Source organism: Homo sapiens, chromosome 2 (assembly GCF_000001405.40).
Source record: "Homo sapiens chromosome 2, GRCh38.p14 Primary Assembly".
In the NCBI taxonomy this organism is placed as follows: Eukaryota; Metazoa; Chordata; class Mammalia; order Primates; family Hominidae; genus Homo; species Homo sapiens.
This window is the reverse complement of record NC_000002.12, coordinates 165214379-165448766: the sequence shown is the minus strand read 5'-3', so window position 1 is coordinate 165448766 and position 234388 is coordinate 165214379. Positions and strand designations below refer to the sequence as shown.

Here is a 234388-nt window from a genome sequence, read left to right as displayed (position 1 = left end):
GCACTTTGTCCATACAGATGCATATTCACAGTAAATTATTAAGTGAAATAAGAACAAGATCCATATGGGAAACCTGATTAGAGTAATAAATACACATGCATGTGCATGACGAGACTAGGAAGTAAAGGGAGGGAGGGAATACAGATTTATTAATATCTTGAGGACCTCTGTGTTCCAAGGTCTTTACATAATTCATCTCTTTTAATCTCTGAGCAACTTTGTGAGACAGATTTTATTTATCCTGTTTCTACTCAAGAAATCAAGTGGTTTGACTATGGTCATGCAGCTGGGAAAGTGATGGAGTTGGAATGAGAACTGTGTCTGGGATTCAGAAGTTCGTGGCTTCCCAGTTCGTTATGTTGAACACATTTTCTGAAGTTCTTTTTAAAAAACACTAGTCTCATCTCATGATCATTCAAAATGGATTGATTGGTTGAATACATTTGAAAAGTGTGTTAAAATATATCCTCCTAATGTTAATTAGCACAAACTTTTGCAATCTTAGAGTAAATAAGCCAGTTTACATTTGTTTAAGACAGCATTTCCCACACCAGTAAATCCTGTGTGCATGTGTGTGTTAACTGTTTGTTATGTGTGTGTGGCATACTGTTTGTTCCCAGTTCTGCAGAACAGTTTGGGAAACACTGATTTAAAGTGTTGTCCTCATTAGATGTATTCTTTTAAGTTTAAATATTAAAGCATCTACATTTATAAAAGTTAATTATCCCTACTGTGTATGTAAACCTCTATCTGAAGGTGCTCAGGGGATTAAATGCAAATTATGGAATTGCTCAGAACTCAAATGTAAATAAATCTATGTATCCATATTTTCTCTTAACTTTAGAGTGATAAGTGGCAACTCTAAATATTAAGACAGAAAATTACCATGGAATCCCTGGAGTTAGTCTCCCTTGGAGGAGCAAGTACATGGCAAGTTGTCCTGTAGATAAGGATAATAAAAATTTTGATGCTTTCAGGGTCAAAAAATTAGCTATCAAAGTAGACAATGAGGAAAAAGTAGAGGATGAGGATTCTGAGTCCATGAGGTGGCACTTTCTGAAAACAATACTAACCCAACACCTTGAGGGGTGATTGTGTTGGTAAACATAAAGAAATAAACTCTAAGAACTATAACCCTCTGGTTAGACGACTGCTGTTTATCCCAAAAGCATCACTTCAAGGCTTGTGGCAGTGACCATACTAGAGGATCCATCCTTTCCCTCTGTTGCTGACCTTTGGGTTCAAGCATTGCATTTACAGAAAGCCAATTCTGAAGCCATCACAAGGCATCACAAATAGAGGGCTCAGATGTGTGGTTTACCCCATAATCTGTATCAGCCTCTCATGCCTCCATAATTTCTTGTATTGCAAAAAAAGCTTTGTCTAGGGAGTGTTTTTTGCTATGCAATTATAACATTAAGACAGTTTTTGAAGGACTATTCCCATTCCCACCATGTACAAATTCTGGTGTTGTCTCTGGAATGATCTTATACTAGGCTCTACTCTGACCATCTTTTTCAGCATGTCCAGCAAGTGGTTCCTGGTTCCATCAATGCTCCTATCTCCTCTACTTCTTACATCTGAGCTTTGAGAAAATTGAAGAATCTTTAGTTTTAGAGACCCAGGCCACTTTACCTAGCAGCCCTGCCACAGAACAAGGAAAATTGACACCTGGATGGTGGTTATGAACTAAACCATCTTTGGCACTTAGAATGCAATTAGCTAAGGCTTTATAGATTCTCTCTTCAGTTGTCAGCATGGCAATATGGGACTGAGATGGATTGGTTGTTCTTCATGAGATCTTGATTCTGGATATCCTGGAATGCATTACAGGGCCTGGTGTGGGGATTTAGAGGAGGACTTAGTCCACTTCTGGACCTATTACTATTTCCACCATATTTTCATCATGTGTTATTACCACTATGTGGAGATAAACTGGCTAAGATGTCTGTGTGCCCACCTCCCAGAGTAATTCAGTAGAAATCTCTGGCCGTTGATTGAGCACTGGTATTTGTTTCAGTTTCCTAGATGATCTGGGCTAAGAATCACCTATGTAGAGAGTCATCTTAATTACACCCTTGAAGTGCACCTTGTGATATATTGTATGGTTTAGGTCCTCTCTAATCTTACCAGCCATACTTCCCTCTGCAGATTTTAGTCATCTTTTGCCTGGTTGATTCTGTTTCCAATTTTGTGTAGTTTCTGAAACAAGGAGCGATGCCTGCTGGATCATCGGAATATAAAATCTCATCAGTGGCCAAAACATTAACTGAGGAAATACAGACACTTCAGAGATACTGTGTGTTCTGTTCCAGACTGCTGCTATAAAGCAAATATCACAATAAGGCAAGTCACATGAATTTGTTTCTCAATGCATATAAAAGCTACATCTATACCTCACTATAGTCTATTAAATATGCAATAGCATTATGTCTACAAAATCAATGTACATATCTTAATTGAAAATACTTTCTTGCTAAAAAAAATGCTTATGATTATCTAAGCCTTCAGCAAGTCTTAAACTTTTTGCTGGTAGAAGGTCTTGCTTCAATGTTGGTGACTGCTGACTGATGAGGGTGGTGGTGGGGTAAGGTTTTGGTGGCTGTGGCAATTTCTTATGACAAGAAAACATTGAAGTTTGCCACCTTGATAAGCTATTCTCTTCTCTGCAGTGCTATCAAATGTGATGCTATTTTATAGCATTGCCCACAGTGGAACTTCTCTCAAATTTGGAGTCAATCATCTCAAATTTGCCACCGCTTTACAAACTAAGTTTCTGTAATATTTCAAGTCATTTGTTGTCATTTCAACAGTATTCACAGCATCTGCATCAGGAGTAGTCTCCATCTCAGAAAACCACTTTCTTTGCTCATCCATAAGAAGCAGCTCCTCATCCGTTCAAGTTATATCATGAGATTGCAACAATATAGTCACACTTTAGGCTCTGCCTCTAAATCTAGTTCTTTTCCTATCTCCAGTACATCTGCAGTTACTTCCTCCACTGAAGTCTTGAACCCCTTAAAGTCATCTATTGATCTAAAGTTGCCTCTCAAAGTTTGGAATCTCCTTGTTCCAGACTCCCATTAATGTTGATATTTTGACCTCCTCCCACGAATCACAAATGTTCTTAATGGTCTGTAGAATGGTGAAATTTTTTCCTGAAGACTTTCAATTTGTTTACCCCAGTTCCATTAGAGGAATCACTATTTATGGCAGCTGTAGCCTTACAAACTGTGTTTCCTTAAGAGTAACACTTGAATGTCAAAATTACTTCTTGAGTCATGAGCTGCAGAATGTATGTTGTGTTAGCAGGCATGAAACAACATTAATCTTGTTCATCTCCATCAGAGCTCTTGAGTGACTATGTGCATTGATAATAAGCAGTAATATTTGAAAGAGATCTTTTTTTTCTGAGCAGTAGGTCTCAATATGAGCCTAAAATATTCAGTAAAACATGTGTAAACAGATGTGTTGTCATTCAGGCTTTGTTGTCCCAATTATAGAGTCTGGGTAGAGTAAATTTAGTATAATTATTAAGGGCCCTAGGTTTGGGGAATGACAAATGAGTACTAATTTCATCTTAAAGTCACCAGCTATACTAACTCCTAGTAAGAGAGTCAACCTGTCCTTTGAAGATTTGAAGCCAGGCATTGACTTCTCTCTGGCTGTGAAAGTCCTAGATGGCATCTTCTTCCAACAGAAGGCTGTTTCATCTACATTGAAAATCTGTTGTTTAGTGTAGCCACCTTCATCAATGGTCTTAGCTAGATCTTCTGGATAACTTGCTGAAGCTCCTCCATCAACACTTGCTGCTTCCCCTTGCATTTCTATGGTATAGAGACAGCTTCTTTCCTTAAACCTCATGAACCCACTTCTGCTAGCTTCCAACTTTTCTTCTGCAGCTTCCTCGCCTCTCTCAGCCTTCACAGAATTGAAGAGACTTAGGGCCTTGTTCCAGTTTAGGCTTTGGCTTAAGGGAATGTTGTGGCTGTTTTATCTTCTATCTAGACAACTACAACTTCCTCCGTATCAGCAATAAAGCTGTTTCGCTTTGTATTTATTTATTCGCTTCGTTATTATTCATGTGCTCGCTGGAGTAGTACTTTTAATTACCTTCAGGAACTTTTCCTTTGCATTCACAACTTGGCTAACTGCTTGGCACAACAGGCCTAGCTTTTGGCCTATCTTGGCTTTCCACACTGCCATCTTCACTAAGCTTCATCTTTTCTAGCTTTTGATTTAGAGTAAGAGACATGCAACTCTTCCTTTCACTTGAACACTTATAAGCCACTGTGGCCTCATTTCAACATTATTGTGTCTCAGAGAACAGGGAGGCTGAAGAGAGGAAGAGAGATGGGAGAAGGGCCAGTCAGTGGGGCAGTAAAAACACACACCTTTCTGGATTCACTTTGCTGTCTTCCATGGGCATGGTTTGTGGTGTCCAAAACAATTACAATAGTAACTTCATAGATCAACGGCCACAGATCACCATAACCGATATAGTAATAATGAAAGAGCCTAAATATTGCCAGAAACACCAAAATGTGACACAGAGACCCAAAGTGAGCATATGCTATTTGTTACCACAAACCTTCAATTTGTTAAAAAATGCAATAGAAATGAAGCACAATAAAATGAAGTATGCCTATAGGAAGTTTACTTCTCATAAGAATGATCTGGTTTATACTAACAAAGGTCTATTAAAAGTTTCTTGAGTCTTTAGAAAAAGGGTGCTTTAAATGCAGAAAGCAAAATGCAATGTAATAATATAAGCACAAGGAAAGAGATTATTCTTGCAATTTGCTTATGTAATTTTCTCTCTCTCTCTGAATTACGGGTAGTCTCTAAGGCATTCATCAGATAATAATCTGGTAGAAGAAATACAGAATATACCGATTCTCTTCCATTAGCAAAACCCTACCTGAAAGCTGAATATTGTATTGCAATTAGATATTATTACACTGCCTGCCTCTCAGGTGTCAGACCTTACCACCTACTCAAACAAAACCTTCTTGTCACTTCCTGACCCATAAACACAAATGCTTTCATTACATGATCAAAGCTGTGAAACAACTCCCAGACACTTCATCCTCACACAGGATGTGCTTTCAAACTTCCCTCCTGACTTGTTAAGGAAATAGCTACATCAAATCACAAACATCTAAGATTGAAGAGCACTGAAATGTTTGTTTGATATCCAGGATGATTTTAGGCAAGCTTTTATGTCAGTTTGAACTTTAGTTCCTTCATCTGTGAAATAAGAGTTTGGTCTAACCATTCTTGGGAAACTGTTATCTCATTGGCTAATTTTGTCCTGCAGATATGTTTTATTTGACCGGCAGTGCTTTTTTGTATGCATCTGTGGCCAACATTTAAAAATTAGAATGTTTATATAAAAGCCCATTTCTGGATTCTCTTTTAAACATTGGTAGATCTGGCCTACATTCTCCCTTGGCAACAATTAGCTGGAGCTGAGTCTTTACTGCTCATCCTCTTTAGACAGGGATTGTGCTCTCTAAGACATCAGAAGCCACAGCAAGTCCATGAATTGTAGTGTTGCGTGGCCCCAGGAGCACTAGAAATTGTGCTAGAAATCTATAATCTAATAACTTCTTCTATCTCTTCCAATTCTGAAATCCTATGGTTCTCTTTTTCCTAAAAGCCTAACACGTACTGCTGAGATAAGCGGAGGAGGATGTAAAGGGATAGAACAGAATAAAGAAAGAGGGGAATTCTAGACTTCCTCTCTGACTCTCTGACAGGGTATGGATGTAAAATCTCTCTTGAATAAGCAGATTTAATCCTTTCAAAATTTGATCCATAATTTCAGAGGGGGTGGAGGGTGAGAAAACATACAAACACTACCATCATATTTACCAGATGATGTGGAATTGAAAATAACACCAAAGCAGAAAAATAGCTACTAAATTTTATTTTTGTTATTTTTTAAATTTATTTACTTATTTTTTAAGAGAGATGTGGTCTCACTATGTTGCCCAGGCTGGTCTCAAACTCCTGAGCTCAAGTGATCTTCCCACCTCAGCCTCCCAAAGTGCTGGGGTTACAGGCATGAGCCACCACGCCCAGTTATTTTTAAAATTTAGATTTGTTCTCTTTCAAATTATAAAAACTCATCCATATTAATTTTAGAATATTTGAAAATTCAAAAATGTATAAAATAGTACCAGGTTAGCATCCATTCAATTCAAATCCTAAGGATAATATATATGTATATCATATTTATGTGTGTGTATATATATAATATGTATTGCTTAAACCTGCAAGCTATGGTTTAAGCATTAGGCTTACAAATTGTGGTACTATAGTTTGAATTTACAGGGGATAAAGTGGTTTTATTCAATTGATTATAACAAGCATTAATACACACTTACAAGGTACTAGAAGGGATACAAAGACAAACCAAGAAAATAATATTGGGCTTCTGGAGGCACAAAATCTATGATGGGAGAATAATACAAGTACACATACCACTAATGCAAAGCAAAAGGAGGCAAAAAGAAAATTATCAAATACAATAATTATTTGGTCTGTAATTCAGAGAAGCTTGCCAATGAAATAATGGAAAAAAAATTATTTTCCAAACAGTTTTAAAGAAATTCAAAATTTCACCATTATGCCAAATAGCACAATTCAAAAAATAAAAATATTGACTAAAATGAAAAAAAAAGCCTGTTATTGAAATGCATGTATATGATTATAATTAATCAAAATTATTCTAAGATAAAAAATTAAGTATTGTGAAGATAAGTAGAAAATAGAGCCCCTGCCTACTCACTGTTTGTGTAAAAGAAATGAAACGAGGTTTCATAGCTTACTGGATGAACATTGTGCTTTCTCCCAGGCTTCATGGGGCCTAGCACTGAAAGTAGTTACCATAATTTAAAATACCTCTGTTTGAAAGATGTTTATTCTCCCATAGATCATAAACCAACCAGAATATGATTTCAGTGTGTTATGAATAATACTTGAAAGAATTTTTTTGTTTTTGTTTTTGATCCATAATTTGTTTTGATCCATAATTTCAGAGGGGTGGAAGGTGAGAAAACATACAAACACCACCACAGTATTTACCAGACGATGTGGAATCGAAAATAATACCAAAGCAGAAAGAGTTACCAAATTTTATATTTTTTTATTTTTAAAATTTACTTTTTAAATAGAGATGTGGTCTCATTATGTTGCCCAAGCTGGTCTCGAACTCCTGGCCTCAGGTGATCTTCCCACCTTTTTTAGAGACAGGGTCTTGCTCTGTCATCCAAGCTGGAGTACAGTGGTGGGATCATAGTTCACTGTAGCCTCAAACTCCTGAGCTCAAGCAATCCTCCTGCCTAAGCCTTCCAAGTAGCTAGGACAACAGGTGCGTGCCACCATACCCCATTCTTTTTTTTTTAAACTTTTGGTAAAGGTGGGGTCTCACATGTTTCCCAGACTGGTCTCAAACTTCTGGGCTCAAACAATCCTCCCGCCTTGTACTCTCAAAGTGCTGGGATTACAGGCGTGAGCCTCCACACCTCACCTGACAGAAAAATTATCATGTCTAAATACACACTTGCAAGGGAAAAAAAATTCTCCTGGTTTAATTTAAAAATGATAATTGGTTTATTTTTCAAAGGACCTTAATTCTGAAAATGTTTTGCTATAGTATATTTGTATATGTAAAACCTAATGATAGCCTCAATAACTTCCCAAATGAAATTACAATTAGATGCCATGTATTCTGTTTGCAAGTCTACAATGTTATTAAATTATTATTGCCTTGCAAATTAATACTTGCTTTCATTTGTAAGTGACCAAGAGGAAAACAGGCTCAAAATGAATGTCAAACAGTAAATACAAATCACTAAAATTTATGGCTATTTTTCCCTAGAATCTTTTTCTCGTACTTGAAAAATACAACTTATACTAATAATAAAACATTTTTCCTAGCTTTTTATAGTTTTAAAGACTGATATGCTTGCCACAGGATTTTTATTTGTCCAGAAAACTAAGTGGAAATAAGACACTGTCCACCAGATAAAACATGGATAATAAATGTAATCCTTCACATTTACTGCTGATCTATCAAATGTACAGTTGTCAACCTAATCAATTCCTTTGATGGATCAACATTTCCATTACTAAGAGAAAACGTATACCTCTGAGCTGTGTATTATTCTCTGCAGACACAAAAAAATGAGGTTGTCATGGCAACTGCAAACTGTGGAGATTCTGTCATGACCCAGTAGCAGTATAATGGAAAACATCTGCCTGGAAATCACAAGCTGGCACAAGGTCTTTGGAAGGAAGTATTTGAGAGAATTTAACCTTAAAAGATTTCCTCAGTTTTGATCTCAGACTCTCTTACTGCAAACATGTAAAATGTTGCTATTCTTGCCAACATCTGCAGCACACAACATAAAGGAAAACACACAGAGAAAAGGTGACTTTTTTCATTGCCAGTATTGCATCTATTGAGGAATTTAGTTCTTAAACATGAAATTATTTATTATAAACTCTCTCTTGGTACCCCCCTCTCCAAAGCAGAGCAATTATTTTCACTATTTGACCCAAACCAATTGTCTCAAACTGAAGCTTATGCCAGGGTTTGTTAAAACACAGATTCCTGGGCCCTACCTCCAAAGTAGGTTGGAGTGGGGTCTGAGAATCAGTATTTCTAAAGTTCTCAGATTGCTGCCAGCCCATTAACCACATTTTGAGAGCCACAGATTTACACCAAGAACCTCAAAGAATTCTAAAAGCTTGCTAGCAATAAAATCTTGAAAGGAGTAAGAAAAATGTCAGGTCTTATTACAAAGCTCATTTCAAAGATAGAGACTACAATGGTTTCTATACCTGGCCCCGCCTGAGAAAGCACTTCTAAAATACAAAATTCCAGGTTTCATCTCTAGAGATTTGGTTTTAGCTGGTCTTGGATGGAACTCAGTGCCTGGATATTTTTAACCAGCATCCCAAGTTGATTCAGATGCAAGCATGTTCCTCTACTTTGTTTGAGAACCACTAATTTGAAGCATATTATGACTTTGTGGTGTAAAATAATCACCTGTGAAGTTTGTTTGACAATTCTTATCATTGCCCCAGCTACTCAGAATCAGTAGGTCTGGATGACCCAGTAGTTTGAAAGTTTATAAAATATCACCAGGTGAACATGATCACAAACAGTCATCAAAGTGAGATGTTCAAGACATCTACTGAAGTTGGAGGAAGAAATTTCTAGAAATCTTTTTAAAGTTTTTTTTAATCTGAAAACTAAGAAAGGCATTAAGATTTACTCATACACTGGCTCTCACATTGAGTCCACATGGAAGGGAAGGATGGGCCTTCAACTTGGAGAAAGGGTTGTCAGTAAAGCTTTCATTTCAGTATTATTAGAACACACAGGAGTTCATTGGACTCATTTAGGTGGGCTTATGGATTTTTTTTTCCGAGATTCCACTTACCTAAGCCTTCAGAAATGAACTAGTGGCTTAAAAAGAACGTCGATTGAATAAAAATATTACAAATAATGCAACCGCAAGTGAGCTACCTGAAAACGAAGAGCTGACAAATTGTTTTACTCTCAGTACAAACTCTTTATCAACCTTATTAAGAGAAATAATCTACTAAGATCTTACAAGAAGTTGATCAATAAAAAGAAAATAATTATTTCCTGAAAGAAACACAGGCTGTGGAAAGAGCATTTTGAAAATGGATGTTTTCATTATTATATAATTTTGTTGCTGAAAGTCTACAAACTTAAAAACATGGAAACCAAATTTTCTGACTTGATAAAAAGTCTTCAAAAGGCTTTCCTTAGGTTCTGAAGCATTGTTTAAAGCTAATTAACACCTGATTAGTTTACAAGAAAAACTGATGAACACTGGGGAAGATTAAGATTTGCTTGAATTTTAACAAAAACTAGACACTGGATCTGCATGTGCCTTTTTTTTTCTTTTTTCTTTCTTTCTTTTTTTTTTTTTTTTTTTTTGAGAGAGAAAGAGAGTCTTGCTGTGTTGCCCAGGATGAAGTATAGTGGTGCAATCTTGGCTCACTGCAACCTCTGCCTCCCAGGTTCAAGCAATTCTTATGCCTCAGCCTCTTGAGTGGCTGGGGCTACAGGTGTGTGCCACCACACCCAGCTAATTTTTGTATTTTTGGTAGAGATGGGGTTTTTGCATGATGGCCAGGTGGGTCTTGAACTCCTGGCCTCAAGTGATCCTCCACCTCAGTCTCCCAAAGTGGTGGGCTTAACAGGCGTGAACCACCATGCCCAGCCTGCCTGTGCCTTTGATGTTGGACTTCACAGTCTCTGTAACTAATTTCTGTTGTTGAAGCCACCCAGTCTACGGTATTCTGTTACAGCAGCTTGAACTGAGTAGAAGAGTGTTTATCATACCAGTAAGTATTTAATATGGTTTTACAGATTATACAAAGTGATTTCATCTCACATTTGCTAAAATTTTATTGAGTAAATAAGTATATAATGGTTAAATCATGCTAATTCTTGTCTGGTATGTCTGGAATGGTACTTTATGAGGAATAAAATGGCTTTACGTTTATATAACACACCTTGTCTTTGTTTAGATTCAAGTTCTATGCCTCTGAGTTATACATTTTCTACCTTGTTTCACCTAAGAGCATGTCTTTGGAGATGCAAATTGAGTTGCCTTGCTAACAATTGTTTGGGGCATGGAACAGATAACCAGGAGATTAATATTCTAAAGTTAGAGAAATGATTTAAAAACTGGCAAATGAAAAATATTATGAATCTATAATATCTGCCTCTGCCTGTGTGTCTGTATGTCTGTGTGTTTATATGTGTCATGTATATGCGATATTTTACTACCAAATTACATGAAAAAAACTCTAATCAATTGGCTTAAAGAAAAGTAAGTGCTTAAACCAAATATTTTATGTAATAGAATCTAGCTCAAATGCTTTTTAGTTCATGTGACTTTAATAATCTTTGGTAAATACAATGGTTTCTAAATTCGCTCTAGTAATTTAAAATTTTAAAGTTGGCCAGGTGCGGTGGCTCACGCCTGTAATTCCAGCACTTTGGGAGGCCGAGGCGGGCAGATCATGAGGTCAGGAGATTGAGACCATCCTGGCTAACACGCTGAAACCCCGTCTCTACTAAAAATACAAAAAATTAGCCGGGCATGGTGGCAGGTGCCTGTAGTCCCAGCTACTCGGGAGGCTGAGGCAGGAGAATGGCATGAACCCTGGAGGCAGAGTTTTCAATGAGCCTAGATCGCGCCACTGCACTCCAGCCTCTGGGTGACAGAGGGAGACTCCGTCTCAAAAAAAACAAAAAAAAACAAAACAAAAACTTGAAGTTATTTTATGTTTAATTAAGAAATCCTTGTTTTTTCATGGGAAATAAAAGTTACTAAGAGCTACTAATAATTACTATATGTAATTAAAGCTACCAAATATAAGAAACTGTTCTACATACACAGTGTCTAAAGAAAGTAAGATGTGTTTTTGGTGAAATTTAATTTTAAAAAAACATGAGGATGTGGTTTTTGCTGAAGGAAAAGTAATTTTGTCTAGTTGAGAAGCTATTTAAAGGTTGCCTCAAAATAAAGGGGAAAATAATATAAATAAAACTAAATGGCTAGAAAGAGAAAAGATAAAAGTGTGGGGAATTAGGAACCTTTGATTCCTGGGTGGCCAGGTGGTCACCCATGGTATGGAGCTGCAGCTGGGCTGCATTCAGTTACGAAAGATAAAGGGCACCAGAAAAATTTAGAGATGGGTCCAACTCCTGGGGAGTTGGTTCACTGGATGCATAAGGAAATGTGGACTAATAAGGAAACAGCAAAATATTTAATCCCTCGGTTATTGTTATCTATAATAGCTAAAATGAAAGTAAAAAAGTTTTGGATTGGGCCTTGAGAATGGACCAAGCTCAGATGTGAATCTGCCTGAGCTCAGGTCACTAGCCTCAAAGCTACCCACAAAGGGGAAAATTATGCCAGGGCAACAGAAAGTACCTCTGAGACCTGTGGTTACCAAGAATGTAGTCAGTGTGGGGAAAGGGCAAAACAGTATTGAAACCAAAGGGTGTAATATTAACGAATTGTCCCATTTTATGTTACAGATCACCAGTTTATCACCGGCTTCCTAAGGAACCTTTACTAAAATGGACTGTGAGTGTAGCTAACTTAGGGGCAATATCTTTGATTTTAAATGCTGCAGAGTGGAAAAACATGTTTGAGTTGATGCAGAACCCACAGCTCACTATTGAACAATCGTGGACCGGTATGTGTAATTGAGACACACAGGAGGTTAATCCTGAGGGGGCAGCCAGCTGGGTGAACTGGATAAAAGCCACTGTAATATCTATTTATCCCGAGAAGGGGGACTACCAACTCCCTTATAAATGCCAAGTGGAGCACCCCAGATGAGGCAGCTGATACGTTTCATATACAAACCATGGGGGACTGGCTGTATAATGACTGGGATATTAGCCCATTAAATATGCCTCTTACCCAGGTGATAAATGCTGTGGTTGAGGGGGCCCCTTCTCCATGGCACAACAGTTTGGGAAGCCTTATCAAATTTGCTGTCTCAGCTTCCCCTCATAGGTCTTACAGATGCTAATAAAACATTAGGGTAATTAACGCAAAAAATGGAAAAGAAGGAGGAGAGTCATGGGACTTGTCCCAGGGCAGGGAAAATCTTTAGAGGGATATTAAGAAATGATATAAATAAAATGGAAATTTATGAGGTTAAAACAAAGCTTTTAGTATAACACCACTGAAGGTTGGGTGGACCAAAGGGAGCTCCTGCTGGTCTCCCAACATTAAAGGGCTCCAAACCAGTTTTCTGTCTTTACCCCAGAGAGATGTTATTTTTTAAGAAATCCAAAGGCAAAGATTGCAATGAGAAAGCTGACCAAAAATTGCCTGAGGCAATATTGAGGCAGGTTAATCCAGATAAAGATTGACAAAAGGGCCAAAGTCTCAGCTCAACCCCCTGCTGGGAACCCAAATCCTTTTTCACCAGAGAGGATAAAATGGTCTGGGGGTGAAAAGAAAAAGTTTCTTGGGACCAGAACATAAAAATGTAAGGGCTGATAGGATTATCGAAGTTGGAATGTTTAAACAAGCTTAACATGAAGTAGTCTTGACTCCTTTACCTAAAGGCTTTAGGAAAATAGATATTGTATTTGACTGGAGGATGTTTCACTTACCTGATACTATAAAACAGAAGATATATAAATCTGCCCTTCAAGCAATATTAATTAGACATGCTAAATGAGAACCAGTAAAATTTTCCAAGCTCACAGGGTGTAGAGTAGAAGCTGAAGTGCTGGTAGGGACAAATTCTCCACTTAATAGCCCTTTGAGGAATGTTTACTGGGGCTTATGGCAAAACCCTGTGAGTGCTTCCCAAAGACAACTAATGGGACTTTGAACTAGAGAATTTCCACTTGAGAAGAATTTACTGCCTTGCTATGGGACATTAACTGAAACCATCCCTGTCACTGGAGGACATAAAATGATCTGACATCTGAAATACCCATGCTGTCTGGGATGATGTCAGAGAAACACTGTAAGAGGGATAGCAGTGTCCAGAGGGTTCCATCATAAAATGGGAATAGTTTATATAGGATCATCCTGCCTGGGGAATTCAAAAGGAGATACTCATGAGCAGGGAGCCTCTTTTTCTCTAGGACTGACTCTGGAACCTGGGGAGGAGCTGCTGGCTCCTACCGTGCCTGATAAACAGCTCTCACCTGACTGACAAAGGGTTGCTTGGTTTGTGGATGGCAGTTCCAAGGTGAATGGACAACATCCTGTTCAGAAGGCTGCTACTCTGATTGTAAAGTGTACTTTTGTGAACAGAATTTACCTTTCTCTCTAATTGAGTTCTCCAAAATGTGGAAATTACTTGTGAGTATTCTTATTTTATGGCAATATAGTTATTTGCATAAATTCAGTAAGAATGTGTTTTCTTTTGAAACAGGTCACAATTGGAGATGCTGGTTATTTTACCAAGGCTTTGACCAGAACAACATATTTTCAGGCAAATTTCCAGCAAAACTAACTTTAAAAAGAGCCTACATGGCCAATGACTATTCGTGTGGCACATTATGCAAATAATGAGGCCTAATATAATAAGCCTAAAACTTATTTTGTATATAAATTGGTCTTATTATTATTTCTCCTTGGTTGAGAAAGATTATAGGAAGAGAGAATAGTGTTTCAAAGGAAAACTGTAACACACCTGATGCTAGATTCCAGCCGAACCTTTGTTTTTGGGTTCTTACTATTTGCTACAATAAGTCTTCAAAGCTGAAACAGGTTAAGATTTTCATGACTTAGCTACCTAATAAAATAGGTTCCATTTTCTATTCTGGCACACACATTCTCTTCTAGTGTTCAAATTATTAATGTTACTTAATCTCTTGTTTTACTTCTTCCAGATAAACTGGAATCATGATATCCTGAAGACTAAAGATGATTCACCTAAGGCCTGTATAGCTCCCTAATTTGAAATCCCACTGGACCCTATCTGCTTTTCATTGCCAATGCTGTGCTGCTAAAACTATCCAAGCATGCTCCCAGAGACTATCACCAAAGGGGTGGGCTTGGGATTGTAAGGGCCAGTTTCTGGCTTCTGACCAGAGGCTGCACTTCCCAGCCTGTCAGAGTGACCACCCTGCAGGCTGCAACGTGCATGAGAAATAGAGCTCTCTTTTCCAAATTTATGACCCCTGTCGTTCTTCAGCTGACACTACAAATATATGCAAACAACAACAACAACAACAACAACCCTGCTTCAATTGTGAAAAAGTAACATATGAGGCATCTTAGGTCGTCTGTACTTAACTTTTCTTGAAGTTCATGTTGCTTGCTAAGCATAGTGTATTAACCCATTCTTCTGTTGCTATGAAGGACTACCTGAGACTGGGTAATTTATAAAGAAAAGAGGTTTAATTGGCTCATGGTTCCACAAGCTGTACAGGAAGCATGGCTGGTGAGGCCTCAGGAAACTTACAATCATGGAAAAAGGGTAAGAGAAAGGAGGTATGTCTTACATGGCTTCAGAATGAGGAAGGGAGTGAAGGGGGAGGTTCCACCCACTTTTAAACAACCAGATCTCGTGAGAAGTCACTCGGTATCATGAGAACAGCAAGGGAGAAATCTGCCCCCATGATCCATTCACCTCCCACCAGGCCGTTCCTCCAACATCTAGACCATTTCACATAGTGAGTTAGAGCCACAAAGAACAGTTTAATAAATTTAGAGAAAAACACCTTTTTTAAGACCCCTCTGAGTTGCTAGATCACATCATATACAGGCAAGGTGAAATAAAACAACTATAATAAATATATAGTGCATTAATATAGTCTTTAAAGATCAGAGACCTTAAAGTGTTTTTTCTAATATGTGATCTTATTTTTACCAACAGCAATAGCAATTTTAATTAATATTATTTCCAAAAACTTGAATATGTGTAATTTCAATTCTAACAAATTAAGTAGTTTTCTTCAAGAGTGTTCAAGAGTGTACAGTTAAAGAAAATAAGCTTTGTGCTCTTTTTTCACTGGCCATACAAATCATAGACATTCCAGACTCCTACCTTCTACAAGCGTCTTCCCTCTGCTGCTTTTATTCTTCCTTATCCTCCTCAGGACCCTTTTGTTCTCATCTTCACTGTCCTTTCTTCCCTTTTAGGAGAATAGGGGTAGTTGAGGATTTGTTTTCTTTTTCAGAAATTTATCTGTTACTCATTGACAGAAATTCAGAATCACAAAGCACTAAGAGATCAGTAATATGATAGCTGCTATTAAGTTGCCTTTAAAATGAGAGATATGAATGAAGGAGACTTTTAAGATGTTAGACTGGTGCTTTTTGATCATTAATGAACATACAAATCTCCTGGAGATTTTGTTAAAATGCAGAGTTTGGAAGTGGAATCTGGTATTTTGCATTTCTACCAAGCTGCCAGTGATAGGGACCACACTTTGAGTAGCAGAGTAGGGCTGAGGGCTGTTTCTTTAGGAATGCACTCCTTCCTTGAAGAAAGTTGGCCTTCCTTTCTGTTCTTCCTTTTCTCTTTAGGAATGCACCCTTTCCTTGAAGTTTCTGAAAAACACTGAAGATTTTAATTGATTTTCATTATTTTTTCTTGCTGCTTTATTTCTCTGCATTTACTCCAGGCAAGATTTATACAGCATTTGTGAAATCTACAGTTTCTCTTAGGCATGAATGTTGTACTAGGGCATGTGTCATGGTATATTAGTGATAATGAGAAGATAAAACAACATTACTGCAATTCTCTCAACAAGATAATTATGTTTCCTTTTTTAAAACCAATAACCCCAAAAGCTATTTTCTAAACAGCTACTCTGTTCCAGGTACCATATATGGTCCTGGGGATCCAAAGCTGAAAATTACAGAATTCCTGCTAATAAATTAAGATCTAAAATCTGTTGTGATAAGTGTTGTAAGATACTGTAGTAGGGTATGTATAAATCACAGGGGAGAACAGAGGCATAATTTAATTTGCATATGGGGAAGAGTGAAAGGCCATAGACAGGAGGTAAATTTTTAGCTGGAGCTTAAATGGAATGGTAAGGTTTTGCCTATCAGAAAAAGGAGAGAGAATATTCTTTGCAGAGAAAACTGCATGTTCAAAGGTGTGGAGGCATTTGCTCTTGGGTAGCAGTTTTTGAGGTAGGTGTTATGCTTACCATTGACAAGTTCTTTACAGGAGAAATAAATAGAGTTACTGTGAGAAATACTATTATGTTATTCACAGTGACTAATACTTGAAATAAGAAGCAGGTAATTTTGAAAAAAGATAAACAGTACTCGAAAGCGTAAGTGGACATTAAATGTTTTATAATTACTCTCCACACTACCTTTTTAAAGAAAGCTTTTGTGAAAGAAAGAAAAAGGGAAAGAATATGTTTTCATCACTTGTTAAAGAGGTTTCCATGGAAAAGCTGAATCTCAGTTTAGGGCTTACTGATGGTGAAATTACTAGAGTGTGCTTCAGAAACATATCCTAATTTCTGAAGATTAGTGTCCCTGTGGAATTAGAGCCAATTTCTTATGACTACGTATTTTTTTAGGATATCTCCACATGCAGAGGGAAGCCTTCTAAGAGGCATACTTTATATAGTCTGGGTTTTTTTCAGTTGTTTTTTGCTTTTTTTATCAGCCACTTTGGCTAATAGACACTTACTAGGGGAAGACTAAAAGCAAAACAGTACAGAATAAGCTTCAAATATAGTGAGCATTAAATTGATGTGTTCATTACATATTTATATTGCACTTTTTGAACTGAACGCCTTTCTAGGCTTTTTAAATAAAATGATGAAAAGATAAAATCCCTGACCCCAAAAAGCTCTATTCTAGTGTAAGCACAACTAAGCAATAGGGGTTTCTATTTGATCAGTGGTTCTCAAAGTGAGTCCACAGAGCCTTGGGGGTCCCTGAAACCCTTTCAGAGGCACCATGAGGTCAAAATACTGTTCATAATTACACTGAGATGTTATCTGCTTCTTTTCACTATGTTGACATTTGCATAGATGATTCAGAAGCCATGGTGTGTGAAACTGCTGGTGCTTTAGCAGGAATATCATCTGTGACACCAAATTGTTCTGTACCTTTGATTATTGTATTCTTACTGCCACACACTTGGAGGAGAAAGGAGAGAGAGAGAGAGAGAGATACAGAGAGAGAGAGAGAGAAAGAAAGAGAGAGAAAGAAAGAGAGAGAAAGAGAGAGAAATTTCTCTTAAGAATGTCCTGGATACCTATGTAATAAACCTGCACATCCTGCACACATACCCCAGAACTTAAAATAAAATAAAATGTAAAAATAACTAGTTTTATTAAATCCTGACCTGTAATCCCAGTGCTTTGGGAGGCTAAGACAAGAGGATTGTTTAATGCCAGTAGTTTAAGTCTAGCCTGGGCAATATAGTGAGATCCTGTCTCTACAAAAATTTTAAAAATTAGCCAGCCATAGTGGCCCGCACCACACCTATACTCTCAGCTACTCAGGAGGCTAAGGTGGGAGTTTTGTTTGAGCCCAGGAGTTCTAAGTTACAGTGAACTATGATTGTGCTACTGCATTCCAGCCTGGGCAATAAAGTGAGATCCTGCTTCTTTTTTTTTTTTTTAATTTATTTATTTATTATTATTATACTTTAAGTTTTAGGGTACATGTGCACAATGTGCAAGTTAGTTACATATGTATACATGTGCCATGCTGGTGCACTGCACCCACTAACTCGTCATCTAGCATTAGGTATATCTCCCAATGCTATCCCTCCCCCCTCCCCCCACCCCACAGCAGTCCCCAGAGTGTGATGTTCCCCTTCCTGTGTCCATGTGTTCTCATTGTTCAATTCCCACCTATGAGTAAGAATATGCAGTGTTTGGTTTTTTGTTCTTGCAATAGTTTACTGAGAATGATGATTTCTAATTTCATCCATGTCCCTACAAAGGACATGAACTCATCATTTTTTATGGCTGCATAGTATTCCATGGTGTATATGTGCCACATTTTCTTAATCCAGTCTATCATTGTTGGACATTTGGGTGGGTTCCAAGTCTTTGCTATTGTGAATAATGCCGCAATAAACATACGTGTGCATGTGTCTTTATAGCAGCATGATTTATAGTCCTTTGGGTATATACCCAGTAATGGGATGGCTGGGTCAAATGGTATTTCTAGTTCTAGATCCCTGAGGAATCGCCACACTGACTTCCACAATGGTTGAACTAGTTTAGAGTCCCACCAACAGTGTAAAAGTGTTCCTATTTCTCCACATCCTCTTAAAAACAAGCAATGGGGAAAGGATTCCCTATTTAATAAATGGTGCTGGGAAAACTGGCTAGCCATATGTAGAAAGCTGAAACTGGATCCCTTCCTTACACCTTATACAAAAATCAATTCAAGATGGATTAAAGACTTAAATGTTAGACCTAAAAGCATAAAAACCCTAGAAGAAAACCTAGGCATTACCATTCAGGACATAGGCATGGGCAAGGACTTCATGTCTAAAACACCAAAAGCAATGGCAACAAAAGCCAAAATTGACAAATGGGATCTAATTAAACTAAAGAGCTTCTGCACAGCAAAAGAAACTACCATCAGAGTGAACAGGCAACCTACAAAACGGGAGAAAATTTTCGCAACCTACTTATCTGAAAAAGGGCTAATATCCAGAATCCACAATGAACTCAAACAAATTTACAAGAAAAAAACAAACAACCCCATCAAAAAGTGGGCGAAGGACATGAACAGACACTTCCCAAAAGAAGACATTTATGCAGCCAAAAAACACATGAAAAAATGCTCATCATCAGTGGCCATCAGAGAAATGCAAATCAAAACCACAATGAGATACCATCTCACACCAGTTAGAATGGCAATCATTAAGAAGTCAGGAGACCCTGCTTCTAAAAAAAATCTTAACCCTTGAGTACATATTTTTTAAATGTTCTCTGTGATTAAATGGAAAGTATGAATAAACCACTTCTGCTTCATACCAAAGTATGATAGTTGTCTCAAGGAAAAGCACATGTGTGATTGAGTCAGGAGCTAAACAAGCTGTCTTTTTTTTTTTCCCATGAAAAGCCATTTTTACTTGAAAGAATGACTGGCAGACTGGTGTTTTAGATTTGGGTATTTGGCAGGCAGTTTCTTGGATATGAAGGAAGTGAGTCTGTCATTTCAAAGAAAACTCAGGGTTTGTTGCCAAAGATAAAATCTGAGCTTTCAAGCAAAAAATTAGAATTTTGGAAATTTGTTTCTGCCACCGTTTACTTGAGGGCTTCCCAACACTTAAAGTTTTTTCTGAGAACAATGGTAACATTAACAACTGTGATTTTGATATTGTCTAATAAAATGTGTCAACATCAAGGACATTCATTTAACTCAATGAATGAATATTTTCTAAATGACGAAGCATGATGTTACAAAACAATGCATTGTAAAATATGTGTTCAAAGTGCAAGAGAGACGAAAAGATTTTAATGTAGCAGAGTGCAAAGATTTCATTGATATAATTTCAAATTTCACATTGCAGCTAACCTTTAAAAAAAACTACCCTTGTCAATTTTTGTAATAGTAATAAAATAATATTCACAATAATCTACAAAGGTTATTAACATATTTCTCACTTTTTCAACTACATATCAATGTGAGATAATTTTTATTAATATAATTCAACTAGAACAACATATTTCAACACTTTAAATCCAGAAACTGGTATGAGAATCCAACTGTCTTCTATTAAGGCTGACATTAAAGAGATTTGCAAAAATAAAAACCAATGCCATTTTTCTCACTTGTTTTGAAAAACAGCGACTTTTTTTTTTTTACACACAGAAAATTATTTATACCAACACATATTCAGTTCATTGTTGTTATTTTAAATAGATTTTAAAATAAATATTTTACAATTATCTCAGTTTTAATTTCTGATACAGTAAATATAGTCCATGTAAACAAAGGCTCTTTGGGATTTTCCAGAAGTTTAAGATTGTCTTGGAAACAAAATTTGGGAACTGCTGTATTAGAATACATCTATTAGATCAGGGAGCTCATGCGGGGATGCCAGGTTTGTAAGTCTGGGAAGTTTTCATTGCAGGAAGGGAAATGTGATTGTCATGGAAGTGTCATGGGATCCTTGGGGTGTCATTTTTCCAGCTAGAAACCTCTGTGGCTGGTGGCATCTTTGCCCAAGTTTTGCTCAGGCCTGCTGGGCTCTTTCAGCCCACTTGGCCTGACAGGCTATGCTCAGCTCATGCTACCGGCCTGGATCCCACACCTGCCAAGGGTGAGACAGGCACAGAGAGCAGCGAGGGGTGTGTGGGCATGTGTGGGGTCCAGCCACTGTACACGAGCAGGCATTTGCTGGCTGCAGTGTGGTAGGCAGCTCCAGGTGCTGCCACAGGTGCCAGCACCATGCGAGGCTGTGGATGGACCAGGTGTACCACAAACAGCTTCCACTGTGGGTACTGGGGAACATGGTGGCTCCCAGAAGCTTGCAGACACCAGGAATCACAGAGCCCCAAAGACAGTATCACAGCCCTGGCTCAGGGAGCTCCTAGGTCTGGGCTCGTTTAAGGGCTGCAGCTCTTTTCTCCTCATCATCAGCAATGTGGTGAGTGGGGGGCATGTTTCAGCTGTTTGCATTACAGGTCTTTCAGTCCCACCATCTGGCAGATCCTGGGTTGTCGTCCCACATCCAGGAAGAATGAGGTACATGGACAACTAGAGGGTAAGCAAGGTGGAGAGGGGTGTCACTGAGCAACGGAACAGCTCTCAGGAGACCTGAAATGGGTAGCTTCTTCCTGCAGCTGGTAGTCCTGATGTCTGTCTGAGTTTGGTTGAGTCTGGGTTTTTATGGGGTCAGAGGGAGTAAATGTGTGCTTACTGGTCCATGGGCAGCTATGGACAGGCCCAGAAAGAGCACTATAAGTTCTCACCCTAGGCCAAGGACTTAATCTGGAAATGGCAGCCCAGGCCCCAGGCTTCAAGCTGTTTCTGGCTTAAAGGTGGGGTTTCACCAGGGACCCACCCCTTTCTGCCCAGGAGCCCATCTGCCTTTTGCCATCAACATGCCATCTATGGCACTAGGCTGTTCATGCTGAGGGGTACCTGCAGGCATGCACTGAGCTGCCCTCACCATCCCCCACCTCCTTCCCAGGATCAGTGGCACCCAAAGTCCAGAGGGGGACAAGGCAGCAGGGGGCTGGCATGTCTGTGCTGCCCCAAGCATGTACACACCCAGCCAGGTCATGACAGTGCCCAGGTTCGACCACAACTTTGCTCTGCACTGAACCATGTGCCAGGAGATGGGTGAGGCCAGAGAGCAGAAGCAAGCACTTCTGAGCCTGCAGGAGTGGGGGTGGGGGTTTTCAGGCCCCCCGAAGGCACAGGGATGCCCGGGTCCAAAGCCACAGCTGGGTGGCTGCAGCTGCACCCAGTTCCTAGCCCCCAACAGCTCTGCGGAACATGCAGCCTTAGCCACGCCTCCCCTGCTGCAGCCAGCATCTTGGTAGTGGCCACTCCAGGCGGGCCTCAACTCCCATCAGAAGGTTGAGTAAAGTTTCTTTATTTCAATGGTTCTTAAATACAATATTTATCAGAATCACTTAGAGTGCTTAATAAAACAGATTTCCTGTCCCACCTCTGGAGTTTCTGATTTAGTAGGTCTGAGGTGGAACCAGATAAGTTTTACTTCTAACAGGTTTCTAGGAAATACTGATGCTATTGGTCCAGGGACCACACTTTGAGAACCACTGCTTTGTGTAAATAAGTGAAGGAAGGGCCATTTGAAAACAGAGACTTCAGTGACTGCTGGTGCCAATTAACCATAGTAGCCAAATTTCATAGATTGAGGGCACAAGATTGCCCTTACCTTATATAATAGCTGTAAATTCAGAGGTCCCCAGGACACTCGTACTCTGACCAGCTGGCTACAATTACTGGATTCCCCCGAACCCCTCAGGCTTAATTATTTACTAGAACAGCTCACACAACTCAGGAAAGTGCTATACTTATGATTATAGCTTTATTATAGTAAAAGGATACAAAAATATAATTAGCCAAAGGGAATGAGGCATAGAATGAGGTTTCGAAGGGTCTGAAAAGCAAAGCTTCCATTTTGTTCCCCATGGAGTCAGGATACCCTTCCAGCATATTGATGTATGACAGTGCATAGAGACTTGCTAACCAGGGGACTCACCTGAGGTTTGTCCAGAGTTTTTGTTGGAGTATCATCACATAGGCAAGATTGATTGAATCACTGTCCATGTGATTAAACCAAATCTCTGACCCCTTTATGCTCCCCAGATATTGAGCTAATATCAAAGTCCCAATCCTCTCATCACATGGTTGGTCTTTCTGGTGTTGCCAGTACCTGTCCCGAGTCATCTCATTAGTATAAAACATGTAGAGTCCACCATGAGTTACCTCACTAGTATAAACAAGGTCTACCATGAATACCATAAACACTCCTGTCACTCAGGAAATTCCAAGGATTTTGAGGCTACTTCTCATAAACTGGGGATGGAGACCAGCCAAATTCTTTATTATACTACAGAGATCAAACGCATAGGCACTGAAATATAGACACCTGAATATGCATGTTTTGCATGAATAAATACTTCTAGTCAGGAGTGGCTTGACTCCAAAGTATTTTGAAACATAAAATAAATAATAAGTCCAGAAAAGCAGTTTGGGAACATTTTATCGGAGATCTTTGAAAATAGCCTAAATATTTTATTCTTTTAATAACAGCAAATCTTTACCTATAACTGTATATATTTGTTACCATACTGCTTTAACCTGAATTCTATTTTAGTAAGATTATGGCAATTCAAAAGATGTCAGGAAGAAGAATGTGGTTTAACCATGTTTCTTAAAAATCTAACTTATATATTATTTGCAACTGGGCCAGTGAAAATTCTCTGAGACTAACAGCTTAACCAAAATAACAAGAGCTGCCCTCATGCTTCCATACAAGTCAGTATCTGACTTCTTAGTTCTGATTACCTATTTAGCTCCAACCCTGGATTCTACATCTGCTTTTGTCTCTGCTAGTCAGTTATCCATTTTGTTTTCTGACTCAATTTTTCTTTAGGATTTCAGCTTTACGGATCCTCCCTAAAATAGTTTTTTGCACCTCAACTATCAATGTTCATTCTGACCCTTCAGCTTGCGTATAGGTGACCTCTCACAATTCCATCATAACCAGCTGCCTAATTATATCCTCCTATTATCAAGTTGGCCATGAAGGACAAGAAATAACTAGTTCCATAATAATGCATTAATTTCTGCATTCTTGCATTTTTCTTATATGCCTGCTCTTTCACTCCCTTACAGCTCTCAGCTCTCAGTCACATAGTGTTATTTCTGCCCTGGCACACTGCTTGGCCATGGCATGATGCATTGTATACAATGAGCACACTAATTCTATCACAATATCTGCATACTAACTACTTCGGCTGAATTGACTATTATACTAATCTACTCTATTCCAAAAAACAGGGGTCTTTAGAATTGTGGTATACAATAAAGAAAACAGCATCTGGCCTGGCTTTGAGAGATTCTGTACATGACTTAATTGCTAGGTACTAAGTGATAAATATGAACAAACAAGCTCATAAAACTTATAGACTAATGGCTTAGAAGTTGCTTCATTATAAACAATATCAGTTAACTACTAAACACATTCATATTACACACATCTACTTAATTATAGTCTACTAATATACTACTATATTGTGTATATTATAAAGCATATATAAACTGGAAAATAAAAAGGATAAATTAAATAATACTTGTATATTCTTCAAAATTTCTACTGTTTTTGGCTAACTTCTTATTAGATTTATAATATGGTTTGGATCTGTGTCCCCACCAAATCTCATGTTGAATTGTAATCCCCTGTGTTGGATGTGAGGCCTGGTGGGAGGTGATTGGATCACAGAGATGGAGTTCTCACGAACGGGTTAGCACCATGCCCTTACTGCTGTTCTTGTGATAGTGAATGAGGGAGTTCTTGTGAGATCTGGTTGCTTTAAAGTGTGTAGTGCCTACCCCTGCAACCCCCATGCTCTCTTTCCTGCTCCAGCCACGTAAGACATTCCTGCTTCTCCCTTCACCTTCCACTATGATTATAGGTCTCCTGAGGCCTCCTCAGAAACCAAGTAGAGGCTATCATATTTCCTGTACAGCCTGTATAATCATACGCCAACTAAACCTCTTTTCTTTAAAAATTACTCAGCTTCTGTTATTTCTTTATAGCAATACAAGGATGGAGTAATACAGAAAATTGGTACCAAGAAGTGGGACATTGCTTCAAAGATACTTGAAAAGGTGGAAGTAGTTTTGGACCTGTGTAACAGGCAGAGGTTGGAACAGTGTGGAGGGCTCAGAAGATAGGAAGATGAGGTAAAATTTGGAACTTCCTAGAGGCTTGTTAAATTATTGTGACCAAAATGCTTATAGTGGTATATACAATGAAGTCCAGGCTGAGGAGGTCTCAGATGGAAATGAGAAACTTATTGGGAATTGGAGCAAAGGTCACTTTTGTTATGCATTAGCAAAGAGGTTGGGTGCATGGTGTCCCTGTTCTAGGGATCTGTGGAACTTTAAACTTGAGAGTGGTGATTTAGGGTATGTGGTGGAAGAAATATGAAAGCAGTGAAGTGTTCGAGATGTAGCCTGCCTGCTTCTAACAGCCTTATCTCATATGTGTGAGCAAAGAAATGTCTTGAAACTGGCAACTTATATTTAAAAAAGAAGCAGAGAATAAAAGTTTGGAAAATTTGCAGCCCGGCCATGTGGTAGAAAAGAAAAGCCGATTTTCTGTGGAGAAATTCAAGCAGGCTGCAGAAATTTGCATAACTAAAAGGAAGCCAAGTACTGATAGCTAAGACAACAGAAAGGAAATGGCCTCCAAGGCATTTCAGAGGCCTTCCTGGCAGCCCCTCCCATCATCAGCCCGGAGGTCTAGAAGAGAAGAATGGTTTTGTGGGACAGGCCCAGGGTCCTGATGCCCTGCACAGTCTGAGGACAATGCTCACTGCATCCCAGCTGCTACAGCTCCAATTCCAGCTGTGGCTCACAAGGGCCCAGATATAGCTTGGGCCACTGCTCCACAAGGTGCAAACCATAAGCTTGGTGGCTTCCATGCAGCGTTAAGCCTGCAGTTGTACAGAGTGCAGGAGTTGAGGCTTCAGAGCCTCTGCCTAGATTTCAGAAGATGTATGAAAACACCTGGATGTCCAGGCAGAAGGCTGCTACAAGGGGAGAGCCCTCAGGAAGAACTTCTACTAGGGCAATGTGGAGGGAAAATGTGGGGTTGGAGTGCACACACAGAGTCCTCACTGGAGCATTGCCTAATGTAGCTGTGAGAAGAGGGCCACTGTCCTCCAGGTCCCAGAATGACACAGCCACCAACAACTTGCACTACACTCCTGAAAAAGCCACAGACACTCAATGCCAGCCAATGAGAGCAGCTGTGGCAGCTAAACCCTGTAAAGCCACAGGGGCAGGGCTTCCCAAGGCCTTGGGAACCCACCCCTTGCATCAGTGTGGCCTGGATGTGAGACATGGACTCAAAGGAGATTATTTTGGAGCTTTTAGATTTAATGACTGCTCTGCTGGGTTTCAGACTTGCATGGGGCCTGGATCCCCTTTGTTTTGGTTGATTTCTCCTTTTTGGAGCAGAAGTACTTACCCAATGCTAATACGCTTATTGTATCTTGTAGGTAACTAACTTCTTTTTTATTTTACAGGCTCATAGGTAGAAGGGATTAGCCTTGTCTCAGATGAGACTTTGAACTTTGGACTTTTGAGTTAATGCTGGAATTAGTTAAGATTTGGGGGGACTGCTGGGAAGGCATGATTGTATTTTGCAATATGAGAAGAGCAAGAGATTTGGAGGGGCCATCAGCAAAATGACATGGTTTGCATCTGTGTCCCTACCATATCTCATGTCAAATTGTAATCCCCAGTGTTGGAGGTGGGGCCTGGTGGGAGGGGCCTGGTGGGAATCATAATGGTGGAGTTCCCATGAATGAATTAGTACCATGCCCTTGGGGCTGTTCTTGTGATAGTGAGTGAGTGAGTTTTTGTGAGATCTGGTTGTTTAAAAGTGTGTAGCACCTCCCGCTCTTTCTCTTTTTCTCCTGCTGTGGCCGTGGGAGATGTGCCTACTTCTCCCTTTGCCTTTCACAATGATTTTAAGTTTCCTGAGGCCTCACCAGAAGCCAAATAGATACTGCCATACTTGCTGTATAGTCTGCAGAATCATGAGCCAATTAAACCTCTTTTCTTTATAAATTACTCTGTCTCAGGTATTTCTTATAGCAGTGTGCGAACAGACTAATATAATATGATTAGATTTTCATTGCTTTTACCTGATTATCTGGGTGAAAAAGAGGTCTAACCAGTAAGTGAAAGTGTGATTTTTTTTTCTCATTGTTATGTAAATTTCATAGTCCCTTGCAGGGATCTTTTTAAGCCACTTAGATAAAGAATCCAGACTATCTCTCTCATTTTAACGTAAAATGTCTTTAAGACATTGGTTCCAAACCAGGGTAAGTAAGTTCTCTATTTCCTGATCCCTTAGGCATGGAAGATGGATACCTATCTCAAGGGCAACCACCCAAAGTGGCCTGACAGGAAGTGCTCTAAACACAAGTAAGTAGCTATGTCAGCCAGATTCCTTCTCTAGAATTTAAACCGGGAAACAGAATTTGCAAGAGCAGGGCGTGTGGTAGCAGAAGCTGAGAGGAACTCCAGGAGGCATGTGGTGGCGAGACCTGTGGAAGCCATGAGGGAGGTAAAGATATGAAGAAGCTGAAGCTGCAAGGGAGAAGAATGAGCTGATTGGGGGAAGGCAAGATCAAAAGATGAGTTCCATAATTGCCCAGGAATGATGCACTCAGTCAAGAAGACAACCAAATCAATGGAACCCCAATACTGTGTGGACAATTCCACTACTTATGTTCCATTTCCACGAGCATCAAACATTTGTTCATCAGTTCCTGGGTTCCTATGGGGTCTTGCCTCCCTTGTTTGCCACATATATCTTTTTAATAAACTCAAACAATTTAAAGTAGCATAAGTGAGTTTCTGTTACTGAGCAATAAACAATACAACCCACCTATCTGGGGTCACTTTTTAAATATTTGATTATTAAATAATAAAAAGCCAAAAAAAAAAAAAGATACAGATGTAGGGGTAGAAGGGGTCTTTTTTGTTTGCTATGAGTTTAAGAGCTTTTTTCCAGTATATCCAGGTTAGGAGATATATTCAGTGCCTTTTTATTTGCACCAGTTTGGAAAGAATTAATAGGAGCGGGGCAAACAGAGCAAACATCACCCCTGCCAAGAGGCTGATGTTCTTCCTCCTCTTTCTGAAGTTCAACTCAATCAAACTGAATGAAGCCATTCAAGAAATACCCATGGTTGTTGGGAATATCTTGAAAATAGCAAACAAGTAGAACAGTTAGGTACACCTTTTTACAGAACCTATGAATAATATTGTTTTAAAATCCATTTTGTTGTGGCAAGAACAAAATCGTACAGAAGAGTATTAAATAAAAAGTCAAAGTCTTCAGCCCCAACGTCTAGTCTCCATTTCTGCTTACCAGAGGTAATGATTCTTAACAGTTTCAGGCATAGCCTTCCAGAGTATTTATTTTTAAATACACATCTTTTTATATAAATGAACTTGTACTAAACATACTCTTTCTTTTCTTGCTTGCAGCAGCTATCTATTTCTATTAATACAAATCTTCCTCATTCTATTAACAGCTGCAGTGCATTGTATTTGGTAGTTGTCACATCATTTATTTAACCAGAACTCTACTGATGGGCAAGTAGGTTATTTCCAGTTCTCTGTTCTTATAAATAATGCAGCAGTGAACATTCTTCTACATGTATCTTTGTGTATTTGCATGAATATATTTATTGGATAAACTCCTAGAAATGGATTTGCTGAGTAAAGGGGATATGTTGATTTAAAATGTCATAAATATTGTGAAATTGCCATCCCAATTTGTTGTTTCAATTTACAGGAACCATGTTTAAAAAAAAAGTGATTTTCCCACACTGATACTAGACTAGATACTATAAAATCTTTTTATTTTTGCCAATATTATGGGTTTAAAAACTACTGTATTCATGGCTGGGCACAGTGGCTCACACCTGCAATCCCAGCACTTTAAGAGGCTAGGTGAGTGGATCACTTGAGGCCAGGAGTTTGAGAACCAGCGTGGTGATCATGGTGAAATGGCATCTCTACTAAAAATATAAAAATTAGCCGGTCATGGTTGTGGGCGCCTATAGTCCCAGCTACTTGGGAGGCTGAGGTGGGAGAATTTCTTGAACTCAGGAAGCAGAGGCTGCAGTGAGCCAAGATCACGCCACTGCACTCCAGCCTGGGCAACAGAGCGAGACTCTATCTCAAAAAATGTTTTCTTTTGTCACTTTTTTATGTTTGGGATTAACTTACAGTATATTTTCCTGCATATACATATATTTCAAAAAATATTTATATATATTCAACAGTACTAGTCATTTGCCTTTGACTTTGGGGATTTTTGTTAGAAAGTCATTTCCCACTAAAAAATAACACCAAAAAATATAGCTTGTGCATTCTTCTTTAATGATTTTATCTTTAATATTTAAATTTTGGGATGTCTGGAATTTATTCTAAGGACAGATATTGGGATCCATTTCTTTTCCAGAAAAACCATACAGCCTCCCAACAATATGCATTACAAAACTATCTTTTCTAATCAGTATGAAATATCATATCTTTCATGTCCTATATCCCTATATATATTTGGATCTATTTCTGATCTGAGTGAATATGATTGTGCTGATATACCTACTCCTGTGCCAGTACAAGCTATTTAAATTCCTATAGCTTTGAAAATGCCTTAATATCTGGTGGGAGTTATATCTGTTTCCTAGGGCAATTTGAAAGTAAGTGTAAAAAAAATCATAAAATTAAGTGTAATCTTTGACCCAGCAATTCCATTTCTGAAATTTTTAACTAAGAAAATTTTAAAAGTATGTATAATTGAACGATATATAATTCAAATTTCCCCAGGACCAATCAGGACATAGCACAAATTGGATCACAGTTAGAGTTATAACTAGAGTAACGAGTCATTTGCTTGAGAATGGGAGAGTTTCCCTGGGTCTTTCAGTGCTAAAACCCAGGAAATCCTCAAGTTAAACTGAATGCTTGGTGACCCCAGCTACCCAAATATTTTTGGTTCTCGTTCCTTCTGTTCCTACATGTTCTCTAGCTTCAGAAACATTCCTCTCTATAAATATTTCTGGGAGATTCCTAAGTTTCATCTGTGCTCACACGTGTGTGTTTCACATGAGCACACATATATATTCATCTCTATTCCTGCTGACACTGCTATTGTTCCACCTGCATAGGAGTTTCCAATAGATGCTACTCTCTATTGTGTGCTACTTTGTTGTCAGACTTTCCTACTTTTTTGGGTAGAGTGCACATCACTGCCTCTCTGCTTGGTATAGTATTACCTATCTGGTGTTAAGAAATCTCTAAAGCTGTGTGACTCCAGTTAGTCTGACTTTACTGCTGTTGCACATGTCTGCCACTCTATAACCAAGCACTGAGCCTCCAAGAGATAAACTGCCAGACTTCCAATCCTGAGAATAGTCTATGCCTTCTTTGCATGAAAGATACAGAGACCACGTTGATAGGGAGCTGCTAGAATGGTTCTCTGATCCTCCCAAATCTCAATTCATCATTTGCTTGTGCTTGTCTGTGTAACTGAGTCCTCGAGCCTTCCCTCCTAAAAGGAGTTTTCAAGGGTCTGCCTGGTCACCACATGGTTGACATTACATTCATGTTATATTGCCTTCTCTGCTTATATCAGTGAATTCCCAAATGCTTATCTTGAGGTTGCTACCCCTCATCTTTCTATATATTCAATATTAGGAGAAAGCTAGATGTTCTTGGGGCAGAGACAAAACAGCAGAGGGGAGGTTAACCTTCATGTAGCTACTTGGGGGAGCTGGTAATCAAGTCATATCTAATATTTACCTACTGAAATCCATAAATAACAGAATGATGCTTTTTATCCTACTTTTATCTACCATTTGTGATTGGTAGGTTGGGTATTGGCCAAAATTATGTTGGAGGATTTACATAGTTTAAGTTAACTGGCGTAAATCTTTTTGTGTGTGGAGCGAGGTGAAAAGAAGAAATATTAGAAATTCATAAGTGAAAAAAAAAAATGGTGGCTAGGAGACAGGACTAACATCCACCTCCCGCTGGATGGACAGTCCCGCTGGGACTCACATTGTGAAGTTTTGCTACAAGAACCACCAAAGAAGCATACCAGGAAAACCAAAAGAATTCACAGACCCTTTGAAAGAAGTGGCTTGCCACTGCAAACGCCATGAGACAGCCAAAAAACTGTGAGTTCCCGAAGTGTGAGAGGGAAAAAAGTTGGCCTCCAAGTACACATTCCTACTGGGGAACCTGAAAATCCAGATCACAGGAGAAGCATTTAACCTTATCTAGAGCTGAAATGGATTTAGAGAACTGAGTAAACTATAAAAGTAGAAGCAGCAGGAAGAACTCTGTAGGCACTCCTGGTCCTCAGCTTGAGCCCCAGGGACCATTCATGGCTTTATCTCACACAGGTGTACAGGGAAGGGAAGGCAGCCAGTAGAAATGGGGAGGGTCCACAGGGTGAAGGAAATTCCTGCTGAACTTTGTAATAATTTTGACCGAGCATGAACTCTCCTGAGTAGACTCCAGGGCAGGGGGTTGGGAGGTTGGGTGGTGAAAGAGAAGTGCAGATATGAGTGCAGAAGCTGCAACCTAAGGTTCAGGCAGGCAGAGGTGAGGCCTGAGACACCTGCTTGCTTTCTCAGCAGGGAAGCTTTTAGCCTGGGACAAGATTTCAGCCTGGCTCACCACTCTATGGCCCTGCCCATCACCTGAGAGGCCCCAGTACTCATCCTGGCCAACACAAGGCAAGATTATACCCCACTTCTACTACTGTAGCTGGAGCTCTCTTGAAAGCGCCACCTCCTGGCTGGAGGTCAACCAACTCAAGCCATTACAGAAACTCAGAACAGAACAATCCTGCTTCAAAGAAGGAGAAAATAAGAGCTAATTCCACCACCTGAAGTACCCTGCCTCACCAGAGGACCTGTGTCTGTCCACATGACTTTACTGCTATCATAACCACCATTTGAGAAAACCAGTGCACTAAACAAAACTACAACCAAAGACCATCACAGAGTCCAATTAGTTCCCCTGCCACTTTTAATGGTACAGATGCTGGTATCCATGGCTGCGAGACCTGAAGACAGATTACATCACAGGACTCTTTGCAGACATTCTCCAGCACCAGCCTGGAACCCAGCCACCCCACTGGGTGGCTAGGCCCAGAATAGAAATAAAAATCACTTCATTCTGGCTCTCAGGAAGCCCTATCCCTAGAGGAAGGGGAAGAGCACAGCATCAAGGCATCACCCCATGGTACAAAAGAACTTGAACAGCAGCCCTTGAGTTCCAGATCTTTCCACTGAAACAGTATACCCAAATGAGAAGGAACCAGAAAAGTAATTTTGGTCACATAGCAAAGTAAGATTCTGTAAGATACCCAAGGTTCTTCAAGACTCACTCTAGCTCTCCAGCAATGGATCCAAACCAAGAAGAAATCTCTGAATTGCCAGAAAAAGAATTCAGAAAGTTGATTATTAAGCTACTTAAGGAGACACCAGAAAAAGATGAAAATTGTCTTAAAGAAATTTTTAAAAATACAGCATATGGATGAAGAAGTCTCCAGAGAAATAGATATCATAAAGAAAAGACGATTACAACTTCTGGAAATGAAAGACACACTTAGAGAAAAGCAAAATACACTAGATAGTTTTAACAATAGAAGTTTGAACAAGTAGAAGAAAGGACTTCAGAATTCAAAGACAAGGCTTTTGGATTAACCCATTCAGACAAATACAAAGAAAAAAGAATTAAAAAAATGAACTAAGCCTCTAAATAATTTGGGATTATGTTAAGTGACCAAACATAAGAATAATTAGTACTCCTGAGGAAGAAGAAAACTCAGACAAGAGAAAGAAATAAAGAGCATCCAAATCAGTAAAGAGGAAGTCAAATGGTTGCTGTTCACTGATGATATGATTGTATACCTAGAAAACCCTAAAGACTCACCCAAAAAGCTCCTAGATCTGATAAATGAATTCAGTAAAGTTTTAGGATACAAAATCAATGCACACAAATCAGTAGCACTGCTACACATCAACAGCGACCAAGCTGAGAATCAAATCAAGAACCCAACCCCTTTTACAATAGCTGCAAAAAAAGAAATAAAGTACTTAGGAATATACCTAAACAAGGAGGTGAAAGACCTCTACAAGGAAAACTACAAAACACTAGTGAAAGAAATCACAGATGACACAAACAAATGGAAATGCATCTCATGCTCATAGACGGGTAGAATCAATATTGTAAAAATGACCATATCTCCAAAAGCAATCTACAAATTCAATGCAATTCCCATCAAAATACCACCATCATTCTTCACAGAACTAGAAAAAACAATCCTAAAATTTATATGGGAGCAAAAAAGAGCCCACATAGGCAAAGCAAGATTAACCAAAAAGAACAAATCTGGAGGCATCACATTGCCTGACTTAAAACTATACTATAAGGATATAGTCATCAAACAGCATAGTACTGGTAAAAAAAAAAAAAAAAAAAAAAAAAAGCACATAGACTGATGGAACAGAATAGAGAACCTAGAAATAAAGCCAAATACTTACAGCCAACTGATCTTCAACAAAGCAAACAAAAACATAAAATGGGGAAAGGACATCCTATTCAACAAATTGTGCTGAGATAATTGGCAAGCCACCTGTAGAATTATAAAACTGGACCTTCATCTCTCACGTTATACAAAAATCAACTCAAGATGGATCAAAGACTTAAATCTGAGACCTGAGACCATATAAATCCTAGAAGATAACATCAGAAGAAAACCTTCTATACATTGGCTTAGGCAAAGACTTTATGACCAAGAACCAAAAAGCAAATGCAATGAAAACAAATATGAATAGATGGGACTTAATTAAATGAAAAAGCTTCTGTGCAGCAAAAGAAATAATCAGCAGAGTAAATAGACAACCCACAGAGTGGGAGAAAATCTTCTCAAACTATGCATCCAACAGAGTACTAATATCCAGAATTTACAAGGAACTCAAATCAGCAAGAAAGAAACAAAACAATCCCATCAAAAGGTGGACTAAGGACATGGATAGACAGTTCTCGAAAGAAGATATAAAAATGGCTAACAAACATAAGGAAAAATGCTCAGTGTCACTAATGATCAGGGAAATGCAATTCAAAGCCACAGTGAGGTACCACCTTATTCCTGCAAGAATGGCTATAATTTAAAAAAAATAGAAAAAATAATAAGTGTTCGTGTGAATGTGGTGAAAAGGGAACAGTTTTACACTGCTGGTAGGAATGTAAACTAGTACAGCCACTATGGAAAACAGTGTGGAGATTCCTTAAAGAACTAAAAGTAAAACTACCATTTGATCTAGTAATCCCACTGCTAGGAATCTACCCAGAGGAAAAGAAGTCATATGAAAAAGACACTTGTCTACACCTGTTTATAGCAGCAAAATTCACAATTTCAAAAATATGGAACCAGCTTAAAATGCCCACCAACCAATGAGTGGATAAAGAAAATGTGAGATGTATATATATATATATACACACACACACTTAGCATATGGTTGTACAAAATTTTAGACTCTCAGAGGGAAACCACAGTGTAAACACATTATTTGTACAAACATTTTAGGCACAATGAGTCATTGTGATCATTTTGGGAAAGTGACATATAGTTGTAACTACCTTTCTATGGCTTACTTACCTTTCTATGGCTGAGTATATGGGTGTGTGTGTATGTGTTTGTGTGTATGCATATATATGTGTGTATACACACACACACATACACACACACCATGGAATACACTCAGACATAGAAAGGAAGGAAATAATGGCATTCGCAGCAACTGGATAGAGTTGGAGACCACTATTCTAAGTGAAGTAACTCAGGAATGGAAAACTTAACATCATATGTTCTCACTTATTAGTGGAGCTAAGTTACAAAGATGCAAAGATGTAAGTATGTCATAATGGACTCTGGGGACTTGAGGGGAAGGGTGGGAGGCAGGTGAGAGATAAAAGGTTATATATTGGGTGCAGGGTACACTTCTTGGGTGATGAGTGCATCAAAATCTCAGAAATCACCCTAAAGAACTTATCTATGTAATCAAATACCACCTGTTCCCCCAAAACTATTGAAATAATAATAATTTAAAAAGAAATTCAGCTTTATTTTTATTTATTTATTTATTTTATTTTTATTTCAGCTACTTTTAATAAACTTAAAATTACCTTTATTATTTTAGTATCCCAATGATTTTAAGGCTGTCTTAGAATTACAAATGGAATAAGTTATTCCATTTATTTGTAATTCCAACAACAATAATGATGCTGATTTACATGTCAATTCATTGACAGATACATAGATAGATAGATAGATAGATAGATAGATAGATAGATGATAGATAGAAACTCATTTAGTCATTATTTGCCACTAAGAATCTCTCCCGACTAACCTCTCTCTATTTCTCTTTTTTTAAAAAAAATTATTATTGGTTTTGACAATAAATGTAGGTTTCAAGCTATACAGAAAGCAATTCTCACAGTAGACCTGTGACTGCTCTCCTTAGAAGGATCTGCATGCTAGGTTGGCCCCTGGCTGACACAGGAGAACTTGGCTGGAAAACAATTCCCTACAACTATACGTAACTTTTCCCAAAAGGTCACAGTGACTTATTGTGCCTAAAGTGTTTGTACAAATAATGTTGTTTACATTGTGGTTTCCCTTTGAGAGTCTAAAATTTTGTGCAACCATATGCTGAGTCCTGTGAATCTTTTCATCTATAGTCCTGTGAAACCTGGGGGTTGTCGGGATCCTTGACGCACATGATCATGGTGCATTTGTTGTGACCTGAGATTTGGTGCCACCCATCCTCTCAAGGTTCCGTCGTGTGATTTAGTGAAAATAGTACAAATGGCAACATTCTGAGTTAAGAGGGTTCCTGTAGATATAATTGGGGCGCAGGTGACACCAGCAACTAACTCCCATTGCCATAGTGACTGAATGCTCCTTAGAACGACCCACTTATACTAATACTTTCCATTTATTGGCATAAAATCCTATTCCAATATAAGAACTTGTTAATGTGTGCATTTGTGTGGGTTCCTTGCCACCAAATTTGATATTATATGCTATTCACTCTTGTACCAAACCATCTCCTCAAGTTACCCTACTGAACAAAGCTTTAGGTATTATTGATGTTTACCATGAAAGAATGTTTACAATGTGCTAGTTATTTCATTTTAGGCCATGAGAGACTAATATGATTCACTTACAAAACACAGAAGTAGGGTGTCCATGGAAGCAGTGTGGTATTTGTGCTTTTCTTCTTTCCTCCTTGTTCCTTCTTGATTTTGTTCCATCTTTATTGGATATGGTCTGGAATCAACTCCATGTTTATTGGTTAGGATGATGTTTCCTGACCAGCATCATCAGAATAATACGTTCTGTGTGTCTAAAGAAAGATATTTCAACTTCTCTCCAAGGGATGGCAATTTTAGGACTCAAGGTCTTAACTAAAGTCACTAATATTTGAACCTATGTACATATTATTCCAATGGAGTCAGTGGAATTTTTGCCATTGTGTTTTTTTGTTGTCTGTGTTTTTTTACACTGAAAAAGTTACACTCCTGATAATTTCCTTTCTTGATTAAAAAAATAAAAACTAAAACTATAATAAGTGCTATTTTCCATTTTCCCTGTTCAAAGACTCTTCTCTTTTGTCTTCTAAGGCAGCTATATGTGCCAATATCAGGATATTTCAGGTGGCATCTTTTGACTCTATCCCTAGCCTGAGATAATATACCCATGTATGTAAGAAATAGATTAATCACCTGCTGGAGCAAGAAAGCACAGAGACTGTTTTTCAGAAGCACCGGATGCAGAAGTATAAATCGCACAAAAAGCAACAGTGGCAAAAAATAGGCAAAGCAGTCCCTGGCCTTGCTGTTTGCTTTCGGAGATAATTAAGCAGTTTGAACTAAACCAGTGACAAAGAAATCTAGGAGATTGAAGAATTTTTGGCAAACCTTTAACTCAACATGAATTATTTAGAGGTCTAAGAGAGTATACCTGAAAAACAAACTAATAGCCATTTGAGACATGTATATGACATTATAATATAACAGTAGTAGAGTGTTCATGGGTCCTTTTATAGGGTTGATAAAACTCAAATTGCAAAGGACAAAAACACAGGTGGGTTGCAGTACATTTTTATTATAATTTTGCAAATATGTTTATTATTACAAGTACATTTTTGTTTTTATGTCAGAGTATTTCATGTAACATTGAGCACAATGGTACCAGGAAGTGATTAGTGCAGATAAACACAGGAGTTTCAATATGCCATGCAGCTTCCTCCGATTTTGTACTTTGAAGTAATGAATTACTCTATAGAGATGAGCTATTCAAATGTTATTATTGTATTATCAAATATTGAAGTTCAGATCTTCAAAAAATATTATTATAATTATTACAAAAATAATAATACAACAACACAAACTATAGTCACATTTTTATAAGATCAATTAGGGTAATCAGGTAAAAAACAACCCCTGAAATAAGAAGTGAAAATATTCTAGTTCTATTATACTATCCATTTTTCTACCTTTTACTTTCAGCTTAAAAAAATAACTTTCCAACTTGGCTGTTCAGAACTTTCACTAAAAGCTGGGTCTGGAGCTTTTTTTTTTTTTTTTTTTTTTTTTTTTTTGAGACGGAGTCTCGCTCTGTCGCCCAGGCTGGAGTGCAGTGGCGGGATCTCGGCTCACTGCAAGCTCCGCCTCCCGGGTTCACGCCATTCTCCTGCCTCAGCCTCCCAAGTAGCTGGGACTACAGGCGCCCGCCACTACGCCCGGCTAATTTTTTGTATTTTTAGTAGAGACGGGGTTTCACCGTTTTAGCCGGGATGGTCTCGATCTCCTGACCTCGTGATCCGCCCGCCTCGGCCTCCCAAAGTGCTGGGATTACAGGCGTGAGCCACCGCGCCCGGCCCGGGTCTGGAGCTTTTAAGCCCCTTGAAGGGGTAGTAGCCTCAGGACAATATTCTAAAAGCTATAAAGAACTTTCACCTAATACTAATGGTTAAAACATTTCCACATAAATACCTTTGCCTACTTATTTCTGTTTTGTCTCTAGTGCAGTAGAGTCAATAAAGCCAATCTTAAACAATCTTCCTTCTCCAAAGAAGGGATGTATACTGGGAAAAAAAATTAATTCCCTCTGAAACAGGAAAAGTTATATGTAGAAATCTAATAAGAGAGGGAAAGACAGAGAGACAGAGAGAGAGAGAGAGAGAGAGAGAGAGAGCGCGAGAGAAGGAGCATTTCAGCTAATAGAGAATAACTGTGGCTGAAATAGGAAACTTAATTCATTATTATTTATAAGTTAATTGATTTTAACACTTTGGTTTAGATAAACATAGTTCAAGCAAATGTTATCCCAAAGGACTCATTAATGTGAGCATTCTGCTGGAGTCTGCAAATTTTCATTGGTGAATTTATAGCTGCAGCCTGCTAACAGAGATCATATTGCCTGACTAGACATATGCATGTAATATTCACAAACACTGATATTTAAAAGTCATAAAAGGAGAGGATCTTTTGCAATTACAATGATGCAGCTTTCTGTTTCCACTTAAGTAGTTTTAACAATTACCTAAGTAGATAACTTTCCAAAGAGAACACCATTTTTTAAACTCCAAAATTTCTTGAATATTGAATTTTAATCCCTTCATCTTTCAATACTTTTGTACAAAATCAGAACCTCAATGTAGAGAGTTGTTGTCTGTTTGTTCATCTGTATTCTTTTGTTTTCACTTACAAGAAAAAAATGTAAAGTTAATATCTAAACAGAATTGCTTATTATTAAAATTTTAAACGCAACAAGTAAAGACATCCAGTTTTCACAACTCTAAATCCTGTATCCATCCATAGTCTTTCCTTTAGCTAATCTTTTGAAGAAGTTTAGTGTACCCATTTCCATGTCCATTCCTTTCTCTCTTCCTCCTCCATCATTTTTTTTTCTTTTTTTTTTTTTTTCTTTTTGAAACAGAGTCTTGCTCTGTCACCCAGGTTGGAATGCAGTGGCACGATCTCAGCTAACTGCGACCTCTGCCTCCTGGGATCAAGCAATTCTCATGCCTCAGCGTCCCAAGTAGCTGGAATTACAGATGCCTGCCACCACATCTGGCTAATTTTCTTGTATTTTTAGTAGAGATGTGGCTTCACCATTGCATTAGTCCATTTTCATGCTGCTGATAGAGACATATCCGAGACTGGTCAATTTACAAAAGAAAGAGGTTTAATTGTACTTACAGATCCACATGGCTGGTGAAGCCTCACAATCATGGTGGAAGGCAAGGAGGAGGAAGTCACATCTTCCATGGATGGCAACAGGCAAAGAGAGAGCTTGTGTGGGGCATTTCCCATTTTAAAAATCATCACATCTCATGACACCCAATCACTATCACAAGGACAGCATGGGAAAGAACAGAAAGACCTCACTATCATGAGAACAGCATGGGAAAGACCCGCTCCCATAATTCAATCATCTCCCAGTGGGTACCTCCAACAACACGTGGGAATTATGAGAGCTACAAGGTGAGATTTGGGTGGGGACACAGAGCCAAGCCATGCCGATGCAAGAAGTGGATTCCCATGGTCTTGGGCAGCTCCACCCCTGTGGCCTTGCAGGGTACAGCTTTCCTCCCGGCTACTTTCATGGGCTGGCATTGAGAGTCTGCAGCATTTCCAGGCACACAGTGCAGGCTGTCAGTGGATCTGCCATTCTGGAGTCTGGAGGACAGCAGCCCTCTTCTCATAGCCCCACTAGGCAGTGCCCCAATGGGGAATCTGTGTGGGGGCTCCAACCCAACATTTCCCTTCCACACTGCCCTAACAGAAGTTCTCCATAATCCTTTACTCTTACTTTTTTTCTCTTAATTTCCAATGGCTAGCAACAGTTATTTTCCTTCCCTTTGAGGCAGGAATTTTCTTTAAATAATATACTATTCTTTGTATTCTGTCCAAGGACGCTCCCTTTCCTGTCTTCCCTTCCTTTACTCCCCCACTCCCCTTGGAGAAGTATTAATAGTAGCCTCAGGAAAACATTCTGAAAGCTATAAAAAACCTTTCACTTAATACTAATGGCTGAAATATTTCCATATAAATATCTTTGCCTGCTTATTTCTGCTTGGTCTGCAGTGCAGTAGAGTCAATAAAGCCAATCTAAGACAACCTTCATTCTTGAGATGTATGCTGGAAAAAAATTGTTTAGACCCTATTTCTGGGGGTCTACACATACTCACTCTATTCGTATGTCACAGGGTCCAAATTGATGAAAGCTGGCCGATGCTACTTTGAATTCTAAAACCCCAGTTCATAACACTGTGTAAAATATGCTCATCAGCCTCACCCACAGGGCCCATACTTTTGGATAAGAAATATCCAGGTTGGATCAATTAAAGGTCATTATAAAATGTGGATTTTACTACCTTCTCTTACATACAACCTCCAGATGGTTGTTACAACGTCGTATTCCCCTTCCTGTTTGTCTATGCTTTTTATGAGCAGGACAGGAAAAGGACAGGAAGGCAGCTGGGGATTTGGCAGTCAAGTGAGCATACTTGATGCTCACACCCTCTCTTTTCATGCTCCCAGTACTGTTTGTTGAGTCCACATTGCTCTGGCAGGGTCCCCAGTCTCTGAAGCTACTCCTGTCCACAGGCATGTTCCACCATGTGGCTCCAGAGATGCCTTCCCGAAACCAAAGTCAGGCAACAGTGAAGTGATGAAGTGGCTGGAAGGGAAAGTGGAGATATAATATGTTAGAGGAATCCTAAAGCACTATTTATTATATCCAGTGGTTCACGGAATTGGGATACATGGATGTTTTAGGGGTTTTTGTTTGTTTGTTTTTGTGGCCTAGGCTGGAGTGCAGTGGCACGATCTCTTCTTACTGCAACCTCCACTTCCCAGGCTTAGTCGATTCTCCCACTTCAGCCACCTGAGTAGATGAGACTATAGGTGCGCACAACCCCTCGACCCCTGGCTAATTTTTTGTATTTTGTGTAGAGATAGGGGTTCTGCCATGTTGTCCAGGCTGGTCTTGAACTACTAAGCTCAAGCAATCATCCCTCCTTGGCCTCCCAAAGTGTTGGGATTATGGGTGTGAGCCACCATAGGCAGCCAGATATTTTAGTTTTTATTTACAATTTGCTTTTACAGACTTGCCTCAAAAATTATTTTTAATAGACAGCCTCCAGGAAACAGTCTGGATTTGGGAGCAGACAAGCCCAAATGAAGGAACAACTTGTTCATGGGTAATCCTCAGTCTCTAGGATACAAAACAAGTGCTTATCCAAATACTTGCTGAACTAATCATTGAATAAATCCAGAAACAAGCCTCTATTGTTACATTCATTCAGCCCATCTTATTTCTTGTTCCCAAATCCTCAAAAAAGTTCAAACAGTTGTAAAGACACTTGGCAAAAATGACAATTTTTTTTTCCCTAGGATAGTTTAACCTGAGTGGAAATGTTGGCTGTTCACATTTTTGGAGAGGGAAAAAGCTTCAGGAGTACTTTGACCTGCTGCTTTGTCAAAACCATTGAGTGAGTTAAGAAATTGCTAGAATAAAAAGGAGTTGAGTCAGACTCACATGTGCGGCACATTTCAGTGGGCACACGCTTGAGTCACAGTGCATAGGTTCAAATCCTGGCTCTGCCACTCAATTCTGTGCAGTTAAGCAAGTTACCCAATCTGATGTGCCTCAGTTTCTCCAATTGAAATGTAGAAATTATTATACTTATTTTTTTATGGGAGTGGTAAATGAGGCAAATTACTTGGAAGAGTGTCTGACAGTGAAATTCAAGTTTGCAATAATAATAATAAATATAACAAAAGTATTGTTATATATTGGAATATAATTTAATATGTAATAATAATACTATTATTTCTAGGTGAGGAGTAGAGATAATTGTGAAAGAAGAATCTCAAAGAATATAGTGGAGAGAGAACTCATAGGGGACTTATTCTATGAAAGCTTACAGTGGTAACCAGTGATTCTCCTCAGAAAGATAAAAGATTATAGACTGATATTCAAGCTTTTTTTCCTTTGGTGGTAAAAGTCACTCTGTGTTTCCTCCTCTTCTCAAAACTTTTTTCTTCTCACCAGCTTAAGCTTTCCCCGTCAAAGGCCTCTCTCTTTCTCCTTTTTCCATCCACCATCCACAATGTTTTTCCTGCACATCTCAAGTAAAATGCATACAGCAAGAGGACCATGTGGGCTAAACATTCTGGCCAAAGGGCAGCATCAGGAATGCAAGAAATGGATATCATTAGCTGAGGTTTTGGGAAACGAGACACCAGGAAGGCTACCCAGAGGACGTAATGTCAGACCTAGATTGTTTAAGGAACAGTGTTTTCCTACCATGTTTCACATTATCTAATTGACAGAGCTCCCCTTACCTATTCATAGCCGGAAGTCAAGCTTCACCACAGGACTCTGCCTCCTCAGCCTTAAGCTGCAGTGATCACCATCTGCATACCCAGATGATGACCTAAGAGTGACAAGATCTCAGACTCTGAAGTTTGGGCTCATTGCCAGTTTAAGTATATGCTGCCACCTTTCGCTACTGAATTTGGCATAAGAGATGAGTGACAAGCGGAGATTTTAATCACTCCTCTGTGTTGAGCTACAAGCAGTCAGAAAAAGACTTGTAGGGTCAGGCTGAGCCCTAACCACAGGGAGTGCTGTTAACACTGAGAGCAAAGCAATAACAGAGACAGACCCCTGTGACCCACAGCAACACAGTGGGCTGGATGTGCTTCTGTTATATTGTTAATTGTTATCCCAATGGCTAAATACCAAATATGGTAATAACTCAAAACACCAAAACAAACAGTTAGTTTTAAATTATCCTCTCTAGCCTGCTGCAAGTTACGTTTTTTTTTTCAGCAAGGAAGAGCAAAAATTAGCCATATATAATCAATTCAATTATATACTCTCTAAAGCAGGTGAATTTTATCATAGGTTATACTTTAAATATACGTCTTCTATAGTTTAAAATATGTCTTTTATATTTTAAGTATGTTTAAAAGTAAAATGAAAAATATCTAAGAAAACAAAAGTAAAAAGTAGTCTCAGATATCATTTTTAAAAAGTGTTATAGAAATTTACAAATAATGTGGTTCAATAAAAAGTTTAAAAAATGATATTTTGCAACCCTTTCTTCTTTGTGGTCCTCAGGGTTTAAGTATTGTGAAAAATCAAAAAATGGTACAATTAACATATTTTTTAAAATCTATGTATATGTTCATTTAATGTTATGTATCTTTGTTGTATCTTTGAACAAACTAGAATGAGTTTATAAACTATGACTTATACATAGAAAACATATTGAATGCTCAACAAAATGATCAGTGCTACTAAATCTCTTCATGAGCCTTACAATACGCTCATCACTTTCTTTTACCTTAACCTATTTTTATGGAAAATTTTATGTTGTGGTCTTTTCATTTTCAGGTGGGGCACTGTTGTAAGTGGTTGAATGAATTTATACAAAACCAGTTCTCAGAAAATAAAATTGTCTGAGTTTAAAATTGCTTCCTCCTGGGGAGACTGCAATGTCTTAAAAGCTTAAAGTTTGAGAGATTTTTATGCTTGAAGTGAGAAAAGTACAGAAACAAGCTGATTCATGCACAGATGTCTCACATTTCTTTCTTCAGTCTCCAGCACTTTCCAAAAGCATGTCAGAGGTCTTATTTGAGGCATCTTTGGTGAAAATTAATAAAATTTTCAAAGAAACCCAAGCAAACAAAAAAAAAAAGAATGAAAAAAAGGATTTGTAGAAGAGATACTTCACAGAATCCAAAGAAACGTTGAAGAACCAGGTCTCAGGAAAAACAGAGGCTTTTTCAACTCTGCTATTACATAGTTAAACTTGCAATTCCCAGTCTCTGTGTCTTTAGTTCAAACAGTTAGTTAAGGAAGAGAATCTGATTGACCAGCTTGGGTCCAGTCTTCATCCCTGCTGCAATCAACTGTGAGCAGTAAGGTGCAGTCACACAGTGGAAGGATGTCTGCTGACTGTCCCTGCTATGGGATTTGGGGCAGAGAAAAGTTCTAATGGGAAAGGCATGAGGGCTGCACAAACTGCTACAAAGTCCAAGTTGTCCCAAACACTTCAGAAAGCTCATAAACAGATTTTCACTCCCTCAACTTTGCAGCAATATTTAATGAATACATGCTATATGTTTGGTACTATTCTATGCATGGGCATGGTGGAACAATACATTGGTACCCTCCCTATTTTGACACAAATGGCTGATTATTCATGAGTAACTGGCATTGAAGTCTTCCAAAGGAGCCAAGAAGCAATGAGTCTCTCTGGTTAGTGACCATCCCAAAGGTGACCACTTTAGATTCCCAGATGCTCTCTCACTTGTATAAAGACAAAAACTCAAGTTTTAATATACAACAAAGCGTTTGTGACAAGTCATTGTGCCATGGGACACTTAAATGTTCATTGGTTTGTGTTTGATGATAAGACTTCTTCAATATTCTGACACCTTCATTACTAGTTCATACCAAATTCTGGTCTCTGGCAGAAAGTCTAGCATTCAATATTGAGAAAGGACCCCTTTCTCCATATTTTGCAGTCTAGCATTACACCGGACATGTAACTGGGCTTAAGCAAACACTGATTGATTGACTTGGTCACTTTATCATTTCTGGTAACACATTAAATCATTATTACAAATGATCCTCAAGTAAGAGTTAAATTTCATTTCAAATGGTTATTCCAAATGTTGTGCATCCCTCCCAGGACTAACAAATTATGCAAGACCATGCAGGCAGGATTTAAAACCAACCTCCAGCAATGTTACTTTTGCAAGCTCTCTCCAATGTCTATATCTGCAATATCTTTACTGCCTCACATAAGGCTCTTTAAGCTTAACGTTGTTTTTAAGAATGTTCTTTTACTTGTTACTTTTCCTTATTGCTTTGTGGCTTAAATTTAATTCAGTTTTATGTTTTGCTTTTTTGATTTTTTTTCTTCAAAGTTCTGACTTTTCATGCTTGGGATTGTATGGAGTAGCCACTGTTCTTCACTAACGCAGTAACTAATATATGGTTGCCAGCTCACTTCAGTGCCTTCTTGAGAAAACAGTTATGTGCAAAGTTAAGTGGTGTAGGAATTAACTTACTGTGCTCTGTGTGTGTGTGTGTGTGTGTGTGTGTGTGTGTGTGTGTGTTTAATAGGATAAACTGCAAAAAAGAAAAAAGCTCCAGCAATTCCTCATATCCTGAATAAAAGAGACATGCCAAAACTATGACTAGATAACTTCGACTTGATTTTCCTACTAAGGTACTGGTAGAAATTTAATTTCAATTTTTAAAATCAGGCTGCTTGCTTCTAACCCAAACGTTCCCTGTAGTGGCACAAATAATGAATACATAAATGGATAAAAACCATTTTAACTTTCAATGCTTAGGGCATTGTCTGATGGGGAAACATAAGTTTATTTGTAGTACACATGAATGAGTATGCTAGTGTGAAGGCATAAAGTATGATGACTGGTAATACTCGCTTGGGTGATATTTGTAGCCACTGGACAGAAAGAAGCCTTGTTGCTCTATAATGAAGGGAGGGTTGCAGAAGATGCTTTCTTCCTGGCCTGTCCTGTGTAGCCATTACAATTTTGATTAGGATAGTCAGGTTTCGTCTAATCCAGCTATCTTTACATGTGGCCGACTCACCTTAGACCACTACCCTCTTATACTCCCCTCCACTTGAATGTGGGCAGAATGTGTGACTTGCTTCCAGCTGATAGAATACGACAAAAGTGAAGGGATTTTGCAAATGTAATTAAGGTGCTGAAACAGTTTGATTTTGAGTCAGTCTAAAGGAGATTATACTGGATAGCCTGACCAAATCAAATAAGCCTTTTAAAAGAGGGTTTAGGTCTTCCCTGAGCTCAAAGACTTGATGCAGTGAAACTCTCCTGGGTCTTGAAGAAACTAACTGCCATGGGTTCTAAAGCTGATGGAAACGAATTTTACCATCAGCTGCTTAAACTTGGAAGAGAACTCCAAGGTTCAGATGAGCTTCCAGTCCTGGCTGACATTGTGATTGCAGCCTTGTGAGACTGAGAAGAGGGCCCGGGTAAGCTGTACCCAGACTCCTGACCCAAAGAAACTGTAGGATAATAAATACTGGATGTGTTGTCTGGGCCTCTGCATGTGTGGTTATTTAACAATTGAAAACCAGTATGCTATAATAAATAACAATATCTGAAGATTATGTCATAAAGATGACAAAAGGATATCCATTTGTTTGTTTTTAAAATGAATAAACTGAGACACCTTAGAAAATATATACAGTATATGATTTCTTATATTGACTACAAAGTAGGTTCTGGTATACATCCAAACCTTTCTAAAGAAAAGCCTAGGATTAAGCTTATGTTTCTGGATTTTTGGACTCTCTTCCCAAGCCACGTATTGATTCTTGCCCCAAACTACCTGCACTAAAACGCCTGCTTCTTATTTTATGGAGGACTTAGTAGTGACATCATTCTGGTTTTGCTCCGAGGATAAGCTTTATAGTCTTTATCAGCTGGCTCCTGAGCAAGGATTTGCTTCCTATTAGTATGCCTTGGGAAATGCTGACTGCTGACTTTATAAATAACCCAAGAATGACTTTACAATGCTATAATTCTATGGATTTAATCAGATTGTTTTGGATCAGATTTACTTTAGGGACTATGTTTTCCTTGGCTAATTTTTCTGTTACATTTGCAATTTTGTTGTGAACAGTGGCAGAAACACATTCCCTTTGTAGGGAGAATAACTTATTGTGTGAATTTGGAGCTGAAAATAAGTGTTCCACACATGAGCATGCACGACACTTCCTGTGTTACTCTCTTAAAACCCTTGGCCACAGGATCTCTGGTATATGATGAGTTAATTATTTTATTCCTGATGCACCTTCAAGAAATGTAGCTTTACTAAGTGATGAATTATTTCTGAATTAGAGACAGAATTTAAGACACGTGCTGAGTTAGACAACCAAATTTTGCCGTGCTCATGAAAATGTGGATAAACACTTTCAAGACTCTCAAGTACTTATAGTGATAAAGTTACTTGAAACTCTCTATTGATATGAATACTTCAACACTTTGCTCATTCAGTTTTATGTTAGTCGCTGAGATCCTTTCCATTAACCATGTCTTTAGGTTCATAATTTGCTCATGTTTGTTTAATTTTTGCACTATGAGATCTATGCCCAAGGAAAGAAATCTTTTCTCAGTACAAATGCTTCACAAACTGTTTTTTCTTGAAGAGACACATTCAAATGTAAACATTATTTTTCCAGCAATGTTTCCAAAGTGGATATTTACTTTAATTGTTTTACACCTAAAATAGTTGCAAAATAAGCAGAAAATGTATTTGCAAGGCTAACTGCCCTTCTTCCACCAGCCGAATTTACGAGTCATGTTTCTTAATGGAAGCATCGCCCTCTAGTGGATAGGGTTGCAATAATAACTTACTTTTCCCACATAACTACCTTTGTGTGAAATTCAAATAACATAACCATTTTAAAGTGTACAATTCATTAGTATTTATTGTAGCCACATGTGCAAGTACAAGCTTTCTGTAGTTTCACGTTTTTATTACTCCAGAAAAAATCCCATAACCATTAAGTAAGCACTTCCTATTCGGCTGTCCTCCCACCCCCAGTAACCTTTAATCTATTTTTATTTTATTTATTTATTTTTTGAGACAGGGTCTTGGTCTGTTGCCCAGGCTGGAGTGTAGTGGCAGGAACAAGGCTCATTGAAGTCTCAACCTCCTGGGCTCAAGGAATCCTCCCGCCACAGCCTCCCAAGTAGCTGGAACCACAGGCCCCCACCACTATAACTGGCTAATTTTTGTAGAGATGGAGTTTTGCCATATTGCCCAGACTTGTCTGGAACTCTTGAGCTCAGGCAACCCTCCCCACCTGGCCTTCCAAAAGTGCTAGGATTACAGGTGTGAGCCACTACGCCCAGCCTAACCTACTTTCTATCTCTATTGATTTGCCCATTCTGGGTATATAAGAGTAATCACATAATATGTGATTTCTTGTGTGTGGCTTTTTACACCTCTCATAATGTCTTTGAGATTCATCCAAATTGTAGCATGTATCAATACTTCATTTCTTTTATGATTGAATAAGTCATATGAATATACCACAATTGTTTATTCATCCATTGCTGGGCACTTGGTTATTTCCATCTTTTTTTCTATTATGAGTAATGTTGTTATAAATATTTGTGTACAGGATTATATTAGACATATGTTTCCATTTTTCTTGGGTGTATACCTAGGAGTAGAATTCCTGGGTCATAGGATAATTCTGTGTTAAACTTTTTGAGGAACTGTCAAAAAAGGGCAATCAGGTACATCAAAATATGGTTTTCTAAAATATTGGCAGGTTTGTCAAAAGGTGCTGGTTAGTATTGAAAAAAATGACAATAGTTATTAAACACAACTGTGGTTCTTTCTATGCCAATTCTTTATATAAAGCCTTTCTAGAAATGGGAATGAGGTGATAATCCCTCTTAACATCCTGAAGACTGGCTCCAATAGTATGCTATAAGATTTATCAAATTAAAAATATAGGTGCATGTATTTGTTTATATTAAGGTAGTGTTTGAGTTGTCTGCTATTGCATTTTACTTTTCTGGTAAATTTCTCTCCTTTTCTTGAATCCTGTGCATCATGAAGACCATGAAGCCTTTTCTTTCAAAGAATAGGAATTCAGATAAAAATTATATCAACAATAGAAAAACATCACTCACCTTCTAATTTGATATTTATAAATCCATAGTAATGTCAGATTTTTGCATATTAAGACCCAGAGTTCAAAGAATTGAACAAAGTATGGATCCCAGAATACAAAGAATAGTATATTATGTAAAGAAAATTCCTGCCTCAAAGGGAAGGAAAATAACTGTTGCTAGATGCTGGAAAGTAAGAGAAAAAAATTAAGAGTAAAGGATTATATATGAGTGATCTGATTTTCCTCCCTCATGATTAAAACTAGAACTGGGGGTGGTGCTGGTGGTAGACGTTCAAAGATAGAAACATTTAAGGGACTCACAAGCAGAGGGCACGTTCTTCCCTTTACAGAACATAGACCATGAAAATTGCAAGATGCTGAGGAATGACCCACATTTAGCATAGCCCTGGAGAGCCTTGGTGCCATCGTGCAGGTACAGGAGGAGGCTAAGAGCATGGCTACAATGCCACATGGTCTGCACCTAGCACAAAAGAGGATTCAGAATTTCTTTGGAGTTTTGGCATGGGGAGGGGTAGAAAGCAGGGTATGAAACTGCCCAAAAGACCAATAGATCAGAGACATCTGGAAGCAACATTTAGAGAAGGAATTTCCATCAAGAGACCACAGAGCCTCTGTTTCTGATAATTTTACCTGTAGCCAGGAAATGATTCCTGTTCATGACAAAGCAAATAAAAGTTGTCAAGCAGAGTTCATGGATCTCTATAAGTCAAATCCTCCTTTAATCCTGTTGTTTAGTTCTTATGGATTTTCTCATTAATTAATGAGTTAAATGAAATCTTTGACATGTGGTCATGTGTTCATTTTCATGAAAATTATGGTTTTGGGGGTTTCTTGAAATTCTTTTTACAGAAGACAATGACTGTCACCTCAAAATGCTAAAATAGAAAAAGTATCTTGGTACTCATGTCTGGTAAAAATATCTTTCAAAAGTGAAAATTAAAAAATTAGGGGACAAATTCAACTTGAGAGAGTCAGTAAGAGCAGACCCATAGTAAAGGAAATATTAAAAAGAATCTTTTTTTCAGGCAGAAGGGAAATAATCCATAGATTAGTAGAAAATACAGAAAAGAATAAAAAACTAAATATTTTGGGAAAACTAAGTGATATGGTTTGGCTCTGTATCCCAGCCCAAATTTCATCTTGAATTGTAAACCCCATGTTCAAGGGAGGGACCTGGTGGGAGGTGACTGGATCATGGGGGTGGTTCCCCCATGCTGTTCCAGTGATAGTGAGTGAGTTCTCACGAGAGCTGATGGTTTTGAAGTGTGGCACTTCCTCACACTCTCTCCCTCTCCTGCTGCCATATAAGGTGTGCCTTGCTTCCCTTTCACCTTCTACCATGATTGTAAGTTTCCTGAGCCCTCTCTACCCACTGGGAACTGTGAGTCAATTAAACCTCTTTCTGGCTGGGCATGGTGACTCACACCTGTAATCCCAGCACTTTGGGAGGCTGAGGTGGGCGGATCACTTGAGATCAGGAGTTCGAGGCCAGCCTGGGCAGCATGGTGAAATCCCATCTTTACTAAAAATACAAAAATTAGCCTGGTGTGGTGGTAGGAGTCTGTAGTCCCAGCTGCTTGGGAGGCTGAAGCAGTAGAAACACTTGAGCCTGGGAGGTGGAAGTTGCAGTGAGCCGAGAGTGGACCACTGCACTCCAGCCTGGGCAAAGGGCAAGACTCTGTCTGTAAAAACAAACAAACAACAAAAACTTCTTTCCTTTATAATTACCCAGTCTCAGGTAGTATCTTTATAGCAGTGTGAAAACATACTAATACACTAAGTAAGTGTTGACTTCATAAAAGTAATAATAATGTCTTCCAGAGTTAGACTACATGTAAAATGAAAATATATAATAATAGTACAAAAGATGAAATGGGGGAAATAGAATAAAAGTGTTCTCATGTCCTAGCAATGTCCAGAAAGTAGCGAAATACTAACTCATTTTGGAGTTTAAAAAGTTAATGTGGCAATTGCTTGGGTAACTATAAACAATATAGTAACAAAATGTATAAAACTGAATTATACAAATAATCCAAAAGAAGTCATAAAATTTAAATCCAAATGTGAGATGTGTGTGTGTGTGTGTGTGTGTGTGTGTGTGTGAGAGAGAGAGAGAGAAATATTGTTAGACTGGATATAAAATATAATTCATGAATATTCAATATTGAATAGGAGGTTACAGAAACATTTAAGGTAAAACAATGAAAGAGTATGTACCATGCAATCACCAACCCAGCCAAAGCCACTGTAGGCATAATAATAATCAGACAAAATGAACTTAGGGCAATCTTACTAGAAATTAACAGGACTGGTCCATAATGACAGTAGGGTCAATCTACTGGGAAAAAAATGTAGCAATTTAAATTTTAGGCACCTAATAAATATCAAATAACTACATAAAAATTAAAATATATAGCAAAAGTTAACAGAACTAAAATAAATAAATTTATAATCATATTGGAAAATTTTTGCACACCCCTTCTGGTAAAGGATAGTAAAAACAGCCAAAAGAAATGAAGATTTCTTTCAAATTCATGAATAAAATATATAGAATTTTGTACTTAACAACTGAAATGTACTTTATTTTCAACTACATATGAAATACATGACACATTTGATAGATGCTGAGCTACAAAGCATTTTCCCCCAAAAGTTAAATAATTAAGATTATACAAAGTATATTATCGATATTATCTGAATGTAGGAAATTAAATTAGAAATCTAAATAAATATATCTAGAAACTTTTTCAAGTATTTGGAAATTAAGCAGTTCTCTTCTAAGTTTCTAGTAAGATTTTTAAAAATCAAAATAGAGGTGAGAAAATATTTTAAACTGAATGTTAACAAAATGAAATATACTAAGATTTGTGGGATGCTAGTATAGCCATGCTTAGAGGGAAATTTATAGTCTTAAGTGCATTTACTAAAAAAAGAACAAAGGTTGAAATCAATGAATGAAATAGAGATTTTCAGAATTTAGAAAACAATAGTAAATTAAAACTAAAGAAATAAAAGAAAGAAAATTATAAATATAAAAGCAAATAAAAATAGGAAAGAACATACAGTACAGAATATTTTAAAAGGCAAAAGTTGGTTCCTTAAAAGACTAAATAAGTAAAGAAGAGAAATCACAAAATACCAATAACAGGAATCAAGATGGGTCACCACTAAAGATCCTATAGAGTTTTAAAAAACAATATCATCATAAACAATTTTACGTAAATAAACTTGAAATTTTATCAAATTACAGAGAGTGAAACAAGAAGAAACAGCAAATATGAATGGTCCTCTATCAGAGAAAATAAATACATAATTAAAAACCTGTACATAAAAACAATTCATGCTCAGATTTTACTAATTAATTATCCAAAGAATTAAGAAAAATATTAACACCAGTCTTAGTTATTCTCTACCAGAGAACAAGAACAAGAAAAGTCCTTTGCCTACTTGTTTTAAGAGGTTAGCATAATCTTGATTTCAAAACCTAACAAGCACATTAAAGTAAACAGATTACAAGCCAAACTCTTTCAGAAATATAGATGCAGGAATATAAAACAAAACATTAGAAAATCGAAGCAATATATGAAATTGATAATTCAAATGACCAAATTTGATTAAGTTCTAGGAGCATAGTTAGGATTAATATCCTAAAATCAATCACTGTGTACCACAATATCAAAATACAAAAGAAAAATAATATATGATTTTCTAAATAAGATGCAGAAAAACTTAATAAAATTTTGCATTTATTAATGACATCTAGAAACTTTTAGAAAATTAAGAACTGAAAGAGTCTCTTTAAGATGATACTGGATATCTATTTTTAAAAAATCTATACCAACTGGCATTTTTAATAGTTAGTTATTAAAACCTCCCTTACTCATATTAGAAACAAAACAAAGCTTACCACTATCACCTCACCTCCTCAATGTTACAACTAATGTTCAGCCAGTGCAGGGAGGAAAAGCAAATGAAAATTATAGTAGCAGGGATGGAAAGAGCAGAAATAATTAAAATAGAAAGCAGAAGAACTATAGAGAAAATCAACAAACCAAAAGTTGAATTTTAAAAATATATTCATAAAATTGAAGGACTCCTATATGGGCTAATCAAGGAAAAGAGATAATTAACAAATTGTCAGAATCAGAAATTAAAGGAAAAATGATTAGAGATGTCACAGATATTAAAAGCACAATAAGGGAATAATATGAACAATTTATACAGTAAATTCAAATAACAATAACTTAGACAAATGAATTCTCAGAAAAATGCAATTTGTCAAATCTAAAAAAAAATCGTAGTCATCCTACATACCTGTTTAAGAAATTGATATTTTTAATTAAAAACTTTCCCACAGAGAAGACTCAGGTTTCCGATGGCTTTGCTGGTGAATTCTATCAATATTTAAGGGAGAAATAATCTCTCTTACTCTCTTTCAAGAATAAATGCCTCCCAACTTGTTTTATGAAGCCAGTATTATTTTTATACCAAAACCTGACAAATTATCCAGAGAGACCACTAAAAAATAAAAAAGAAATGTTAAGGGATGTGGAGAAATGATTTAGACATTTAACATATATTCTTAAGGAGTTCCAGACAGAGAGAATAAAAAAATATGGAATGATAACCTATTTGCAGTGTTAAAAGCTGATAATTTCCTTGGAATTCTCTGAATTAAAGATATTAATATGTGAATCCTCAACTTATATTAGCATAAATTCTGAGCCAGATTAATAAAAATAATTTCATAGGCTCATAGAAATAAAAAACAAATTATAAATATTTATATACATATTTTAATATAAATATTATAATTTTACATAAATATTTATATATAATTTTACTTATATTATTTTTATATAAATATATATTATATAAGTATATAATATATATTTATTTAATATAAATATATTATTTATATATAAATATTTATATTATATATAATTATATATATTATATTAATATAAGTAGATATATACAAAAAATAATTCTAATTAAAAATGTGGCCAAAATTAAACCATTTTCAGAAAAAGAAAAACGGGGTCATTTTGCTGCTAGCAGATCTGACAGAATTCCTGAAGGATACATTTCAAGAAAGAAATAGAACACAAAATGAAAAAGTTGGCTGAAGAAACAAATTTGAGGGAAAAAATTACCAATAATTAGTATGTAAGTCTAAATAAGTACTGCCTACAAATTCATGTAATAATACTGTTTAATTTGTTTTATCTCAAATTAAGGTAGAGTTAAGATACTACACAAAAATAACATATTAGAGGAGAGCAATGATATGTCATCAGTCTAGGAAAATTCATTTTTCCAGATCAGGACACAAATATTGATTACAGTTCACCTTAATTAAGTATGCATGTTAAAATTTAAGAGTAATCACTTATAAAAGAGAAAGAAAAAAGAAGAAAGGAAGGAAAGGAGGGAGGGAGGGATGAATGGAGGGAGATGATGTGTAACTTTCCATCAGAGATGGGGGAAAGAGAAACAGAAAACACAAAGCAAAAGAGGACAAGAAGGAAGAGGAGAATAAAAGGAAAAACCTCAAAAAGTGGAAAGTGTGAAGTAAAGTGATAGGAATAAAATTAGATGTATCTGTAAATATAAAAAATGTAACTTGATTAAAATAGGCTATTAGCAGGAAGTGTCACATTGGATGACTTAAAAATCTAGTTATATTCTTTTACTTAATAAATCTATATACTATACCAAGAGATAAGAACCCATTTAAATAATTGGGAAAATGAGATTGCTGTAAAATACTAGAAAAAATGGGCAGCATAGCCTTATTACTACCAGATTCAGCAGCTACAGATGTGTCATATTTCACTGTTCCTTCTACTTCTCAGGAGTAATCACTCCTTTTTGCCACAGAATCAATTCCAAACTCTAGCATGGCTTTCCAGGTTCTTCACCTCTGGTTATAGCCTTTCTTTGGATAGTTATATTCCTCTTTGATCTCTTAGCTGCTATTGCAAAGTTGATATATAGTAGACACTCAAATATGTATTTAGTTCAGGTAAAAGAAAAAAAAATATTCCTGAATCCATGGAATCATTGTAACATTTTCTTGTATAATGTCCTCTTCACTTTTTTCACAGGTATCTTTTCTTTAAAAAAATGAGAGGGGCAGGTGCAATGGCTCATGCCTGTAATTCTAGCACTTTGGAAAGCTGAGGCAGGATGATTGCTTCAGTCCAGAAATCTGAGACCAACCCAGGCAACATGGGGAGACCCTGTCTCTACAAAAAATACAAAAAAAAAAAAAAAAATGAGCTGGGTGTGGGAGCACATGCCTGTAGTCCCAGATACTCGGGAGGCTGAGGTGGGAAGATCACTTGAGTCCAGAAGGTTAAGGCTGCAGTGAGCCATGATCACACCACTGCTCTTCAGCCTGGGTGACAGAGCAAGACCTTATCTCAAAAATAAATAAATAAATAAATACAAATAAAAATAAATAAGAGAAGAAACATGTTTATATTTTAGATCTAACATATTGACAACTAAGCAACATTTCTTCCTCCTTCCCTCACCATTGCTGGAGGTATCCACACCAGACATTTTTTCAGAATTATAATTCATGAAACATCCCATTTCTTACACTCCCCTCCTTTCTCCTACTTTCCCCTATCGTTCCCTCTCCTCCTTTCTCCTCTTTCTTTACTTCCCCTTACCTCTCTTGTCTCCTCCCTTCTGTTTGTAAATAGGTCTGTATGTTACAGAGCTCAGAAAAACAAGGGATTGTGTGAGATGCGCCAAGAATGGAGAAGATGAGAATGAGAATCTTTCCTGTCTAGATTTGTGAGTTGGTAATGACAAATTGAATGGCTTTCTGACTGGCCACCATGAACTGCCTTCTATTGGTCCAGATTAAAGGTTCTCATGCAACAGGGCATGTAGCATTCACTGGAGGGAACTATTTTATAAATTTATACTGTTTCCTAGACCATCCCACATTCATTCCACCCAGTATACACTAGGGATAGTTAAGGTGCCATATGGGGTGTGTGTGTGTGCATGTGTTACCTGAACACAGTCTCCCTAAACTTTTCTAATAGAATTCCCTTTATACCAACTACAGCCCTAAAGAAGAACCTCTATTATAATTAGATCAATGTCAATCCCTCAATCTGCAATATAAATACTCCGAAAGCCATCCTCTTAGGAACTTTATTCTGTACATGATAAGTTATGTAATGAAGGACAGTTTGGACTTTCCGGAGAATATGTTTTCCTATTGGGCAAAGGAGACCCAAATTTGCTAGTTCTCAGTCCTTGGTATGAATCAGTATCAATGACGAGCCTTCAAAAAATTAAATGCTTAAGTCTCACCCAGAGATATGAGTTCAATTGGTCTGGTCCTGGTCTTGGCCCATGCACTGGCTTTTTTTTTTTTTTTTTTTTTGCTTCTCAGGTAGTTCTAATATGCATTCAGAATTGAGAAACATTTCCCAAACTGTTCATAATTAAATGAGAAAGTCAAATCTGTGCTATTTTGGAATTTTGTTTATATATTATGAAAAGTTGCAGTCTAAGCTTTCTTAGAATTTTTGTAAAGAAAATTGTAAAAATAAATACGCAGATACTATGTGCACTTTACAGAGTGACAGCAAATTTTAGGGATCTAAATCTAAGTGATCTATAGGCTGTAATAAACAAGACATTTGGTGAACAGAAAAGAAACAAGGAGAATATCCTAAATGAAAAATACTGAGAGCGCAAGGAAAGGATAGAAGGATATAAAGAAAAGTAGATCAAGAATACATAAGGAAGAAATTGAAATGGAAAAGTGAAAAAAAGAACAATAGGTGGACAGGAAGGAGAAAAGATGCACAACTTAAAATGTTAGTCAATTTTTTATTAATTTTTGTAACTTTCCACTAGTCTACCTGATGCCATATCTAGCTTTTTGGCCAATATTAAAGTAGTTATCCAATACACTCTTCTTAATTAACTTCCATTCCATGAAAAAATTGAAAGATGAATTATAGTAATTAATGTGTGTTCTTTACATTTGTTTTTCAGATAGATTATTTTTACATGATAGAAATCTACCTTTAAATGGCATTTCAAAGATAGAAACAAAGACAACAATTAAATACAAAAACAAAAGCGAAACCTTTATTCTTTTGGCTTGATTGTAATGTGGTTTACCGTTCTTTATGGTAACAGCATTTTCCTGCATGCATTTCACCAACACACTACAAGTCAATAGCTTCAGTATAAAGAATCTACATTTATTGTTGCTTGTGAAACACAAAGTATTTTGCTGTAACTGGTAATATAACTTCACTACCTGGTTTTGTGGGAGAGGAAAAAAAGCTGGGATCCCATATTATATCTGATACAGTTCTAGTGCCATATGGGTCAATAAGATCTATCTGTGTAAACAAACATTGGAAAAGACTGATGATTACTGAATAAAAAGACTAGGTGGAAACATTGGATTCAAGCAATGCCAAGAGTATCAGCTGATTTTTTTTTTCTTTAAGCCTCTTTCAATGATAAGGCATTACTATTGAAAGCAAATAAACATTGAACTCAGTTTGAGATTTGTTTCACATTGAAATGTGTGCAAGTTTACAGTACTAATAAAAAAGCAGAAACCTACACTGCATCCTAGTCCTTGCTTCTTATTTTGTGAAGTGCTTCAATTTAAAAGTGCTAGGAACAGAAACTAACAATAGTGACTGTGACATCCACCTGAAGATACTTTTAATTTCTCATTTTACGTACAAAAGGCTGAAAAATAAAATAAAATGAACTTTTTACAGTATTTATATTTTCTTAGAAAACTCTAACCATATATTTTAAACAGATTTAAGCAGCTTGCAACATGTTTGTACAGTCGGGCTTTTCATCATTGAGTGTTCAATTAAGGTTGGAAGAATAAAAAGCAAGAAGCTCTTCCTTGTTTGCTGCAACCTATTGCTTAATGACATGAAGAATGAGGTCTTGGTAGAACAATTTGCTTCACTTTACCACTGATATATGGCTTCCCATATTAGACTTCTGAACAGTGGAAGGAATAAGATACAGCAGCATAGGCAAGATAAACATGCAGCAGTGACAGCTTCAAACTATAATGGAACCAATTACATCATATTACCTGTTGAAAGCTTGCAAACTATACTTACTGTGGTACATATTTGATGCAATAAGTAGTGTGCTTAAATCATCATTTTTGTTTGCTCAAACATGCACCACTGGGTAAAATTACTATTTACAAAGCAGACTTTTATTTTTTAAATTGACATATACTATGTCAACCTTACCAAGAGCAGAAGATGGCTAAACAATACTGCAGGATAAAGCAGAATCAACTTTATAAAGTGGTGGTGGGGATGTTTTTTGGTCAATTCAGGCTTCTTAGAAAGGACTGATAGGATATTTTTATTTTATGCCAAAGGACACTTATCAAAAATGTGATAGTCATGCTGCTGGGACTGTGAATGACAATGTAATGGTATGTGTATATCTCTGTGTGTGCATGTGTGTATACATATATATGTATATACACGCACATATACATATATACATATATACATGTACATTTAATGGGTTATGTAAAAATAAAACAACTCTTTAATGCTTGTGATTCTATGGAACATTTACAGGCACATTAAATTTTTTCTGGATGAGACACCTTAAAAATACGAATAGCTATTTAAGCACCTCAAAAATCTAAAAACATCCTGAAACAAGAAGTAAACTCTTCCCTTTTGTGATGTGATTTTTTTATGTGTGAATGAGAATTGCAGCATGCCTCCATTTAAAATATATCCAGTTATACAATACAATAGAGAAATGTAGAATTCCCTCCCTTTAATCCCTCTCCCCAAACACAAACCCATTTACAAAAATAGTCACATATAATAGTAAACAACCTGTGAATTAAAAAGAAAAGTGATAAATTCACAGCACACGTTTTGTAAAAATATGGCAGGTGTGGCAGTTAAAACATAAACACTGGTGACAATTACTATTATCAAGTGTCACATGTTGAATTTACATAAAAATTTAACTTCCCTCCCCCCTTTAAATTGGTTCCTATCGTCTGAGTAGCCATTACGCCTCTGCTCTTCAGCAGTGTCAGCTGGTTGTGAAAATAGAAACCTCCCATCGATACTATTTCTCCAGTTTACTGAGTTCCAGTTTGCTGACCAGAGGTCTCTGTCTTGTTATAGGCACTGACCTTAAGTATACATTTGTAAAAACAGTCAGTTTGGCATAGACCTCCTGTGGGAGTCCTGTTGACACAAACACATCACCATCACGGGCTGTAAACAATTGATCACAAAATGGAAAATTCTTGGTTTCTTTTTACTTTTTACTTTCCCTGATATCTTTCCCTTTGTCTTCCTTTTCTGATTTGTCTTTTTCAAATTTTTCTTTTTCTGGTTTGGTCACACTATCATACGAGGGTGGAGACGTGGTGGAAGGCGTCATATCGGTTTTCTCTGGAGTTGAATTCTCATTCAGTTTATCAATGAGAGTATCTTCTTTGATGGGTGTTCCATCACATTCTTTGCCTTTGTCTTTCTTGTATATACTTGATACCTTTTTAACTTTTTGCTTCAAGAGGTAGCGTCTGTAAGCCCTCTGGATAATAATAGCAGACACCTCCTCTTGTTTGCGTTTCAACGTGGTCGTAATGGGCTCATAAGAGACTTTGGAGGGGTTTGATGCCATGAATCGCTCTTCCATCTGTATTCGAAGGGCATCCATCTCTCCACTCTCACCCAAAACACGCTTTGTAAAAGCAAATAAGATGTCAAGACAGTGGATCCGGTCACCACTCACCATGGGCAGATCCATGGCAATGAGCTGGACTTTGTTGGGTTTTGCTATGAGAAGAGGAGGATCCAGGGCATCTGCAAAATCAGAAAGTTTGGCAAACTCTATAAACTGGGTCGCATCGGGATCAAACTTCTCCCAAACCTCATAGAACATCTCAAAGTCATCCTCACTCAGAGGCTCTGCACTTTCTTCAGTAGCAACACTGAAGTTCTCCAGGATGACCGCGATGTACATGTTCACCACAACCAGGAAGGATATGATGATGTAACTGACAAAAAAGAAAATCCCAACAGATGGGTTCCCACAGTCTCCTTTAACTGAGCTTCCAGGGTGATCTTTGTCAGGGTCACAGTCTGGAGGTCCACTATTAAGAATAGGTGCTAGCAATCCATCCCAGCCAGCAGAGGTTGTAATTTGGAACAGGCAGATCATGCTGTTGCCAAAGGTCTCAAAGTTGAACATGTCATCGATCCCAACTTCCCTCTTAACATAGGCAAAATTGGACATCCCAAAGATGGCGTAGATGAACATGACCAGGAAAAGAAGGAGGCCGATGTTAAACAACGCAGGAAGGGACATCATCAAAGCAAAGAGCAGCGTGCGGATCCCCTTTGCTCCTTTGATCAGACGTAGGATTCGGCCAATCCTGGCAAGACGGATCACTCGGAACAGGGTAGGGGACACAAAATACTTTTCTATCAGTTCAGCCAGAAACATTCCTGTAGAAAATCAACAAATAACAAAAATATTGTTATACTTAATAGTAGCAAATGAAAGTTTACATAAGTACATTAGTTTTACAAAATGTGAACAGGACAGTTAGGTACATGTATATATGCAAATAATCTGCAATGTTTGTTGAGCAAAATGAAACTGGTATGTTTGGTGTTATAACATTTACATCTTTATATTAAATGAAGATAATAAGGGCCATTTTTCCTAGTTCAAGGAAAGCATCTATCAAAAAAATGACTCAACCCTGGAAGGTCCAAAGACATCATGAAGCATACAGTGGCCAAGTACAGAAATTAATTTATATGTCCAAAATACTAGTTCTAGTATTTGCATAAGAACTAAAGGTGTATGATTTTGGGTCAGGAATATGAGAGTTCTTTACTTTCTGAGATTCTATGTTATTTGGGAGTAGGCAGCGTGATGTACAGAAGAAAACATAGGCTTTGGAGACAGATGTACTTGGGACTGAATCCTGGCACTTGCTTTTATGCATGAGTAAATGGTGATAATATCAACTTTTTCTTGTGGTCAAACTGAACATTTACTAAGTCTTTTCTTCATGCTAGGCACAGTGCTAAGTGCATATATATACATAATCTGATTTAATCCTCACAATAACATTTTACAGAAAAATTCCTTGCAAAACCAGAGATTGGAGAGCTGAGGTAACTTCTCTTAGGTCACTGAGAAGGTAAGTAGTGTAAATAGGGAAGCTCCAGGTCAGATCTCAAATCTTACCTCTTAATGCTACCTCATAGCACTTATGTGAGAATCAAATGCAGTGGAACATTGTTACAATGTTCTATTCGACTAAAGAAAGTAGTTTAAAGAGTGCTATATAATTTTCCCCTCCATGTGAATGTTCTGTTTCCCCAAATAGGTAGAACCTTCTCTTAAATCTTCTTATATTTACTTCCAGTACCTCATTTAATATCTTATACATAAACACTGTATATATATATTTTTTCCAATAAATCTTTTGCATTCCTAGGACTTAATGTATGTATGTATCCTAACATTAATGTATCATTGATGATAACAAATCTGTTTTGGATTTTCAAACAAACTATCTGCTTCCAAAAAGAGATATTGCAAACCACAGAAAACTGTCTGCACCCAAAGATAACATGAAACTTATATATGTGTTATTATATATATAACTGCACATATACACTATTCCAATTATTTAAGAGGTCATATTTATGAATTATGTGACTACTTCAAATGATTTATGTATATATGTGTGTGGATTGATTGTTTATTCAAAGCAGTAACTGTCAATACCACAGGAGTATGACCAGGTACAAGACTATTCTACCAAAGTTGCAGTTATTGTCTTCTGAGATGAGAACAGATGAAAATATTAAATGAGAATAAATGAAAGCTGAAAATATAAATTCCTTGTATTCCACTCATCATTTCAAGCACAGCATGCAATTAGAGAAATGGCAAACTAAAACTAAAACAATGGACTATTAGATTTTTATTTGGGAGTTTGGGATGAATGAGAAAGATTAGTGAAAAACACCTCTAAAGTTTTAAAACACATATTTTTACCACTATATTCCTTAACTGAATAAAAGCACCTCTTCTTACCTACAATGGAGAGAATGACCACCACAAAATCAAAAATATTCCATCCAATAGTGAAATAGTAGTAACGAAGAGAGATCAGTTTCAGCACACATTCTCCAGTGAACAGAACAATAAACACCAGATTAATCCAGTACAGAATGTTTGTCATTTCTTGACTCTGGTCATCGGTTTCCACCATCATGGTGACCATGTTAAGGCAGATGAGGATCATGATGCTGATATCAAAGACTTGTTTGGTTACAAAATCAAAGACCATTCCTTGGAATTTGTTCTGGAACAAATAATATGTAAAAGTTCCATTAGAAACCTTAAAAAAAATCGAATTCAATTCTTCTGATTTTAAGAAAGCAACAAAAAATGTAGCTTTTATAAAAACACATCTTTAATCCTCACAACATTTTACAAAAAAAAAAATTCCTTGCAAAACCAGTGATTGGAGAGCTGAGGTAACTTGCCTTAGGTCACAAAGCAGGTAAGTAGTGTAAATAGGGAAGCTCCATGTCAGATCTCAAATCTTATCTCTCTCTCTTTTTTTTAATTTTTTTTATTTTTTGAGATGGAGTCTCGCTCTGTTGCACAGGTTGGAGTGCAGTGGCACGATCTTGGCTCACTGCAACCTCTGCCTCCCGGGTTCAAGCGATACTCCTGCCTCAGCCTCCTGAGTAGCTGGGATTACAGGTACATGCCACCATGCCCGACTACTTTTTGTAATTTTAGTAGAGACGGGATTTCACCGTATTGGTCAGGCTGGTCTCAAACTCCTGACCTAATGATCTGCCCACCTCGACCTCCCAAAGTGCTGGAATTACAGGCATGAGCCACCATGCCCAGCCTCAAATCTTATCTCTTAATGCTACCTCATAGCATTTATGTGAGGGTCAAATGCAATGGAACATTATTACAATGTTCTATTCTATTAAAGAAAGTAGTGTATTTTATTTTCGTTTTATACTTGGAAGAAAATTTTGTATATTGTATATTCAACTGTATTCAAATGTATTTGTTTTATTTATACTCACATTGATACCAGGTTTTATAAACTCACGTATTATGTTCTCAGTGCACAGAACACCATCATGTTATGACGGACAGTTAGTAAATATTTGTCATGTAATAAAATTTTTTATCCCATGTGTTGGGAGGGTATTAATTTTACTTTAAGCAACTAATAAATAAATACTTCTCCAAGTTTTCCTCTCTCTTTTTAAATTTTTCGTCTGATTTCTGACTTTATATTCTCTCACTAAAGCTACAGCATCTTAAATTTCATTTTAAAGTTCAGCTAAGATGTTTTAAAAATCATCATTCTAGAGAAAAGGCTTCAGTGGAAAAACTGGTGAAATCTGACTCAGTTCTGTATTTTATTTAATGGTATTATATCAAGATTAATTTCTTAGTTGTGAGAACTGATCTATGGTTGCATAAGATGTTAAAACAAGAGGACACTGTGTATAGATTCATTAGAGTATTCATTATGAGTAACTCTTCTGTAAGAATAAAATTATCTTTTAAAAAGTCACAATGGAAATATTCAATCTTTGCCCTAGTCTATTTGGACCTTATTTCCAAGTACTAATTGCCTTATGTCTTGCTTATGAAATGAAGTCCCCAACTTGTAAACCAGTTCTGATCATTGGTTTCTGTATTGTTCCATTTTGCACGTATCTGCTTTGTTTCTCAGGTAATCTAGGGATCTGGTCTTGACTTAACCTCTGTTGGGCTGCCTTTCTCTACCTTCTCAACTAGAATGACTAATACTCTGCTACATATACACCTAATGGCTTGCTTTCCCAGATCCTGACACTTTTAGTGGCCTGGATTCTACATCTTAGTGTTCTGCCCTCTTTCTATTGGGAGGCTTCTATTACTTCCAATGGTGATTTTTGGACATCAAACACTACTTGTTCTATTTTGTTTTGCTCTTTTCTCTGAATGCGTATTTGGCCTGCTGAACTAGATTTCTATTACTCCAGCTGGATCTGTCTTCTCAGGGCCTTTTTCAACCCAATAAATGTGTCTACTTTTAGTTCAAACCCTTCCTTATTAATTATTAATTTACTGTAGTTTAACTTTCCAAGTCTGGCATCTTCCCCTTACTTCCACCCTCTGATATTTCCTGCCTACCACTCTTAGAAGCTTAGGCAGGTTCTACTGTATCATTTTACATAGTTTATCTGTCTACTATTCTGTCTAAAACACATGTCCCCCACTCCTTCTCTGTCTCATGAATTCTAACTCAGTTTTGAGTTTAAAGCACTTAGTGCTCTCAGAAAACTGAGTGCTTTCATTGATCATAAAATGTATGGCATTGTATTGCAAATGGTTTGCTCTTATTCAATTTTAGTTTTCTTTCCCTTCCACTTGTTTTGAGGCCCCTCAAAAGCAGGAGCAGTATCATTTTTCTCTCAGATATGGCTCCTAGAGTATAGTAAGTTCAAAATATCTTAAAAGCAGAAATTTGGTCTTAATTTTAATATCACCATGACTAATAAAAAACTGTTTAGATTCCCTGTTCATAGAGTTGTCCAATGAGACAGACATCTCAATGTACAACTCCAGTCTCGAGTCTCTGTGTTCTGTTCTCCCATTTAAATCCTAGGGTGTCAAATATGCTGGAACAAGATGTATAATTCTGAAGATCTTATTCACCAAAAATTTATGTTCTCTAACTTCATCTTGGCCCTTCAGATTTAACAATTAGCAATCCTTTGTCCTTCATTTGCTCCAAAGATAATTCCAAACTTCTCATAAATTTCCATTCTCTTGCCCTCTATTTTTACTTTTTTTAGAACATTAAATTTAAACAGTTTAAATAAACTCCTCTGTTTCCTTTTGCATTTCATATTATTTTAATTTCCATGTTCTTTTCATATATTACTCCAAATTCATTAGAGGACTCAGCCCCTTTTTCTTTCTAAAGCTACCCTAGACCACTATGTCCTTGTCCCACATCTTGTGCATTTTTATGCCGTAATTATTCCCTCTGTCTTCGATCTTTTCCTCTCTAAAATTCCTTTTGCTTTCCTTTAAACCTAATCTCTGAATCTTAAGAAACCTTTATTTTGCTACTTCTAAATATTCATCATTTCTCTCCCTTCCTCCTTCCTCTCACTCTCTCACTCTGACTCGTTTGCCAAATTCTGCAAACTAGCATCTCCAATTTTCTCACCACTTTCTGTCCCTTCTTCATTTCCTGCATGACATCAGTATTTATCCAGTTGTGCAAAGCAGAAAGACACCAGTCATTCTTGTTGGTTCCTTCTTTAGTTCCCATATTCAATTAATAGACAAACTTTTAAATTTCACTCTGGTGATAGCTCACAAATCCATCCACTTTTATTAATCTGCACATTGCTATGGTTCAGGCTACCTACCATCTCTGAAATAGCTCCAAAACAAGTCTACAATGTATTCACACGGCCTCTGTGAAACTGATTGAGTGATCACCACAAAGCCCAGACTGACTGGGTCCACGTTAACGGTTTCTTACTGCTCTTAGGATGAAAACTACTCCTTAACACGGCCTCCAAGGCCCAGAAAAGTTTGGGCTTATCCTAACCTCTTTATTCTCAGTGTGTCCCAAATGAACCTTGACTTTCTGCACTCCAGTCTCACCAGCCCTCCTACATAAGGACCTTCACAAATTCATTCCCCTTCTACAGGGCTCTTCTCATCCCACTCTGGCTATTGATGCTTTCTATTCTTTTTCCATCCTCAGCTAGTATATTTTTTTAATAAAGCCTTCCCTAACTTCCCTGATTAATCAGCCCCTTCCCCCTAATCAGCTCTCACAGCTGAAAGTATCCCTTTTTTTCTGGGATACTTCCATTTTTTGGCAGGACTATTTGATTACTATCCGTTGCATTAACTAGACTCCATACTGTTCGATATTTAAGTTCAAATGCTTAGCATACTACATAGTACATATTGTCAATGCAGGAATAAATGGATTTTACTAGTTACTTGCTAAATTGCCAAATTGACACTGATAATATTCTAGCTGAATGTGTTGAACTTTTTCCACACACCCCTACCACTACAGGTAAATCCATGTCATTTGATGGAAACAAACTCAAGCTCATTTCTTCATTGATTTATTTCTTCCTATATCTTGATGAAGTATGCAAGGCCTCATTCTGAGAATTTTGTTTTTTTCTCTATTCTAATTATTTTTCAAAAATGAATCTGTGTTTCAGAGCTCAATTGAATTTTGTTCTGACAATGCTAAAATCCTTATTTCAGTCTGGACATTTCATAGGCTCTAACACTATTTTTCCCAGTGCCTTCATATGACTTCAGTATATGATAGTGGAACCAACAGTTTCACAAAATATCAACTAGCTTATATTTTAGATTCTCTGTTATTTACATATCCTCCCTCTTTTCCTGTGTTTCATAACAGGCAATGAAAATATGCTATTCTTACAGCAGGTCGAGGTATGGGTTATTGTGGTTTCTTTGAACCCAGTTTTTTCATTGCATCCTCCCTCTTTTCCTGTGTTTCATCCCAATTGAGTCTTCTTATTGGCTAACTTCACTCCTGGAGTAGTTCCAGTCCTGCTGGTTGGACACAGATTATGGACTATCTTCTTGTATGTAAGGGTTTATCTTCTTGTCTATGGCCGAGGGTTATTTTGCCTCTAATATTGTTCCACACCAGTCTCTAGGTTAAACTCTCTAAAATCTTTCTTTTCACATTACTAGGCTGTTCTGTTAACTATATTGCATTTGTATTGCTTAATTAGAACAAATTTCTTCAGACTCGTATGGTAACCTTGTCTCATGTAACTCGGAAAACCAGTGTCTACTACTCACTAATTCAAATGCATCACTATTCTGCACTGATATATTTGTCTATATGGCTATGAAGTATACATTTTCTCATACAGTAAATGTTCTCTGCTTCTCTCTCTATTCATTCAAATTGTATTATTTCCTAAAGACTAGGCTCAAGTTGTACACCCTTTGTGTTTGACCCAATATAGCTATCCATTTTCTTTGAGTTATTGGCCGGCTTACCAACTGAACACTTAATTACGGTCTGTTTTATATTGTCACCAATAGATTTATAGAGTCAAGATTTCTGAGAAACACTGAAGTGTTTTATACCACGTATACGTTGGGGAAGATTTTCTGAGACTTAATATATGAGCTAGTCCTTCAGGAGTGATAGAAAAACTTAGCGATTCTCCTGGCAGCAACTCCCTGCAGCAGCCAAACTGAACGAACAGTATCACTGGCAAATGTACACCTGGAAGAGCCAATAAAAAGCCCTACAAAGAATGATATCATCTCATTTAAGGGTGGGATAGTAGGGGAAAATATGAGGTTTGTCTTTTTTTTGTTTAACCAGAAAAAAGCAAAACCTGTGGCCTGTTTCATTAATGATTCCATTCAATCTGCAGAGTTGGACAAAAACTGAGGCCAATCTGTGACGTACCAATTATTCCGATCTGTCTCCTCTGTACTCTGAGAACATTTAATATTTTCACATTATGTATGTATGTATTTTATTTTTGATGTTATTAGAAGTGTCTTAATGACATCAGCTTGTATGATACCACTGGCACTTAAGTATAGCAAATTTTATTTCTATGTATTTTATATGTTTACATATAAAATATGTTATGCATTATATAATTTATACATATTATATATGTAAAGTACATTTTTCAAGCTATTTAGGCTAGCTAGTCCCATTGTTAAGGTAAAAAACTTTGTGTTACAAATCCACAAAAATAACTAGTTTCTAGAAATTCGGGCTGTGAAACGGTTAGGTAATATAGTTTTAACAGGCAATGAAAATATGTTATTCTTACAGCAGGTCGAGGTATGGGTTTTTGTGGTTTCTTTGAACCCAGTTTTTTCATTGCATTGTAGTATTTCTTCTGTTCTTCTGTCATAAAAATGTCTTGACCTCCAAAGTAAAGAAATGAAAGCAACACTTGTTAAAATTGTGTTCTTTGCTGGCTATAAAATCCACCTTAGTAATCATGTGAAAATTGGCTCCCACATTTCATTCTATTGTTACTAATATCTGTATTTATAGAGATGCCTTTATTCAATATATAAATTATGCCATATTAGTCATATTTCTAGACTAAAAATATCAAAAACATGCTATCTGAATTATTAATTGCTTAAAAGCTTATCGATTATCAAATGTCTCAAAATAATTTCTGAATTTTATATTCTTTTTTTGGTGATTGCATTTTGGAGGCTAAAGGAAAGAGTATGAAATATTTAGTTCATATTTCAGAGCAAGGATGAAGTTTTAATATACTTATCTTCTTTTTCTGTTGGTTGAAGTTATCTATGATGACACCAATGAAAAGATTCAAGGTAAAGAATGAACCAAAAATAATAAAGATGACAAAATAAAGATACATGTACAGGTTGTCTTCATACTTGGGTTGTAATTCTACCTAAAGAATATGAAGAATTGTAACCATTATATCTAGTACTTGTTTCACAAAAAGTACATCAGTGAGTTTTTAATTATCTAAGCATGTTTTAATCTCTGGAATGAAAATAAACCAAACACTAAACAGATTTTATGAACCTTCAAATCTCACATGCTTATTGAAGAGTTCTGCAAGACTATTCATTACCTGGGAAAATGAAATAACCATATAGAAGTCTGAATGATTATAGACAATTTCACCCAACAAATGCCCAGATTATGAATGCACTTTCCTTTCTAAGCAAAGTTCCCAACACAGCATGCAAATTAAAGATTTCCTCTTCTTACAAAAGAGATGTCAGCGTCACATTATTCTATGTCAAAACTTTTAAGATTTACTTTCTCTGACTCAGTTTTCTCATCTGTGAGATGAAAATAATCAAACTTAAACCTCATAGTGTGGTTGTGAAGATTAACTATATTAACATATAAATATGCTTAGAACAGTGGCGGCCAGTAGTAATTGCTAAGTGTAAGGGTTTGGTATAATACATTTCTTTAGATAGGCAAGAATCATTGTAGTAGGTCTGCATGTAGGTATATAGGTTGATCTTTCCTTTCTGAAAATGAATCTATTGCTTTATCCTATTCAGTAGGGACTGTTTCTGTAACAATGATACTATCTCTTGTCTAATCCACTTTTGTTTAGAAAACTGTGTGATAGTAGGTTTGCGCCTTAGCTGTAAGCTTTCACAGGTCTAATAGGACATTGTTCTAACCAACTCAGTTAACCAATCCCTGATGATGATAATAGATGCAAGTTATAACCCACTGTGTTATGAAATCAATTTAGAGGATTATGACCAGCATAATTTTGTTTCTAAGGAAATACAGCAAAATGGAAAATATCAGGAATATTGTAAAACTGCTATTCTTCGATGAGATTTTATTTGTGTATGTGAGTTTAGTTAACAGTGATGTAAAATTATATTTTTAAAATTTTTAAAAGACAATATACATACAGGAAAGTGCATAATACATAAATGCAAAATATAATATGTTTTATAAGTGAAATCCATAACCCAGGACATTGCTACAACTTCAGAAACCCTTGGTGTACCCTTCTCAAACATAAACTCCATCATCCCTGCTGGAGGTAATCATTATCCTGACTTTTATGGTAATGATGTCCCTGCTTTTTCTTTCAAGTTAACACCTCAGTATGCAGTTTTGAACAATAAGCTTAGTTTTGTCAATTTCGAACTTTATATAAGTAGAATTATAGTATGTGTCTAGTTTCTTTAACTCAATGTTGTATTTTTAAGGCTCATCCATGTGGTTGTATATGGCGGTATTCATTCATTTTCATCACTATATAGTATTCAATTATTTGCCTATTTCTACTGTTTTTGAGTTGCTCCCAGTTTTTTGCAAGTGCAAAAAAAAGTTATATTCATTTTTGTACATAGATTATCCTAAACATGTGCATAAGTTTCTTTAGGATACGTTGTTCAAAGTAGAATTGCAGTATTAAAAAATATCTTTAACTTTCTCAAATAATGTGATCATACCCAACTGTTTTTAAAGGATTATTTAACTATTTTTTTTCCTATCAGCATTGTACGAGTGTTCTTATTGCTGTTTATCCTTGGTAAAACTTGGTATTGTCAGACTTTTTGGTATTGCCAATCTGGTAGGTGTGTAGATAATGTTTTATTTTGGTTTAAATTTGCATTTATCTGATGCAATTTACTAATTAAAGTTCAAGATCCAGCAACTTTTCATAAATGTAGTGCTCAATTGGCTTTCATCTTTTGTAATGTGCTGGAAATTCCAGGAGTTTTGCAGCGGAAAAGGTCTGCTAAGTTATTAAAGAAGAAACTGAAAATGTTTCATGGCATATAAGCTATTGATAAGGAAGGTGGAGAGAGCATTGAATTAATTAATCAAAAAGGTAAGAACCACTGTGGAAAGTGGGTATGAGCCATTATTTGTGGTCAGGGTTCAAAAACTTGTTTTCCCATTTAACGCATTAAGCCTCTTTGCTTCAGTAGTAAAATAGAGCTAGTATCACCTATACAATAAGGTTGTCATTTAGGATTAAATGGGATAATGTGAGAAAGTCCTTGGCACAGTGAATAGTGATAATCAATAAATTATTATTACTATTCAGAAAAATCTCATAACTGGAATTCCTGATAGCACTTATAGAGATACAATGCAGGGCTTTTCATGCTTTCTTGCTCCCTCTCTGTTTTTATGAAGTGGAAAAAAGAAAAAAAAAAACCTCAGGAATTCTTCACTCAGAAAGCTAGCTGCTGGTGCTAGGGAAAGAGCATTTTGAGCTTTATTATCATGCTCTGGCATACCAGAAATCAATCTCTTTTTTTTTTTTTTTCAAAATGTGACTTCATTCCTCATTAAATAGTGAGAAATTAATGAAAATTATAGAAAAGAATTCAAAGTACTGGTATGTATAAAGTAGATTAGGGAAGTCCCTCCCTTCTACCACTTAATCTCACTTTCCCAAGAGAAACACTAAATTGTTTATTTTTGTCCCCGTTTTTAGTCATATCCTTCCTATTATAAGGAAGATCAAAAGCTGGAGGAAATATATTACAGATAAAAAATATTGCCTGTGAGAACTTCTAATGCACAAATGACCAGGACTATCAGAGCCAAAAATAAAATGTCTCATTTTGAAAATACATACAATAAAGTTTTGTGTCAGGTGCCTTGCTAAATACTAGAAAAGATATGTTAAAAGATACAGAGTGATTAGAGAAAATCATCCTATGATAATTTTGAAAGAAATAGTATGATTAAATATTTTATCCTTATAATATAGATGGGTTTTATAAATTAAGCACATAATTTTATTTTATTGACAATATCACTAAATTACAATATTGTAGAAATATACATTTAATCAAACTAAACAATTTCCCTCTAACTAGACTTACATTTCGTGAATCAACAGCTGCATACATAATATCCATCCATCCCTTAAACGTGGCCTGTAAGAAAAGTCATATCATTTTCTTTTTTCCCAAAATTATAATTTTAGAAAATAAATTGAATAATTGATCAAAATTCTATTTGACATGTATTCAATACAGGCATATAAATAAGCTTGAAATTTGTATTCACTTTTGGGGCAATGTTTTGCGATATGCATTGAAAATACTTCAAATTTATATTCCTCTATAACATCTTATGTGGATATTTAGCATATATAATTAAATAATGATCTACTGTAACAATATGCTATCATAAAAACAATATGAACAATCTTTGACTCTGATGTGTTTATATAAAAATATATCATGAACTTTGATGAAAAAATTTCATGTGTATAGTAGCAGCATGAGACAAGCTCAAAAGTATGCTGCATTATTTATCTTAATGCTTCCTTTCTACTTATTCTTTTCTAAATGATTATTACACCAATCACCAATCATGACAGCTTATTCTTGAAAATCTTCTTAATATTGTTGATCATACTATTTTGAGGTGATTACTCTATAAGAGGAAGCAGTTTCCTAATCTGAAAACAATATATTCTACTGCATTTCCTTTTTTAAATATTTGTTTTCTGCTCCGTTGACATAATGATCTTGAAAATAAAACTCTTGTACATTTTTTCAGTTCCTTAGTGCCACAGGCTCTTCCCCTTTCCTGACTATTTTAATAGTCTTGAGGATCGTGTAAGTGGATTGTGTCCAGGAGCTAGTGGAGATTTAATACTGCAGTCAGTTGAATAGCTGAATGAATTATTATGAGTGCATAGCAGACACAATAGTCTTAATTGGAAAGTTTTCATTTGCAAGAGAGCAATTTTCCTATTTGAAAGTCTCTCTCTCTTTCTCTATCTACACACACGCGTGTGGACACATACACACACACACACACACCCCTTTTCAACCCCCCTTGGGGCCAGCACTTCTTTCCTCAGAGTAGGAAGGGAGGAAAACAATGAGTGCCTAGATTAAACTCCCAGTAACAAAGGACTTGGCTATGCTACCAAATGCATAGTCAGGGAGACAATAAAGTTTTTAGAACCATCATGTTTCCAGCGTGGGGCAGAAAAGATAGTTCAATCATGGTAAGAGGAATCTAGGCAGATGGGCCTAAGGAAGTATTTGTAAACACAGAGGAAGAAAAATTTTATTTTATTGTTGTATAGTATTATATCATTTTTATATAGTTTTAGTGCATCTATATAGAGTTCCTAAAATGTATATGCATTTTTATTTTAATTGCTTTTCAAAAATATATTCATTTTTTAATTGACAAATAAAAATGAATATATTTATGTTGTACAAAATGATGTTTTCAAATATATATATATTGTGAAATGGCTAACTCAAGCTAAGTAATATATAATTATCGCTTCTTATACTTATTTTTTTCTGATGAGAAAACATATCTACTCACTTAGCTATTTTCAAGTATATAATATATTATTATTAACTATAGTCACCATGCTGTACAATAGCTCTACAGAATGTATTCTTCCTGTCGAATTGAATTTTGTATCCTTTGACCAACATCTCCCATCATCCCCCAGCCCCTGGTGATTGTCATTCTGCTTTCTGTTTCTGTGAGTTTGTGTTTTTTAGATTCCATATATAAGTGACATCATGTGTCATTTGTCTTTCTGTGCCTGGCTTATTTCACTTAATTTCCTCCAGGTGAATCAATGTTGTATAAAAGGACAGGATTTCCTTCTTCTTTAAAGGCTGAATACTATTTCATTGTGTATGTCTATAGGGGTGTGTGTGTGTGTGTGTGCGTGTATACACACACATATATATACATCCAATAAGTTTTTAAATGATTATTACCAATCATCAATCACGAGGGCTTATTTTTGAAAATCTTTTTAATATTGTTGAACATACTATTTTAAGGCACTCTACAAAAAGAAGCAGTTTCCTAAACTGAAAACAAATACATTCAAGCGCATTTACTTTTTGAAATACTTTTTCTGTTGTGCGGACATAGTAATTCTGAAAACAAAAGTCTTGTACATTTTCTCAGTTTCTTAGTGCCACAGGCTCTGCCCCTTCCCTGACTACTTCTATATACACGCACACATACACAAACACTGTTTCTGTGTATGTCTATATATGTGTATAGATATATACATATACAGTGTATATCTATACGTGTGTATATAGAAATACGTGTGTGTATATATATACATATACATATATGTACACACACACACACACACACACACTTTTCTTTATCCACATATCTGTTGATGGACAATTAGGTTGTTTCCATATTTTGGCTATTGTGAATAGTGCTGCAGTGAGTGTGAGAGTGCAGACATCTCTTTGACATGTTGATTTAATTTCCTTTGTATATATACCCAGTAATGGAATTGTTGGATCACATAGTGGTTCTATTTTTAGTTTTTTGAGAAACCTCCATACTGTTTTCCATAAAAGCTATACTAATTTACATCCCTGCCAACAATGTACAAGGGTTCCCTTTTCTTCACATTCTTGCCAGCATTTATTGTCATTTATCTGTTTGATAATAGCCATTCTAACAGGTGGATATCTCATTATGAGGAAGAAAAACTTTAGACTCATTTTAATTACACATCATGGAAAATAATAAAGTGATTACTTACTACTTGAAGTAGAGACAGATATCCAAGTCCTACGTTATCAAAGTTTACTTTCACATTTTTCCACCTGGCAGTTTGATTGCTCTCAATGAGAGCTTTGCACTCACTGTAGTTGTTGACCACGCTTACATCAAACATCTCTCCAGTGGTGTAATTAATACAATGGTAAAACTTGCCAGCAAAGAGATTCACTCCCATGATACTGAATATTAGCCAAAAGATCAGACAAACCAGAAGTACATTCATGATAGATGGAATGGCTCCTAAAAGAGCATTTACAACAACCTGGCACAGGATGAGAAGGAAAAATAAGTGAAAAGCCAACAACAAATATTTACTTATTTTTAAACATTATTAAAAGAACAGTCAAATGATTAAAAAAATCTGTTTCAAAGTTGAATATTGGGTAGAAACTAGACTCTGGTAGCTCCAACTAAGAATTTTAAAATTATAAATCAGAAGAGTATACAACGAATTTTATATTGGAGAATGTTTTCTCAAGAGGTAATAACACACATGTAGCAAATTTACCTCAAAGGATGGAACTAACAGCAAATGCCAAAAATAATTAAGAGTATAAACAGTGGCATGAATATAGAAGTGAACATCACTTTCAAAAAATCATACAAACCATACAATTTGCTGTCCAAAATTTGAGAGTAAAAGAGACCACTTGGGGATCAAATTCCACACAGAAAATATAAACAGTATTCTGGTACTGAAAGATTGATACCTTTTGTTTATTAAGCCTTCTACTGCAAAAACTGTTCTTTCTAATTGGTAAAGTAAAAAGAATTTTACCGCTAATAACACTTTTCTATGTAACCATGCATATACAGACACACATCTACACACACCATTCATCTCTAGTTGTGATTGTAACACTAGATAAAGTCTAAGTAACTATTTTCTTAGTTAGAAAATATGAGCTAGTATCACTATAACATGCAGATAAAGTCTAAGCAACTTATTTTCAAATATCACAAAAAGTATCATTTTTTTAAAATCCTCTTTGAACCAGCTAAAACAACTGAGACAAGGCATCATCATTTTCTAGGTGGTGAGGGTATGTGGTCTCAGGTTTTGTGCCTCAGGGGACGACAAATGTCAGCACAAACTCCTCTGTTCTTTTGTACCACCCTTCTAAATGAGCGTTAGATTTCCAGTTGACCTACTTTTTAGCCATTTCAGCCTGTGTTTAAGAACTAAAAGGCCTGATTCAAACATCAAAAGGCTCAAAGTGTATCACAGCGGAGTAGTGAAGAAATGATGAGCAATGATTTGGTAGGCTTAAACTACAGCGAGTAGGATTTCCTGCACATTTATAAATGAAGTGAACATAAATAATCTTGATTCAAATCAGCAGCATAACTATAGAGATTTTCCAAGAAGTGAAAATCTAGCTAATCAGAAACAATCCCTCTGGCAATATACTACTCTGTGAGTGACTCCAGCAGTGCCAAGTATTATGGGCATCTGGTAAATATTATTTTTGATTGATTAGCTATGTCAGTATGAATGTGTAAGACACAAATTCTCCATAAATTTGACATTTCCATGGTACAAAGTGTCAGTCTGCTCTCAATAATAATTCTGACAAACTCTAAGGCATTCAGTCTTACCCTCATTCCTTCAAACCGGGACAAAGCTCTCAGTGGCCTCAGAGCTCTTAGTGTTCTGAGGGATTTGATGGCACCAAGTTCTGAGTAACCCAAGGCATTTGCAGTTAAGCTAACCAGTGAGACCTATACAGAAAAAGCAACACAATTTTCTTATTTACATATAAAAATGTCTACACAGTTCAGCCTTGCTCTATGCAATGAATCAGTAATTCTCGAACTTTCATGAGTTTCAAAATCACCCAGGGGTCTTGTTAAAAACACCAATAGCAGAGTCTGACTTAGTAAGTTTGGGGAAAGGCCTAAGAATTTGCATTTCTACAGGTTCCCAGGGTGAAGTTAATGATACTAGTCTGCGAACACTTATAAAAAAGAAGCCCATATATGTGCTCTTTTTCAAGATTCTTGGTAGGAAATGTTTTTAAAAAATTAAAAGTAAAGAAAAAAAAGAGAGAGAAATGTGATCTTCCTCTACAGATCTGTAAAACTTATTTCTGTATCATTTCTAATAATATTGAGCAGATCTGAAATGGAAAGTAACATTTGATACACAAGTAAACTATACAAACCACTGGTGAATATGAGCATGAACACATTTAAAAAGGAATAGGCCTCTAAAAAGCAGCTTTGACTTTTGTAAATTTCAGTTTGAAGGGCATAATATCATTAATTAGGTCAGACAAAATTAGTGAATAAAAAAAGTTGAGATTTTATGATAAATTAGAAATTGCAAGAACAATGTTGTCTTTAGTTATTCATACAGTTGACTAATGTAGTTGAGAAAAATTATAAAGTCTTAGCTAAAAAGAAAAAGAAAAACGGTCGGGGGACATACACATGTCCAATTTCCTTGAAAACATATAGAAAAATTATTAAAATTATATAAGCTATTTTGTTCTAAAGTACACCTGAATTTCAAAAGCAGATAAATAAAAATAAATATGCAATACAGCTTTTAAGAGTATGGTGTTAATATATTTGAAAAATATATTTTTTAAGGAAAATAAGTGAAGCACATTGAAAGTTGTTACAAAAAACAACTTATTCAAAATAATTTTGCACATGCAATTTGAAAGTGAAGCCTCTTGAATACAGAAAACAATGAGTTGTAAAATTATGTCTTACATAGTTCATATAGTTCCCTTAAAATCCAAACTCTTAGGCTTTGTAAGTCCCTTTTTAACAGATAATTGAAAAATAGTTACTGAATTATCATGAGTTGTGAAGCTTTTCTGTATTTAAGATATAAGGACCTGTAGTACTTTACCTTCTCTGAAGACAGAACCAAAAAGAGATAAGCATAAGTTAAAGGATGAAAGATAAAAGTTAGACAGAGGAAAATATTTTGAATGGGGTAGTATTTACTGGCTGAAAAGAAGTTGTAAAATATTCAGTTTTATGTGACTTGTGTAGCTAAATGTGGAAAAGAAGATACATATAGGCCTTCTCTTTCTGGGACATTGCAGCAATCTCCTAATTGGTGTTTTGATCTCTAAATAAATCTCCTTTCTATTCCGTCATTCTCACCTCCACCTAACTTCCCTCACTAAAAGAACAAGCAGGTCTTGTCACTTCCCTATATGTAATTCTTCAATAGCTTCCTCTGTATTAAATAATAAGTCCAAATTTCCTTGGATGGCATCTCAGGTTCTTCAGATCTTTTCTAACTTATCTTTCTTACCTTATCATCCCATTACAAAGGCTTACCTCACCCTATCTACTTGTTTCTGGAACCCGCCCTGCATGTCATGCACCAACGTTTTAACGAATCCGTGTTCCTCCCTCAGCTGTGCCTGCTAGCATTCACATCTCTCAAGCTCCAGCTCACACTCCACTTCCCTATTGAAGCCTTTCCTCCTTCCTCAAGTAAAGAGGTGGCACTTGTAATACAGGTGTCGACTTACTGTGTACGCAGCTGTCCTCACTTTTCAACTGTAAGCTACTGCAGGACTAGAAAAATGACTTATTTATATTTGTATCTTTCATAATGAAATAGATGAGCAATAAGCATATTTGATTTAAGGCAAAGTGTTGATCAGTTTCATATACTATCATAATAGTTTTCTTAAATCTAAAAAGGTAAATATCAGAGTACTTTGGGTAATATGATCATTAGCTGCAGGACAACTAGATTTCTCTGAAGAGTTTCCTTATATTCAAGCAGTGCTGACTTGATACTTTTATCCTAACATAGATATATCAAGTATCAGATATTTTTATTATGGATTTACCAACCTATGATAAGTACATACAGAAAATAGAGAAAAGAAATAGTATCATGCATAATCCCATTATACAAATAAAAGAATGGTTATAGTTTTGGTGCATTTTCTATTGTTTGTAATGTCCACACTTATGTAGTTCTAAATATTATTTATTGTCTTCCTTTATTGCCAGAGACTGTTAATGTAATTCTGCATGTAACCTTTATACATTTAATAGTAGTAGTACATTTAATGGTAGATTTGCCTCATATTCAATTATATAAAAACCCTCATATTTTAGTACTCTATCTTATTTTATTTCAACACCAATGTGGTTTAATAAAATCTTTGGCTACTTGGTCAATAGCCAATTTGCTTCTATATCATACAAATCAAGTGGTGTCTCTTGCTTTTTGGACTTTCAAATTTCTTTGTAATTAATGATTCATCTGTGTGACCTAAACTCAACAGGCTTTAGTGATGACAAACATACTAATGTCAAAGATGCCTGTGAAAAATTTAAATACAAGTTATTTTGCGAAATGTGAGTGTGCAAAAAGCAAAATTTCTAAATTCATATTTTATTTTGCATAACTTGAGATTTTAAATATTAATTTGAAATTAAGTGAATAAGTATAGTATGATGGCATTTGATTTTTATCTATGAATGTATATGTATTTAAATTGGTAAAAAATGTTTTGAGGCATCCTCTCACTGTGAAATGAGAAACATAATTTATATTTGGGCTGATACAGTGTTACTGAGTGCCTACACTGTGTCAGGCACCATTGCTAGAACTATTACATATATGCCAATGAATAAAGCAGCAAAGTGCAGCATACTCACATCAACAATCAGGAAGTCTAGCCAGCACCAGGCATTGGTAAAATACACTTGAAAACCATATGCAACCCACTTTAGCAGCATTTCCAGAATGAATATGTAAGTGAAAACCTTGTCAGCATATTCTAACATGGTCTTAATGGTTTTTCGCTGCTCAATGTATATATCTTCAAAGGCCTGTAAGTCAAAAAATTCTATTAAATTTTATGATCAGAAACAGTCTCTAATTGATGATTTCTTAAAAAAGGAAACGATGCAAGCTCTTATCAGGTGCCTAAGGCTGGAAGGTTTAATGTTTCCCATGGCTGAATTTTACTTTATCATTATCTGATCATAAATGACTGCTGACTGGGCATTTCAGTCAACCAAGGGTTTCAGTAATTTTTAAATTTTGGTCTCAGTGTACCCCCAAAGAGCTTAAAATTTTTGAGAGACTGCCAGCTGCTTCTCTCTACATCAGGAGGCAGTGGAACGCCTGGGAGTAGATTGGTCTCATTCAGTGCAGACTCAATGGAATGCATCCTCTAGTAATGCAGATATAAAGCAGGGAGGTCCCTCAGCCTACAGAAAAAGGAAAGGATTGTCATTGCTCACTTTCTTGTCTCTCTCCCTCTCTCTGTGTGTCTGTGTGTGTGTGGAGGCGGGTGGGTGTACGTTTGGAAATTCCCTTTGACAGAATTTTCCAGAGCCCTTGGGAAAGAGTGGGTAACTCATTTGCAGGAACTCCTGAGGCTTCCAGAATGAAAAGACTATTTATCTAACTTGATCTTCTTATCGGAAAAATTATCAGGAAAACCTGGCAGCCTGGATTAAAGACAAAGGAACATTTTCTTTTTTAGATAACAAGAATCAGGGCTTGTAACCAGAGCTCCATACAAGGACCTAAAGGTTTCTGGGCTTTGCTTATAGCTGAAGCTGTAAACCCCTGAGGAGCCAGCCACTGTGCCAGCACGTTGTGCAATTTGGTGAGCACTGACTGGGTGTAACTGAGAACAAAGAGCTCCTACAGCAAAGGTACTAGTCACTAATGAGACTTCATAGTTCTCTCTCTACTTGGCTTTAGAAAGCATGTCTGGCAAGGTGCGGTGGTTCACGCCCGTCGTTCCAGCACTTTAAGAGGCCAAGACGGGCAGATCTCTTGAGGCCAGGAGTTCGAGACCAGCCTGGCCAAGATGGCAAAACCCAGTCTCTATTACTAAAAGTACAAAAATTAGCCAGGTGTGGTAGCTCACACCTGTAATCCCAGCTACTTGCGAGGTTAAGGCACAAGAATGGCATGAACCCAAGAGATGGAGGCTGCAGTGAGTCGAGATCACACCACTGCACTCCAGCCTGGGCAACAGCAAGACTGTCTAAAAAATAATAATAATAATAATAAAGGTAAAGAAAATAAAGCATGGCTGATCCTCTTTAAACTGAGTATATGGCAGGACACAGGATTCTTAGTCAAATCAGAATTCGCCTTAGAGGCCTCCAGATCCAATGCAGTAATTCTCCTAATGAAATCAACTCACCAAACACTCTAGTTATTAATTAAATTGAAACAGTAAAAGGAATGCAACCACATTTGTATCACCAATTAAGAAAATAGGTCATATCATTTTCATTATATTAATATTTTGATCCAGTTGATCATTTCATTGAATGAAATCAGACATAAGTTTGTAATGCCATCATTTTTTTGCTAGTCAGTAATTAAGTGAGTCTACTTCTTATCATTCACTGTGGTTGGCAATAGCGAATCAGTGTGAAGAAGACAGAGGAGTCCCCTGCAGCATGGAGTTTATGTTAAGCAATTTTGACAGGAACAAGAGGCAGAGAAATTCTGGGCAGAAGAGGACGGGTACCTGGCGAGGGCTCCACCCTCAAGCCTGGAACCGTGGCCCAAAGTGAGAATATACATCCCTGTTTTCTCACTTAAATGTTGCCTTTTCCAAAACCACCCATGGTGCACCCTGCCCCCATCCTGTGCCTATATAAAGCCCAGAACTCAGCAGGCAGACAGGAGGAACAGCTGGACATCAGAGACTACAGTTGGACATTAGAGAGAAGTAGCTTGACATCAGAGGGACAGCTTGACAGCATAGCTTCGGAGAGGAGTCTGGCTGGGGATGGCCAGACTCCAGGGGAAGATTACCTTCCTGCTCCATCTCCTTTCAGCTCCTCTTCCCTCTGAGAGCCACTTTCGCTGGCAATAAAATCCCCTGTATTTACCATCTTCAAGTCATTTGTACAAACTCATTCCTCCTGGACGCCGGACATGAACTTGGGTACCACAAGTGTGGGTGCAAAAGGCTGTCACTCTGACCCTCCACTGAACTGTTAACATTTAAGCCATCCATGGATGGCAAAGCTAAAAGGGCACTGTAACACTTCCTCTAGGGCTTCAAGGATCGCAGGCACCCTCCCCTAGACGCTCCTGTGGGGCCGGTATGGAGTTCACTCTTGCAGTGCCCAAATGCATTTGCCTTGGCTCCTGCACCCAGTCACCTGCGCTCCCCCTCCTGTGAGGGGTGGAGCAGTGAGTGAGTGGAGTTCGCTCCTACCGGCACCCATGCACTCTAGTTCTCACCTGCAAAGGGGTCAGGGAAATATCGTGCTTCAGTCTGATATTTAGCTGATAATCCTACATCATGTCTACATAACCAGTCTTAATAAGAACTGCCTCTGATGACTGAAAGTCAGAAAGATCCTTCTTTAAACATTATAAGAAACCATAATGATCTGAGTTTGGTTCCACCCGAGGGCTACTCCAGACAGAGTGACAAAAATTGCTATTTACTAAGCCTCTCATATGTGCTAAACACGTCACACATATTTCTTCTCATTCTTACAAACACCTTAATTTAAAAGTGGGTAATATGAGTTGATTGAAGGGAAAGGGAAAAGATTTCAGATGAAAGGTGAAGGAGTGGATCATGCATCACCTACCAGAGCCCCACTGCTCAGCAGAATCATGAAGACAATGAAGGTTTCGAACCAATTGTGCTCCACTATCTTATAGCATGTTTTCCTCAAATTCCACCAGAGTTTCCCTTTGCCTTCTTCTATGCTTATCTGACAACACTTGAACTTCCGTACACAGTCTAAAATATGTGGGAAAAAAATGAAGACAAAAAATTACTCTTTGATTAGGTATATTTGTGTTGGTGGGAGATTCATTTACATTATTACCTGATAATACATTGTAAATAACATTAATTTTTAAGATAGCTTCCGCTTACAAAAGCTATCTTAAAATCATCTATATGGCTTTTTAATCATTTGTTTAATAAATATTTATTTTTATGTTTATAGCACTACTATAATGGATTACATTACAAAAACACAATATATAAAAAATAGAAGAACCAAAAAGAAAATAAACTTACCAAAAGTTGGTATTTCCATCCTGTCCTTATCCTATGAGTGTAATTCCACTCTATATGGACACTTTACATATTTGAATTCTGATTAGTTCACTTAATGGTATAACTATTTCCCATCTTTATTATAAGTAAATAAATTTGTGAAAGATTTCATAATATTTCTCTAAATATGATTACTATAATTAATATAACTATTCCACCTTTTTTTTTTTTTTTTGAGAGGGAGTCTCACTCTATTGTCCGGGCTGGAGTGCAGTGGCCTGACCTCGGCTCATGCACTGCAGCCTCTGTCTCCCAGGTTCAAGCGATTCTCCTGCCTCAGCCTCCCAAGTAGCTGGTATTACAGGCACATACCACTACGCCCGGTAGAGATGGGGTCTTACCATGTTTGCCTGGCTGGTCTTGAACTCCTGACCTCAAGTGATCCGCCTGCCTCGGCCTCCCAAAGTGCTGGGATTACAGGTGTGAGCCACTGTGCCCAGCCCAATTCCACCATTATTGAATACTTCGTTTGCTTTAAATCTGGCCATTATCAATAACAATCCAATAAACACCTTTGTATAATTTCTGGATTGCTAGATCAAAGGCTCTTCAACAAATACTTATTGAGTATCTACTATTGTCAAAAAATTGCATAGAACAAATTGTAATACTATAACATGTAAAACATAGCCTTGTCCTCAAAGAATGTACATTTTAAGTTGGGGCAATTTGTCTACAATTCTATAGTTATGGAAAGCAACAATTATCACAAAACAAAGTATTATGAGAGTTTTCTGGTAAACTTTAATTTCTGAGCTTTATGGAGGAAATGGATTTGAGACTAGATCTTGAAGGATATATAAGAGACATATGTAGAAAATGAAGCTGTAAGAATAGAGAAACAATGATACAAGTAAAACTTAGTGACAAGAAAGTCTGTGAGTTACACAGAAGGAAATAGGAGTCAAAACTAGAAAAGCAGCTTAGAGCCCAGGGTTTTTGGTGGTTTGATACACAGCATTGCTATTACAATATATAACTGATCCATACCTCAAATTACATAATTTTAGCTTTCTTCAGAAAATCCTTTTGCGATTACTCCAGTGACATATTGCCCCATATCATATGACTCATAGTATATTTTGGCATTTTTATGATCTATCTTTTTTCAGAAATAATAAAAAATATTTGACCTTGACTGAAATAGGAGCTGTTTCAGTCAAGGACAAATTTAAATGTACACTTATCAATTATTACCCATTATAATATCACAAAATAGTACATAATAAATTACTTCTCTCACTTTCTTATTTATTGAATTTTTAAACTAAAGAGAGATGTGTGTGATTTGGCTTTCTCTCCTGTAAGATATTTTAGAAGGCCACAGAAAAGCCAGTTAATAATTTCTTAGAGTTAAAAATGATTCATAAAAATGAAAATATCTAATTACATAAATTAAACTTTGCCTTTTAAAAAGTTGCATTTTTTTTCAAACAGCAAATGCAAAAAAAAACAAATAAATGTACAGTTGTTGGATAGGTATAGATGATTACTAGATAGATAGATAGATAGATAGATACAGATAGATAGATAATAGATGGTAGACAAATAAACAGACATTTAAATAAATAGGAAAAAATGGGTAGAAAAGAGGATACTCAAGACCACATATGTTATTGTTTTGCTTACCTTCTGTAAAACAGGCTTCAGGTTCAAGGGATTCCTCAGGTTCAACCTCAGGCTGTTCTCCCTCGGCGGGAGCTCCAATATCAACCGTGCTGCCTTCAGATGAACTAGTTGCATTTAGCTTCTGAAAATCAATCCCACAAAAAAACACATTTAATTATTTTCTTTAATCTAAATATAAAAATTAATTAGGTGTGCCCCCCCCCCATCTTCTGTATGCATTTTCTTGATCTGTAATTTAAGAACTTAAACATAATGCCAATCCGCTTTGGTAAAGGTCAGGGGTCACAAGATTAGATACAACACCATAGTATTTTTTTTCTTTAAAATATGGTGCTAACAACGGAAATAACTTCTGTTTGAGCCTATGTATAGAGATTCTGAAAGAAAATCCTGCAGAAAGCTTATGTAAGCTGCCAGAGTCATATAATCATCTGCGATCTTGCTTTTGTACATTAGTTTGCAAATGGTTTTCAAATAGTTTGTTTTATTCTAAAATTGTGACCCAACCAATGAAAGCTGCACAAGTGTATTTTCATGTCAAATTCAGAAAAGATTTGATCAAATGCACATAAACAGCAACCATCTAAATTTATCCACTTTTCATTGACATGAAAACATATACCAGATTGTTATTAAATATATTCTATAATTTTCTAATTCCAAAAAGAGCAGCACATTGTTAGCTATATAGCAAGAGCTGATATTTTGCATTCTCTTTGGCCAATGCACTCCTGTGTTTCATTGTGCATTTGGAAACTACTTGTTACTCTGGCACTCTTACCTGCCCTGTTAGTACAGGCAGAAATGAATATTTAGTTGTTCTTTTGTTTTCCTTTAGGTTAAATCAAATATCACCAAAAGAAAAATATAATAGAAGTTGTTTTATATCTTGAAATGCAATAAACTTTAGCCAGGTCGGTCCATTCTTGGGATCAGCATACATGAAGGGATCCCAGTCTTTAACCTGGTCTTAAAATGCTCTAGAAATGATGCAGGGCCAGGTGTGAGTGCCACACAGGAATCAGAGTAGTTTGGGCCACAGCATTCTCGGACCTGTTACAATGTTATTACCATTAGTGCATAACATTAGGAAATGGTTGAGCTGATAAGAGATACTTTATAAAAAGGATGAGGTAAGCACATGATAAAATGCACACTGAAGTATGTTAAACTAGAATAAGATGGATGCTGTAGTCAGTACTGTAAATGTTATATTTATATTTGGGCATAGGATTATGTGGATTTTCTCTAGAAAGATGGTTTCTTTATTTTATGAAAATAATTTTCTTTATATAAAATATTTCCTTAGCATAGTGATGCTGATGACTTAAAAAATATTGATGTATGATATACATGAGATTAAAAATGCTTTTGTCTCTTGTACTTTAAAAATACTAATGATGGAAGCATAAATATTAGATACTTCTGCCTGCTTTGAGTTAGAGAATTATTTTTTAATTTGTCCAAAAAAGTTAAATCAAAGATTATATATTATAAGGTGCTTGAAGGTTGATGATTTCTTATTTTAATTTATCAGGTATATCAAATTACTAGAAAAATAATCCTAATATCTTTGTCATTAAAATTTGAATATATTTGTTCTCAGAAGAAACATTACATGTTTTTCTAATTTCCTATCCTTTGAATTGGAATCTTTCTGAGATAAGTATAACTATGTTTCTATACACGTAATTGACTAAAAAATGACTTAAAAATCTTCTCATTTTAATATATCTAATTCACACGAACCTGTTATGCTATTAGGGACCTGATAATACTGATCTTATCACTTGCAACATGTTGGAAAATAACACAGGTAATCAGAAAAACTGAAGCTGAGTCACATCTGATGGAAGTACAGACAATCCACAATAAGAAACAAAAAATATTCCTTATAAGAATAAGGTTCACACTGTAAACACAGAACGGGGTAAGACTTCGGGTGACCCCAAGGGAAAAATGAGGATCCATATTCAGGGTTCTGCAAATGCTCAGGCTGACATTACTGAATGACTGTATCAGAGCTTACATCAGTGCTAAGTATGTTACAGGTCTTAATAAATTTTGCTTAAAAAAAAGAATGAGTGAGTGAATAAATGAATGAAAGACATCTTAAAATAATGAAGTCTAGCCCTTGACAGTGATTGGGAGAAGTCACCAGACAGCATATTATAGAAAATCTTCATTAAAATGTGCAAAAGTTTACATAGGATTCCTGTAACATCAATTATCACTCCTGCTGCCAAGTATCTGGGTTGCCAATACTTTAAATGACTTTGGGAAGACTTTCACCACCACACCATTTCTTTCTTCACTGTCTATTTTGCAACAATCATGATTCCTTGCTTTCATAAAGTCTCCCCAATAAATCTGGACTCCTAATTTCTTCCATCCATCTTCACTCACCATATGCACCCTAGGCTATTCACCAACCTTTTCATGGCTTATCACACATCTTGAACCTTGATAATGTATGGGTCAAATTATTTCAGTTGGATGGATTTTGGGTACTTTAACATGCTTGTAAGACATTTGGGGGCAGAAGCCACGTACTCTAGGCCCTATGGATAATACACCAATATGGATAATATGAATAATACACATGTACTCTAGGCCATATGGATAATACACCAATATAGTTCAATACAAGGAACAGGCTTTGAATTGCCAAAATGCTGTTCATTAAGTATTGAATGAATGAATGAATTGCTAGATACACTGTCTGTTTTCAATAGCCTGTTCAAATTAGCAATTTGCCAAATAGTTTGATCCAAGGTTAAAATCAGAGAATATCAAACAGAGTTTGCTGTACTTGGCTGAAAATGAGAAGCATGTTGAGGTGTTTTTTTTAATTGCTTTTTTATTCATTTTCTCTGGAATTTCAAATTATAAAAGACATTCCTGTATTTTCTCTTATTTAAATCACATTAAAAGTAGAAGAATTAACATTGCTCCCTTTCATTTTAGTGCACTACCTTAGTTCTGATGTAGAATTAAGATACCTTTTTCCTAAAGCCAAATATTTATCTATTGAAAGGTCAAGTTTTTACTTTTTCCAAGGTTCAGTTCAAAAGTATTTTGTGTTTCTAGAAAATGCATCTCATCAGACTTAATTTTTTGGAGGAAAGATCATGTTTTCGTCACCCTTGTATCTCTAGCACCAATGTTTGTGTTTAATAAATTTTGGGTAAATGAATGAATGACCAGTGCGAGGACTCTTTTATCCAACCACTAACTACTAACACTTCCTATCTGATATTTACTTTCACATTCAAAAGAATACACACAATATTTTCTCTTAATTGCAGAGTAACACAAATCTTTTAAGATTCTGAATTGTGTGGGCAATGACGAACAACTCTTAGAACTAGGAGTATTGTCTTAAAACCAGTCTGCCAATTATTCGGACCTAATGTGAGTGTATGAGGTGAACTGTAGTTTAACTGTGGAGTCAGGAAAACTATTACTAAATCATTTTGACAGTGTTTTCCCTCTTTTCACTCTGTATACAAGGATCTATAGCTCCAGTGATGAATGGGGCCTCTTTAAGGAATGCAATCTTATCCTTCCCCACTGTCTTCTGAAGCGGAGCAGCACAGGATCTGTCACATGTGTTACTTGAATACTTTTCCACTTGTGGTACTTGATTTACAAATAACAAAGAATCTAGGCAGCACATTGATCCTTAATGTCAGCCAATCCAGTATTTATTTAGAGAAGGAAATGTGAGTTTTATCGTCTTGTGAAAAGTTATAGCGAATCAGTGGTTGGATTCCAGATCTTCTGCACCCCATTCTGCCAAGCTTCTCTAAAGAATCTTTTTGATGATTCAAAAGTAAACCCAATGTTTATCAATTTAAAACATTTAGTAGACTAGATATGTAATCAAATATTGTAGGTTCAAGATAGTGCTTATGATATTGTTGATTTCCATGTTTCAAAACCATGAACTTTAGTATTAATTCAAGTTATATTCATAGTTGTTAACATATTTTAATGTAGAGTAAAGCTAAATACACATTGGAATATTACATGAACAAAAAGTTTTCTTTAAGCAATGATCTTGAAACATAGGCAGGAAATTCTGATTTATAAAACCCTTCTTGATAACATCAATTAAATGACTTTCTTAAAATTACATTCTAGGCAAATGTCATAATATTATAAAATATGTTGACTAAAGCAGTTAAAATGTGTAAAAGCCCATAAAATAAAATTAATCAAATTAGGAATATAAAAATATTCAGCTTCATTTAAGGTCATAATTACGATCAACCTAACTGTAGTACATAGTCACCAATTAGAACAGTGAGATGATCACTATGTGAAACTGTTACAACTCATGCACTTAAGAATTTTCAGATAAAGAGTGCCTGTAAATGCTCCAATCTAGGCATAATTTATGGTGAAATACTACATTAGTAAGTGACCAAAATATGAACTGGCTAGAAGCAGATCCAGTTTAAAAAGTTCTATATATGTCCCTTTGGTATAATTTGGATATTTAGGTTCACTTTTTAATTACCTGTACTTATTTATCAGGAAACTAGCGGACTAACTGATGTTTGTAGCATAGCCCTTGCCTAGTTAAAATTTAACAAAATAAGGATGCCAGGACAATAACGAGATCAAATAGGAATAGCCAATTTTATATGCTCTGAAAAAAAGCATTGGCAATCATTTACTTTCAGGTGGAAATATTACTTGAACAATGTTTTTGGTGGATACCTAATATTATAGGACTCTTCCTATTGAAAATCTACTGTGATTCTTTTATATGCTGGATAATTATAATCAAATGATTTAAGCAGGGCAGAATCATATTTTGCTTAATGATCTAATAAACATCAAGGTACAATACTTCATTTTGTATTTTTAGATATTATACTTCCAACTTATGCTTTCTGCTTTAATAATACTACTAAATATGAATGTGCCAGATGAATAGTTTTTCTTTAGACAGCAAATGTGAGCAAATGAAAGTAAATTATTTTCAAAAATAATGAATCACAACAGAAAATGGAAGAGAAAACATAACTTCCTATTAAATTTTTCATGGGCACACTCACTTCTCATTATGAAGCTAAGATACATTTCGAAGAAAACATAATTAGTAGATATTGTATATAATTTGGGAAAAGAGAGAGAGATTTTAATTTAATTTAATTAAAAAATTGGCACTTAAAAAAGAGAAAACTTCAAATACAGATTAAATCAAGTATCCCATATCTGACAATTTTGGTTTCTGAGAACTAAAAAAGAATATGGTAAAATCAAAATAATTACTCACAGTATACTATATTATCCAGAAAGTCATTTTAGTGTTTATAATGAATACATTATAACATTTTTAAAACCACAAATAATAGGATTTTAAATATTTTTCTTCGGATGGCAAAAGGAACTCTTATGTCATGATGTCCTACTGCTCAGTAGATTACCAGTGACCCAAAGACACGTGTTTGGCCCATTTTGTTCTTATATTAAAGATATTTTGGGCATTTTTTTCCATCTTAATCACTATCCCACTGGAAAACTTTCCCATGAGGACTACACATTCTCCAGGATAAAGTCATAGACAGGTGTCTGTTGAACCCATTCCACCATTGCTTACGCAAACCTTCCCTGCACATTTTTGTCCCCTTTCCAAACCCCTGTATTAGAAATTAGTATATTTTTTTAGGAAGTGGACAATGTTTCCTGAGGGAGAATCATAGACTTTTACAAGGAAATCAAAAATTGCCATAATGTGAGGATTGAAAATAAACGAACCAGTTCCTTCTTAGCTTCTATTCTACCACCTTTACTCCAGCTGAATCCCCTAGATACGTTGATGGATAATATGCCTCAAGTATCTTTCTAAACAGGAAATTGGCAAAATGGGATACTCAGAGAATAAGGAAACTACCCTTGCCTCTTTCCGAGAAACAAGCTATTATCCGAAAGTGCCTAAATCTCATGCTTTTCTGAAGAATTAATACATAATAGGAAAAAGTAATTATCTGTAGTCCCTGTGTATATGCGCATCTGTGTTTAACTGTAAACAATTACGCATCTTGGATCCCATTTTACATCCCATTCCTCCAATATATGAGGCATTATAGCTCATGAATCTGGAGAGCCAGTGATGGAATATTTTGTTCCAAAGTATAAAAGAATGCTCCAGGAATGGCATGATTATTGCTTCTTCCAAATAGCCAACTACACTTTTATATTAGTGCTGTTTTATAGTTTTATTGGCAAAAGGAGAGGAAACTGTATCTAAGTGACAAAATAATTAACATTTCTTAAAAATGATTAAATTGGGTTTAGGCATTTTGGTTAAATATTTGTGCATAAAACTGTGATTTCAACATTAAGAAATGAAGGTCGACTAATGGATCCCATAGAATGATGTTACGTTTATTGCTATTGTCACATGATAGGGAAGTCTCTTCATTTTAAAAACACCCTAGGAGCAAGAGTTTCTGATTCTTTTCCTATACAGGAGTTTGTGGATCATGATAAATTTAAATAATATTCTTCGGGAGAAAGTTTTCCAGCAGGTCTCAATAAAATAGAGGGGAGAGAAAGCACAGAGGAGCCAAGAAAATGAAGAAGATGGACTCTAAATCTATTTTTAGAAGGAGCATACCATCTATAAGTCTCTCATTATCACTATTATTATTATTATTTGGTATACAAAAGACATGATTTCCTTTTCTTTCAGTCTAAGAGTTTTAAGGGTAAATATAAACAGACTTTCCAAAGAAATTATATTCTAAATACAAAATACTGTTGGTCAACTCCTAAATAAAGCAGTGCCATTTTCCCTAAAATGAAGCAGATAAATATTATACCCATGCTGCTAGCAACTGAAACACAGACATTCCTATTCATTTACATTATTATCACATTAAAACATCCTTTGGGAAGTTTGCATATGAATAAGGGATTGCTTTAATTTGAAGATTACCCTTCAGAAAAACATTACACTAAATAAAAAACTGTCAAGACTTAAGTACAGTAACTGGGCTATCTTTTTTTTAAAGACAGAGGATAAAAAGCATTTTTGCAAGTTTTCAAAGAGCACCTACATTTCTCCTTTGGGCTCCTAATATGTTCAAAACTCTGTAACATTAAAAGGAAATTAAATAATCCATAAAGGCATGCACTTTTACTTTTCATTGAATAAAATTTCTATTAAAATCTATGTAAGAAAATTAGCAGCTAAATCACTTTTTTTTAAGTTAGGGTTGTCAGACTTGCCTGACCATGCTTTGTATGACTCAGCATAATAGCAGCTGTGCATGTTTTTATTTTACTGCCAATGGAAGGGCAAGGAACGTAGCTGAGTAACATGCAGGCCAGTCAAAAGTCATTTAGAAACTGATTATATTTATAGATGTACAACTTGCTTGGGTAACCTGGGTAAAAGTGGTGGCACGAGCCTCTGGCTGGTTAAAAAACACCAGAGCTGCATTCTTGATGGCTCCAGCTTGATTTTACTCCTGTGAGAAGTAAGAATGGTAAGCGGTGAAGGTCACCATATCGCACTACTAAATTTCACTTCGAAAAATAGTCATTCAAGCATGGCTTCCACATTATTAAATACTCTAAAAGAAAAAACAATCATTCAAAATCACAAAAGGAATTACATTAATATAATCGAAATAACATTAAAATTAAAGCATAGGGGATTATGACATGATTTTAAATGGCCTACTCTAGAGAATCTACAGAAAACTACTGAAGAATCATACAAATTTAGCAAAGACATTGCAGAGGACTTACTGTGAACACCTAAAAAACCTCTGAGTCCACTCAGTCTGCCTTATAAAAAAATTCATTTAGACATTCCAGTAAAAAAGCCTCATTTTTTCTTTAATTAAAAAATTAATTTAGAAAGGATTGGTAATAAGCCTCATGATGTTTCTTACTACTTTGTGATATTTAACAATGTAATCCTGTCCCCCAGTTAGAAAAATGACCAGACAAAAATGACTAGAAGGCAGGCAAGAAATGCTATTTCAAATGCGAGTGTCTGAAATTCTTCAATAATTGTTTTAATTCTCTAGTTTTTTAGTGTAGAGCTACCAGGTAAAATTCTGAAAGATCAAAACCTACACATAACCTCTTTCACGGCGATAACCCTCATCATTTATTATTTTATAAATTTATGTCTAGAAAGTTTGATATAAAGCCAGAATTAAAAACCCCTCCAAATAATGTTAACACTGAAGTAACAGTCTCTATGCTGGGAAGGTATTGGAAGGACTCCACAACTCAAGCAATAAAATAATCCTGTCTGCTTCCACCTGGCAGGTCAGTTCTCTTCCTCCAATTCTGAAATACTGAATTCACAAATATTATTTTAGAGTATTTAACTCAGAGCTAACTTAATGGGAAAACAAATCAAAAAGCTTAATGATAACAAGAGAAACAAGAGATGTCCCTACTCTAAACCCCACATCACTGGACTTCCCTCTTACTTCAGACATAATGGCTTAAGTTAAGGCAAAATACACGCTCTTTTGGAAAACCCACGGCTGTAAAATCTCTTAAAGTTAAGAAGACTGGATGTCAAGTTAAACATTCCTCAAAAGATACTGAAACTTAGCTAAAAGATTAAACTAGCCAATGGCTTCAACGTTTGATACTGTATAATTCATTCTTAGTTTATATGACAGCCTAAAACTAAACATGTGTGAAAATAAAAATTGACTTTTTTTACTATTAGGGAAATATTCACCATTAGGCATAATTTCAAAATAATGAGAGGGGAATATACATCAAAATTCAAATGACCGAATTCTATTTTATAAATGCCGACTTCAGCTTCTATAAGAGCAGTACACTGTATATGAAATTGGGCCACTCCACCCTTCCAGCATAACCCAACTATTGTAACAACACTTGTTCAAAATTTTGTTAATAAGATTTTAAGATATTATTCAACTTTCAAACAATAATCTAGTTAGTAAAAATTTAAGTTCAACCAATTAAAGTAATTCTTTGCCCCAGGACAGAAGGTTTTATTACTTTTCCCTTGAATCTCATCAGTTATTTCTTGTGAAACTGATACCTATGTCCCTGTTATTTATACCTTCCTATATTCAAAGATTGTCTGAATTTCCCATTAAACATCTACTTCTACCTAATCACTAACAGCAATACTACGTAACTTACAAACAAGAAAAAATGGAAAATAACATACTCTTTAGTAATTTTATCAAATAAATACAGAAAAAGTGTCTGAAATAGCTAGTTCTTTTTTTTTTTTTTTGAGACAGAGTTTCATCCTGTTGCCCAGGCTGGAGTGCAATGGGGTGATCTCGGCTCACTGCAATCTCTGCCTCCTGGGTTCAAGCGATTCTCTTGCCTCAGCCTCCCGAGTAGCTGGGATTACAGGCACGCACCACCACGCCTGGCTAATTTTTTTGAATCTCTAGTAGAGACAGGGTTTCACCATGTTGGCCACGCTGGTCTCGAACTCCTGACCTCGTGATCCACCCATCTTTGTTCTTTTTTTATAACTATATTTTCCCTCATAATTTTGGCTGATTGTTAATTATCATGATCATGTTGTGCTACTTAAATTTTACCTTTCAGTGCCCACACTCCCCCATGTCGTCATTCTTTCTTTCCCGACATCAGGAATAGAAGCTTTTATCTTCCTCGCCAAACAGTTCGTATGAGGAAGGAACGAATCTTTGTTTTTCCTTGTTATTTTTGTTAGTTAGTGCAAACTTTAATTACTGGAAATCTTGTCTTCATTTTTGTATAAACAATTAAATATCAAGGTTTTAAATTCCTCTCTTTACCTCCAACTCTGTACTTATTGAGCAACAGGTTAATAGCAAACAAAACAAAAAATATATTCTGTTGCTCATACCCTTCTTGTAAATCAAAGAATACATTAAGTTACCAGGACTTACTGAGTTGGTAAATTCAGAATTTTACATTCTATAATGTATTAAGGATTTTTGTTTCTTTAAACAGTGAACACTGAGCTCAGTAGGGTTAAATATGTTTTTAGTGTGATTCCTCATCAATACCTTCTCTTCAAAAAAACTGACTGACTTCAGGAAAGATAAACTATACATAAATATCAAGCCAAGATCCCAATCAGATCTTCCTTGAGTAAATATGTCTGTGCAAACAAAATACAATACTATTTTATGACGTATTTCGTAAGAATTAAGAACTAAGAACATAGCAAGATGAGAATTGCAACTACCCTCTCATCAGATATTTTTCCAGTACGTACAAAAAACACTGTTGTGGGCAAATTACAAGGAAGAAAGTGGAGAAATTGAGGCATTTTGAGAAATTTAAAATTATTTATAAATACTGAAAAAATTCATATCAAGAATACTGTCAAGAATTCAAAATGTCAGTATTGGAAACATAAGTCAGCATATTGTTAATCTAGCTATATTTTAATCTATCATTAATTTATTTATTACCAACTTTTCCATGGAAAATATATTGCTAGACAGATATTTTCTATTTTCTTAACAGGAAGGAAACACGCAATTTAAAAACACCTGATAATTTTAAACAACAGAATTATATAACACCAAAATATCTCCTTATTTAAACATTTTTACCTCTTTGCTTTCCTCCATATCTGACTCGCTGCTGAATTCTTCAGTATTTAAATTTTCAAAGTCAGATTCTCCAACAGCAATTGGTACTGTCACAGTGAGGCTAGGGTTGTTTATAAATGACATGTAATCACTTTCATCCACGACATATTTTTCTACACTGCTGCCTATGCCACTAGTAGTTCCATTTCCGTCTTTGAGATAATTGAGGTCTTTGCCTATTTCTATGGTGGTATGGTTGGAAATACAGCTGTCTTTTTTATTATTTAGATCTTCAAGCGGTTTAATTTCATCTAAAGCTTTCTGCTTCCTAACAAAGGCTTTCTGAATAAATTCACGTATTTTTCTTTTAACAAAATCGATTCCTTTCTGCATCCTTCCCACAGCAATCTGGAGATTATTCATTTCGTTATCATCATCAGTGGCAGCAAGATTGTCAGAACTGAAGGAACTCAAAAGCAAGGCCAAGAAGAGGTTCAGAACCTGAAACACAGCAGGAAAAACAGGTGATCAAAACATTCTATTGCTTCAATTGCTTTCCATCATTAGTTTTCTAAGATTGTTCTTGACACCTTATTTTATTCTAACATGCATTTCTGCTAATTCATGATACACTATTCTGAAAAAAAGTGAATGAAATAAAAATGCTTGGTCAATATAAAATAATACTATTATCACTATTTGCTTTTTAGTCATTGCAGAAAATACTGAAATCATTGCTAAATGAAACATTTCTATTAAGCTCAGTTCCAAAAGATAAATATAGACAACTGTACAAAAAAAACCCTTTTATTTGGGATGCTGATATATTTTGGACATTTGCCCCCTCCCAAGTCTCATGTGGAATTGTAATCCCCAGCACTAGACGTGGGGCCTGGTGGTAGGTGTTTGGATGATGGGGTCAGATCCCTCATGCCTTGGTGCTGTCCTCATGTTAGTGAGTTCTCATGAGATGTTGTTATTTAAAAGTTTGTAGTGCCTCCTGCCCACATTCTCTCTTGCTTGTTCCTGCTTTCATCATGTGAAATGCTTGCTCCACTTTGCCTTCTGCCATGATTGAAAGCTCTTTGAGACTTCACCAGAAGCCAAGCAGATGCCAGCACCAAGCTCACTGCAGAACCATGAGCTAATTAAATCTCTTTTCTTTATAAATTACCCAGTCTCAGGTATTTATCTGTAACAATGCAAGAATGGCCTAATACAGATGCTATTTTGACTATGTAATTTGGATTTCCGGAAACACTGATAATTTATTCCTAAAATCAACAATTATCCCAATATATTTAAATATGATTTTATTTTTGTGCCTTTGTACCATTTTTTGTACCTAGATAACTGGACAAATCAGACAAAAACGTATTTATTGCTGGATGAAAAGTCCCAATTTTTATTAAGACAATTATGGCTACTATAATTATACAATAGTGAGAAATACTATAAAATGGTTATTATACAATAATTATGATGTTATTGTTGAATTAAAGATTGTGGAGTTGAAGTATTGCCATGAATAAGGACAGTAATCAGTCTGCAAATTGGGTCTTTAAAAATAGGCTCCACCAGTATGAATGAGTGAAAAGATTCATGACATTAAACTCACTATTGTGGAAAAAAAAAAAAAGACAACTTACGAAGAAATCAGACATTCTCAGGGGTACAAGACTGAGTCATATAATTTTTTTTCAGGATTTGATTGACAATATCAATGAATTCCTGATTATTTAAGCACACATAACATACAGAACAAAAGAAAGATATAGCAGTAAAGGGGGGCAAATGCACAAAGTAAATACAAGTTGCATATCCCTTATTTGAAATGCTTGGGGCCAGAAGTGTTTTGGATTTTAGATTTTAAAATATTTGCATGTACATAATGACAAGTCTTGAGAATGAGACACATGTGTAAACATAAAATTCATTTAAGTTTCATACACATACACATAGCCTGAAGGTAATATTATACAATATTTTTAATAATTTAGTTCAGGAAACAACATTTTGACTGTGGTTTAACTGCGATTCATTACAGGAGGCCAGATGTGAATTTTCCTCTTGTAGTATCAGGTTGGTGCTCAAAAGCTTTGAACTTCCGAGCATTTTGGATTTCAAATTTTCAGATTAGGGATGCTCAAACTGTAGTACAAAAGTAGAATCTTAGGAAAATTTTTAAGTAAAACTTCAATAAAAAGGATTCTACATTCTTGCTATATTCTCATGCTTCTATCATGCTAATGAGGCTTACAGCACCTTTGTCTAATTAGTTGTAAGTTAGTCTAACCAATGGTGATTTTTTTTAAAGTAAAAATATGTAAGATCCAATGAAGACCACGTTTGATTTTGAGAGTGTACTGACAATCTGTCAGTCTCTATACTATGACTCCTGATAATCACATTAAGACCAGACCTGCTCCTTTGCCTCTGGAATTTACCAATAAAATTATGTTTTATTGTAATTTGCTTTTGAACTTATTATTTGGATTAAAAAAACAGACAAAGGAAGAAAAAATTGCATGTAAAATTTTTATTTTATCTATTTTGGTGCTATTTCCTAGACTTATTTTCCTAAAGTATATTAAAGTTCTGTCATTTGTCTATTTGGAAATTTTTCTTGATACACATCCATCAATCCTTCCCCAGGGCGGGAGCCAATTATATTGCCTCTGTACTGGACAAATACTCTATTTACAAATGTCATTTACTGTGACATTTATATAGCCTGCTCCCATTTCTCATTCTGTCCTGTTAAATTTCTCATCCACATCCCTATCACATTATATTGGATTCTTTAAAAAAAAAAAAAAAACAAGCACAGCTTTACTGATAGATTGGGAGATCTTTTGGTCAGAAACATGCCTTAGAGCCAAGTCCTAGAGCAGTATCAATACCAGATCATAATAACAATAAAAGTAAAACCAGCTTTTTAGTTGAGCTCTTAGTAAATACCAGTTATTGTGCAAAGCATTTTCAAGGTTTATGTGATTTATTTCTCACAACTCTATAAGGCAGGAATTATTACTATTTTACAGATGAAAATGCTTCTGCACAACTTACATGACTTGTCCAAGACCACAGTTAATAAGTAGAGAAGCTTTTTTTTTTTTGAAAGTCTAACTACAAGGTCTTTTCTCCTAATTGTGATGTTTGCAGAATAAGTGAGGAAACAGTATTCCATGTTTACTCTTACCGATACTTCCTTTCTTTGAACTGCTACCATATTTAGTCAGTATAATAGGGTTTACTATTAATTTTCGAATTGTTTCTCTGATCTTTTATGAATTGATAACTCAATTCAATGCTATTCCACTGTCAGGAAAATAAATAAATATCCCTGGAACATATGACTTTTCTTTCTCATAAATCCATTGAAGTTTTTATTTTTTTTAAAGCAGCCAATCTACCCGTGGTGACACAGTTTTGAAACCGCGTTTATTAATACCCACTAGACACTAACTTTCATCAGCATGTTTATCTTAGTTCTATAGATTACTTGACATAGAGGAGCACATATTTTAGAATTCGAGTGCTAGGTAAGAATCGATTTTCTGTTACCTACTAAGTAGCATAACCAATCTGAGCCTCAGTTTCCTCATCTATAAAATAAATGTAATCGTTTTTCTAGTGCCCAGCTTACAAGGTTGTTGAAAGGATTCAGTGACAGAATTCATGTGGCTTTCAGCACAGTTCTTGGCACATAGTGAACCTTTGAGAAAGTTTAGCTGTTATCACTTACTATTATCCAACTTATCCTCCACAACACTATCTTTTTATTTACCTTATTTCCCTAGAAATATTTGTGTGAGTCAAGTTATTCTCTTTTTCTGGACTTCCTTTGTTACCGAAGGGTATGCGCATAACAGCTGGCACAGGTGTTTGGTGTGATCCATGACAATTTAAGAAAACAGTTCAGGCCGGGCGCGGTGGCTCACGCCTGTAATCCCAGCACTTTGGGAGGCCTCGGGCGGATCACGAGGTCAGGAGATCGAGACCATCCCGGCTAAAACGGTGAAACCCCGTCTCTACTAAAAATACAAAAAATTGGCCGGGTGTAGTGGCGGGCGCCTGTAGTCTCAGCTACTTGGGAGGCTGAGGCAGGAGAATGGCGTGAACCCGGGAGGCGGAGCTTGCAGTGAGCCGAGATCCCGCCACTGCACTCCAGCCTGGGCGACAGAGCGAGACTCCGTCTCAAAAAAAAAAAAAAAAAAAAAAAAAAGAAAGAAAACAGTTCAGCAAGCTCACTCAGGGACTGAAATCCTGAATCCTGTTTCACAAATGTGCTAGCTCAGTAAATGAAATCAACTCTTTCTTGTGTCTCAAATTAGCCTCTTGGAATGGAAATGTTACCATAATTTCCATTTTGAATTCAAGGTTGAAACATATTACATATTTTAATTGTTTCTCCATCCTGATTCCCAACTTGTGAGAGGAAGCCAAAACCTTCACATCCCTCCTGTGTGCTATTGCCTCACCTTCACTTAGGGAGAGAGGAAGTTGTCTTCTCTGCTTCTAGAACTATCAGTTTTCAGAAAGTCACATTCTTTTTCTGCAGCACCTATCTTCAACCAATGAAGGGTCTCTTGCCATCGTGTCTGGAAACTAAGAATGGCTCATAAAAATCCTGGTCTGGGAAACAGTAGTTTGTGGTCCCAGCTCTGTCTTGTCTGTAGACTAGGCTGGCAGTCCCATCCATTGTGACTACTACATCTATTTGGGTGGAGCCACATCTGATAGTTCATGTGTGTTAAAAGGAAGTTATGCCATTTTGTCTTTGGGACACCTTTCCCATTTTTCCAGTGAGAATAGGAAGGAAGAATTGTAGTAAGGAGTGAGTATATCAAGTTCATTCAGTCTTAAGCAAATGTTATATAAGCACATTTCCTTAATAGTGGTAAACATGATATATATGACTACCTTAGCTACTCCAGAAACATACCCAGGTTATCACAAGACAAAGAAGTTATTTTAACTGATAGTCAAAAAGAAAGGAGAACCTTTAATTTTTCTCTCTTAAAAGAACAAAAATTAAATTTACACCCAGTAGATGGAAATGATTATTTTATAAACTATATCTTTTTATGCATACATCACAATCTAAATTAATACTGATGTCAACCATAAGTACTTGATATTTCCTGAAATTCTCTTTTCAACTTCAATTTTCTGCACATTTATACATTAGAGAGATATGTTAATTTCAGTAAACTAATAGATAACATGTGGTGGGCTGAGTTTCATCCTCTTTAAATCTATTCTGCATTCTCCTGCTACGTATATTTCTGAAAAATATCACTGGTTCACTGTCACTTTCCTGATAAAAAATCATCTGTAGCTTTGAATTGCCTAAAGGAAAATACATTTTATTATGCACAGTCAGCCTTTTCATAAATTAAATTCTACCCAATCTGGTCCCAAACTTATATTTCTTAATTCCCCATTGCTGTCTGATCATTCATGTTGTCATAAAGGATTCTGTTCTCTGCGTTTTCTTTTCTTCTTCCAACATATACCAAATATACATACAGAGAAAATGAAATCAAATCTATAACATAATTATATTATCTTTTCTTTGTTTCTGTTCTATGTAACCCTATGGCACTTTCTGTTCTATGTGATCTTATACTTTTCTGAAAGCAAACATTTTAAAGTTGTCTTGGGGATTATAGTAGCTTGAGCTCTTCTTAGTGACTAGCTTCTAATGAATACAATATGGCAGAAGTGGTGAAGAGTGACTTTCAAGAGTAGAACATAAAGAGGATTTTCTCCTTGCCTTCTCTCTTACATCACCTTCCCTGGAAGAAGCCAGCTGCCATATCATAAGGACACTCAACAGTCCTATGGAAAAGGTCCTGCAGAGAAAAACTGAGACCTTCAACTAACTGCCAAAAAGGAACTGAAACCTCCTTCCAATAATCATGAGATTGAGCCTTCTTAGAAGCTGATCCTCCAGCCCCAGTCAAGATAACTGTAACCTCAGCTAACATCTCGACAGCAACTTCATGACTGATCCTAAACCAGAACCACCCAGCTAACTTATTCCCCAAATCCTGACCCACAGAAACTATGAAGTAATCAGTGTTTATTGTTTTAAGCCACTGTTTATAATTCTAGATTGTACACTGTTTATGTTTCTTGTTACTTTAAAAATAGATCAGAATTATCAAAAGTAATGTTGAAGAGGCTGAAATTTGGCAATGAATAAAAATAAAATAATACTTTGCCTTTTTCCCTTCCCCTTTCTCTATCTTTGGGGACTTGGAGGTTACCTTTATATGAGAGGAAATCATGTCTAAAGAGTATATGCTTTTTTTTTTTTTTTTTTGCAACAGAGTCTCGCTCTTTCACCCAGGCTGGAATGCAATGGCACAATCTCGGGTCACTGCCACCTCTGCCTCCCAGGCTCAAGCAATTCTCGTGCCTCAGCTTCCCAAGTAGCTGGGATTACAGGTGTGCATCATCACGCCTGGCTAATTTTTGTATTTCTAGTAGAGATGGGGTTTTGCCATGTTGACTAGGCTGGTCGCGAACTACTGTCCTCAAGTGAAACGCCCACTTCAGTCTCCCAAAATGCTGCGATTACAGGCGTGAGCCACTGAGCCTGGCAAGAGTATATACATTAAATTACTTGTTATGGTAGTCATTTTTCTATTCCATTGGTTTGGGTTCTAATTAAGCAACTCGGTGTAATTACTTCATATTTAAAGCATAAGAGCCTGATACTTCTCACAGAGTCTACTGTCCTGTATCCCTCAGTCACTGGGTACCTTGTTTCCTTGTTTGGGATGGTCTTTCTTCCTACCAAGCTAAATCTTACATCTCAGTTAAATATATTTTAGGTCCAAACTCTTTGACAAAGACTTCCCTGATCAACCTTCCTATTGTAAAGCAAGGTTTACATTTTGTAAACTTGACACATGGCACTTTGTTTTCATATTTTTGGACACATATTAGTTACTTCCTATTTTTAATTCTATTTGAGTACATGTTATATCACTTTGTTATATTTATCTTCCCATGCCTTCCCAACTTCTCCATGCCTTCAAGATTCAGGACACTAGTGTTGGGTATGGTTAATTTTTTTAAATTATTATTATACTCTAAGTTTTGGGATACATGTGTAGAACATGCAGATTTGTTACATACATATACACTTGCCATGGTGGTTTGCTGCATCCATTAACCCGTAATCTACATTAGTTATTTCTCCTAATGCTCTCCCTCCCCTAGCCCCCCACCCCTCGACAGGCCTCAGTGTGTGATGTTCCCCTCCCTGTGTCCATGTGTTCTCATTGTTCAACTCCCACTTATGAGTGAGAACATATAGTGTTTGGTTTTCTGTTCCTGTGTTAGTTTGCCGAGAATAATGGTTTCCAGCTTCATCCATGTCCCTGCAAAGGACATGAACTCACTCTTTTTTATGGCTGCATAGTATTTCATGGTGTATATGTGCCACATTTTCTTTATCCAGTCTATCATTGATGGGCATTTGGGTTGGTTCCAAATCTTTGCTATTATGAATAGTGCTGCAATAAGCATACGTGTGCATGCATCTTTATAGCAGAATGATTTATAACCCTTTGGGTATATACCCAGTTATGGGATTCCTGGGTCAAATGGTATTTCTGGTTCTAGATCCTTGAGGAATTGCCACACTGTTTTCCACAATGGTTGAACTAGTTTACACTCCCACCAACAATGTAAAAGCATTCCTATTTCTCCACATCCTCTCCAGCATCTGTGGTTTCCTGACTTTTTAATGATCGCCATTCTAACTGGCGTGAAGTGGTATCTCATTGTGGTTTTGATTTGCATTTCTCTAATGACCAGTGATGATGAGCTTTTATTCATATGTTTGTTGGCCACATAAATGTCTTCTTTTGAGAAGTGTCTGTTCATATCCTTCACCCACTTTTTGATAGGGTTGTGTTTTTCTTGTAAATTTGTTTAAGTTTTTTGTAGATTCTGGATATTAGATGGATAGATTGCAAAAATTTTCTCCCATTCTGTAGGTTGCCTGTTCACTCTGATGATAGTTTCTTTTGCTGTGCAGAAGCTCTTTAGTTTAATTAGATCCCATTTGTCAATTTTGGCTTTTGTTACCATTGCTTTTGGTGTTTCAGTCATGAAGTCTTTGCCCATGCCAATGTCCTGAATGGTATTGCCTAGGTTTTCTTCTAAGGTTTTTATGGTTTTAGGTCTTACATTTAAGTCTTTAATCCATGTTGAGTTAAATTTGTAAAGCATGAAGATAAGATTAGAGAAAAAAGAATGAAAAGGAACGAACAAAGTCTCCAAGAAACATGGGACTATGTGAAAAGACCAACCCTAAGTTTGATTGGTGTACCTGAAAGTGACTGGGAGAATGGAACCAAGTTGGAAAACACTCTTCAGGATAACCAGGAGAACTTCCCCAACCTAGCAAGACAGGCCAACATTCAAATTCAGGAAATACAGAGAACACCACAAAGAAGCTCCTTGAGAAAAGCAACCCCAAGACACATAATTGTCAGATACACCAAGGTAGAAATGAAGGAAAAAATGTTAATGGCAGCCAGAGAGAAAGGTCGGGTTACCCACAAAGGGAAGCCCACCAGACTAACAGCAGATCTCTCGGCAGAAACCCTACAAGCCAGAAGAGAGTGGGAGCCAATATTAAACATTATTAAAGAAAAGAATTTTCAACCCAGAATTTCATATCCAGCCAAACTAAGCTTCATAAGCAAAGGAGAAATAAAATCATTTACAGACAAGCAAATGCCAAGAGATTTTGCCACCACCAGGCCTGACTTACAAGAGCTCCTGAAGGAAGCACTAAATATGGCAAGGAAAAACCAGTACCAGCCACTGCAAAAACATACCAAATTGTTAAGACCATCAACATTATGAAAAAACCGCAGCAGCTAATGAGCAAAATAGCCAGCTAGCATCATAATGACAGGGTCAAATTCACACATAACAATATTAACCTTAAATGTAAATGGGCTAAATGCCCCAATTAAAAGACACAGACTGGCAAATTGGATAGAGTCAAGACCCATCGGTGTGCTGTGACCCATCTCACATGCAAAGACACACATAGGCACAAAAAAAACGGATGGAGGAATATTTACCAAGCAAATGGAAAGAAAAAAAAAAAGCAGGGTTTGCAATCCTAGTCTTTGATAAAACAGACTTTAAACCAACAAAGATTAAAAAAAGACAAAGAAAGACACTACATAATGGTAAAAGGGATCAATGCAACAAGAAGAGCTAACTATCCTAAATATATATGGTGTTAGGGGTGGTTAATTTTATGCAGAAATGACAATTAATGTTTTTAGAGACAATGTTACTTGCTCATACCATAGTTTCTAGGCACCGAAAACCCCATGAGCTCTTAATAAACTGAGATTGTTGCTAGTTTTTAAATTTGTAGAAAACCAAATCTGAAACGTTTTCAGGTGTTATTGCTAGTACTTATAAATAAAATGAGTGTTCTAAGTAACACTTCCATGCTCTAGTACAAGAACTGAAAGATAAATAACAGAAAAGTTTCTCTCCTTGTAGCAAGAAGGATAATGAAAGAAAGAATAACTTTGGTTCAAAAGGTAGTTTAAGGGTTTGTGTGGATTACAATGGTCTAAACTATACATGGCTCTTACAGTCATGAGTAATAGACAATAGGAAGTGGCCTTGATTTAAAAAATACAAAATATTCTTCAGTTGAACACACTTTTTAATGATTACATTATCTTTTAATGAAAATGAGGAAAATGTTTTTGCTACATACCACTAGATTTCCAATCACCATGACCATCATGAAGACAGTAAGGCACATGGTTTGGCCAGCGACCTCCATACAGTCCCACATGGTCTCTATCCACTCTCCACACAGCACGCGGAACACGATCAGGAAGGAGTGGAAAAAGTCATGCATGTGCCAGCGTGGGAGTTCACAATCATTGGAAATCTTGCAGACACATTCTTTGTAGCTCTTACCAAAGAGCTGCATGCCGACCACAGCAAAAATGAAGACGATGATGGCCAATACCAAGGTGAGGTTTCCTAGAGCCCCCACAGAATTGCCAATGATCTTAATTAGCATATTTAGAGTTGGCCAAGATTTTGCCAACTTGAAAACTCGGAGCTGGAAATAAAAGCAAGAACAGTGTTAATGCTCTGCATTTCTAAAAAAATCTGCAATTTTATTTTATTTTTATTTTTTTATTTTTTATTTTTATTTTATTTTATTATTATTATACTTTAAGTTTTAGGGTACATGTGCACAATGTGCAGGTTAGTCACATGGACACAGGAAGGGAAAAATCTGTAATTTTATTAACAGGGCAAATGTACAGGTAACTGTCTCAATTATAGAATGATGAATTATTTATTTGTCAAATGATCACTAACAAATATAGCAGTGACTTGCTACCATAGAGCATTCTTTTTTTCATTTTGAAATGGTCCATACTGTAAATGAAATAATTAAATTATACAGTTTTTAAATTGGCAGTTTAATAAGATACACCAAATTTTCAAGTATCCTACATAAGCATATGTAATATACACTTTTGTTTCTCCTTAAGGAATTAAGATATTTCAGATTAATGGTGGTTAATTAGCAGAGATCCAGTTTCAGAGAAGTAGGAACTCTCATTATTTTTAAAAGGCCAAAGCAGATATAGTTTTCAGTGTACTTTAAATATGCTGAAATGCACAGGTGAGAATAATATCAACACTTAAATTACATAAAGTGGAAGCAGAAATGAACTAATTTCTTTGTCTTTAGATTGTTTTAATCTAGCTATATCTTTAGCTTGCTGTAACTTTAGGCTATATTTTAAACATATATTATATTCAAATACAAAAATACTTAAACTTAAGTAAAACGCTAGGCTTCTTTTTAACCTTTATATCTTCATAGACTTAATTCAGTGTAGTGTGTAAATGTCTTTCTCATTGTGTTTGACATATTGGTTGTATTAGCTTTAGAGTTCACTGAAGTACCATTTATGGTTAAAGAGCAGCAGCATTTTATTTCTGATGCTTCAGTAAATGTCAGGCTGAAAGTAGTGCATTATTTAATGGCATCAAAGTGACCCAAAGGAGTAAATACATGCACCAAAGTATTTAATTTATTCCAGAGAATAATTTATGCAAAAGAGCCTGACACACTAAGTAAGATTCTAGTGATACTATGCTTCCTATTTCCCTTAACTGCATCACACTATCATGAAGGTTTACTAAATATATTTTTTTAAGTTCTTGCCCATATTACTTGTTTTATCATTTTAAATTTTTGTTCTGTTTTTTGCATCCTTCTAGATTCAAATTAGATTCATAACTATCTTTGAGGATTAGGGAAGGAAATATAGTTCTAAGGATTACAACTCAAATTTGAACATTGAAAGCAGAAAGGGAAATTGTAAACAGATTTCATGAAAAAGTCTTCAGCCTAATCACTACTAAGGTAAATCATCTATAGGAACGTGTCCTTAGTAACCGTGTACAGCCTCTGTTATTTGAAAATAAATCACTAACTTAGAGCCAACTCAAAGTAATAGTATAACAAAACATATCAAACTTTCACTGGAAATGTGTCAAGTGATATTTTATCTCTGAATTTTAAGATCTAATAGTTTTTATAAAAGATCAAAGAAAGATACTTTCTTTAAAATTAACAAAATATAGTACAGTTAACTCTTTCAAAGAGTGATTTGGTGATTTTCTGATGTGGCAGCAGTCATATGGGGAGCTCTGTTTGCTTATCCTTCTCCTTTGTACACTATCCCCTGTCTTAACTCTTTCCTCTACGGGGACAAGGTGAGCAATGAACAATTCCATAATTCTTTAGTTCCTGGCAGAAAGGGGAGCTCATCCTAGGTCCCAAGGAAGCTTTGTACGCAGTTATGCAAACCTCAGATAACTGAGAGTTGACTATGGTGTTGTTTAATTGTGATTCGAGTTTATCTGTGACTCCCTGTTTCCTCCTCTCTATTAGCCTTCCATTCAATAACTAAGAAGAGAAGTGTAGACTATTCATTTAAGTGAACTTTATTAAAGCTATGATGAAGAAGAAACTACCATTTGGTGGTATGGCAATCCAATTTGTTTTAGAAGTGTATTCAAATAATATTATAATGATGGGAAATCTTGCCATTTTTACTAGATGAGAATGAAGACTAATTAATTACAAAGTACATTTTATGAACACTCCCAGTTAATTTACCAGCCGGAATGATCGGAGAACTGACAATCCTTCCACATTTGCCAAACCAAGTTCCATTAAACTAAGGCTCACAATAAAACCATCAAAAATATTCCAGCCTTCTTGAAAGTAATAATATGGATCCATGGCAATTATCTTGAGAAACATTTCTGCTGTGAAGATCCCTGTGAAGACCTAAATGAGAAGTGTAGTTCATTATATGAGCAAATACTCTTGAAACACGAATAATTATTGAGCAACTTAATTTACTCCCAACAAATATAAATTAAATTCTGATTTTAAAAAATTGGTTTAGGTCCAACAACTTAGTATCTACAAATGCTTTGCATTCAAATCAATAATTGTTCACTATATATAATGTTTATCAAATGATAAAGAGTACACGGATTAAGTCAATAAAATTAATATTATTTTCATATGAAAGGTGCAACTGACTCATTGTGATCAACTGTTTGGCTCTGTCTCTGATCTTTCTAGCCCTCCAAAAACTTACCAAATGATTACCTAGCAGTGCGGGCTTCCATCACCAAGCCAAATGGATTGGTCCCCTCCCTTGGCCCTGCAGATGAGACTGGTGCTAAGATGTCATGTAAGCTGTAATAAACATGCTCACGGCTAGCTCTACAGATAGTAAGAACTCTTAAAAAAATTTCCTTTTGTTGGCGAAAGGGAAGCAGTATTTTCCTTTCTCCATTTCTATTATCTAAAACTATTTCAAACTTTCTCTTCTGCACATAACCTCAGCCATTTTTGCTTATGCCTTCCCATCTGAGAAGCACAGTCTCAGTACTTCAGCGTCTTAGAGGTGATGAAAGTCAGCCAGCCTGAACTTTGTTTCCCTTTATCTACTAGACTACTTACATCCGTAACTGTGCTTTGCCTTTCTCTTCTTGTTAAAATGAAAGAAGTGCCCCTGTTTTGAGCTAATCTCTCAAATTGTGTTATGTGTTTTCCTTTGGACTTTGCAAGGAATTCATTCTCAATTAACCAACATTTCTACTACTGGCTACTTCCCGTTTCTTTATAGAAAGTAACAGTTACCGAGTCCTTCTCTCCCTTAAAAATATCACCACTGTGGGCCGGGCGCGGTGGCTCACGCCTGTAATCCCAGCACTTTGGGAGGCCGAGGTGGGCAGATCACGAGGTCAGGAGATCGAGACTATCCTGGCTAACACGGTGAAACCTCTTCTCTACTAAAAATACAAAAAATTAGCCGGGCGCGGTGGCGGGCGCCTGTAGTCTTAGCTACTCGGGAGGCTGAGGCAGGAGAATGGCATGAACCCGGGAGTCGGAGCTTGCAGTGAGCCGAGATAGCGCCACTGCACTCCAGCCTGGGCGAAAGAGCAAGACTCCGTCTCAAAAAACAAACAAACAAACAAAAAATATATATATCACCACTGTCATAAGAGAAACTCTCCTTGCACTCTATTTCCCCTTCCAGGTGCCACCATCTATCCTTTCCTTATGGCCAGATTTCTTTCGAAGATTGCATACTTGTCTACACTTGCCAGTTCCATTTCTTCACCTTACTCCACAACCCACCAAATGGCTTTAACAAACTTCACCAACAAGACCGACATCACCAATAAATCCAAACGAAATTTTTTAAACAATTATCTTGCTTGCTTGCCCTTTTAGAAGTTTCAGGCATTGTTTTCTGTTCCTTGTTCATTGAAATATTTTCTGCCCTTAGCTTCTGTGATCCACACCTCCCTGGATGCTACTCACCTGATTTTCTTCCTCTAACAAATCATTTGATACTGGATTTATTCAGAACTCTCTCTGTCTAGACCCCTCTTACTTTAGTTTTCCTTTTATAATAAGTTACATTTTTATAATAGTTCATATTTCAAAATCTATTTTTCTGTTCAAGCATACCTCCTAGTCTCTAGAAATACATACCCACCTGCCTATTCAATACCTACATTTGAAAGACTATCTCCCAGGCATCTCAAATTCAACAGGTCCAAAATTCATCTTACTGCTTTTTCTCCACAGTTTTGCTTCTCTTCTGATATTTGCTAACTCAGTAAATGGAATCTCTCTCTACCTAGGTGGTTACCTCAGAGACCTGACAGTCTTAGTGACTTTTCCAAATATTACTTGAATACTTCAAATTGAAATTCACCCATGTGTATATTACTAGACTTTTCTTTTTTGTTCAGTAGGTCTCCATTGTTTGAAATTTCATGGACATTTAAATAATAGATAGCACTTTTTGTCTGTTTTCCAATAAATTTTTGCCTACCCCAAGGTCTCAAAGATGTTCTCCTGTGTTTTATTTCAGATGTTTTATTGATTTAGCTTTTCTGCTTAGTCTACAATCCTTATTGATTCTGGCACTTGGCATAAGATCGAAGTGGAGGTTCATTTATTTTCCATACATTTATTTATGTGTTCCTGATATTTTGTTGAAAACACTTCCTTTCTTCTATTTCCTTTCTGTAGTGTTTATTTCAAAAAATCCATTGACATGTAGTTTGGATCTATTTATGAACTCAGCATTATGTTCCATTGATATCTTTGTTTATGCCAATACTGTAGATTCTTGATTAGTACAGCTTTATAACAAGCCTTGAAGTCAGGTAGGTTAATGTTTTCATTATTCTTTTATCAGTATTGTTTTGGCAATTTTAAGCACTGTGTATTTGCATAGAAAGTCAGTTCATCAATTTCTACAAAGAAAATCTGTGACATTTTTACTGGGATTGGGTTGAATTGATAGATACATTTGGGTAGAATTAATTTCTTAATAATATTGAATCTTCCATTGCATGAACATGGCATATATATTTCCATTTGTTTAAATCTTCTGTAATTATTCTCAGCCATGTTTTGAGGTTTTTAGTAATAGGTGTCTCGAAATGATTTGTTAAATTTATTACTATATTCTTCGTGTTTTTTGATATTATGGTAAATAAAATATTTAATATCGCGTTTATTTCTAATCAGTTTTAAAGATTTATTAGGATTGTCTACAATATGATCATGTTGATGAAATAGATAATTTACCACATTTCAATATTTATGCATTTTATTTGTTTTGTTTTTTTTTCCTTTAGTTCAGTTGATAAAACTTCCAGTGCAAGGTCAAATAAAAATGGTAAAAATAGACATATTTGTCTATGTTAAGGGGAAAGCACTCAATTTTTCTAAGGGGCAAGAATTCACTACCTCAACATTTCACTGATAAGTAAAATATTAGGTGTAGGGTTTTCTTTCTTTTTCTTTTTTTTTTTTTGAGACAGAGTTTCACTCTTGTTGCCCAGGCTGAAGTGTGGAGTGCAGTGGCTTAATCTCGGCTCACTGCAACCTCCGCCTCCCGGGTTCAAGCAATTCTCCTGCCTCAGCCTCCCTGTTAGCTGGTATTGCAGGCGCCTGCCACCACGCTCAGCTAATTTTTTCTATTTTTAGTACAGACGGGGTTTCACTATGTTGGCCAGGCTGGTCTCGAACTCCTGACCTCAAGTGATCCACTGCCTCAGCCTCACAAAGTGCTGGGATTACAGGCGTGAGCCTCCACGCCCGGCTAGATGTAGGGTTTTCTGAAACGTCCTTAACAACTTGAGATAGCTACTTTCTATTCCTAGTTTACTGACAGTTTTTCTCACAAATGACTGTTGAGTTTTGTCAGATCCTTTTCTGCATCTATTGAGATGATCTTAGGCTTTCCTTTATTCTTTTAGAGGTAATATGGCCAATTAATTGATCACTTTTCAAATGTTAAATGAATCTTACTTTTCTGAGATAATCCCCACATGTTTAAGAAGTATTTATTACTTTTTTCTCTATTGCTAGATTTTATTGATAATATTTTGCTAATGATTTTTTGCTTCTGTGTTCATGAGGGATACTTTCTTGTAATTTTCTATGTAAAATTAATATTGTAACACTTTAGATAAAATGTTCTGGCCCGGCGTGGTGGCTCATGCCTGTAATCCCAGCACTTTGGGAGGCCGAGACGGGCGGATCATGAGGTCAGGAGATCAAGACCATCCTGGCTAACACGATGAAACCCCGTCTCTACTAAAAATGCAACAAAATTAGCCAGGCTTGGTGGCTGGTGCATGTAGTCCCAGCTACTCGGGAGGCTAAGGCAGCAGAACAACGTGAACCGGGGAGGCGGAGCTTGCAGTGAGCCGAGATCGCACCACTGCACTCCAGCCTGGGCGAGAGAGCGAGACTCCGTCTCAAAAAAAAAAAAAAAAGTTCAAATCTTTTCATAATTTTACACTTACCTATGTTATAAATCCCCACTTTAAACAATCAGTTGTCTTTTTAAAAAATTTACCACAGCAACAGAAAACCAAATACTGCATGTTCTCACTTATAAGTGGGAACTAAACATTGAGTTCACAGGAACACAAAGAAGGGAACAACAGACACTTGAGGGTGGAGGGTGGAAGGAGGATGAGAATTGAAGAACTATCTATAGAGTACTATGCTTATTACCTGGATGATGAAATAATCTGTATGCCAAACCCCTGTGATTTACAATTTATTTATGCAACAAAGCTGTCTACATACCCCTGAACCTAAAATAAATGTGAAAAAAATTAAGGAAAAAAAGATAGTCTTTCGTATTTACCCACATTTATTCATATCTAGTGACCATCATTCCCAGAAACAAATTTCCATCTGATATTTTTCCTATTCGGCCTAAAGAACTTCCATTAACATTTCTTGTAGTGTAGTTCTGGTGGTAACAGCTTTTTTAGGTTTTTGTTTATCTTAAAATTCTTTATTTCATTTTAATTTCTGATGGATAGTTTCACTTTCTGTAGAATAATGGGCTTTTATTTCTTTATTTTATCTGGCCACTTTCTTCTGGCCTGAATTATTTCTGGTAAGACATTAGTCTCATGTATATAGTAAATATTTTTCTTCCGGTTGTTTCCAAAGCTTTTTGTTATTGTTGTTTTCAGCAGCATGACTAAGATGTGCCTAAGTATGGCTTACTTTATATTTATCCTGTTGATGTTCACTAACATTTTATAAGGTAACATTAAGGTCTGTAAGTTACTATTTTTCACCAACTTTGGGAAATTTTTGGCCATTGTTTCTTCAAATATTTGCTCTGTTCCATTCTTTCTATTTTCTCCTTCTGATTCTCCCATTATATAAATATTTAGACTACTTGATATTATCCCATATTATAGTTAGACTCAGTTCATTTTTCCTTTTAATTCTCTAGTGTTCAAATTGGATAATTTCTATTAATGTGCTCCAAGTTAACAACTATTTCTTCTGACATCTGCAATTTTGTTTTAAACACATCCAGTGAATTTTTCATATTAGAATGTGTACTTTTCAATTATAAAATGTCTGAGTTATTCCTTTTTACAGTTTTCATTTTTTTCTGCTCATGTTCTCTGTTTATTCCTTATGACCCCTTTTTTTCCTTTAAATTGCTCAACATATTTACAATAGTGCCTCCAAAGTCCTTTTTTGTTTATTCTAACAATTTGTTCCTGTCCAGATCTATTTCTATGTACCGCTTTAATCTATTAACTATGAGTCACATTTCCCTATTTCGTTGCATATCATCTAATTTTTATGTGACATGAATATGTTTAATATTGGGAATACTTCAATCCTGGAAATCTATCTTCTAGAAGTTAATACAGCATTATGAAAGGTGATATATACAAGAACATTTACTGCAACATGGGGGTAAAGTATCTGGAATCAACTTGAACATCCATCAATAGGTGATTGGAAGAAAAAATAGTGATACATGCATACTATGAAATATTAGTATGCAATTCAGTGGCTTGTAATATATTCACAGACTTGTAAAATCATCACCATTATTGAATTTTAGAACATTTTCATCGCCTTAAAAAGAAGCTGCATACCCATTAGTTAGTTGTTGCTCCCATTTACCCTAATCCCTACTGCCTGGCAACCACTCATCTCCTTTCTGTCTCTATGGATTTGCCTGTTATGAACATTTCATATAAATGTAGCAATATGATATGTAAATTTTGTGACTGGCTTTGTTCACTTAATATAATATATTCAAGGTTTATTCATGTTGTAGATTGTAGCAATACTTCATTCTTTTTTATGGATGAATAACATTTATTGGATGGATATTGTTTATCCATTCATCAAGTGATAGACATTTGAATTGTTTTTAATTTTTAGTATTATGAATAATATTCTATAAGCATTCATGTTGAAATATGTTTTTAATTCTCTTAGATATATATATCCGAAGAAATTAGTAAAACTGCCAGGTCATGTGGTAACTCTACCCCAAACTTTTTGGGGAACAGCTAAATTATTATCCAAAGTGACTGCATCATTTTATATTCTCAAAGTAAAGCATAACCATTCTAATTTTTCCACATCCTTGATAAAAAATGGTATTGGCTTTCTTTCTGATTATAGCCATCTTAGTGTGTGTGAAGTGGTATCTCATTTTAGTTTTGATTTGCCTTTCCCCTAAAATTAGCCAGTGACGCTGACCATCTTTTATGTGCTTATTGGCCTTTTGTCTAACTCCTTTTTCAATATGTCTATTCAAATATTTTGATCATTTTTAGTGAGTTATCTATTTTATTTGTTGTGGAGTTATAATAATCCTTTACATATATTAGATACAAATCATGATCAGATATCTGGGTTGCAAATGTCTTCTTCCATTCTTTAAGTTGTCTTTTTACTTGATGATATTGTTTGCAGTATGAAAGTTTCTAATTTTGATAAAGTCCAATGAACCTTTTTTTTCTTATTGCTATTGTGTGTGCTTTTGGTATCATATCTAAGAAATCATTGCTTAATAATAGGTCATGAAGATTTACTTCTAAATTTCCTTCTAACAGTTCATAGTTTTAGCTCTACCTTTAGGCCTATGACCTATCTTAATTTTTATATATGTTATTAAGTAAGGGTTCAATTCCATTCTTTCATATGTGGATATTCACTTGTCCAAGCACCATTTGTTGAAAAGGCTTCTTTCCTTAATAAAATTGTCTAGTGGTCTTGTTGAAAATTAATTTAACATAAATATGAAGACTTACTGTTGGAATTTCAATTTTATTCCATTGATGTATATAGCTATCCTTATGCCAGTACCAAACTATCTTGCTTACTTTTGCTTTGTAGTAAGTTTTAAAATTTGGAAGTTTGAGTTCTCCAACTTTATTTTTTTTCTAGTTAAGATTGTGTGGCATATAGTCTCTTGCATTTTCATATAAAATTTACAGTCAATTTATCACTTTCTGCAAAATAGGTAGCTGGGATTTTGATATGAATAGCGTTAAATTTGTAGATTAATTTGGTGAGTATTGCCATCTTAACAATATTTTCCTCTAATCTATGAATATAAAATGTGCTTTCATTTATTTAGTAGTTCTTTAATTTCTTTCAACAATATTTTATAGCTTTGAGTGTACAAATCTCACACTTATTTTATTAAATTTATTCCTAAGTATTTTATTATTTTTCATGTTGTTATAAATAGAATTTTCCTAATTTTATTTTCTGATTGTTCATTAGTAGTGTTTAGAAATATAATTGAGTTTTGTATATTGATCTTGTATTCTGCAATCTTATTTATTAGTTCTAACAGCTGTGTGTGTGTGTGTGTGTATTTTATAGGATTTTCTAAATACAAGATTATGTATTCGTTAATAGAATTTACTTCTTGTGTTCCAATCTAGATGCCATTAATTTCTTTTTCTTGTCTTATTTCCCTGGTTAGAACTTTCAGTACAATATTGAAAAGAAGTAGCAAGAGCAAATATCCTTGCCTTCTTCTTGACCTGAAGATAAAAGCATCTAAAGTAACTATTAAGAATGATGATAGGTGTGGGGTCTTTTGAGATGGTGTTTATCAGGCTGAAGTTCTTTTCTATTTCAAGTTTGCTGAGTGTTTTTATCATGAAACACTTTGGCTTTTTCCATGTGATTACAGCATCTATAGAGATGATTGTATAGTTTTTTAAAATTAATATGATATATTACATTAATTTTTTATGCTGGTCCAGCCCTGCATCACTGGGATAAATTTCACTTATTCAGAGTACATAATCTAAAAATCTAAATATGTTATGTGATTTGGCTTCTAGTATTTTGTTGAGGATTGTTGTGCCTATGTTCATATGGGATATGGCTGGTCTATATTTGTGTCTGTGTTCTTTTCTTGCATTATTTTTGTCTGGCATTAATATCAGGGTAATTCTAGCTTCAGAAAGTGAGGTGAGAAGTATTCCCTTCTCTTCTATGTGTTGGAACAGTTTGTTAAGGATTGATGTTAACGCTCCATTGAACATTTGGCAAAATTCACCAGTGATACTATCTGGGCTCAGGCTTTTTTTGGCAGGAAGTTTTCTTTTTTTTAATTGTGAATTCAATGTTTACTTATTATAAGTATATTGAGATAGTCTATTACTTCTTGAGTCAGTTTCAGGCGCTTGTTACTCCCTAGGAATTTTTCAATTTCACATAGGTTATCTAGTTTGCTGGCGTTTAATTTTATTTTATTTCTTATGCTCCCTTTTTCTTTCTAAAAGATCCATGGTAATATCCTCTCTTCATTCCTACTTCTAATAATTAGTGTCTTTCCTCTTTTTTTCTTGGTTAGCCCAACTAAAGATTTGTCAATTGTGTTGATTTTTTCAAAGAAATAACTTTTGGTTTTATTGATTTTTCTCTGTTGTTTTTCTCTTCTTTAATATTTGTCTTTTCTGTTAACTTCAGGTTTAATTTGCTATTCTTTATCTAGTTTATTAAAAAGGAGCTTAAATTAGCAATTTGGGAAATCTCCTATTTTACTATAGACATTTAGAGTATAAATTTGTCTTTAAATATTGTTTTAGCTGCCCTCATTAATTTCAGTTTGGTTTGTTTTGATTTTCAGTCATCCTAAAGTATTTTCTAATTTCTCTCATGACATCTTATTGACTCATTGGTTATTTAAGAGCAAGTTGTTTAATTTCCAAATATTTGTGATTTTCCACATTGACTTGTTATTGGTTTCTAATTTCATTTTATTTTTTATCAGAAAAATATTCTGTATTATTTTAATTTTTTTAAGTTTATTGATGTGTGTTTTATGACCTAACCTATAACTTATCCTAGGGAATATCCTATAGGCATTTGAGAAGAATGTGTATCCTGCCTATGGATTTTCTACTATTCCATAATTCACCTTAGATACAGATCCTACATTCCTTAACACGTAAGACCAGCCCCAGCTTGAGTTGTCTATTTATTGTTTATTTCTTTCTAGAATCCATCCTCCTTCTGGTAATGGTATCCTAATTATTGTCTTCATAATTTCACTCATTTACTCTGCCTCCAGTGATAAGATATGATTCTGATTTAGGCGAATATGGCATTAAAACCAAGAGCTAGGGTAACTGACTGGTTTAGAAATGGCCATGTAACTCCAACCAGGTCAATGATATTCAATTTGTGGGCCTTAATTAAAGCTACTAGTTAGGAGGCACAAACTTTCTGTACATGGAGCTACATTAGTAGAATAAAAGTTGATAGAATCTTGGCAATAGTAGGAAAATGCCCAGCCAGAGAGGAAGGTCACATATTGGGAAGAAGAGAGACAAGAAGCTGATTCCCAATGATGCTGGCTGAGAACCTGAATCTAGCCAGGTTAGAACCTAGAACTAGTTCCAAATGGGCTTCAGTAAAGTGAGGTAATGAATTCCCTTTATTTTTGCTTAAGCTCATTCAATTTGGATCACAATATATTACCTCCAAAGGCTTTCTTGTTTCAATTGCCACCCCACCACCCTGCTTTTTTTTAGAAATAATGTTGAAGAAATTCTTACATAGCTCTAAATTTGAACTAGGTAAAATTATTATCCTTTCCTACTCTAAGCGTCTGTGATCTTTGCCCATAGCTTATGATAGTCTCTGAAATAGCTTTCAGAGTCTGATACAGCATTCAGACCTTCCATTTCTCTGTTAATTTCTCATGGATACAGTTTCCCAACTGCGAAATACAGACAATTTATAGTAAATATCTTAAGACTGGTTTTGTGGGAATCTAGAGAGAGAGATTTAATGTAAACCATTTAGTCCAATATCTGATACAAAATAAGAGGCCAACATATGCCAACTTTATCATTTAATTCAGTTAAGTCCTACCTGAAATATAATTCGAAAATATAGTGGTTACTTCAGAGCCTAAAAATATTGTATATTATACTTTAGACCGTATTATTTACAATCTCTATATAACCTGCTTATATGTTCATTTATCAAGCTGGGAACTTAATAAGCATTTTATACTTGTATAAATATACTTTTTTGCGTGATTTTCTTCATTTTGTCTCTCTGTATAAGACCACTTTAAAATCTATCACTATAGTATACTATATTATAATATCAATATGTATCCAGTAAATGCTAATATATATTTTAACAAAATTAAATAAATAATTTCTAAATTTAATATTGCTAAGACTGTAGAAGAAACAAAAACAAAAAATAATAATCCCCCAGATGATGTCCCCTCCCTACATAGTCCATCTTCAAGTACTTACAAGTGATATTTCAAAATTATCTGACTTGGGCATATTTTATCATTTGTTTAGTAAACACAGACATGTCCTAAAGAACCTATTCTAAGGTTCTTAAAAATATGTCAGAATTTTGCTATAGATCAATGTCCTTGGAGGACAATTCAGAATCATCTTCTAATAAATAAGCAATTTAAATTCAATTCTAAATCAAATTGTACATAAATTCTTTGACTCTTTTGCACTATGGTAGCAACATTTTTTTGTTATTTAAAAGGGATGCTAAACATTTGATGTCAAGATATACATGGCCAATTAGTTGATATTTAATTTGAGAGCAATATGTAAAATTCACTAAGGCAATTATAAACTCTTTCAAGAGGAAGAGAAACTCTCAGTGAGGCTTACCAGGTTTCCAACAGACAGTACACTGCTGAACTGCTCCGTCATGGGATAGTGCTCCATAGCCATGAAGAGTGTATTTAAGACAATGCAGATGGTGATGGCCAGGTCAACAAATGGGTCCATTACAACCAGGTTGACAAGGTGTTTCACCTTTAACCATGGTTTACAACAGTCCCAAATCAAACACATATTAGCAAATTTATACCAGCATGGTGGGCATTTCTGTCTGGATTCTTCAAGTTCTGGAAGAAAAAAAGTTAGAATCCTCATGAAAACTGCTTACTTTCTATTAAGCAGATTTGGTTTAAATTAAAAGGAATTTAAAAAATCTAAAGTTGTTAAAAGATATTATGGGTTAATCTGCTGGAGGAACAGGGAAAATTTTACAATGGGTTTGCTGTCATAGAAAGGATCAGTACAGAAAGGCTAGTAAGCTTTCCAAATGTATCCTGGCTAAACATAGCTTCCAAGATTCTATTGGCAACACTAAACTGTCTGATACTTATCTTCAAGGCTGCTAGAAACTAATGGGTAGAACTTGCATTGCATACACTTAAAGCTCATCCATGTTCCAGGTAGAGCAAGAAGTATATATGTTATCAGAGATATCTCAGGAGATGTCCTAAGAACCTTAATCAGTCACACTGAATGTCAGTTTCTTGGATTAGATATGTTTTGGTGATCTTCTAATTAGATAATTTTGTCAGTGTCACCAATCTCAGTTTAAAAGTCTCAAATTAAATTTTATTAGATTATAGGCTTGCATATTAGACACAACAAAGTTCCATCTCTCTACATTTCTCATTTAACTAGAGGGCATAAAAGAAGAGAAAATACCCCAGCCTAAGGAACTGGAGTCCTCACTGTTGTTACAAATCAACATTTCACAAAGTGGAACTCATTTATTACTGGAAAAATACAAAGGATTTTAGGTGAAACATACATATAATTCATACATTTTCATGGTAAACATTTATTTAAATGTATTTAAATATATAACTCTCATATCAAACATGACATAAAATTTTATATTAAAATGCATTTATTCAAGGAAAATGTACAATGATGTCAAGAAGAATTTCAACCAAACATTGGGAGAGAAGACAGAAATGCACAGATCTTTAAGGTCACACCCAAAATACTGAAATTTGGTGAATATTGGCAAAGAAATTTGGGGAATTAGGAAGTGAAAAACTGTCTACCATCTTCCTTTGGCAAGATAATCTCTTCATCAACTTATGAGTGGAAAAATATGCAGAATTTGTTGTTTTCTGTCAATATCATTGCTGTACACCCTATTACCTGTTCTGCCAAAATGTGGCCACCACCTCTTAGCACTGAAATAGAGGGAAGGTTTCTTCTTTTTAAATCCATGGCATAGTTGACTCTAGTCAGTCACTTTAATACTATTGTGGCAACTGGAACATCTGTCCATATCTGGCACAGTTTGCTATGAACTAAACCTTGTAAAGGTGGAACCAGCATATAAAAGGACAATCACAACCACAGATGATAATGTTTCTTCTACTAATCAACATTTGCCACTAATTAATTCTATAATACTATTTTCCTAAGTAAATTAATTTATTGCTTATTGTTTTTAAAATTTCCACTAAAAATAGATTTGTCAATTGTCTCTTTGGATATTGAAATTCTTCAAGTGCCCAGTTTGTTTCCATTTCCCTTAATACATAACTTTGTAAACAATAAATAATATTTGATTTATAATTCAGAGAAAAATATAGTTATTATGCACTAGTTATTTTGTAAATACTTCTAAACTCCCAAATAACCTTATATTTACATTGAAGGTAAAAAGGAGGTATTATTATTTACAGTAAATAACAAAAAAGAAACTACAAAATTTAATTTTGTCTGTATACTGCCATAATATGGTTTTTTCTTTCCATGCCAGCTGTCATTTAGCAAATAACGAGAAGCAAACAGGAACTGGATAGAAAAAAAATAAACTGGAGAAAAGTTTAAAAAATGAAATTCAGCAGGTGTGGCTCATCTTGACAGTAGGAATAACCGGAGCAAAGTTGTTTAAGTTCTAAAATAAAATCATTCAATTATTCATTCCAAAAAAAAGGGGGGAATCTCACACTTTAAAACAAAGCAAAGCATTCAGGAGAGAACTGCAGCCACATCTCCATTATTCCTGCATGGGTTATCCACATAGAATCACTTACAGTAAATCTGTGTCTTTTGCTGGCTCACCTTGATTCTTCAGGCGCTTCTAACTCACCCTCCCACCATCCTTCACAAAGGTGTGACCAGAAAACATTTCTATGTGATTTTGCACTTTTAAAAATTTGAAACGCAAATGGTTCATTTTTGCTTATCCACTACTGCTTCATTAAGCATGAGGCTATCCATTACCCTGGACAACGGAGACTTGGCTGTAGTTAAAAAGAAGGAGAACAAAAATTGCCAACCGGATCAACAAGCCTGGTTCATAAAAAGGAAAGGTGAAATAAACAATAATCAGACATAGAAGAAAGGATCCCCAAGAAAAGAGATTATGTCAACCAGGAAAACTTTGCACCATTATCAGAAACCAAAAAAAAAAAAAAAAAAAAAAAGGACTATCTTAAGTCTGCTTGAGTATGCATGTATGTGATATTGCTAACAACCAACCTTGACAAATGTCACACTCAATGTGTCTACATACAATTGAATAAAGAAAAGTCAGTTTTCATTCTAGATAACTGATTAAAAACAGAATAAAAACTTGGCCATTATTTCTCACAAATACACAAGTCAAAAGCTCTGCAGATAATAAAACGAAAACACTCTCAGTCTTCAGCTTCCTAGATTGCACTTATTCCTAGAACATCCTTTCCATCCTAAGCAACCCCATGTCACATAGTTCCATGGAGAAAGGTGTGGGTGCATTTATTTTGAACTCCAAATCTTAATTAGTTGGCAAGTCCAATCTTGTGGATATTTGAGGTTTTTTAAGTAATGTCTTATTTAGCTCAAACTTAATGCTATCAGAAGTGCAAAGCATGACTGTTGATTTAGACTTACCCTGTCTCCTTCTCTACTTCCTGCTTTAGGGAGCAGACATGCTGCTGACATCGGTAGCAGAACCACTGGCAGCTTCCTCTCAGTGGTTTTGCTATGGCAAGGAGCGGAAGGCCAGACAATCTTCAAAAGATTTACCTGGAGGGACAGGGAGGAGCAAGCTACTGGCAGCTGGGGGGAAGAGGGAGTGCAAGCTAACGCAGGCGAGGTTGGGGAAGAACGTACTAGAGTTTAATATTCAATTGAAATCAGTGAATTGCATTAGGATACTGAAATAGGACACTATGAAAATTGGGTTTTGTAATACTGACTTGTCTGTGATGTACACAGTCGTCTACACTGTGAATTTTTTCTGGCTGTGATTTTCAGGCTTTTCGTATTGGTATTAATAATATTATGGGATCTTTGCATACAGACAGGAAAAGAATTATTCCAGGAATCTATCCAATCTCAAGAGAAAATCTAATTATCAATAAGAAAGGGACGTGTATGCTTGCTCTCTTTTGCTTTCATTCTCCTTTTCTCTTCTCCCTTGACACATCTACACACACTCACACTCACACACATACCTGGGAAGGGGTACAAGGGAGAAGGTTTGTAAAGAGATAGGGAGAGGAGGGAATAGGAGGGCAAGGAAGGGGGATAGAATACATTTTACATGAAAATATTTTCCAAGTAGTTGAAGTTGACAGTTGTTTGAATTCACTTACAGTATGGAAAGGCAAAAACATGTGAATTAACAAAAATAACAACAACAAAACAACTAATATTGATAATATTTATTAACTGTCTTCTGCATGCCAAATACATCAGTGTTTTATCTAAGAAGGCTTATTTAATCCATTCAACAACCTTATGCCTAAACATCATCATCCACATTTTACTGATGAGGAGACTGAAATTCAAAGTCACAAATTAACACATTTAACATATGGCAGAGCCAGAAATTGATCACAGATTAAGCTGTCCCCAAAGTCTTTATTTTGGCATTCTGAGATCCAGACTGCTACACATTATGTTAACTATTCAGATAAAATCTGCAACTAAAGAGAAAGCTGATATATTGTAAGAATCTGGTCAGAGAAAGGCAAAAGTAGGACTACAAAATTTTAAACACTTTGCTTCAAGGAAGTTAATATCAAACCCTAATTCACATTTTTAATTTATATTTCTGGTTAAGTCATAGGATTTTATAACTTGTGTCTCAAGCAGTTAATATAATCCAAATGGCTTAGCATCATCATAAGTATAAGCATTTATCATTACACTCTTTTCAACGTCATGCACACAAGTTTCAATGTTTAGAATTTAATGTATGAAAGTGGTGTTCAAAATATACCTTACATTTGCAGCAGCTTTCTGGAGGCTAAATATAAAAAAAAAAAATCTGTGGAAGATAATAGAATCCATGAGTTATGCACGGATTTTACTGTTATTTAGTAAAATGTGTAATAATGATACAATATCAAGTCAGGAAGTATTTTATTGAAATTTATGAAGTGTTTTTTCATCATTACCAAAGCACCAAGTAACTGTGACGCAGGACTTTTAACATACCTTCCATGGTGTTGGTCAAAATACTGGCTATACTCATTGCTCTTTGCCTTGATGTAGGATCTTCCAATAAATCCATGGAAACATGATAAGAACTGGACCGTCTCTTTCTTATTTCTGTTTCAGTAGTTGTGCCCTAGAAGTAGAATTTCAGATGAAATAACCACTATTTTTGAAAGCAGCAAAGCCCAAAGCATTCCTACAACAGGTGTTATTTAACTAAATATACACCATGCTTTCTCAGATGTAAAAAGCTCACTAAGATATTGTTGGAATGATAATTCTTTGGGGGTTGTTTAAAAGTCTGTCAGATTTTCAGCTTTTGGGGAGCCCTGGGTTTGTCAAGGTGGGCTTTCCTATGCCTCTATCCCAGGGATTTGGGCTGGAGGGACCAGGTCCACTACTGGACAGATAACCTTTTAGCATTTCAGCCAATCCCACTTAGGACTTCAGACCAAAACATATTGTTTCTTAATTTTCACCCAGGTTGAGTTTTTAGATCTTTATAGACATATATTCAGGTAGTTTAATATATGAACAAAAAGGTTTGAAAGTCTCCTTCATATGCATCAGTAACAGTTCCCCTAAAATGTGAATTCCAGTTGCAAAATGCCTTCATTCATTAGACACAGGTAATATTTCCCAACATTCCTAATTACAAAACTAAATTTTAGAACTAGTCTATAACTTTGTCCTATATTTGAAAAACAACTTAATCCACAAAACAATCCACCCTTGGCACTGAGACTATAATTTAAGGAGATAATACCAATGTGGGGGACTGTGATTTTTAGTAATGATACAATGATCTGATAATCTCCTACTCCAGAATAAACTCATCAGGATTTCAACATGGGTGGAAATTTATTCCTACTTCAGGAGATCAAACAATGATGTCAATTATCACAGGAAAAAAAAAGGTAAAGCTAAAGAATTTCAAATGCAGGTCTGAGTGTTAATAATAAATTAAAAAGTTTCATTCCTTTGAGGACTTTCCCTATTTCTAAAAGAACAATATGATCAAAATATAATAATATGATCAAAATATTATTTATTTTGGTCACATCCTATTATGATGTGAACAATTAGCAGTATTTTATCTTTTGTAAGTTGAATTATTTTAATGCATACATATTCAAAACCAAAATTTCCACTCATTGCATATGATTGTCACTAATGGTGATAACTATTCATATAGGTCATTCTAAAATTAATTTTAAGGTAAAAAAACAAGTAAAATTAGTAAGAAAAGAAATAACCTATCTCTAAAAATAAAAGTCTTTTAATCCAAAGGGTGCCTCTTAGAATTTAAAATATTTCAGCTTGTCAGAAAGAGGCAAAGTTTTAAGGAAAAAAAAAATAGTCACATGAAGATCATCTAGTCCCTTCTGTTCTACACAGAAGCACATGTACAAACCTAGATTTGTCTAATTTTCAAATAGATTCCAAAACTGCTAATGACATTACTCGATTGAATTTATGTGTAAAGTACAGGAAATGATGTGCTTTCAAGGGTGTCATTTGCCCATAGCTATTTATTTTCTATTGTCATTTCACCTCTGCATTCTCCAAAAGCCTACTTCATTTGTTTGCACCTTCAGCTCAACTTTGCAATAGTACAGTGCCCTGCCTCAAAGCACTTAAGATTGTAAGATTAAAGAATGAAGTTGAGGAAGCAGGAAATAAAGGGACCACACAAAGCTTTGCTTCAAGCTGGCCCCAACTTTGCCTTCAGCGATTTGTCCCATCATCTCTGATAGGACAGGAGATTTATGATAATTATTGATAAATGCTAAATAATTTCTGACAGACTGACAGTCTGTCTGTATTCCTGCATGGTAATTGTAGATTTGCTTTTGTTTACCCAATTAACATTTATCAAGATCAGTGATAAACATACTTTATTATGTATAAGAATTATGTGGGATGCTTGTTAAGGAAGAAGATTCCCAGACCTTGTTCTCCTCAGTGGTTTGGTCTGAAAAGGTCTGGGTAGGCACAGGAATCTCTAGTTTTAAGAAGCCTCCCATGAGATTCTGATGTAAGTAGTATGAAAGTGAAGTATATTTTGAGAAACATTGGTTAAAATGAAAGTGTTTATGTGTTTATTTCCTTAACCATCTCTTCTTTTTGATTTAAAGAAATTAAAAATAACTCAGTGGGAGGCAATATTTCACTGTTGATAGAATGTAGGTTCAGTAACCAGCATACCTGGGGTCAAATCTTAGCTCCACCACGCACAAGCCTCAGTTTCCTCCTCTGTAAAATTGGGATAATGTTACTAACTATCAAAAAGGGTTGTTATGATGCTTAAATGATTCTTAACACATGTACAGTGTTCTGGACAGTGTCTGGTACATGGTTATCTATGATCATTTTTTAAGAAGAGCTGATGTCCTCTCTTCATTCTTCCTGGTTCCTCCACTATAAAGTTCTACTTTTCTCATGGTTCAACCTGACTGCAGGATACCTGGACACTTCTCTGGTAGAAGGAGGTGGGGAGAGGCCATGCAAAAAATGTGAAGAAGATAATGGCTATTTTATAATCCAAGATAAGAAGCTCCTCCATTAGGTAACTGAAAACGAACTCCGTATCATTTTAATGTGGCTCAAAGAGCTTGTTCAATGATAATAAATGGAGCTATGTGAAAAAAAAATCATAAGAAGACATTTTGAATGCTATAAAATACAATCAAGTGACATTGCCAAAATATGTCTTGATAGCTAATGGAATTTTATTTAATACCAACATTAAAAGCTTCTTATGGTTTATGAAGTAAATTTCAATAATATAGCCCTGTAAGTGTCTAGTATGTAGCTGAAATCCTTTTCCATGTGATTGGTTTTGGGCCACTTTGTTTACAATAAGAGTTTATGACAGTAATATAAAAATTGGAATCTGCTCTAAAAATGACAGCCCATGATTCCAAACCAGGTACTTTTTGAATGGCTCTTCATGTATAAATTTACAATGGTTGAGATCATTAGAGTGGATGCTAAAAAGGTTACAACACTCTGACCTGCAAAGAGAGGCAATGTTGTACTATGGGATTTAAATCTATTTAGTAATAGTATCTACTGCAAGTGGAAGTATTCAAATCTCCTTTTAAATGAACAACAATCACAAAATCCTTAAGTATTTATTTAATTAGTGAGCATTAATTTCCTTGGATTTAATTTAACTATATTAATCAAACATTATGCTTGATAAATTGTTGCTTTGCTTTTTGGCGAGTTTCATACCATAGTAATAATGATGAAAGATTACTTCTAATTATATTCTCTGACAGCCAACCTAGGTTTTTAATTACTTTGTAGAAAAGTCTGAATAGAACAGTTTCACAAGACAGTTAACAGCTTGATTGAACAAACTCCCAGCCTTTGGGCAACAAACTCAACAAATTCTTAGATGTGGAAATGGAAAAACACTCCTGCCTGCACCAGTCACAACTCTCTTCACATCAGCTGCAATTTTAATTGGCCTCACCTCTGGTAGGAGCTGCCCAGCAGATGTGAGGGTAGAAGGGCCCCCGACCAGGGAGACCACACCATTGCAGTCCACAGCGCTATGCATCTTCCCATTCATGGGCAGGATGGGGAGCACCCTGGAGGCACGGCTGGCCTGGCTGACATTGCTGTGGCGCCGTTCTCCATGTCTGTGCGGCACGAACAGAGAGTCTCTTCGGCTGTCATTGTCCTCAAAGGTGCTGTGCTCATCATCAGCAAAGTCATTCTCAGAGCCAATGTCCTTTGCTCGACCTCTGAAGCTGAAAAGGCTCGCCCTACTGTTGCGTCTTGGAGAGAAAAGGGAGCCACGGATGCTCAGTAAGGACTATGAATAACAAGAGAAGAAACAAAAATGAGATGAAGAGAGTTAAGAGCTGGCATTCTGAAAAACAGAATTTGATTCATTGTGTCATAGTCATTGACTTACTCAAGGATAAGTCATTGGACATGTGGAAGAAAGCACCCCTCTGATGACTGCTGGTGGCATTTTGGCACTTTCTACAAGGTTCACCTTTTCTATTTCACTCTCGCTTTTTCTCCTTCCTCCATTTTCCATCTTCTGCTCTCTTTTCTCCTACTTTACCCACACCTCAACATAGTCAGAAGTGTCCCCATAATGTTTTGTCCTGTTACGGGCATCTAGAACTGATACTGTTGATAGACCCTTCTTTAGAAGTTAATTTCAGTTAACAACCCAATGGAAAACAATTAAACACAAATCTACCTTTAGATCCTCTGAGGTCAAAAATGTAGCCAGTAAGAGCTCGCTAGTGACCACACCCTGATGCAAATCTTACCATGGAGGAAATATAATTAATCTTGCTAGTAGGGATGTTTAATTATAGTACACGGGGCAGCTTCTCCACTTCCCTTTGCATATTTTATGATGGTCTTCATGAATAAATTAAATCAAGCTGAAATAACTGTATGATTTATTCCCCAATTTTCACCCCTTTGTCTCTGTCTCAAGAAATCTGAGGGCAATATTTACAAAAACTTAATTTTCACTAAGAGGCTGATCACAACCATTTAATTTTTTGTTTTTTTAAATCAGTACCCTGTTCAGCCTTGAGAAATAATCCTCAACTCTCAGACCAGGTTATCTGGGAGACACTAATTTCAACTCCTGGATGCAGCAGGACTTGAGGCTCGGGTCTCCCAGTGTTCCAGGCACTGTCCTAGGCCTAGCCAATCAGTGTATTCGATACGTAATTTAAAGATGGTCATGAAATCCTGCTTGGTCAATTGAAAGATATCCCTGTCTTTTACAACTGTTGAGGAAATGGTGCTTTTTCACTTGAGGCTGCTAAAAATATTGGCTTTAAGTTTGGAGCTGCAGTGACATCTTGCCACCATGTGGGAGGAACCTAGATTCAGATATGGAGAAAGACATGGTCATGGTAACATGTCTTGAGCTTCTGGATCCATCCATGCCTAAAGCTACTCACAGACATAATTTATATCATCTAATACATTCTCTTTTTTACTTCAGCCAGCTTGCATTGGATTTATGTAATTATTATTGGAAAGAATACTAACTTCATCATTTAAGTATTATTGGTTTGATCTTTTCCTCTCCAAAGGTTCAAAACTAACTAAAACCATTATTTTATACCTACTAATATCTAGGTTTTTATATGCCTGACTAATATGGTTTGGCTGTGTCCCCACCCAGATCTCATCTTGAGTTGTATCTCCCATAATTTCCATTGTTGGGGGAGGGACATGGTGGGAAATAGTTGAATCATAGTGGCAGTTTTCTCCATACTGTTCTCATGGTAGTGAATAAGTCTCATGAGATCTAATGATTTTATGGGGAGAAATCCCTTTCACTTGGCTCTCACTCTCTCTTTGCCTGACACCATCCATGTAAGATGTGACTTGCTCCTCTTTGCCTTCTGCCATGATTGTGAGGCTTCCCCAGCCACATGGAACTGTAAGTCCAATTAAATGTCTTTCTTTGGTAAATTGCCCAGTCTCAGGTATGTCTTTATCAGCAGCATGAAAACAGATTAATACAGTAAATTGATACCAGGAGTGGGACGCTGCTGAAAAGATACCCAAAAATGTGGAAGCAGCTTTGGAACTGGATAACAGGCAGAGGATGGAACAGTTTGGAGGGCTCGGAAGAACACAGGAAAATGTGAGAAAGTTTGGAACTTTCTAGAGACTTATTGAATGGCTTTGACCAAAAGCCTGATGGCAATATGGACAATAAGGTCCAGGCTAAAGTGGTCTCTCATGGAGATGAGGAACTTGTTGGGAAATGGAGCAAAGGTGACTCTTGTTATATTTTAGCAAAGAGACTGGTGGCATTTTGGCCCTGTCCTAGAGATTTGTGGAACTTTGAACTTGGGAGAGATGATTTAGAGTATCTGGCAGAAGAAATTTCTAAGCAGCAAAGCATTCAAGTGGTGACTTAGGTACTGCTAAAGGTATTCAGTTTCATAAGGGAAGCAGAACATAAAAGTTTGGAAAATTTGCAGCCTGACAATGTGACAGAAAAGAAAATCCCATTTCCTGAAGAGAAATTCAAGCAGGCTGTAGAAATTTGCATAAGTAATGAGGAGCTGAATGTTAATCCCCAAGACAATGGAGAAAATGTCTCCAGGGCATGTCAGAGATCTTTGCAGCAGCCCCTCCCGTCACAGGCTCGGAGGCCTAGGAGGAAAAAGTGGTTTCATGTGCCGGGTCCAGAGTCCCACGCTGTGTGCAGCCTAGGAACTTGGTGCCCTGTATCTCTGCGGCTCCAGCCATGGCTGAAAGGGGCAAATGTAGAGCTAGGCCCATGGCTTCAGAGGGTGCAAGCCTCAAGCCTTGGCAGCTTCCACATGGTGTTGAGCCTGTCAGTGCACAGAAGTCAATAACTGGGATTTGGGAACATCTGCCTAGATTTCAGAGGATGTATAGAAACACCTGGATGTACAGGCAGAAGTTTGCTGCAGGGGCAGGGCTCTCATGGAGAACCTCTGCCAAGGCAGTGAGGAAGGGAAATGTGGGGTCAGAGCCCCAACACAGGGTCCCTACTGGGGCACTGCCTGCTGGAGCTGTGAGAAGAGAGCCACTGTCCTCCAGACCCAAGAATAATAGATCCACCAACATCTTGAACCGTGTACCTGGAAAAGCCACAGACATTCAATGCCAGCCCATGGAAGTAGTCAGGAGGGAAGCTGTACCCTGCAAAGTGACAGGGGTGGAGCTGCTGAAGACCAAGGGAACCCACCTCTTGCATCAGCGTAACCTGGATGTGAGACATGGAGTCAAAGGAGATCATTTTTGAGCTTTAAGATTTGACTGCCCTGCTGGATTTTGAACTTGCATGGGGCATGTAGCCCCTTTGTTTTGGCCAATTTCTCCCATTTGGAATGGCTGTATTTAGCTAATGTCTGTATCCCTATTGTATCTAGGAAGTAACTAACTTGCTTTTGATTTTTCAGGCTCATAGATGGAAAGGACTTGCCTTGTCTCCGATGAGGCTTTGTTTGGACTGTGGACTTTTGAATTAATGCTGAAATGAGTTAAGACTTTGGGGGACTGTTGGGAAGGCATGATTCATTTTGAAATGTGAGGACATGAGATTTGGGAGGGGCCGGGGGTGGAATGACATGATTTCTCTGTGTCCCCACCCAGATCTCATCTTGAGTTATATTTCCCATAATTCCCACTGTTGTGGGAGGGACCTGGTCAGAGATAGTTAAATCATGGTAGGGGTTTTCCCCATACTGTTCTCATGGTACTGAATGGGTCTCATGAGATCTGGTGGTTATATGGGGAGAAACTTCTTTTGCTTGGCTTTCACTCTCTCTTTGCTTGCCACCATCCATGTAAGGTGTGGCTTGCTCCTCTTTGCTTTCTGCCATGATTGTGAGGCTTTGCCAGCCACATGGAACTGTAAGTCCAATTAAACCTCTTCCTTTGCCAAATTGCCCAGTCTTGGGTATAACTTTATCAGCAGCATGAAAACAGAGTAATACACTGACCAATAAGTATGCTTTTTATTTTCTTTCCAGCTAAAGAATTACTTTTTCTCAATAATATCTGTTAGTTTCTATTAAATGTCTGTAAATGTTAAACACTATCTTATGTGATTCTATTCATTATTTACAGTAAGAACCACTTCTTTTTTTTTATTTATTTATTTTTTGAGACGGAGTCTCACTCTGTCACCCAGGCTGGAGTGCAGTGGCGTGATCTCGGCTCACTGCAAGCTCCACCTCCCAGGTTCACACCATTCTCCTGCCTCAGCCTCCCGAGCAGCTGGGACTACAGGCACCTGCCACCACGCCTGGCTAATTTTTTGTATTTTTTAGTAGAGATGGGGTTTCACCGTGTTAGCCAGGATGGTCTCATCTCCTGATCTCATGATCTGCCCGTCTCGGCCTCCCAAAATGCTGGGATTACAGGCATGAGCCACCACACCCGGCCTAGAACTACTTCTAAGAAGACTTACTGCTCCCACAACAGAAGTCATCTCTCCTCTTGTTGTTCCCATGCTTTTTAATCCTATTAACTACATTAGTAACATTCATTCTTTTCTTTTATCATTTTCCATACAAGTAGTTATTTTTTAAAGCCTTTCTTAGACTATCCATCCTTTTTCGTGTCTCCTTTCTCTCCTCTAACAAGGGACTTCGAATTAGCTATGAGGAAATAACAGTTACGGGATTTGCAGGATGTGTGACATACTGCTCCTCATTAGCTAAAAAAGAAAGGCAAACAATACATGCTTTGCAATGAAGAATGTTTCTATCGCTTTTAGTAAGAGTTTATATTTTAACTGCCAGTACCCCATTCAGCTGGAGCCATAGAAGGGTTGGAAGAAAATAAGTTATAAGTTTGCATGTTTCTCAAGGATCATGGATGAATTAAGCTATACAAAAACGTAGTTTACATGTGACAGCTATATGAGAAATGATTGTGCCCCATCCGTTAGCATCAACTTCTTTTGCTGACATTCATTACATAAATGCATAGTAATCAAATGCTGTAACACACAAAAAAGATGGCCAGTAAGAAATATTCCCCATACCAAACCAATCTTTAAAAAGCAAAACTCCTAAACTCCTAGCTTATCACAAATAAATAATAAAGTAATGATTTAAGGTCAATTGTACCTTATAAAGGTTTCAAAAAAATCCAGATTATCTTGAAACTTGTTTAGAGATTACATTCTTGACTTTCTTCTCCCCTCTTTACCACACTAACAAGTCAAATCAGAGTCTGAGAAACAATTCATATTTCCACTTACTCTACTAAAGAAATTATAATCTTGCAGTAAAGGCTTGCATTGTATAGTTTTTCAATACAAACACAGAGATGGTTACCAACACAATCATGTCATCACAAAACAATAATTCCTAATATTTTGGGGTCTCAAACTCTTAAAAATCTAACAGACACGATGGGCCCTCCATTGCTATACCAAGATTAAGTACTTCTATCTGGTTTGACATTTTCAGTATTACTTTCAGGGCTTGCCAAGTGGGGTTGGTGTGATTTCAGGGTTTTCTGTCTCTCCTCTCTTCTTCCTTTTCTCCTTTCCCCCCTCTCTCTTTCTCTTTCTTTCCCTTTCCCTCTGTCTTTTTCTGTCTCCCTCTCCATCCTCTTAGACATTTGTTTGACTATTTCTTTATCAAGCAAAATAAAGTCTTTAACTCTATTTTTATATAGAGACTGCTTAAGAAACAAGTATCAATATGAGCCAGCCATGCCATGTCTTCTAAGTCAGTGATTGCTTATAATACCCAACTAGCTGGGAAATGGAGGTATGTAGAGGTATGAAGAAGAGGCTGCTGGGAGAATATCATATCTATGAACAAAATGTACAGAAAAAGGAAGGACAGAGCCTAGCCTTATCAGGCTTCACTATTTTGCCTAGAATTAGTTTTATTCAATTAGAAATAAGGCAAATTGAAGAGAATCTCTGTGGTAAGTGTTTGATATGAAGTTGATATGAAGTTTCAAATCTAGGCCAAAATTTAGGCAAATTTTGGCCAAAACTTAGACAACTTCAGGCAAAAATTCAGACAAACTTAGGTAAAAATGTAGGCAAAAATACTCTATCTTCCTCCCTCCTTTGCTCCCTTTTTTCCTCTCTCTCTCTCTCCCCCCTCCCTCCCTCCCTTTCTTTTTCTTCCTTCCTTTTCAGAATGACTAATACTGTAAACAGGGGGTTTGCCTTTTAAAGGATTCCTATTTATTGATTAATGTTTCTACTAATGGAATCATGATTGTGACAACAAAATGAAAGAGACCAAGTAAATTTTGATATTTAAAGATCCTATGTTAAATTTGAATTAATCCCCAAGTATGCAATCTTATGATGTTATTTGGATTTGAAATGAATAAGGCTGACCTAAAAAAATTTATATATATCACATGTGAGGTTATGTGAGCTTGTCTATATTATAAAAAGGTAAAAGAGAAAGTATAATGCCATTGTGTATTTTAAATAAAGTTATATTGTAAATTTCCTTATCAGTTTTTAAAGGCATTCTTCATAGGCAACTTGATAAAGTGGAAACTTTAAGGTTTTCAGTACCAGGCAAAATTTGAATACCAACAACCCTAATATGAACAAGACACTCAAAGATCATAATAACTTTTTCTATTGCTATATGACATTGTGCAACTATTTAACTTTACTGATCCAAAATAGCTTTTTCATTATAGTAATGAAAATAATACTATTCTACAGAACTGTTAGCATTAATTATGAGAATGTAGAAAGAATGCCAAGCATAAAATAGGTACTCAACAAAGAATGCAGCCCCCTGCTTCTCTTCACATATAAAAATTGGGGATATTAACTAAATTAGAACTTACCTAGGGTTGCAGTGAAAGGCTTAATGCATTAATATTGCAAATAACAACACAGTGTATAAATATTAGCCATTATCAATGTTGTTGTTGTAATTGTTATTGTTACTGTATAGGTATTAAGGTTTCACTCCTGGTGAAAATGTCTTCTGAGGTACTGTGTATTCCTGTGAATTCTCTTGGTAATTTCAAAGACAATTAAGATTCTAAATTTTAAAATTTCAACAACTTGCATGAGTACAAAAGGCAGAGGCATCCAGTGAATATTTGTTGCAGTTTATAAATCACAGTATTCTTCAAATGCAAGTCCCATGTTTAACATGAAACACAGATAATCAAGTACAACTAAACACCACTTTTTATTTCGTGTCATAAATCTCCCTCAGTACCTGCCTATCTGAGAGTTTTGGCTACTTTTAGAGATATTTTGTTTCAGTCCCCTTTGAAACAAAGGCATGAAGAATGCACTTGGCAAGTGATGTTTGCACCTTATGGGAACAACCCCGCAGGTGGCCTAAAAGAGTCTCTGGTCCACTTCTGGGAATTTGTCACTCAGAAAACCCAAAGTTCACTAGATCCACGCACAATAGTTAAGAAGAGATGGGAACCATCTGCTGATAATTCCTGATGTGGAAAATTTCTCCAAGATTTTTCAGTCTTTAAGAAAACCTCAAAACCGCAAATTTTTCCAAACCCAGAGGGATCTAAAATTTCCTTCCTGGGATTCCAAAAAGTTGCAAAACTCACAAATTCTCTGAAGTGATAGCCAAAACACTTGATAATCATCACTACTCTGAAAGCATTGTGCCATCCAGGTGGAAGGCGGTTTTCTCTCCATTAAATTCTGGCATATTTTTTTAAAAAATTTATGAGAACACAATTCATGTAATTTAATATTTTTACCTGGTGTGGAGAAGAAAATCTCTTTTCATATGTCAGCCTACTTCCTTCCAAGGAAAAACGGAAACCTTTTCTTCTTATGCTGTCTTCAGATTCCGATTTTCGGACTCTGTCATTTTTCTCTTCTTCTCCAGACTGTTCTTTCTGTTTCTTTTTCTTTCTTCTGTTTTTCAGCTCTTTTTCACTTTTGGAGCTCAACTTAGATGCTACTGAAGAACTCTCTGAAAAAACTCCTATCCCACCAGCACCACTGAAGTCTCTTGATTCAGCAGATGCGGCTGCAGCTGCCGCCTAGAAGGGCGCAAAGTATGTGGAAGTTGCATATAAACTTAAAAAGTAATTATCATGTTACTGCTTAATTGAGCTTCAATATCATGAAGATAATCTTGAAAAACAATTCTCCATTTTATTCTGTGTTTTAGAAAACAGTACATTGTTATTAGACCAATCAAAGAGTAAAATGGGCATTCATATGGAAGATGATACATACGACTTTTATGAGAACCTTCAAGCTCTGTCCTCACACTATGATATCTAATTATCTAATAATATGAGCAAGACACTTAAAGATCATAATAACATGTTCTATAATTCAAACAATATTTTAAGAAGGAAATAATATGGGAATTAAAGACTTCCTATTTAAACCTGGTAGACATTTGCCTTTGATTCCATTTTCACACAATAAAGAAATTTAGTGCTAGTCTGAATTATTAAATGTAATTCAGTCAAGTATTTTATTTTAATGACATTTTTCTCCGTGATTTAAATTGGGTATTTCACTAAGAAATGCACAGCAAAGACATAATACAGAGTGTTTATTTGAGAATCCTAGATCATGGCATCTGCATGAACTTGTAAAGTATAACAGTAGTTTTGTTGCTATTACAGCAATATACTTTGACCTTTATTACATATTTAGGAATACTCGGTAATAAAAGGGAATTGTATTCACCATACATGAAAAGACAAAAATAGGCAATTGGATTAGTTAATGCCATTAAGTCAAGCAAATATAATTAGAGAAATTCTTGCCTTATTTTGAAGGCTTGTCAAGTCCAAATTAAAGGATTTGTAGAGTAGGAGGCAGAGAGTGCTAATGTTTTAATATGTTTACACACTAGTGATTTACTGATGTAACCCACAAACTTGCATTTGTACACTTTATATAAAAGAGAACAAATATTGAATAAGCCTTTGCCTTTCCAGACTCAATGAAATAATTTTCTTAGTTTGATTCTGGTTTTCTGACCCTTACCACCTCTGGTGATACTGCAATGAAGAAGCAAGTGTAACTGAATTCCTCTTCCCCTAAGAAAATACTTCAACTGAGGACATGTAGGTTTATCTACTCTGCAAGTTTGAGTACATGAGGCCTTTGTTAATCATTAATTTCCTCAAGGAGTCACAAGGGAGAAAAAAATGTCAGTAAAGCAATTATAATTATCCATTTTTTGATGCCATTACTATTGACACTATTGACAGAGATCATTGCAATAAAGTAATAACTTCTTAATAACCAAACAGGCTCCTAGCACTTACCAAACACATATGACCTATTTCTAATGTCAACTACCTTGCCACTGACCTCAACATTTAGGTTAAAGAATTTAGATAAAGAAAAACAAAGGACCGTATGCTTGTTCACTATACCTGAGCTTCTTCTTGTTGCTTTTTCAACTGTTCGAGCATCTGCTGAAATTCAGCTTCCTTCTGTTCAGCCTCTTCCAATGTGGCCTGATTCTGTTCCTCATAGGCCATGGCCACCACAGCCAAGATCAAATTTATTAGATAGAATGAGCCCAAGAAAATGACCAGCACAAAAAATATCATGTACGTTTTCCCAGCAGCACGTAGTGTCTGCAAAATGGAAGAGAGATTTTAATAAATTTTATATAGGATGTTACAAACTTACACTCTAAGTAATAAAATATTCTACAGCAATTCTCTTGAGTTCGGTGTTTTATGATTCTCAGAAAAATGATTTTATCTGTTCTCACCAGTTGATAAAGGTTTTCCCAGAAGTCTTGAGTCATGAGACGAAATAAGGACAAAAAGGCCCAACTAAAGGTGTCAAAGCTCGTGTAGCCATAGTTGGGGTTTCTACCAGCCTTCACACAGATGTATCCTTCAGGACACTGGCTATAATTAGGTTAGAGGAAAGAAAGGAAGTCAATAACGGCAAGTCTGCTAATTGGTTTTCCTGTTTTAATATATGCCAATGTCTGTTTTATACAGGCACTAGAAAAAAGCCGATTTCTCTCACCTTACCCAGTACTTAACTCAGCACTAAGTGGACTGATTTATATAATAACAGAATCTATAAGGTCTACTTTGTGGATTCCTCTGTGATTCATAATTGTCATTATTATATTTATTATGTCTCCATATAAAAGCAATCATATCATGATTAATATCTTCTGGGACTTAAGGGCAGTTAAAAAAGTCTGTAAGGAAAAAGTTGATTTTCACTGAGGATGTCTTGAGGCAGAAATGTGTGTAAGTGTGGGAACAGGGTAAAGAAGTGAGAAAAGGATAGGTGGGGCATGCTGCAAGGAGTGAATGACACTGTGTGGTAAAAATGTCATAGGAGGACCTTGAAGATCAAGCAGACCTGGCTTCAATGTCTTGCCTGACACTTCTGAGCTGAACGATCTTGGGCAAGTTACTTAACTTGCTAATCTTCAGGCACCTCGCATGTGAGAATGGGCTAATAAGAGAACCTGTCTCACAAATTTGCAAACATTGAAGAAGATACTGTATGTAACGCATTTAGTACAGTACAAACAAGGAATGAAAATCAATTGATTTACTTATCATTGGAATCTGAAGATAAAGGCAGCATAGCACTGATCGTAGGAGCCAAATGGAAAGCCTATTATCACTGGGAATTTTGCTACAGGTATTAGCTACTAATGTCCACAGTATCATCGTCCAAAGAAAGTGCATTAGACTTTTGTGTGTGGCTCTAAAATCTTGCTAAATAAAGAAAATTAACTGTGTTTTTAAATTTTCCTAGGATTTAGCTCCATGTTTCTTAATAGCAAACATTTGCATGATCCCAATAATAACAATTACAAGCACTTATTGAGCGATCTAAATAGCTATACATTTATTAATCCACTTCATCATCACAAAAACCCTATTATTATACCCATTTGTCATATAAGGAAACGAAGGCAAGAAGAAATGAGATTATATGATGGAGTCAAAGTCTGACTCTATGCAGACTCTCCAGTTTATGTTTGTAACCACTTTGCTAAAATATGCTAAATACTCCCCATGTCTCAGATATTAACATTATTTTCAGAGATCTTACATTTTAAGCTATGGAGAACACATTAGTATATATAAAATATGACACTTATAAAAAGTATGTGCTTAAGAATTCTATTAAGCTTCAGATGCATATTATACTGCTTTATTCTCTATTTTACATTGAACTAATTTGGAAGATTAGATGTGACCTAGCATAGAAAAATAATTGCAGTAAATGACTGTGTGAAAGAGGTGAGAATCTACACTTATCCTGGCTATTCTGAGAGTCACCGTGAAGTAGAATTTATGGAGGGTTTTGAGTGAGGAGTGAGTGGGACTGGATGAGTGGGAGGTGGCAGGTTATTGACACTGATGGAGCAGTGTGGACTGAAACTCAGTAGGAAGCATCACTTACCCTGCATCTGAGCTGTTGCCACAAAGCAGAGCATCATTTTGCCCCTCTAAAAAATAAAAGTGACCTATTTAAAGAGAAAGGAATAGAAAGAATCATTAAAATCCTGTAAAACACTTCAGCCACCCTGTTTAGGTGGCAAAGCTCACAAATGTTTTCAATCATAATGAGATGGATAAACTAATAAATATATATGGCTAAAGAGATTTTTCACAATATTGAACAAATATCAATATATAACATTTTTGATTATACAAATGGTTAGCAAATCTATGTTAAAAAGAAAAATGTTCAGAAGGAATTACTATGATAACATTCTTATATCAGCATTCATTGCAAATATAAGCTCAAATTGCATGGGATACATTAAGAAAGAGCTGCCAGTCTATTGCTGGGCACAAAAAGTAAGAAAGAAGAAAGCCTTGTTGTTTCTAGGTGTTTTCATGCAAATAAATTTTACCTTACATATACTTTTCTCCCCAGGCTCAAAATAGATTCAGACATTTTTTCCCGCCAATTTTAACTTAATTTCCTGTGAGAAGTGGGATTAGGTATTTATTCCCTCTTATGATACTGTAAATAAGTGTTTTGTTTGAAATTTTTGCTTGATTTCTGCCTTTCAAATGAAGAAAATAAACTTGTTTCTTTGGAGAGATATGTTGTCTGAGTATATCTAGTTTTTATTTTTAAGCTATGGAGAGCTATCTAGTTTTTATTTTTAAGGCATGACATATAACTTCAGTAAGTTGCAAAGATGATCTCAGAAAACATGCACACACATGCAAACATACGTATTTTTATATTCACATACAAACATGCACACACATATGAAAAATGACAGAGGGGCTGGGCTCAATGTTAAGAAATCATGCTGAAGTATATGGCATAAGCTTATTCTGATGTTCATACCTTAAATATAATCAAACTAAACTGGTAACTACAATACAATGATGACACTAAAGGGACTAATTAGAATATGAATAAGTGAATGGCTAAATCAGGGTTACTTAACCTTCTGAGGAGCACACAAATTCTTATTTCATCTTGATAAATGGTTTCTCTATTTTCAGATATAGCATATGTACTCAATACATATGTTGCATCAACCAAATAGGGCCAAATTATTTCCCCTCAGTCTTCTTAACACATTTCAGTGGAATACACTGAATAGTTCAAACTACTGACTTATTTATTAAAATGACTGAAAAACCTGATTAATGTCTACCAAATAAACATTTTTTAATATGGCATAATATGAAATTACTTTCAACATGAGTATAAGACAACACATTTTCAAATGAGAACTTTTACTATATCAATGGACAGATAAGAAAAATAGAATAAGGTATCATTTGATATCTCTTTTATATGTATTAAATCATCTTAAATTAGTCTAAGTCACTTGATTCACATCTAAATTGAGATAATTTCCATTATATATAATATTTAATATTTAGAGAACTAAACAACTTAATGGTTTATAGAGTATATCTTACTTTTATCCTCAATATATTCATCCCAGTTAAATATGCTCACTGTCCTATTGAAAGTAGTACCATTCCCATCCAATGAATTGTTAAAGAAGGAAGTGATATTTATTTCAAAGGAAGAATTATCTGGAGGCCATTGCAAACATTTATTTCGTAGGTTGCCCATGAACAACTGCAATCCTATTAGCGCAAACACGCTTAGACAGAACACAGTCAAGATCATGACATCAGAAAGCTTCTTCACTGACTGGATCAGGGCCCCCACAATGGTCTTCAGGCCTACAAACAAAATCAGAAGGGGGAATTTAAATATACTACTCAACAGCTATTTTACCGGCAAAAATATCATGAGCTTGTCCTGGAAAATAAAAATGTCATGCAGAATGCCAACAATATTAGTTTAATGTTTGTGATTGAATAACATTTTCATGAAAAGCCTGCTAGCTGGTGAAAATGAATGAAAGCAGAACTTGTATGTTCATTAGAAAACTGTGAATGGAAATGAACCAAATGTGTATTTCCAAACACTCTTTAGAGCAAAAGAATGATTTTGTTATTCATGCTTAAACATCAACCTTGTGTAAATATTTTGCTTTTATTTGCAGATGTCTTACTCCCTAACCCCTTATTGGTTTTAGAAAAGTCTATGTGAATAGAGTAGTAAGAAATCTTGAAGTCGATGAATTATGAGGTTATATATTTGTGAATTCTGCAAGCTTGAGTATGGGTTAAAAAAAGGAAGACATCTGAAATCTGAGCCCCATGCAGCACTCATGCTATCCCTTGCTCTTTCATTTATCTGCAGCTTAAAAGATTGCCAGTTTTAGGCCTAAACTGTCAAATTTGCATCAGTCTGAATGTCTCTTAGTCTAGCTTCTATGCGGAAAGCTTGATGTTATAGGATGCAAACCATGTAGCCTGTTACTGCAAATGCCTCATGCAACACTTGTTAAACTCAAAGGCTGATTTAGAATAGTTTTAAAGAAAGCAACGAGTAAAAAGCAAAGAATCAAATCCATCCAAAAAATGATGTACCAATTCTTGCTTTTTTACATATTTATTTGCAATATGCAACTAGCAACAAGGCTTCTGCACAAAAGCTGTGATTGTAGCACCACTGTAGCTAAAGTCAGCCTCGGTGTTTAACCTAGCTCTCACCTGGAATGACTGAAATTGTTTTCAATGCTCGGAGAACTCTGAATGTTCTCAACGCTGAGACATTGCCCAGGTCCACAAACTCTGTCACATATCTGTAATAGGGGGTTCACACACAAACACAATGACAGAACACAAGAAACAGTTGGAGATATAAGGGGCCTACCACCTTATACCATTTTCTTCTTACCTGGAATTACAGAAATAGTTTTCAAAGCTCTCAAGACTCTGAAAGTTCGAAGAGCTGAAACATTGCCTAGGTTTACAAATTCTGTTACATACCTGTAGAATTAAATCAGAGTTATTCAGAATTTAGGGAAATCTACGTCTTCCTTGGTCTTTCATCAAGACCTTTTTAATTTCATGAGTGTCGCCATCAGCTTTCCCAATTAAGAGGAAAATGGCATTGTCATCAATCATAATCTCTGTTATTTGGGAAACTTTATTACTTTACAGTGCTAATTGAAACCAAAGCCATGTAATTTACTATGATAGTTCCTAATTTCTCCAAACTGGATAATTTGATTGGAAGAAAACTATGATTACTAAGAAAAATGCTTGGTCTGTCAAGGCAAGCCACCAAGGAAAATATAGTATAGGCTCCCACCAGTGATTTACTCTTCCAGGATAGAAAATGTATTAAGATACTTACGCAAAAGTAATGACTGTGAAATCCAACCAATTCCATGGATCCCGTAAAAATGTGAAATCTTCTAAACAAAAGCCCCTTGCAAGTATTTTAATAAGTGATTCAAAAGTATAAATTCCTGTAAAGGTATACCTGAGAGAAAATAGCCAAGCTCACATTAAAAATCTAGTGGTTAATTTACAAGTACATATCTTAAAGATGACATAAACAGCAAACAAAAATTAGACACTTCCAGGTTGGTCCCCCTACGATATAGAGTTTAGGTGGGGCTTAAGTCAAAAAAGAAACATTAAATTCCAAAAGACATTCTCATTGACTGTAAATAAATGTATATTGCATTTTCCACATTAATTAATTTAAAGGATCCAAATAATGTGGCTCTATATGAAGACATAATCTGAAATACACTGGCATTCAGTCCGATTTGAGCAAATAGGTATTAATACAAAAATGAGTGAAGCATTTGTATTTCATAAAATATGCACCATTAAAAGCCATCAAACATATACTAGTAACACAGAACTGTGGTAGTCATTAAAAAAGGAACATAAAAACTAGGTATACTTTTTATCAGTAGATATTAGTAAATCACTGGTGATCTTCAAAAGAACATAAGACTCACAAAGAAGATAAAGGGCTGCAGATAATAGCAGTCAAACTACTGCAGTAATTTACACAACTAAGTGAGCCCACTACAAGCTTTGTCCTAGAAGACATTTAGTGACAGAAATGAATTTGAATCAGGGTCTGGTTAACAGTAGCTAGCATGATTTGTTAAAGAAATTGAGGAGGTCTCAAGGTGTTAAAAGCACAATATGAAACATAAAGGGAGGTCAATATTGAAAAATATTTATACTTACTCCACATTCTTTGTCCAGTCTGGAGGGTTACTCATGGTCATAAATACACAGTTGGTAAGAATCGTGCACATAATGAGCATATTGAATAAAGTAGAATATCGTCAAGGAAGACAAAGTTCAATGGAAAAATCTTACTTTTATGCACTACCATGCCTTCACCACCATGAAGTTTAAAACTTTAGTGCTTACTATTATTTTGTTGCTTATTATTCTATTATTGACCCTTTTTTTTGCCATTTCTATAACTCAGCAACCTCATATTTAGATCTTGTCTTCAGGCCAAGCCATCAACTATTTTGAGGCTATTTAGGTACCTTTAGCAATTAAAAAGATTAAATGCAAAGAAAGTAGTTCATCAGTGAATAATTTATCAACTTAAATTTTCTTAACGACAGACTCAACTGAACATTAAAACTGCAAGTTCAGCACATATGTAAACCCTGGCAAAAATTCAACAAGACAATTCAAGTAATTAATTAAATGTATTATAACATCATTCTAAAAGTTACCCTGGTGGAATGTCTTATAATAAGGTCCTTTCTAAACAGAGGGTATAATATACTGTAATTGCTCATAAAATCCTGAACTATGAGAGAAGATGGCAGGTGTTAGCACTGGCATTTCTGGGGTTTGTAACTAAGGCAAAATTACTTATTAAGTTCCCTGAATCTCAATTGACTTGGTTATAAAAGTAAGAAAAAGTAATCATGTAACAGGATTGCTATGAAGATCAAATTTGTTAAAATATGTAAGTCTCCTTCAACTTAATGGCCCTAGTGCGTAATAGATGCTCAATGAATTGCTTCCTGGATCATACAGAACACAGTTTATTACAAATATTGGGTTGGTTTCACCCTATCCCACTTTGTCTTTGCAGGTATAGCCAATGCCCTTCACTTTCCTTGACATTAAAAAACAGCAAAAGACAAAAACCAAAACAACTATTTAAGAAAATATTCAGTATCAGATAATAGTAATGACTTTCATATTTAATAAAAAGCATAATAAAGATTTAGTTGCCATTATGTAAAGTGGCACTCTTTATCATTGTGAATCTGGACACAATTATAGAAATTCCAGAGAGGAAATACGTGCTCTTCATATCTTTTCTCACTCCTAATGTTTTTACTATAAATGATCACATTACTTACACATAATGAAATATCAACACTATTACAACTGGACAATGTTGTGTTGATCTAGAAAGAAAGTTCATTTGCATCTAGTACTGGTTTTAGTCAAAACAATAATAATAATTATTATTTTTTAATTTTAGTAGCTGTGCTGTAAGGCCCATGCTTAATTCTCAGTTTTTTCATCCATATGAAAACACTCATAAGTAAATGATGTGCATCAGCCACGTGAGGGCACTATAATCTAGAGAACACACACACACACACACACACACACACACACACACACACACACACACAAAATACCATTTCAAAGAAACACAATTTTTCTTTATTGCTATAACAAACAAAAAACTAAATTAAATAAAGAATGACTTGCTATTGGTATATAAAACTAGAGGGTCCCCTGTGCTTGTTGGTCTGCTGAGCCCTATTGGGGAAAAATAACACCCCGTGGCAGATTGGCACCATTCTAAATTTATGGTCACAAACCTCAGTGGTCCTCAACACAGTCCTGTATTTTCCTACTAGGCTCCATCTCCCACTCTCTGCAAAGAAAAATTTCAAATATTCTCCACTTTCCTCCAGCTTCCAACCCTCTTCTTTCTTCCGGCTCCATTTCAAGCTGAAAACTTATTTTCTACTTTACAGAGAAGAGACAGCATCACAATGCCCCGCCTCCACTTCCCACCCCCAAATCAACAAACTTTTCCACATTGAGACCAATTCTTTCCTCCTTCCTGTTACAGTGGGGAGGTTTCCAATCCCTCCACCGGTATTCTGGACACCTTCCCCATTCCAGAAGACTTCAGCAATCTCTTATCTCTCTCTTTTCTTATCCTTAATGGCTCCCACCTTACTGGCTTTTTCCCAGCAACACAAACTTGCTTACGTCTCCCTTGTCCTGGCATAGGGGAAAGGATATTTCTCTCCTATGACTCACAACCCTCCTTAACTACTACAGCCTTATCTCCCTTTTCCATATCATGGCCAAACTTTTTGAAAGAGCTGCTTATCTTTCCTTTTCTTATATATCTATCATATATTCAGCCTACCAGCTTTTCTTTCTAAAGATGGCAACATCTTCACGTTTTGTCACTAAAAACAAAAGGATAATTTGAGATTATATTTGACATGCTTTCTAAGCAGCATTCAACAAGGATGGTTCCTCCCCTTAGCATTAAGTTATCTTCCCTCTGCTTTCAGGAGGTTCCAATTCCCTGGCTTCTTCATGCCTCAGGGCACCAATTTCTCTGTATTCTTTGAAATGTGGCATTTTTCTTTTTGAAAAGAAAGACATAAGGTATGTAAGCCATCTACCTCTCTTCTACTCTCCTCATCCTAGTGTAGTCCATCAACAAACATTGCTCAACAAACATAACCATTATATACCCACCATTCTCAGATACTTCTCTCCAAGTGAGACCGCTCTTCTGAATTCCACATACTTGATTGTCCATAGGACATCTGTACTTACATATCTTATCAACACTTCAAATTTTGAATTCTAAAACTGAACTTTTGAAAAGTATCTTTTAATCTACCCCTCCATTCCTGCTAATTACTTACTCCTTTGACGTCTCTGTGTCTTATAAAATGTGCATAATATAGCCAGAGACCTATGAGAAATCTTAGATTTCTGTCTCCCCTTAAACGTTCATATCTAATTAACCATCAAATATTGTCAATTCTGCCTGCTATCTCTGGATTCAGTTACTTTTTTCCATCCCCATATCACTGCATGGTCCAAGTGTCTGTCAAGACTAGCATCAAATCTAATAGTCCATCTAGATTATTGCAGTCTCCTCTAAACTGATGTTTCCAAATTCATGTTTGGCTCCATTTAATCCATTCTGCATACTGTGCTAACACGACCATTGTAAATGTAATATGCATCATTTTGGTAGCTTTCTATTACTCTTAGGATGATGATCAAATGTCTTAACACAGAGTCAAGACGCTAGGAGGTCTGATCCCTGTCTACTTCTCCAGTTTCATTTTCTTTTCTCTTCATTGCATTATCCCCATTTGGATAATACTGTAATTATTTTAGGTTGTCAAATGTTATGAATGTTTTATATGCTGTTTCTGACTTTAGGGTCTTGGAAATGTCACCTCTCTTTTTCTTTAGTACTCAGATTGACCTATTACCAGTTATATACCCCAGCAGCCCTTATATTATTCCTCTAATGACAAATTTTAATGATGATCTTCTCAACTACTCTCTGAGCGTCATGAGGACAGGAATCATGTCTATATTATTCACCATTATAGCCTTGCTATTTCACAGTGTCAGTTGACTAATGAAATTAATTTTGCAATTCATTTGTTACTAAATGGAGTTTTTAAAAACAATTTCTGATAAATTATTTAAAAATACAGCATAAAGTTTGTCTTCAAATATATTGTTGGCCAGGTGCCATGGCTCTCGCCTATAATCTCAGCATTTCAGGAGGCTGAGGCAGGCAGATCACTTGAGGTTAGGAGTTTGAGACCAGCCCGGGTAAAATGGTGAAACTCTGTCTCTACTAAAAATACAAAAATTAGCCAGGCGTGACGGATGCCTGTAATCCCAGCTAATCAGGAGGCTAAGGCAGGGGAATCACTTGAACCCAGGAGGCAGAGGTAGCAGTGAGCCAAGATCACGCCATTGCACTCCAGCCTGGGTGACAGAGTGAGACTCTGTCTAAAATATATATACATATTGTTTACACAAGTTTCTACATTTTTTGAGGGTAAAAATATAAGAAAAATATAAGGTGGAAATTAACAGCCTTATGCAATTATGCTGCATTATGGACTCGGCAATGGTTTTATGACACTTAAAAACTTACTCTTTATAGTGGTATAATTTAGTTATATATAAAAAAGTAAAATATATATTTCAACATTAACAAGAGAAATAATTATTTTCTAATTAGTCACTGATAATAAGTCGAAAACAGGCATTTTCCTTATTTCATGGCTATCATTTTAATAAAAGTATACACTTAAGTTAAAACTTCTGATACATAAAAAGAACAATTTTGCTTTTAATAGAAAAATAGTAGATAACTAGGGTCAAGTTTTTACGCTTGTGGTTTGATAGGTATCTCTAAATAGAAAGGCTTAAAATTCACTAAGTTTCTAAATCATTGTTAATTTATTTCATCAGTCACATACTTTACAAATTCCTGGATTCTGGTGAGTGACTGAAATAGTTTCAGATGATCTTAAAAATACTCAAATATGGCCAGGCGCGGTGGCTCACGCCTGTAATCCCAGCACTTTGGGAGGCCGAGGCGGGCGGATCACGAGGTCAGGAGATCGAGACCACCCTGGCTAACACGGTGAAATACCGTCTCTACTAAAATTACAAAAAATCAGCCGGGCGTGGTGGCGGGCGCCTGTAGTCCCAGCTACTCCGGAGGCTGAGGCAGGAGAATGGCGTGAACCCGGAAGGCGGAGCTTGCAGTGAGCCGAGATTGCGCTGCTGCACTCCAGCCAGGGCGACAGAGCGAGAACCCGTCTCAAAAAAAAAAAAAAAAAAAAAAACTCAAATAACAAAAACTCAAATACAAAAGTATTTAATGTAGGTATGGATTTTGCATTGGTGATGCCATGCATCAAAAAAGTATAGAAACCCCACGTCAAAGCAGATTTCAAAAGGCTCAAACTAGTAGCAAAATGCATACATCCTATATTATTTTTTAAATGTGTAATCCAAGTCATAGAGTACATTTTTCAAAAGAACACTGTATCCTGGAACAATATTGCTTTAAGAACTTTTCAATGTAAAATAAAATAGAGGCAGATAAACCTTTTATAATATCAGGGGACAAAGATGTTTTTTAATCTATTAATTTCTTTATGCCAGGTATACATAACAGTGGGTAAACCTGTTGATTGATACTAACCTGCGAGTTGGCAAATGTAAAATATTTCCTTTGTGTATATTATGAAGAAACACTTCTTCAAGTTTTTAGTGAAAATTGTTTAAGTAGCCCTTGACATGGAGCCTGGATCATCATAACACTGGCACACCCACCCCTGTCTCCGTGGAGCGAGGATGAAGCACCATGAGATTTAGAGCAATGAACCATGGTCAGATACATCCCTTACCAGCCATGTGGGCTTCAGCAATTTGTTTAATTCTTTGAGGCTCAGTTTTCTTATATAAATGTGGATAATACTTTTCTTACAGTATACAGTCATTATCCACTAAGATAATAATTATTGGTTTCTTACCATTAATAACTCATTTATAGAGTATAAAATTATAGGACATTTCTTTGTTATTCTATAGGAAGGAAAAGACATTATGCTCTGTTCAGAGACTTTGTAATAATGTATAATATCCAGAGAAGTTGCAGAGGAGTTTTTAACCTATATATAAACTAGAAGTAGAAGATAGCCTGATGTTAGAGGTTTTCTAATGTAAAAATGGATAATTTGAAGTAGAATAGAATAGGTCTTTTTCTGCATACCAGTGCATATTTCTGAGCCAGCAGAAAAATCGAGTAAATGTCACATATACAGTGTTAAATATTGGATTGTTTAATTTTAATATGAACAAACTCCTATTTGCCAGTAGATAACTAAATGATAACATATGAGCATTGAAAACAAAAGAAAGAGAAATTGTTGTGTCATCTGCTTTCATATAAACCTGTATATTTCTTTTCATGGAAAACCATGATATTTTATATCTCAGTATGGACACTATTTAATGAATCAGTAAGTTGGAGCAACTAAGAAGCACCTTTGAAATGCATAAAACAAGAACACTGGCAATGCCCCAAGTATATTAAATCCGAGGGTTTAAAAATCATTTGTTTTCTATTGGATGCAAAATGCAAAGAGCCAAGAATCAAAAAACCTGGTCTGAAGTTTTAGCTCTGCCACTGATAGAAAATGTAGCCTTAGAAAAAACTAAATATCTCTGGGTTTCAGTGAACTCATCTACAAAATGAGACAGAACTGACCACATTGTTTGGGTCAGTTGCAGGTCTAAACTCTGGTGCTATATAAAGATTTTGTTTGCAGAGTCAGAGTAGGGATTTCTATAAAGTTCTTTGTGCAATTCCTTAAGGAATATGAGAGTTTCCTTTTTGCTAATCTTACAGCAGTTGCTGCTAGAATTTTAGCTATTACTGTCATAGATATCCTTTATTGAGTACCTACTAAGTACTAGCATGGGATCTGGTGCTAGATACTTGTCATACATTTTATCATTATTAATGTCTAAGCTGTGATTATAATTTTACAGATAGAGAAACTGAGATTCGAAAGAATTGGAGTAACTTGGACTAAGATCATATAGCTAAAAAGTAAATTTTAGAGATAGGGTTTGAATCTACGTTTTCTGATACCAAAACCTATGTTTTCCATTTTCCTACCATTTTCAAATGATAGGTAGTTCAGCATTACTAGTGTGATTTGGAGGGAGGGTCTCAGCTCTTTGGCAGCCTAGTCCAATGTCATGACTTTAAATACCAGCTGTACACTGACAGCTCCCAAAGTTGAACACCTCCAGCCCAGCCCTTTTCTGAACTCCAGATTTGCACAGCCACCTAACTCCTCAACTCCTCCAATGATGTCTAATAGGTGTCTCAAACATAACATGTTCAAAACCAAGATCTTGATCTTACCCACCAAATTGGTTTGCTCAAGTTGCCCCAAGCTCAGTCAACACAACTCCATTTTTCTTTCTTGACCAGACTAAATGCTTGGAATCATCCTTAGTCCCTGCCTTCCTCCTATACACCACAACCAATTGCTCAGCAAATCCTGTCAGCTCTTCTGCAAAATACCTCAAAATTTGATGACATTTTACCATCCTCATTGTTTCCACCATACTCCAAGCCACCATGCTCTCTTGCCTTCATAATGACAATCGGTCCCAGTCTCCTTGCTTCCACTCTTTCCCCTTATGCAGTCTATTCTCCATGAAGCAGCCAGAGTGATCTTTTAAATATGTGAGTCAAGTCATGATATCCTGCTACTGAAAACCCTCCTGGAGTCTCATTCAGAGTAAATGTGGTGTCCTCACAATGACCCACTGCACCTCGCCTACAACTTTAGCCCCTGACCTTCACTCCCACTGATGTCATCCTCTCGCTTCCTGCCTTTCCCACTCTGCTCCAGCCACTCAGGTCTCCTTGCTGATTGTTAAACATACTAGTTGCACCACCACCTTCAGACTTTACCTTCATACTTGCTGTTCTCCTTGAACTGACTTTATCCCTAGATTCCCATATCTCACTCTTTTGCTTCCTTCGGATCTCTGCTCAACTGGTACCTTTTCAGAAAGGATTTTACTGGCCATACAATCTAAAACAACACCTTGTCACTCCTCCCTTTGACACTAATTTATATTTCTTAGTAACACTTATCACTAGCTCCCAATCGACGTATTTGTTTATTGTCTTTCTTCTTCCAAACACACACACACACTCACATGAATGTAACTACATGAGAGTAGGAACTTCACTTTGTTCAATGTTGCATCCCAATGCTTACAAGAATATCTACCACATGGTAGATACTCAGTAAGTACTTGCAAATGAACAAATGAGTAACAAATGCAAAATAAATTAGAGGAGTGTGCATATATTAACTTAAAATAATAAAAGCTGACAGGAAACACATTTAAAAGCTTGGTAGGGAACTTTAGGAACATAGATTATTTTTAACTTGTTTGTTATCTAGAAAATAAATCATGTTTTATTTAAATATCAAATAAGACACTAGGCACATCAAAAGAATTTTCAGTTTTCAGAATGCACCCTGGTAAAAATATCACAAGCATAATTTCTCATTCAGCCAAAATAAATTTTTAAAAAAGCTAATTTGATACACAATAGCTCCTAATAGATAACAGCTCTTTGAGAAACAAGTCAAGGTTTTTGTTTGAAATAGAGGTATTAGTCCAAGTTTAAAATAAAAACTTATTTAACATGAATGGCTCCTTGTTGGTTTATAAACTAGTGGTAATAAATATACAATGACCTCCCAACTGTGGCCAAACAACCATGACCATCTCTCCAAGCATTTTTAACTTACAGTAAAAGACACTGTACTTGAAGTCAGAAAATCAGGATTTAAGTCTAGGGTTTGCAACAAGAGGAATAAAGGACAAAATTATTGTGAAAATCAGTTACTAACTACAGCATCTATATACCTCTAACTTTACTGGGCTATTTGATCAATTGCACCAGCATCACCAAAACATGGAAGGATTCATGTATCTTAGACTATTAGCCTCACTGCCTTTTGTTATATCTCTGCTCCAAGGTGAGACATCTGAAATATAACACTTTAAGTCAGGAAATTAGAGACTTTTTAAAATCTAATTTTCTACATTGGAATAAATTTGTGACTCTAAGCCATCTGTAAACTTCTCAGAGAATCAACAGCTCAACTTGGCATACCTTAATAGATTTGCCTGGCTGGCTTCACATTTCAACCTGCATCTCCTCAGGCCTCCCAATGACTTCAGCCTGTGGAGGGTGAGTTCTTTCCCCCAGGAAGCAAATACAAGCCCACAGATTCAAGTTGTATCTGGATATCTAGAGAGGTCCTGGCACAAACTGTGTCCTTAGTACTCATATTCTCTGATCAGAATTTCTTAAACTGCCCTTACCCTCTACCACCAGGAGTCTCTTTTCCAGGGAGTTTTAAATGGGGATTCATAATCTCCTAGGATTTTTTTTTTCAAGTGGGGACAATAGTTTTCATGAGATTTTCCATGGTCTATTACAAAAGTTTTAAAACAAAAATCTGCTTTTGTAAAAAACAAATATATTGGGTTTTCTTAACTCCATCTCATCATTCAGATGCACGACAAGAAAGATTTTTTCTGATCCATTCAAACTTATTTTTTCACTTTTTTTGTATCTGATTCTCTAATCTCTGACTTACTAGTCACTTATTTATTTAATGAATATTTTCCCAATGTCTACTAGGAACAGAAGTCTAGTTCTAGGCTAGAATTTTCCACGTAATTTTATATATAAATTACGTTTGCATAAGGAACATACAATTATTTTAAAATATAATGAATAGTTTATGCAGAGATTTATTCACTGCACAGATTACAAATGCTTGAAACATAATAATAGATCATAATTTATAATCATGAGACCCAAATATAAATTCCAACTTTATTATTTATTTCTAATGCTAACTCAAAGACATCTTTTTCCCCACATGCTACTGGGTTCTCTTATTTGGAAAACAGAGAGAGGTAAGAAAACATTATTGCTTAAGGTAATGCCAAGAAACTAGGAAATCTTAAAACATGAAACATAAACATCAAATAAAAGATGTTGATATCCACCTAAACTGGGGAAGAGGAACAACCTAGAGGTTAAAAGGAGACTTTACAGAATGTTACACTTCTAAAGACAACATTTGCCATACTGGGAGGCAAGTCTAGGGACATGCTTTACATCCCCTCCACCCAGAAATGACATAAGTACCCTGTACCAGGCTTATCCCATTTCCTGAATTCCCTACTTAATTTAGTTCCATACCTTATCTAATTCAAATATTTTCTAGGCCTGCTAAAGGTGGAGAATATTTATACTGAAAGCCTTAATACCAGGCCCTGGGCTAACCACATCATGGAATTCCAAGCAACGATTCTTTCTGAAGAAGAAATAACATGCTGTCCTAATCTGAGGATTTGCTTAATTTCAGTTCCCCTGCCTTACCTCTGATTCCTGAAGCATATCACTCCTCCTCCCATGACTTCTGTGTTCTTCGTGTAAATGCCCCTGCCCCACACAGCTTCAGTCTTCCAAGCCTTTGCTTCATTGGCATTCCCAAGACTGGCTGTCAACAAGACTTGTTTCTGGCCTAGAATAAAATCTCTCATTTCCAACTACTCTATTTAATTTCAAGGAATCAATCAAATTGCCATCTCCCACCAAGATGTCATCAATCTCATTTTTGGAAAGCAGGTGCTTCAATAAGGAGTATAAAAAATAAAATGAGAATGTATATGGATAGATAGACATTAATCCTTTGGAGAGGGATAATTGTAGCAAGACTTGTGACTTCAATAAAACATAGGAACAAGTGATAAAAAGAAAAAGAAAGGAAAAGAATAGAAAGCAAAAGATCAATAAGAAGGCTGTTGCGAAACAAATTTGGAAAAGTATTTGAAAGGGTGTTATACCTACAGACACAATTGTAAACGCTTACTAACTCAAAGCTTTTAAATGCTAAAATAGAAGAAAGTCATAAAATTCAGACCAAAAACATACAAAATTGTAATTCAGATTATGTATATTTATTTTCCAAATGTAAAAGCAGTAAAGAAAATTAGCTCATGGAGTTTACTCCCTTACCTAACATTGTAAATTGAAGACTTACAGGAGGAAAGCCTGGTAACATGGTCAAAATTAATGAGAAAGGCTTGGGATGTGGCAAGCAATTCGTAAGGGAGAAGAAAAGAGAAGAAAGAAGTAATAGTGAGTTGGGTAGAGAAGAAACACTTAGAAGACGGGGGAAAGTAATTCACTTACCTGTGATCTCATTTTGCAACATGCTAACGATTGAGTAAAAGGAAAGAAAAAGAAAGAACACATAACATTGCCAACCACAGATATTTTGGAAAATGTGTAGCTCAATAACTTGGTCAAAGAAGAAAATCATATTAAGTGACGATTTGAAAAAGGATATGAATGTACCAAAATCTTAATAGCTAATTTTCTAATAGGGTTGAAGGGAGTTAAAATGTAAAGGGCAGGGGTGGCACTGAATCGAGAGATTGCTTTCCCTTTATTCAATACTATAAACGTCTGAAAAAGAAAACACAACACATAAAATAAAACTTAGAATATATATTAAGAATATTTTAAGAGAAAAGTAAAACCATTATTTATAAATATTGCCCTGTAAAATAGTGTATAACATAATAATTACCATCATATGACATGAAGATAGATGCTTTTTTTTTCTGAGCACTATAAACTTTCCTAAATTTGATAAATGACATGAGGATTATTAAGAAAATTTGTGATCAATGCCATAGGAATTCTTAGCAACTTTATCAAGTTTTAATGTAAGTATTTTAAAACCGCATTTATAATTCACATAAAGCACAAAATTGAGGCTTTGATTTTTTTTTTTGGTTAGAAAATTTTCTCATGAGAACTTCAAGGTTTTCCAGGTGTGTTCTTTGCTCAGAATCTTATTTGGCACCTACAAGTCACCTGCTATTATTCCTTCTGTGGAGAGCAATAGAAAGGAGAAAGTATGGTATAAAGGAATAATTAAACCCACTGAAGATCAAAGTGACTTATGGAGAGCTAGAGACTATAAAGAGGAATTTAGATACTACTCCTGCAAATATAAAAAATAAAATTTAAATAGACTCCTAGTTTACAGTTTTTGCTTCTCAACATTATTAGGGAATCAGGGTCAATTTACACTGGTTTAAGCATATAATTTGTATTCAAGAAGGTGAATAGGCTTTTGTCCTTCCTTAATTCCCGCGCTGGAGGATGCCTCACCAGTTCTCTGCCTGTCTCACAAATGCAGGTTCAAATGAGTGCTTCCAAAAGACTTCTAGGATCATTGGTCCATTACACGGTCAGGCCCATCCAGCATCTTAGTGATACTTTAGACAGAGGGAAGGAGGCCAGCCTTCTTCACCATCATCCCTGGGACTAGCCCAGAACCAATTAGTAAATAGGCAGTGAAGGCAACTTGACTAAGAACTCACTTTCTTATTGATATAGTAGGGGTCCAGATCCTCCAGGGGCACTGACACCATCTCTGGAGGAATGTCTCCATAAATAAATGGAAGAGATTTTCCTGCTTCCAAGTCACTGTTTGGCTTTGGGCCATTTTCATCATCCTCATCCTTGCGTTCCTGTTTGGGTCTCTTAGCTTTCTCTTCTGCAATGCGTTGTTCAATAGCAGCAAGGGATTCCCTGGTAAAGAAGCGGAAGCTGTCAGGTCCTGGCGGTACCAGCACTGACTGTGCCATCTTTTCATCCTGCTCCTTTAATCACTGTTTAGCTCCTTGCATAAGAAAGTGCTACAGAAACAGGGAGGGAAAAAAAGCAATGACCATTAGAATAAAAGGTGATTGTGTCAGTTACATGACACTGAGCACTGAGATACAGCATAGAAACTCAGATAGCTATAATATTTTCAAAGAAAGCTGTATTTGGTATTCAGGGAATCTCATATGTGCATCCATTTGCTCACATGGAGATCTATCTCTCACATTCAGTAGGTGTCTATGAGGTAATCTAATCTCCCACTCCCAAAATGTTTTAAGTGATTGTGCTACTTGTGGGAAAATATGCAATTCAGAGCTCAGAAATGGAGGATACTGGTTTGTGCCTGCTGTTTCACTTGTGTGAATATTTTGGCAGCCATCTTTTTCAGCATTCTTTCTGAAAAAATAGCAGAGATCCAAAACAAGAGATGAAACATCATATTAAATTGTAGAACCTGAGCTGAGGATCTTGCACATATCTCTCCAAGTCTTTGCACGTGCCCTTTGGCTCACTTTATCACATTTAAGAGTTTATTCCAAGTCAATTCACTGGGTAAAAATCTCTGGAAATCCTAAAATGCCAGGCTATGGAAACATAGGTAGATCCTGCTTGAAAGAAAGGGAGTGGGAAGGAGCAGAAGATGCCTGGTTGTGTTTGGAACTGCTCGGAAGCTGCACAGGAAGGGACCCAGCTCCTGCCAAACCGGGCAGGAAGTCATCCACATCAGAGGTCTGTAGCTCGGACCCCCTGGCTTAGCAACCTGCTGCTAGCTAGTGTAATTGCTTCTTAAATTAACACATTTGCAGTACCTTAGGAAATACTGTAGAGATAGCCAATTTCCTCAAATTATGCCCATTTCATAAAAACGTAGCATCACAGTCTTAGTGTCCATATCAGAATTTGGACTTGAGAAAAAATAATAAGTTTACGATAGTTTATCTTTTCAAGCAAACTCTTATTATATGAGTCTTTGCAATAACCTAAATAGATTTTTACTGGTATTCAAATCATATTTCACCAGACTAAAGTAGATAACTCAAAAGAGCACATCAGTCATTCCAAATGTTACCTCTGAACCAGTGGCAGGAGTTTCTATGCTATTTGAAACAATACAATCAACATCTTGACTCCTAAATGACACTTAATCTATTTTTTCCATCTTTTCAAAAAATCAATCTATTTCACCCCCATACTATAGGAGTCAGAGTTGTCATTTAAATATATGAAATGCATTTTCTAAGAGTGAAATGTGTTATGCAGTTCACTTCTGCAGCATACACCAGATAAAACAGAGGGAAACCTAAAATAACAAAAACTACTGCACAGTTTTATTTAAAAAAAATGTTGAAGTAAACCAGGACCTTTCAGCTACCAGCTAGCAGACTGCCCTCCCCAGTATTATAGTGCCTCCAAAACATCCCTCATTTTTTTCACCCATTCCTAGAGACCCTCATGCCTAGCGACAGACATAGGCATGAAGATGGTCCTTGCACACTGGGGGAGGAAACTGCCATGCCTGGATTCTCTAATAGAAGAGACATGCTAAAACATGCAGCCAGCAGCTTCAAAATGAAAGTGGTCCCTCTGCAGATTTCCCCAAGGATTCTACTACTGTAAAGGTAGAGAAGCATCACAGAGAATAAGCATAATAAGAATAATAAAACATTACCCCTGTAGAATCTTTTACACCCAGAGTTTGGGATTGATAAGCTGGCACCAAGAAGACTGCAGCTAAAATTCCATCATGCTTTAAAAAAAAAAAAATCTTTTTTTTTTTTTTTTTTTTTTTTTTTTAATTCTCCTTCAAAGACCACACCTAACTTCCTGTAAAAGGATTCTGGTAACTGAAGTAAGAAGAGGCATTTCCTGTACAGGGACTACAAAATGGCATTATTGTAACTACCACTAGAGGGCGGGGAACTGTGAAGAGAAACACCTTCACAGCGTACACACAGACATATGTCTGAAGCAGCCCAAAGCTCTCAGTTGTGGAACTGATCTTCCACAGGCTTTTCTTGGAACGAAACATTAAAACTTTGTTGATTTTAAGTGTTAATTTTGTTAACAGATAATGCTTCTCCTCATGCTTTTTATTTGCTATGTCAGAAAGTCATTCAACCCATATAAAGAATTCAAATTTAAAGTAAAGAGAAAGTACAGTAGTGCACTGCTTAATGGCATTTTTGGTCAATGACAGATCACATATATGACAGTGGTCGCATAAGATTATAATACCATATTTTTTACTGTACCTTGTCTATGTTTAGACGTGTTTAGATACACAAATACCATTGCATTACAATTGCCTGTAGTATTCAGTACAGTAACATCCAGTATAGGTTTGTAGCCTAGGAACAATAGGCTATACCATGTAACCTAGTTGTGTAATAGGCTCTACCATCTAGGTTTTACGTACACTCTATGAGGTACACACAATGACAAAAATCACCTAATGACACATTTCTCAGAATATATCTTGGTCCTTAAGCAAAGCATGACGTAAATAGGGAAGGGTTAAAAATAAAAACTCATATTAAATAGCAATTAACCCTTACTATATGTAAGGGTTAAAAATAAAAATTCATATTAAACAGCAATTACCGTATGTAGGCTTGTAGCCAAGGAACTACAAACATAGAGTAGGATTTGATATTAGCCTCAGCCCCAGATAATCTTAAATCCAATGTAGTTCTTTGCTAATTCAATAAAGAGATGGCCTGTGCCACACAAGTTAACTCTCTCCAGAAAAAATATTAACCCAGTGAGACACCAATCTTATTTATCTCTGATTTAAGTCACTAAAAAGCAACCAGAAAAAAGAACTGATAAACCAGTGAGATTGTGAATGCTAGGCTTTCAATTAATATCATAGTGAAGATTTGAGGACTTACTAAGTGCCAGTCACTTGGCTAAGACATTTGCCCTGTATTATTTCATCCTCCACACAACCCTATTGGATAAGTGCTTTCATTATCCTTATTTGCAAACTGAAGTAAGGACATACACTGAGATTAGGAAAAGTCTCCTAAGATCATACAGGCAGGATTCAAACTCAAAATCTGATAGCAAAAATCTGTGATCATTACTCAATCATAAAAAGAAAACAGGCACCGGTATCAATTATAATTAGAACAGTTCTAATTGTTAAATCAATGTATTTCATACTTTCTGGCTTCATCATTTTCATTGGAAAATGTATTTGTTGGGCAAAAACAGAAAACAAAATACCACATCTTCTCACTTATAAGTGGGAGCTAAACATTGGGTACACATGGACATAAACATGGGAACAAGAGACACCGTGGACTATAAGTGGGTATAGGGTGGGGGAAGCAAGTGTTGAAAAACTACCTATTGGGTACTATGCTTGCTACCTGGGTGGTGGGTTCAATCGTGCCCTCAAACTTTGGCATCATGCAATATACCATCATAACAAACCTGCACAGGTACCCACTGAATCTAAAATAAAGGATTTGGAGAAAAGAAGAAAATGTGTTTGTTGGAAATGAGCAAGGGGAAGATGTAGCCCAAAATAATATTTTAGTCACTTTAGCAGATAACTTTTGATTGTAAGAGAAAAAGATGTCTCAAACTAATTGAAGTAAAAAATAAATAAAGACAGGAGTTTATTGGTTCATGGTTTGTCCAGGGCTAGTCTTAGGCATATGATGATTCAAGAGCTCAGCTGATGTTACCAGCTCATAGTTATGCTGTATCCTTTTGTTCTGACTTTCATAGTGATAAGTTTCCTAAAGATTCTTCTCTTAGCCGTAGCTTCCCTACAGCTAGATGCTGTAGCAGCTCTAGCCTCCCAACCTTCCAGACCTCAATTCAGTGGGAAGAAAGACTCCGAAAAACTCATTGCATCTCACTGACACCTGGTGGGTCACATGCCCATCCTGAAGTAATTACTCTGTCCAGGGTAATGCCGTCTTTGATTGGCCTCTCCTAAGCCACATGCTGTAGCCTTGAAACACGGAAGAGTCCTCATTTGAAACCTATGAGTAGTCAGGGTTATCATTGTGGTACAGAAGCATTTCTGAAAAGTGGAGTTGGAGCTGGGAAGGTTGCTTTTGCTTGTAATCCCAGCATTTTGGGAGATCAGGGCAGGAGGATCCCTTGAGACCAGGCATTTGAGGCTGCAGTGAGCTATGATCACACCACTGCACTCCAGCCTGGGAGATAGAGCAAGACAAAGAAAGAAAGAGAGAGAGAGAGAGAGAGAGAGAAAGGAAGGAAGGAAGGAAGGAAGGAAGGAAGGAAGGAAGGAAGGAAGGAAAGAAAGGAGAGGAAGAAAGAAAGAAAGAAAGAAAAGAAAGAAAGAAAGAAAGAAAGAAAGAAAGAAAGAAAGAAAGAAAGAAAGAAAGAGAAAGAAAGACAGACAGGGAGGAAGGAAGGAAGGAAGGAAGGAAGGAAGGAAGGAAGGAAGGAAGGAAGGAAGGAAGGAAGGAACGAACGACAGACAAGTCCCGGTGGCTCATGCCTGTAATCCCAGCACTCTGGGAGGCCGAAGCAGGCAGATTGCTTGAGGCCAGGAGATCAAGACCAGCCTGGCCAACATGATGAAACCCCATCTCTACTAAAAAATAGAAAAAATTAGCCGGGCATGGTGATGGGCACCTGCAATCCCAGCTACTGGGGAGGCTGAGGCAGGAGAATCGCTTGAACCCAGGAGACGGAGTTTGCAGTAAGCCAAGATCATGCCACTGCACTCCAGCCTGGGCAACAGAGTGAAACTCAGTCTCAAAAAAAAAAAAAAAAAAAAAAAAGAAAGAAAAGAAAAGAAAAAAACACCAGGAAATGACAAAGAGCAGAGTTGTTGAGTTACTATTACTGGAATAAGGGGGAAATTAATGCTGGACAGAAAGAACAAACAAGTGCGTGCTCTAGTCACATTCTCATCATATTTGCAGTGCCTCCACTTTTGGAAAGTAACATTATCAATATCGGGATATATACATATGGTATATCTTCCATGTGTACCAACTTCCATGTATACTGGCCAGGCAAGATACTTACAAGATTCCTTCCCCATAGTAAGTTGTCCTACTGCAATCAAGCGCACAATATTTCATAAATCTCTATGATGAGTGTCAACTTCAATTATCAAATCCATATTCAGGTCTTACTTTACAGATGTGCTCAGCAATATACCAACTTGTTATACAAATGATTCTAATTCAAAATAAATTAAGAATAAACAAATTTATGAAATGATTTACCAAACATATTTTTGGGAGAAGATTAGTCATAATAATAACACATAGTATCTACTTTTTTTAATAAAAATCTACACATAGTACCTACTTTTGTCAAGCACTATTTTAAGAGCTATGAAACCATTTATTCCTTATAGCAACCTAATGAAATAGATACTGTAATCATTTCCCTTTAAAACATGAGGAAGAAGTAAAAAATGGAACAAAGGATACTAGAGGCTGGGGAAGATAGGGAGAGATTTGTTAAAGGATACAAAATTACAGCTAGACAGGAGAAATAAGTTATAGCTTCTATAGCACTGTAGGATGACTATACTTAACAATATTATAGAACTTCAAATAGGTAGGAGGAGGATATTGAATGTTCCCAATACAAAGAAATGCTAAATGTTTGAGATGATGGGTGTGCTAATAACCCTGATCTGATCAGTATATGTTATATGTATTGAAATATCACTATGTACCCCATGAATATGTACAAATACTGTCAACTTAAAAAATAAAGAAACAGGAATAAACAGAGGCATCCTGAAATTCAGTAGTTTAAAATACAAATAAGTTCTCACAACTGGAAAGAGTAGGGTCAGATGTGGAACTCATGCTTGCTGGCTGCAGATTTCATGTTTCTAACAATTATGCAATGCTTAAGACATTTTCTGGAATTATGCACTATCAGAAACATACCAAGATATGTGCAGTTTCCTTAACATTATATTAGTTATAGAGTCACCTCTTTCTCTCCCATTGATTCTAGCCAGTGAGTGTGTCTTGGAATATTTAAAAGGGTGAACACAAAATGTTTTACCAAAACATATAAAACATCGAATGAACAACACTGAGTATTTTTTCACATCAAAGATACTTTTGCATAATGTAGATGTAAGTAAAGAATTATAGTCTGTTTCTCATTTCCCAGGATAAGGTTTTCAGAAATCATACATTGGTTTTTCTTCCATTTGTTCTGACCTTTGTTATCACATCATACTGATATTTTATGAGAGTTCTATATGACATATATTACGTGAAGGTTTTAAATTTCATTCAGTTGTACTACATTTCAGACAGAAGATTTTGTGTTACAACTTTTAAGGCCAGACACTATATTTGGAAGACCCATGAATAATGAGAAAGGCAAACGATATTATTTGAAGTAGTCAGAAAATAAAAAATCTTAAGAATTGGGATTCTAAATTCTGATATTTCTATAATGTTTTCCTTTCGATACTCTTTTCCTTTAGTTTTCTCATTTATACAAGAGGAATATATTTTTTCTAAATTAAAATTTTAAAAAATCATGTTATTACACATGATGACATCAGCAAAAAGTTATATGAAAGATAAGACAATTTAAAAAAATAAGGGTATGTAGTAATAAACATTGTACCACAATTTTTTTCTACAAAGATCCACATTAATAATACATGCTCTAGAAATAAATTTATACTAAGAAAATGGCATATTAAATTTCATAGATGAGGACATAATTTTATATTAGTTTATATTGTAATTAGTGGTTGTGGATAAGTGCGCAAAGACTTAGAAAATTTTGTGCCCAAGAATTAAGAAAGCTGAAAACACTAAGGAAAGTCTTTTTTTCTGGAAGTGGCCTTTTAAGTTCTGTTCTACAATTGTAGTTTTTTGGGTTCTTTGGTACATTACAGTAATGTAAACATAAACCAATAAAAGATTTGCTAAATATTATTTGAATACTTATTTTTCAGATATTCTAGCTTTCTTATTCCATAGGTTCAAGTCTATTTTCTTATCAACTTTTTGATTGTTACTTGCTGTGATATATATTTGTATATATGCATATACACACACATATGTACACACACACACACACACACACATGTATATGTATCCTTCTCTTTTTAACCTGAATCCACTAGCCCATTTCTGTAACTAACAATTTCCATAATGGGGAGACAGTTCTGAACAACCAGACTTACGTGTTTTTCTGCTGTAGAGTAGAAACAGAGAATAGTAGAATATGAAGAACTCACGTTCAGTGTTTACTGGTGAGAAAAGCTGTTTTTTTTTTTTAATGCTAGGTTTAGTTCCAATATGAAACTAACTTATTTTTTATAGTTTATTTTTATATTAGGTGCATTGAGCAATATTCTTTTTTCTCTTTCTTGAAATAAAAAAAAATTATTTAGAAACTACTTAAAATAGAAAAAAAAAGCCTGTCAAGAAACATCAGGTGAAAAATGAGTTGCTAATAAAGCAGAATTTTAGGTAACAAAAGTCTAAAAAACCACAAAAGAGAAACAGCACCACTGTCATTTGAACAATGGCTATTTACTTGCATTTTTTGGCATTGTTAATCACTGAATCTGGATTTTTCTCTGAATTCCACACAAAGCATCCATTAAACAACAATTTTGTTATAAAATGTTTACTTTTTACACACATTTTAGGACAAGCTATCACCAGACACAAATCAATACAAATGCATCAGGGGCTGAACAATCTCAGTGAGTGACACATATTTTGCAAACTTCTGCCAAACAAAAGGATGGAATAGGTTGTGCACAAATCAAATGAGGGAGAGTTAAGGAATAACAAATTTTAAATATGAATAATTCAGACATGGTACTGTATTTTCTGTAAAAGAAAATGAACATTTAGCAACACACTAATAAATTTTATCTCTTAAGAGATTAGTGTACTGATAAAGTATTCAGAGAACTGGAGAGCTGTGGACAGCAGATACCAAAAACATCCCAGCTTTGCAGAGGTAACCAGAGCCTTCCCTGATTATTCCCTTTGCCAGAGGTCCACAAAGAATTTGCAGTGTGCCCACCTGCCTGCTGCACTTCCAACTCCAAGCTGCAAACTTTAAGAACCCAAAGAGGTGTCCCCAGTGGGCAAGGGGAGCAGAGAAGAGAAGCAATGTTAGAGTAGGTAGTTAGGCAGACATGAGCAAGGCAGTAGAGAGCCCCTCCCTCAGGAATGTCAGGCAACCATCAGATGACGGTCAGGTGGTTACTAAACTGTCTAAAATAATAATTGGTCTTAGCCAGCACCAGGTAAAGACAGTCCCCTAATGGCTTAAAAAAAAAAAACACCTGAACCTGGTGATCAGAGGCTTCCTGATAAGTTCTCAGGAATTGGGTGAGTGAGCTCAAGCATGCACATTAAGAGGCAAAATGGCAGAGTTTAACTGGCATATGACCTTCTCAGGAACACTCTACTGGTAAAGGAAAATTGCCTCAAGTGAGCATGCACACAACTTCAGTAAACACACTGCACATATTGCCCCTCCCAAGTGCTGGCAGATCACTGCACATGTGTACAGCCTGCTCCAAAAGAAAATAAAGGGAAGAGAGATGCAAACGCCGTAACCAGGCCATAACTAGGCCAATGTATAAAACTTCAAGTCAAGGGCCAAACAGGGCACTTGGACCTCTCAAGTTGCCTGCTTGGCCTTTTCCCAAGTATACTTTACTTCCTTTTGTTCCTGCTCTAAAACTTTTTAATAAACTCTTACTCCTACTCTAAAACTTGCCTCGGTCTCTCCCTCTACCTTAAACCTACTTCTTCCCCTCAGCCAAATTCTTTCCTCCAACGAGGCAAGGATCAAGTTTGCTGCAGACCTCTATGGATTCACCACTGGTGACATGTTAAATGTAAAACTAAAGGATGGTAAAATGGGAAACAACCTCCATTCAAATCTCAGAGATGTGAGCAAATCCCCAAAAGCGTTGTTAGATGAAAGAATTGGACACACCTCATTTCCCAAAAAAGCGTAATACATAGAAATTTCAGAGATAATTGGAAAAATTTCCAGAGAAATCCTCAATGAAAATAGAGCTCTTCAACCCAAAAATCTCAGGGCTGAAACACACCCTGTGTTCATCCAGGCAACAATACCTCTTGCTTTTTAGCCTGGATGCAGTTGGTCAATGACACCAAATGGATTTACAGAGCAACATTTAGAACTTTCCTTTGGGGCCAAAGTCTAGGCCTGTGAGGTTGCAAGCAGCCCTGTAAGGCCTGTGATGACACCAGGTTCCAAAGGTTCTGATGTCTGGCCCTTCCTTCCAACATACAATGTCAAACACATAAGATGTTCTGATGTGTTACATTTGATATTTTGAATATGGAAGCATATTTTAAATATTCTTTAGGCATTAACTTATTACAAAATTCTCTACCAAGATTTCACATTAGGTTAAAATTCAATTCAGTCTTCACATTTCTGTACCAAGGTCTCCACTTCGGCATATTACCAAACACCTTCTCCAGCAATCAATGTTACCTACATGCACATGGTGAGCCCCATGTTCAGCCTCTTTGTTTCCCAGGTGAACTAACCAGATGTTAATGTTGCTCTGCTGCACAGTAAAACTCCCAACTCAAACTCACCAAAAAAGGAGTGAAACTCTGCAAAATGCACTTTAAAAAGAGGTACTTCATGCTCATAAAAAGAAACCAGTGAGTCTTCTAAGAATAATAAAAGGGAGTATTTAACAGTTAAGCACAAGATTTGGAGTGCAGAATTCGGATAAGGCTCTCCTGGTTCGGGTTGTTAAAACTCTTCTTGTTCCTCCTGTGGGCCCCTTTCATCGGATATCACGAAGTCTTCATCTGTGGCACAGAGCATGTCTACAGTCCTCTGCAATACAGGGTCATTTTGCCCCTCGTTCTGCTGGCAAATCAATTCATTGTTCCTTAGCTTTCTGAAGTAGAAATCTCTTTCTCCAAGGCTTCAATGCCAAGTTTCAATACACTGACCTGCTAGCATCAATTTGACCCTGCAGCACTCCTACTGCCCACACCAGGATTTTTTAATACCACCCTGGGGCCTTAGAAGCTGCAGCCTTAGAAGCTGCAGTTATTTGTGGAAATGGTCCTATGTGGAGCTGGATTGCTAGAGCTGAGAGGTTACTTCGGTTTATTCAGAACTGGAGCAACAATAGAGGGAGCCACTTCAGTTTCTTGACCTTGTCCGGCAGCCACAGGGTTATAGTCTTTTTCATTGCAGTTTGCATCAAAAAACTTCTTAAAGTACTGAATGAATTCAAAATTGTCCTGAAAGTTTCCTTTTCCTAATTGTCCACAGAAATTACTTTGTCATCACCCACCCTCTTAAAAATACTGCTTGTAGTATTTTGAAGTTATGAATGTATTCATGGAATTTCACCTTCTTCAAGGCAATGGAGCCAGGGAAGAGGATGACCATAAAGCAACAATAAGCAGCCCCTGAGCACAATTGTTCCATCTTTGTCAAATTCAACTTCAGGAGACTCATTGATCCAGGCCAGTATGCCACGTAGAATTAGGTTGTCATTGGTGACTGATGTCAAGTGTATATTCACTGTCATCTTTGGCTCCTGGTGGAACAGTCTACTGCCCACACCCAGCCCTGGTTCCATCTTCATCTTGTTCAAAATGCTTGACCAACATTCTTTAGATATTCCATTAAATGATTGTTATGTCCTAAGACACATTTTGCTTTTCTTTAACAGAAATGCATACCAATCTTACTATGATGATCTCTGGGAAATATGATTCAGTGTATAGATAATCACTTTACATCTAACTTTCCTAGGAAAAATAAGTTAACTATATAAAAGAAATATACCTGTATTTTAATGGAAGCATTTTTATTTTACTGTAGGTAGACTGGCAATACATTGCTGCAACGTTTTAAAATCTTCAGATGTATTAAGTGCATGTTAGCAGACTTCCAAGAACTCATTCAACCGTCTCTAAATGGCTCATCAGCAGGAAGGCCACCTCTAATCTGATTACATAGTAGTTTGGTTTTGATGGATGGATTATACTGGAATCACAGAATTCCAATTCTGGATTTTAATAATCAGGTAAGAAAGAAAATTTCCCAGGATATGGTTCTCTTTATGAGGGTGAGGTATTTCCACTTGTTTGATATACCTGAATATTTCCAGCTCAGTTTTCCTCATTTCTTCTTTTCATCAAAGACTTCTACCTAAAATTTTTCCATCAGTCCCCATTCTCTTTTATGGGGGAGAAAAAGCAGCCTCTAAACTCCTCAGTGGAACAGTAGATCTGAATGTCTGGGCATCTTCCCCATGAATGAGCAGGTAGAGCCAGGATCAGAAGGTCTTTGAAATAATAATAATAACAGGCTGGGCGCAGTGGCTCACGCCTGTAAACCCAGCACTTTGGGAGGCCGAGGTGGGCAGATCACGAGGTCAGGAGATTGAGACCATCCTGCTAACATGGTGAAACCCCATCCCTACTAAAAATACAAACAATTAGCCAGGTGTGGTGGCGGGCACCTGTAGTCCCAGCTACTAGGGAGGCTGAGGCAGGAGAATGGCATGAACCCAGGAGGCGGAGCTTGCAGTGAGCCGAGATCGCGCCACTGCACTCCAACCTGGGCGACAGAGCCAGACTCTGTCTCAAAAAATAAATAAATAAATAAATTAAATAATAATAAAACAATGCTCAAAAAATAGCTACATTCCAAAGTGTATGTATGCATGCCTGTGTGTATGAGAGAGAGAGAAAAACAGACAGAGAGAGAGAGAGAAAGAGAGAGAGAGAGAACTAGAGAGGAGTGAAGGAGAGCATAGGAGACCATGGGTTCATTTCTTCATGTAATGTCAACACTACCTAAATTGTGGCACACTACTGGCTTCTTGATTTGTTATCTCATTGATCCTTGCATTATTTGTGAAGGAAGTAGTATTGTTGTCACTTTTCAAATGTGGGAGTGATCAGGGTGTATGGATGTTGAATAATTTGCCATTGCCACTCTGAGCCAGAGTTTAAATTCACATGTGTCTGATTTCAAATACTAAATATAGTCCATGTTCCATTTCTCCCCCAGGGTAAGAAATGCACCACTGAGCTACAAGTTAAGAAGGGAAATATGATATAAGTCTGATTTTCTAAAAGTCACTGGATCCCTTTCTATACCTAAGATGTTTATAGAATCCCACAGGTCCACTGCTATTAGACAAATTTGTGACCCAGTACAAATAACATAGTTTCCCCTTATAATCTTGCTATTGCTATTATGGGACTAGCTTAACCTCTGCCAGAAAGCGGAAGTTGTTTTCTCAATACCTTCACATGCACCATAATGAATGTACTCTTATCCCAGGCATGGAGGATGAGCTTACACATTTACAAGGAACTCTCTTCTGCAATACTGTATACATCTCTCCTCATATTCATTTATTGATGAGTTAACCATTCTTGTGACTCCAGCTTACACTTATATGATGCCCTCAACATAGATCCCTAGTCCTGAGTGCTCATTCAGGATCCTATCACATATTCCCAACAACCTATAGCTAAGGTCTCCTGGGCTGTAGGTTCTTGGAGCCTCAGGTGAACATTTCCAAAATTGAACTTATCTTCCTTAGAAATTTATACCATTTGTTAAATATTTCCATTTCCTTCCTTTTTCTTCTTTTTTCCTAAGTTAGAAGTATTTTTCCTGACTTAGTTGTTTCACTCCCTTTCCTTTAATTTATGATCTTTGTCACCAAGTCTTAATATTTCTACCGCTAGGAAATACTTCTATGATTTGCTTCTGCCACTGCATCTTCATTACCATCAATGTGTTTCATGAACAGATACATAACAGGACACATCATTTATGTATTCAACAAATAATGTCAAGTTCCTCAGGTGAAAAACCTTACAGCCATCCTTGATTCCTTCCTCTCTCTCTCATACACTATGTCATAACCTCTAGTGACCTTTTTGTTCTATATTCAAAATATATCTTGGATCCAATCATTTCTCACCTCCTCTACCATTAGCACACTGGTTCAAGTTGCCACCATCATTCACTTAGATTACTGCAATTGCTAGGGCCAGTAATTTATGAAGTACAGTGCAAAACTGATAATGTTGAGGCCCCAGCTGCGAGTAGTGCCTTGCACCTATAATCCTAGCTACTCCAGAGGCTCAAACTGGAAGATTCCTTGAGGCTAGGAGTTGGAGACTGGCCTGAGCAACATAGCAAGACCTGTCTCTAAAAAAAAGAGGAAGACACTTGTTTAAGTAGCAGGAAAAAGGGGCCATTAAAAGATTATGCAACATAGCTTTTTTCTTATTTATGCAAACTGTCTACTGATCTGATGGCTTTTATTTGCTATTTAATGTTGTACTCATTGGAGCAGGGAAACACTTGCAGGGCAAACACAGAGCCATATGAGTGTCCCTGATTCAGAGCAGAAGATAATGTCTGCCCCCATCCCCCACTGCCAAATTCCCCTTCCCACCAGTTGCTGGACTGAAGCAACCTGCCCTCAATTGGGGTCAGAGAAGTCAATCTACCCTTCCCATGAGCCTGCCACCCAAACTGGTGGAAGGTCAACCCCCCAAAGCATTGGAACTCTGCACCTGACATGCCTGGATTAGAGGTGGGTGAGAAGCTCTCTCCCACTGAGTCTCTCACCTGCCTTGGCACTTCCAGCCTGAGGTGCATTCCTAACTGCAACTTGACCTGAGCTTGTGATCAAATCCCCGACAGGCTTAAGGGCAGCAGAACACAGACATCTTCCCACCAGCAGCCCAGCATTCTCCCTGTTGGAGGGTGGCAATAGTTGCTGGAAAAAGGTGAAAAAGGGGGCACTGAGTGGCCTGGGCAGGGAGCAGGGGTGCAGGTAGTGTTGAACCTATCCACAGCAGGAAGTACCAGACACTGAGCACCCAGAACATGCTCCACAGTCCCATGACTTTCACTTACAAAACCTAAATTCAAACACAAATTATTAAAATTATCAAGATGGTGACTGCAGAGCATTAGGCTCCATGTGTGGGGCCCTTCTTAGCATGGAGCCTTGTGTGGCTGCCCACGAAGCCAGCCCTGGTAATAATGTCTAAATTGGTCTCCATGCTTAATTTTTGGCCTCCTTCAGTTTATTCTCAATGTGGTAGCCAGATTCCTTTGAAACGCAAAAACAGTCGAGTCACTATTCTGCTCAGAACTCTACAGTGACTCTCTATTTACTCAGAGGAAAAGTCAAAGTATGAGCCATGGCTTGTGTTGGCCTGCAAGGTCTGCCCACCCCCCTCACTTCCTTCTCTCATGTCGTCTCCTGCCCTGTACTTTCTCACATGGCTACTTCTCACCAAGCACTCCAGACACTCCCAGCTCATGGCTTTGCACTTGCTTTCATCTCTGCTTGAAATGCTTTCCTCCCAGAAATTTGCATGGCTCATTCCCTTAGCACCTACTAGTCTTTGCTCAAATAGGACCTTCCCAGTGATGCCTTCCCCAACCATGCTATATAAAATTGAACACCATCCCCTACAACTGAAAACACACACACACACTTTCACACACTCTAACCACATCTCCTTCCTTATTTCCCTCTATAACTTCAACTTCCCCTAATAAAATATCTATTTTTTTAGAGATAGGGTCTTGCTCTGTTGCCCAGACTAGTGTGTAGTGGCAAAGCTCACTGCAGCCTCGACCTCCTGGGCTCCAGTGATCCTCCCACCTCAGCATTCCAAGTAGCCAGAACTAGAGGCACATGCCACCTTGCCTGGCTAATTTATTTTATTTGTAGAGATGAGGGTCTTGCTATGTTGGCCAGGCTGGTCTTGAACTCCTGGCTTTAAGCAATTCTCCTGCCTTGGCCTCCCAACTGGCTGGGATTAAAGGCATGAGCCAACATGCCCGGCCTAGTATGAAACTTATTAATAATTATTTATATTGTTTATTATTTGTCTCTGTACATTGCAATGTAAACTACATGTCTTAGGTCAGGTTCCCCAGAGACAGACACTGAGATGTGGCTTAATGGGAAAGTGATTAGTTAAGGAGGTACTCCTAGGATCAATCAGGAAAGGAGTGGGTAAAGCTGCAGGTCTGGATGGGGAAGGAGCCAAGCTAAGGTGTAATTCCAAACAAAGCCCTACAGAAGTGGCTTTATTATGATCCCACAGGACAACTTTGGAGTACAAATTATGTATTTGAGTTTGTCCCTATATGAAGCAAGGGATCTGTACTTTCACAAGACTGCAATAGTCAGTCTTCGCTAAGGATATGGGTGGGGGCACGTAAACTCACCGGCACTTCAGACTTGGTGCTGAAGTGGAAAAAATGACTCAGATAATCTGAAGACAGTTATCTAAAGCAAGACACAGGTACAGATTCTTAAAAGCAGAAACACTCACCTGCCAGGAGAGTGACACAGAGATAACAATAAAAGGGACTAAGGTGATCTAGTTTGGGTGAAGCAACGTGATGTTTATTTTACTAATGAGAACAAGAGTTTTTTCTTTTCTTTTTACTCTATCGCTAGTGCTTAGGACAATCCCTGGCACAGAGTAGGGATTGAGTACATAGATAAATAATCGTATTGCATACCTTCTATGGTCCAGGCTGTACAATAGTCTGAGTACATAGTAGAGATAAACATAGGCCTTGCAAGACAAATTACCATTGCTTTTAAAGGTTCTATCTCCTGCATTCAAATTTACAGAATGTATTAGTCTGTTTTCACGCTGCTGATAAAGACATACCTGAGACTGGGCAATTTAAAAAAGAAAGAGGTTTAGTGGACTTACAGTTCCACCTGTTGGTTGGGGAGGCCTCACAATCATGGCAGAAGGCAAGAAGGAGCAAGTCACATATTTCGTGAATGGTGGCAGGCAAAGAAAAAGGGCTCGTGCACGGAAACTCCCCCTTATACAACCATCGGATCTTATGAGACTTATTCACTATCACAAGAACAGCACGGGAGACACCTGCCCACATGATTCAGTTACCTCCCACTGGGTCCCTCTCACAACACGTGGGAATTCAAAATGAGATTTGGGTGGGACACAGGCAAACCATATCACAGAATTAATGTCATCTATCTCCCTCCTCCTTCCACTAATCTCTATCAAGTTCTGTGAATTGTGCTTCTGAAATTACATATCTATCTCTTCCCTTCTCATTCCATTGCCAACATGCAGATTCAATATTTTATTATAATTAACTGGGTTACTCTAAACAGATAATCTCCATTCTTCCGTTTGTTTCCCATCCATCTATTTTATATATAATTACTAATATAATATTTTTAAAAACTTGGCTGTAGTTATAATAATAATCTGTCTAAAAACTTTATCATTTAAGTCCAAGTAAAAGTTCAAATATGTTATCCTTTTGTGCTCTGATCTTAGCTTTCATTTCCATCCTTTATACCTTTTTGATGATGTTCAACCAAAGATTAATTATTTTCTGTTCCCAATCTCTCCACTTCCTCCCCTTTGTACCTTTGCTCAGTTTCTTCCATTTGAAATGAATTGTCTTCCCTATCTCAACCAATGAATTCAACATAAACTTATCAAAATTATCTCAAATACCATTTGGTCTAAGAAGACTCTCTTCGTCTCCTGAGATGGAAGCTAACTCCCCCTTCAGAACTCTTGGGACACCTCCTAGATAATGTGGTATATGGGAAAGAGTATGGGTTTTGAATCAAATTATTGGGATTGAAATCCAGTTCTGCCATTTAGCAACTCAGTGACCTTGAGTGAGGCTCAAACTCTCAGAGACTCAGTTTTCTCATCACTAAGATTCCTCTTCCTGGCATGTAAAGAATGCTTCCTTCCCTGCTTCCTTCCTTCATTCCTTCCTTCCTTCCTGCCTGCCTGCCTTTCTTTCTTGACTTCTTTCTTTTTCTTTTCTCGTTCTCTCTTTTTCACAAGGTTCTGCTCTGTTGCCTATGCTGGAGTGCAGTGTTGTGATAAAGACTCACTGCAACCTTGACCTCCCAGGCCCAAGAGATCCTCCCATCTCAGCCTCCTAAGTAGCTGGGACTATAGTGCACACCACCATACTTGTCTAATTTTCTAACATTTTGTAGAGATGGGGTTTTACTATGTTGCCAGCGCTGGTCTCCTGGCTCAAGTAATCCCCCTGCCTTGGCCTCACAAACTGCTGGGATTATGGCCATGAGCCACTTTGCCTAGTCCAGCTTTCCTTTCTAGTCTTCCCTCTTACCAACCCCCACGATAGGATTAGGCTTTGTGTCCCCACCCAAATCTCATCTTAAATGGTAATCTCCATAATCCCCGAGTGTCAAGGGAGAGACTAGGTGGAGGTAATTGAACCATGGGGGTGGTTTCCCCAGTGCTGTTCTTGTGATAATGAGTGAGTTCTTACAAAATCTGATGATTTTATAAGGGGCTCTCCCCTCTTTGCTCAGCACTTCTTCCTGCCGCCTGGAGAAAAAGGTGCCTTGCCTCCTCTTTGCCTTTTGCCATGATAGTAAGTTTCCTGACGCCTCCCCAGTCATGCCAAACTTAGAATCAATTAAACCTCTTTCCTTTGTAAATTTTCCAGTCTCAGGCAGTTCTTTATGGCAGCAAGAAAATGGACTAATATACTCTACCAGTGTCTTATGGTACACACAAAATATAATGTGCTCACGGTCTTCTAAATTTTCACACTAATCTCTGTGTTTCCACTTCAGGGGTATTGTTTAAGCTATTTTCACTACCTGAAGTTCATGACACCAATTCAACCCAGAAGACAACAGCAGTTTAAATCTCAAATACATTTTCCATGCACACTTTCACATCCTTCCAGCTGGGTACACACTTTCACTTTTTCAAGCTTAAGAACATTTGTTTTTCACACACCATTTTTTCTATTTAAGTAATTGCCTTCAAGTAAGATTATGATGTACTCCTCTTTGTAACTCTTGCAGTACATAAAGCAATGCCTTGCAGAAAGTAGATATTCATTAAAAGAGCTGAATAACAGAAGATTTCAAATAGAAGCAGCATTGAGCAAACTCTCATGTTGAAAAGAGGCTGGGGGTGAAATAGCCTCTGTCGATTCTAGAGGGCAGATCTAAGGTTACTATGAATGTTATAGAAAGCAAAATGTTGATAAAATATGTTGAAGTAAATTAAAACAGACCAGGCTTGAAGAAGTTCTGAGCAGACAAATCCAAGTGGCCCTCAGAAGTAACCTAAACTTTGCTTGATTTGCAAACATATGCAAAACTCAACTTGAACTATTTCTTATAAATGCCTAAAGAGAAATGAAACTTAAGGCTAACCAATCAGAAGCTGCCAACTCATGTAGTAATACAAGTAGGAACTTTTCAGCAAGATAGACCAAATAAGGCAACTATATAATTGCAACCAATTAAATATTTCCTTTGCTTTATTTCTACATTCTCCCTATAAAAGCTTTCTCTTTGAGTTCTCTCAAGTGGCCTCAGAACCACTTTTGGTTTGGAGCTGATTCAAGAATTACCATTTGCTCAAATAAGCTCTTTAACATTTTATTGTTTCTCAATTTACTTTTTAACAATTATAAGTAACAATGTTCAAATTCTGAGATTTGCATAAAAATATGAGTATTTTTAAATATGAAATAATCCTCAATTACTAGCAGATACTGCAGTAAGGATGCCTGTCTGAATAATTAGAATGTATAATTCCCCAAATATTTTCAACCTCCAGATTCTATGATTGCCTTAAAAAAACACCAGGCATTACATTATCTTTTACTAAGTAAGAAAAAATGAAGACAAAATTAAACTAATTTTTTTTTTGAGACGGAGTCTTGCTCTGTCGACACCTGTCTAATTTTTTGTATTTTTAGTAGAGATGGGGTTTCACCATGTTAGCCAGGATGGTCTCCATCTCCTGACCTCGTGATCCGCCCACCTCAGCCTTCCAAAGTACTGGGATTATAGGCATGAGCCACCGCGCCCATCCAGAATTGAACTAATTTTTAAGATCATTGACATAAACTCTGGATTAGAGATAACTCAACATCCAGAAGGTGGTCACAGAACATGTTAGCTTCCTGATGAGTGATTGAGACTGATTCCTTTTTACTGTGGGCTTACTGGGCTTGATGAAAAACTTCCAGTCTCTAGTGCTGATTGCATCATGTGGGGTCTTCATAAATATGTGGTACTGAATTAATAATGGGGCCTAACCTGCATTTGTACAACCAAATCAAAAGGTGTCAAGGGAGAAGATGAAGTAAGGAAAGACCTTACCAGTGAAATCTGGCTTACTTTTAAAATACAACTAATCAAATTTTCTTGGACTACAATGAAGAAAGCATTCGAGAGCAATGGCGTAGAAGTTTTCTTGTCATTTTTTAGCACCAAGAATGAATCTATTTGTCTTTGTTGGGCTCATATTATAAATATATTTTCAGCAAAACATGTCAAAATATGTGTCCAGACATTTTTTTTAAATTAAAATTAGTTACCTTGGAGGGCCAGGCACTTAACACAAAAGTACTATGGCCCAATAACTTTGGAATTCCTTCTTTTGGAATTGTTGCGTTTGTATTTTTAGGGAGCTAATTCACAAATCTTTTTTTTTTCCTAAGTATTTTTGGCAAACTGTTTCTAGCTACACCTTATTATGAAATATCATTCATTTTGAAGAACTCTTATTACTATTTGGCATGACCAATTCTTCTGAGCAAAACAAACAAACAAAAAAAGGCAGTAATTTTAGAGCCAGACAAAACTGGTTTACATCTTACTCTCCTACTTTCTAGCTGTGGTTCTTTGGTCAAAATACCTAGATTATTGTGAGGATTAAAGAGTATAACTTGGCTGAGTGCAGTGGCTCATGCCTGCCATCCCAGCACTTTGGGAGGCCGAGGAGGGCAGATTATGAGGTTAGGAGTTCAAGACCAGCCTGGCCAACATGGTGAAAACCTGTCTCTACTAAAAATATAAAAATTAGCCAGGCGTGGTGGCGGGTGCCTGTAATCCCAGCTACTTGGGAGGCTGACGCAGGAGAATTGCTTCAACCCAGGAGGCGGAGGTTGCAGTGAGCCGAGATCACACCACTGCACTCCAGCCTGGGCAACAGAGCAAGACTCTGTCTTGGAAAAAAAAAAGGGTATAACTCAAGTAAAACATCCAGTATACATAACAGATACTACTAATGCTCTTTTCTCTGTCTTTCAAGCTCTTACATATAGCACTGTACTAAGCACAATGAATGAAACCAAATCAAAAACAATAAACCTAATCTTTCAGTATTTACAATCCAGCTAATCATTTAACAAAAATTTTGAAATGTCTACTAAGGGCCAGTCTTCTTCCAGATGCTTGGGATACAGTAATGAACCAAACAGACAAAACCTTGCCCTTGTGGAGCTTATATTCTAGGTAACCCAGTGGAGGGATACAGATAATGCCCAAGTAAGGCAAATATAGATTCTGACATGTGGTACAAATTGCTCCAGGGAAAGAAAATTTATGAAAAAGAGAGAAAAAATAATCAGGGTTGGGGAGGAGAAGGATGTATTGCAATTTTAGATAGGGTGGTCATGGAGAGGCTTGCTGAAGAAATGAGGTTTAACAAAAGCCCTGAAGGAAAGTGGAGAATCTAGCCAAGTCATGAGCCTCCCTAGATGAATGGGTTCCATGGGGAATTAATGCATCAGAAGAGTTATGGAATGGTGTTCACATTTGAAAAGGCCTGTTGGAAGGTAACATTGAACGAATGCAATAAAACAAGGCAGTAGAACATCAACAGGAATAAGAAAGTAGAGCAGGTAGCAGTGACACTGGGGACAACAGCAGTTGCTGCCAACCTCAGTTAGGCCTGCCATCTGGTTTCACAGCAGTTTCACCAGTGACACCTGTGACATAAATGTCAAGATCAGAGCCCAAGCCAGACCCGGAGAAGCAACAATCATACCAGAAATAAAGGGGAGCTCTCTGCCATTCTATGTCCTTGGCTTGAGAACAGAAGGAGGATGATGAAAGCAGGATAGCCAAGCCCGGGCTGCCCGGAAAAATCCAAACCTGGATGGCTGCCTGCAGGGTGGACCCAAGAACAGCTTTACGGATATGAAAAGTACAGCAGCCAAATTTAGCAACTAGAAACAGCTAGACGTCAGAGAAGTGGACAAGGCAAAATACTGCCTGTCCTTAATGCCTGGAAATATTTGTTGAAATCTTAAAAGATTAGAAAAGGGATTCTGTTTTTAACCAGGGTACAATTTTTAAACTAGGCAATAGTAGCAACTAAATGATATAGCTACACATCAGGTATTTGTACAAAATGTTCTTTTGTTTTCGTGTGTGAAAAGTGTTTTGGTAATGTATTTTTCTATTCAATATAGGGGTAGCTATATTCACTAGCATATTCCATTACTTCCAGTCATTCCTAATACATTACAGAGAACAAATAACCACTCTGTTCCTCGGTTCACTCAATCTCTTGACCACTGGAGTTTTTCCTTCCTTTCTTTTTTTTTTTTTTTAATTTTTTCTCCCCTACTTAGAATAAGGATAATCCCTCTCCTGGTTAAATCCATAAATATACTATTGGAATAAATTCAGATTATTGGGAGTAAGTAAACCATTTTTTTTGTGTTGTAAAGCAATAAAATATTTCGAATTCATTTTCTTCTTTTTCTTAATATTATTAAATATCAAGTTTTGCCTACAGGAATGAATTGAGAAGGAGTATTTTATACAAAAAGAAATTTTATTTTGGATTCTGTATTTTAAAATATTTTGTATAGCTTCATGCATGTGAATTTTAAAAGTATGTCTGGAACTCATAAGATGGTTGGATTTTGACCAGCATCTCTATCCATGTGCACAGATACAGGAGCCCACATATGTCAGATTCATGTGATTTCTACCCCACCATATTGCTGCACCAGTTTAATCTACAAATGAAAACAGAAAAAACAGCAGGCTGGAGAAGATAAAAGGGCAAAAGGCTCAGAAAAACTTACCGTCTCCCCCAGTAAAGTGACCATTTGCATTCTATATATTCATTACCAGGCTGACACTCATGAGTGACATTTTCCGTTTATTTTTCTCACTCCCAACCAAAATATATGGAAATAATTAAAAGCAAAGACTGATCTCTAAAAGCAAAAGCAAAGCATCATCATTTGGAAATTATCAAAGGGCAAGAAATGACTCATACATTTTTTGAAAAGTTCAAATCATAATCACAAATTATAAACTACATTTTATTTTGGGTTCTCAAACAGACAGAGAGAAAGAGAGAGAGGGAGGGAGGGAGAGAGAGAGAATGGTTTTAGTTCTACAAAGAAAATATTTTTCAACATTAAAGAATTTATAAATTGTAAGATATGACTAAGATTTAGAATTAAATCCCTACTTTATAAAAAAGATCTTGAGTGTGTTTTTTCTTTGTGTTGGCACTATAACCAATGCAAATTAAAATAATGGGTTTTGTGTTTGGAAGGGGGCCTCCCAAGAGATCATTTAGTCAGGCTTCTTATATTCATTAAGGATTAAACTAAAATCAGAGACAGATGGTTTTGTCACATATCTCAGAACAGAGATTTCACAACTTTCTTTGAGTGCTTATTCAACTCTTTAATCACCATCTAACTTATTCCTTAGTTATAATTTCTATCAATATTAACACTATCTAGACTATTTTCACTAGTACTTCATTGGATGAAAATGGAAGCATTATGCACATTGCTATAAGAGATTTATCAAGAGAAAATTGCCAAAATGTTTATTTAGCATTTTATTTATTGGCATTTTGAAAGGATCTATTCCCATTGGTTGAACCAAGATCCAATGACTTTGTTACAATTGCAGTAGAGTTAAAACACTGGCTGATTGTGACCATAATTCCTATAATTCTCAGCCTTCAGTCTACATTTTGCCCACCCTCTTTCTCATTTCATCTGAAGATAATTAAATGCTAATTTGATTAATAAGTTCTTGATTATTATGAAATAATATGAAATGGTTAAAGGCATGAACACAGAGATTCCTAACATGTTGTATTCTAATTATCACTCCGTATAGCGCACTGTATTTGTGTGTGTGTGTGTGTGTGTGTGTGTGTGTGTGTGTGTGTGATTTCCCTCTTTGATCCATGGATTGATTATTTAGAAGTCTGTTGCTTAATTTTGTAAAAAGGGGCCTTTTCTATATATCTAATTGTAATTGATTTCTAATTTAATTCCATTGTAGTCAAATACTCTTTGAAATGAAGTGTCACTAATTTTATGGCCTAGCATAACACCACCTGTGGAATGTTCCATGTGTATTTGAAAAGAATGTATATTCTGAAGTTGTTGGGTATAATATTCTATAAATGTCAGTTAGGTCTGCAGGTTTGATCCCTGATAATGTTATTCAAGTTGTCTATATCATTGATTTTTTGTCTTCTTGTTCTAGCAACTACTGGGATAAAATTGATAAAATCTCTAACAATTATTGTGGATTTCTCTGCTTTTTACTTTATTCTGCCATTTTTTTCTTCTTGGATTTTGAAATTCTACTTTGTTATACCCTTTTAAGATTGTCATGCCTTGTTACAAATTGGCCTTTTTTTCCCCAATAAAATGACCATTTTTATCTGTGTTAGTATCCTTTGTCTTAAAATCTACTTTTTTGATATTCATATAGCCATATCAGCTTTCTTTTGCTTAGTGTTTTCATGCTGTATCTTTTACTGATTTTTTTACTTTCAACCTGTCTGTGTTATATTTAAAATATGTGTTGAAAACAGCATACCACTGAACTTTGCTCTTTATCCAGTCTGACAATCTTAAGAGTAGTGAAAATATACACCCACAAAAAGACCTATGCAAGAATGTTCATAGTAAACTTTTTTATACTAGTTAAAACTTAGGAACAACTCAAATGCTCATCAATAGGTAAATGAAACATTATTATAACATACTTATATAGGAGAGTGCTACTCAACAACAAAAAGTTATGATATACTTACATATGCAACAAAATGGTTAAATCTAAAAAAAAAAACTGTTAAGTGACAAAAGCCAGGAAAAAAAGTAACATGCTTTATGATTCTACTTATGTGAAGTTTTTGAACTGGTAAAACTAAGCTATAGTGATAGAAATTGGAACAGTGATTGTCTCTGGGAGAAGGAGGGATTGACAGGAAAAGGGTACTGGGGTGATAGAAATATTCTACATCTTAATTGGAGCAGTTGCCAGACAGGGGAATACATTTGTCAAAACTCAAAGTAATATGCACTTAAAAATATCTGTATTTTATTTTATGGAAATTGTATTTCAATTAAAGAAAATGGCATGAGCCCAATCTCCACTACCTTTTGTCTACTTCCTATTTTCCATAGTCTATATTGGTTACACCAAGCCAGGCTGGGTAAGCTGAGACACGCTAACCATGTTTACACTGTCTTGCTGACTCTCTTTCAGTTGACAGAATTCCCATCGAGTATCTCCTATGTACTATCTCCATGTGGCCAGCAATAAGACTGTAAGCTTCTCTGATATGAATCATACTTTAATGGGAAGCACAAGTCCAATTAGGCCTCTTAGATAATTCTCTCCAAAATAATTAGGAGGTGGCTCCTTCTGGGTCTTTGCTCATAATACCATTCATACTCTCCGCTTCCAAAGAATTCAAAACCTAATTAAGTTGTCAAAATAAATACAGAGAAATTTAAGTAATAACACCGAGTCCAGTAACAACATAAGAGAACAACATACAAAAGCAATCCAAGACAGCAAGGTAGTACCCGATTTATCTGTGGTAACAATGACAAGCTTGAACAGATTTTTAAAATTTTTACAAATGTTTTTATGCACAGTATTTTACTTATCATGTACAACAATCTTAGAAGGTAGATCAGGGAGGTATAAACATCCTCATCTTTTGGATAAAGAAATTGAGTTTTTAATAAGGCTACGTCACTGGCCAAGCAAATAAGTGACAGATGCAAGACTGCAACTAGCATTTTGACTCCTGCTCCCAAAAAGGATTTATTCTATATTGCTTTTTGTTTATAAAAGGTTAACAGCATTGAGATCTGAAGTTGATGTGCAGAGGCTTCGTGGATGTGGTGGTACTTACGTTAGGCTTTAAAGGCTGGCCTGGAGTGAGAGAATATTTCAATTGCAAGGGAAAATTATGAGCAAAGGCCCAAACCCAAGCAGGACCTGACTCTGACCTATAGGAGAAACCAAAGCAGGTTGGGACAATAGCAGATGAGAAAATTAGTTGGCCTGGGGTGGAGGTTCTTGCCTTGGTCAAGTTACAGATTTTATACAGAAAGGGCGATAGTAGCCAGAGTCCAGAGGTATCAAATACAATGCCGAAAGTCAATGGCAACTTGCTGAGGCTTTTTAAAAGGAAAGTAAAATATTAAGAAGAAAACTCTATTACAAAATATGTTAAATATTATAAATTATCAATGTTACAAAAAAACTGATATGATACATATTTAAATTACAATTCTAGTACAGCTGTAAGAGTGGATAAGCAATGGGTGGGTTGTAAAGAAATGAAAGAATTAGGTGCACAAAACTTGTTTGAAATTTACTGTTAAGTGAATAAAAACAGTAGCAAAATAGAACGGAAGAGCACATTTTCAGTATGAGAGAGAGCCATACTTGCTTGAAGGCATAAAAAAGGAGTTATTAAGAATAAGAAATTAAGAATGTGAAAAGAAACTTGCTTGAGGGGACTTTTGAAATAAGAAGGCTAGGATGGGGTCAAGAACAAAGAAGAAATTGTTAAGCTGTGAAATCAAGAGGGATAACATTAAGCATGGAGAAAAGTCAGAGTAACTGGATGAAGAGATTAAAGTAAACAACAGAGGAGATTAAATTCACCACAGCACCTCAGTCTTTTCCATAAAGCCCTGTGCAAGATGCTGCTGAAAAAGAACAGAAGAGAAGAATTGGGATTGAAAAATTCAGGAAAGAATAAAGAGGCCATTTGAATTATCACTGATAAGAAATGGGTTGTGTTGGTTGTTTTCAGAAGAAATAAGATGTTATAAATGTAAAAGTTAATATATAAATTTAAACACTTGATTTTAATAAACATATATTTAAGTAAAAACATAAATTTAAGTAATAATTTATACATATATAGTATTTCCCTATGTTGAATTGACATTCTTTTTCCATTTGAATAAAGGAAAATAGAATGGTCACATATGAGGTCCAATTTTATCTGTCTAATAATCCATAAATGTAACAGAATAAAGCATCATAATAATGACCATTTTTGTTGAAATCTTACTAAGGCCAGGAATTGTCTTAAGTGTTTTACGTGTATATTTCATTAATTCAATCTTCACAATAAAATGTAGGATAGGAACAATTATTAATCCCATTTTACCAAAGGAAGCCAAAATAAGTTTATTTCTTGCTTAAGAACACATTAGTGAGTAGGGAAGCCTGAATTTGGACTATGGCAACCTGAATGTGAGTCCAAGTTCTTGACCACCATGTTTGCTTGGTGGCTAAAACCATAAATATAAACAGTAAAATGTTACTCAAAGCTTCATTTCCTGATAGAGTTAATAATCCAATATTTTATTATGTTCTATTTTTCAATTATATTTAATTGACAATTAAAAATTGTATATATTTACAGTGTGCAACTTAATATTTGCATTGTGAAATGATTAAATCAAACTAATTAATATCTCCTTCACCTCAGATATTTATATTTTGGTGGTGAGAACATTTAAAATCGACACATAGCAATTTTTGAATATGCAACACAGTATTATTAACTACAGTCATTACATAGTACAATAGATATCCAGAACTTATTCCTCCTGTTTAACTGAACTTTTGTACCCTTTGACCAACATTTTCCATTCCTCCACCCCTACAGCCCTACCCAGTAGCCCCTGGTAACCACCATTCTACTTTCTGTTTCTGTGAGTTTGACATTTTTAGATTCCATACCTAAGTTACATCATGCAATATTTGTCATTCTGTGCTTGGCTTATTTTACTCAACCTAATGTCCTCCAGGTTCATTCATGTTGTCACAAGTGACAGAATTTCCTTCTTTGTTAAGGCTGAAGAGTATTTCATTGTGTGTGTGTGTGTGCGTGTGTGTGTGTGTGCAATTCTTTATCCGTTCCTCATCTACAGATAAGACTTAGGTTGATTCCGTATCCTGTCTATTGGAAATAATGCTGCAATAAACACGACAGTGTAAATATCTCTTTATCACACTAATTTTGTCACCTTGTCTTGTTCCAGTTCTCAGGGGGAATGCTTTCAACTTTTCCCCATTCAGTATGATATTGGTTCTGGGTTTGTCACAGATGGCTTTTATTACTTTGAGGTATGTTTCTCCTATGCCAATTTTGTTGAGGATTTTTTACCATAAAGGGATACTGTATTTTATCAAACATTTTTTCTGTGTCTATTAAGACGATCATATGATTTTTATTTTTAATTGTTTATGTGATGTATCCCATTTATTGAGTTACATATGTTAAACCATCCCTGCATCCCGGGTATGAAACCCACTTGATCATGATGTATTATCTTTTTTATATGCCCTTGGATTTGCTTAGCTAGAATTTTGTTGAGAATTTTTGCATCTATGTTCATCAGGAACATTAGTCTGCAGTTTTCTTTTTTCTTGTGTCCTTTCCTGATTTTGGTATTTGGGTGATACTGACTTAATAGAATGATTTAGGGTGGATTCCTTCTTTCTCTATCTTGTGAAATAGTTGCAGTAGGGTTGGTACCAATTCTTCTTTGAATGTCTAGGTATATACCCAGAAGTAGAATTACTGGATCATACAATAGTTCTGTATTTACTTTTTTGAGGAATTTACATATTGTTTTCTATGATGGCTAATTTACAATCCCACCAACAGTGTACAACACTTTTGTTTTCTCCACATCCTTACCAACGCTTATCTTTTGTTCTTTTGATAGTAGCCATTTTTAATGAATGTGAGGTGCTATTTCACTGTAGTTTTAATTTGTGTTTTCCTGATGATTAGTGATATTGGGAATTTTATCATACACTTGTTGGCCATTTGTATGCCTTCTTTTGAGAAATGTCCATTTAGGTCCTTTGCCCATTTTGTAATCAGGTTATTATTATTATTATTATTTGCTATTGAGTTGTTGGAGTTTCTTACATATTTTAGACATTAACCCCTTATTGAACATATGGTTTGCAAATATTTTCTTCCATTCTGTAGGTTGTCTTTTCATTCTGTTGATTATTTCTTTTGTTTTGGTCTGTGATTTTGGGGTCAGATTCAAAAAATCATTGCCCAGATCAATGTCATAGAGTTTTCCCCTATATTTTCTTCTAGTACTTTTACAGTTTTAGGTGTTCTGTAAGTTGTTAATCCATTTTGAGTTGATTTTTGTATATAGTGTGAGATAAGGGTCCAATTTCATTCTTCTGCATGTGGATACCAAGTTTTTCCAACATCATTTACTGAAGAGACTGTTCGTTTCCCATTTTGTGTTCTTGGTACTTTTGTCAAAGATTTATTGACCATAAGTGCATGGATTTATTTCTGGGCTTTTGGTTCTGTTCCATTTGTGTGCTGATTTTTATGCCAGTACCAAGCTGTTTTGATCACTACAACTTTGTAATGTATTTTGAGATCAGGCAGTGTGATGCAACCAAGTTTCATTATTTTTACTTAAGATTGCTTTGACTGTTTGGGGTAACTTGTGATTCCATATGAATTTTAAGATTTAAAAAATATCTATTATGTCATTGGAATTTTTATACGGATTTCATTGAATCCACAGATCACTTTAAGTACTCTGGGTATTTTAAGAACATTAATTCTTTCCACTCGTTAACACGGGATATCTTTCTTTTTATGTGTGTCTTATTTAATTTCTTTAATCCATGTTTTATAGTTTTTGGTGTACAGATATTTCACCTCATTAAGTTTATTCCTCAATATTTTTGATGCTTTAAAATGATATTGTTGTCTTGACTTCTCTTGCAAATAGTTGATTCTTAGTGTTTAGAAACACTACTGATTTTTGTATGTTGACTTTGTATCCTGCAATTTTACTGAATTTATTTATTAGTTCTAACAGGTTTTTTTGTACAGACACAATCAGATTTATTTTTTACCTATTACTTTGGTAGTATGGAGGATGTGTAGCATCTGAAACCTTTTACGGTAGGATATAAGATAAAAGCCTATTGCAAGAGCCCAGGCAAAAGACAATGAATGTCTAAATCCACGCAGAAATAATGAGAGTAAGAAAATGATCTAAGCAGTTCTGAGTTTCCGTCAATACAATTTGAAGTTTGACTGCATGTTGATCGAGAAGGAGTTGCAGAAGCTGAAGAGGACTCCAAGATTCTTGTTTGGGAAACTTGATACACAGGAAACAGAAACCTTCCCTGGCTTTCCCGGCCCTTACTCATCTTCATCTTCTTTGAAGCTCAATTTCATGTGAAGATACCTCAAATTTATGGAGAAAGAATGAAAGTTGCATTTAAGAAAAATTATTCTGCCTTAAGATATTGGAGAAAGAAGAAGACTAAAATTAAGAACACTAGTAAAAAATCATTTCCAGGAATAAACCCAAGTCTGCTTGAAATTAAATGATGGAGGGAGTGTTGGTGGTGGTGAATAGATACTTCTGAGTATTTCATGAAAGAAAAAATTAGTTGAAGTTTGAATGACTAATAAGCATAGCCTTTGGTAATACAAATATATGTATTATTCTTAAAATTATGTTAATATTTCCGTAGTTCATTAGACCATCATAGATTTTCTTCTACAACAAAGAGTAAAATGATGATCTTTCCAAAAAAGTTCAAAATCATATTCTTTAGTAACTAAAATGAAATATAATAGAGAAAATATTATAACAGAAATGTAATAAAGAGCCAGGCATGGTGGCACATACCTATGGTCCCAGCTACTCAGAGGCTGAGCAGGGAGGATCACTTGAGCTCAGGATTTCAAGACTGCAATGAGCTATGATTGCACCACTAGACTCCAGCCTGGGTGATAGAGTTAGACCCCATATATTAAGAGAAAAAAAAGAAGAAAGAAAGAAAGAAGAAGGAAAAAAAGTATAATAAAAAAGAAATAATAATATTTTTTCCTTATTTAAATGTTGTTTGTTTAGCTCAACATGAAAATACTATTAAGAAAGAATACTGTGTTGTTTCAGGCAAACAGTATAAAAAATGAATGGATTTTCATTTGAAGGAAAGCCTAACTATAGTTTTACTATGGAGGTTGATAGTGGGAAAAAAGCTACCAATATTTTAATGTTCAATATTTTTTTGAGTTAAGGGATACGATAAAAGATTATGATCTAATTAAACTAAAGAGCTTCTGCACAGCAATATATATATATATATATATATATATATATATATATATATATATAGATCAACAGAGTAAACACATAACCTAGAGAATAGGAGAAAATACTTGCCAACTATGCATCTGACAAAGGTCTAATATCCAGCATCTATAAGGAACTTAAACAAATTTACAAGAAAAAAAAACAAACAAACAACCCCATTAAAAAGTGGCCAATGGACATGAACAGACACTTCTCAAAAGAAGAAATGCATGTGGCCAACAATATATATGTTGTGGCCAACAAAGCATATAAAAAAACTCTACATCACTTATCATTAGAGAAATGCAAATCAAAACCACAAAGAGATACCATCTCACACCAGTCAGAATAGCTATTATTAAAAGGTAAAAAAATAACAGATACTGCAGAGATTGTGGAGAAAAAGGAACACTTACTTATACACTGTTGGTGGGAGCGTAACTTAGTTCAATCATTGTGGAAGACATTGTGGTGATTCCTCAAACAACTAAAGACTGAAATGCCATTTGATCCAGCAATCCCTTTACCAGGTATATACCCAAAGGAATATAAATCACGCTATTATAAAGACACATGCATGCATATGTTCATTACTGCACTACTCACAATGGCAAAGACATGGAATCAACCTAAATGCCCATCAGTGATAGAGTGGATAAATAAAATGTGGTACATATACAACACAGAATATTATGCAGCCACAAAAAAAAGAATGAGATCATGTCCTCTTCAAGGACATGGTTGGAGCACGAGGCCATTATCCTCAGCAAAGTAACACAGGAACAGAAAACCAAATATGACATGTTTGCAGGCATAAGTAGGAGCTAAATGATGAGAACACATGAACATATAAAGGAAACCAACACACACTGGGGCCTATCAGAGGGTGTGTGACAAGGTGGGAGGAGGAGAGGGTCAGGAAAAATAACGAATGGATACTAGGTTTAATACCTAGGTGATGAAATCATCTGTACAACAGTTCTCAGGGGGAATGCTTTCAACTTTTCTCCATTCACTATGATGTCGTCTGTGGGTCTGTCATAGATGGCTTTTTATTACCTTAAGGTATGTCCCTTCTATGCTGATTTTGTTGAGGGTTATAATCATAAAGTGATGTTGGATTTTGTCAAATGTTTCTTCTGGATCTATTTAGATGATCATGTGATTTTTTAAAATTCTGTTTATGCAGTGTATCACATTTATTGACTTGTGGATGTTTAACCATCCCTGCATCCCTGGTACAAAACCCACTTGATCATAGTGGATTATCTTTTTGATATGCTGTGGGATTTGGTTAGTGCAGGATTTTGCCCACTTTCACCACTTCTATTCAACATAGTATTGGAAGTTTTAGCCAGATGAATCAGACAAGAGAAAGGAATAAAGGACATCTAAATTGGTAAAGAGGAGGTCAAACTGTCACTGTTTGCTGAGGACATAATTGTATACCTGGGAAACACTAAACACTTATTCAAAAAGCTCCTGCAACTGGTAAACGAATTCAGCAAAGTTTTGATACAAAGTTAATGTACCCAACTCAGTAGCTCTGCTATACTACCAACAGTGGCCAAGCTGAGAATCAAATCAAGAACTCAACCCCTTTTACAATAGCTGCAAAAAAAAAAAATAGAATACTTAGGAATATACTTAACGAAGGAGATTAAAGACTTCTACAAGGAAAACTACAAACACTGCTGAAAGAAATCATAGACAACACAAACAAATGGAAACACAACAAATTCCCATAAAAATACCACCATTATTCTTCATAGAACTAGAAAAAATAATCTTAAAATTCATATGAAAATAAAAAGAGCCCGCATAGTCAGAGCAAGACTAAACAGAAAGAACAAATTTGGAGGCATCACATTACCTGAATTCAAACTATAGGGCTATAGTCACCAAAACAGCAGGTACTGGCATAAAAGTCAGCATATAGACCAATGGGACAGAATACAGGATTCAGAAATAAAGCCCAATGTTTACAGCTTTGACAAAGCAAACAAAAAAATAAAGTAGGGAAAAGACTCCCTATTCAATAAATGGTGCTGGGATAATTGGCAAACCACATGTAGGAGAATGAAACTGGATCCTCATATTTCACCTTATACAAAACTCAATTCAAGAGGGATCAAGAACTTAAATTAAGACCTGAAGCCATAAAACTTCTAGAACATCAGAAAAACCCTTCTAGACATTGGCTTGGGCAAAGACTTCAAAACCCAAAAGCAAGTGCAACAAAAACAACAATAAATAGATGAGACTTATTAAACTAAAAAGCTTCTGACCAGCAAAATAAATACTTGGCAGAGTAAACAGACAACCCACAGAGTGGGATAAAATATTCACAATCTATACATCTGACAAAAGACTAATATCCAGAGTCTACAATGAACTCAAACAAATCAGCCAGAAAAAAACAAACAATCTCATCAAAAGTGGGCTAAGGACGTGAATAGACAATTCTCAAAAGAAGATATATAAATGGGCAACAAACATATGAAAAAATGCTCAACATCACTAATTATCAGGGAAATGCAAATCAAAACCACAATGAGATATCACCTTACTCCTGCAACAATTGATACAATCAAAAAATAATAGATATTGGCATGGATGTGGTAAAAAGGGAACACTTTTACACTGTTGGTGGGAATATAAACTAGTACAACCATTACTGAAAACAATGTGGAGAGTTCTTAAGAACGAAAAGTAGATATTACCATTTGATCCAGCAATTCCACTACTGAGTATCTACCCAGAGGAAAGGAAGTCATTATACGAAAAAGATAATTGCACACGCATGTTTATAGCAGCACAATTCACAATTGCAAAAATATGGCACCAGCCCAAACGCCCATTAATCACTTGTTGATTAATATATATATTATTCTATGTGTATATACATATATAATTATACATATACAAATATATATGAATACTGCTTTGTCTTAAAAAGGAATGAAATAATGGCTTTCTCAGCAATTTTGATGGAATTGGAGACCATTATTCTAAGTGAAGTAACTCAGGAATGGAAAACCAAACATCGTAAGTTCTCACTCACAAATGGGAGCTAAGCTATGAGGATGCAAAGGCATAAGAATGATACAATGGACTTTGAGGACTCAGGGGAAATGGTGGGAGGGGGTGAGAGATAAGAGACTACACATTGGGTACAGTGTACACTGCTTGGGTCAGGGTGCACCAGAATCTCAGAAATCACCACTAAAGAACTCATCCATGTAACCAAACACCACCAGTTCCCCAAAAACCTATTGAAATTTTTTTAAAAAAGAAATAATGGGTAAAACAAACCCTCATCACACATGTTTACCTGTGTAACAAACCTGCACATTCTGCACATGTGCCCCTTCACTTAAAATAAAAGTGAAAAAAAGTCCCACCTATTATTTGAGATGGGCAAGAAATACACATACACAGAAGTGAAACATCCAGACCGTATTGCAACCATAATGTGTATCCTTTTACCTTTCCCAGGCAGAATAGATATCTGGATAAAACACTAGTTTGTATTGCACCCTTTTTTCCACTTGTGACATTTTTCAGTAATTATCAGCTTAAAAAATAGAGATAATTTCAACTGATAACCAAAGCACTCAAAAGCCATTTTCATTGTATAGATTAATCAATACCCAGAGCCACAGTAAATTATACTCTTTATTGCAAATCAACACTTTGGTATGACTGAAATGTTTCTTTTCCTTTTTTTTAACCATCTAAAACACAATTGACATCGTACACAGTGATGCAGAGTGACTAAAACAATGGGAAGCTCAGGCAAGTACAACAGGAGGTAATGGAATCACAGCAATATTCTGTGACAAAGATAATTTGTATCAACAAAGGTCAATATGAAGGACGTCCCAAATTGATCTCAACTCATTGGTGTACCCCACTTGAGGTGATTCACCTTATTTTATTTCTGAAAGTGATTTAAAAAGGACAGATAAAGTTAATAGAGCAAAGCCAAGGTTAAAACATTTAACAGCACACCAATCACCTAGTATATAACTTCCCTGTTTCACTTACAATTCAGAACTGGAGTATTTAGCAACCTCTGGCCTTCTGAATGAGAAGACAACCTTGCTTTCCTTGTTGATTTACTCTGTAGTACTTTAGAAACAGATACCAGCCTAACAATGATCCTATTAATGTGGACTGGAAGAAATATAGAAGTGGAAGACACTTTAGAGATAATCTAGTCCAGTTCTTCTACAAAAGATAAAATTGAGAATTATGGAATTTAGAAGTATAGTTGGCTCTCTATATTTGTGGATTCTGCATCTGTGAGTTTAACCAACCATGGATCAAAAATATTTTTTAAAAATTGCATCTGTACCCAACATGTACAGCCAACTTTTTCTTGTCACTATTCCCTAAACATTACAATATGACAACTGTTTACATAGCATTTACATTGTATTAGGTGTCATAAGTAATGTAGAGATGTTTGAAAGTATATGGGAGGATGTGCCCAGGTTATATTCAAATACCACACATACCTTTTTTTTTTTTTTTTTTTGAGACGGAGTTTCACTCTTGTCACCCAGGCTGGAGTGCAGTGGCACAATCTCAGCTCACTGCAACCTCCACCTCCTGGGTTCAAGTGATTCTCCTGCCTCAGACTCCCGAGTAGCTGGGATTACAAGTGCCTGCCACCACCCCCAACTCATTTTTTTGTATTTTTAGTAGAGAGGGGGGTTTCTTCATGTCGGCCAGACTGGTCTCGAACTCCTAACCTCAGGCGATGCACCCGCCTCAGCCTCCCAAAGTGCTGAGATTACAGGCATGAGCCACCATGCCTGGCCACCACACCATTTTATATCAGGGACTGCACAGAGTTTGGTATTCATCTGAGTCCTGGAACGAATCCTCCATGCATACTGAGGGATAACTGTATGCAGCTGGTGACTTTCAGTTGAAGCCAGTGCTCATTTACCATTCCAAAAATCCTAGGGCCCTTAAGAATTATGCTAAATGTATTCAGCCTATGCTCTGTGAATGAAACAATAAAGTCTGAATGACAGCACATCTGTTTACAGCATGGTTTACTGAATATTTTAAGCTCACAGTTAAGATTTACTGCTCAGAAAAAAACTATTCTTTTCAAAATATTACTGCTCATTGACAATGCACCTAGTCACTCAAGAGCTCTGATGGAGATCTGCAAGGAGATTAACGTTTTCATGCCCGCACTCCATGGATCAAGGAGTCATTTTGATCTGCAAGTCTTATTAAGAAATCCATTTTGGCCGGGCGCAGTGGCTCACGCCTATAATCCTAGCACTTTGGGAGGCCGAGGCAGGCGGATCATGAGGTCAGGAGATAGAGACCATCCCGGCTAACACGGTGAAACCTTGTCTCTACTAAAAATACAAAAAATTAGCCGGGCATGGTGGCGGGCGCCTGTAGTCCCAGCTACTCGGGAGGTTGAGGTGGGAGAATGGCGGGAACCCAGAAGATGGAGCCTGCAGCGAGCTGAGCCGAAATCATGCCACTGCACTCCAGCCTGAGTGACAGATCAAGACTCCGTCTCAAAAAAAAAAAAAAAAAAAAAAAAATCCATTTTTAGGGCTACAGGTGCCATACATAATGATTCCGTGAATGGGTCTGGGCAAAGTAAGTTGGAAAACTTTTGGAAAGAATTCACCATTCTGAATGTCATTAAGAACATAAATGATTCATAGGAGGAGGTCAAAATATCAACATTAACAGGAATTTGGAAGAAGTTGATTCCAGTCGTCATGGTTGATTTTGAGGGGTTCAAGAATTCGGTGGAGGAAGTAACTGCAGATGCGGTAGAAATAGCAAGAGAACTAGAATAGAAGTGAAGCCTGAAAATGTGACTCAATTGCTGTAATCTTATGATAAAACTTGAATGAATGAGGGATTGCTTCTCATGAATGATCAAAGTAAGTGGTTTCTTGAGATGGAATCTACTCCCAGTGAAGATGCTATGAATATTGTGAAATGATAACAAAGGATTTAGAATATTACATAAACTTGTTGATAAAGCAGTGGCAGGTTTTGAGAAGATTGACTCCAATTTGAAAGGAGTTCCACTGTGGGTAAAATGCTATCAAACAGGATTGCATGCCAAAGGGAAATCTTTCATGAAAATATGAGTCAATCAATGCAACAAACTTCATTGTAGTCTTATTTTAAGAAGTTGCCACAGCCACTCAACCTTTAGCAACCACCACCTTGATCAGTCAGCAGCCATTGACATCCAGACAAGATCCTCCACCCACATAAAGATTATGACTTGCTGAAGACTCAGATGATTATTTGCATTTGTAAGCAAGAAAATATTTTTAAATTAAGGTATGTACATTGCTTTTTCAGATGTAATTCTATTACATACTTAATAAACTATAGTATAGTGTAAACATAGGTCTTTTTTTAAATTTTATTTTAGGTTCAGAGGTACATGTGAAGGTTTGTTATATAGGTAAACTGCATGTAACAGGGATATAGATTATTTTGCCATCCAGGCAATAAGCTTAGTACCCAATAAGCACTTTTCTGTGATCCTCTTCCTCCTCTCACCTACCTCCCTCAAGTAGGTCCCAGTGCCTATTGTTCCCCTCTTTGTGTCCATGAGTTCTCACTGTTTAGCTCCCACTTGTAAGTTAGAACATGTGGTATTGGGTTTTATGTTCCTCAGTTAGTTTGCCTACTATAATAGCCCCCAGCTCCATCCATGTCCCTGCAGAGGACATAATCTTATAATCTTTTATGGCTGCATAGTATTCCATGGTATATATGTATCACATCTTCTTTATCCAGTCCACTGTTGATGAGTATTTAGGTTGATGCCATGTCTTTGCTATTGTGAACAGTGCTGCAGTGAACATAGGTGTGCATGTGTCTTTATGGTAGAACCATTTATATTTCTTTGGGCACATACCCAATTATGGGGTTGCTGGGTTGAATGGTTATTCTTCTTTAAGTTCTTTGAGGAATCACCACACTGTTTTCCATAATTGCTGAACTAATTTACAATCCCACCAACAGTGTATAAGCAATCCCTTTTCTCTGCAATCTCTCCAGCAAGCAACGGACAAAGGACTTCCTGTTTAATAAACAATGCTGGGATAACTGGCTAGCCATATGCAGAAGATTGAAACTGGACCACTTCCTTATACCATACAAAAAATAAACTCAAGATGGATTAAATACTTAAACTTAAAACCTAAAGCTATAAAAACCCTAGAAGGTAAGCTCATAAATACCATTCCAGACACAGGATCTGGCAAAAGTTTCATGACAAAAATGCCAAAGCGATTGCAACAAAACTAAAAATTGACAAATAGGATGTAATTAAATTTAAGAATTTCTGCATAGCAAAAGAAATTCAACAGAGTAAACTGACAACCTACAGAATGGGAGAAAATATTTGCAAACTATGCATCTGACAAAGTTCTACTATCCAGAATCTATCAGTAATTTAAACAAATTTACAGGCAAAAAACAAAAAACAAAAACAACAACAACAACAACAACAACAAAACCACCATTAAAATGTGGGCAAAGGACGTGAGCAGACACTTTTCAAGTGACATACATGTCAAGAAGACATACATGGGACAAACGTATGAAGAAAAAACTCAACATCACTGATCATTAGAGAATGCAAATCAAAACCACAATGAGGCTGGGTGTGGTGGCTCACGCCTGTTATCCCAGCACTTTGGAAGGCCGAGGGGGGTGGATCACTTGAAGCCAGGAGTTCGAGACCACCCTGGCCAGCATGGTGAAAACCCATCTCTATAAAAATATAGAAATTAGCTGGGCCTGGTGAGGGGCGCCTGTAATCCCAGCTACTCGGGAGGCTGAGGCAGGAGAATGGCGTGAACCCGGAAGGCGGAGCTTGCAGTGAGCCAAGATCGCGCCGCTGCACTCCAGCCTGGGTGACAGAGCAAGACTCCGTCTCAAAAACAACAACAACAAGAACAACAACAACAAAAACAACAACAACAAAACACAGAAACAAAAACCACAATGAGATACCATCTCACACACCAGTCAGAATGGCTATGATTAAAAAGTGAAAAAATAAGTCTCTTATAGACTAGGAAGTCAAAAAAATCATGTGATTCACTTTGTGATAATTGCTTTTCTGGTGGTGTGGAACTGAACCCGTAATATCTCTGAGGTATGTCTGTAAATAAAGGATGTGCCAATAGAAGACCACAATTATACCTGAATTCCATGGCAAGGGCTGAAGGAAGAGCAAGTTTTGCAGCAATAGCAGGACACTGCAAGTGTCACTAATGTTTCTGAAATATTTCCCACCAGATGGGAAAGTCTGTGCCCAGCTTTTAGGTGTGGACAGTTATGTCAGACAAAGAACAGGAATACCACTACCCTTGAACGCAACTAAATTCAGGAAATGATGCGTCAGTTCCCATGGTTGGTCCTAGCCATCAAACCTACACAAACTCTGCTGTGATTGGTTCTTAGTTTCCTTAGGCCACTGTATATTTAAATGAGCAAAGTTAAAAAAAAAAGTTTTAACTTTGTTACAAGTTGAACTAGTAACTGTTAAAACAAAGTTATAGCTTCTCCTCAGCCTAAAAGACTTTTAGATGTTTACAGGAAATAAGCAATATTTGATAGAATCATCTAAAATACAAATGTTATACAGCATAGAGTATCTTCTGTAATGATGAGTAAGCAGGAAAAAAAATCGCCAAACATATGAAAAGATACCATTGTTCAAAATAAGAAGCAGAAGAGAACATTTTAATTTTAGGATATACTCTGATTAAGATTAAAGAGGACACTTTAATTATGAAAGGAAAGCTGACAGTTAGCAAGGGAGTCCAGTTGGATATAGCGTGGATACCTGTAAAAATAGTTAAATTCATAAGTTCAGTATAAACAGTAATAAGCATATTTGAAAATGCAGAAATTAAGTTTGTTAAATGGAAGTCTGTGATAACTTCCCAATATCTCAGAGTAAAAAGTTAATTAGATGGAAATAATTATTAAGAATGTAAAGATATACATGGTGCAAAAGCCCTGAGGATGCTATCATTAAAGATAGTAAATTGAAAAGGAAAAACTAAGGCTACCACAGTTGTTGCAACGAATTCTAATCTCAAGAACAAATGAAATCTTTTAACAAAAAGAGTCTGTAAATCAAACAGGATTATGGAATAGTATTTACATTAAAGAAAATAGGCCAGGTGCAGTGGCTCACCCCTGTAATCCCAGCACTTTGGGAGGCCGAGGTGGGTGGATCACCTGAGGTCAGGAGTTTGCGATCAGCCTGACCAACAAGGTGAAATCCCATCTCTACTAAAAATACATAATTAGTCGGCCGTGGGGGCAGGTGCCTGTAGTCCCAGCTACTCAGGAGGCTAAAACAGGAGAATTGTTTGAACCCGGGAGGCGGAGGTTGTAGTGAGCCGAGACTGCGCCACTGCACTCCAGCCTGGGCGACAGAGCGAGAGACTCCATCACCAAAAAAAAAAAAAAAAAAAAGAAAAGAGCCCCAAATGAAAACATTTCCTGTTGAGCTAGAGAAGGTCAAAGGATAAAGAAAAACATCCATCAAGTTTCTGGTAGGGGAAAATGGTTTGTTTCCAAGGGGGGTGGGCGGGGAAGAAAAATCTGGCTGTATCTTATCTTCTGCATATTAGATGTCTGAGGATAAAAGAACAAAATATATTTTTAAGAAAAATATTTGCGTATCAACTGAAATTATCATTATTACATGAGGGCATTACAGAAATATTTTCATCTACCAGCAGCTGAGAAAATATATCATCAATATCTCCTTCATGAAGAGGTGACTCTAAGATACACTTCAGCTCTACAGAAGATGCTAGAAGAAATGGTAATACATGGTAATAATGGTAACATCCTTAGTTAGGATATGGGGTTAAACCATAGAGCCATATTTTAATAATTGTTAGGATATGGAGTTAAACCATAGAGCCATATTTTAATAATTGTTAGGATATGGAGTTAAACCATAGAGCCATATTTTAATAATCGTGGTTAGTAAGGTTATAAAATAATACGCTTATGGAGAACATTTTTAAATTAACGTGAATACCAAATCATGTACATTTTTTTAAACTGGAAAATAGTTGGAAGGGAAAGAAAAAACAATATTTTTATCTTATGTAAGGGTAGTTAATAGATAGTTTCATTTATGAGGCTGATGGTTTCTTTTAAAATAATGGAATGAAATAAGGCAATACATGCATTCCAAAAAGCTAGAAAAAATAGAAGAAGAAAAAATAAAGATGGGAAAAACTGCAGTTGATATACCCCTATGGGAAAATCAAGAAAAATATAAGAAAAGTAGAAACCACAAAACAAGTTATGAGAAGAAAAATCAAATATTATCTGATATTTAAAATAATAAATTTTGAATTGGTTAATTTATAATTAACCAACACAAAGTACCAAATTAGATCACAAAGCAAAAGTTGAACAGATGTTTATTTGAAAGAAGCATAGAACAGATTGCCAAAATTAAAAATAAAAAATGGACAAAAATATATCAACAAATACAAACAAAAATTTAGGTTTTCCAATGTTATTAGAGAGAAAACATATCTCAACACAAATAACTTAAATGGATAAGTAAGGTAATTTTGTACTTGTAAATGTTCTAATAAATATATACTGGTCATAAAATCATAAAGTTAATAGTAGTACGTTATTATGCAAAGCTGTTAATTGTAGAAGACATGAATTCATTTTTCTTAGCTTTTGAGAGATGAAAAGTATGCAAACAAAATTATTAACTATGTTAAAATCTTTGAATTTTTCTACAAAATGTGTACGTCTATGAAAGTGAAATTGTCAAAATGATGTAAGAAGTGAAAACTTGATCAGGAAATTAATAAGGAAATGAGTTAAAAGAAATATGCAAAACCACTTTAAAATAACAATAAAACATGTTTACAGGTGAGTTTTTATTTTCTAGCAAATAAATATTGATATTATCTAGAAACAACTTATTTCCACATTTTGTAAACACATTCAAAGGATAGAAAAATAGGAAAATTACTCAAAAATATTTTTGAAGCAAATATAAATTTGATAGTAAACTTTTCCGAAAGAACACCCTCAAAAATGAAATCTACAGCCAATATCATTAATGAATACAGTTATAAACTTCTTAAATAAAACATACAACTACTTAATAACATAATGCCCCAAAATAAGATCCAAAATAGTAATGAAAAAATGGTGCAGTACTTAAAAATATATTAATGAAATACATGACATTAATGGGCCAAAACAGAATATGAACTACATCTAGATGCTTAAAAGTCATCTAACAGATATCACATTTATTTATAAATTATAATAAATTCTCTTCATAAAGAGAAATATCCTTACATTATGAAGTTGATCTGTCTCAAATCAAATTTACATCAATATATCACTAAGGATATTGATGTAAATGTAATTTAGTGAAGAGCCACTATAAATATTTATGTCAAAGTTAGGAAACAGCAGGAAATTTGCACTATTAATATTTTCCAGGAAAATCTGACAATATAACTGGGGGTAAACATTAGTTAGAAATAAGTAAAGGAATGATTGCTTAGAAATATTAGCAAAGAAAGGCATGACATAATTGTCCTAATTATTTTCAGACAAAATTATGTACCTAGAAAAGCTAAAAACTCAACAGAAAAATAATAAAATTAATAGGATATATCAGTAATATAGTTATACCTATACATTTCTCTATATAGGTTCATTCATTCAGAAACTTAAATACTGTCAAACATCTATACTTGATCATTGTAGTGTAATGTGACTATATAGACCAGAGTCTGCAACTTAGTTTCTACAAGGGATGATTTAGTAAATAATTTTGGCTTTGTGGGCCATATTGTCTCTGTTGCAAGTATACAGTTCTCACCTTGTAGGAAGAAAACAGTCATGGAAAATTTATATAAAAATAAGCATGGCTGTGTCCCAATAAAACTTATTTATGGACATTAAACTTCAAACTTAATATAATTTTTACATGTCATGAAGTATTATTCTTTATCTCTCCAAACCATCTTAAAAGAGGCTGTAAAAGACCATGGTTTGCTGAGTCATAAATAGGCTATAAGTGGCCTCTCAATGATATTATCACAAATCAATCTGGTAGGTATTATGCACATCAGAAACAGAACTGTCAAAGTCTATGCATGTCATGAAGAATTTCATAAACTTCATGGAAGAAAGATTACCAGCTCTAGAAAGGAGATAGAAGTGAATTTGGAATGTAAAGGTTAAGAAGGGCAGGTAGAAGATCCTGAGGAGTTTAATAAACCAGTGAAATCATCTTCTGTTCCAGTTTATGTAGATGAAATAATAAGAACCCCCCTATCCTTTCATGTTCTAGGAAATTACTGTAAAGAATGACCCTTCCCCATATAGCACAGGCAAAACTTACAAATGTCCCCCATTCACCTGTGATGAGACCCAACACAGAACTTCAAAATTCCCATTCTTTACCTCATAAATGATAAGCTAAACTGCCCGTCCCCACTGACCAATGGGAACAAAATGCCTATTAACCAAATTTTGGTTAAGATTTTCTACTTTCCCCAAATCCCTGAATTTTGACTTACTTTCAAGATGAAGCAGCCACACCCCCCCTCCCCTTACATAGTCCCTCAAGGTAGCAGGCTGGTCTCAGAGTGGAACATTCTCTGTCAGATCATACCACCCTTAAATCCCTCTTCTCCCCATCCAGTTCATTCTAGCCTTGTTTACTCCTCTCTCTAAAAGAGAAATCTTTGCCTAACTCTTGAGATCCTTGCCCTTTCCCCACCTTGTAATCATCCCTGAAGATAAAATCTCTCCTTACTGTGAATAAAAATAAAAATCTGACCTTTTTTTTGTCACAATCCCATGTAAAAATCAGCAAGAATTTCCCAGTAAATAAAATTTTCCTTTTTTTGTTTAATGGCATGATGCTCTTTTTTAAATAAAAAATTAATTTAAAAAGAATGTGCATTTTCAGGGAAATAATTGATAAATAAAATGCATTTACTAGTTTTACTTTAATGAGTCTTTGGGATTTAAGTAGTGTTTTGTTCATCTTAAATTTAAATGATATATACTTGATAACTGAACATGAGGATAGACAGCAGATAGATTTTTCAGTTAACTTGTATGATATATTTATACTAGTTAAATGTTTTCTTCAAATGTTGACAGAAAGTCCCCTCTATACTTTTTCCAAAGTATTAAGATGCTTATTAATATCTTGATGCATTCAGATATGCAGAATATATGCATGGGATATTTCTAAATTTAGATATCTGTGTCTAGTTTTATTACCTGTGAACTAAGTTTTCCTGACTTGCTTCTATTTTTTTTTCGTACTTAGATCTTGTCTATGGGATTTATACAGACACCAACAATATAAGATTTTCTTTAAAAGCATATTAATTACTTTCACATCTAAGCTCTGCTCTGGAGTCAGACTCCTGGATTTTATTTTGTCTTAGTTTTTAGCTATATGATCATGAAGGTATTTAAAATCTATGTTCTTCAGTAGCCTTATATTTTAAATTTAGTCATAATAGTACCTAATTCACATGATCGTTGTGAGGATAAAAAAATTGGATCCATGTGAATTATTCCAACAGTGCCTGTATTATAGTAAATATTTCATAAATGTTAGCTATTATATTAATCAAAGTCTTAGCAGAAAACAGATGACACACCCCAAGAGGAGATTTTAATTGAGAGATTAAAACAAAAAAGGATTATTTACAAAGGTATATTAGGGTTAAGGAAAAGAAACAAAGCAGAGTGCACCCCAAGGCTAGCAGCAGCAGGAGGCAAAAAGAGGAAATAATAATTAGAATCAGAGGGAGTAGGGGCCACTTGGCAGGAGTTGTGGTGTTTACATTCAACCACAGTAATCTGGCAGGGAAGGATCTGGGGAATAAATGCCCTTACCTCACTCATGGCATAGAGAACTTAAACCACACAAGATAATCGTCACTGGGCCAGAAGAGACCTAACATATCAACATACGCAGCACTTTGCATGAAATTCCTGAGATAAAATATCATCACGCTATATTTGAACGTGTACTTGTAAAAATACACCCTTTGACTTTTTTCTTTTATTATTTCTACACATATTATCGTTTCTTTTGTTTTGTTTTCTACCACCACGACTCTCACTTGAATCACAGATGTTCCATTGGTTCTTACCACCTATTATATTAGAACATCACAAATACTTGTCCTTGTCTATGAGCCACTCAGCAACACACTTTGTTGTTGTTGTCTGGTTGGTTGGTTTGGTTTGGCTAGATTTTGCTTACATATTCCTGAGTCCATCTTTGCTACTTGCTGTAAAGGACACTAGGTTCTGAAACGTTTTCCTGTATTTGTTAGAAACATTGTCACTAAAACTAAAATAGTATATACTGAATTATAGTCAGAAACCATCACATCTTTTAGAATGTTTTGAGTTGTAAAATATATTTAATATTATATTAAATCATATTTTGTTCTGTTGATTACTCCTTATGGTCTTTAATAATAAGCAGATTTTTTTGGTTGAGTCAATTAAGGTCAGAAATCTGGGAAACCAGAATCTCAGAAAAATGATGAAGAACATGGGATCAAATTTGTTGGTAGTTAAGGCAGTATCTCAAATCATTCTACAATTCAGGTTTTGAAATTCCTGCAAAAAACACATTCCTTGCCATCTCAATGTCAGAAGATCACTGCAACCTACATTTTATCCTTTCCTATAGCAGCCAGGTCATTGTATTTTATAAGCTGCATTCTTGACGATAGATAGATAATAATGATGTGGGGAAGTTAGGCTGTGTATATGTGTGTGTACATGTTCGTGTGACTATTGTTGGTTAATCTGTTATTGGTTGTAAAAATTACTCATGGAGTTAGAGAGCTCCTTGTGAACAAGATTTGGAAATAGAGATTTTTTTTGTGTGTATATGTGTGCCTGTGTGTGTGTGTGTGTGTGTGTGTGTGTGTGAAATAGAGCAAGAGGGCACCGTTTCCCTAAATTATAATTATTATTTACATTTCTGTTAAAATTTTCTATATACTATATCCATATCATTTTACAAATCACCATAAAGTCTACTCAAACAAACACTAAATTTAAAAGCTATTAAAGGCAGTTGTATTAAAGCAAACTATTGAGAGCTATTTTAATAGGTCACTTGAAGTAGGACATAGTTATGTTGTAAAACTAAGAAATTCCAATAGTACCTTGATTGAAGTTTTAAATGAGTAGAGCTCAGCATATGTATTACCTCCTATGGAGGGCAGTATATGTAGATACTGGGTAGCTTGATAGAACCATACAAAACAATATCTGTCCTTATATAGTACACAATTAAATATGACAGATGACCCAGGTCCACATATATCTGGCTACTTCACATTACAAGTGTAGAGATAGGTGCAGAGTAGAATGGAAGTATATGCTGCATGTGAAAACAGAGAGAACATTATAAAGGAAGTGACGTTTGAGTTAGATTTGATTAGGACAAAAGTTTATATACATTTCTGAAGCAGAGATTATTAAGAAAAATTCACTGAAATCCTGGAATCTATGGAGGGCAGAAATATATTCAGTGGAATTTTTTTTCAGTATATGATTATGTGGAAAGTGATCAATTTTATCATAGCTAGTTAGCATATTTATATTAGATAAGACTTTCTATAAATCAAGTAGTATAGACATTAGGTGGTAAACAATGGAAAATACTTAAGCTGAGATTTAGAACAAAACATGCTTGAAGACTCTTTAGGAGAGTTAACTGGGTGGCTTCCATTAGATCTTGGTGATTTATATAAACTAAGGTAGTAAATAATTTTATTACACTTAAGGGATTGAAAACACAAAACGATGAGGTCAATTTTCCCAACTGAATTGAGCAGGAAAATAAATAACATTCATTGTCCCTTATTCACTAAGCTAAGGCGTGCTTCTAACTGAAACTAAAAACAAAACATTTCCAAGAAATCTGGCATTGTTAGCATTATTTCAATTTATCTTTAAAAAAAGAGCATAATTAACTTCCTGTGATATGGTCACTAGAGATTAGACAGTGAGAATACTGCAATGATTAAGTCCTGGACAAAATAACTAGCTTTATCACATCTGTAAAATGAGACCAGTGCTTTGCTCCACACGGTTGTAAGAATTAAAGCAACCTACATAGCGAAAGCTCAGGACACAGCATATGCAGGACCAGTATTAAATTTTAAGTGTATGCTCATCCTATGACTAAAACAGCATATTTGTAAAACTTCTTATGTGCCAGACATTGAGTGTGGTATTTGGGAGACAGATATGATGACCAAGTTCCTGACTTTGAGGAGCTCACAATCTAGAAGATGAACAAGCAAACAAAGAACAATGAAGTCACAAGAGAAAAACATTAAATGTCATATATATCAGGAAAAGGTCTTCAGTAACTATTAATGATACATTTACTGTCATTTAAGGTTTGATTTTATAACACTAATATGCATTTTATTTCTATTGGTGTAAATACTGAATGAAAAATCAGGCAGATTGCACTGGGTCATTTGTAAATGTGAATCAGCCCAATAAAGTGAAAGAGAAAGCATGGTGCCCCTTAGTATGCTTAAAGGAATAAATTTAAGTTTCTAAGATTCATTATTTTATTCTACAAACATTTTTAGTCTCTTCTATAGATCAGGAAGTGTTCTAAGCATTTGTGAAACATCAGTGCACCAAACAGATGATAATCTCTGCCCATTTGGGGCTTAAATTACCAACAAGAGAAATGCAATGTATACAGTATGCTATAATGTGATGTGTTAGAAGGGAAGGAAATAAAAGAAAGGAAAGAAAAGGAAAAAAAGAACAAAGCAAAGCAAATGATAACAAAGAAAAGAAAGTATAGAAGAATGTGGGAGACGATAAGAATGAAGTTAGAGGAAGGGGGCTGAGATTTTTAAATGGGATAGTTAAGAGTAGGTATTATTTAGAAACGACATTTGAGCTCAGATTTTAAACAGGTGAGGAGGTTAGTCATGCAAGTGCCTGAGGCAAAAGGTTTCTAGGCAGAGGAAACAGCCCAAAGGATTGAAGTGTTCCTGCAATATTCAAGAAATAGTGAAAGTGAATGAGGGAAAGAAAAACTGGAGACAAATTCAGAGAAATACTGTAATGGGATGGAGACCAGGCTAAATAGAGACTTTTTGGAAATTGTCAGGTGCCTTTTACCCTGAGAAAACTGGATATCACTTGCAGAATTTTGAGCAGGGATGTGGCGTAATCTTACTTCTGTCTTGCCGTATTGAGAATAGATTGTAAGGAGAAGTAGAAGAATAAAGTCCAATTAGGAAATTAAGGCAGAAATCCATGAGAAACTTGATGGTGGCTTGAGCAGGGTAGCAGTGTGAAGGTGGCAGCACATAGATCCTGGGTATATTCTGAAGTTGAAATCAACAGGAATTTCTCATGGACTGAATGTCAGATATAAGAGAAAAAGAATAATCAAGGATGATACTAGAGTTGTTAGCCTGAGGATGAGGAAAACTAGAGTTATCTCCTGAAAAAAGTAAGGTGGGGAAAGCGAGGATTGGAGCAGGTTGGTTGGGAAGAACTATCCGAAATTTAGTTTAGGGATGTTAACTTTTCAGTGTCTTCTAGATATCCAAGCCAAATAAGCAGTTAGACACACAAGTTCAGTTTGGCAGAAAACTGGAGGTAAATATTTGGATGTCATCATGATTTATATGGCATTTAACGCCATAAAACTCAATGGGATCAAAAGAAAGTAGATAAAGAAGAAAAGAAAATCAGGGACAGAATCAGGGACACCCAAATAATGAAGTCTGGGAAGGCAGAGTAAAGAGTAAAGTGACTGTGAAGGAGTGAACAATAAGCTAAGAGAAGAGTCAAAATTGTGTGCTATCCTGAAATCCAACGGAAGGCAGTGTATCAAGGGGGAGACAGCAATGAACTGTCTCCAATATTGCTGGATGGTCAAGTAAGATGAAAGCTGAGGATGGACTGATGAATTTGGCAATAGGGTGGTCATCAGATTTCTATCAGGAGCTGATTTGGTGAAATGGTAAGAGTAAAAACTTGACTAACGTAAATTTAAAAGAGAATAGAAAGAGAGTCATAGATACAGAGAATACAGCAAACACTTTCATTAAGTATTATTGCAAAGACAACAAAAAATAAAAAAAAGATAGTTGAAGGAAGTAAAAAAATTCAAATACAAGAGCAATAATAAAATGCTTGTATGCAAATATAATAAAGAGCTAAAATTACTAATGCAGGAGAGACAGAGAAATAAAATGCTCTAGAGATGCCCTTGTGTAAGTAAGAAAGAATAGGATCTAGTGCACAGATGCAGGAATGATTTTAGATAGAAACAGGGATAGTTGATTTAAGGTAATGGGTGGGAGGTCAGGTTATGTGGGTGCAGAACCTGGTAGGAAGGCACATGCAGTGATAGAAACCTGTGGGGAAAAATCTCTCCTGATTGTTTCAATTTTCTCACTGATTTAGGAAACAAAGTTGTCAACTGAGAGTGAGGTCAAGGTAGGAGGTATTGGTGGTTTGAGGAGAAAAGAAAGGGTATGAAATCTAAGTACAAGAACCTGGGAGAGTAAGTGATCCAGGGACATGTGGCATGGTTGCTGGGCATCAATCTAGGGACATGTGGCATGATTGCTGGGCATCATGAAGGACCCACTTTTGCATGCGTCCAGCTGCAAAAGTGCAGGCAGGAAGTAAGGTGGGAACTGAATATGAGGATGAAGATTTAGCCAGACAGTTACCAAAAAACCAACCAAACAAAAAAACACTGAGCGGAGGAGTTTGTGAGGTATGTATGTATATACAAGGAGTGACTTTTATGAATAACTGTGGAATTTATCTAATGAAAGGAAAGAGGACATTTAGTGAGAGATAATCAAAGTATGACGAGATCAGTGATTTAGAGGCCTGGTGGGATTAAAGGAATGAATTGGAGTTGTAGATGAAATGCGCTAGAAAGGTGGTGTAGGATGTATGAAGGAAGGATTATGGGCAGGCCACAGTTACTGGCCATGAAGAGTTTCAAGATAAAACCATGGGAGTGGATGTCTGAAGAAGGGTAAAAAAAACATGATCATTGGAGGAAAATAATTTAACTACTTTACAGGATAGTCTGTTAAGAGGCCATACATATGCATATTGACATTACCAAGATTTGGGTATAAAGTGCCAGTGGAGAAAATTCCAGTGTTCTTGGAGCTAAATTCCTATCTTCTAAGGATTACACATTCATGAAAACTCCTTAAAAGATGCATACCCAAATGTGGAAATAATTTGAATCCATATTTTATCCTGCTTTTGCTTTTATATTTGAATAGATTTATGATGCTGTGAGTCTAGGTTTGTAATAACAGCATAATTTACTAACAGTTTTTTTTTGCACACAGTTGAATTCCCTGGGAAGTCAGGCTTAACATTATTGGAGTGACATCATTCCTGGTGATATAACTAAGGATTCAACAAGAATCATTAGAGATTTCGGTTGATGGATTTATCAAGGCCAGTAATTGGAGCAGCTTAGCTGAATGCCCTTTGTCTAATTGATAGGTCATTTCACATTTTAACTTTCTAACACTTAGGCAACAAAATCATGAACAATTTAATTGAATAGACTGATTAAATGTAGAAGTTTCTTGACCCTTAGAAGTGGAGTGACTGTGCATCCCAGTTTACCTGGAACCATCTTGATTTATACCTGTCGTTGTGGAGAAATTATTAACAAACTGAATCCTGGTTTAGATGACACATTTTATGGTCACCCTGTCTGTATAACTAGGCTCCTGTCTTCTAGACTGTTAATTCAGGAAATAGTAAGTGTAGGTCTAAGCACTCCTCACAGATCCTAGCTGCCTGACAATTGCTGGGCTCCCTCATTTGCTCAATCCAGGGGAGACATAGTGTGTTAGTCAGTTCTCATGCTGCTGTGAAGAAATACCCAAGAATGGGTAATTTATAAAGGAAAGAGGTTTAATTGACTCACAGTGCTGCATGGCTGGGAAGGCCTCAGGAAATTTACAATCATGGCGGAAGGGTAAGCAAACACATCCTTCTTCTCAAGGTGTCAGGACAGAGAAGTGTCAAGCAAAGGGAGAAAAACCCCTATAAAACCATCAGATCGAGTGAGAACTCACTCACTATCACAAGAACAGCAGGAGGGTAACCACCCCCGTGATTAAATTATCTCCCACAGGGTCCCTCCCACAACACGTGGAGATTATGGGAACTACAATTCAAGGTGAGATTTGGGTGAGGATACAGAGCCAAACTGTATCACACAGAAAAGAAGGAAAATATCCTAGCTGGAAATGCTGGGCTGATACAGAGACAGCATCACCATTGCCCTGACCAGCTTGCTTCATTCCTTAGAATTTCACATTTTGATATCAGTTATTCAGAGAAGAGGGATAGTGTCAGTCTTCTCTTATCATAACATTATCATAATCTCCCTTTCTTTTTTTCATGATATTTCAAGCACTACCTTCATATATGCTTAAGAGAACTGTTGTTATTTTGTTGTCATTTCCCCATACATATCACACAACACAAGATGTAGCTGAGTAATTACACAATCACATAATTGTATACCTATTTGCTAATAACACCAAGACATGTTCATGTTCAAAGCATATTATACTCCCAACTAATCCTAGATACCAGCAAAAGACTTAACAACTTAAAACTATAAAAATAATCTAAACAATTCAAAACACTTTTTGTGGGCAATTTCTTCCTAAGATCATTTTATCCCCCTAAATGTTATTTTAGTAAGTACAAACAGTTAACTGAAATTATAGTTTTTTACCCTCAAAAATATTTTATCACATTCCAATAAATAAAATATACTTAAATACCTTTGATTCTTAAATCATTTCTCTAAAATGTTTCACTAATAAACAAAACGATATTACATGATAAGATTTTTTCATTATTATTATTAATGTAGTTAGTAATTATGTCTTCTTCCACATAAAGGTTTTGACTGAAAAGTTTAATGGAACATTACCAGAAAAAAAAATTATACTTCTGATTTGCAAAATCCACTTCTACCTCTCCTTCCACTGACCTCCAATTTCACTAAACCCAAATGGATAAAGAGGAGATAACACTAACGTATGAGTGTTATAGAGAGGTCAGCTTTTATTTTTCTTCTTTCCTTTCCTTTTCTATTTATTTATTTATTTATTTTTGACTCAGAGTTTCCCTCTATCGCCCAAGCTGGAGTGCAGTGGCACGATCTCAGTCCACTGCAACCTCCGCCTCCTGGGTTTAAGTGATTCTCCTGCCCCGGCCTCTGGAGTAGCTGGGATTACAGGCGTCAGCCACCACACCTGGCCAATTTTTGTATTTTTACTAGAGACAGGTTTTCACCATATTGGCCAGGCTTGTCTAGAACTCCTGACCTCAGGTGATCTGCCTACCTCGACCTCCCGAAGTGGATTATAAGCAAGAGCCACGGTGGCCCATCTACTTTTCATTTTTTAATAGAATTTCATCTCATATTCTTGATGCAAGTTATCTTTTCCTAATAGAAATAATATTTCAATGGCCACTATTATATTGCCAATGGTATTCATTATTATCAGCAAAATATATATATGACTCACCAACGCCTGTGCCTTCTTCAAGTCTTTCCACTGCCATTTCATGACAGGTGAATGCAAGAAAATGCATTCACCTTAGAGGAGATTGGCTCTAAGAAAGCCCCAAGAGGATTCTGTAACTGCCAGAAGAAATGGAGAAAAAAGGAACTTCTGGTAGGAAGCTTCATAAGGAAGCTAGTTCCCTAAGGGAAAGGAGCTTCCTGACATTGACTTTTTTTTTTTTTTTTTAACAGAGTCTCACTTTGTCACCCACACTGGAGTGCAGTGGCGCAATCTCAGCTCACTGCAACCTCCGCCTCCCAGGTTCAAGCGATTCTCCTGCCTCAGCCTCCCGAGTAGCTGGGACTACAGGTGCCTGCCACCACACCCAGCTAATTTTTTATTTTTAGTAGAGACAGGGTTTCAGCATGTTGTCCAGGCTGGTCTCAAACTCCAGACCTCAGGCAATCCGCCCACCTCGGCCTCCCAAAGTGCTGGGAGTAAAGGCATAAGTCACTGCACCCGGCCATGACATTGACTCTCTCTACACAAGTCCTGGTGAACGTGCTAATGAAACTGAAGGATTCAAAAAAGGAAAGAACTTGAATAATTAATTTAGATACTGGCAAACCAGCCCTTAGTAATCAAACTAGATATGTATAATAGATATGTGTTGGCCTAATTCAATACAAGTTTTAAATAGAACCTGTTTTTAAATAGGTGGTTATGAATAAGAAATTGATAACTGAAGTATGTAAAAGCTTCATGTGAAACAGTGTTATTAGTCTCCAATTCAAGAATTAATGTGACTAAAATATATTCTGCAGGAAAGTGTTTTGCTACTGAGGATTAATTATTTCTTCCAGAAAGTCCATATGCCACCAATAGCCTTTACTGAGGAACAAACTGATTTAATCAGAGGAGATACTTCATCTTACAAACAAGGATTTAATTTCGAAAAACAGGCCACCCAAAGTGAGTTACACCAGCTTTGCTCATTATCATCAACCACCCTTTCTTCCTGTGTCAAGGAAAAGCATTTTCAAACCTTCCTTCTGTCTCTTCCACGACCTTGGTGTACTTTTGTTTCTTCTTTCCTCAATTTTCTCTCTACTGACTTCATACCTTACTCTACAAAGGGCTTAGGTTTTTCTAATCTGCACTAAAGTTAAATTTCCCTCAACAGTACCTTCTTTCTCCAGGTATAAAATGTTATCTCTCCTACCTTTCCCTGGCAAACTTCTTAAAACTTAAATATACTCCCCAGATTTCTCATGTCCAATTTAGTCCTCAGAGCCCCTGTCTCTGCCATTCAACTAAACCTCTTCTCTTAAAATTAATTTATGACCTAATAATGATAACTAAATCCATCATCTTTACTCTATCCTCTTATGAACCAACCCCTTTATGGGTTTTCTATTGTTTCTGATCCCTATTTTGATATTCAATTTACCTGCTTGGCCTCCTATGATATTGTTATTCCGTCAACTTCTCACATTATTTTCACACAATTTAATAATAGTTTTCTACACTTTTTTACTCTCCTAATCTTAAGATTATGCCCCCAGTCATCTTCACTTCTCTTTTGTTCCCCATTAATGTTTAATTATGTATGACCTAATTTTGTCCCACAACTGCATGCAGATCTATACATTCAGCCTTAACCACTAATCTGATACATGGATATAACATGTTCAGCTCCTTATAAAACACCCCAGTGTATGAGTATGTGTCAGTATGTCAAATGCATAACACCAAAAGCCAAATTCATTATCCTTACTTTTACTGCCCCAGGGGAAAAAAAATAACAACTGCAACAACAACACCGACAACAAAAGCTTCAAACAGATTGGGTTATTTACCTTTCTCTACAGTTTCCCTATACGATGCCTATAGTTCTCCATTTTCTTGTATTTACTTGCCTCACCTATGTACCTGGAATAAGCAACTTTCTGTTTTTCTTTATTTATATCCAACTCACTCTTAAAGATCTAATTTAACTGTCACATCCTCCTAAAATCTTTTCCTCTGAGCCCCCCATGGACAGAAATTAACATTATTGTTTTGTTCTGAATCCCAGGATGTAACATGGTGCCTGGCACAAGATAGGTGCTGATATTCCTGTCCCATTCACTTTCTCATCTTTCTTCATTCCTTATTTTGAGATATAGTGGTATCTGCACATGTATATTTGCATGTTAACCTCCCTGAGGTAAACTCCTTGACTAATTATTTCTTTATCTCTACCATGGACACTTGGTTGGTACGTGGTATTCCACAAATATATGTAGACATGACACATTTTAATCCCTTTCTTTTCTCAAGATATTGAAGAAGTAGGGTAAAGCCTGTGCCTAGTAAGTGAACAAAGGAGGAAAGGCTTGGACATGAGATGATATTCTTATAGTTGTCAATAGATTAACCTATATGTACAATCTTTTCTATTAGGTAGGAGGGAAAGCCATGTGGCCATCCACATCATTCATGAGCATAGGGTAGAAGAGTATACACCACCTAATAATGAAAAAGGCATACTAAGAAACAGAGTTTCCATAGTTGTCATTCAGTTTTCTTGGATGCTTTGACAAGAAACCTAAGAAAATTGAGCACTGCATATAATATGCCATTGAGCAACAGTATACTGAAAGAAACTCTATTTTACAGAATATAACCAAACACACACACACATGCACACACACACACACACACACACGCACAGTGAATATCATCATACCTGGTCTATGCCATCCTGATATGTTCACACTAGAGGTGAATTGTGTTACTGCTATGGAAGATGTGGAACTGTCAATCACTGTTCTAGCCTTGCCTTATTGTAATTTAGTACGTGACTCTGGGAAATCCACCTTATCTCTCAATTACAATTGCTTTTCTTTAAATGATAATGGGGATAAATGGTTAAATATCTGTAATTCTAAAAATCTCCATGTATATGGAGCCATGTAGAACTACAAACTCTATAGATTCCACACATTTAAAAAACATGTTTTTTTCATGGTTTGTCCAAACCATTTTATAAAATCATTCCCCATAGCTTTCACAACCTCTGACATGGCAAAACTACCTCTTTACAGGAAAACAATGACTGAGATAAAAACATCCTGATGCACCTCCACCGCCTGCCACCTCCACCATCACACACACACACACACACACACACACACACACACAGCTCTTTCCACAGGAGAAAGAAGTGAGGCATTTAAAAACAATCTTACAAAACTATTTTTAAAATATTTGTAAAATCTCTTTAAATTTCTCTAAATGAAAATCAGTGGTTTTTAAATATAGGATTTCTATATGTCTTTATTCCTGTTATTCTAATAATAATCAAGCAAGGATTTAAGGGAAATCACGAGAAGCAGCAGAGAGAAGCAAGGCTGTTGCATGCAACTTCCACCTCCTGAGTCATTCCACTCTTTAACACAGATAATGTCACATGACCTAAAATAATTTAAAATGTGAGCACCTTCTATAATATCAACTATTTAAAATGGCCACGGTTCTATTATCCCAAATCCAATAAAATACAGAAAAAATCAATTTTCATGGCAATTAATTTGTGTTCAGCATACTCCTCACATCCATACTGGGGGAGGAGGGAGGGTCTATAGTCTCATTCCAAGTCTATTAAACACATTACATAAATCTTGATTCATGTGGGAGAAATGACTTACGTATTATTTCTAAGAGGTAAAAATAAAGACATAAACAATCTGTACCATCATAGCCAGCAGAAATCGTTCAAAAGGCCTTTGGACTCAGAATATTGGCTTGCCTCTGAGGCTGCAATCAGAAGGCTCAGCCCTGAGCTTTGGCAGAGCCACTGCCATGTTAATCTGCTTCATTATATCTCTACAATTTGTTCACTGCATTAAGGAGCAGTATTTCCCTTGTGAAAGGAAAACCCATCCTTCACTTTGAAAGCTTTACCTTTAAAAGGTAAACAAATACAGCCAGAGACAGAGACCAACAGCTAGAAAGCCAAAGAAATAATAAAACACGGTATGTCATAGTCAGAGCTCATTTCAGCCTAGGAAGATTTTAAATTGCACAACAGCTAGAATTAGAGCTTTTGAATCTCTTAGATCTGAATACAAGCTAACAAAGCACACATCTTATATTAAATGTCATTCTTAACATAGATAACAATCCGTGGATAAGTCAAAAATAGAATCATGCTGGCTTACCTGAAATAAAGAAAAATGTAAATCATAACACAGAATCCACGTATGTGTTGAATATAACAGTCTCCAATGCAATTCTTCAGAATTTTTACTGGAGTAGAAAGTAAAATCTCACATGTGCTCTATCCTCATTAAAGAAGAAAAAAACAAGAAAGGATGACCACAGCATCCTCCCTCCTTTGCCTTAGCTTTCTGTTCTGACAGTCATTCGATGGTACCCAATGTCTGTTAGAAAACAGCATGCTAAATTAGAAAAATAAATAAATAAAGGCAGCATCTTACATGACAGCTCCATCTCCTGGTCAAAAGTGGAACCATCTTAATTCACGTTCCTTTGGCTATGTAGCAGTCAGCACATAAAATTAAATGATGTACAGCCCATAATTCCACTCTATTTGAAATCAACTACTTTAATTAACTGTAATTTAAACATTTAAGAAGAATTATAGTATGAATTTTTAGAATTATAATTCTATTTTGGGGATTCAAATTTCTTTACATTATGTTTAAACTAAATGGAAGCTTTTCCCATCATTGAAAACTTAAGATTTATTTAACTTTATATACCATCTGAAAAAGTAATATGTATCTCCTATAAAACAATTTTAGATGTCAAGCTTATTGATAATGAACATCACATCTCTTTGTGGAGAAGTATAAGTTTTTGTCACTAGAGAAGTTAACACATAACACTTGTGTTGCTATTGTTTGGAGGAATGTTGAAAGGTTAAAGATAAGGCAGGAAAATTAAATGACTTAAAGGCAAACTTGAAAAATCTTTAGTTAATCTAATCTAACTACAAAAATACAGACGACAAGTTACATGCAACATGAAATTTGATAATTGTAGTAGTATACTATAGTGTGTAGTTACATCTTCTTAGAGAGATAAGAGAAAATTAAATTGTCAAAAGAATCCATTTGGTAAATGACACCATTTATAGAATCAAAGTTTTACTGAGCATATGATGTTCTCAATATATGTTTGTTTAATTAATTATTCTTCTTATGAACAGTTGTGAAGGCCAGGATCATTTTTTTAAAATTTGAAGTAAAAGGATAGGCATTTTTTTTCTCCCACTTTTTTACAACACCATTTTAATTTGGGGCCAAATCGATCTTTAATTTCCTATTGCAGTAACGCTGTCCATGGTGCTGAGAACCAATTTTAGAACTCATGGTGAGTTCTAGGTCTTAAACGGGTCTGAAATACTGTCTTTGTCAGATTTGATATAAAATTTACCATTAAAAGTCCCCAGATCAGCCAGAATAATTGATAGTATCTAATATAAAAATAGTTAAGTAATTTTTTTATCCACAAAATATGTATATACACATGTCCATCAGAAGCCAAAATGCTGATAAATACATTTAATAAAATACATGATTGCAAGCTACACTTTCTTTGGATTCATAATATTTTATTTTCTGTGTGCTAAAGTTATACTGAATAGATTGCTTTAACATAAGGTTGTTCCCACACTATTAAATAGACGAGGAAACCAAAGCCCACTCTTCAGTAACTTATCCAGTATTAATAAGCAAGTCAGAAGAACAAACCCAGTTTCTTAAATTTTACCTTACTTCCATTTCTACAACATTATTAAGATGTATTAGTTTGGTTATGAAAATATATTTTTAACACTGAACAAATAAATAATTAAAGTGACTTGGTAGATCAAATTATTTTAATGTATACACTCAACTATTTCATCTCACAAGTTTCCTGCACTATCATAAGATACATAAGCTCTCAGGGCACATAATTATGATAATTTTGCCAAATTAATTTGCAATTTCAACAAATTACTCCTGATGGCCAAGAAGCTTAAACCTGTAAGATTAAAGCCTAAGATGCCACAAATATGAAATATTATTGATACTTTATTTTTAAAATCACGGGAATTTTACAATAATTTATATAAAATTTAAATGTTTTTCTTAACACAGTAATCATTTTTCCCCATAGTCTTGAGGGTAAATTTTATCCTTAGGGAAGATGTGACTAACTGATCCTGGGATTTTGTGTACCTCTAGGCACGCCACCTCATGCCCCCAGGGATACAATATCCCAGTTTCAAGACCATAGGGTTATATGACACAGAAACTGGAGCAATCCTTTTCAACCCTAAATCATATCACATACTCTTCTTCTCAAAACTTTTTAGTAGCTACCCATCTCCTTGTGAATAGTCTATGCCTTCCCCAGTGTTCACAATGCTCACAATCTAGACTCCTTTACTTCTCTGATGTTATTCTTGCCCTCACTCACTCTACTTTAGCCATTTTATCTTCTTTCTCATTACTCAAACATGGCAGGTATGTCCATTCCTTAGGAGGCGTCCACCTTTTAATCTCTTTGCCTGGAAATCTCTTACATGGGCTCCGTATGGCTCACTTCCCTCATTCTTGTCACAGCTCACAGCTGCCTTCTTACTGAGACTGGCCTTGACCCTCAATACCACACACTATCCCCTCCTCTGGTTTTTCCCTTTAGTATTTAGCTGACATACTAAATATTTTGTCTATTGTCTGCCTCCTCCAAGAAAAATGTAAATTCCATGAAGGCAGAGATGTTTGCCTGTTTTGATCACTTCCATAAACGTGGTTCACAGAACAGTACCTGAAATATAAGACCCACCCAAATAATGAATACATGTCCTAGACATAGAAAATTCATACATTTTTATTAATGCACCATAGGAATGCTATTATTTCTGTGTGTGGATTCCTATGTTCTTATTAATACATACGTCAGAGAGTGTGAAATCAATGAAGCAAATGGCATGTTCTTTGAGTAAACTATTTAAACTATGTTTAATTCATATACTTAAGCAGAAAACAGAACATATAGTGAATATTCCATAAATATGTTAGGTTAATGATGCCAGTGTTGAAATTAGACCACTGTGGTCTTGAATTGTTTTTAATGGAGTTCTGACAAAATTTTGGTAAAATATTATTGAACAACTCTTATGTTAGCACTTTTTTTTCCAGGATAAACAAACTTTGAGGTAACTATTGTAATTTTATTTTTATGGAAAATGTTTAATCTCATCTAGAAAATTTTAGCTGTTTTAAAATAAGTTGTAAAAATAGCAACATGTCACATGGTAGACATGTGTGCGTGTGTATACAAATATATATATACATATATACACACAGACACACAAGTACATACACACACTAAATCTTTATGAAATCAACTTCAGTTAGGCATTCATTTCGCTAGTAACAACAAACCAATGCCACATAATTTCTCAATAACATGTCTCTTGGGCATTGCTTTAATGATAAAATCCACACCTTTATTTTGGCAGCTTGATTTTCAAAATCATTTTAATTTATAGAGATAAAAGTAAGTAAGTCTTATTTTACCTCCATTAAGTTGTGCATATTGACTGTTATTTAATTTTTTTCTACCATTTATCATTCACCCAGACTTTTAAATATCATCCATCTGATTCAGAAAATAAAAGACTAAGTTCCTAGTTTATACCTAATATTTGTTTACATTTTTCTTGCCTCACTTCTTCTTATTTAAAATATCTGCATTGGAGAAAAGCAAATGAACAGACATTTTTAAATGGCAATTTCATTTGTACAGTTTTAGTCACCTTAAAATATGCTAACCTCTTTTAAATTATTGGTCACCAACATCAAGACAGTTTTAAAAAGTTGAACTCCATATCTAATGTTTTTCCTGCACTATTATCATTAGAGAATCAAGGACCTGTAAGCCAAAATGGGCATATTTTTATGCCATGTTCAAAGACTGCTAATACTGATGAGGAGGACAGCTTATTACACTAGTTCCAATTAGTATGAATTGTTGACATTTAATAGTATGTTATCAAAAGATGAAGAAAAGGAAAAGAAAAATTGGGCCATCAAAAGGACATAATTTCCATAAACAAAGTCTGACAAACAGAATAATTCCCATAATTCCTTGAAAGACGAGGTGTTACAAATAATGTTATAAATATATAACATTTATTGAGCACTTTTTATGTGCCAAGCAATGTGCTAAGTACTGTACATAAATTATCTCATTATTCCCAGCAACAGGTCTGTGAAGTAGATTTTTATCTTTTCCCTCTTAGAGATGAGAAAAATAAAGCCAAAGTCCCTCAGCTAGTAAACGATGTCTTGACCTCCAACTCAGACCTCTGTTCTCAATGCTTATGTTCTATTTGAGTTCTACTTAAGACACAGGAGATGTAAACTATGAAGAAGTGATTCCGTTGACCTTTGGAATTTATGTGCTTTTTGTCCTCAGCTCCAGTTGTTCAACAGTTGTGTAAGCCAAGGGTAAAACAAGAGTGGAAAAGAAGGAAGGTCTTTAGGAGTACCTCCCTTCAGTGTGGTATTTCAGAGCAGGTGATGGATTTGCAATGGATGCAAGGATTGACAGAAGAAGATAAACAGAAGGAACTAGAGTTATTAAGGAAAATAAATTGTCAAGAAATTAATGAGTGAAAGAACAAGGCAGAGAGGTGAAAGAGAAGTGCAGGACCCATAGAGCTCTGCCAGAGACCCTTCTCTTCCCCGAAGATGGCTGTCTGAAAGAGAGCAGCATTCCATGATCCCCTGAGCAACAAGGAGTTCTCATCTACAAGGCTCACATGATCCTGTTACCAACACCAGAAATACACTAATGCTAGCTGGTAGCACCTTGCTGAGGGTAACTGAAATACACAAAGGTTGCCCTGACATTTCTCATCAGTAGGTCTACCTTTATTGTGGAGTAAATAACTCAATATAGCATGATGAAGAAACAGGTAAATTGATATTCTCTGAACCCCATACTAAAATGTGGCACCAGATGTCCACAAAAATATCCCTGAAAGACGAAAGACTGATTGTAAACTATAAAGTCATTTCAGTGTTCTTACGGCAGCCATTGTTTAGTGTTTAATTTTTCTAAGCTTATCATTGTCATTATTGTTAATAATAGTAATTATCAGCCAAAAAAAAACTGCATTTGGTAAATTCCTAAATTTTTGTTCTGACAATTTCACCTCTCTCAGTGGGGTAGAAAACACCCAGATAGAGAACGATGATCCTGTTCTTAATTCAGCCCAGTGAAGAACTTCAGGAGGCGCTTCCTAGGCTTAGTTATGGTATGGAGTGGAGACAGCACAGACAATTGGAATTCTGGGGGTTGCACTGAGCAGATAGCCCTGTTGCCCATCTGTAGGAAGCATTAAAGTTGAACCTACGGAGGGCAGATGGAAGTCTTAATTATCAGAAGAAGCCCCTATCCTTATTGCATTTGTTACACCATAATAAGGTACAGGGACCACAGCTATATTAGCAAATTCCAGTATGGCAGACAAGAAAAGTAAACTAAAAATCAAACCCTAGAATGATGGAGCCTAAGCCATAGACCATATTAGTCTGCAGCCTGGGATTGGGACCCCTGGTCTAAAGGATGCCAACTGTTCTGTTGGTGGAGTGGGCAGAGGAAGATGAATTCTGGAGAAACTGAGCCTCCAGGTTCACTTTCTAGAAGACAAAAGTACTCTCTGGTAAGTTTCTGGAGTGGCACTGCACACCTATTCCTTTGACCCATGTTGATCACAATAAACCAGTTACTTAAAGTCACCTCTATCACATCGTGGTTCACTGGGAAATAAAGGTGCTTTCTTGAGCCAGGCAAATAATTGAATCATAGATGATAAAGAATGTCAGGAATGGAGGGAACACCCAGAAATACAATACCACAAAATTAATTGCCACCTGGGTACTAAATGGCGATCTTCCAGCACCCAGCATCACTGGATGATGCATATATACCCATCATTGGATGATGCAGCTATATCAAGTAGAGACGCATATATACCCAGCTCCAGTTATGAAATTTTAGTTGAAATATAACTAGTGATGTGGAACCTAATATAATAGTTTCTATCCACAGATTCCAAAGGGAAAGCAACACATAGCAAAATAATTGCAGAGAAGTCATCTTATGCTTCCAAATTTGTACTTAACATGTATGTAAAAATAAACATAAATCTATCAAATACATATATATATATACACAATATATATACACACATACCCATATATATATATAGCCTAATTGTTCTTCCCTTGGGTTTGACTCCAGTGAGTATCTCCTTGTTCTAAAAATTGACTAGCAATACAGAATCCTCTGGGTGGACTAACATTGTTTTAAGAATGTAGTTCATCACTGAGATGCTGAAGTAGAGAGGAGAATTGAAATCAGAGTAGTAGCTTAAATGTGTTCTGCAAAGGAGTAGAATACCACCACCAGGCTGGAACTATCAGAAATAAACTCTATCCTAAGGTTAGTGGTAAAGGAAGGGACATAGAAGGCCCTTAAGCTAGTCATGCCTTCAACATCTGTGCAGATGTACTGTCATAACTGTTCCTGTGACCAACCAAGGTTAGTGAGTGATGCAGGCTGAACTCAAGAAGGTGGCCCCAAAGGAAAGTGCTCAGGCCTCAAAGAAGATTTTGTTGTTTAGTTGATCCTACTACCTCAGCAAGGACAGCTACTTGCATAAACAGAAATGGGGCAGAGTTTTCCTGGGGAAGTAATATCTTCCCAGCCTGCTGGAGTCATTGGTACATCAAAGTCAGTTTGCAGGGTGGAAGTCAACAGAATCTTTGGATGCACAAGGCTTCAATTCCATTCAAAGAACACATGAAACTCTTTGCCTTCTTGAGGTCAGTAATTGTGACAAAAAGGATGGAAAAATTAGCAGTGACTCATTGTCAGTAACTAGAAAACCTTGGAAATGACAAGATATGCTTGATAAAACCAGTATCTCCCAGATCTAATACCTCATCTAGCATTTTTCAGATGCTTGTGATCATGTACACAAGAGAGTCCCATTGAATTGCCAGAGGTTAGTTTAAGTTTCCATTTTTATCTTTATCTTTTCTGTATGCAGAAGACCTGTGGGGAAATGCCTGCATATTTGGAAATCTAACCCATCTCCTTTTTTGGATAAAAGGAGTCTAGGGTCCAAGCTACAAGTTTTCATATGTGGCTATGGAGCAAGAAGGGGCAAAATATGCAGAAGCAGCATCCTAAGCCATGTTTATAGCAGGGATTGAAGCCACATTATCATGTACAAGTGGAGTAGATGGAACGGTGAGTCAAGAATAAAAGATATCAATGTTGAAATCCAAATTTCACCCATACAGAAGATAAAGCTGTCACCAGATGTCAAATATCCAGCAGTGACTTTCAATGTTCCCCAAGATGATGGGACAGAGTTTTTGGAAGAGTGGATGGAAAGAGAAACAAACACTTGAAGATGAGATTGCTGAACAATGCAGGATAATATCTGAAAAATTATAAAGATAAATGGTAAAATTTAGTGGAAAGATGAATAATGAGGACTGCCAGTTGACTCACATGTGACCAGGTGAAGAAGGAGGACTCAAATCTCTAAGCTCTAGCTGATTTTACCATTACATTTTTGCTCATTACTAGAAAGGACTTAATGATAACTGATGGCAATAAATAGAGCTGCCTTGGCAGACAGATATTTCTCTGAATTCTACTAGAATTTGAACACCTGTCAGAGGTGTTGTCAAATGGCTTCTGATACAGAGTCTGATGTAGGGACAGCTGGTTCTTACATCCACTTTGGCTCTTAAATAACAAGATACTATGATCAGAGTGAATATGTAAACTTCTCTCTTATTCTATATATCAGGAGATTGATCCTCAGAAAAGGTAGGTGACAGTGATGATTGATTTTAGGTGTCCACTTGACTGGATTAAGGAGTACTCAGATAGCCGGCAAAGTATTAATTCTTTGCGTGTCTGTGAGGTCACTTGTGGAAGAGATTAGCATTGGACTTGCTGGATTGAATAAGGAAGCAAGATCCACCCTCACCTAGTGTTGGTGAGCACCATTCAATTGGCTGAGACTCAGAGAGAACAAAAAGAAGAGGGTCATCCCTCTTCTCCTGTCCTTGTGTATCAGAACTCCAGGTTCTATGGCCTTCGGACTCCTAGACTTGCACCAGTGGCCCCCTTAGTTCTCAGGACTTTGACTTCAGGCTGAGAATTACACCATTGGTTTCCCAGATTCTGAGACCTTCAGACTTGGGTTGATCCACGCTACCAGCTTCCCTGGTTCTCCAGCTTGCAGATGGTCCATCCTGGGTCTTCTTAACCTCCATAACTCCTTAAGCCAATTTCTCTAACAAATCCCATATAGTCTGTCTGTCTATCTATCTATCTATCTATCTATCTATCTATCTATCCATCCATCCATCATCTATCTATCTATCTATCTATCTATCTATCTATCTATCTATCTATCTATCTTATTGGTTCTGTTTCTCTGGAGAACCCTGACTAAAATAGAGACTTAAGAAAGCTATAATGTAGGGGCCGGGCACGTTGGCTCACACCTATAATCCCAGCACTTTGGGAGGCCGAGGCGGGAGGATCATGAGGTCAGGAGATCGAGACCATCCTGGCAACACGGTGAAACCCCGTCTCTACTAAAAAAAATACAAACAAATTAGCCGGGCATGGTGGTGGGTGCCTGTGGTCACAGCTACTTGGGAGGCAGAGCTTGTAGTGAGCCGAGATCGCACCACTGCACTCCAGCCTTGGTGACAGAGCGAGACTCCGTCTCACCAAAAAAAAAAAAAAAAAAAAGCTATAACTTCAAGAGAGAGAACTAGAAATCTGACCACATTATTCTTCAACCAACTTTCTTTCCACTAAACAAAACAACCTTGACCATGAAAAGGATATACACTTCCTCATAAGGATTACAGTGAGTGATCTGATTGCTTTGCCTGGCTCCTTGAAGAAGCATTAATGTATTTCCAAAAGAGAAAACAACTAGAAAGAGTTGAATTAAAGATGGGAATCTCTGATATTTTTCAAGGAGAGCAGAGACAACTCTCTGTGTTCATCGAATGATTTCACCTTCCTCCCTAACAAGCAACTAAACTACATCTCCCAGTTCCCTGGCAGTTAATAGGACCATATGACTGACTTACAACCAATACAGTATTAAGCAAGAGTGATGTTCACCTGCTGCATAATGGTGCCCCAGACTTCTCAAGTAATCTTCGACATACTCTTTTATCCCCTGTATCCTGGCCAGGTCCAGAGGACCCAGTGGAGGGTTCTCAGGAGCCATCAGATAGGTGAAATATGGGTCCTGTGTCAGCAATTAAAGAAGTGCCAACCAGGAAATAGAGAATAGGAAAATCATGGAACAAGCCATGCACAGAGCAAGGATTGTTAATCAAGAAATCAGAATTAAAGAATCCTTTGGTATGCCCAGTGTTGCCTAAAATATCTTTTTTAGAAATGTAGTCTTCAAGATGTTATTGATAGCAGATTTTCCAATAAAACCGTTAAGACAATTTCTGTGGTCAAAATAGTTTAAGTATGTTGAGTATAAGAGTGTATAAGCTGAGATATTACAACAAATGAAACTTAAAAACCCTCACTAAAACAGGACAAACAATGATCTCCCCATAAAAGTCTAGGGTGAAAGGCAGGCTATGCTTTGCGAGGTGGACAGGGACCCATTTTGCTATTGTGTTCGCTCTTAGGGCATTTTCCTCGGCCTCATATTTGAGGTTGGCTGACATTCATGTCCACATTCTGACCCATTATAGGAAGATAGGAAGTAGAGGGCAAGCAATAAAATGTTAAACAGATTAATTTTGTTACTGAAGGATTTCTTAAGATATTTAAATCACTGATGTGTATTATGATTCTTTAATAGAGAGCTTTTTATAAGAATAATTTAAAATAAGTATTGGACAACAGAACTCTTTCTAAAGAGTATCTCAGGGTTAGTTTTTTTTTTTAACAGAAGATATCATCAGAAACATTAGCCTATCAAGTTCTTCTAGTTACAAAAGTAGGGACTCATCTACCTCATCTGCCCTTAAAAGGATAAAAGGATTCTTGGGGGTAATCATTACCTCAGGTCTCCAGCCCTACTTTTAAAGTTCAAGTTGAAATATAACTAATGATGTGGAGCCTAATATAACAGTTTCTATCCACAAATTCCAAGGGGGAAACAACTCAAATCAAAATAGCTGCAAGAGAATTCATCTCACTGCTCCTAAATTTGTGCGTGTGTTTTGAAATAGGCATAAGAAGCTTTCTTCAATTGAACTTGTTGAAGAAGGAAAACTCTTTACCCACACATTAAAAAAAATATGTCCCTAGGCTACAGTCAAGTATTTTTAACACTTGTTAGGAGTCATCCAGCCTTGTAAGTTTAGAACAGGGTACCAGCAGAGAAGGCTTAAAATATAAGAGTGGGAGTTTTGCTGTTGGGATAAATTCAGTAGCAGTTGTGGTTACAGGAACAAAGCTCAGGTTCTCTGCCATGCCCCAATAAGTCAGGTCTCTCTCCTGGTTCTCCACCTAGTGCTCTGATTGTTCTTCTGCCTTCCTTCTTCCACTGTCATTTCTTTCTGATCAGACACAGTGTTTTAAACATAAAGAATATCATATTTAATTTACTAATAATGATAATGGGCTAATAGTTGCAAATGATTTTTAATAAAATTTAAATGTATCTGAGATTATCCCTGTAATAGCAAAGGTCCCCCTCACTTTCATCTGGAGACTCTTTCTTTGGAGAAGAGTGAGATTTACAATGAACAGGTTGGTAATTGCCCTTCACCTTGGGTAGGATCATGCAATTGAATTTCAAGTGTGAATAGAATATATTTTGAAGCAGAAAAAAAGGGCATGCTTCTGTTCTAATCATGAGCAACAATGCTTCTGAATAATTTTTATGAAGCACAGAAATAGTCACAGCTGTCTTCTGTTAAACAGCATTCAGTGACTCACTACTGTCCAAGGATGAAGTCCAAGCCCCTTAGCATGGCAAGCAAGATCCTTTCTGATGTGATTCCTGGCTGCTTTACCTTTGTAGGTTCCATCCCCTCTCCACCATGTACCCTTAGTTTCTGTACTACTGAGTATTCTGAATTATAACATACATTTTTATGCCTCTGTTTCATTCTCACATTGTTATCTCTATTGGTAACATTTTTCCCTTTCCAATATCTTCTGTATATCAAGCTACCAATCTTGTAAATTCCAGGTCCTGTGAAGACTTTACCAACCAACTAAAGCAGATTCCTTCGTGTGGATACAGCATTATAACTCCCTCGCCCACCCAAACTGACAATGTTGCTATAAGGATCAATCAAATTTAAAAAAAAAAGGTTTGTGAAGGTGTTTCTGAAATCACAAACTAATACAAAGTTATTTTGAAGTTATTGGCAGGCTATGCTTAATAACTCTCCTGAGGCCAGGCACGGTGGCTCATGCCTATAATCCCAGCACTTTGGAGGCCGAGGCAGGAGGATCACCTGAGGTAAGGAGTTCGAGACTTATCTCAACCAACATGGTGAAACCAACTTGGTGAAACCCAACCTGGTGAAACCCAGCCTAACCAACATGGTGAAACCCAGCCTCCACTGAAAATGCAAAAATTAGCCGGGCATGGTGGCGGGTGCCTGTAATCCCAGCTACTCGGGAGGCTGAAGTAGAAGAATCGCTTGAACATGGGAGGCGGAGGTTGCAGTGAGCCGAGGTCATGCCACTGCACTCCAGCCTGGGCAACAAGAGCGAAACTCCACCTCAAAAAAAAAAAAAAAAAAAAAAAACCTATCCCAAGACAAGTTTTGAACTTGTTTATATTTTCTCCCTTTGACATTGACATAAGACACCGTTACAATTTGTCTAATTCTGTTATTGTGGCTCCTTCTCCTTTTATTCTGTCTCTGGGAAGGCAAAGAGCAGGATGCTAATCAGAAGAGTCCCAGCTGGAATGAAATTGAGAGTGTGGGTGCAGAACAAAATGTTATTAACACTGTGGGCAGAAGCAAAGGATCAGAGAAATGCTTTCTTCCTAGAAATAGCTCCTGGGCTCTGCTCCACCTAGTTTGCACCTCCAGGTATTAGCTTCAAAGATAGGGGCAAATATTTCAAATCTGCCCTGTCTCTGTAAGTAAAGGTGATCACAGATGTCTGAGCATACTGAGAACATTGTGTAGACCCATTCAATATGATAATTATTTATTAGCAGGCCTTTGGCAAGGTGCTAGAGACACAAAGACAAAGCGAAGCCTCTGCTTCAAGTTGCTCACCTTCTAATAGATAAGAAGGAGACAAAACCAAGATTACCACTGAGTGGAATATACTTCCTAATACAGCCAAGTATTAAAGATGTAATAGAGAGAGCCAAGTATTAGGGGCAGAGCTAACAAAATTTCCAAGGTTGGAGGCAAGGAGGTGATCAAGAGAGGCTTCAGGTGGACAAATTTTAAAAAGGATATTATCAATATACTTAAACAACTGTCTACCACAAAGCTGGTTGCATTTTTTGTCTACCCTTTCAGAACATAAGCTTCATATTTATCACTTGGTCAAATATCTTATGAATTTGATAAATGCTATAACATATATTTTGACTTACTAAATAAAGCTACCCTTTCTTTCTCTGGCCTTCTATCTTGTCTAAATTTTAAATAAACTTTGTTTATTTAAACAGAACTTGACATTATATTTAAAATTATGACTCCAAATATTTCTCTTCTTTACCAAGAAATCTCTACAGTCAAATATTTTCAGTTTTATGGCACTCCATGTCATAACCAGTTACTTACAAATTCAATTTTATTTTGAGTTTATTTCAATTTTAAGACACTTCTCGCACCCTATTGCTTTCATTTCTTTATTTTAAAAACTATCAACACTTTTTGCTTCATCTTTGAAGGCAGAAGATCTTATTAAGTCCAAGTAACATTTAATGTGGTCACTATAGACAGAGATTGCAAGGTCAAAGCCAGAATCCAAGCCAACATAAGACCCTGAGCAAAAGGCTATTTTATGAGGAATTTTTGGTCACATTCTTTAGGTTCTTAAATATTTCCAAAAAAAACTTCAAAGCATCTTTTGCTAGAATATATTCAATAAAAATAGTTTATTTCCACTGATAAATGTGAGAAATTATTAAACCCCCTAGTTAATGCAAACAATAGAAAACTGGAAATAAACTTGCTGTTTATAAAAATATTTAGAGGAAACTAAATTAGATAAAACCCAACTGGCAACTAAACCCCTCTGGAAAAATCTTCAAAAAGGCAAAAGATAACTCTCATTTTCTTGCCTCCATTTGGGTAGTGACCTTGTGGTCATGCATATGTACTCGTCTGATGGCAAGTTTCTTGACGAATTTCAATATAAAAACCTTGCTTTTTTTGAGTCTGGTCACCAGTGAAATAAGAGAAAGCCTTCACTGGCTATGCACTGGCCCAGCTTCCACTAGTAGGAAATACAAGAAAGCAATGAGGCTAAAAACAGAATGAGAGCCAACAATCACAGTGTGTCTGCTAGGGTGAAGGGCTAATTTAATGCTGCTCTTTCACAACACTCACAAGTAAATAGTTTTCATTCATGCTTTAATTAATCAGATTAATGTAAGCACTAGTTGGATGGAATAAATGTTCGTCTTTTCCATTCTTGTGTGTTATGATTTGCTTATTGGTAACTCAGCTCCATTTCAGATAGCTTAGAGGAAAAATTCTGCCTATTCAAGCATGCTGACAGAGCTGGTTCCAACATAAAATATCTCTGCATCTCAGAGTATGGCTCAAAGGTATCTGCAGAGAATATACCATTTCTATTAAATCAGGCAGGAACATTTGTCCCAAAGAGATGAAGCAAAAAAAAAGCAATCTCTTATGAGGCCCAGACTGAATGCTCTATGAGACTATTTATTTCCTTATGCCATACTATTCGTTTTTTTTTCTTCAACTTTAATTTTAATCTCAGGGTACATGTGCAAGATGTACAGGTTTGTTGCATAGGTAAATGTGTGTCATGATGCTTTGCTGCACAGATCATCCCATAACCTAGGTATTAAGTTCACCATCCATTAGCTATTTTCCCTGATGCTCTCCTTCCCCTCATCCTACCCACTTCCAGCAGGCTCCAGTGTGTGTTGTTCCCCACACTGTGTCCATGTGTTCTCATAATTCAGCTCCTATCAATGATAGCCATGCTATTCTTTATGGCAAAACATCTCTACCCTCTCTCCATCTCCTCCTAAGGGCTGGCTTAAAAGTCACCTCTTTCTGATCCTGTCCTTGACAGCCTCAGCCCACATTACCTTTCTTCTCTAAGAAATGCTGGTTTGTTTTTTTTTCATTATTCTGACACTTAAATAATAGAATAATGCTTTGATGTGTACTTGGCCTAAGAAAGAATGTGGGTTTAGAGCAAGAGAATCCTTGGGTGAAATCCTCGTTAAAATATGGCACAAGATTTGGGTGGGAACACAGATCCAAACTAGCTCTGTGACCTTGGGCACTTCACTTAACCTTTCTAGTATCAGTTAATGCCTCTGTGATACTCATCTTTAACTACCTTGTAAGGTTGTGAAATTAAGTTAAAGAAATGTAGAGTGCCTAGAACAGAGCAGACATTCCATAGAGGTTATTAGATTATCTGTACAGATGGTATTATAAATGATGATAAAGAAGATTTATTCGTGTTTATTACATTTTTGGCTACAGAAACACAATTTAAGTATAATTGGGATTCAAAATCTATTTAATAAGATCACTTCCCTCATTTCAATTACTCAGCCCTCTTCCTATCATTTACTTCTTAAAGAACAAAGCAAAAAACTGATTTCTAAGGACTCAGTCTCAGAGTTTGTGAGAAAGTGAGGAATTGCTTTTCAGATTATTTTCATTTTAAACTTTTGACTCTTTATAAAGTAATCCCTTCCTTGAAAAGGGAAGTTTACCACCACACAAACAGCAATATATATATGGGTATATACAGAAGAGACTACACACAAACACCCACATACACTTACATACATATATACTAAAACACACACACACACTATGTCTATAAATATTTATTCCCCAATCCCAGTGAAAACTAATGAGGTCCTAGGCTAGGCACAGTGGCTCACACCTGTAATCCCAGCACTTTGGGAGGCTGAGGCGGGTGGATCATCTGAGGTCAGGAGTCCAAGACCAGCCTGGCAAACATGGTAAAACCCGTCTGTACTAAAAATACAAAAATTAGCCAGGCATGGTGGTGCATGCCTATAATACCAGCTACTCAGCAGGCTGAGGCAGGAGAATAGCTTGAACTTGGGAGGCGGAGGTTGCAGTGAGCTGAGATCACACCATTGCACTCCAGACTAGGCGACATAGTGAGACTCTGTCTCAAAAAAAAAAAAAGAAAAAGAAAAAGAAAACTAATGAGGTCCTAAACTATGACAGAGGTCACAAACTGGAAAGAAGAGTAGGTATGCTGATACAGTTTGGATCTGTGTTCCTGCCCAAATCTGGTGTCCAGTTGTAATCCCCAATGTTGGAGGTGGGTCCTGGTGGGAGGTGATTGGATTAGGGGGTCAGTTTCTACTGGTTTATCACTATCCCTTTGGTGCTGTCCTCGTGACAGAGTTATCACAAGGTCTGGTTGTTTAAAAGTATGTGGCACCTCCCCCATCTCTCTTCCTCATACCCTGGCCATGTTGTGAAGATGCTAGCTCTGGCTTTGCCTTCTGCCGTGATTGTAAGTTCCCCATGGCCTCCCCAGAAGCAGTTGCTGCCATGCTTCCTGTACAGCCTATAGAACTGTGAGCCAATTAAACCTCTTTTTTCTTTAAAGAAAAATAGATTACCTAGTCTTAGATATTTCTTTTTGGCAACGTGAAAATGAACTAATACATATGACTATGTGCCATAGACTGAATATTTGTGTCTCCTCAAAATTCACATTTTGAAATCTTAATCTCAAAGGTGATGGTATTAGGAGGCAGGGCCTTTGGTAGATGGTTAGGTCATAAGGGCGAAGCCCTCACAAATGGGATTAGCACCCTTATAAAAGATATCCAGCAATTCTACTCCTAGGTATATACCCAAGAGAAATAAAAACATACATTCATACAAAAACTTATACATGAATGCTACTAGTAGGATTATTGATAATCCCCCAAAAGTGAAAACAACCTAAGTAACCATCAACTGATGAATGGATAGATAAAATTTGATATAGCTATATAATGAAATACTATTTGATAAAATGAATGAAATACTGATACGTCCTATATTATGGTTGAACCTCAAAGTTTATTATGCTAAGGGAAAAAAGCCAGTCACAAAAGACCACATCATATATAATTCCATTCATATGGAACATTTAGAATAGGCAAATTGATAAAGACAGAAAGTGGATTAGTGGTTTCCTAGGGCTGGGGATGCAGGGATGGAAAGTTGGGGGGAAATGGAAAGTGACTGCTAATGAATATGGAGCTTCCTGTTGGGGGTGATAAAGTGTATTAAAATTAATTGTGGTGATAGTTACATGAATCTGTGACTACACTAAAAATTACTGCATCATACACTTTAGATGAGTGAGCTTTACAGTATGCAAGTTCTCTTAACGTAAGCTGTTAAAAATCAAAGTGAATGTGTTGGAGAAGGAACATGTATGAAGGATGACTTTAGTCTGACTCTCAGTTTCTGACTTGGATGATGAGAGACTAGAAACAGGACCACAGAAATAGGAGAAAAGTCATTAAGATGAATGTTGTCATCAAAGCCATCAGGGAGTGGAATTACATAGAATTAGGAGTCAAGATTACAAAATAAAACAGAAATAACAACTAACATAAGGACAGGAATATGTTCTTGTATTTGGCAGTTTTAGGTCATTAGTGAACCCAGAGAAATTGGTTTCTGAGGAATAGTAGGGGTGCAGTCAATTTGCAGTAGTCAGGATTAAACAGGAAATTTATCACTCCTTTTGTTATTTCTGGCAATTTGGCTAAAAGTGTATATACACAGGTAAAACACAATCTTTAGACTGTCCTTAACATTCTTTCCTTCTTACCCAAATTTAATACCTTTGCTCCTCCTTTTATGTTACATTGTACCCAGATGTGAAGAATCTGGAGGGTTTTCTTCCTGTATCCTTTCGCAATTAATATTCGCCATCTTCAGCTTAGAACTGAATCATAAATCCTGGCTTCAAGAACTCTAAGGTACATGCCTCTCAAGTCTGGCTCTAGGAATGAGTAGATATTTTGCTTAAGAAACCTTCAGGTAGAGGAAACTACTGCATAGGATGAGGAAATCATTGCAGCCTCACTTTAACCCAATCTACATAATAATGTGATGGGTTGAGGAATAGGGAAGTTTATTTCATGATAAACTTGACCTCAAAATACCTCAATATGCTGGAAAAAAGAGTCAAATCTCACAAAAAGAAAATAAAACAGAATGGTTAGTAGAGTTAAGTATTTTTCTTTCCTTGGATATAATAATCTAGTATTAAATTTAGTATGAAGTGAATAGGGTTTAATAAAACTGTATCTTAAAGAGAAAAATGTAGTTAGGGCTGCTCAGACAGAGTAAGTCTCAAACTAAAATATTTTAGAAGCCATTCTGTTTGACTCTCTATATATCATTTTGAAATTTAAACAAAGTAAAATTAGTTTAGCTAATAAAATAGAAAGCACTTAGAGAACATTTCAGATGAAAAAATAAATGGGAAATCACCCTAAAAATTGATAGTTCTACATACAGACAAGTTTTTTTGTTTATTTGTTTTTAATCAGAGGTGTAGCAAGATATAGGAAGACATTGACTAATAGTAAGAGTATCTGTGATAGAACTTTTGCTAGAGACGTATCTGAATTTGGGTCATGGAGAGGGGCCGTCCACTTATTTGTGTGTTCAGCTTCCACAAACATATTCCCTACAAGACATAATTCTTCAAGAAACTATTTCCAGGGAATGTCATTTTAGTGGCTTTTAGATGTCACCATAAGACAACCTCCCTTCACTTTACTATCCTCTTCTGTGATTGACCAGTGGTAACAAAAATCTATACTGGACACTTGCTATACTTGAAACCCTGTACACACACCCCTCATCTCCTTATGCCTGCACCACAATTTTTCTCTAGAGAATGTTCTTGCTCAAGCATCCAATATCTACTGCCCAGGTGATGCTGACACTTCCTTTAGCTTCTGGCACAAATGCGTAATGTAGTTAGACTTGGTTAAGACTCTGTAGTCCTTTGGTCACCAAACATGGTTCAAGACCGGACATGAATCCCAATCAGAGCCAGTGGATTGGAATATCAGAGCTTGGAAACTGTTTAAAGAAAGGCAGACTCTGTTTTCAATTGAACTAGAACTGTAAGGATGTAAACATGGAGCTCCTGGAGGCCACTGTGGCACAAGACAGGAGAGTGTATCTATGACTAAAGCCATTAGTGAGGAAAGGAAAGGAGTGAGGAAAGAAAAGCCTCTAAATTCTTCACATCTGGGTACAATGTGAAGCTGGAAGAGAGGATGGATCCAAATGATTTCATTTGATTCCCTGGGTGCGGACCTGTCTGAAGCCATACCAGCCTCTGGACTTTCAAGTATCATGAGCCAATAATCTCTCTCTATGCTCAAGCCGGTTGTAGGTAGGTATTCTGCCACTTGAAGCCACATAATTCTTACTGACTTTTACATCACTGTTTCTAAAATGTCTGCTTTTTGGCAGGCAAACGAGAACTGAGCAGTCATTTTCCCAGCCAACTAAAGTCCCTACATAAAAATAAATAAATCATAACTTGAGGCTGGCTTAACAAACATCATTTCTTTCCAAATGTTATTGATTATTAATGTGATCAATCTAACTCTGTGTAAAACACATAAATGGAATAGCACTATATCTTTAAAAATCTTTTAATTTGCAAGTGCTCAGGGAAACCATCTGATATATGATAGCTCTCAGAAAGCAGTTTTAGTTCTAGCACTTGAAAGTCTTGTGTTCAATTACAAATATGGCTTATTAAACAGCAATCTCATTTTATTTGCTCTTACCCATACTGGACTTCGCTTTTGCTAATACTTAGGACACGCCCTGTGAATTAAGCTCTTAGGACAATGCCTTTAATCTTTCCTGCAATTGACATTCATATTTAAAATGGTGTAAAGATGTGTTATGAAAATGCAATGCCCACAACTTATGCAAGAGACGTGGGAGAGAAGCTTGCCTTGGCACCTCATTTATTTCCTTCAGGTTTATAATCTATGGAATGGAGTCTGTCAATACTTTCTTCTTCAACAGTTAGCTTGCTATTTTGCAGTGACACATAGAATTGTAGGACTTAAGTTTCTACATGTCATTTAAATATTACTCTCTATATTTATATATATATAAGCTATTATTCACTTTCAATATATAAATATACATATTTTTGTGTATATATGTATTAACTATATAGCCAAAATTGTCTACAGTCTGAATCATTAATCCTTCTCCATGTCACCAACCCATCATAATCAGAATAGACTTTCCTTTCTATCGGAGCTTTTCTATCTATATCACTGGGGTGATCAAGAATTTGCTTAATTGTGTGGTTTACTTATGTCAGACTCTGGAGGGCTGGCAGTGGTCCTTAGGAGGTGAGAATTCTGGTTTATGATTATAGCTGTTACCTGCTCACCAAATTGTCTACGCATTGCTTAAGACTTTACTACTCAGGAAAAAACAATTAATAAACTAATTTAAGAAATATAAACTGCTTCCTTAATCTTAATTTGTTTTTTAAAATGACTGCTAAAAGAGTGTTCTAAGCTAGAAAAATTGTAGAATAGTTTTGTTTAATGTATTCAAGGTCATATACTAGTTTATTTTAAAATTTTTGTCCTGCTTTGTTCTAAAAAGATTTAAGGAAACTCAGACATTAAGCAAAAGTCTTGCCTCCCAGTCCATTCCTGGTTCCATGCCAGTGTGCTGAGCTGATGATGCAGACCTGCTTCCTGTCATCCCCACCATCTTAGAATGCAGGCAAGAAGACTCTACGCCCAGCACAAATGACTAGCTGTCATTTGTGAAGCCTCTTGCTCATTGCCACATTCCCTTCTTCAGTCAGCCTTCAGGAAGAAGGTAATTCCGCTGCTGACTAAGCTTTCCAGTGCGCCCCAGGCAGCCCTTTCATTGTGAGAAGTCTCTTAGTGAAAGGCAGGACTGGTCAACCCTAAGGAAGAGTTGTATAGAATAAATTTCTAATTAGTGAAGAGAAATGTTCATGCCACTCACTCAAAAAAAAAAAAAAACCCAGTAAGCTGCATGATTGACAGTTATCATCACTTATATCATGCTGTCTGTCAGTGACAATATAAATAATGCTTGCTAATTAATCTACAAATAAGCAATGAAGAACCAATGAAGGAGTATGGAAAATCCAAATCTTAATTTTCTTGAAAGTGTAAGAGGCGAAATTATCATATTAGAAGTTAAACCCAAGTGTTTCTCTGTGTACATAAGAGGTAGAGATAATATAAAAGAAATAAAACTTTATACAAATGTGAGTAAAAACACGTTTAAAAATATATGCTTGTAAAGAAATGCTACAATACAATATTTTAGTCGTAATTTCCATTTTAAAAAGATATTGTCATTGTATTAACCTTGTGAACAACCCTATAAAATAGAACCAGAAAAATTACATTTGAAGATGAGAACACAAGTGATTTGCCTAATATCACATAGCTTTTTAGTATCAGAAAACAGAAACTGGACCCCTTTCTTACACCTTATACAAAAATAACCTCAAGATGGATTAAAGACTTAAATGTAAAACCTAAAACCATAAAAACCTAGAAGAAAACCTAGGCAATACCATTCAGGACATAGGCATGGGCAAAGACTTCGTGACTAAAATGCCAAAATCAATTGCAACAAAAGCCAAAATTGACAAATGGGATTTAATTAAACTAAAGAACTTCTGTTCAGCAAAAGAAACGATCATCAGATTGTACAGGCAACCTACAGAATGGGAGAAAATTTTTGCAATCTATCCATATGACAAAGGTCTAATATCTGGAATCTACAAGGAACTTAAACAAATTTACAAAAAAAAACACAACCCCATCAAAAAGTGGGTGAAGGATATGAACAGGCACTTCTCAAAAGAAGTCATTTATGTGGCCAACAAACATATGAAAAAAAGCTCATCATCACTGGTCATTAGAGAAATTCAAATTAAAACCACAATGAGATACCATCTCATGCCAGTTAGAATGGTGATCATTAAAAAGTCTGGAAACAACAGATGCTGGAGAGGATATGGAGAAATAGGAATGCTTTTACACTGTTGGTAGGAGTGTAAATCAGTTCAACCATTGTGGAAGACAGTGTGGTGATTCCTCAAGGATCTAGAACCAGAAATACCATTTGACCCAGCAATCCCATTACTGAGTATATACCCAAAGGATTATACATCATTCTACTCTAAAGACACATGCACACATGTGTTTATTGCAGAACTTTTTACAATAGTAAAGACTTGGGACCAACCCAAATGCCCATCAATGATAGACTGGATAAAGAAAATGTGACACATATACACCATGGAATACTACACAGTCACAAAAAAAGAATGAGTTGTGTCCTTTGCTAGGACATGGATGAAGCTGGAAGCCATCATCCTCAGCAAACTAACACAGAAACAGAAAACCAAACACCACATGTCCTCACTCATAAGTTGAAGTTGAACAATGAGAACACATGGACACAGGGAGGGGAACATCACACACCGGGGCCTGTCAGGGAGTGTGGGGAAAGTGGAGGGAGAGCATTAGGACAAATGCATGCAGGGCTTAAAACCTAGATGATGAGTTGATGGGTGCAACAAACCACCAATGCACATGTATACCTATGTAACAAACCTGCACATTCAGCATATGTATCCCATGTAAAAAAATAAAACAGGCTTTGAGAGAATAGCTTAGTAATTTTGAGTGAATAGATTTTAATTTTTAAGTATCTAAGAAAAATGTTTAACAGTAAAAACCCATGAGTCTACAATTATCTTAAAATTAAAAAAAATGTAATTAAAAAGTCCAGCAACCATGCTCACTTTTTGTAAGAGCTCTCCAATTTCCTACAGGTAACTACCTCTCTTCTGCTCTCAGTCAACATGATTTGGGTGGGCTGACTTGATTCCCTTCTCAAAAGATGGTAATGTGACCCAGGTTTGGTTATTTAGAGACTCACATTGTCCTGGCTCCTGGGATTAGCCAAGGTTGGACACCAGACCCAATCAGAAGCTATTAGAGGTTTTTCTGGGATTTCTGATGAAGCATTTGGTAATAAAATATATTCATTCTCACTGTTCTTGAATCTTGCTGAATGTCAGCCAGGACTTGCAGGAGTATGTCATGTGCCGGTAACCTCTCTAACAAGGAAGGAAGCATAGAAGAAAACTGGGCCAATGATGAGAGGAACAGATTCCAGATGCCATCATTTGAAGACTTGGGCCCAGACGTGCCCAAAGTACCTCTAGCTCCTACAATTTTTAGCTCCATGAGACTTTTATTTCCCCTTTGTTTTGAATCCTTTTGAACTGAAGTTCTGTCACTTACAATCTAAAGAGCTCTAAAATTCACATCGTGTCAATATAGCCATATGATTTTCTTTAAATTAGCTTTCTAGCAGTACCAATTAATGCACTTCGCATAAATCATTCTGTGTAAAGTCATTTACTTCAGAACATCTACATGTCTTAAAGCCTTCTATCCCGTCTTTGAAGCTTTATCTATTTCACATCAAGAGAAGAAATAATTTTTCTTTGAAGAGCGGTTGCAGTCAGGTATCCTAAAGCACCTGTGCATACCTCAGGCTTCAGATAAGCAGCCATGTTAAAACTGCCATGTTGTTTGTGTTGTCAGTCCCCTTCTATAGACTGTGAGCTTGTTGCGATCAGGCACTGTATTTTATTCTCACTTATGTCCCATCATCCTAAAGAATGCAGGGAACACCCTAAGCTTTCAGTAAATACTTGTTAACTAAGTGAATAACCTGAGCTTTAATATTTTTTATACATCACAGTTACAGCCTCAAATTTTTCCTTGAAGTTTAAAGATGAGGTTCCCTGTCTCAATTCCCCTGCTTACATTGAGTTTATGTGATTTTTTTTCACAAAAAACACATCCAGCATGTCTCTTTGATCTGTCATAATAATTAAATAGCATACGCGAATGACAAATTCTTATCTGGACGCTTCCGCCCCTAAGAAATAGAGCTAAACAGGCAATACACATTTATTTATGTTTACAAATCTACCCAGGTCAAGTGACCTGAAACCTTCCTTTAACAATGGCTGCTTCCTCTGCGGTGTTCTTAAAACTCAATAAATTATTAAACAGGGGGATAGATAGAATAAATTAGTAGAATCTACCTGAAGGCTGGGAAACCGACACTCTTAAAACAGTGATAATAAATCAACAACTAATATTTATCCAAGTGCTTGCAATTGTCCAGCCCATGCAGAGCACCTGCCTTGGTGTTAACCAGCATTTAACTACTATGTAAGCAGGCTGCCAGGCCCTCCTTAATGCCAGGAATTATTTTGGAATCTAAAGTCTGTGTTTGCATTATCTGTCCTTCTATGTGGCTCCCTCCCGAGCCTCCCATAGCCTAAGCCCGCCCACCCACTCAAATAAGACTGCCTGGTGCCGAAGCAAACCACTGTGTTAAGTCCATTCATTTCCTGCACAACAGCCCACCCTCATCTCACCTGCTCCACTTGAGACTGAACAATTAGGTCCAGGTGTGCAGTGACACAGAGCAATGGGGACCAAAGCTAGGGCCACCTGTCTTGCTGGCTGATAGAGGGAAAGAAATTTCTGTAAGACTACACGTTGCCAATTTGGGGCAAATTATATCTCCAGCTAGAGAAACATTTTATAAGGAAAGTAAAGGCACTATTTTTTTTTTTTTTTTGTCCAGAGAGAGATTAAAAAAAAAAAACAAAACTTGTATTGCTAATCTATTGCAAGAAAAACAAATATACAGTTGCCCTCCAAAAGATGTTACAAATACTTAGTGTTATTTATAAGGGGAGAGAAAAGAATTGTTTGAATCTGTCCATACAGTTGAGCATGTCTATAATAGGTTATGGTTTTTCTCCAATAGAAACAAACTTTGTATGTTTAAAGTTACTTCTAAGTCTTTATGTTCTCCAGGCTTAAAACATGATAACACAATTAACATTTCCCTACGGGATTTCTGTCCCCTTAACAATTGTGTTATTGCTACCCTTTTATTTGGGTAGATTTTGAGAATCATTATTCATAAACTCTGTCTACTCTTTTTAAAAGTCATTATTTGTCTCAAAATTCAGCAATTAAAAATTTATGGTATGAGTACTCCTGCTGACAGTGGCTCTTAATTTTACCACTTCTTTTTCAGTTGCTTAATTAGGTCTCAGGCTAGAAATGCTACAACATTAGAAAATGCATTAGTTTTGTTATCAAAGAAATAACCCTTTCTTTCAGAGATGTTTGTAATTTATTTTATGGTCTTGCCCATTTGTTTACACAATTATTTACTATGTAAGCTATTGTGTACCAGAAAATACATTAGAAAATTTTGGGATACAAGGACAAGTAATATATTAAAGCTTTCATAAAGTTTATAATCTAACAGATGGTCTAAAATATTTAACAATTATAATACACATCTACAGATAATAAATGACAAAAGAGCAATAAAAGAATGTGGTTGGATTTAGAGTAGGGAAAAACAGCTCTTAGAAGTACGGGAAACAGGTAGCATATGCAATGGATTATATAATTTATAATATTTTATTACTTATTGTATTGTGAAAAACAAGCATATTCAAAAGCAGAAAGAACAGTATAATGGACTTATCCCATATGCACTCATTACCAAAATTTTACCAAACTTGATTCATCTATTTGTTTTTCTCTTTCTGAATTATTTTAAAACAAAACCCAGATTTTTATAACATTGCATCCTTATGTTATACAGGATACATTTCCAAAATATACCCTCATTTTTAACATAACACAATACCATTATTACTCATAGCAAAATAAATATAATTCCTTGTTTTTATTTAATAACTAGTCCATATTCAAAATTCCTCTCTTACCTAAAAAATGCCTTTTTCTAGTTGGTTTGTTAGAATTGGATAGTGGATATTTTGTGGAAAGTCATGAATATTAGGTTCAGGAGTTCAATATTGATTTTATTGACTACAGCAGGAGACTGGGGCTTCTTAAAGATTTTGTTTAGGAGAATGGGATATTGAAAATGATGCTCTAGGAAGCAGGCTTGACATCAGTGGGGAATCACTTAGGTCAGAAAATGATTGCAGTATCTCTAGTGAGAGGTCATAAAGATTTCATTCCGGTGGTAGCAGTGCTATGGTGCTG

At 36.2% G+C, this 234388-nt stretch overlaps 1 protein-coding gene and 1 pseudogene across 5 annotated transcripts, besides 3 other annotated features; both read right to left on the bottom strand.

Annotated features, from left to right (window-relative positions):
- Positions 21338–22273: an enhancer, noted in NCBI's record as "H3K4me1 hESC enhancer chr2:166283004-166283939 (GRCh37/hg19 assembly coordinates)". NCBI's record gives its function as "activates a minimal SCP1, AML or CMV promoter by ChIP-STARR-seq in primed H9 embryonic stem cells {active_cell/tissue: H9 hESC(primed)}" and the evidence as "EXISTENCE:reporter gene assay evidence [ECO:0000049][PMID:30033119]".
- Positions 25148–25762: an enhancer, noted in NCBI's record as "NANOG-H3K27ac hESC enhancer chr2:166279515-166280129 (GRCh37/hg19 assembly coordinates)". NCBI's record gives its function as "activates a minimal SCP1, AML or CMV promoter by ChIP-STARR-seq in naive H9 embryonic stem cells {active_cell/tissue: H9 hESC(naive)}" and the evidence as "EXISTENCE:reporter gene assay evidence [ECO:0000049][PMID:30033119]".
- On the bottom strand, positions 56463–209353 carry SCN2A (sodium voltage-gated channel alpha subunit 2). Of its 5 annotated transcripts, NM_001040143.2 has the most exons (28): positions 209127–209353; positions 203319–203437; positions 152677–152994; positions 151632–151750; positions 140830–140919; positions 139973–140101; positions 139511–139602; positions 138172–138444; positions 136679–136742; positions 135006–135147; positions 134659–134865; positions 133009–133296; positions 125267–125611; positions 121783–121915; positions 117199–117437; positions 106298–106471; positions 103856–104212; positions 94096–94575; positions 83504–83624; positions 81396–81550; positions 78468–78641; positions 75420–75542; positions 73801–74082; positions 71117–71170; positions 68038–68175; positions 67570–67674; positions 61751–62021; positions 56463–60138 (listed from the first exon to the last, which is right to left on the bottom strand). In NM_001040143.2, the coding sequence occupies exons 3-28, from the start codon at positions 152941–152943 to the stop codon at positions 58943–58945; spliced, it is 6018 nt and encodes a 2005-aa protein (NP_001035233.1). In that variant the 5' UTR covers positions 152944–152994; positions 203319–203437; positions 209127–209353; the 3' UTR covers positions 56463–58942. The 5 variants fall into 5 exon arrangements, with proteins under 5 accessions (NP_001035233.1, NP_001358175.1, NP_001035232.1 ...); NM_001371246.1 differs by lacking the exon at positions 203319–203437; NM_001040142.2 differs by lacking the exons at positions 139511–139602; positions 203319–203437 and adding an exon at positions 139324–139415.
- Positions 154734–155028: an enhancer, noted in NCBI's record as "tiled region #13511; K562 Activating DNase matched - State 13:Ctcf". NCBI's record gives its function as "activates a minimal TATA promoter and a strong SV40 promoter by Sharpr-MPRA in K562 cells {active_cell/tissue: K562}" and the evidence as "EXISTENCE:reporter gene assay evidence [ECO:0000049][PMID:27701403]".
- Positions 162722–163514, bottom strand: MAPRE1P3 (MAPRE1 pseudogene 3; annotated as a pseudogene).

Bases quoted from the DNA above. Each gene is read 5' to 3' on its own strand.
- SCN2A (NM_001040143.2), bottom strand. From the start codon at position 152,943: ATGGCACAGTCAGTGCTGGTACCGCCAGGACCTGACAGCTTCCGCTTC. The intron at 136,743-138,171 runs GTAAGATATACT...CTCTTTAAATAG, and splicing joins TGAATATATTGAGGATAAAA to GTCACTTTTATTTTTTAGAG. The intron at 75,543-78,467 runs GTGAGTATGCTG...TTTTCTGTATAG, and splicing joins TAGACTTCCTGATTGTTGAT to GTCTCACTGGTTAGCTTAAC.